General features: G+C 40.7%; 5 protein-coding genes across 10 annotated transcripts in view; 2 read left to right on the forward strand and 3 right to left on the reverse strand.

The window, feature by feature from the left end:
* slc45a1 (solute carrier family 45 member 1) overlaps positions 1 to 2,124 on the forward strand; it is a 23,634-nt gene extending 21,510 nt beyond the window's left edge. For all 3 annotated transcript variants that reach the window (XM_052039301.1, XM_052039302.1, XM_052039305.1), the window contains exon 9: positions 1 to 2,124. This exon is cut by the window's left edge and continues 634 nt beyond it. The gene's annotated coding sequence lies outside the window, so the exon portion shown is untranslated.
* Positions 2,125 to 11,966: 9,842 nt separating this feature from the next.
* Positions 11,967 to 15,994, reverse strand: si:ch211-222l21.1 (prothymosin alpha-A). The gene is made up of 5 exons (XM_052039141.1): positions 15,816 to 15,994; positions 14,023 to 14,097; positions 13,471 to 13,543; positions 13,126 to 13,223; positions 11,967 to 12,778 (listed from the first exon to the last, which is right to left on the reverse strand). The coding sequence occupies exons 1-5, from the start codon at positions 15,858 to 15,860 to the stop codon at positions 12,710 to 12,712; spliced, it is 360 nt and encodes a 119-aa protein (XP_051895101.1). The 5' UTR covers positions 15,861 to 15,994; the 3' UTR covers positions 11,967 to 12,709.
* zgc:154075 (uncharacterized protein LOC556929 homolog) lies at positions 14,962 to 210,861 on the forward strand. 4 transcript variants are annotated; one of them, XM_052039139.1, is made up of 15 exons: positions 14,962 to 15,042; positions 16,239 to 16,309; positions 48,896 to 48,993; positions 73,688 to 73,772; positions 80,332 to 80,405; positions 82,306 to 82,365; positions 88,499 to 88,606; positions 119,819 to 119,875; positions 126,281 to 126,408; positions 129,397 to 129,451; positions 137,793 to 137,885; positions 143,809 to 143,943; positions 145,188 to 145,289; positions 204,562 to 204,726; positions 210,725 to 210,861. In XM_052039139.1, the coding sequence occupies exons 3-15, from the start codon at positions 48,901 to 48,903 to the stop codon at positions 210,845 to 210,847; spliced, it is 1,278 nt and encodes a 425-aa protein (XP_051895099.1). In that variant the 5' UTR covers positions 14,962 to 15,042; positions 16,239 to 16,309; positions 48,896 to 48,900; the 3' UTR covers positions 210,848 to 210,861. The 4 variants fall into 4 exon arrangements, with proteins under 4 accessions (XP_051895099.1, XP_051895098.1, XP_051895097.1 ...); XM_052039138.1 differs by lacking the exons at positions 14,962 to 15,042; positions 16,239 to 16,309 and adding an exon at positions 18,012 to 18,205; XM_052039137.1 differs by lacking the exons at positions 14,962 to 15,042; positions 16,239 to 16,309 and adding an exon at positions 41,430 to 41,698.
* A 3,553-nt stretch (positions 210,862 to 214,414) lies between these two features.
* On the reverse strand, positions 214,415 to 242,633 carry odad1 (outer dynein arm docking complex subunit 1). The gene is made up of 15 exons (XM_052039136.1): positions 242,596 to 242,633; positions 234,406 to 234,489; positions 234,126 to 234,225; positions 233,516 to 233,705; positions 229,783 to 229,905; positions 228,568 to 228,681; positions 227,437 to 227,504; positions 226,318 to 226,505; positions 225,384 to 225,518; positions 224,841 to 224,923; positions 223,159 to 223,327; positions 220,827 to 220,990; positions 219,406 to 219,509; positions 218,768 to 218,858; positions 214,415 to 214,547 (listed from the first exon to the last, which is right to left on the reverse strand). The coding sequence occupies exons 2-15, from the start codon at positions 234,467 to 234,469 to the stop codon at positions 214,479 to 214,481; spliced, it is 1,662 nt and encodes a 553-aa protein (XP_051895096.1). The 5' UTR covers positions 234,470 to 234,489; positions 242,596 to 242,633; the 3' UTR covers positions 214,415 to 214,478.
* A 6,147-nt stretch (positions 242,634 to 248,780) lies between these two features.
* On the reverse strand, positions 248,781 to 261,506 carry LOC127583404 (mucin-17). Its single transcript, XM_052039352.1, has 9 exons — positions 260,990 to 261,506; positions 260,454 to 260,575; positions 257,178 to 257,242; positions 255,626 to 255,828; positions 254,661 to 254,823; positions 251,520 to 251,681; positions 250,252 to 250,322; positions 249,167 to 249,315; positions 248,781 to 249,020 (listed from the first exon to the last, which is right to left on the reverse strand). The coding sequence occupies exons 1-9, from the start codon at positions 261,336 to 261,338 to the stop codon at positions 248,976 to 248,978; spliced, it is 1,329 nt and encodes a 442-aa protein (XP_051895312.1). The 5' UTR covers positions 261,339 to 261,506; the 3' UTR covers positions 248,781 to 248,975.
* Between the last annotated feature and the right edge of the window lie 9,548 nt (positions 261,507 to 271,054).

Genomic DNA, 271,054 nt, shown 5'->3' on the forward strand with positions numbered 1-271,054 from the left:
CCATGTTTATTTTCAGCCATTGAGGACTGTTCAACCATATTGGATATTTCCTAAATCAAAGTCCTGAAAATAGGGCTGGGAATATGATAGAGTTGATAAACTGGGAGTGTGAAATATTTTCTGTTGGAACAATTCATCAACTGCACGTGAGGCACTGCACATTAATACTACCCTCATAACCTCAACTTTAGTAAATGAGATTCCTCATCCTGTGTAAGGTGAAGAACAGGTAGAGAACAACTCTGAGAAATACCCAGTAGGTAAATGAGGGGATGAATTCAGAATGTGGTGAGAGTAGCCAGTGATTCACTGAATGATACATAGCATGACAGTCCCAGGTTCCATCTCTGATCTTGGCTTGTTGGCAACAGTGAGTATAGTTCATCATAATTTGAGTCAGGGAGAAAAAGGCTAAGCCATTGTCCCCATTTAAAGATCACTATCCATTGTGCTGGTGCTGGACATTGGACATGCTTGGAAATCAAGTGAGGACAGGATAAGGGTGCTCTCTGTGGCCAAGCAAGCTGTTCACACCTTGTTTGTGTCACAAGCTGCTTGCTAATCCTGATGCTCACCATTGAATATCATCCACTGACAGTTCACTCATGTGCATGTGATATATAGACATGCATGGATTCATGCATTTGTGTTGCATTTCTCAGGGCAGATATGTCAGAGGCTTCGACAAAACAGAGTTCCCTCAACTCTGTCCCATCACATATTCCCAAGGCAGGTACAGATATAAAATAAAACACTGTCCATCTGAGGTAAGTAATAGGATTAATTGTGCATTCCTCAACTCAACCCTTTTTATGACTTCAGTTTCCCCTCTCAGAAGTTACAGAATGAACCCCTTAATCATAGAGAAGCTTCATCTAATATTTCAGTGTATAGTTGCGTTCAACCGTGACACTGTTTAATTAACTTCTGTTAAATCTCCACAAATTAGTGTTGCATTATGGTTAGTCCTTTGCCATTAACTTGTGCTCACTAACAACTTGGGTAAACCTTGCCGAAACTTTTCTTTGGATCTATGGAGCTGAGACGAAAAGAAGGCATCAACATTCCTTTAAATAGGAATATTAATAAAAACTGAATTAGGGGTAGGTCAGGCAGCCTGCTCTGCCATTCAGAAAGATCATGGCTAATCCAGTCTTGGCCTCAATACCACTTTCCCGTGCTCTCCCCATATCCCTTGACTCCCTTGTAGTTCAAAAATCTATCTCTCTTGTCTCTGGGTAGAATAAATTCCAGAGTCGTGACCCCCAGAGAAAAATATTCTCCTAATCTCCATCTGAAATGAACAGTCTCACGTTTTCCTATATAATATTCCATCTGTCAGCATCTTGCTCACTTCACTTAACCTTTCTATGGCTCTTTATTCCTGACTACAATGAAGCTTGCATCACAAAGAACAAGTCATTGCTTCATTAAATACACAAGTCACTGCTCTTCTGGAATGTCCTGAGGTTGAGTGCTATATAAATGCAAGTCTTTTACACTAACGTGCTTCGCAATTATGCAGGAGCAGGGAATTAAATCTGGGATGCTTGGATTAGATAGAATGCCAATATTTATTGTCTCCCCATAGAACTTTCTTAGGGCGATGAGGAGGAGGAAGACCACACATTCTTTATTACATGATGGGTAAATATGAAAATGTGGTCACTGAAATAAGGGATAATACTCAGCAGGTCATCAGAAAGTTCTGATTGAATGTCATTGACCTGAACATTAACTCTGGTTAACCTGCTAAGTATTTCCAACATTTTTTTTTGTTTTTATTTCAGACTTCCAGAATCCACAGTAATTTGCTTTTGTGTTGCAAAGATAGGGGAACCTGGTCAATTTATTTTGATTGATTGTTATTTGATTGTGTTGATGGAGTGAAGTCACTAAAGGGAACAGGACAATTGGAGCACTAATTAGCTCGGAGCAGAAACATCTTTTACCGGATCAATCCCACAATTTGAGTAGGGAAGGAAAAAATTGTTTATAACTATATTAATCTTTACTCTGACTGCTAGATAAGAATGGATTGCACTTGTAAATGATTATTGACTTGAATATGAATGACACAGTAAGGACCTTGGTTTAAAAAATGAGATTAAATAGGTCCTTATACGTTGCTCTTCTGTGTCATTTATTTAATTACACTGAGTTATGGTGATCAGGAACAATCCACGTTCAGTCACCAAGTGAACTAATGTCAACTAGTTCTCTGGCTGTAAGTTATAATTTGTCTTGGTGCCTTTGGGATAATGGCACAGTCATTGAAGGCTTTTGCTTCAGGTTATCAAGTTGGAGTGAAGAGCTTGGACTGAGAACATGAGCAGGTTTGGATGTGGTGTCCATTGCAGTTAACCTACCCATAGAACTCTGCCCCTGCCTTGACTAATGTAAATCTGGTTCACTGCACTGTCTAAATCACGGTTCCTTCACCCTGGAGCAGGTTAAGGAGCTTTGCTGTCTTTGCACTGAGATTTGTGCTTGCAGATTACTGCAGGGTTTCAGTAGGCAGTTTAAAACATTTCCTCTTCAGTAATGCCAATGTTCAACACCAGAGGGAGCTACAGGTACACCACTCTGGCTACCATGTGTTCGGATCACCTCATCCACCTGCTCTTCAGACTGACCATCCCAAATAACTAACAGAGATTAGGTTGCAGTTTACAAGCTGCACCTGGTGATGGTAAACAGAAGATACCATCATCAATTTAGAACAGAAAAGGAGGTGGGAAAAGGAGAAGGTGGTGGAGTTTGATATGTCATTGGTTCGAACGTCTATCTTTTCAGATCTCAATTTCCTGAACTTGTCTCTAAGCTCCTTTATCAGTGTAGAACTGAAGATAAATGATCATGCTGTCACCCTGCCATAATTGCTTAGTAATTCCTGGGGACCCAGCAATCTTCCTTCAGTATGGGATAACCCTTGGTCCTTGTCCTGTGTTTACTCGCAGCAATGGGTGATTAGAACGGCTTCCCACAAAGTTCACCAATTTCTTCTGTGTTGGACCCAGCTAGCAAAGAACACATAAAAAAAAGAAAGAAAACTATCAGACCATAGATGAGGGACCAGTTACCTGAAATGACGAGAGAAGCTGAGCGAATTTCTTTAGAGTGGGGAAGATTAAGGAGAGATTAATGGAGGTATTCAAAATTATGAAAGGCGGTTGAGGGGCTGGGGGGGTGAAGGGTGGTCCAAGTCCCAGTGAGAGTCGGCACCTTAAGTGGAGGAGGTGACTGAACCCCAGTGAGAATCGGCACCTTCAGGGGAGGAGGTGACTGAACCCCAGTGAGAGTTGGCACCTTCAGGGGAGGGGGCTGATCCCCAGTGAGAGTTGGCACCTGCAGAGCAGGGGACTGATCTCCAGTGAGAGTCGGCACCTTCAGGGGAGGGGGGACTGATCCCCAGTGAGAGTCGGCACCTTCAGGAAAGGAGACAAAATAGAGAACACAGCACATCTGAAGTTCCCTCAGTCAATCCATGGATGGCTTTTGATGAATATTTAGAGTTCTTCCCATTTGTGCAATCCCTGTTAGAACCTTCCACCAGGTCTCAGTGTTTAACATCTGGGAACAGTTTAAAGCTGATCAAACCTGTTGAGATTGAAATACCTTCGCTCATTGAGAATTAGTGTTGGTAATTGGCAATCTTCTGTGTGAGGTACCTCAACCTGGGATAATTAGACACAGTTGTAAATTTAGCACAGAATAGAAAACATGTTCTTATGTTGCCAGACACCTCTGCTTTTGAAAGCAGTCTGCTGATTCAAAAGAGGCAAATATTTAGCAAATCTGCACCCTCTGACTCCAAGTAGGGTTCAGGTACTGACTCTAACTGGGATTCACAACCATGACATCTTCCATCAAGTTGCTAGTGACTGAGAACAGATTAATTTGCTGGTAATTATCAAGTTTGATTTGTCCTGCTTTTAACAGACAGGACAAACCTGTGCAATTTCCACTTTGTCATATAGATGTCAGTGTTGTTTTCTTCTTAGACGGTCCTTTTGTGTTGAGGATAACTTGCTTCCACTCTGTGGGTTCTGAGATGACCAATGAGCGCTATGAGGATCTGCACACACAACCACAGGTGCGGTAAGTGGATGGGTTGTTTAGATTATTTCCACTCGCTGCACTTGGCCATCACATGCTTCTGTTGGAAAGACTTGAATGCTTGGAACAACAATCTGCTGGAGGAAGTCAGTGGGTCGAGCAGCATCTGTGGTTGGAAAGGAATTGTTGACGTTTTGGGTTGAAACCCTGCAACAGGATCTGCCAGTCTCTTGTGTCTCCACTGGAGTGCTTGGGGCCTGTCTGTCATTGGGGCTTCTTCTCTGTCATTTTAAGTGGTCTTGGGCTAGGGATTCCCAGGACCCAGTTGATATGTCACACTTTTACAATGAGATTTTGAGAACATCCTGGAATTTTTTTCTACCTGGGAGTCTCCGAATAGAGTGTTGAGAGTCCGTGGTCAAGCAGGTGAGTGTGCCCAATGAAGCCAGCGGAGCTTAATCAGGAGGTCAGTGCTGGGGATGTTGGCTTGGGAGAGGGCACTGATGTTGGTTCACTTATCCTGTCAGTGTATTTGGAAGATTTTGCAGATACAGCAGGACTGTGGTCACTCCTACTGATGCTGTCATGGACAGATGCATTTTCAGTAAGTAGATTGATGAGGATGGTGACAACCAGGTTTATCCTTCATAGTGGTTCAATCAACAGCTGCCACAGAACCAGGATGGCAGCTATGTCCTGCAAGACATTGGGCTTCGTAAATGGTGATGCTCCAAAGCCACTCTTGGTCATGGGCATTGAAGTGCTAACTGAGAGTGAATTTTTTTCTTACTTCTCTTAATGATACTCACAAACATTGTTTAGCACTTAGGAGTATTGAGTCATTAGCTGAGGGATGTCACTAGGTTTTAATCAGGAGGGGTCTTATATGCATCTGAAACTACATGGGGTGTGATGTCAATGTAGAGGACTCACAGGGCCACACCCTGCTTACCATTGAACATACCTAGGGATTGTAATGGAGGGCTCAATAATACTGGCTGTAATGAATCATTATATAAAAATGTAAGAAATAGGTGTGGGAGCAGGCCATTTGGCCAGTCAGGCCTGCTTCACTATCATCAAGATCATGGGATTTAGCTCACTGCCAATTTCCTGCACTATCTACCTATCCCCTGATTCCCTTAAGAGTACAGAAATCTATTGATCTCTGTTTTGAATGAGTATCCACAACTCTCAGATTTCCAAAGATTCACCACCTTCTGCATGAAGACATTTCTCCTCATCTCAGCCAGGAGAAACATCCCCTCTGCATCCAGTTCGTCAAGCCCTGTAAGAACTTTGTAAATTTCAATAAGGTCTCATTGTTCTAGAGAATGTAAGCCTAGCCTACTCAATCTCTCCCCAAATGGCAAACCCTCTATCCTTGGAACCAGTCTGGTGAATCTTTGCTGCATTCCCTCTGTGGCAAGTATATCCTTTTTTAGGTTAAAAAAAACAAAACTGTACAATACTGTAAGTGTGGTCTCACAGAGGTTCTATATAATTGCAATAAGACTTCTTTATTCCTGCACTGAAATCCTCTCGTAATAAAGCCCAGCATATCATTTGTCTTTCCAATCGCTTTCTGCACTGGATGTTGGCTTTCAGTGACTTGGTACTTGGACACCTTGGTCCTTTGAAAATCAACATTAACCAATCTCTCACCATTTTAAAATACACTACTTTTCTGTTTTGTGGCCCAAAGTGGATAATGTCACATTTTTCCATATTCTTTTCCATCTGCAATGTTCTTGCCAATGCACTCAGCTTCATTTTCCTGTGAAACCTCTATGCAGCCTCCACCCTACTCACAATCCCACCTAGTTTTGTATTATCAGCAAAAATGGAAATACAATATTTGGTCTCCTCAGTCAATTTTTTTCAATATAACATGAATCGTCTTCTAAGGTAGCCCCACAAGATTAAGGATGATATCTACTCTGCTTCTGTGAATCCTGAGATGGCTAATAAGGCCAATGTGAGAACCATAGACTCTTCCATGGATGGGGCAGCTGGTAGCTGATGAAATGGATGGGCAGGTTATTTGTGATGTGGTTTGCTCCTTCAGGTTCTTACATGGGACACGGGACCTTCTGTGCTCCCAATTCATGGCCATAAGGTTCTTGATACCATCCCAAATGTTCGTTCTCCACTTTGAGTGGCCAAGGACCAGAGATTCCTAGGGCTCAGTGGGAAAGTCTTCTGAAAATTGAAATACATCATTTGCTAGTTCCCCTTAACTATTCTATCAGTCACATCCTCAAAGGACTGCATGAGTATGGATATGTCAGGCTGTTGCTTGATTAATCTTTGGGTCAGCTCTTGCAGTTTACAGATGTTCGTGAGATCTGGGTTTGGCATAATAAATTCTTAGTGGTGCATCTAGTTATATTCTCATTGTTACTATACTTCAATATAGTGGTTATGATGCTTGTTGAATGGCTTGTTAGAGAATATCAGGGGGTAGTTAAGAGTTAACCACATTGCTGTGGGTCTGTAGTTACATAGAGGTCAGAGGGGTTAAGGATCATTGTTCTCTGTACCTGAAATGCACCAGACATGTTTTTTCAACAACCTGACAGTTTCATGGTCACCATTACTGACTCTGGCTATTTAAAAGAAAGTCCAGATTAATTAGTTAACGAAATGATAGGATTTGAATGCAAATCTTTGGATTGTTAGTCCGGGCCTCAGGATTATTAGATTCTCATGGAGATCCCCTTTGCTAAAGTTGCTGACTGGGATCAGATTCCCATTTATGTTAAAAGATTGCAGGGAAGTGTTCATATTATATCAGTGGATCTTCCTAAATCCTCAGCACATACAAAGAATGCTTTATTTGCTACTAATTCCCTACTATCATTGTTTCATATAAAATACTGATCTGAGGAAGTATATTTAGTACTGTGGGAATGCCAACTTTGTTAGTATGTGAATAGCCAGGACTTTCCACCAAAATTCTTTCCCCTAGAGTAAAATATACAAAACAATTAAGCTTTGTTTTCTATACATAGACTTATGCGCTATTTATAACCTGTACAGATATTTTAAAATTAATTCTTGGGATCTAAGTGTTGCTGCCATTCTTAATTGCGCTAGGTTGCTTGGAAAGTAAGGGGGCAACGAAGGAGGGTTGGGTGATGATTTCCCATTAGAATTGTGGGGAAGCTGGTCGGATAGAATTTGAAGACAAGGGATAAGCCATCCTTATTCTGAGTGTGGGAGAAAAGAAAAAAGAAGTGTGGCACTGGAAGTACAAGGGGTACAACTGTACTCTGGTTGAGGGACTTCACTGTCCATCACCAAAAGTGGCTTGACAACAGTACCCATGAGCAACCTGGCCAAGCCCTGAAGGTCACAGTTGCAAAACTAGGTGAGAGGTAGGTAAGATGAATTGACAAAACAAGACTTGTTTCTAGGGAACAAACAGTCAGTCTGGAGCCAAGATGAGGGGCTAACCTACTTGACTTTGTTCTCATAAATCTATCTATGGCAGATACATCTGTCCATGATAGCACTGGTAGATGTCACCACTAAACAGTCCTTGTGGAGACCAAGTCCTTTCTTCACGCTGAAGACCCCCTCCATCATATTGAGTGGCATGACAATTGTGCTGAATGGAACAGATTTGGAGCAGACCTGGCAGCTCAAAACTGGGCATTGATGAGGCTTTGCGGGTCATCAGCAGCAGCAGCAGAAATGTACATCAGCACAATCTAACTGTGGCCCAGCATATCCCTCACCCATTCCTGTCAAGCCAGGGCATCAACAAGCCTGGTTCAATGAGGGTATGATGCGAGTAATAGCAGTGTATGTAAAATGAGTTGCCAATATAGTCAGGCTTCAATACTGGACTATATGCATGCTAAACAGCATGTCACAGACAGAATTCAGCAACCTCAATGACCTATGGATCAGATCCAAGCTCAACAATCCTATTACATCTCATCATAAACAGCTAATGGGAGGAGGTGGCTCCAAGAACATCCCCATTCCCCACAATGGCTGGGCCTAGAGTAGGAAAGACAAGGCTGAAATATTCAAAGCCATGAGCAAAGTGATGGAAGATGTTGACAATGCAATCAAGGGGCCTTCACCAATCTGCTCATCAATGCCCAATTTGGTTTTGCCAGGATCTCTTAGCTCGAGACCTCTTCAGAGCCTTAGTCCAAACATGGACCAAAGAGCTGAATTCCAGAACTGAGGTGACAGTTACTGCCCTTGATATCAAGGCAGCATTTGAATTGGAATTGGTTTATTATTGTCACTTGTACCGAGGTACAGTGAAAAACTTGTCTTGCATACCGTTCATACAGATCAATTCATTACACAGTGCATTGAGGTAGTATAAGGTAAAACAATACAGACTGCAGCGCAAAGTGTTACAGTTACAGATAAAGTGCAGTGCAAGCAGGCAATAAGATGCAAGGCCACTGTGAGGTCAAGAGTCCACCTTATCGTACTAGGGAACTGTTCAATAAATAGTAGCGGGATAAAAGCTATCCTTGAGCCTGGTGGTACGTGCTTTCAGGCTTTTGTATCTTCTGCCCAATGGGAGAGGGGAGAAGAGAGAATGTCCAGGATGGGTGGGGTCTTTGACCAACTAAGGCATCAAGACATTTGACAAAGCTTAAGTCAAAGAAAAAACATTCCAGTGGCTGAAGTCATACTCTGCACAAAGGAGTGGTTAATCACAATCCTCATTGCAGGAGTTCCTCAGGATATTGTCCTAGACCCAGTCGTCTTCAGCTGTTTCGTCAATAACTGTCCTACCATCATAAAGCTAGAATTATCTCTGATAATGGCAAATTGTTCATTTCTATTCGTAACTTCTCAGGAAATGAAACCATCTTTACCTGCTTGCAGAAAGACCTAGACAGCAGCATGGACATAAATGGCAAGCAACATTCCTGTCACAAAATTGTTAAGGATTGACCATCTCCAACATGAGAGTCTAATCAACACACAAAGGAGCTGTTAGAACTCAGCGGGCCAGGCAGCATCTATGGAGGGAATGGGACAGTCTAATCATAGGTCTGTCAAGTCAAGTCGAGCTTATTGTCACGTGCACAAGTATGAAGCAGCATCACAGGTACATAGATTCAGACAACACACAGAACATAAATTATACAAGACAGTGAACAAAAAGACTGTTCAAAACAAGACATTAATGAAAAAAACGCAATCAGAGATAGGTCCATGGTGGTGCAAGAGGTGGTCCATAGTGTTCCGCTGCTGAGGTAGCATTAGGGTATGCAGGTCCGTTCAAGAACCTGATGGTTGTAGGAAGTAGCTGTTCTGGAACTTGGTGGTGTGGGATTTCAGGCTGCTGAACCTCCTGTCCAATGGTAGCAGCGAGAAGAGGGCAGGGCCCAGATAGTTGGAATTCTTGATAGATGCTGCCTTCTTGAGGCAGTGCCTCATGTAGATGCTTTCACTGGTGGGGAGGGCTGTACTTGTGATGGACTGGGCTGTGTCCACTACTCTGCAGTCTCTTGCTTTCATGTGCGTTGGAATTGCCGTAGCAGGCCATGATGCAACCAGTCAGGATACTTTCAACAGTGCATCTGTAGAAGTTTGTTAACAGCATTTGGTGACATTAGAAATCTCCTTAAACTTCTAAGAGAGGTGCTGGCATGCCTTCTTTGTGATTGCAAATGTGCGCTGGGGCCAGGTCATCCGAGACGTTAGCAGCCAGGAATTTGAAGCTGCTAACTCTCTTCATCTCTGACCCACCAATGAGAACTGGTGCCTGGTCTCACGACTTCCCCTTTCTGAAGTCAACGATTAGTTCCTTGGTTTTGTTAACGTTGACCATGAGATTGTTATTGCAGCACCACTCAACCAGGTGTTCCATTTCAACCCTGTAAGCTGACTCATCACCACCCATGATTCAGCCAACAGTTATGTTGTCAGCAAATTTGTGGAAGGTATTGGAGCTGTACTTAGTCACACAGTCGTGGATGTAAAGAAAGTAAAGGTACACCTATGCTACTATCTTCGAGTCCACCACCATCAATCTTCTGGGCATGGAGTCAGTAGGGGTCAGTGGCAGGGCAGTCATTCACCAGAAACTCATTTAGATCAGTTACATACAAGCAGTGGCTACAACAGGTCAAAGAATGGGTATCCTGAAGCAAGTGACTCACTTCCTAATACCATCTTGTACCAAAGCCTTTGTACTATCTACAAGTCCCATCCCTCAATTTCCACACCATTTAGGACAAAGCAGCTTGCACTATCCTAAACATTAATTGCCTACACTACTGGTACTTTCCACCTGTAGTATCTTTAACAGCACCTCCCAAATCTGTGACCTCCACCACTTAAAGAGGACTAGGGCATCATCACGTACATGTATGTTCACCAGGACACAAAGGCAATAAATGGTTGCCTTGCCAGCGACATCCAGGTCCCAAAACTGAAAATAAAAATGTAGAATGGACACCATCAAAGGCTGTTAACTGTGTTTAGGGATCCGGTTACAAGATACATTTGATACATTTTAAGTAAATACATCTTTTTACCAGATGCTGCAGTCATATACTTTTACCTTCCTAAACACTCAACTTGGTGGCTTGAGCCAAATGAAGGCTCTATGCATTTGGATAGCAGTCTAATTAACACATTTCCAAAGGAAGAACTTCCAAACATCTTGTGGCCAATTATGTACTTTCAAACAGTTGCCAGGATTACCATACAGGGAAATATGCAACCATTTTGCCCGTCCTACAAGCAGCAATGAAGCAAATTGGTTTAGCTGGGAGTGCATGGGCTAATTGTTGGTCTGAGGGACAAACATTGGTCAGTATATCAGATGGAATCTCTTGCTTTGATTTGACAGCCACCTGACATGGCAGATCAAGCAAAGTTTAATACTTCAGCCAAGTCCATCTTTGACATTGTAATTTGAAGTTATTTCATTCCAGAGCTGAATTTGAACTCAACCTTCTCATGCTGAAACAAGCTTCCAGCATCAAACCTAGATAGATCCCTTGCATTTAGCCTGCAGGCTCCTAGAAGTGAAATTGCAACTTGTACTAATTCAGAATGAAGAGGTAGACTGTTTAAAGAAAGTAAAATGGATAATTGTTAAATGAAGCTGGCAAAATGCTGAAGAATTCTTCAGGATCAGGATTGAGACCCATACTTCTAATCAACTACCAGTATTTAAAGTCATGTAAATTGTTTAACCTTGTGTAACATGGGAAATGCTACAGGTAAATGATTAGAATAGAGATGATATCCAATGCAAATTGAGGGGAAAAATGGGAAGTCATGCACAAGATAATGCAGAACCAAGGACCAATCCCTGGACCCAAAGGAAAATGGTCAATTTACATGGGTAAAGGGATGAGTAGTTCCTAACTTGATTTGCACCCCTTTTTCATAACCAAGTGCAGAAGCTTAACACCAACCCCAAAAAAATGGAAGACTGTTTCCAATCATAACTGGATTAATCCATTTCACTTTTACAGAGCTCATTAATCTGGGGTATATGCTGCTGCTTAGTGGTTAAACTATTACTATTTAAAAGGTCAAATTTAAAGCAACCATTTTTCTCTCATCAGAAGCTGTCCAACCCATGTACTTCCAGAAATTTTATTAATGGTCTATTTGTTCTCCACCTGAATCAGCACAAAAGCTTGTTTGACCCACTATGAGTGTTGGCTCTGGAAGTAGTTTCCACTTCCTTTTTGAAGTGGCTCAATTCTACTCCCTTACCATTTTCAGCCAAACACCCTCTCCCAGATTCTAATACACTTGGCTGCTGATTGGGATTGTGTTTTTCTACCAATTACATTTTAATTTACATTTCCTTATGGGTAGAGGGAAGGGTAGTAGTAGAGAAAGCTAGGATGGATGTTGCCATTGGTATGCAAAATGAATAAATCAGTAAAACCATCTTTTAAAAAACCCAGATTTATTTATAGTACTTAACCAGAATATACAAAGTAGTGGTCAAGCATGAACTAATGAGGTATACAAATTTAAACCTTGTTCAATATGGAAAAAATGACACTAATTTAATCAATTCTTTAAACCATGGGTTTTAAGCATACATCACAATGAGTTCAAAATTTACAAATTGACCCTGTCAATTTTCACTAGAAATTTACTGCACCACAAACAATAACAGCAAAAAACTGTGGAGCTTGAAAGTTTTTTTCTTTTTTTTAATTTTTGTACAGAATAGAAGACCAATTTTATTTCTCCCCCTCCCCCCACCCAAGTTAGCAAGACCTATATCTTTGGCCTTCATTGCATATGAACCTCTACCCTAAGCACAATTTACAAAAAGAAAAAAGGGCAGTAATTATTTTTTCTTGAAATAAGAACATGGTCAGTAAATGGTAAAGTGTGTGCTTCTAAAATGTACAAATTCAAGTTCTAAACCCATTTTGAAACAGACCAAAAATGTATTACAGCATTCAAACCCATTACAAACATGGTTGTACAAAGACCATTTAATAAATAACTTCATAAAAAACAAATATCCCCAGAGCAATGCCTTGGACAGGTGTTTCAAGAACCAGTTGTACAGTACAATATAAAAACCCACTCTGCAAATGTACGTAAAAAAAGCACACTCTTTACATCGTGAACCTGACCACACCATCAAGATATAAAAATTTGAATGAAGGAATGTTTAAGCCTCTGCCTTGGGGTTTGTTGACTCTCCATTTTCTGACTTTTGCCTCTTGCTTTCAACTTCATCCTGGGAGGGAAAACAAGAAATTAAGTGCAAGGAAAACTGCAGTTTATAGGCTTAAAATTCAAAAAGCTCACCTCAAATGAACACACCTCTGTAGAATTCTCATTCATATACCTTTTATATGCTTAAAAGCATTTTAAAGTCCCTATTGTACCAACTCACATCATACTCCTATGGCCAAGAGGCTTCAGACCTCAAGAATCAGCAGTTGGAAGATTTTGCACACTTGGCAATAGAACTTAGTACTTGGCAGAACATATTCCAGCTCCCTAATGATTTGGTGTACAACTCAAATTCTACATTTCTAAATCATGTAAAAAATGTCATTTCACTTAAAAATCTGTACAAACCTGCTCTTCTGCAGGGCGCTTCACTGCATGGCCATCTGTATCATCTCCTTCCTCCTCAGCACCTTCTTCCTCATCACCATCTTCACCTTCACCCTCACCTGGAAAATAAGATTAGTTACCTACCAAAATCTGTATACAAAATTCACAAACTAGAACATGAACTTTCAATACACAACACTGCAAGTGGAGTCACTGATCCAAAATACTTCTATTAATTGCAATTACAGCCATTTTACCAGACTGCATAAAATACCATATATTAATGCTACATTCTTTTGCAATAGAACACAATTAACTACTTTATTAACAATATTATTGATACGAAAGTTTCTCTTGGATACATACCATCTTCATCTTCCTCCTCTTCATCTACTTCCTCTGCATTTTCATCAACATGATCAGCCCCATTCTCCTCCTCCTGTAACAATTAAGGAATACTAATGTAAATCTGTACTCGTTCAGATGCATGCTACTTGAAGGTTAAGGAGCTCTGCAAATCTGTTTAGCTAGAATGCAGAAACAACATATTAAGTTGCCATTACAAAACACCTCAGTTATGCTAGTTGCATAGGTGTGCTACAGTACCATTGTATTTACTTGAGCAGTTACAGTATGGACTGACAACAATACGGGATATTTTCTGAGACCTGGTCGGGGGTGGGGGGGTGGTGGTGCTGGTGGTGCAGGATTAGTTGTCAGAAATCATTGGCGATCCACCGGAAAGCGCCTACACAAGGTCGTTACAGATAGATAAATAAACACAATCCAACCTATCAAAGTAGTCACCAAGTAAACCATCAAAACAATTTTCGCTTTACTTGCAAAATGTGACCAGTGATAAGATTTAAAATTCTCGTCTCGCCCCTTTATCTACCCCCCTTCCATTTTAATACCTACTGTTCCATTCGCTGGGGCATCTCCGCTCCCATTTTCTTTCTTCTCGGTCTCCTCCACAGCTTTTTCTTTCAGGTCCTGTAAATCCAGAAGACAAATCGTTCAGAAGTGAAATCCTGTCCAACTTCAAAAAAAATCCTCCGGCGATACGAGTTCCCAAAACAGTCCGTTTGGCTCCGTGTACCCGTTCATTGCAACACAGATCTTTGTTTCCAGCCCTGTGCACCGTCTTCCGTTTACTGAAACAGCGGTAGAAGAGATCGGAAACTCGGCTCCCACTCCGATTCCTTCCCGGACACACCGAAGCCATCGACAAATTTAGATTAACACCAATGCTAGGCACCCGCACCACATTTAGGGCAAATTGCACCGGGCACAAAAACCGGGAGTCCGAGGGAGAAAGTCAGCGGCGTCCCATGTATCACCATTAATGCTAAGATTGCGATTTCTAAACTTTTCGGACCAAGTTTAAAAACATTGCAATCCTTTACTATTAAAATCATTTACTACAGCGCTTTCGCTGTGGCGAGGGAACGTAAACCATCAGCTAGTGCCTTGGGCTGGATTTTGCGAAGTCGGACGTGCAGAAATTGAAGTGGAACCAACATTTCGCCGCATACGGTACACCAATAAATGGCGGGAGAGCCGCTGCAATGGCGCAGCTGCAGGGCTACATGTGGCCGCACCGACCCTCCTTCCGCCCTCAACACCCACGCCACTCGGGTCCCAGCTGCGCACGCATGCGCGGTCTGGCCCAACCCCACCCCTCCACCCACTGGGGAAGGACAAACCCCGCCTCCTCGGCGCGCGCACGCCGGGACTGGGTGCGCGCGCGCGCCTCCGCAGCCCGTGCACGCGCTTCTCTCCCGCCGTTCCCCCAACATTCGCGCGCCCCCCCCCCCAATGTGGGAAAACAAAACCGGCGGCAGTAAAGAGCGGGAAGCGGCGGCCCGGCGCCACACGCAGGCGTCAAGCTCTTCAGATTTTCTTCCCCTTCGTCAAATGGAAGCGAACCAGCGCCGGGTGAGTGCGTCCGCCCGCCCGCCACCGAGCAGTAACAATCGGAAGCGGGGCTGAAGCGTGGAGCGGGACCACCGGGGTGGAAAAGGGGACCGGATGGAGGAGATTGGGGGGAGGATCCCTAAGGGAACGAGTCCCAGGGATAGAGGGAGGCGGTGATCCTGGATCAGCCGAGGGGGATTCTGAGGGAGAGTTCGCCAGGCGAGGGCGGGAACAATGTGAAACGGCCGCTTCATTCAGGAGCGCCGCGGATCCCCGGCTGTCCGGCCCCTGCGGCCGGACTGAGGACCACCGACCCTCGCCGGCCGAACACCAAGCGGGTCTCCGTGGCCGGTCTCCCCGCGCTGGAACCTACCGACCCTCCGAGTCCCAGCGGCCGGTCGGACTCCAGCCCCCGTGTAAACCCCGCGGGAAAGTCGGCAACTTCACACAGAAACGCCGCCAAACGGAGGGGCTCCGGCGGCGTCAACAGCTCAGGGACATCAGGTGGAGAGATCGCTCGTCGTGTTTACATTCGTTCATAATTAAGTTTTCAACTTTATTAAAATAAAGTAAACCCACACGCAGCAGAACCAAACTCCGCCACCTCAACCCATAAAATACCTTGCCGAAATTATCCTTGGACAGGAGATTTGCACTTTTAGATGGTACTGGTTATACGCACGCTTCACACAAAGAGAAATTTGAGATAACAAAGGGAACACGAGGAAGGTTAAACATCAAGAATAATTTCAGACAATTTTACAATTACGTTTTTGTTAAAAAAATAAACTCACCTTGGGGTTAACCTCTTTGGTGGTGTCCACTACGGTATCAGCCATTCTAAACAAATTTCAGATTTATAAATATATATATTTTTTAAAAAGTCAAGTAGGTAAAGGCTGATTTATCCCGTGGTTATAAATATTTCCCTCAGCAGGTCTCCCTTTGTGTGACACACGCTGTGAGGAGGAATGAGGCGCTGTTCGCCGCGCTCACACTCTTAATACCTTCGCTCGCGGACACGCAGCCCCGCCCTCTCCATCTCCAATTGGTTAATTTTGCTGCCTGTTAATTACTGCGTACCGCCTCCTCTCCTGTTGATTGGAGATATGCAAATCAGTTTTACTATGATTGGTTCTGCGGGTTTTTTTAAAGTACAGCCTTTGTCGCGCTGATTGGTTGTATGTTAATCATTATTTTCCTTTTCTCTCTCGCAGTTTGACCCGCCCCGAGCTGACGCTCCCGGCACAGGTAATTCCGATTGGATCATCTCGCCAATGCACCAAGGGTAGGTTCAATGATTTGTGGGCTCTCCTTAAGCTCTTGATCATTGCTCCTCCAAAGATGTCAATCACAACCGAGGGAACTTCCAATTGGAAAATGTGGCTATTGAGATGTAGCAGCTCCGCCTATGGTTTTTAATAACGCTGAGACCTGGCATTAATCTCCTCTAGAGGTTCTCTTCTACTGGTCCATTGTCTGTCAATTATTTAAATGCTTCATTTTAATTGGTAGCAATGTCAAGTCTTGCCTTCCTTTCATTCGCATTGGTAATCCCTCACAATGGCTCAGTTTTCTGATTAATATAATTGGTTCCTTTTTAAAGGTCATCTACTTATCGCCACTGTCCAGCAGACTGTTATTTCAGTGTTTGTTTTACAGCTAGGTTGGCACTGGAATTTGTTTTTCTCGCTTACCATTAATAAGATCCATTTCGTAATGTTCTTACTATTATGACAGACTCGGCCAACTACTGTTGGAGGTTTTATTTGAATACCTAAACAAGGATGACGACTTAATACAACAGTATCCAGACACTTTTGCGTTTAAAACAATAGTTTAAAATTAAGGCCAAATAACTTTAAACTGATAAATCATTAACAACACTTTGATTCTGAAAGACAAAACATACAAAATGAGTGTTTTTCAAACATCCCATGATGTCGGAAGTTAGAATTTACCTGTTTGGAGATCTAAGTCAGCACTAACAGCCAGTCTGGGCATCCGCAATCTATTTTTTTTTGTTAATTTTTTCCCCCTCAGATCTTAAAACTAATTGTTGTAACACGGTTACTTGTTTCCTGTTTCAAACAAAAATTGGTGTAACAGACACGATTCGCGAAGTTTTGTCACATTTAATCAGGTGCAATTCTCACCTTCACGTTTTCTTCCACACTGGAGTAATCTTTTCGACCGCTGCGGGATAGGTTCGCCTGCACTCGAGCGCCAAATTATAACAAAATGGAAACTTATCCTCAGCGAGTCTTGACTTGAATCACAGTGCGGTGGCAGCTTCAGCACACCCACATGTTCATTTTTTATTTTGATGGAGACGCGTTAATATGAATAGTTAGAAAGGGGATATTTGATCGATTGACTAAACTGTGACCTTTTAACACGACACACCATACTTTTTAATGTTAATTCCACAATTTGTCATACTTCATCTTCGAATTATTTGAAAGGAAGTACTAAGTACACGGTCATATTTTAAAAGTATGGTATATTTTAACATTTCTTTCGGTAACTGGTTAACTGACAAGAAATCCTTGTTACCTGGTGTACCAATAGATTTTACCTGGCAATCGCTGACTCTACAGAGACTTGTATCGCTGTTTTTTCCCGCCTTTGGCAATCTGCCACATATTTACTCGTGTGGAGAAGTTCCTATTGTTTGATTTATGAACAGAGTTTCCAACTGTCACGCAAATCGAAACTGTTGCAACATAGCCGAGATCGGGAGTCTACTTGCCACTTCAATAATGTTAAACTCGCCGTGTAACAAGACTTTACGACAAAGTCATTGCTAATTTAGTTTATTGCACAAGCCGAGCAATAGTGTAGCTGGGCAAGGTTGACACTTAAAGTCACGTGAGGTTTCTATGTTAGAATGTTTTTAAACACAAGTTTTTTTTCATCTTAACTAACGCCTCTTAGTAATTAGATACAGTTTAACCATCTCAGAATTTGATTACAACGATTTTATTCGAAATCAACAAATCAACACTCCATTCCACTCTCCTTTTCACGAACTCCATCAAGACTCAAACTATGGACCTCCTTTGCTCCTTCACTTATTTCTTCATACAGAGTACTATTTAAAAAACGCTAATGTCATCAACAATCTGGTAATTTACATGGTCTCTTCTCGCCTTGGCCTTTCACCTCAGCCTTCCGATTTAAAGTAAGTATATTTTCCAAAATTAGATTCAGATCAAGCCAGATATTGCAGTAGATTTATTAGCCAAAAACACCTATTCGTATAGTCAAAAACACCTAGTTTTGTTTGATTACTCTAGGAAGGGGCTTCCTATCAGCCTTAATGTAAAACCACAGAGACCACGAAGATCTCCCATTCGCTTCAGAATCAAAATACTAGAGAGGAAGAATAACCCGACAATTTTTTTTTAGGTTAGCACGTTAACTAAGATCACCTGGCAACATTCTGGTGGTTCCTTGTTCCTTGTTGATGGAGTAAATAAAATACAAGATGAGAAATTATTAGATTGAAAATTCCTGTATCCTTCAGAATGTGTATCACTTGCTTTATGTTCTTCCACAGAAGGTGAACTACTTCCTCAAAGCATATATCATTCTGAGCCTTTTTAATATACTGTTTAAATAAGTTGTTTGTGCAACACACAACACTCGTTAGAAAGTGTGACTTTCCAATTGACAATATAATACCTGACCCCAAATGTGATAAACTCTTCCTGTTGACAGTTAGGAGAGGTTTTTTTCTGTTGTACATGCCTTCATCCTATTAAAATTACCTTGATATTATGAGGTAGGTTTCCAGACTTTCTCTCCATTTTTAAGCAATACTTTGCCCTAGTTTCATTCATGCCAATGACCGATTTTTGCAACATGGAGACTTAAGTTCAACATGTCTTTCTGCATCACAACTGTGATGGTGTCATTCACTAACTTTGAGTGAAAATAGGCAGGTGACTATCCTATGTGAAAAGTCTGTCTCAACTTAGTTCTCAGTAGCCATCGGCTTATAAAACAAAATTGCTCCTAACTTGGCATTGATTGAGAATCTTACTTCAAAATGTTGTTGTAAGGAATGTTACACTGATGTGCTCTTGGTTGGGTTTAAGACATTGTTAGAAGAGAGTAATACAAGTTTTATTCTGCATCTGGCAGTACAATATTTGACTAAAGCATGCAGGGATAGTAAGGAGAGATTTTCCTTTTGGCCTAGGATTGTCAGGTTATAAAATGCCTGACTGCAAACAGCAACAGAAACATTTTAAAATGAAAATACACTTATTTGAAAAAGCTAAAATTGGAACAGAATAGGAAGCAGAAAGGCGACTAGGACTAAGTAAATATTCTTTCAATGAGCTGGCACAGGCACATTGGATTGGATGTGCTCATCCCATTGCTGTAATATTCTACGACCAGTGAGTGCTTGACTTTGATGCCGCTGTCTGTAATAGGAAGTATTCCATACCCCCCAAAATTATAGACTTCATTTTTATGATCATTAAAATAAAACAGGCTTGGGTTGCCCCAATTTTATTCAATTGACACAGACAATCATCAAACAGACCTGAAAGTATCACTTGATTATTAGTCTGGTGGCTGATCTCAACTTAATAACAGTTGGGATTCTAGATTTAGCTTTAACACCCTAGCTACAGAGGAAGATAGTAATCCTTTTTTCAAACACTATCTAGTGACCCTCGTTCTAAGACAGATTTGTATTTTATTATGATGCCATCAAAAATAGTCTGCCGACCAGAGAGCTATTAATAAATGTAGGATTTTAATTCAGTGGGAGTTCAGGATATTCAGAAGAAAGGAAATGGAAAAAGTTAGTAAAGCAGTTAAAGACGAACAAGCAACATGAAAAAATGGTAGCCGTCATTATTTAAAGGATTACACATTTTGAGGAGGAATTTTGTTTCTTAAAAGGTTGGAAATCTTTGAAATTTTGTAGCCCATAGTGGTGTGGAAGCTGAATTATTAAATATACACAAGGACCAAATGGACAGATATTTATCTGAGGGGGAGTCAACATTATTGGGGAACAGTCAGGAAAGCACAGCAGAGGCCAAGTCATGATCTTTGTAAATGGCAGAGCAGAATCAAGGGAGCCATACGACCTACTTCCTACTTCTCCTGCTCCCGTTTCTTGTGGTCTTATGAGCTGTATGCAAAGTTTAGTAAAATTATCAATTAACAGGTTGAGCTGAGCAACAGCAGAAGCTGCACTGGGTATTCACTTTAGCTTGGTAGGAGCAAGTATGCATTTGATAGATTACTGTATTAAATAGAGGCTGAGCCAAACAGGATTTGAGAAAATTGTTTACTCAGCATGTACCACATGGCTAATTCCATTTGCAGAAAAGGTAGACGTAGGCTGATTTTCAAATTTGATGATATTCTGAGTTAATCTTGAGTCACCTTCCACTGTTTCCCTTTCCCCATGCTCATGGTTATGATATTCCTGTGAACTCAGGAATTTCCTGCCAAAAGTGTTTTCTACTCATTTTTCTCTTTAAAATCTATCTTATTGGCCAAACTGTTCACTGTCTGCCCTGATGTCAAATTTTGTTTGATAATGCTCCTGTAAAGTGTTTTGAGAAATGTTATTACATTAAAGGCCTTATGTAAAACTAGTGACTGTTTCTTGTTCAGATGATAAGGCAATTTAGCACTTGTTTCCCTGTTTTGTTTTACATGCTGACAGCAGTTATTGTGCTAAGGATTGTACAAATATAGTCCAGCCAAGCTTCTCCGGAAGCCAAACTTATGAGAACATGGACATGGCACACAGAGACCAAGTGCAGAAGAATTAAAAAGCAGTTCAACTGTAGGCCAGACACTTGAGTTCTGTGTTTCATGGTTGGATTTGCCTTTATTTCCCCAGTAAGGAGGGTGTAGAATAATTGCTTTTCTAGTTCATTTTGCATCTGGCGGCACGGTATTGTGGCAGTTAGCATAACGCTATTACAGCACCAGCGACCCGGGTTCAATTCCTGCTGCTGTCTGCAAGGAGTTTGTACATTCTCCTCGTGTCTGCGTGGGTTTCCTCTGGGTGCTCCGGTTTCCTCCCACATTCCAAAGACGTACAGGTTAGGAGCTGTGGGCATGCTATGTTGGCGCCAGAAGAGTGGCGACACTTGCAGGCTGCCCCCAGCACATTCTTGGTAACGCAAAATGTGTTTTGATGTACCATGTGACTAATAAATACCTAAAAAAAATTATTACTTCTGTATATGTGTATGCTGCCTGTTCATTCTCAATAATGTAGTGCTGTTTAGATTCTCTAAATATGCTGGAATATTGTGAAATTTTCTTTTACTGGGATAATTAGTCTTTGGTCCTTTATCAAAGTGTCCATTTTACATATATGAACTAAGGTAGTGAGGTTTATTTTGCCCAAGGGGTGAAACCTGGCATCATGTGGCTGCAGTGTTAATATAACTAGCTTGTTTGGAGGTCCCCATATAGTTTGGAGTTTTGGTTCTAATTGCTGTGTGTAACAAGAGCATAAAAACAACATTTGACCAAGCGAGGCATTAAAAAGCCCCAGTACAACTGAGGTCACAACTAGCATGAAAGAAGCTGGTTGTGATTGTTGGAGGCCAATCATATCAGTTCTGGGATTTTGCAACAGAAATTCCTCAGGACAACATTCTAGACCTAACCATTTTTGGCTGCTTGATCAACCCAACTATTTTTGGTGGCTTCAATGAATTATCCTGTGTCATAAGAACAGAAAAGGGGATGTTTGCTGATAACTGCAGAGCACTTAGTTTATTTACAACTGCTAGAATATTCCTTGCTACTTAACAGTTTGGGCTGATATTAGCAAGGAATACTCTAGCAACCACTAGCTCCAACAAAATAACCTAATCAAATCCCTTTGATGTTGAATGACATTGCCATCATCAAATCTCACATCAAAATAAGCTGGGTTGTTTGGGGGTGGGAATCATCAAACACCATTCTGACTTGGAAGTACACTTCTACTATGTCATTTCTGGGTCAAAATCCTGGAATTTCTTGCCTAACATCACTGTGTGAATACCAGTGACACCTTCTTCTCTTGAATGAATATCAGAGATTCATAAAATTATAGATAATATTCAACACCAAAGAAGGCCATTCAGCCCATTGGTTGAAGAAGTGTTACCCAACCTAATTCCACCTTCCAGGACCAAGTCTTAGCTCTGCAGGTCACAACTCTTCATGTACACATCCAAGAACTTTTTAAATGTGATTAGGGTTTCGACCTCTACCACCCTTTCAGGCAGTGAAATTTCCTCAGCTCCCCTCTAATGATTCTACTAGTTAATTTAAATCTTTGCCCTCTGGTTTTTAACTTCTCTGCTGAGGAGTCAAAATCCTTTCTGTTTATTTATTCTGACACACACAGACACACACACAGACCAGTACATGCAGGACATCAGCAGGGATGGGACAAAATAAAAGACAAGATCTCTGATAGAGCGATAGATCTCTGATAATCTCTGTAGGAGAGATTAATTAACAATAGGGATGTTGGTGCCTCAAAAGAACCTTATAATGGCATGAGCAAAGAAACAGAATTGGTCTAAAGGAAGTATAAATGGGAATAGTTAAATCATTAGCAAATGGTTGAACTCAATGCTGAGACCAGAAGGGCTGTAAAATTGGCTGCTGTTCCTGAAAAGTGTGTTAAGATTCATTGGAACAGTTTAGAAAGCAGAAGATGGAGAGATCAGTGCTGAGTGGGAGTGAGAATTAAAGGGACCAGAAGGTTGGGGACATGCATGTGGACTGAACAGAGTTCCTTTTGTTATTTAATCTCCCTTGGTTGTTCCTCCTGCCATGTTTCTTAAAACTTAGTGTCTCTATTTTTTTTCCAGTTCTGACACAAGATCATGGACCTGAAACATTTAGTGTTTTTTTTCTCCAAAGATGCTGCAAGTATTTCCAACAGATTACATTTTATAGAAATATATAAATTAGGAGTGGGAGTAGGCCACTCATCCTCTCAAGATTGTTCTGTTATTCATTAGATTATGGCTGATCTAATTGTAACCTCAGCACATTTTCATGTACATGTAACTTTTCAGTCGCTTGCTTACAAGAATCTATCTACCTCTCCCTTAAAAATATGCAAAGACTTTGCTTCCACTGCCCTTAGAGGGAAAGAGCTCCAAAGACTCAGGACCCACTGAGAGAAAAGATTTGGCCTCACCTTTGTCTTGGGTGACCCTTTTTTAAACAATACTTCTCCCACAAGGGGAATCATCCTCTACGCATCCTCCCTGTTGCGATCCTTAAGGATCTTGTACAATTAAATCAAGCCCTCTCTTATTCTTCTAAACTCCAGTGGATACAAGCCTAGCCTGACAAACCTTTTCTCATAAGACAACCTGCCCATTCCAGGTATTATCATAAACATTCTCTGAATTGCTTTCAATGCAATAACATCTTTCTTTAAGGAGACTAAATACTGTACTTTAGATGCCCTATTACCAATGGCCTATATAACTGAAACCTAACTTTCCTACCTTTGTCTTCTGTTCCCTCGCAATAAACAATAACATTCTGTTAGCTTTCCTAATTAGTTCCTGTATCTGCAAACTGGCCTTTTGCGAATCATGTTCTTGGAAATCTAGATCCTTTTGCTTCATTGAGCTCTGCAATCTCTCACCACTTAGAATGCTTAAATAAAGATAGAAAATGCTGGAAATACTCAGCAGGTCAGACCACAACTGTGGGAAGTGAAACAGAGCTAACGTTTTGTGTCAAATACCCTTCATTAGAACTGGGAAGGAGATTAAAAAAACTATTAAGCTTCTGGGAGGGTGGGGGGGGGGGGCGTGCAAATGATAGGATAAAACCAAGGGTGACCATGGGGATAAGCTGTAAACAAGGTTACCTGGTCAATGAGTGAATGGAAGAAGTTAGAGAGTGAGAACACAGACAACGGAATGTAGGAACTGCAAAATGCAGAGCAGAAAGACATGTCCGGCAGGTCAGGCTTGGCACGTCCCCCACACCTAACTTGATTTGGCGTAACTTGATTACTTGGTCTATATCAGTCACCTATCTTTGATATTGACTCAGATTTTTTTTAGCCCCTTTTTAAGTTCCTGCTGGGAGTAGAGGACTTGCACAGCCTGACCTGCTGGGCATGTTTTCCTGCTCTGCATTTCACAACTCCTATATTCTTTCATCTATGTTCTTACTCTTGAACTGCTTCCATTCACATATTGACCAGAGCACCTTGTTTGCAGCTTATCCCCATTCACATATTGACCAGATCACCTTGTTTGCAGCTTATCCCCGATTTTACGCTATCAGAGAAAACCTCTTGCCCCCACCCTCAGTTTATCAAGCTGCTTTTGTTTCCTTCCCAGTTCTGATGAAGGGTCTTTTTGAAATGTTAGCCCTGTTTCTCTTCCCACAGATGTAGCCTGAGTATTTCCAGCATTTTCTGTTTTTATTTTAGATTTCCAGGACCTTTTTTTTAAATTTTCACTAGATAATATGCTGTTTCATTTGTCCAGCCAAAATAGATAAATTATATTCCATTTGCCAGACTGTTACCCACTCAATTAACCTATCTATATCCCTTTGTAGCCTCCACCATTACATTCAAATTCATACCTGTCTAAATTAGCCAATATTACTGGAACCCAATATTATTCATCACCCATCACAAACTTCATAATATATCACCTATTTCTCCTTCTTGGATACTTGCCCTTGTTTATTCGGGCCCTAACTCCACATATAACAAGCCTACTTTCTTCTGTTTCTGAACTATAACCTGTCTAAACTTCACCTCTATTAGAGCTGAACTCTTGTTGTAACCAGGCTCAACTTTTCCAGCATTTTATTTGCCAGTCATCCAGCTTCACCCTGTATAAAGTCTAAACCTAAAGTCTAATCCATTTCCCATTACACCATATCCTGCTCATGTATTATTCCTGTCAACACCAGTTTCTGTACGCCTCATACTTTCATTTAATTTACCTCCGTGATTTCCTTTAGCAGTATTTCTCTTAGTACCCTCTGTTTTTTTATGACTTTCAGTTACTATGCATGTGCACTACTTCCACTCTCCCATATGTCAAAGTTTTGATTTTTTGTTCCATGCTCAGGCTACTCTTACTCTATCTGAAAGCCAGCTTGAAATCTCTCTTTTTGTTATATTTTCAGTAATATTTATTTTCTGCTAAGATCTGAATCTCCTACCAACTGCAAAGAATGGTTAAAACATCTTGCTCTGTAAAGACATTATATCAATATTTTCAAGAAAATAACATTTATCTCAACATTTCAAAAATATACATTTATTGGGGTAATGAACAATCCAATATTCACTTTAGTTATTTGGATGCTGTTGAAAGAAATATATTGTGGATTATGTCGATAGTACAACATTTGAATGCCAAAGAGAGGTCTGAAGCATTTGCCAGAACTGTCAAGTGGATGAGTCATTTTGGCTTCTAACTCTAATGCTTATAACAATGCAGAAGGAGGCCATTCAGCCCATCATGTGTGCCGACACCCACAGAGCAATTCCATTAGTCCCAGCCCCATTCTTACTATTTTTCTGTACCCTTGCAACATTCTTTCTCATACATGCCCATTGATTCACCTATGATTCTTTTTGCAATTTACCTACACTCAGTAATTTACTGTAGCCAATTAATCTACGAGCATGTGTTTTGGAGGCAACTGGAACACTCAGTGGAAACTCGTGTTGCTACTGGGCTATACCTCATGGAGAGAATGTGCAAACTTTCTGCAAACACAGACTGCACCCGAGGTCAGGATCATACCCAAGTCCCTGGAGCCATGAGGAAGCAGCAATAACTGCCGCACTACTATGCCACAATATTATTACTGTGACTTCCTCATTATCACAGAAGCTAGTCTTTATCTAATTCTGTTCACTCCATATGGCAGACTCACAAGAGACTGCAGATGCTGGAATCTGGAGCAACACACAAGGCACTGGGGGGACTCAGCAGGTCAGGCAGCATCTATGGAGGGAAATGGATAGTTCGGGTCAAGACCCTTTATCTGGACCCTTCATTCCAATGAAGGGTGCCCATTTCCCTCCACAGATGCTGCCTAACCTGCTGAGTTTCTCCAGCATTTTGGGTGTCACTCCATATGATAAAAACAAATAGCTGAGAGTACTGTATACAGCAGGAGCAATGAAATTTGGTAAAACTGACACCAGTGGGGAACAACAAGAAAACTCACCAATGGCTGAAGTCTTATCTCACAAAAAAGGAAGATATCTGTGGTTGTCCAAGGTCAATCATTTTAGCCCCAGGATATCAATGAACTGCTAGGGGAAGCATCCTAGGCCCAGACATCTTTAACTGTTTTATCAATGACCTTATGTCACTAATGACTGCAGTGTTCAATTCTATTTCCATCTCCTCAGAAAATGAAGCAATTCACACCTGCAGCAGTAAGACCTTTCTAACATTCAGGCATGAGCTGATTAGTTGAAGTGACATTTAGGTTATGTAAGTTCTAGACAAGGACTACTTTCAACAAAAGAGAGTCTGGCCACCCACCCATGATAATCAATGAAAATACAATTGCCAAAATCCCTACTGTGAATATCCTGGGGGTCACTTTTGACCTGAAGCTCTACTAGACCAGCCACATATGTATTACAGTTGTGAGAGCAGGTTAGAAGCTGGGTATCCTGTGGTGAGTGACTCACCTGACTTGCCAAAGGAGAAGTCAGGAGGGTGATGGGATACCGTTTACTTCATTGGATAAAAGCTAATCTGACATCAATTGAGAAGTACAATAACACTGAGGACAAAGCATGCAGCTTGGTTGGCAATCCATGCACCATCCTAAATATGCAATTTCTCTGTCACCAATACCAACCATGTAGCAAATGCAAAAGGCATCACAGTTACTTGACAAGGCTACTTTGACAGCACCTCAAACATCAAACAGAACAAGGACAGGAGGCAATAGCAGGTTCCTACCAAGTAAATCGCAATCCTGGCGTAAAAATATATCACTACTGGGTCTAAATCCTGGAAATGACCCCATACCAGTGGTAATAAGTGCATCCATTGGAAAAGTTGCACTGATTCAGGAAGGTGGTTCACCATCACCTGAAGGAAAATTAGGAATGCATAAGAAACCCTTGACCATGCCAGTGATGCTCAGTTCCCAGAAACAAATACAAGACATTATCAATCATCCACAGGTGTGTGGTAAAGGACACAGGGTTTATTAATAGTGAAGCACATGATCTGACTCATGTGGCCACAAATATTTATAGTTATTTTGAGGGGAATGTTAGACTTATTAAAAGTATTTGCAATGCCTCTTCGAAATGTTTTCAAAATGTAAAGGATAACTTCAAAGCTAATGTTAAGAATTTGTTACCATTCCTACTCCTGAATTTAATGCATATAAAATCTTTCACTCAATAACCATTTCGCTTTATGGACAGTAGTACTCCAGTGTTGAAAAATGGAACAATTATAAACTTATAAACAATTATCAGGTACAACACAATGCACTTCCTGCATTAATGTCATGGGCTAAGATGAATGACCTTGAACAACCACAACTACCTTCCCTTTTTGTGAGATACAACTTCAGCCATTGATGGGTTTTCTCGCTGATTCCTACTGGCATCAGTTTTACCAGGTTTCATTGCCCTTGCTGTATTCTTTGCACTATCATTACACATTTCTCCTTTATAACAATTGGCCTTTTCTGATATAAGCTTACTTTTGGCTTATTTTTTAACCATAGGTGTTTTTTTTTATTTTTACATGGAATGACTTGGTATAAAAATAGAGAAAGGCTTTTTTGTTATTGTGTTACACTTTTTACACAGGAAAATGAATGTCCTAAGATTATGTTAGTGGCTTGCTGTAATTACTGATACATACCATTGCTTTTCATTGGTACTATTCCAATTCTTACTAAAACATGTTACGTTACACATTTATTCTGATATACCCAGCTCTGCTCAGATATAAAACTAAATCCTGACCCGTCAGCCAACCCAAACTCGATCAGAGTCTGTGAACTTATACTTAATCTACACTTGAATCAACCCAACCATCTCCATAATTGTATTGATCTGTTCGAGATGAACCATCAGGTATTGTCGAGAACAGAGGACGTGGTAACACTAAGCAAATTATCTTGACCTGGATAAAGTTCTGAGCTGAACCAATGTGACCCAGCCTGACATGATCCAATCCTGAATGTTTTATCAGAATATACACCTGACCCCACAAGATCTTGGCACATATAGTCCAACTCAAGTTGGGTAGCCAAGCTATAGCTCTGCATTACCTTCACTTTAATCATTGAAACTTATAATGTTCTTACAGAGCTGACAGAAGGAGGATTTTTACCCTGGCTGAAGAGGTTAGAACTAGGGGGTCATAGTCTCAGAGTAAGAAATAAACTGTTTAGGGTTGAGATAAGGAGAAATTTCTTCACTGAGAGGGTCATGAAATTCTTTACTTCAGAGGGCTGTTGAAGCTCAGCCTGGTCTGTCTGGCTGTCTGTCTGTCTGTCTGTCTGTCTATCTATCTATCTATCTATCTATCTATCTATCTATCTATCTATCTATCTATCTATCTATCTATCTATCTATCTATCTATCTATCTATCTAATTAATTAATTAATTAATTTACTGCATGGTAACAGGCCCTCCCAGCCCAACGAGTCCGTGCCGCCCATTTTAAACCCAAATTAACCTACCCGTATGTCTTTGCAATGTGGGAGGAAACTGGAGCACCCGGAAGAAACCCATGCAGACACGGGAGAATGTACAAACTCCTTACAGACAGTGACGGGAATCGAACCCCAGTCGCTGGCACTGTAATAGCGTCGCGCTAACGGCTACACTATCGCGTGAGTTCATGCAAAACAAAGATCAATAGATTTCTGGATATTAAAGGATTCAAGGGATATGTGGACAGTGCAGGAAAATGGCACTGGGGTGGATGGTCAGCCATGATCTTGATGAATGGCAGAGCTCTTCCAAAGGTTTAAATGTCCGATTGCTTTTCCTATTTCTTATGTTCCTGTGTCCTGTATTCAACCACTCCACTGTTATTAATTTGAAACAAGGCTCATCTGACATCCCCGAGTGCATAAACAGAAACTTCTTTCAAATAGAAAACTGAGAATACCATGCCAAAGAACATCTTTTGTGTCCCACTGTAAATTCCATCCCTAACCACTGAGTCCATCCTCTTCTTTGGCATTTGTCTGCAAATGAACCAGATTGTTCATAACCTTGGCTTCATATCTGAGTCCAAAATGAACTTCTGATCAAAACCTGCTCCATCACCAAAACATTATTTGATTCTGTTCCTGAATCAACTCATGTGTTGCTGAAACCCTCATTCATTATATAGTAACCTCAGGACTCAAGTACTTCAATAATCCCGTCTCAGCTTTCTATCTTCCATCATCCATAGGTTTGAGCTCATCCAAAACTCTGCTGTTTATATATTAACCTGCACCTCATCCTGTTCACCTCTCACCTATACTCATTGACCTACATTGGCTCCTAGTTTGATGACGTCTAATATTCTGATTCTTGTTTTCAAATCTGTCCATGATATTGCTTATCTGTGTAGCCTTCTCTTGCCCCACAACCCTTGTATCTATGTGTTCCTCCTAATCTGGCCACTAGATCATCCCTAATTTCAGTTGTTTCACTCTTGGCAGCTACTTAGACTGGAAATCTTGAATTTCACACTCTAAAACTCTTTGGCTACTACCTCCCATTTTCCTATATAATGCTCATTTTAACTTACCTTATCTTTTCTAATATTTCCTAACAAGGCAAGATGTTAAATTTTATTTGATACCATTCTTGTGTAGAACCATGGGACATTTTATTTTGTTATATTTGCTTTATGAATGCAAGTCGTAATTGGGATCATCCAGTCTTCATGTATTTCCAGACCAGATCTGGTAAAGTTAGCTATGGACTATTAGATGTACCAATCAATTATTTTGTAGCATTGGCAGTCCATTTATTTAATGATAATAAAGTCCCAACCAATTTTGTTTTCTAAATGAGACCACATTGCCATATCTTGTTACGTTTCTAAGTCACACACATAATCACATGTTTAAATAATTTAATTTCTTCACTGACTTAAAATACTAAACTAGCAGTTGTAAGACACAACAACTAAACCCTGATGGAAATCTTTTTTTTAATATTTGTTACTATTTACTAGTAACTTTATTTTCATTGAACAGTAATTATGCTTTAAAAACATTTAATTGATTGTGCAGCACTTTTAGGATATCCAGAGGTCATGAAGGGCACTGCATAAATATAGGTCTTTCTTGACGTTATCTTATGACTGTAACTGTAATCCTATCTATGTTGATCACCATCTGCTGCCCTCTGCTCATTGACCTACTGTGTTTATACTTATTTTTGATGAAATTACCTTGGTAAGCATTATTAGAGCAACATCCATTTTGTGTCATCTGCAAATGTACAGTACATAGTATTCTATCCACTCATTGTTTTGTGAGGATTGTAACAGCAACTCCCTGATCCCTGTGGGATTTCACTGATGATCAGCTTTCATTTGGTCACTTCATTGCATTTGTAAATTTAGTAGATTGCGAATCAACAGTCTTACCACTTCATGGTGTGATACATTTAATTACTAATCATAGAATTAAATAATAAATTATGGACCACTTTGTACAATCCAGTCATAACAAATATGTAATATTATAAATCGGTAAAACGTGTACATGTAATGCTGATCTTGCAAATTGCCAAAACCTAGTCCATGTGTTTTGCTATCTTATGTTCCTCTCAACGTAACTAACTTAACATCTCATCTATTGCCAACTTTAGATCTTTAATTTGAATTTTTAGAATGTTAACAGGCAGATACTAAACAAAATCAAGAATTGAATGATTTGGTCCACAGTGTCCAAAAAACATAGGCCTATACCTGTAAATTAAGAGTTGAAAATTTGGTGAGGAGAAACTCATACCTAAGCCATTCTTGGATTATGAATTTATGGAATAGCCAACTACTCATAGGAATCCATTTCTAATCCGTGCAAATATTAGGTCTACTTCCCAGTTTCCTTATTTTGGCCTCAGTTATGGATTATTGGAGACATTTAATAAAATAGATTTATCAATCTGAGTTGCAAATCCCTAAATGCCTAATGATAAAATCTCTCCTGGTATCAAACTAACTTATATAGTCTCAACTGTCCTGGATTTATTTCCTGATCTGTGCTGAACAGTTAATGTCAAGCTCTTAATTTGTGTATACCTGCAAATATTGAGCAAGAGCAGATTTAGGTTTAGTCACAGCCAAATAAACCTGTTGGCACTCTCAGTCCGGACTTGCTTATGACCTTGTAGACTGGGTAATGGTGTAACTTGCCCCTTGAAACCATTAAGAAGCATGACTTTGGCCCCTTCAGAAAAGAAGGGTGAAAATTAGGGGTAAAGAAACTTGTGGTGAATGCTTTGCCAACTTTTGACACTTAATTAATTTCCGTTGAAAGGAATTCCATTTCAAATTAATGACCGTCCTGATGAAATACACTAAAAATAATTTCCATTTATTAAAATAGGTTCACCTAATTACCTTGAACGGCATGAGACAGATGTTGGGTATTACTAGAATAATTCTATTTCCTTTTGCATTGGAAACTCAAGACAATTAAATTCTGTAACTAATTTAGGTTTAAATTGAATTGTTCTTTTTGTATCTCTTAATACTCTGGTTGATATGTAAACTCTGTGGCATAGCTTGTTGGCCTACATAGCCTAGATTTTAAAAGTAAGTTTAAACAATATTGATTTTTTAACACCTTATTCTGACTTAAAAACAGCATGTATGGCATTTTAAGCAAACTTTATGAAGAATCAAAGTCAGCTTAGGTGTGGCGTCATTGTTTACATGCAGGGTGGTGATAATTCAAGCAACATTAAAGAATCCTGATGTACCTATAACATCTATGTATGTTGTTGGTATAGATTTTTTGGAGCAAAATTTTGGCTTAGTGGCTGACTTCTCTTATATTTTTATAACCCATAATTTTATTCTATATCTTGCAATTCTGCTTATCAATAAAACATATACTCATTTACTTTTAAAACAGGTAGAGAACAATCTTCTGCCACTGTGACCTTGGTTTCAATTCAAATTAGACAGGAGGAGCTAATCCTTTATCTGACAACTGTTAAGAATTATAATGGATTTGAGTTTGAGCATTAACAGTTCAATTGTAGATTTAAGGCAATGTGGTGGTATGGTATAACAGAACAAGGCAGCACAAGTACTTGGATGTTTCAGTGAACTGCTATTTGCACAGGAGAGCTTATGAATTAAAGGGCAAAAATTTTAAGACAAGACAAGATATTTATTTATTAGTCACATGTACATCGAAACACACAGTGAAATGCGTCTTTTTGTGTTACTGAGAGTGTGCTGGGGTAGCCCTCAAGTGTCGCCGCTCTTCCGGCGCCAACATAGCATGCCCACAGCTCCTAACCTGTACGTCTTTGGAATGTGGGAGGAAACCCATGCAGACACAGGGAGAACGTACAAACTCCTTACAGACAGCGGCGGGAAATGAACCTGGGTCGCTGGTGCTGTAATAGCGTTATGCTAAGTGCTACACTACCATGCCAGCCCACTGTTTGATCAGAAAACTAGAATGTAAAATGCTCATCAGAAACAGTTTACATCTGAGAAATGCACATTATTTTGCATGTCGTCATCTGCTGCATTCTCTGTGATTTTACCAGAAGCAGTCCACTTCCCAGCAAGTAGAAGAAGAAGGGAGGAGCAGCAGGAGAAATTTTGGAGATTTGAGATAAAAGTAGAAAATACAAGAATACTACCAGGACAGGATTTTTTCTGACTGTGTATGCATTATTTGAACAGTATTTGTTAGGGAATGCTGATTTTTGAAATTTCTACCACCAGAATCAAATATATTGGCAGTCAAATGTATGGTATAACTGAGGAATAAGATTTTAAACTTAACTTGAAGGTGAGTGGTTAGAGGTGAATTCTAGTACATCTCTGCAGGCTAATTTATAGTTGCTGCTTTCAGCCCAAATCCATAACATAATATTGGCTTAGCACCGGTGTTGTACTTAAAATCTAAGATTCACAAAAAGTTGGTATAAAACTCAGCATGGGCTAATCCTGATGGAAGTTTAATCATTTGATGTTTTTTTTTATTTATTGAAGTGTTTTTCCTAATTTCATCTACCAGTTTGCAGTCTTACTGTGCTGTACTGGAATTGCTTGTCACATGTTGTGCTGTTAGAAAATTTTGATCCCTGACAAACTTGCTGACTAAAAGCCTCTTTAGTGGTCTTCCTGAGGTCCAGAGGTTCTTCCAATATTGGATGCACCTGCTCACTCCCCAACCCCAATCATGGCCTGATATGATATGGGGTGTGATATGTCACCATTCCTGTCTGCACATCTGGTGTCAGTTTGTTTTGGGACTCACCATCACTATATCTCCAATCTTCATGGTAGCAGGTTTTTGCACATCTATCCTACTGGCTGTCGCCTGTTGCATTTCTATACATCTTAGCACTTCTGTCATCTTCGTTTGATAGTTGATGAAGCACAAAGAGTTGTACACATACTCAGCAATTCCTTTACTTCTTTGACTTTGGCTGGATCTGGCTGCAGATCATATCAGATGATCAGTGCTCCATAAAGGAAACTTATGGAACCCATAAAGGAAGACCATCATGACATCTGCTATTATCTTCATCCTGCTCAGACTTTTAAGGGCAGCGTTTTTCACAATCATTCTTATACTTACAGTGATACAGAAGAAGACCATTGGGCCTATTGGGCCCATGCTTGCTCCCAGGGAGCAATCAAATTAGCCTGATTCCCCCTTTCCTTATTTTCCTGGACTCCTGCAACTTACTCTCTCTCAACCATGCCCAACAACTCCCCTTTTCATTCCAAATGGCACTCTTCTCCAATATTTCTACTGAATGGTGTGTTGAAATGGATCAAATATGAGTTTAGCTCATCAAGCTCGATTTGGCAGAACCCCTTCTCTGCATCCAGTACACTGAATTTTTTTTTCTGCTCAAAACATTTTTGGTCATCTCCATAAGGTTGTGGTTCTTCTCTGCTTGCCCTTTGATTTCTCAGTATATGTCATACTGGATATGCAGGGGGTAGGTGTGTCCAAAGGAGCAACTATCTCTGCCTTAGTCAGACTTTCCAGCTTGGTTTTAAGCTTTCTCCCTGAGAGCCACTGAGGCATGCTTGGTAGGTGTACTACCAGCTGCTTTCTTTCATCTAGGATGAGATAGTATTTACTTTCTAGTTTGTCCAGTCTGTGAAAGGCATTTATAAAATCCAATATCTGATAAGCAAGTTCCTCAAGTCTGCAAAACTGCACATTCTGCTAACAATTCTAGCTCTGCTGAGAAAATGTCAAAGGGATCTTCCTGCGACAGAACCAGTAAAAGTCAGCTGTTTAATTCTGTGGTTAGGCTGGAATATACTTGTATTGCATCAAATGCATTCTCTGAGCTCTGATTTAAGAGATATATATGGTATTGGAGATTTCTCTTCCCTCATGACCGGTGAGGTGCAAAACAGTTTTAATTTTCATCTGCTCCATTTTACCTACTGCAGCCAGCTCGGTATGCAATGTAAAATCTTCCATCCATTTACAGTATTATTTATACTGTAGCTTTCTTCCACAGAAGCAACCAGCTTCTGGCTTCTTCCCCATCTAAACATTTTTGCAACAACTGACTGCACTTATTCATATTATACAATCCTTAAAATGGCATCTTAATGATGTTAACATCCAATTTATACAAATGACATACATGTTACAGGAGGAGCTTGCTTTGTTCCTTTTCCCTCCCTCTGCATGTGATGGTATCATGTTTGCACAGCTTCTGCCACCCCTCAGGGCTTCACCATTGAGGATGGGCCAACTTGTGACTGCTTATTGACAATGAGGATGCAGAAAAGGTAAGTGCAATACTTACTACGTTGATCAGTAGTGAAACAAGAAGCTGACCATTGGTTGCAAGTTTTAGCCCAATAATTCCAGCATGCCACTTGCATCACATACTCTATTTTGGCTGTGTCTAGCTATGTGAACTTTAGTCATTGTGATGATTAAAGGCCTTTCTTTAACTTTAACTTGGACCCAGTTAGATTGACAAAATAATATTTTTACTTGTGACCAACTGCATGCTTAAAATTATGTAAGCATAATTAAATTGTTGTTGCTGATTTTCCCCACTGTTTAAGTGGGGGAATTCTGTTGGAAAGGGCTGTATTCTAGAACCACTTCCATTGAAATTGATATAAATAGATTTCAGATTTTCAACAATGTTAGGCAGTGACTGGGTTATCACCTTTTTTTTATTGGAAGAAAATAATTCTGGCTGGGAGGAGAAAGGGCTTCTGAGTATATTTTAGTTATACCCTCAGATAATTCACATTGGCATTGTAATTGTAAATGCTATTAGTCCTGCACTACTTAGTGTGGAACAGATGCATCTTTTAATAAGTGACTTGGCTGCACCTTAAGTAGAAGGCAATACTTTCTCTGGTTTGAAGTAGAATAAACAGAGGAGGGCAGGAGTGTTCACATTGTATTTCTGGACTGATGGCCTTGCAGTTTGAATATTAGGCTCTAGGTGCAGCATTCGTTCTATAAGAGATAGAAAAATTCTTCTGAATTGCACCAGACAAAAACATCTCAAACAAAATATATCACATTTCATGCATTACGTTTTGTGTACAAATTGTCCATTACAGCCTTGTAAGGGGGCATTTAAAAAACTGTTACCTTACTTTCTCTTTTAAAAGTGTTAATTCATGCTATGTACTACTTCTATTTAGAGTGACGGTTATACTTCACAGACAAGCTTAGACACTGAATGTTAGCGGAAAGTAGCCAAGTATGATCCAGTCCTTACCTGACATATTCATTCCAAAGGCAGATCTCTGACCACCACTCAATGATGATGACATCTAGGCCTCAAAGGTTGGTAGTGACTAATACCAGAATTGCCAGGGGGTGGAAAACTGTTTTGTTCCATGGGAGGAGCATCAGAGGTTCAGTTAGTGGAAAATCCCTAAGGCCTTAGAGAATGCAGAAAAAAATTACAAGAATGATTCCATGGATGAAGGATTTGAATTACACAGATAGACTGGAGAAGCTGGACTTATTTTTATTGGAAGAGGGAAGGTTGAGAGGGGATCTGACAAGTGTATTTAAAATCACAGAGGATCTAGACAGAATAGATTGGTGGAGAGTCAGAAATCAGAAGACATAGGATGAAGGTGATTGGCAAAAGACCAAATGTGAAATGAGTATTATTTTTACACGGCAGGTGGTTAGGTTCTGTAATGAACTGCCAGGTGGCCTTGAGGCAGATTCTTTTGGGATGTTCAAGAGAGAAGTACTTGATAGGAAACAAAAATCTCATATCTTCGTACAAAATAGGAGGTCATTCAGCCCATCATCTATGCCAGCTGTCTGAGCATTCCCATTAGTCCCATTTCTCCACATTTCTCTCTCACGTAACCATCAACTCCCGCCTGATTCTCCTGCTACCCACTTACAGTGTGGGCTATTTACAGTAGCCAATTAACCTAGCAGAAATAGGGGAAAGAGTGGGAATGTGGGACCAGCTGGATTGCTGATCTGTGGACCTTGCATTCTCAATTTGCTGAAAGGACTCTTTCTATGCAGTAACCTTTCTGTGAAGATTTTCAGTCCAAAGACCACTGAAAGTTTGGATGGTGATGACTGGGGCTTTTGAGAGTTGAGCATCACCATCCTGGGATTTGCTGTGGATTGCATGTGGGAGTGGATTTTGGTTCCTGCTATATCCATCATTTGCTCCCGTTCCTCGGAAGGAGAGCTTTTTGGGAGTAATGATGGCTTTACATTAAGCCTATGGCACAGTATACCATAATGTATATCATTCCCATGGAAGAGAAACAGCAGGGAAGAAGCTGTCGGCAGCATTTAAGAAGGCTGCATCCATAATGGGTTACACCTACTGTGGCATATATGGCCACATAGATCCTATGAAGGCCTTAGTGGGGACATGTGGATTAGAAAGTTTTATTAAATTGGCAACGTCAAGTAATGCCAACTATTATATGACTGTCTGTATCCATGATCATCTGAATGTGCAGCTGTCTATGGCTATGAAGGTCAGAGGAGCAATCAACTTCTATGGCACCAGCTCATTCCAAGCAGGCTCTGTAATAACAAACAGACTGTGTTAGGGCGTACAAAAATAACATATCCAATGAATGTACCTTCACAATCTTTGCTTGGAGAACAGTGTGAAGTATTGGAAGCATTAACAGTCTGATTGGCCACAAAGTATCCATGACTTTTATAATCTTTTTGACAATGAATAAAGTCATTGGATGAAAGTTCCTAATAAGCTCCCAAAAACCACATGCCAGTGGATCCCATTTGATGTCAATCCAGAATTCAAAATCAAAGTTCTTATCTCACTTGGTATTGGCTGAAGTGGATAACTCAAAACAAAACACTACCTCTGATCCACAGGCAAACTCTATTCATCTGGAGGAACATGTCAGAATGTACCTCAAAGCACATTTCGCAATCAGGTTTATTATCACTGATATATGTTGCAAAATTTGTTGATTTGCGGCAGCAGTACAGTGCAAGACATAAAAATTACGATGAGTTACAAAAAAATAAATAAATAGTGCAAAAGAGGAATATCAAGGTAGTGTTCATGGGTTCATGGATTGTTCAGAAATCTGATGGCGGAGGGGAAGAAGCTGTTCCTGGGAAGGAGAGCTTTTTGGGAGAAATGATGGCTTTTACCTTAAGCCTATGGCACAATATACCATAATGTATATCATTACCATGGAAGACAAGCAGCAGAGAAGAAGCTGTTGGCAGCATTTAAGAAGGTTGCATCCATAATACGTTACACCTACTGTGGAATATATGGCTGCATAGATCCTATGAGGGCCTTAGTGGGGACATGTGGATTAGAAAGCTTTACTAAATTGGCAACGTCAATTAAGTTGAGTGTGGGTCTCCTCCCTGATGGTAGTAACGTGAAGAGAGCATGTCCCGAATGGTGAGGGTCCTTAATAATGGATGCCGCCTTCTTGAGGCACCCCTCTTGAAGATGTCCTTGATGATGGGGAGGGTTGTGTCCATGATGGAGCTGGCTGAGCCTACAACCCTCTGCAGCGTCTTTTGATCCTGCACATTGGAGCCTCCATACCAGGTGGTGATGCAACCAGTCAGAATGCTCTCCACCGTACATCTGTAGAATCTGCAGATGTAATGTTTGCAAGAAAGATGTTGCCCTCCCCAACTTCCACACTCTTCAACATCTCAGCCTCTTCCCCTCACATGTTCTTACCTATTGACTTCTTCTGTTCTCCACACACTACTACCACAACTCTCCACATTATTCTAATGATCAACCTTGTACTCCATACCCTAGTACCTCTCAGCCTCCTTCCCCACACTTACGTACTTCTCAAACATGGATGTCTGCATTTACCTTGCAATCTCCCCTGCAAGCCCTACCCTTGACCTACTCTGCTGACACTCTCTTCTCAATCTCTCTTTCCATTCTTGTGATTTCCTCTCCATATCCTGCAACCTGAACTTTCTCCCCTCTACTTTCCAACCTTCCATCGCTTCCCCAAGCCTCTTACCTCTTGATTTCCTCTAACCTTTCATATCAATCTCCATGCCTTTCTGTCTCAATCTCTCTCCCTCCTACATCAACACCTTGACTTCCTTCCCAAAACTCTCCTATCAACCTCTCCTCTCCCTGCAGATCATACCAAACCTTCTTATTTTGATCTCCTCTTCCCATCCTTTACCTTAACCTCCTCCCACGTCCTCCTAACTCTCGGCCTTCTCCCCACTTCACCCTCTTTCTAGCACCCAGCCCACTGCTTCTCGTCCATCTCCAGACCTATCTCCAGCTCTTCTCTCTTCACACACTTCTAACTCTTAACCTCCCCTCACTTGGCCTCCTCTTCTCCCACCCTCCTATTTACCTGAATGTCTCCCTCCTCAACTTATTTTTCTACTTACCAGACATTTCCTACCTTGACCTCCTTCCCAATACCCCACTTCCTTGTCCCCTAACAGCCCTCCTAACCTGTCCATCTCAACACCTTCTTGCCTTAACTGTCCTTCCTCAACCTCTACCCCCATCCTCCTGCTTCCCATCCTCCTATCCCTATCTTTTCCCACTTTGATCTCCTTCCCTACATCCCTTTTACAAACTTCTCAATAGCTCTCCTATCTCCCCAACACTCCCCCTCTACAACGTCAAGCACCTCCTCAGTACCGTCCTACCTCCACCTTCACACCTCCTACCTCTTGTCTTCCTCCTCCTATACCCTCCTATCTCTTGACAGGCATCCTCCACATCTATCTCTGGTACTCCTCCCTGCTATAGCGTCTTGCTTCTCAGCCTCCCACCAACACCTGCTCTTGCACGGTGGGAACCCTGTAACTTCCTACTCCAACCTCCTCCCTTCATGCCCTCCTATCTCTGACCTCCCCCCCGACCCCCCCCCCCCACTGCCAACAATTCTCTCCTTTCTACACTTCCCTCCCACCTCTCGGCATCCTCCTTCCACATCCTCTCAAATAATTCTCCACACTTGCCTATGTCTTGCTTTGACTTCCTGTCCTCACACTCTGCTTTGTCAAATCAACCTCTTTCCCACACTCTGTTGCCTCTTATAACCTCTTTTCCCTACACCATTCCCCACACTCTCCTACCTAATCCTCTTACACTACTCTCATCTCCCATCCACCTTACCCACACTCTCCTTTGCAAGTCTTCCACCTCCACTGGTCTCCTGACCTCCCACACAACTAACTCCCACACTGCCCCCTCCTGCAACCTTTGTCACCCATATTCCCCATCCTCAGCCCATTTATTACTCCTCCTCCTTGCCAGTTATTTCCTCCTTGGTTTCCTATTTCAACAGGATTCTTTTGTTTCATATTTTGTTCTTACCCCTCTGTCTGTTATTATGACTCCCATCCCTTACTTTGCCTTCATCTCCCAAATTGCCCCAGCCTGTTATCTTAAGATACCGTCCCCTTCTTCAGTTGACGACAAGGTGAGAAAGGATATACTTTAATACAGTCTTGCAATTGTGGGCTTGTGTAACTTTCCCAAGCCTTACTTTTCCAAAATATGGTCAGTGATATCAAGCCGACAGCTGAATGCACCAGCATTGGGATGGGATCTGAGAGCAGAGTCCATGGCAAGGCATGTGAATAGGGAGTCTGAGGGAACAAGGCTTTATCGTTAAGAGATAATCACAGGAAGACTGAAGCAGGGGAGGCCCAAATATCTTTTGGGGAGGAGTCAGAAGGATTCTTAAAGAAAATGTAAAGTTTACTGACTCAGACCTTTTTCTTGCCCTGTATCCACATTCTGACAGACACAATCAACACCAGGGTTAAAACTGAGTTTTGAACAACATATTCACATTGTCTTATAAATTGGCAGTGAAAAACGCAGAGAAAAGGAACACCATGTGGATCAGCTAAATGCACACGCCATTGGTTCTCATTCAGTGTGGGGTTTTAGCATTATCAAAATTTCTAGCTGTGATACCCAGTCACTTCTTTTACCCTTATTCTTCAGGTTGTTGCTTGGAATGCATTGTGTATTTGAACACTCTTGGAGGTTACCCAGCCTTCCTTTGGTCATTTCCACCACATTGCTGATATTGAATCTCACCTAATACCATTTAGTATTATTCCTTTGGATCATTGGAGATATTTATTTGGTTGCCATTGCAGTATTGTGTACAGATCTGGGCATTTCTCCTCTCCCAATCCACATTATTTCAATAGTGGCCCCTTCTACTGTTTGCAAATTATCTACACTGATGTCCCCGTGGTAAGAACATTTTGCAGCAAGTCTGGGGGAATTACTACTATGGACTAAGTAATTTTGGAGAGATGATCTAAGAAATGTGATAGTGTCAGCTTATTAAAATTGTGAAGATGTTTTAAATATGTGTAAACAAGTAATTAGCGTTAGATATTGGGTTAATGACTACTACCACTCTGCATGCCTGGCCCCACCAGCTTAAACGTAGCACAACGGAATTGAACCTATGATCATTTTGGTCAATACTATATAGGGCTAACAGACACGCTACTTAAGGTTTTATTTTGAACTATTTGTAATTGAATTTTAAATCTGGTAACATGCAAAACTGCCCTGTGCGGCCTCTTGTAGGCTTGAAAGGATAATGTGCGCTGTTGAGATGCTGCCACTAGTTGTCTCAGTTGCACGTATTTGCTGAATATGATAATAACTACCCATGGTTTTAAATGTATTTCCTCCGCTGTTTTTACAATTAGGTGCTTTGTGCAATTTTCCTTCCCCACTTAATCCTTCGCAGCCTATAGTTCTACGGCTGCCAGCTGTATTCCACGCCTGAACTTTCCTTATCTCACGTCACCGGGTCGGAGCTGGACCTTGCCCCATCGCCCTGTCACTATGATCCTGGCCCAGTTTCACGCAAGTGGCCCTTAAGAATCCCCAGCGTTGCTACACCAGAAGTGGGGCGGGGAAGCAAAAGGGTCACAGGAGTTCGTGGCTTTTAGCAGGTAAGTCATCATGGCAGATCGTGTTTGGGTCGGAACTTTTCCCCTGGGGTCATTTCCACTGGTAGTACTCAGGGATATTCCCACCGCAGTCTCGGGATGTTGCTTCTCAATAAGATCGGGAGTCAAGGTGAAAAAAACAACCGCACGGGAAGGATTTCTGCCTAAAAGCCGAGCTGCACTTCTCTATGTAAAACAGGTGGTGAAAAGCTAGCCGGTGGCGTTCTGCGCAATGCGGAGTGGGAAGACTCAGCGCCTAGTTTTCTCCATTGATTTATTTCCTTGTCTCGGCGGATTTGAGAGAGCAAGAGATGGCTATTCATGCCTAATGTTAGCAGGTCATTCATTTAGAGGACCTCCCATCTGAGCGTGATTATAATCTTTATTCAGTGTCAGTCAGTGACTAACGTTCAGCAACAAGAAACTGTCCTGTTTTCTTCCTTAATTTGAAGGTTATAGCACCCATACTACTTTGCCGCTTTAGATGAATTTAGTGCAGAGAAAGGCTGTCTCCATACTAGATAAACTGAGTCACCCCCTGGAGCGCTTCTCTTTTGACTCTGCTTCGCATACCCTTCATTGATTAAAAATAATTATAACTTAAACTGAGTTGTTACGTCAATGAAAAAGAAATTGATCCAGAGTTCCTTCTCTAAACGGTGAAAAATGATGTAGAATCAATTTGGATGAGATAAGATATAGCAAGGGTAAGAATTCACTGGTGGTGACAGTAACAATACTGTAGAACTGAGTATACATGACGAAGTAATGGGGGCTTGTAACAAAGGTACTGCAATAATTACACAGATTGGGCAAATCAAATTGGTGGAGTATATTTGGGTTGAGTTCCCAGAGCCATACACTGAGGAACCAACTAGAGAGCAGGCTATTTAAGATCTGTTATTGTGTAACAACAGAGACACAAGAGATTCTGCAGGTGCTGGAATCTGGAGCAACACACAAAATGTTGGAGAAACTCAGCAGATCAGGCAGCATCTGTTGAGGGAAATAAACAGTTGAGGTTTCTGGTTGAGACCTTTCTGTTTATTTCTTTCCATAGATGCTGCCTGACCTGCTGAGTTCCTCCAGCATTTTGTGTGTGTTATTGTGTAACAATGCAGGATTAATTAATGATAAAAGGACGTCACAGGAAAATGATCACAGCTTACTTAAATTCCAAATTTGGTTGTGGGTGAGAAATTTGAGTTTGAAATTACTATCCTAAATTTAAAATCAAAAAAACAATTACTTGGCATGATGACAAAGTGGATGGGGGAAGTAGATTAAAGGGTAAGGCAGTAGATCAACAGTGACAGACATTTGAGAAGCTATTTCATAAATCTCAACAGAGGTAGACTCTGATGAGAGAGAGCAACTCTATGAATAGGCTGCATCATCTGTAGATAACTAAGCATGATATCAAATTGAAAGAAAAGGTATGCAATGTTGTGAATATTAAAACAACAGAAATAGGAGCAGGAGAAAGCATTTCGCCTCTTGAGCTTGGCTCTGCCATTCATCAGGTCATGGCTGATTGTCTAACTTGACACCATTTCCCATATCCCTTAATTCCCTTAATGCCCAGAAATCTATCAGTTTTGAATGGCTGTAAGGGATGGAGGATTCCAAAGATTTACCACCTTCTGAGTGAAGAAATTTCTCCTCATCTCAGTCCTAAATGGCCTATTGCCAATTCACAAGCTGTGCGTCCTGGTCCTAGACTCCTCAGACAAGGTAAACATCTCCCTGCATCTTGCTTATATAGTCCTTTAAGAATTTTGTAAGTATTGATGAGATTTATTGTTGTTACTTAAACTCTGAAGAATACAGTGCCAATGTATTCGCTTTCTTCTCAGATAGCAAACCTGCCACCAAGTCAAGTAAACCTTTGTCGCACTCCCTTTATGGCAATACATTCTTTCTGGGTAAGGAGACCAAAACTGTACAGGATACTCCAGGTGGAGCTTTACCAAGCGCCAATACAATTGCCATAAGACTTCCATATTCCAACCCTTTCATAATAAAGGCTAATATACTATTTTCCCTCCTACTTGCTTGATGCACTTGCATGTTGGCTTTCAGTGATTTGTGTACAAGCACCTCTCAGTCCCTTTGAACTTCGACACTACCCAATTCCTCGCCATTTCTGTTATGTGCACCAGAGTGGATGACCTCACAATTTTCTATATTGTGTTTCATCTGCCTTGTTCTTGCCACTTATTGAGCTTATCTATATTCCCTTGAAGCCTCTTTACATCCTCCTCTGCACTTGCAGTCCCACCTAGTTTAGTATCGTCAAATGACATTTTAACTGCTCAACCAAATTGCTGATCAAGATCGGGAATAGCTAGGGCTAAAACTTTGATCTCTGTTCTACCCCACTAGTCACAGTCTGCCATTCCAAGGAGGATCCGTTTATTCCCACTCTTTGCTTTCTGTCCAACAACCAATTCTCAGTCCAGTCAGTACATCACCCCCAATGCTCTAACCTTGTTAATCATCCTCCTGTGTGGCACCTTATTTGAAAGCCTTCCAAAAATCCAAATAAACCAGATCCACAAGTTTCTCATCTATCTGTTCTACTAGTCACATCCTCAAAGAACAGTCAAATATGATTTTCCCTTCAAAAATCCATTTGTGGTAGGTCAGAGTATTAAAAATTTTTTAGAAACCTGCAAAGGAAGAAATTGCAGGAGTCCTGGCTTGGGTATTTGCATCATCATTAGCCATGGGTGAGGTGCTGGTAGACTGGACGGTAGTGAATGTTGTGCCTTTATTTAAGAAGGTGGTAAAGAAAAACCTGAGAACTATAGACCATTAAATCTGCAGTTTGTGGGGAGAACACAAAAAGTTTGTAAAGGGATATAGATAGGTAGAGTGGGCAAGAAGATGGCAGATGGAGAGTAATGTAGGAAAATGAAGTTATTCATTTTGGAAGGAAGAATGCAAAAGAACATTATTTAAATGGTGTGAGACAACAAATGCTGTGTACAAAGACACCTGGGGGTCATGGTACAGTACATGAAACACAAAGAGTTAGCATGCAAGTACAGATAATCATTAGAAAGACTAATGCAATGTCAGGCTCTATTGCTAGGGATTTGGGGTACAAAAGTAGTGATATTTTAAAGCAAATTTACAGGTGCGAACAATTTTGGTCTCCATGTTTAAGGCAGGATGTTCTTGTATTGGAGGCAGTGCAGAGAAAGGTTTCTACATTAGTTTCTGAGGTGAAAGGGTGGACCTATGAAGAAAGATTGGGGCTATATTGCTTGGAATTTCGAAGAACAAGAAGTGATCTTATCGAAACATTTAAGTTCTGAGGGAATGACGGGTGGATGCTGAGAGAATGTTTCCCCTAATGAGATAGCTAGAACTGAAGGTCATAGTTTCAGATTAAGGCAGAGATTGATAAGATTTGAAACAAAATAGAGGTGGGGGGGTGGGGGGAAGTGGTGTTCAGGTCATGTTTAGATAAGCCATAATCTTATTGAATGATGTAGTACGTTTGAGGGTCCAATTGGCTACTCCAGTTCCCGCTTCTTATGTTTTTATTTTTTAAAAAAAGTGAGAGCATGTTCAGAAGAGGACAGTAATAGATTTATGTAGTGCCTGCAACATAGCTCTTCACAAGAGCATTATAATACAAATTTCATGGCCAGTGACCAAAAGCTTGTTGGAAGATAAAAGTTTTAAAAGAATATCTCGTAGGAGAAAATTAGACAGGTATTGATGGAGAATTACAAAATTTGAGGTCTTGGTGGAGAGATTAAGATCAAAGATGTTCAAGGCCAGAATTGGAGGAGTTCAAATATCTTGGAAGATGAGGAGAGATTAGAGAGAGGAAAAAGGACAAAACCATGATCCATAATTAGATCAGATTATGAAACCCAGTGTGATTGGATAACCTACTAGTATGAAATATACATGTATGGAAGTGATTAAACTAAGTCAGTTTTCAGAGGGCTATTCTCAGTGATGTTCACACAACTTACTAGGATGTACATTGGTCAAATGAACTGTTGTGTTTTTAGACAATGAGCTTTAAGTATTGTGACCTCACTTGTTCAAATGAGTTTTGATTATTTTGTCATACTCCTGAATTGAATCTTGTGGATGGCCAGGAGCCTTTGGGATCAGGATGGGAATCACTTTGCACATAGTATCTAGTTTCTGTTCTGCTTTTGTAGCTTAAGTGTTAATATGATTCCATTTTGGGGAAGTTGACCCTCAAGATTTTGGAGGTGTTTTTCTTGGTGACAATAACATCCTCTTGTATGTTATATCGCCAATTATCTGGCAGTTGTGTGACCCAGTTGTGATAAACATTCCACTTCCTCTCTGGGCAGAGGCCCAGTAGTTCTTGGACTTGCTAGAGTTTCTTCCCTATTAGGCCACTTCTTTTCTAATCTAATTCACCCAAAGGTTTCATGGATATGGCATTGGTACTCTGATACTTTCCTTATTTGTGACCTTCAACAGAAAGATTTGAACGGCATTACAGCTAAGTCTAATTCTATCTGGGCGGGCTGGCTGATTAGTTATTCCCCTGTAACCTTGGGTCATTTGATGCCTTAGCTGACATCATCTAACTTGAATAATACCAGGAATCAATGTAGAACTCTTTAGGTCTGCACAGGGCAAACTTAGAAGAGTGGTTGGGAGAGAGGGTTCAAATCTCATAAAAATTTCCCTTCACTTAATTATTCTGTCATTGAATTAATTGCTGTAATAATTAGATCAAATTTGATTTAAAAAGGAAAGAATGTCATTTTAAATTGGAAATCCAAATGTGGTTGAAGATTTTATTACCATATTGAAATACATCTGGTAAGGTTAAAGGTTATACGGCACTAGTGACCCAGGTTCAATTCCAGCCGCTGTCTGTAAGGAGTTTGTACGTTCTCCCCATGTCTGCGTGGGTTTCCTCTGGATTCTCCGGTTTCCTCCCACATTCCAAAGATGTACAGGTTAGGAAGTTGTGGGCGTGCTATGTTGGCGCCGGAAGCATGGCAACAGTTGCGGGCTGCCCGCAGAACATTCTACGCAAAAGATGTGTTTCACTGTGTGTTTCGATGTACATGTAACTAATAAAGATAACTTATAAACTAATGACAAACTCATGATTGGAAATTGAGTCATCTTTTAATAATATTACACACAATAACAGATTTAGAAAAAAAAATTATTCATAGTAGTCAAGGTCTGGGACTTGCTGTCCAAATACTTACAAAGCTATAGAACAACAGCCAGGAAATGAGATTTAACTAAAAAGCTCTTTTTTGACAATAGGCCAGATAACTGTGCCGTAGCTAATTATGATTGTTAGTTTATACTATATGGTTACAGTGAGCTGCAGTGCTTGTTTTATTTATTAGATATCAAATACACATGATAATAAGGAATGCTTGTTTGAAAAGTTTATTCCATTCTGCTATCCAAGTAAAAACAAAACACCAAATAATGAGAGTGATAGGCGCTACTGTTGTGGGACCAGGAGGAATTGAGACTCCATAAGGAGATGCATACTATGTTGAAAGGGTCAAACTGAAGATTTTTTTTTATTCATTCAAGGGTTTTGGCTTTTGCAGGCTGAGCCAGCATTTAATTGCCCATCCCTATTTACCCTTGAAGGTGGTGGTGAGCTGCCTTCTTGAACTGCTGCTGTCCTTGAGGTGTGGATACACCCACAATAATGTTAGGGAATGAGTTCCAGGATTTTGACCCAGTGCCATGAAGGAACAGCGATATATTTCCAAGTCAGGATGGTGTGTTTGGCACCAGGTGATGGTGTTCCCACGCTTTGCTGCCCTTTTCCTTCTGGCTGGGTCATGGATTTGGAAGGTATCTTGCTGAGTTGCTGCAGTGCACCCAGTAGATGGTACAAACTACTGCTACTGCGTCGTGGTGGAGTGAGTGAATCGTTGTGGATGGAGTGTCTGTCAAGCTGGCTGCTATGTCCTGTATGGTATCAAGCTTATTGAGTGTTGTTGAAGCTGCACTCATCCAGCAGAGTATTCCACATTCCTGACTTGAGCCTTGTAGATGGTGGACAGGATTTGGGGAGTTTGGAGGAGAGTTACTTGCCACAGGATTCCTAGCGGCTAATGGTAATGCCCAAGATGTTGATAGTGGAGGATTCAGTGATGGTAATGTCAGGAGATGATAGCTGGATTTTCTCTTGTTGGATGTTGTCATTGCCCGGCACTTGTGTGGTGTGAATGTTGCTTGCCACCTATCACCCAAGGCCTGAATATGGTTACTATTTCTTGACAGAGAACTTACATTTATAATCACATGCAGTGATGAACAGTGACATGCAGCCTATGCCTGTTTGCCGCTTCTGTAATTTTCATTCGTATGTCTGGGTCCCTCATTGTCTGCAGGCCACTCATTGAATGCGATCATTCGTGTTGAAGCTCCACTCACTGTAGGAGAGAGGCTGTGGAATTCACTTTAGCTCCATATGCTAGATATTGCTTTTACAAAATGTTGTAGGGTATGATGGGAGAGGTAGTTATTTTTACTCATATGTTTAAAAAGGTAAAGCTAATTTGCAGTTCGGAATGGTTTTGTATTAAATTTTATGTACAGATTTGATTTGGTAAGATATGTTAAAAACAAAGGAGTGGAAGAGTGACAATTTATAACATGCAGTAGATTTTGATCGATATAATATGTTCAACAATAGATAATGTAATTGTTTTTAACATTTAAATTCCACACTTAGTTTGGAGCTTTGATTGTGACATTCAGTAATGGTGCAAAGTGAATGTGATGTAGAAGATGAGAAAAATTAGAGCACATAGCATTCCTGTTAAGTAGCAGTGAAAGCTTGGTAAATTGGTTTATTATTGTCACATATACCAAGGTACAGTAAAAAAAAACTTTATTCTGCATGCATACAGATCATTTCATTATAACAGTGCATTGAGGTGGTACAAGGGAAAACAATAACAGAATGCAGAATAAAGTGTTACAGTCACAGAGAAGGTACAGTGCAGGCAGATAATAAGGTGCAAGGTCGTAATGAGGTAGATTGTGAGGTCAAGAGTCCATTTCGAAGGCAAGCTGTCTGCCTACATTCTTGAATGCATTTACTCAGAGGTCTGATATAAAAGAAGTTAATTGTTTGAAAGATATTCTTCATTAACCTCCTGTTGAGTGCCTAACTTTGGTTGTATTTGGTTTGTTTTACAGTAGCCATGCCTCTCCCTGTGGAAGTGCTTGTAATTGGGGCTGGGAACCGGGGACAGATTTATTCATTCTTTGCCAAGGATTTTCCAGAGCGAATGAAGGTAGGTCTTGGAATCTTTAAAATTTTCTGCTAAGGATTATTCCCAGTGTATCATTGAAGCATTAAATTACAGAAGTATTAGTCAATTGTGAAGGAACAAAATTTTAGCCAATGTATTTCAATGTAGGTAAATGTGAGATCATCCACTTTGAGTTTATAAAGGACAGAACTTTCTCAATTGTTATCAACTACCAGTAGTGGAGGTCAAAAAAATGTGAATCTATGTACATTAAAAAGTAATGGACTGCTAAAGTGAACAATGAAAGGCTAAAGAACATTAGCTGTTACATGTAGAGGACCAGAGTGCAAGGTAGGTAGCAGTTCTGCTACAGTTATTCAGTTCTGGTTCCTCCACAATGGGGATAATGTTTGCAGCTTTAGGCACCACACTTGTGAAATGATAAACTGGATTTGGAAGAAATGCAGCATAGTTTTACTGGGATAATTTTTTAAAATTCAGTTTCGATGTGGGTGTCACTGGTAAGGCCAGCATTTAGTGTGCATCCTTAATTGCTCTTTAGAAGGTGGTGGTGAGCTGCTGCTCTGAACCACTATAGTTCTGCTATGAGGGTGCATGTACTATGCAATTGATTGAGTGTTGCAGGATTTTGACCAGCACCAATGAAGGAATGACAATATGTTTGCACGTAGGACAATGTATATCTGGAAGGTGCAGGTGATGGCATTTGCATCTGCCTGCCCCTCTTGTCCTTGTAGTGGGGGTGGGGTGCAACTTTGGAAGACGTAGCCACAGACTTCCAAGTAATATTTAACATGGAGTTGTAATTCTACTGAGGAAGGTCATAGATGGGAAGCAGTTAGAGTTGCTTTGTTTGTGTTTGACACGTTGTCACATGATTTTGTGTGGTCCTGTGTCATTGTTGTGGACTCAAAAGCCACTTTTCCCTGATGGTAAACCATAAACTTCCTCCTCTGCTGGGTCTTCCCTACTGGCAGGACAGGACATACCCAAGGATCTGAGATGAAGGAATATATGATGGTGAAAGTTATGATTCTGCAGGCATGATTTGACAGGGTTCTGGTCCTGAGAACTGTTTGTAACCCTGAACTGTTTGTAAGTCAGAAATGAACAAAAACTGTGTGTGGGAGAGGATCACAGGAATTGCTGTGGTGGGAGAGAGAGCAGGTACAGGAAGAGCGGCTGCCATTTAGCCTCAGTGAAGGAGTCTGCTCAGCTCAACCAAGCCCCCAGTTGTTGCGGCTTGGGTGGGTGTAGGGTGGGGAGAGAAGGCACATAGAAATGCCCGTTCCCACCTGGCAGAAGATGCTCGCAGTCACTGAGCAGCTGGCAAATCCATCTTTGTCCATCCTGCCGGTCTCCCAAATGCTCATTCGTACGTAGGAGGTGTCCATAAGTCAGGTGTTTGTAATCCAGGGAGGGCCTGTATGTCAGATTGTTGCTTGTTCAATCCGTAGGGCAGCTATCCCAATTTGGATACGAGGCCCTAAATGTTCATGAGGGTCTGAAGCAACGATTGGTTTGGCGGTACATTTGACATGCCCTCATCTGGTGCTTGGGTGGCTACTTTACTCTTGGTATACTTAGACATAGTGTTTTTTTGCAACTGATTGCCTTGCTAGGTCATTTCAGAGGGCAGTTAAGAATCAAGCACATTGTAATTTAACATCTGAGGTTCAGGTATTGAAAAGAGATTAGATGAACTAGAGTTGTATTACCTGGAATTTCGAAGGATTATCAGTGTGGTGTACACCTAATTCTTCCTCCTTTGGTGCTTCTGCTTATTTGGCTGATTTGGATAATTTTACACTTGGTTTCCCCCCAATATTCAGGTTAGGGTGATGTGCCCCCATGTAATGTTGGGCTCACCTGGCAGTTAGATATCAGGACCTCACCTGATTTTTGAGCCTGGTGAAGGTTGGTGAAAGGCTGGAGATTGAGAGGCTGTAGCCTGCTTGCATCTGAAAAGGTACAGATGTGCCTCCAACCATTCAACACACCTGGTATGCTGACTCATTGTCAACACTGCCTGGATCACCAGTAGTAGAGGCCGTCTGCGTAATCAAGTTGGAACGTACCACTGGCAATGAGTTCTATGGGGAGCTCACTGGCACAGTTAAATCCTTGGATGAATGGTAGAGGGTGAGGTGGTAGACTGACAGTCAGCCACATCTGAGCACCAAAGGCCAGCCAGATAACTTCTGGCCATTGTAGAGGTAACTACAAGTGGACCTTCAGAAGATTTGGCACATGGGTACAAAGATATAGCTGGTTAAAGCACTGGCCTTTACAAGCACTATTCATGCCCACAACCAGCCCTAGGTGCAATTTGTACCCAAGTCATGGGATATAATGTTGGCAACCTTAAAACAACCACATGGTTAAGAACAAATGAACATTAACACTTAATAGTTGCAAGATAGACAACATCTCTGGCAGGCTTTATATACAAACAAATGAAATGAGGAATGACAGTGAAATATTCGTTTCATAAATCTTTGCTTATCCCAGCAAATTGGCCTGCTAGAAAAATGATTGTGATTATTAGCATTAAGATTTGTACTGGCCCTATTTTCAGTGTAACCATTAGCATGGATAAGGCATATATCAAATCCAGAACAAATGTAGTGACAACAAAAAGATTTTCTGCTTGTTTTCCTAATTTGAGCAAGCTGCTGGAACATATTGCAAGTTCAAAAGTAGCTGCCTTTTGTCGTCCTTCTAATTTCAGGCTGCCCACTTCACCAGTTGGATGTCGGTCAACTTATTGGAGGAGAGGGGAGGGTGTGAACAATGTTATGGGCAACTTTGTATTTGTCTTTTATTTTGTGAATATAGAACATTTGGCTATTATATTCTTTGAGCCCCTGCTCTGCATTATACAATACCAACCTCACTTTACAGTTTAGAGACCTTAACTAGATAGCAATAATGCCAATTGCATTGTCCCAATCGAGATGAATAATTCAATGCAGCTGAATGGTCCATTTATCCACTAAGCCATTCAATAAGCACCATTAATGGATTATAATTAATGTATTTGCGTGTGTTCTGGTAAATTTAGTCTGCAGGCAATTCCAATGATCTATCTTGTGCTGTTTTTAACAGTAGTTCTTGTGGTGCATATGTCATTTGTAAAATAATTTTATATAAATTTTTAATGGACAGTGTACTATATCAATGTCTCTTGCTCTATTTCCTTTTATTTTTGGTCTGCCTGTAGACTCCCTTACATATTAATTTATATGTCTGTTTGCAGGTTTTATCAAGCAGAAAAGTATAGAATTACCTTTATTGTGAAGAGAGGGCTTAAAGAGGGTGAAATTGGAAAAAGCAATAAAAAGTCATCAGCCCTATTAAACATCCATTCATGGAAAAATCACCTGTAAAATGATCTGTTTTGCTTTTACTGTATTGAAACTACCTGTTTATTTCGCACCTCCCCACAAAGTATCAATTACATCTCAAATTATTTTTAATCACCTCTTCTACTTTAATGGTGCTTTCTTTGTTCAATGTTCTCCCTTTCTCCCTTTTTAAGGTTGCTACTGTCACCTTTTGTTTTTATGCATGGCAACTGGCTGCAATTGACCTTGTAATTTCCTGTGGAAGATCTGGTATGAATTCTGGAAAAGTGAGGAATTAATCAATGTTATCGTGAATCTTCATGGGGAAAACTAGCAATACATAATGCATAACAATATGCTAAGAGTTAATATTGATGTGCAAAATCAGAATATTGCCTGTTTGTACTCTCTTTGGTCCTGGAAAAGGTGGAGCTTGGTTGAATTCTTGTACTATAGCTAATGTAGTCCAAGACCAAAATATCTTTTTTTAAAAAAAGACATAATAATATGTGGACATTAAAGATTGCAGATGCTGGAATCTGGAACAACAAACAATCTGCTGGAGGAACTCAGTGGGTTTAGCTGCACTTATGGGGGGGGTGGGCAAAGAGGAATTGTTGACATTTCAATTCAAAACCCTGCATCAGGACTTTATTTCTTTTTAAAATTTGAGTAAAACTGTACAATAAAAAAATCAGTATTTCCCAATTCATGATCTTATTCCATCTATAATGTAGAAGAAAATGGTGACTTTGAAATTGCATAATGATATGATAGCATATCACTGCTTAATGGTTTTGTGTAAAATGCTTTCCTCCATTATTTTAATAATATGAATTCATTTAAAAGCTCTCACCATAATTTTTACAAAATTTCATCGGTTACCCATACACTGCCACACACAAAATTATATAAGACTTCTTTATTAGTCACATGTACATCGAAACACACAGTGAAATGCATCAGTTTGCGTAGAGTGTTCTGGGGGCAGCCCACAAGTGTCGCCACGCTTCCAGCGCCAACATAGCATACCCACAACTTCCTAACCTGTACGTCTTTGGAACGTGGGAGGAAACCGGAGCACCCGGAGGAAACCCACGCAGACATGGGGAGCACGTACAAACTCCTTACAGACAGCGGCCGGAATTGAACCTGGGTTGCTGGCGCTGTAGTAGTGTTACACTAACCACTACACTTCCAAGCCTGCCCATAATATGCTGACTATGTGTAATAAACCGTATTTCTCTGAACATCATTTTTAAACTTGTTTGGAATATTAATAGTTGTTTTGGCTACTTATTGACTTCAGACATTAGAGCCCTATCTATTCTATTGCCCATCTGAAGGAACACTGAGTTTTCTGAAATTTGAATTCCTCAACAGTTCCTGAGGGTAAATGAAATGTCAGTAATTCAGGGGTTCCTGAGCTTGTGTGTTTCACAGATGTTTCTACTCCAGATCATAGGTTAATTTAAACTCCTTTGTCCACTGAAACCCAGAGAATGGGCAGTTAAATTGTCTGATGTGATTTATCCCCACCAATTGTGCTCTTCTTACTTGGTCCTTTAAAGCACCAATGCAATCTGGCAGGGAATTGCCAGAATTCTTTACCTTTTCTATGGATTTAGTATGCCTGTCTTGAATATAAACTGTAATGTATCTTGAGCAGTTTGAAACTGTAGCGACCAGATTTTTTTGTGTAAATGTTATTATTGATTCTATGATAGAGGAACAAACATCCTAAGCTAAACTCTAGAAGGTATTTGCAACACTATCATTATAATTTTCAGAAGGGTAAGGGAGAAAGTGAAAATGTAAAAGGAGCTATATGTAACAATGTAGCATGCTGTTGTTTAGCTTATCTAATGGTCTGAAAAGATGTTTTTATTATTTTGTATGTTGGAGATTTTGCCTTTCTTTCAAATTAATTGCCGATAGTACACTAACTCAAAATGGCAGTTTCTGTTGTAGCAACATTTAAGAGGCATTTAGACAGGCACATGAGCAGGAAAGTAACTGAGGGATATCGACCATGTGCAGGCAGATGTGCAGCTTAAACTTGCATCATGGTTGACATAGACATCATGGTCTAAAGGGCCTGTTCCTGTGCTGTACTGTTTTATGTTCTGTTTTCTACCAATGGAGCTACTCACTGTGCTTCAGTCAAGTAAGCACTATTGCACTTAAATCTTCAACCAATTGGGACAAAAAATCCTATCATCTGTCTGTTGATATTTGTAAATAATGGGATATCAGTTTTTACAAGCATAAGGAGTATTTCACAAGCAAATTTGTCATCAAATTTTTGTACACTATTTTAAAATCCTTGTCCTTTTGAAAATTGATTCTTTTTCACTGCCTCTAATTATTTGAAAAGTTTCTCAACTTAATTTTGTAAATGTAATGAAGATGCATTTTAATCCCATCTGTACTAAGTATTGTAGCCATACAAACGTATAGTGACACTAAACAGTGATATTGCTGCAAGGTAATGTCACTTTGCATCAACGCCAGTTATAAGGGCAGAGTTCTCGATTATGTGAACCTGTAGGGAAATCATAAGGACACGGTCTGAATTTTCATCCATTTTAAACTGACGAATGACTGTGTTCCTTGTGTTTTTTGCAACCAGTAACAGTAGCCAGTCCTGTGAATACCTAATTGGGAATCCAATTTTAGATTCTCCTATCAACAAAATCTAAATGAAGTCCCAGTGTCATAAAGGAATGAAATGGTACAACTCTTTGGATGGAGTTCTTTATTATTTCATTCACACTGGAGAGAATGACCCTTTAAAAACTGGCTCTAGCATTTGCCAGGCTAGATACTGACAGAGCCAAGAACCTTGCAATTAAGGTGATTCTTTTTTAAATAACTTCCACAGAGTTAACTTGCAATGCTGTTTTAATGCCATTAAAAAGAGGTACAGTAATTTCTAATCCCTTAGTGCTACAGTTGCTATTTCTAGGTAAAATTTGGTTTACCTCTGAATTATGCCATCAGACTTTGACATTTCAATATTAGTAAGACCTCTGTTAATCTGTTGCAGTGGTCTCAAAGTCTCAAGTTAACAGAATTCAGGAAGAAAGTTGCTCTTTTAAACATTAGCAGGTCCTGTTTTTGTTGAGTGGACATGCTGAAGACTTGGGTGGGCTGCCCGGACTCGCATGTTAAGAATGGCAAATTTAGGTACTGAAGATTAACCATAATTGAAAAAAATTAGTAAATGTGAAGAAAAGCCCTGTATAAAGGAGAGATGTCTCAGTGATTTAATCTGAACCAAGTAGTGTTTTCTCCATTGCATTTTACACAAGTTCCAGTGATGATTTCACTGAAACGTATTCTGCTTTTGGAAAATATATCTGAATGTGTTTACTGTACAATATTTCCTGTTGTCTCTCCACTAACGAATCCTGCTACTTCAAAAGTTAAAGAAACCCCCAGCTCGTGAGTGTTTAATGTTTCAAATCCCATTTGTCAAAAAGATTTTCTAAAAGTAGCACTAAACAAAAATTTCACCACTTTACATTAAAATCTTCTGGTTTTTTTAGATTAAAAAGCTTAAAAAATCAAATATCTCGAATTGAATTGTTGGTGATGCTTTTGAAAGCAAGGATATATAAAAGGAAGTTGACAAATTCTACCTATTATATGTTCCTGTTAGGGGAATAATTTATTTAGTATTCTTCCTCTTTAAGTAAATGCATATCCTAGTTTAATCCCCAGATTGTACTTAGATGAGCAGAATTTTAATGTTAGTTTGCCAGTATTAAGGAGGGTAAAACAGGAAGACTTGCTGTTTCTGATTGCTAATAGCTCTTGCTGTACAATATGTACAAGTTTGTAGCTACATTCATGAACTATTTGTTGAATGGCTGGTAGTGCAAGTGTTGAAGAAACTGTATGTAGTATCATTGAACTTCCCCAGAAAATGGATCATACAGCATGACATTTGTGCATAAAGTGATTGAATTTAAATGGAAAATAAGATGTAATTGAATATCAGAGGCTTGCATGTGGATCACAAAGTGCACAGTTTTCCTTCCAATTCCTCAGTGCATCTAATGCACGGAGGAGCCCAGACATGAACATTGCTGTCCAACCTATGTCAGGATGCCAGTTCTGAAATGTGTACACTGTCCATAGGCAACTCGTGTTGAACCAGGCCTTCACAATCCCCTTGAGGCCAATTTCATTGATACTTAAAGGTGACTTGTCTGATCAGGTCCTAGACATGTGCCAAGAACCCACCTCAGGTTGACTGCCTTTACTTGCCAGGCCTTCCTTCAGACTCGCTGTTTGCAACCCCCTGTTAAAGTCTCCCTCCTCCCTCCAAAAATACCTAATGATCTGCATTCTCTTGATCTGACCACCCCTACAAACATTTGCTTCAACCCTTCTATTTAACAATTGGTGCTAAGCCCCTACCCATTTTATCCCTGACCATCCAGATCACTCCATCCATTGCCAGACTTAGGAGTTTTTTCCCCATCTTGAGCCTCGAGCCTCATTTAACTACAGAAATATCCAGCACTGAGCACTTAAACAAAATACTTGCTGGTGTGCCACAAATTGATAGATTAGCCTGCTGTTACAGGCATTGACCAACTTTATCAGAGTTTGCAAGTTTAAATTCCACTACACAAGTTATGAAACTTGTGTTTGGAATTTAATAGATCTGTTAATTTGTGTACTGGCTCTAGAAAACATGACCATGGAAGCTGGTGGATTACTGGAAGGAAATAATTTATGTGTCATTCAGACATGTCTTGCAAGCAAACAACACAACGCACAGGTTTCAACCCTTTACCTTGTTGTAATATTTAAAAATATAGAGGGACTGACTTCTACTGACTGGCTTCATCAAAAGTTTGTCGGCATGAAAGCCCTGGCATCGTTCCAATGGGAGAGAACCCCTTTGATTTATCCATTTCCTCCCCATCTTTTCTTCAACTTAAAACTAACTTTTTTATCTCTTGCCTGGTTCTGATGAAGGGTCTTTGATCTGAAAGGTTAATTCTGTTTCTCTTTCCTTAGCTTTGATTAACATGGACTGAGAGAGATTGGTGAAACAAAACCAGCTCCCTCCTGTAGCATGAATGGGAGAATTTGCTTGAAAAGATCAATGATTTGAAAATTCTTTCCTTTGTTATTTAGTATAATTTTTCAGATTCTTTTCCTGAGCCTTCATGTCATGAGTTATCCTTGGTAATGAGGGGAGATACATGACCTATTGGTTTTCCTTTGTACACAGCATGATGATAAATATCAAAGATTCCCTTTTCTTTGATTCTTTATTTTCCACACTTTTTTTTACTGTGGCATAGGAGAAGGATTTTAGTTAGGAGCTATTCCTGGCAGAGTAACCAGATGGGGAATCATCCTGATATGGGCGGCTTTGTCCAGTGTTTGCAACAACTAGTGCTGGAAAGCTACTTTTTTCTGACTTCCACAGGTAATGTTTAAACCCCACGGATCTGATGAGAAATTTTTCATTGGAAAATTCTGTATGGTGTTTCTGCAGCAGCAGTGTATTGTTTTGCCATGTAATGTATTTACCTGGACTGTGTTGGCTACACACCAAAACATGGACACACTCACTGTCTCTCACCCCCAAACACTCGCTCACATTGCACAGAATGAAGGCTTTATTTGCCCTAAAACTTACTCCTGAAATATTGAATTGTTTATTTTGTGAGGTTGTGCAGCTAGACAGTGGAACTAATCCTTGTGAAATATTGTTATTTCATTATTACTATTAGCAGTTGTAACAGGAGGAAGAAATAAAAGTGAAATACAGCTTCTCATACATTTAAAGGGGCTGTTTTCCAAGTACCTTTTAAAGAGGGAGGGTTTCAAAAGTTAGTGGTATCCAATTCGTCTGAGTGTTGAGAAACAAATTTCTGATCAATTGCTTTCAGCTTCCTGCCAACAGCAACCCTCCTTCCCTCACACCCTCAGCCAGCAAAATAGATGTTTTGTTGCCTATTCAGAGCTATTTCCAGTGCCTTACCTTGGCTGTCAAAAAACAAGCTCTGTGCCCATTACATAAGTGCTAACTGTGAAATATTATTTTCAACCTGGGACAATAACCAGATACTTTCATAATCAAGTATTGAACCATGTAAGCAAGTACACTTCCAGCTGCAAAATTTAGCCTTTAGAATGATTCCTCGGGTAAGTTTAAATGAAATTGAATAAACTTTTCAACAGTATGATTTCTGTAATGTATGTAATCTACAAATAAAGGGAACACATGCACAATAACTTCCTGTTTTGGAGTGATTGTGTTTCTGTTGATATAATGGTCATAGCCAGAACACGAAAATAAAAAAAGTTGTTTTGTTTTGATGTGTATTCCTAAAGGGAAAGAAATTCTACCTGTCCTTTGGTCGTTTATAGTGCTGTATATTTGTTGTATTTCAAATTAATGAACAGAATCTTAGTGCTTTGCTCAGTGCCACTTACTTCAAGTTCATTTTAACTTATTTAGCTTCAGAAGTTTTATTTTTTACTGCTGTAAACTATAATGAACTAATTCAGAATATCTTAAACCCTGTGACTTGTTCTTGTAGCAGAAACAACAGATATTGTCGGTGGCAATCCTGATGTCACTAATTGAAAAATACAAGGAAAGTGAATGACTTACAGAAGTTAACCAACACTTAATGTTAGCGCTGAGAATGTGATCCCAGATAATCTGGCAGTGCTGATGCTGCTGTTTAAATGTTCCATGTAGCAGTAACATCAAGTCTTGCATGATGATTCAAAATGAATTCTTTTTATTCCAAAATAAACTTTATTCATCATAAAAAAACAAACTAGATACAACAATAAAAATAGTGCAAGCCTTTACATTCGTGTACGGATCAATCACTAGTGTTACCTTTTTATATATTAAAAAAAAACACAGCATCGATGACACTTGTGTGGCTCCCTGGGGTGCTACCCCAATCCCATATTTACAATATTTAAGGGGCTTCCTCACCTGACCCCGCCCCTCCTTCTCCAGTGGCAGAAGAACCTTAAACTGTAGTCCTTCCCCACTGAGCCCTAGCGTTTATTCAAAATGAATTAATTTGCCTAATATACTTTTTAAGGAAAAACGAGGATTATATAGTTACACATGAGCAGATTTTAAAATAATGTACCTTAAAGTCAAGTAGAAACTTTTGCATTAAAATGAGGCTTGTGAGTTGCACCCTTCCCCTTTGATGATTGGCTTAAAGAGCTTGGATAGAGTCATTATACTATCTCTTCTGAGTAGATCACAGTTTGCAAAAGCTTGCTCCTGGCATGTGTATTCATACTAGTTTGTGTACTATTGGTTGTAGTGTTGTCTGAAATCATTTGCAGAACATCATTGTGAAACACTGCAAAGAAGAAATGCAAGGCATGTATTTTCCAGATGTGTGCACATGCACATGCTTTAAGAGTGCATTGGTGAAAGGCCCAAGTCAGGTTTGGATTTAATTATTTGGGTCTGGGGTGGCTCTCTATTCTTTACCACGGATCTCTGGCATACTACCAAGTGAGGATTAAATTATACTGTTGATTCAATCACATGATGGCCAAGAGTGATCAGTCTTTGGGAAAGGCACTCAATTCTGCAGCTACATGGAGACAAAAATTGGAGGCTAAGTTGCACCGTAATGGAATAACACTGGTTTAGGGACTAGTCGGTGTGTTGTCTACCAATCTTTGGATGATCTAAAATTGGGGAAATAAACTTACAAAGAGGACAATTATATATACTTATTTTCCCAGTTTCTCCTACAATTATGGGTACATTTATGGCATTTAAAAGACATTTGGACAGGTACATGGATTGGAAAGGGATATGGACCAAACACGGGCAAATGGGACTAGCTTTGTTAGGCAACTTTGGCATGACCGATCTGGGCTGAAGGGCCTGTTCACCATGCTGTATAGCTCTATGACTGCTGATCTCAAAGTCAAGTTTATTGTCATACGCACAAGTACATGTATGCACTGGTGCAATGTAAAACTTATTTACAGCAACAGCATAGGCACATAGCATCATATAAGTCGCATTCACAAGAAAAACATAAATTAAGCATAAATTATACACAATTTTTCAAGAAAGAACACAATTAAGAACAAAATAAAACCAAAGTCCTAAAAGTTCCCCTGCTGGAAGTGAACTGATGTGAGTGTTGGCAAGTTATGTGAAGTGTGAAAGGTGTTATTACTAAGTCTGATCCCATTTACTGCCGCCTACAATTCCGGACTTTTCAGCCTAGACCACGTTCCGTGAGCTGATTTTCCTCTTTTCTAGCTAAGAGCTTGGAGTCTGATTGTATTGTATCTTTAGCTCAATATCATACCAGGTAAAATGCTAACAATTACAGCTTTTAGTTCAATTTGTAAATTTGTTATGAAGGGGCTTGCATTGTAACTATTTAAACACAATGGTGTTGGGAAAAGTCAATGAACCTGGTGCATTCGTTGGCTGAAAGCAGAATGGTCAAAGTATCTTGACGAGGAGTGGGGTGTGTGATTGGTTCAGAAGACATGGTTCATTTAAACTTTAATGTATATCTATATGCCGATGGCCTAAAAGTTTTGTAATTTTCCAGTGAAACAGTGGCATACTAAGTAAAAGCCTTAATTCAGCACCTAAGTGAATAAATGTTGGTGGCGTACAGTTAACTATTATATATTATGTAAAGATCAAATACCTCCTGATCAGGTTCTTTACTTCCAAGAAAAGTACCTGAATAGCATGAGTATGATCCAAGGTTGCTGGTGTGGGTCTGCAAACTAGTGAAGCAAAAATGCTATAGCTTGCTGGTGCCTCTTGCAGCCATATAATCTACTTCTTGAAAGGCCTGACTAAATTGTTGAATTAAAATATTGCATTGACAGAAAATAAAACACATGGATCTGGCCAAGACTGCACTCTGGACTCACATTTGTGCCAGACACACAGCTCACTTGTATAATTAAAACAGTTTCTCTGAAATGGACTCTGCTTTCTTCTCAAAAGTAGTTTTCACATATTGTCTAATATAATGCTTAGCAATTCATGGTCTCACAACACACCACAATTTTTTAAATAACGTTCCCCTAATGTTTTTATGGATAATTGCTTATGAAGTATGCAGAGCAAACCATCCCAGGTTCCCTGTTTTGAGTTAACTCATCTTGCTAAAGGCAGTGTTCAACGACCTTTTAGAAGAAAGAGAAGCCAACTGAAGTTGCATCATTTTCTAGATTAGGTTGACTGCAAAGCCCTCAACCATTTAAAAAAAAATTGTCAGGCATTCTTTATGAAAAGTGTCTTTTTGAATGGGCCAGCAAAGTAGTAACAGTATGTACATTCAAAGTAATCGCTATGGCACAGGAGGCCATTTCTGCCCATTGCCTCCAACTGCAGAGTAATCCACAATGTCCAATTCAACTGCTGCCTTGCAAATCCCCCACCCATCAGCTAACTTCCTACCTGAAAACACTAAATGATACTGTTTCCAAAGCTCTCACAGCAGTAAGCTCTGAGCAACAGCCACTCTCCATCCAAAAAGTCTTTCCTCGTGTTCATCTTTTGTCTCTTGTCCCCCACTTTCATCAATCTTTGACCTATCTGCCAATGGGAACAGCCCCTTCCTATCTGCCTTTCCAACTTGTCTTGATTTTGCACGTTCTTCAAATTTCCTGATAACATTCTCCACCTGAAGGAGAATAACCCAAGCCTCCCTAGTCTATTCCTGTAGCTGAAAGTCCTCAACCTTGGAATAACTCCATTAAATCAATACAGCACCCCCTCCAAGCCTCCAACATCCATCCCCGATGTGTATTGACCAGGATCAGATACACTACGGTGTTCCAGAAACACTCAAAACAACTTTCCAGCTTCCTTACTACATACCTGCATTCACCAGGATCCCACGTACTACACCGAGTACATGTACTCTCCATCTGTCCTGCCACTTTCAAAGAATTACACATGCACATGTTCCTCTGCTAATGCACGCTTCTGGCTCTTCTGCCATTATGTATCACTTCATGTCCCTCTACATCAAATTCCAGCTGTCTGCCTAAACCTCCAAGCCATACATGCCCCACAATCACAGTAGCAACTTCTGTATCATCTGCAAATCTTGCACATCCATGTCCATATTGTCAACACTTTGTTTAAGAAACATGGAATGTTCCTAGCACCAACTCCCAGTCTGAAAAATAATTACACATCAGAATACTTGACTCTGTTCCTGAGCCAGTGCCTCATCTATGCTGTCACTGACTTCCCACCCTCATTTTCTTCAACCAGTCCAACTAGTAGTACTTCAGGGAAGAGCAACAATAAAAATTTTGGGTTGCTAGTTTTTTTTGTCAGAACTAACAACAAATGAGATGCAATTGGTTTTAGCAAGCAAGGAAGCAGGGAAAAGGGTGAAAGGGACTAAAAGATAAGCCTAGGATGGGGTGAAGGGGAGTATTGATTAAATAGTTACAGTGATGACTATGTATGCTAAAAGAGGATACTTATTGGAAAAATAAAAGTTGATTCTCAAGGAGCAATAAATGGCAATAACACTGTTTTATCAGTATTTGAAATCTGGCAAAACAGGAGTGTGGTTATTTAATTTTTTTGAAGTAGCTGTTTAACCTCTGAGGCAATAGATGTTCCCACCCAAAAGATATGGTGCTGCTCTTTGTGCTTCTGTAAGGCTTTATTGAAATAGTGTTGGCAGCTAAGGATAGTTTAAGTGGTTAAATTCAGTGAGATTGCTGGGTGTTTAACCTCAAAAGTCTTTAGAAACATATAGAAAAGTTTTCCAAGACCCAGCACAGGCATGATGGGATGAATTGCCCCTCCAACCACTCCTCCTGTTCTGTAAGATTCTAAGATCAATAGGAGAGATGTGGACTTTGTTAAGTGTGTATGACTGGAAAGGAAACATTAAGATGGGCAGATGTACCATGTTCCTTCAGATATGTACAATGATGTTAAACAAAAGCTATCAATGCCATTTAGGAAAATTTATTTGCCTTTTTGTGCAGGTGATGCTAGCTTTTTGCACTGAAACTGACCTTAACAAGACCAAGCTTACTTGATCCATGTCTATGACATTTGAACTCAAGGCCTCAATCTGACACGTACCTCTTTAAGATGCTTTTTGTGTTCAACACCAACACCCTTCTCCACGGACTTCTCTCAACTGCTTCCCTGCTCCAACAATGACGTGTGACTGACCTGGTGCAGCTATGAGTTGAAAGGCTTTTGGGGGCTTGGGCCAAGTGCTAAATATTGTTGCTGCAGGAGTGGTTGTGGTGGAATGGAGATTGGCCACACACAAAATGTGTGGCTTCTCACACCACTGCCCTGCTTCCCTCAGTGTAATGTAAGCTTGAAACACCTTTTGAGGTGTGGGAAAAAGTATCCTGTTCCTATAGTTTCATCTGATACTAAGAACAAAATCTGATCCTGTTCCTTGAACAGAATTAGTCTTGTTTAGATCAGATATAAATATTGTAAACCAAATCTAACCTAGTTAATTATGGCCTTACCAATATAATTATTGGTATTTCTCTTGTGTATTTCCAGCTGCAGGATATCCCAACGCACTTTATGAGCAATGAACATATGTAGACCAGTCAATGATAAAGTTCAACCTTTAACACCATCTGAAGTAATCATTAAGCAAATGCCATATAAAAGGCAGTTAAGCAATTTTAAAACTTGACATTTGGGTGAAAAGTCATCGAGATGATAGTTAGTGATTTTTGTCCATTGACCCACACTAGAAACATTATGTATGGATGAGGAAAAGCTGAAACTTAATGGTAAGCCTTTGAAAGAATATCCTATCTTTCTAGAAAAAATAGCCAGTTAGAGATGTCGAACTAGAGGCAATACTTTCAAGAGATAAGCAGAGAAAATTGGTGAGAAAGTAATAATACATGTTTTAGATTTTTAAAAAATGTCAATAGTGACATTAAATGCTGTGTGTTTGGAGGCCGTGCTCCTGGTTGCTGAGCCTTAAGGTTGGAATTCCTCCTCTACTTTAAGATACTACTTTGGACCTATATTTGACGAGACTGATGGTCTTTTATATTTTTAAAAACAAATTCTCAAGGGAAAGAAGGTGTTTTGTGTAGGTTAGGGTGCATTGCAGCTTAGAAATGGGTCTAGCAGTGGTCATTTAATTCCTCAATTGCTGTGGTGAGATTCAAACTCCGATATTCACATGAATAGTTCCTGCTTCTGGATTCTGCCAGTAACCTAACCACTGTTATTATTGTACATATGTATGTGTTGCATAACAATTAACATCATCCTGCATACTTTGCAGACTTTGAGCTTGTGTGCTTGATGTACAAATAAAAGTATGATTGAATCTGTTGTTTTGCACACGGCCTGCTGTAAAGTCACAATTATTTTATACAGTTCAATCCTGTGGTGTGTATAATATAAAAAAAATTATGCGATTGAATTTATGGGTTGATTATGGAGGGTATCCTGTAACCTTGCACTTCTACAGTCCAAGAATTAGGAAAGGGAAAATTAGCTATTGTTCTATGTTGGGGATACTGACACTAATTTATGTCACTGCAACTTCTCTGCTAGCAGGAACCATGGTTCATATCATGATTGTATTGGGCTGTGTGGGTTAATTCAACTCATGGGTATGTTTTTTTGAGTTCTATATGGGAAGCTCTTCTGAGTAATCACTTACTAACAACCCTAGTTTATTCAATTAAAAATAACTTGCTGAACTTTTTTTAATGGTATTGGAAATATGCAGGAAGTTCATCAGATTATGAAAAGAGAAATGTCAGGAAATTGTTTTAGTAGGAAAGACTTGATAGTTCAGATAAAAATACTGAATTACCTTTTTATCTGAATGTAATGGTGAATTATGCAGAGCATTTCCAAGATTTTTGTTTTATTCAAGGCGAGATTTGGAGTGGGAGCTTTGAAAAGAGGTGAGCCTCTGTGCGTGTGCTTATGAATTTTACCTTGCAAGAGTCTAAAAGAGGCACATTTGCAAATTATTACCAGTTAATTGGCTAATTAACAGAAGGGAATAAAAGGAAGGTAGGTATAAGTGGAGTGGACCAGTGTTAGAGTAGAGCACTCTAGGCTTTGGCGAGAGGAGGCTAAGGTAAGTCTCTGGTAAGTTTCCTACTGTCTTTCTTTCTCTGATTTTTTTTCCTCTAGTGCCAGGCTAGAGTAGTTAGAATGGCTCTGGGGTCAGTGGTGTGTTCATCTTGTGAGATGTGGGAGTTCTGGGAGACCTCCAGTCTCCCTGATAGCTACATCTGCATGAGGTGCATCCAGCTGCAGCTCCTTACAGACTGTGTTAGGGAACTGGAGCTGCAGCTGGACGACTTTCGGCTCCTACAGGAGAACAACGAGTTCAGTTAAGAGCTGCAGGCAGTTACTCCTAAGCTGCAGGAGGCAGGTAGCTAGGTGATTGTCAGAAGGAAGGAGAATAGGCAGGTAGTGCAGAGTACCCCTGTGGCTGTTCCCCTGAATAACAGGAATACCGCTTGGGGGGAGACAACCTACCAGGGGAAAGCCGCAGTGACCAGGTTGCTGATATTGAGCCTGGTTGTGTGGCGCAGAAGGGAAGGAGGGAGGAGAGGAGAATGGTAGTGATAGGGGCTTCAATAGTAAGGGGAGCAGACAGGAGATTCTGTGGGCATGAAAGAGACTCCCGGATGGTATGTTGCCTCCTGGGTGCCAGGGTCAGGGACATCTCGGACCTGGTCCACAGCATTCTGAAGGGGGAGGGCAAACAGCCAGAGGTCGAGGTGCATATTGGAACCAATGACATAGGTAGGAAAAGAGATGAGGTCCTGAAAAGGGAATATAGGGAGCTAGGTAGGAAGCTGAAAAGCAGGACCTCAAGGATAGTGATCTGTGGATTGCTGCCTGTGCCACGTGCCAGTGAGGGTAAGAATAGGATGATTTGGCAGATGAATGCGTGGCTGAGGAGTTGGTGCAGGGGGCAGGGTTTCAGATTTGTTGATCATTGGGATCTCTTTCGGGGAAGGTACGACCTGTACAAAAGGGACGGGTTACACCTGAACTGGAGGGGGACCAATATTCTTGAGGGCAGGTTTGCTAGAGCTGTTGGGGAGGGTTTAAACTAGTTTGGCGGGGGATGGGAACCAGAGTGATCGGTCAGTGGTTGGTTCATTTAGTGTAAAGTAGATGCGGTGTGTAGAAAGACTGTGAGGAAGGATAGGCAGTTGAAAGGGCAAAATTGCAGTCAGTTGGATAGGCTGAAATGTGTCTACTTTAATGTGAGAAGTATCAGGAACAAAGCTGATGAACACAGAGCATAGTTAAGTACATGGAACTGCGACATTGTGGCTATTACAGAAACTTGGCTGTCGCAAGGGCAGGAATGGCTGCTGAATATTCCGGGGTTTTGAAGTTTCAAAAGGGACAGGGATGGAGGTAAAAGAGGTGGGGTAGTGGCTTTGCTGATCAGGGGCAGTATCAGAGCTGTAGAACGGGAGGATGTCCTGGAGGGATCATCTACTGAGTCAGTGTGGGTGGAAGTCAGAAACAGGAAGGGAGTGATCACTGTATTGGGAGTATTCTGCAGACCCCCCAATAGCAGCAGAGACACTGAGGAGCAGATCAGGAGGCAGGTTTTGGAGAGGTGCGAAAATAACAGGGTTGTTGTCATGGGTGATTTCACCTTCCCTAATATTGATTGGCACCTCCTTAGTGTAAAGGGGATAGATGGGATGGAGGTTGTTAGGTGTGTCCAGGAAGGATTCCTGACACAGTGTGGACAGGCTGACAAGAGGACAAGCCATACTGGACCTGGTACTAGGCAATGAGCCTGATCAGGTTTCAGATCTCTCGGCAGGAGAGCATTTTGGGGACAGTGACCATAACTCCTTGACCTTTTACTAAAGCCTTGGAGAGGTATAGGAGCAGACGATATGGGAAAGTATTTAATTGGGGGAGGGGGAATTATGATGCTATTAGGCAGGAACTTGGCAGTGTAAATTGGGAACAGATGTGCTCAACAGAAATGTGGAGGTTGTTTAGGGAGTACTTGCATGGGGTTCTGCATAGGTTTGTCCCATTGAGGCAGGGTAAGGATGGTAGAGTGCAGGAACAATGGTTGACATCCACGTAGAATATCTGGTCAAGAAGAAGAAAGAAGCTTCCCTAAGGTTTAGAAAGCATGGATCAGACAGAGCTCTGGAGAGTTAGAAGGTGGCCAGGAGGGAGCTTAAGAATGGACTTAGGAGAGCTAGAAGGGGGCATGAGAAGGCCTTGGTGAGTAGGATTATGGAAAACCCCAAGGTGTTGTACACGTATGTGAAGAATAAGAGGATGACTAGAGTGAGGGTAGGACCGATCAGGGATAAAAGAGGAAACGTGCCTGGAGCCAGAAGAGGTAGGGGAGGTCCTTAATGAATACTTTGCTTCAGTATTCACCAGTGAGAGAGACCTTGACATTTGTGAAGATGGCGTACAACAGGCTGATACACTAGGACATATCGACATGAGGAAAGAGGATGTGCTGGAACTTTTGAAAAGCATTAGGATAGATAAGTCACTGGGGCCAGACGGGATATATCCAATGTTATTATGGGAAGTGAGGAAAGAGATTGCTGCACCTTTGGTGATGATCTTTGTGTCCTCACTGGCCACAGGAGTAGTGCCAGATGATTAGAGGGTGGCAAATGTTGTTCCTTTGTTCAAGAAAAGGAGTAGGGATAACCCTGGGAATTACAGACCAGTGAGTCTTACTTCAGTGGTGGGCAAATTACTGGAGAAGATTCTTAGAGACAGGATTTATGGGCATTTAGGGAAGCATAGGCTGATTAGGGACAGTTAACATGGCTTTGTGAGGGGCAGGTCATGCCTCATGAGCCTGATTGAATTCTTTGAGGATGTGACAAAGCACATTGATGAAGGTGTACATGGATTTTAGTAAGGTGTTTGATAAGGTTTCTCCTGGAAGGATCATTCAGAAAGTCAGGAGGCATGGGATCCAGGGAAACTTGGCTGTGTAGATTCAAAATTGGCTCGCTCATAGAAGACCGTTGTAGGCAGAGCGTACTCTGACTAGAGGTTAGTGATAAGTGGTGTTCCACAGGGATCTGTTCTGGGATCCCTGCTGATTCTTATAAATGACTTGGATGAGGATGTGGAAGGGTGGGTTAGTAAGTTTGCAGATAACATGAAGGTTGGTGGTGTTGTGAATAGTGTAGAAGGTTACTGTAGGTTACAACAGGACATTGATAGGATGCAGAGCTGGGTTAAGAAGTGGCAGATGGAGTTCAACCTGGAAAAGTATGAAATGATACACCTTGGAAGATGGAATTTGAAGGCAGAATACGAGGTTAATGGCAGGACTCTCAGCAGTGAGGAGGCAGAGTGATCTTGGGGTCCAGGTCTATAGATCCCTCAAGGTTGCCACGCAGGTTGATAGGATTGTTAAGAAGGCATATGGTGTGTTGGCCTTCATTAGTTGGGGTATTGACTTCAAGAGCCACGAGGTGATGTTGCGGCTCTATAAAACTCTGATTAGACCACACTTTGTGTTCACTTCTGGTCGCCTCATTATAGGAAGAATGTGGAAGCTTTAGAGAGGGTGCAGTGGAGATTTACCAGGATACTGCCTGGATTAGAGAGCATGTCTTATGAGGATAGGTTGAGCAAGCTAGGGCTTTTCCCTTTGGAGAGAAGGAGGATGAGAGGTGACTTGATAGAGGTGTACAGGATGATGAGAGGCATAGATCGAGTGGACAGTCAGAGACTTTTTCCCAGGGGTAAAATGGCTGATACAAAGGGGCATAATTTTAAGGTGATTGGAGGAAGGTGTGGTGGGGATGTCAGAAGTAAATTTTTTGCACAGAGTGGTGGGTGCATGGAATGCACCATTGGCAGAGGTGGTGGAGGCAGATACATTAGGGACATTTAAGAGACTCTTACATAGGCACATGAATGATCGAAAAATGGAGGGCTATGTGGGAGGGAAGGATAATATAGATCTTAGAGCAGGATAAAGTGTCAGCACAACATTGAGGGCCAAAGGGCCTGTACTGTGCTCTAATGTTCTATGTTCTTACAGCACTCGAGTTTTTATTTTTGTTTCAGTTGTTTTCACTCTAATGAAAAGGAATATCAACTGAGAAGATTAACATCTCAATTATTTTGGGAGAAAAGTAATGTGATAGATTTATTACTTGTATACAGCCAACACCAGTTTGTCTTTACTTCTGGACATCAATTTTCTATGTATTTAGGCATGTTATGTGTATTTTTGTTATATCCTGATGTATTCATTTAATTATTAAATGAGAAAATAAAGTTATCAAATTAATTCGTATAGCACTTTTTACAAAATCAGTGCAGTCCAAGCATTTCATTGCCAGTTTAGTTTAACTTGGCAGTTAAAGTTGCACACAGCACAGTCCTACAAACAGCAGTGCAATAATGACTGTATAGGTTGGTGTAAAGAAATACAGATCTGTGTTGTCCAAAGCATGGAAAGTCAGTCAACTATTTTTCTCTCCTGAAAAAAATTTGTAACCTATTTTTTAAATCATAATTCAAAAGTATTTATTTTCCTTATTCTTGTTTCCCAGGATATTTCACTTTAAGAATCCAGTGCCTCAGTCAAACCCAAGTAGAATGTAAATAAAGAATGGAAGATTTTCAGTTACTACTTAGTTAAGCACTTGTTTGCTGTTGTAGATGTTCACGGAAGAGTGCAGTCATGTTTACTTTCATACAATGTTTTCTGTCAGAAGTGTAAATTCAAACATGCCTGTCTTTGCGTTAACTGAGAATATCCCAGTGCAGTTCACTGGCCTGGTTCATATATTAGGGTCAGATGTTAGATGCATCAAGCTTACTTTGCTAGTTTATCTAGTTTTTAATCTCATTTCTGTTTTATCTTAATTTGATTGTTTATGTAAAATAAAGGTGGGTGTTTTGGGTGAAGTACAAGGCAGCTGCCTAGAGTGTAACATAAAATGATTTCACACATCCTATTGCTCCTTTATCTCATTATAAGAACATAAGAAACAGAAGCAGGCATAGGCCATTCAGCTCCTCATGCCTGCTCTGCTGTGCAGTAAGGTCATGGTTGATCATTTATCTCTGTGCCATTTCCAGTACTAATTCCATGATCCCCTTTATATCCAAAAATCTATCAGTCTCTGTCTTGAATATATTGAATGATTGAACCTTCACAGCCACGTTAGATAGAGGGTTCCAAGATTCACTGCCTTCTGGGTGACGAAATTTCGTCTCATCTCAGTTCAGAATGGCTGACGTGTTAATTATATGCTCCCTGATTCTAGACATTCAGCAAAAAAAATCATCTATTCTTTCAAGTCCCATGATAATTTTGTGAGAGATTAGTGATCAAGATTTTACAAATACAGACTTTGGAGTTGATGCTTTGAGTTTATTTGGTAGCAGTGAACTGTTTTCCACATTTGGACTGCAGTTTTTTGACAAACTGACAAGAATATTATTTTTCCTCAAGGTAAACTTATTGATGCGTTTCAATGAAATTAGTACACATGATAAGATTAGCAATTAGCATGTAACATGAGAATGGAATCTAAAATGTTTATGCTGGATTAGTTCGCTTTCTCCTAGATGCAAAAAGTTATGTACAGCAGGGAGTTGGGTAAATTGTCGTTATTCACTTGATGTGCAGGCATGTGCAAACAGGATGGAGGAAAGATTTTTGATACCGAAAATTCTGAAACCATAGTAAAAGCAATCATTAAAGTATTACCACAGGTGAAGGATATTTGGCCATTTGTGCTTATACTGGCTCCAAATCCACAATGAAACTGTGTCTACTAATTCTATCATGAGGGCTTTGTTGGCATCTATATGATAATAAGAGCCTAGAAAGTGGAATGGGAGTAGGCCATTCAACCACGCTAGTCTGCTCTGCCATTCAATCGCAGCATGGCTCATCTGACATTCCTTGTCCATTTTCCTGCACAAATGTTTTTAATATCTTCTACCATAAATACTGATGAAAAATATCTGTTTTAACTCCTCTGCTGTTTATTAACTACTACCAAAGGCTCATTCTTTAGGAGGCCAATGTTCACCCTCCCCCTCTCCTCCTCCCTCTGCCCCCCTCATGTCCCTCCTCCCTCCCCTCTCCTCCCTCTCCGCCCCTTCCTCCCCCCCACTCACCTCCTCTTCCTCCCTCCGCCCCCTCTCCTCCTCCCTCTCTCCTCCTCCTCCATCCTGCCCCTTCTTCCTCCCCTCCCCTACCCCCTTCCCCCCTCCTCCTACCTCCCTTCCCCACTCTCCTCCTCCCTCCTCCACCCCTTCCTCCCCCCCACCCCCCACTCTCCTCCTCCCTCTGCCCCCTCTCCTCCTCCTCCTCCCTGTACCCCCTCTCTCCTTCCCCCCCCCCCCCAAGATATATATAGCTTGGAAGGAAGGTGAAGATCCAAGGTACAGAAGCATTCTTTTACCAGTCAGTGCTCATTGGGACTGATGCTTGGAAATTTACTTTTGCTTAAATGATATACATGTTTTGTATTTAGTGAATGCATTTTAAGCTTTCAGTGTGTTGCATAGAATATACTGCTGCACAGATTCAAACAGAAATAAGCCAATCAACTCCAGTATTTATTCTCTACTTAAATCTCCTCTCAACCATAGCCATTTAACTATCAGTATAACCCTCTAGTCCCTTCTCCCTTGAGTACTTACTTAGATTCTCTTTAAGTGTAGTTCTACTAGTCTGCTTTAATTACTTACAATGATAGTCGGAGCTTAGCAACTCGGTAAAGTTTTTTTTCTGAATTCTTTATAGTTTCTCAAGTATTTTATTGATGGGCTCTGATTTGCTCTCCTAATTCTTTTCTTTCCCCAACCCCCACCCCCCCAAAAAAAATCTGGAAACAGTTTTGCCTGGAATGGTGCTAAAATGGCATTGTCTGGGAGAACAGCACCAATCTGTCACAGTGCTGCTGGTGAATGATTCTTGTCTTGCCGACTCGTGCAAGGATTTGGAGGCACAAATTGTAATATTCTTCCATTATTACACATTAAATAGATGTGAATAATATCCGAAGCTGAAATTAACTTGCATCTTTAAAGGAGAAGTGACCACTGAATCCAACAACAATAAAATATTTTCAGCATGGGCAGTACTAACAAGAACAGTGTTGGTACAGACTTGGAAGTGGGCCTCCCTTTCATTGATGTGGGCCTCGAGGCCCAAGTGGAAGAGACAGGTTCTGCAATGTATGGAGCTAGTAAATCACAAAGTGTCAAAATGACCTGGTAATGGGAGAAGGTGGCAAGGGAGATAAATGCTTGGTAATACCAAGATGACCTTGTTTCAGTATTGGAAAAAGTATAATGATCTCATGTCTGGCCAAAGTTAGTGGAAGCTGAAATAAATCCCAACCACCAACAAATGTAGTGCCGTGCTGCTTTCTTTACTCCACCACTTGAACTTGTGTTTTGCACCTTACATAATTTCTAAATATTAAAATGGTGGTTGAAGCCATGATCACAAGCACCGTCTGCTCCAGGCTTCTCAGACTGCACAAGGTAGTACAGAATGCAAAGTGGTGCTGCATTCTTTGGTTGAGCACATTCTTCTCCTACAAGCCAGAAAGAAGTGAAGATATTGAGTGTGTATCTGTATACGCCTTGGTTTTTTTTCCACACTTTTCCTTACAGTTGGGGTTCAGTTATTTTTTTCTTCTACTGCATTAGGCAATCTTTAGTTGTCTTGAATGACAGGCCATCCCCAGGTAATGAAGTCGATTTTGTCCGTAAGTTGGAAAATAAACAAAAATCACTTGATACGGTAACCACATCTCCACAGTATTGTAATGAGTGGCATCAAAAGCACATTAGAATGATTTTAAAAAAAAAACAAATACTAAAAGTGGAGAGAAAGAGGAAACTAGTTCTGCGATTTGTAGGAATGAATATATGTACATTTGTCAGACTTTTGAATTTAATAATATTACAGGAGCTTGTTTACACCATATGTTGGGTATTCATAATCTGGGGGATGGCCTGTATACAGTCCTGCCATCCAAGAAATCATTCTGGTGAACCTTCGCTGGACTCCCTCTATGGCAACTATACTCTTCCTTAGTCATTTCATATTTTTCTTTGACATGCTGTCAGTTGTAGTTCAGGTATGTTTCGTTCCTTGCCATGACTTTTCTGCTTATCTATTTATTCACCCATGGAGTTTCTTTTCAGTGTTCAGTTAATTTTTGCTTTGTACCAGAATATATTTGTCCTGGGCTGTATTTCTATTGCAGTTATGTTATCTCTAACACTTATTGCACCAGCATTTCCCTGTTTTTATCTGGACTAATTTGTTATTATATTACTTGTGCTTCAGGTTGTGGGAGTCGCAGACTGCCGCCAAGTTGCCAGACGGAATTTGCAGAGGAAGTACTCAGTAGCAGATTGTAATGTCTTTGATGGTGAGTTGCTTTACTGAGCCACTTTCAAGATGATATGGCTGTCGATATTTATTCAGTGTATTAAACTCTAAAAGTATAAAAATAAAATTCGATATAAAAACTAGAAATGTTAAATATAGTCAGAAGGTCAGGCGATATTTATGGAGAAAGAAACAGATTTGCATCACAATTAAGTTAATTCCAAATTAGAAATAATGACTTCCATTGAGTGTTTGACATATAGTTTGTCTGGAGAATAAGATAAACAGTCAGGACCTGTTGGACCAACTGGTTTCTTTATCTGTCAGCCACAGTATTACCAATAATAATAAGAAAAGCACAGGATCATAGTAGTGAGAATGCTGTAACCAGAAGATTGCTATCTGAAAAAGGAGGGTAAAAAGACCTTTTTTTTTCTATCAATTCCCTTCCTCCCAACAATTCTTCTTGCTGTTCTGTCACTGATGATAATGATGACATTGTTGTAAATATCATGTGGTTACACATGAGACTCTGACATACAAAGCCTGATGCACAAAGTCACTTGCATTGCAAGTATAACAGGTTTGTAGTCATGACATTGATTCTCACATCCTTGCGGTATCTTTCATATGGACTCAGTTTCTTGTCTTTTATGTTTTTCGCAATTGCTAGCCACTGAAGTTGGCTGTTTATATTGATTTTGTATGGATGGCCTCTCTTTCTTCTGCCTGCCTCAGCTCTCTAGACAGGATCAGTTTTGAAAGGCAGTGGTCTCATGACATTCCCATGACATATTTGATCCACTTAAGGTGTGGTTTCAGCAATATTTCTTCAATTCTAGTTTGTTTGCATGCTTAATGGCCTCGGTGTTGATCATTCTGACCTGCCAGTAAATGCTCATTAGTGAGTGGAGGAAACAGTGAAACTGTTCAAGCTGTTCAATGAGCAGTCTGTAGAGGGTCCATGTTTCTGAGCCATAAAGGAGAAAGGTTGCATTTCAAATCTTTATTTAGGTGGAGAAACAGATGTTGCATTGGTTAAAGACTTTTGTCTGGAGTTGACTGATGGTCTGGCTGTTTTTTTTCTGATTCTTGAGGCAATCACATTGTCTGGGAAACCATCCTTAGAGATTGTGCTGCCCGGATTCTTGAACTAGGTTGTCATGAATGGTGGTGGCTGGCGCAGAGGCATTTTAGTGAAGTTCAGGTTGGAACAAGACCTCTGCCTTACTGAAATTGAGAGATTTAGACCAAGGGAATGGAGGAATATAGACCAATTACAAGCAACTGGGATTAGTTTATTGACACAGACATTGTGGGCCGAAGGGCCTGTTCCTGCACTGTACTGTTCTATATTCTATGATGATGATTCTTCAGGTCTAGTGCTTTGGGGGATAGAAGCATGTCTGTGGTGCTCCAATCTGGTCTACAACCACAGTGCATTCTGGAAGATTCGTCTTAAGATATGTTTGCAATAAGTCTGTTTGGTGGGTTGGGAATTAGTATTTTCTATGTTCCACAGAAGAGGAAAACAGCTATGTAGTTTCTCCTGTTGCCTTTATTTTTGTACAGCCCCATAATAGTGACATTGTTGAAGTCTTCTGTTACTGCTTCATTTGCCCTAGTACTGTTCAAGATGCTGTGAGACACCAGCTTGAAGTTCTACTGGGACTCTTTCCTGGGTGGGTGTCTTGCCAGAGATCATCCTTCCACAGGACCACTCTCTCCTTGACTCCCTGGTCCACTCATCAATCCCCACCCACACCTCCTTGGCCCCTTGCACATTTCCTTGCAACTGCAGGAGGTGCAACACTTGTTCCTACGCCAACTCCCTCACCACTATCCACGGACCTAAACAGTCCTTCCAACCTTGGTGACTGCATTTGGTGCTCTTGATGTGTCCTGCTCTGCATTAACAAGACCAAGTGTAGACTTGGCGACTGGTTCGCAGAGCACCTGCGCTCTGTCTGCAATGGCCATCGTGAACTCCCAGTTACATGCCATTTAAACTCCTTTTCCTATTCTCACACTGACCTGTTTGTCATTGGCCTTCTCCACTGCCAGGTGAGGTCAGATGTAAACTTGAGGAACAACATTTCATATTCTGCCTGGGTAGGCTACAACCCAGTGGTATGAACATTGAATTTTCCAATTTCAGGTAACCCTTGCCCTCTGTGTTTTCCCCCTTTTCTCACCTGCTGATCCACTTAGATCCTCCCACCTTTTATCCCCCTTACCTCTAGACCCCACACACAGTTTTGTCCCCCTCCCCCAGCTGGTTCCCTCCACCGATCACTCACACACTTTTCCCATAAAGGCTCGCATCCCCTTCCCCCATCTAGTTCCAGCTGCCCATCAACCCTCTCTTATCTGGTTCCACATCCAGCATTTGCACCTCTTGTGCCTCCACATCTCTCTCCAGCTTCTGTCTCTACATTCACTCTCCCCTCCCCCACCTGGCTTCCTCTGCCCTTTTTTTTATTTGTCTGTTTCCACCTATCACCCCAGCCTTTGTCTCCCTTCTCCACTCCTTCCCCTCCCTCACCTGGCTCCACTTATCCATCATCCTTCCTCCAACAGCTTGTTTTTTCACCAGATTACAGTATCTGCAGTCTCCTGTGTCATCATTTTTTTTACCTCTTCCTTGCCCCTGTGCTTCTCCTGACTTCAGCTGTACCAAATTTGAAAGGCTTAGAGATTAACTTAAGAGAGTCAAAGAACTTCTTGATATTGTTCATGTCAACATAATTCAGAATTTCTGCAGCTTTCCTCTCCCACTCTTAGTCATGGGGTCATGAGCCATACTGCATAGAAACGGCCCTTAGACCCCTGTATTCATGCTGGCCTTCAAGTACTTATCTATTCCAATCCCATTTTCAGGTGTTATGAATTAGGTTACTATTGGTGAATGTCCCTTTAAGACATAGCACAGTAGAGTGTGTGTGTGTGTGGCATGATTACGACAACAACAGGAGATAAGGACGTGATGACGTTTTTGGAGCAGTCAGGGAAGAGAGAGAGGGAGAGAGACACCCTGCCTTCTGGTCTCTGTATCGATGGATTAAAAACAATAACTGTGTCTGTCACTACAATCCACGTATGGATTTTTGGAATAATCCAGTGGAGTCCACTGTCGTTAACCTGTAGAAGGAAACAGATATTTGTGTGGACAGCCATGTCTCGGACGCCTTTTTGGGGTGGCAGATACTTCGGAACAAAGGAATGGAGATCATCAGTGATTGAGGTGTCGTATGGGTTCCATCGTGGAACATTTGGAATTTGTAATTACTCTCTATTTTCTCTCTACATCTCCTCTTCTGTCAACGATGGTTTTGCAGAAGCCTTTGCTCACGTTTTACCTTATGGCATGCTAAGCTGAACTTTGAGAACTATTCCTGGACTTGGAGTTTGGGAATTTGCCACACACACACTTCGAGTTTAGTTTTTGGGGTTAATGCTTAAGATCTAACATTTTTATTTCTAACATTCTAACATTTTTACTTTTATTTTTCTTATTATCACAAGTAGTTATTAATAAAATAGTCTCTAACACTTATACATGTCTTGGTGTGTTTCTTTTGTTGCTGGTATGTAACACAGGCACTTGGCCTGTAACCTCCTATGCCATGATATTTCAAGTGCTCATTGAAAAACAACTGAAATGTTGTGAGAGTACCTGCCTCCATCCATCCCTCCGACATTGTGTTCCAGATTTCAACCACTCTGGGTGAAAAAAATTCTCCTTAAATCTCCTCTGAATCGCCTACTTAAATACATGATCTCTAGATAGAGACAGCTCTGCTAATGAGAATTTTTTCCCTCTATCTAACCTACCAATGCCCCTCATGATTTTGTATACCTCAGTCAGGTTCAGCCACCCCCTCACCCCCACCCCCCCGCCCCACCTTCTCGTTCCAAAGAAAATGAACACAGCCTATCCAGTTTCTACTCATTTGAAATATTCTATTCCAGGGAACGTGTTGGTAAATCTTAGCACATTCTCTAGTTCAATCACAGTCATGTGAAGGACATTTTCTTCGGATCAGAGTGGACCTTGCTCTGTGGAGTATTTTGATATGGGGGTGATGCCAGAGGATTGGAGAGTGGGGGATGTTACTCTGTTGTTCAAAAAAGGGAGTAAGGATAAGTCCAGCAAGTGCAGGCCAGTCAGTTTAATGTCAGCAGTGGGAAAGCTTTTTAAAAACATTGATCCAGATGGGATTAATCACCAGCAGGAGGAAAATGGATTAACTAAGGCAAGCCAGCACAGATTTGTCAAGGGCACATTATGGTTAACCAATTTGATATGATTTTCTTAATGAAATATGGGGTAATGCAGTTGATGTGCATATGTGACTTCCAAAAGGCTTTTGATGAGGTGCTGCGTGACATCAGCAAAATCGAAGCACGTGGCATAAGAGGTGCATTAATAGCATGGACTCGAGAAAGGTGAATAATGGTATTGCCTGAGGTTGTGTTGGAGCCATTTTTTATTTTGATCTATATTAACAATGTGGACTTGGAGGTGAAATTTTTAAATTTGCAGATGACGGCAGTCAAGAAGAAAATAGTGATAAATTGCAGCAGGATATATTACAGGTGGATAGACTGTTTGGATAGAGTTTACTGTGGAGAAATATGAAGTGATGCATTTAGGAAGAATGAGTAGGCATATATAGTTCTGGGCTTTATCAATAGAGACACTGAGTATAAAAGCAGGGAAGTAATGGTGAACCTTTGTAAAATGTTGGTCCAGCTTCATTTGGAGTATTGTGATGATTTTTACCTGGAAGGAGATAAAGGCATTAGAGAGGATCCAGAAAAGATTTACAAGAATGGGTCCTGAGATGAGGCACAATAGTGACAAAGATAGTTTGAGAGGCTGGGACTGTATTCTTTAGACAAGAAGAGGCTAAGAGCAGATTTGATTGAAGTGTGTAAAATGATGAGGGTCCTGGACAGAATGTATAGTGAGAGCTGTTGTCTTTGGTGGAACGGTTGAGACTGGAGGTATAAAATAAAGGGGAGCAGAATTAACAATGATGCAAGGACAAACCTACTTACGCAGTGTGGGGACAGAAGAGACTGCAGATGCTGGAATCTGGAGCAACACACAAAATGCAGGAGGAACTTAGCAGGTCAGGCAGCATCTATGGAGGCAACAGTTTGTCACATCCACCTATCACCTCACAGCTTCTGGCGCTATTCCCACTCTCCCCTCCCCCATCTCTCTAGCACCCCTCCTCACCTGAATCCACCTACTCCCTGCTAGCTCTTGCTCCAACCATTCCTTCCACCTTTCTTTATGCTGGCTATCTCCCCTCTATCTTTCAGTACAGGTGAAGGGTCTTGATCAAAATGTCGACTCTCCATTTCCGTGCATAGATGGTGCCTGACTTGCTGAGTTCCTCCAGCTTTTTGTGTGTTACTTGTGCAGTGTGTTTGGAGTTTGGAATTTACTTTCTGCAGATATGGTGGAGGGAGATTCCAATGTGTCTTTCAAGGGGAGTTAGATAACTATGTATTGAGAGGAATAATTTACAAGGATTTGTAGAAGGGACAAGTAAGTGGAACTACTGAACTGCCCTTGTCAAGAGCAGGCGTTTGACACAGTGGGCCAAATGGCCTCCTCCTGTGCTGTAACCATTCCTTGATTCTATGTTATTGTTCTGCCCTTCAAGAAATGATTTCTATTTGTCTCTTGGTTGTTTGGAGATGTTCTCATTACTTTCATCAGAAAATCATGTTAGTAGTGAGCAAACTTTACACGAGAAAGATTCCAATGTTGTTTATCCATCCCACCCTACCTTTGCAGTCATTGCTGCCTCTTTCAGCTCTAACTTTGAAGTTCCACTGGTAGATTGATGTTGATGTGAGAAAGGAGTGTCAGTCATATCTTGCATTTCTGTCTGCTCCAGCATAGGTGTATGGGCACTGGTGACAGAGACATGCCATGATCACCATCCTGTTGGTGATTTTTTTTTAAAAACAAATCAAATATTAGCTCATATAATGCCATTTAAGAAATGATTTCAACATTTTCAGAAGTCTTTCACATCATTTTAAATAACACCCACCTCCAGCAAAAATATATTCCAAGAAGAAGCTCCAGACTTGAGTCAGGTGACTTACCACATTGTTGAATAAGACTATGAGTAACAGACTGACAGAAATAAGGAAAAACCTCATTTAATTTGGGGTTCTGCCTACAACGAGTTAATTGATCTTGAGGGGGAATTAAAGATAATTACGGAACCCCAGGATGCTGTGAAACAGCCAGAATCTGATGCTGAACAGTATCCAATTCCTTCTACTGGAATGTGTATTTGTGGGTGAAGACCGAATTGAGCATGGAATTAATGCCACCACAGTTGTAACCTGTAGCTTTGTATCTAAGGAATGGCTACTTGAGAGTAATAATTGTCTTTCTAAATGTATCCTTCAAAAGATCAAGCAAAAAAAATAGTTTTTGGATAAAATATAAAACCTGTTGTGGATCAAAATGTGAGCAAATTCAGGTAAAGCTATTCTTTAATGACAAAGGTTAATCAGATCTGATTTTCATCAATAATTTTTGTAAAATCTCTTTTTACTGGAAGATTGGAGGGGAGCTGCAGCACGGGAGAAGTTTGCAGATGCAGTGATCATAGCAACACCTGACAAACAGCACAAGGTACACAAGCAGGATCATTTTTATTGTTTATTGTAAACTGTCAAAAGGGGACACAGTGCAAACAGAATGGGCAAAGAATAGCATGAGGTCATAAAGCTATGAGAAACTGTTCTTTTTGGTATTAGGATAAATATTCCTGTATTAAATCACACCCTTTGCATTGGTGAAATGAGTTATACCCAACTATTGTATCAGGGTGTTGTTACTGTGAACTCTATTTTGGAAGTGAATTTAATACTGGACTGTGGTTCTCTGGATAAAGAAATGAATAAATCTCCAAGGAATTCTAAAATTTATAAAATATCTAAATACTGGGAATACATAGCAGGTCAGGCAGCATCTGTGGAGAAGAATGCAGTTTACCTTTCAGACTGATGGCATTTCCTTAGAAAAGAATTCTCCTATTCAGCAATTCAAGTAATATATATCTATATCCGAAGTTAAGACCAAATATATTGTTGACATTTATATTTTAGGTTGGTTAAAATAGCAGACTAAACAATATATTTGTGTAATTGAAAATCTTTTTTAATTTTCTGTTTTGTATAATAATTGTATATTGTCACTGCAGAGCAACAAAACTTTGGAAAAAATGCATTCACTTGAACTGCAAAAAAAATAAAAACAAAACATGAGAAATACACAGAAGGTTACTTGGTAGCTGTGGACAGAGGAACAAAGCTTAATGGCCGTTCATTAGAAGTGGAAGGATTTGGAGATTAAAAATAGCTTTTAAGAGGTGGAGAAAGTGGGGAGGAGAGAAAAGGATGTCTTGTGGGTTGGTTTGCATTAGAGATTAAATGACCAGAGATATGGTGGTTCAAGGCAAAATGGGTGATAATTAGATGAATTTTGAAAAAAAAAATAAATGATTGGTCCAGAAGAGCTGTAAATGGGCATAGCCAAAATCATTACCTGAAATTGTTGGATTCAATTTGAGTCTGAAAGGATGTAGTGTATGTGGTCAAAATCTGAAATTATGTTATTGAATTTGCATTGAGCTGCTTGAAGAATTCAGGAAGCTAAAGAAATAGGTCAGAGCAGGATGGAGAGTAAATGTGACAGTTGACTGAAAGTCACACTTGTGGATTGAATGGACAGTTGGACTCTGCAAAGTGGTCACCTCATCTGAATTTTGGCTTCTCCAATGTAAAGGAGACTGCATTGTGAGCAATGAATATAGCATATTAAATTGAAAGAAGTAGAACAATTTGCTTTTCACCTGGAAAGAAAGTTTGGGACTCTGGACAGTGGACAGGGATAAGAAAAATGGCAGATGTTGCCTCCATCGCCTTTTTGTGGAAAAGTACTGTCAGAAGGGGAGGGTGCCCAATTTCTGACTGAGGAGTGGACCAATCTGTTGTACTGGGAACACAGTGCTGAAAGGGGAGTGAAGGAAGGAAAGATGTATTTGAAGGAGGCATCACGCTGGAGCTGCCAGACACATTGGAGAATGCTCCATAGGATATGGAGGTTGAATATGAAGTGAAGGGAAGATTTCCCTTTTTATTCCTGTTTTCAAGCATCTGCAATATTTTGCTTTTACCATTTGAGGATTTTCTCCTCTTAAATTTTGAATATTGAGGCCAATTGTAGCATTTGATTTGAAACCCTGCCAGAGATTCAGGTAACTGTATTTAGACTGGGTATTATACTTGACCTATATAGCTCTGTTATTCTTAATTTAACCAGCTAAGTCATCAGGAAGGTTAAATGTTTGTACACTAAGGGCAACAGGAGGTTAGAAGTTGACAGACTGAACTTGTTTTTATTTTCTTATGTGGTCCTCCTGGTCTGAAACTTAGTGACAGTGTTTTCAATTAATTTATTTGTAACTTAAAAATTATAGTTTATTAATTGAAGCCCATTTGCTGAAATATTATATCATTTAAATCGACAGGAACCAGCAGTGGCATTTGCAGAAAAAGGCTACCACATCCTGCTGGAGAAACCCATGGCTGTAGGTCTTTACTATTTTATTACTACAGGCTTGTATTTATGATACAGCAAAATGCAGTTGTGTTAGATAAAGAGAGCATATATAGCAGTTTTATATGTCCAAACTCAATTCAAATTTCTATATATGGGAAATTTTAAAGTGAAGTGATTGTGTCAGTCATTGGTTCTGTTCCAAGAAATAATTGAATATAAACAAGTCCTCCTGTAATTTCCATGTAGTGTTTTCTGATCTCAGCCAAGTGTGTGAGAGTGTGAGAGGCAGTGTGTGTTAGCTTTAATCATTGAATATCTACCTCCTAGCAGGAATTGAAGGCAGTTTTGCAGAGTTGGGATGGGTGTCACCTTTGTCCATATACTTGAAATATGAAGCATGTTGTAAAAAGTCGCATAGTAAACAACATGGAGACAGACCATTTAGATTTTAAAATAAGTATTGAGCCAGATTTATTTAATAGCCAGCCATGGATGACTAATACTAAAAAAAAATTATAAAATGAAACTAAGTGCAGATCCCAGTGACTGGAGCAATACAAGGGACAAAAAAGAGCTGATAAAACGTAGAGTAACAAAAAAGGAATGTGAAAAGAAACTTGCAAAGGAGGTCAAAATTAATACAAAGTACAACTTTATTTTGGAAAGAAGATTTTGATCAGGAGTTCCATAAATATGTTTATTGTAAATGAAAATAAGAAAATGGTGGCCATGCTGAGTGATTATTTTGTGCCAGCACTTACATTAGAGGACAAAGATAGCATCTGGCCATCTCCTAAGAAGCTACTGTTGAATCTGTAATAGAGATCCATTAAAATTAATCTAAATAAAATAATGGTTATGGAAAAAGTAATGGCACTAAAGGGTGATAAATCCTCAAAGCCAGATGGTTTCCATCCTGGGATTTTAAAGGATAAACATTGCACATCTTCAACTATAATCTTCTGAAATTCCGTCAATTCAGGAACCTGTCCTTTAACTTGGAAAATTGTACATCTCTGTTCTCCAAAAAAGACATGAAACAAAAACTGAGGAATGAATGATAGGCCATTTAATTTAACACATGCCAAATATTAGAGCCTGTGATTAAAGAGAGAGTTTTGAACTTCTTGGAAAATTTCAGTTCATCGGAAAAATCTAGTAGAACTTTGTAATGAATAGATCAGGCCTGACAAACATGTTTGAATTCTTTGGAGGAAATTTTCTACAACTATCATTTGGAAGACATTTGTTAAAGTCCCACATTGAGATGATACGCTAAAGTTGAGGCTCATAGAACTGAAGACAAGCTCAGGCTTGGAAATTGACTGAAGATAAGATATCTTCATTAGTCACATGTACATAGAAACACACAGTGAAATACATCTTCTGCGTAGAATGTTCTGGGGGCAGCCCGCAAGTGTCGCCACGCTTCTGGCGCCAACATAGCATGCCCACAACTTCCTAACCTGTACATCTTTGGAATGTGGGAGGAAACCGGAGCACCTGGAGGAAACCCACGCAATCACGGAGAGAACGTACAAAGTCCTTACAGACAGCGGCCGGAATTGAACCCGGGTTGCTGCTGCTGTAATAGCGTTACGCTAACCACTACACTACCGTGCCAAGAGCAGCAAATTGAACTAATGATCAGCTTTGCATGATATGTCCAATGATGTTCAGTGAAGATCTGTGTTGTAGCTGTAACTATGCACCCTATTTATAAAAGATTTTAGAGAGACAGAAACCATCTACGACAATGACACAAAGATGGATAGAATGGGAAACCAATCCAGCCAGAAGGCTTTGGACAAGGTGCCACACAAGAGATTATTAAACAAAAAGAGTGGACATGGAATTGTGGGTAATATGCCAACTGGTTAAAGAACAGAATCAGAAGTTATGAGTTGAAACACTGACTGGCGAAGTGGGATTATGGTAGGTACCAGCTCTTCAAAGAATATATCAACAACTTGGATGAAGGGACCAAATGTAATATTCCCAAATCACTTACAAATTTTTTATAAAATTCTTTCATATTATGATCACTTTCCCTATGTTACCTTTTTTCATTGCACCATGTTATATCTAAAGTAGACATAGGGTGAATAGAATGAAATGGTTGCTGCACTTTGGGAGTCCCAGACTAGGAGTCAGACCTTCTAGGAGTGAAGTAAATTACATAGAAAGGGTGTAGAAATTTGGAACACACTGCTGCAATAATAGTTGGTACTAAATCAGTTGATTAATTCTATATTGGAGAGTGATGGATGTACGTTAACCAAAGAGTTAAGGGATACAAGGTAAAGATGGGAATGAGGAATAAAGTTAGAAGTCAGCCATAATCACCTTGAAGTGGTGAAACAGATTTAGAGTCACAGAGCAATACAGCATGGATACAGGCCCTTTGGCCCAACGAGTCCATGCCGACCAATTTGAGGGGCAGAATAGGAATGGGGGTACACTAAGTAGTGATTTAAAAATAAAATTTAGTGAATCAGAATTATTCAAGAGATTTATGCATTTAAAAAACATAAGACAGTAATACAGAAAAATATGGTTTACCAAGAATGATTTAAAATGGAACACTAGATTGTTGGAATTCAAACTTCCATGTTGATTTGAATTCTGATTGCTCAAAGTAATTGTAACAGCCAAATTTTCATAGCTGGGTCTATTATCAACACAAAAAGTAGCGCTGCAAGTCTTCCGGAAATGCCCAAAATAAGCAGTACAATGCATTGTCTTTAAAGTGTCATTCAGCACTTCGTAAATGAATATGGACAGGGATGAGAGACATTGAGCAGCTACTGTAGTGTCAAGTTTCTTTATTATAGCCATTTATTAGGCACTTGTTCTGAAGATAATTGAAGTAGTCTTACAGAAGCCTTGGAACCACAATAACAACAGGTTTCATTTACGTAGTGCTATTAACATAACACATTTCAAGGCACTTCATTAGTGTTATCAAACAGAAAAAATAATGCCAAAGGCTTGATCAAAACAATATCTTGGTGGAGCAAAAACAGTTAGAGAGCCAAAAAGATTTTGTGAAGGGAATACAAATGCCTATGATCTTGGCAGCTCAAGGCATTCAAAAGATTCATTACATCTTCCTTGCAATGTTGAATTGCAGCTTGCTCCTTGTGGATTATTGTCTGGGTTGACAAGATGTCCAAGATCTGTGCATCGACAGAAGAAGTATCTCAAGAGAACTAGAAATATCTGTGAAATTCTTCTGTATTTTTTTTGGTCTTACTAACCACACAGTGCATTGTTTCTCTTGAGTATGGGTTCTCCTGAAGTAAAGAACTGTTCACCAGTCTCAGCTGGCATATCAAGGTGAAGTGATGCTACGGGCATCTTCTGCATTATTATTTATTGAGACACTACACAGGTTATTTCTCAGTTTGGGTTAGATGCCAATTTAACATGGTATTCTTTCTAGTCAGAAAGCATATTCCAGAGCTCTGCTTTGGAGAACATTGGAATTAATGCTCATTGACTATAATCAATTCCACTTTGTCATGGGTTATCTCATTTGCCATCAAATCCTTCCTATTAGCCATCATGCAAACATAGGTGTACCTGAATATATTGCAGATATAATTGACCACTCCTCTTTAATATTGAAACGCCTGAGCGTCTGAAATCCCTTTGAAAGAATAAACCACTGGGAACCTGTTTACTTGTCAAGTCAAAGCATGATGATTGAAACTCCACCCTAGACCACCTACATAACTGAGCACAGCCTGTGTCTAATATCTCCAGTTATATAACTCAGATGCTTGTTCACTGTGGTTCCTTTGAAACACTGAAATGTTTATTCCACAATATATTCTGTTTGGGTCTGATGCAAAATGAATTGTATTATATTTATATTTTCGTTCCAATTAATTCAGCTAATTTATGAATAAGAATTTGCTGCCAGTGAATGAATTGAAAGTTTCTTTAAGCTACCAGGGTCTACAGTTTTTTTTCCTAATCCTAAAGGAATCCCAGCTTGTTAAAATAAGACAGGCCTCTGTTTTTGTTAAATTACTGACTGGATCCTGTCATGCTAAACACCCACATGTTTGACTGGCAGATCTAAAGCTAAACAAACATACTTAAAATCAAAAGGAACAGATGGGTGGGAGTCACCAAGCCCATCCTCATATATTCCCTCGTGGCCACCTCAAGGACAAAGTAGAATAAAACTGGGTGTTTGCAGTTAGTGTACCATCTGGAGAAAGGAGGGGGAGAAGCCTGCATAAGGGATAATAATGTAAATGCTTTAATTCTTCAAAAGCTTTTGGAACTTTACAGTAGACTGGTGGGAATTGTGAAGGCAATTTTATCAGGCTCCATTTCTATCACAGAGAAAAGTAGTTGCCAGGTATTGGTTGGAAAATCCAAGTAGCATCTCTACTATGGCACTGGCCAAGTATGAGGCTCTGCACTGTATTAGTGCCTGACATTTTTCCCCCGGAATAATTTTATCATGTGAATAAAAAAATGACTTGAGGGCCACTTTGGATTAACAGGAATCAGTGCAGCTTGAGTTTGTATAGAAAAATATTTGCTGCCCCAGTTTTAATTTATTACAAATATACTTCAGCATCTGTTGTTTCTTGTATCTCTACATCCTTGATATTTTTGGTAAGGAGGTTGATAACCTGTTTTATAAGAAGAGGAATATAATAACATGCAATACACAATATATTGTTCCATTGCTTTGGTGAAACCACATCTGGAGCTACCGCTTTTCAAACCCCTAATCCCTGTAAACAGGCGTAACCCTGGGATTTGCTGCGTTAACTTGACAGATGCTTTTAAATAATATCTGGCTGTAATCAAAGCTGGTAAAACAGTACAGAAATGACTGGCCTCCTCTTTATCTTGTGTTTTGGTAGTTTGCTGTGTGTCTTATGAAGTATGAACTCGTCTGATGTGTGAGTGGTAAAAATTGGGTCCACAAGGTACACATAAGAGCCTAGGCTAATTTTTAATACTTGGCTCGTACAGGGTTAGAACATGGGATACAATTGAACCAATGGAGTTGGGTAAAATTAAAGGGGAAGGAAATGGTGGAGAGAAGAGGAGCTGAATAGGAGTTGGAAAAATTGCAGAAACTGTCACTGGGAAAGAGCCACAGAAGCATAAGGGGAAGAGGAGAATAAAGACAAAACAAACTGGGGGAAGTAAATTCAGATGTGGAGGTTGGAAAATTGAGGCACTGAATAACCTGGCAATGGGAGAGCAAAAGTATTGTGGAGTCTGTGTATGAATAGAAAATGTAGTCACTGAGAGTTGCTGTAAAATGGAAAAATGAAGAATATGTGGCACCTTGTCAGGTATGTGCAACAAAGGGTTGGGGGAAAGGATTCGCAAACCATGGATGGGTTAGAACAGGAAATGCAGAATGTGGGTGAGGGAGAAACGTCAGAAGGAGAGAGGGATCTTTCCCTGGGAATATGTTCTATGGCTGTAACCCACTGGACAAGCGTTAGTGGGGCCTGACCATGAGGCTGTGCCCTCCAGGATTTATGGTCACCTGACTGAACTATGATTGAGTGGGATGAAAAAGTTGAATTATATGAAACTTAATGTCCAGTCATTGTGGAACAAGCAGGAGCTTAAATGATTATTATGAATTATTATGCAAATAAGGTTCAACATAAATTCTGTCTTAAAAAGTTGGGGTTCTTGTGGATCCAATCAGTGAGGCCAGACTAGTAAATAGCTTCCACTATATTCCTTTTAAAATTTCATTGAGGTCCTTAAGCAAGCCAGGTAGCTTGATGTCAGTTATCTTTTCTGGCAAGTTATTCCAAACATTAGTTGCCATGTAAAAACTTCCCAGTGGCATTCCAATTAAGAACATGAATAAATACAAGAATAGGCCATTTGCTTTCTCGCACCTGCTGCTAGCTTCAGTAAGATCATGGCTGATCTTTTACCTCAGTGCTACTTTCCTGTAATAACCCTTGATTCCCTTAATATCCAAAGATCTGTTTATCAGCTCCTTGAAATTACAGGTGCTACCACCTTAATCTACCTCATGCTATTTGACAGCATTTTTGTCACCCTTCTCCGATATCTAACTTTTCTGAGGATGCTAACTTCTGTTAGAGTGGAATTTCTCAAATAACTCAGTTGATCTCATTTGATCTGTTAACTAGGTGACTGTTGATGATTGTAAGGATATCGTTGCTGCATGCAAGAAGCACAATGTGATTCTTTCGGTTTGCCATGTCCTGAGATACTCGCCAGTGATTATAAAAATAAAGGTAAGTTTACTTGAAAGCTGAGTTCTGAGGCACTTCCTCGTGTGAGAAAAAGAATGGACTTTGTATCAATCTTCAATCAGACAAGTTTTAACATTTCTTTTGTCTTCCGCGTTCTGGTACAAAATCAGCTGTTACTAACTCGATATTATACTAAAGCAGAAGGTCTGAATTTCCTAACAGATGCAGCACAGTAAGCAAGCTTAAATGATGAGTGGAGAGGAGTATTTGTAGCAATTTATCTCACTTGGGATTGAAGTATTTTATGTTTGCTGGCTATAAAGTTTACATTGAAGAAGTTGAGACCCACCTCCTTAACGTAAACAACCTTAGGCACATCAGTATGGTGAAACATGTTCCTATGAGGCTGAAGTAGAAAATTTTGCACAGTTTCTTGTTTATGATGTGCCTGTTACAGTAAAAAATAGATAATGATAGATATGTTTACTTTGTCATGTAGTATCATTTGGCAGACAAACAGATAAGGTTCTGAAAGGGAGAGGGGAAGAAAATGGGTAATGTTTATAATAAAGTGCAAACAAGAGTTGAAAATAAAAAAAATACTGCAGTTGCTGGAAATTTGATACTAAAACAGAAAGTGCTGGGGACATTCAGCATGTCTGTGGAAGGAAGAACAGAGGTAACTATTCAGATTGAAGAATCTTTGTCAGAATTGGAGAACAGAGAAAACAGGTTAGTTTTGAGCTGCAGAGAGGTAGGACAAAGGGAACATCCGTGTCAGGATGAGGCTACGGTTTCTGTGGGGATAAGTTGCAGAAGTGTTCTGGTAAATGGCTAATGGAGATAGTTAGAGAGTGATAATGCAAATAAAGAAGCCTGTCAAGCATGTCCCACTGCCCTGTATTTAACAATATTTTGATCTCTTTTTTTTGCATTAATGTCCTCTAACTGTTCCCATTATCTCATTGAGTGGAGATGATCTCTACAACTTATCACCATGGCGATACTGGCTTCACCCTGTCACAGATGTTCCCTTTGTCCTATCCATCCCCCCAACCTTCTCTGCAACCTGATTTCCTCTTTTCAAGTTGTGACAAAGGGGCTTTGACCTGGAACATGAACCCTGGTTCTCTCTTTCCACGGGTGCTGTCTGACCTGCTGAGTGTTTCTTGCGTTTTCTGTTTATATTGCAGACAAAAGTTCTCAAGGAAATGATTACTTTTAAAAAGCACAGAAAAGATAGAAGAGCTAAAACAAGAAACAGAAGCAGGTGGAAAAAAAAGAAGTGAACTGAACTTGTTAAGTTCGATATTAAGTCCTGAAATCTACAACGTGTACAGATGGAAGATGAGATGCTGTTCCCTGAAGTTAGGTTGGGCATTTTTGGAGAAGTCTAGGTGGTCAGAGCCAGAGAAGTCAGTGTGGGAGTGGAGCAAAGAATTAAAGTTACAGGTGACTGGAAGCTCAGGGTCAAGATGATGATTTTTAATGACAATTGGAAATGCTTTAAGGAAATGCAGAGGTATGAAAAATGGGATGAAGAGGAAAGAACCAAAGGGAAGTAATTTCATCACAAGGACTGCACAAGTTTACCATACCTTCCCAGAGTATTAGGGATGGGCATTAAATGTTGATTTTTGTCAGTGAAGCTGCTATCCCATGATTGATTGAAAAATGAGAAAGGGCTAGAGGAGATGTAAATACAGTTTATGGATTTGTTATTTGAAACTGTTGAATGTGTGTTGGGTGCCAAAGGTTGGAGGCTTACTGTAGAGAAGACCACTATGGGAGCAATGGATACAGTATACTAAATATGAAAGAAGTACATAAGTTTAATTTGGAAAGACTGATTGGGGCCCATGATGGTGGGAGGAGAAACAAAAGGGTAGATGTTGCATCCCTTGTACTTTGATGGAAAGGTGCAGTGGAAAGTGGAGGGGATTTAGGGGTTAATCTAAAAAGTCCCTTTGGAACACTAAAATTGAAGTGAAAATTATTATCGATGATGTTATTGTGCTGAAAGTACTGGAAATGTTAGAGGCTGGTCCATTGAATGTGGCTGGTGGAGTAGTAGATGTAGGAATAAGAGCAGGAATGGAAGAATATAGACTGCTGTGGGCCTTCTCAATGGCAGTGAACAACTCTGGGCCCAGAGGCTTGGCTGATGATCCCTTGGTCTTTTTGGGATCATGGATGCTATTGCCCTAAAAGAAGACAGCTGATTTTGCCACTCCTGGGATAGAACTTCAGCAATCCCAGATATCTTTATTAGTCACATGTACGTTGAAACACACAGTGAAATACATCTTTTGCATAGAATGTTCTGGGGGCAGCCCACAAGTGTCGCCACTCTTCCGGCGCCAACATAGCATGCCCACAACTTCCTAACCTGTACATCTTTGGAATGTGGGGGGAAACCAGAGCACCCGGAGGAAACCCACGCAGATATGGGGAGAACGTACAAACTCCATACAGATAGTGGCCTTCAATGTCCCTCTCAGTACTGGTGTTCAAAGTCAAGATGCCGAAGTCTGAGGATGCAAGCATCGTTCTGAGATTTCATGTCAGTGGTTAGATCATTCCATTCTAATTGTGCTTTTAAGTGTTAGTGTAAAGCTGTTCCATGCTGTAAAGAATGAACTTAAAGCTCTACACAAAAGTTTGCACAGGTTGGGAACTATAGTTTAATTGGTGTTAAGTAAATGTGGAAAGCATGGAAACATGGAACATTAATTGCTATTCAAACTGGGGAACAGAGTCCTGTCTTTGTTTCTGAAAGGATCAGTTTAGGAGCTGCAGACATTGGCCCTTGAATTTTGATTTCTTAAAGGATATTGCAAGTGTTTGCCAAGAGGTGTATCTGTAACTTACTTTGCATATTGACATGTTGCATCATGGTCAGATGACAGCATTGGTAGTTCAGGGGTAGAACTTTCACCTAATACGCGGGAGACCCCCCATTTCAATCCTGAGTTGTCAGGTTTGACTTTTGGGGTGGTGCAGCTAGTAGAGCTGCTGCTTCACAGCATCAGAGATCTGGGTTCAATCCTGACCTTGGGCACTGTGTGGAGTTTGCACATTCTCCCTGTGTGATTGCACAGGTGTTTCCATAGACATGGGTTGGTGGGTTAATTGGCCACTGTAAATTGCCTTTAGTCTGGAGGTGAGTGGTTGAATCTGGGAGAGAGTTGAAGAGAATATGGGGAGAATAAAAAATGGAGTTAGTGTAGGTTTATGTAAAATGGGTGGTTGATGGTTGGTGTGCACTTGATGAGCAGAGGGGCCTGTTTTTGTGCTGTATCTCCCTCTGCATCTATGACTGAAAGTGTACACAAATATTTTTATATTATCTATAATTGGAATTATTTGAGGGCATGTGTTGTTAGGTTATCTCAGTGGGACTAAAAGCTGGGAGGTTCTATATTGGCCTGAATACCCTGGGCTAGGCAGGAAACAAAATGGACTTGATTTTTCCCACTGTGTCCAATTTTCCAATAGCTTCAATAGAAAGTGTGTGATATGTAGTTTGCTGAAGATCACTGGGGTTCAGTTATAATACCTTCTGATTGAATAGCCTGCCAGAACTGTCGGTGCTGGCTCTTGGGGAATGACTCGTTCTGTGAAATTCCCTTGGAATTGTATATCAGTGAACAGGTAATTGCAAAATGTTTAAAAAATGTGCATTAGTAAGTTTTCTGTATATTAGATACATTTCAGGGTTGGGAGAATGCAAATAAATTGTTCAGGTTTCGTAACTCATCAAAGTTTAACTATTGTACCTCACTACAGACAATATTGCTTCTTTAAACATATACCATATTTTTATAGTAATAATTTACTTGAGAGCTAAAGGTGCATGATGTTTTTCAGAACTAATTAGCAGTTCAGCCATTTTATTATTGTCAAAATTTATAATCTAATTAAAGTTACTAATTAATTGTTCCCATAATTAATTTATAAGTTTGTGTTAGTTTATGGAGGAGTTGCAGAGGCTCTGATAGAAGTGTTTTGTGAAGTTTATATCTTCCCTTGATATCCTGAGTTGAGGGTGGGATGTGTGTGTGCTCCCTCACTGACATTTATGGTAAAATTACTGCAATTACACAGTTGTTTGTCCTACAGATTTTTTTTAGGACTGATTTGTGTTTGACCTGATTTTTTTTTTCCCTTTTTAACCCTTAATTTCAAAGAATAAGCTGAAGCTCTTTAATAGTTATAGGTATTCAGCCCTCTGTGTTCCACTTCTAGATAAAGTTTGAGTGCAGCATTTGGCGAAGGACTAGAATAGGCCTCTGGTTTTCTACGCATTGATTCAACCACAGAAATATTTATTTGCTATTGGCCCTCTATCTGCCAATAACAGGTTGGAATTTTGTTGGACCTGCAGAAATTCCAGGGGTACCTGCATTTGTAGAAAACTGTCATTGGTGATATTTCCGGCTCAATGAAGCAGAAATTCAAAGGATTAGTTGTTATTTGATTTCAGGGCTTGCAGATGTGGGAGCAGCATTCCAAAGGTCCCAGCCTCCAATGTCTTTTGGGTCAGTTATTTATTCATCTTTAATTATTTTTGAAGGAATTTAAAATATTAAACAAAAAATAATTTAAAAACAATTCTTTATCCTTTTCTTGGATTATATTAGTGGACCACACTCGGGAAATAGCTGGTGGAGCTCTGCAGGTCAGTTTGTAACTTCCTTGTTTGGAAAGATACTGACTTCTATTTTGCTGAGATATACCAGCATTTTTGTTGAAAATCCAGAAAAATATGGCCAAAATAACTTCTTTGAATACAGTAATGTGAACAGCAGTTCAGTAGATACATCTTCTCCCTTGTCTCCCATTTATTATGTTCTTGGCATGTCTTTTGCCTCCATGTGACCTTATTCCACAGGGTCATAGTGGCTAATAGTATTGTTGCTTCCATTCACATTCAGAGGCACTGACGATAGCCAAATGATCAATCATCTGGAGCTGTACTTGTAACTGAATGAGGCAGGATAATGTATGACTTAATTTGGATTTGGAAGACTCCTTTCTTTTACTCTACAGGTGAAGGAATTGTTTACATTTAGAAAGCTATTATCGACCACTGAAAATCGGATGTTTGATTTTGTAAAATTAATTTCCTCTGCATAATTGAACATTTATTTTTCCCTCCCCTTTCTGCAAGGCATCATAACTGAATGTTTGGTCATTTCCTGCCAGACATTTTCTGTATCATTCAATCATAAAAAACTTGCAACACAGAGGGTGGTATTTCAACCCATCATGTTTGTGCCAGTTTAAAGAAGTATTCAGTTTAATCACAGGAGTTAGTCCATAGTTCTTCCGGTCACAATTCTTCAAATGTACATTCAATTACTTACTAAACATAATCTGGGTTTTCTGCTACTAACACCCTTTTGAGTAGAGAGTTACAGTCACTCATCACCCTCTGGGTTAAAAATTGTTTCTGTATCTCCCCTCCAATCCTTTTATCAATTACTTTAAAACCTCTGCCCTGTGTTTTTGAGCCCTCTACTGAGATCTTTCCTGTTTAAATTTTATATACCTCGATTAAATCTCCCCATTGCTACCTCAGTTTTAAAGAAAACAACCCAAGCTTATCCAATCTCATTTTTTTTTAGCTATAATTTAACATTCCTAGCCACATCCCATCAGATATCCTTGGTACCTTCTTGAGTGTGATCATGTTTTTTGCATTTTGGTGACAAGAACTAGTTGCAGTATTGGTTATAAGAATGGTTCCACAATGGCTGTATAACCACCCTGCCATTTTTGAAAGACATTAAAAGATGCTTCCTGACTTGCTGGGTATTTCCAGCATTCTGTTTTCTTTATCCTTGTACCCAGTGCCTTATCCCATATGCCTTTTTAGCCACCTAACTACCTGTTCTGCTATTGTTAAGGATCTATGAATATATCCCCAAGATCGCTTTGTTCTTGCACACAGTAGTGCTAATGTAAGACATGGCATCAAACAGGGAATTAGAGATGCATGTAATCATGGGTATATTATCGTTTGGTCAAATCAAATTAGCAATAGCACTGCTAGAGTGCATACAGCATGATTGTTTATAGTCCAGCATGTTAATGACCCTAGGATAGGGGCAGCCTATCCTAGATTGGGTACCCTGCAATGAGAAGGGATTAATTAGTTAATGATTTTTTTTTAAGTGGGGTCCTTGATCAAAAAGTGACATGTGATAAAACTTTTCATTAAGTTGGCAAGTGAAGTAGTTCAATCTGAAACAAGATCCTAAATATAAATAAAGGAAACTATGAAGGGATACAGAGCGAGTTGGCTGTGATAAATTGGGATGCTTTATTCTAAGGCAGGACAGTGGATAGGCAGTTTATAACATTTATGGAATGAATGCAGGAAGTGCATTCCTTTTTGTTGTGAAAACACAAAAGGAAAAGCAACTCAACCATGGTCAACAAAAGAAGTTAAGCATAGTCTTAGATCCAAAGGGGAGTCATATAAAATTGCCAGAAAAATATAACAAGCCTGAAGATTAGGAGCAGCTTAGAATTCGGCAAAAATGGACAAACATTGATGAGGTTTAGAGGGATATGGGCCAAATGTGGACAAATGGGATGAGCTTGGTTGGCATGGAGGAGTTGGACTATGAGAGCAAAAATAGAGTATGAAAGTAAACTTGAAAGCAAAACAGAAGTAGTTTGTGAAAAGAGAACAGTTCATTACAGAAATAACAGAATTTATAATTGGAAACAAATTGCAGAGCAATTAAACAGATACTTTGGTTCTGTCTTCATGGCAGAGGACACATGTATCTTCCAAGAAATGCTAGAGAGCAAGAGTCAAAGGAAATTGGTATTTATAAACAAATGTTGTTGGATAATTTAATGGAATTGAAAGCTGATGAATCCCCAAGCTCTGTATCCCAAAGTACTGAAAGTGGTATCCATGGAAAGAATGTATGCATTGGTCATCATCTTCCAAAATTCTTTCGATTAAAGAATGGTTTCTGCAGATTGGAAAGTGACAAATGTGACTCTACAATTTAAAAAGAGAGCAAGTAAACAAGGAACTATGAACTGAAGAGCTTAACATCAGATGTAGGGAAAATGTGAGTATTATTAAGGATATGATAATAGGACACCTTGAAAACATAAAAAAGATTAGCAAACATGATTTATGAAAGGGAAATAGTGTGTGACAAACTTACTGGAGTTTCTTTTGAGGAGGTAACTTAAAATAAATAAGGGAGAATGAGAGGATATGGTGTAGTTGATTTTTCAGAAGGCCTTTGATGAAGTCCACATAAGGAGCTTTTGTGCATAATTAAAGCATGAGTTTGGGTTTATACACTGGAATGAATTAAAATTTGGTTGATAGATAATAAGTGGAGAGTAGGAATAAATGGGTGCTTTTGTTTTGGACAACTGGTGGGGTATTGCAGGCATCGATGCTTGTGCCCCAGCTATTCACAATATCTATCAATTGTTTGAATGAGTGAAGCAAATATGGTATTTCCAAGTTTGCTGATAACAAGAAACTGGCTGGAATTGTCAATTGTATATGATGCCAAGGGGTTTCGAGACAATTTAGACAAGTTGAGTGCATGATAGATGGCAGATGCAATTATGATGTGGATAAATGTGATCTATTTTTTGGGGGGACAAAAACAGAAAAACAAAGTACTATTTAGATGATAGACTGAAAAATGTTGATGCACAAATAGATCTTGGTGACCTTCACTGAAAACAAACGTGTGCGTGTAATAAATAGTTAAGAAGGCAAATGGTATGTTTTGAGTACAGAGTAAAGATGTCTTGCTATAATCATAAGGAGCTTTAATGAGACCATACCTTTTGAAATGTGTGAAATTTTGGTATCCTTGTCTCAGAAAGCATATACTTACAATAAAGGGAGTGCAACAAAAGTTCACAAGACTGAGCAGCATCTGTGGAGGCAAAGGGATGGTCGATGTTTCAGGACCTTTGCCTTCACAGATGCTGCGTGACCCCTGAAATCCTCCAGCAGTTTGTTTTTTGCTCTAGATTCCAGTATCTGCTGTCCCTCTTGTGTACTTGCAAGACTGATTCCTGGGATGGCAGGACTGTGAAATCTATTGCACCATCTTGAAGAAGAATGGGACAGTGATTGCCAATATGCTCCATCAGCATTACTAAAGTATTTCATCTGTTTAGAACTGAAGTGCAATTTGTGCAAATTGATGCATTTCCACATTACAACCGCGACTATACTTTATTGCCTGTAAAACTTTGGGACATCTCATGGTCGCAATAGGCATTATATAAATTGTATGTACTTGTATCTTTATGGTCAGTTACTTGCTAACAACAGCTTCACATACGACATTTGAGCACTTGAGGAAGGTACAAGCAACCTGCATCTAACGGTCCATGATCTCTTGTAAGAAGTGCTAGTTGAAGAATTAGGACTGTGATGTCGTATATCAACAATGCTTGCTGTTGGAAACAGCAGATTGATAAATTTCACTTTGTATACCACCATGATTATCTGCTTCAAGAAGGTGAAAAGATTTATTTCAATTACTTCACTGATTTTCATACATATGCAGATCTACATGGCCTCAATTTATACTTAACATGTCACAGAGCTGCTCTGACATTACCAGTACTTGGTGTGTATTTTACTTCCCACAGCACAGACATTTTGAGCATTTGTACAGCGTACAGTAATGTAGAACAGCTGCATATTGAGGACAGAGCCAAATTGACATATGACATACATTAAACTTTTGCTGCTGGATTAGGAAGCTTGATATGTCACATACGTTTGAACTACAAAGTACTGTGATGTTGTGCTGCATAGTTCATGTAGCTTTCCCTTGGAATTACAAACAGGTAGTTTGGGATTTGCTCAATGAGGAACCACTTTTCTGAATAACAAAAGAAATACTGTTTCTTTGGTCCAAATCTTTTAGCTTTAAAATTGTAGGGGATGTAATTGCTTCCAGCTGTTTTATTACTTTCCCAGAGCACTGAATATAGCACCAAATGCAGGAAGTGTTTGTTTGACTGAACTGATGGATAGTTTGAAGATTGAAAAACCAAATTAGGCAGCGTAAACTAGGGAGGAGTGGACAATATATGATAACTGCAGAAATGAAAGGACTCTCCATTTATTACTATGGGGAAAACAGGTTTGATTATTCTACTTTGGACACCATAACTGTTTTCCTCTTCTTAGTTCACATGCTGAACTGATAACCAGCTATTCTGTGGGAAATGAAAAAGGTCTAGTTTGTAGAAACCTGTTTTAGTGAATGCTGAGAGAAAAATTGCATTTACGTGGTGCCTCTTCATGACTTGGATCTTCCCAAAGTCTCTGAAGTAGTTATGTAGTGGAGTTATAGATACAATGTAACACAGCAATCATTTTCCTCGGAGAACAATGACAAAATTGCCAGGCCCTGGGGCTGAATTGGAGCGCATAGGCTTGTGTTTGATTGGTGCTACTACCCTTCAACCCCCCGCCCCGTACCACCACCCCTTCCCTTGGCAAATGTGCTTTTTAAAGGGAGCCTCAGTAACTTAGGATATTGAAGAGTAATGCATTGAGTCAATCATTTTGCATAGGTAAAAATTAATATCTGCACACACAATCTCAAGTGATGTCTTTTAAATGCAAAAACAGGTTTGAGTAGCCATTCTGCTGGCCACTAGGATGGAAGAACTGAGGGCCCAAAAATAGATTATGTTCCCAAAAGAGGCAGAGAAAGAGGACAAAAGGAGTTCTGGTCTCTGGCCAATTGCTGCCAGATTGTTTAAGGAACAAATGACAAAATTGCAATTCTGATGAGCAATAGGTTTGGAGATGGATTCTCCGAGGAGGTGATGACAGAGATCTACCATGCGGCTTTGTTTTTCTGTCTTTGCTTCCTTCTAGGTGGGAGTTGGCAACATGAACAGTTTCTCCCAGAATGGTGCCCAGTGCTGTAGTGGGGAGGTTACAGAGGCCATTTAATTAAAGGGAGTGAAACTTATCTCTTTTTCCTCTGGTAGAAAGTTGCAGGCAGTGGATAACTGGAGCTTCACTGGTACTGTAGGCAAACCAGTGGTGCAGGGGTTTATAATGCCAAAGGATTTTTGTGGAACATCAAGGCATTTTACTTCATAATTGTGCCAGTTGTGTGCCACTATAACCAGATGATTGTTATGAGTGCAAAGTACCTGGGGAGCCCACCTGACCATTACTTTTCAGCCATCGCTCCAGACCAATAGATGTCTGATGGAGAGCAAGAGCTGTTACCTTTTATACCTGGCTCCTTACTCAGTGCAGCACAAACAAGTACTGAATACTCTTTCAATGAGAGTCATGTTCTGCAAAATGTGAAAATCATCAGATTTGTGAAGAAACCCTTCTGGCATATTGCTCTACTGTTTGGGTCTGCTTCTGTACTTCTTTACCATACTAGAGCAAATGCTATCAATGCCTCGGTTGCCAAGCAGTCCAATTGCAGTATAGCGCAGAGAGGGTCTTTTGGTTTGTGATAGCTTGTTGCATCCTCCACAGCATAGCCAGAATTTAGTCAGAATTTTTGCTTGCACAAAGGAAGGGAAGGAGCACCGGAGGAGATGGCAGTGAGTGTTCATGCTTTGAGCAAGAGACTAATTGATTTTCTTTTCAAGTAAGGATCGGATAATGAGGATGTCAGTGCCAGCAAACAGGAAGAACTAGATTATGTTCCTGCTTCAGCTGAAATATTGCAAGTAACTTTTGTGCCACAAAAGCTATGAGGTAGTGTCAGTCATCAACAGGGAAATGTCTAACTGCTTTTCATGACGTTAAATAATATTGCTAAATTGCCTTGTCACCTACATCCTGTGGGCCACCATTGACTAGAAAGTTAGCTGACCAGACACAGTTTGGTTACAAGAGCAAATTAGAGGCTGAGCATTCTGTAGCAAAAAACTCAACAGAGTCCGAGTGTAAGAAATATTCTCCAGTAGCTTGGCTAAATGAAGCTTTAGCAGCATTCATAAAGCTTAACATCATCCAGGACAAAGCCCCCTGCTTTGAGGACATCTCATCCACTCTATTGAAGATTTCCTCCTCTACCACCAGTGTTTAGCACATCTTCAAACTACAATTCACCAGTATTCAACAGCATCTGGCAAATCTGTGGACTTCACCATTTGGGACAAGAGCAGCAAGTTATCCTGGAAGTCTTGCATACCAAAATAACTAGGAACTATATCTGTGCTTATTGCTCATCACTGCAAAAATCTTGGATCTGCTGCTTCATAGCATTATGGGATTACCTTTATATCAGCATCAAATTGATAAGAAATGCTGAACACAAGACCTTCAAAATAAGCAATCCACTTCAATTTTTACAGCCAGTCAACACCAAAACCACACATTTGCTTGTTGTAAATTTTCATTATTGGTGCTTTGCAAACAGGCTAATTTAGCGAACAAAAATTATTCAATTTGATCATCATATTTTACACAACAGTTCAACATTTAAGTGCTGGCTAAATGCTGAGCTTTGCAGGTTGTGCTGGAATTAATTAGCAGGTTAAGCAGCATCTGTGGAGATAGAAACTGAATTAACATTTTGGGTCACCAATGATGCTGCTTGATCTGCTGAATAATTCTTGCTCTTTCTCTTTCTTTTCAGATTTCTAGCACCTCTGGTGTTTTGCTTTTGAACATTTTTGTATGCCTTTTGAAGCATTTAAATCTAATTGAAGTGCTTATATTAAAATGTTTATAATTACAAACACAATGGTGTATCTTATAAATGAAGCTTAAATTTGGACACTGAATCCAACAAAACTGGAATGAAGCGAAGTAATGCTCTTTGAAGTAATATCGTATTCATGACAGAATTTGTAAGTATTCCTGGAAATTATATTTTTTCCCAGGATGACGTGCTTCAAATATTTAACTAATTTTCCATTTAAAATGCAGTGGTTTCTCCATTCCAAATATCTACAATACTTAAGAGATTCTTCTAGTTACTTTGCTCATACTGAGTACCTCAACTCTGTATCTCCATTACTGTGGTCACTCATCCTGTGCAAAGACCTAATAAATCTTTCGTAATTTACACTTGATGATTTCTGGTTGATAGATTTCAGGAAATCAGTATTTGAATTACATGGGCTCACTTCAGTGAGATTGGACTTTTCTTGCATCATATTAAGTTACTTGATGTTGGAGGCGGAATTGCAGAACTGCAAGTTTACTCCCTTTGGTACTGCTCATCAGAAGAAGGCCAATAGCTGTAAGAAGAACTCGGTCCCAGTTACTTCAGTTGAATCCTTGCCCCAAATCCTGGCCTGAATCTAATTGCACTGTGGCCACCAGAGACCAGTTCACCAAGTTCTGAAACAAACAACTTCTCTACATCAAATTGTCAGCATTTTGAATGCCAAGTGAGAAGTATATTTTCCCATTGAGAAGTCAATGAATACTAATCAATAGAGAAATTGCAACTTTGTAGCACCTTTACATAAGTTGGAGGTCATTTGATCCCTTGAGCCTGCTCTGCCATTCAATAGGATGATGGGTGATCCAGTATTGGCATTAGCAGTGCTTGCTCAGTCTCTCCCCAATCCATTTGATTCTCTTGTAGTTTAAATGTCTGTCACTCTCCTTGAATTTATTCAATGTCGCCTTCACAGCTGCCTGGAGTAAAGTATTCCAAATATTGATGAGCCCCTGAGAGGAAAAAATGCTTCCATCTCTCTTGGAAATGGGTGACCCTTTTATTCTGAAACTATGTCTCCTTATTCTAGATATCTCCACTGTGGGAAACTTTCTCTCAACATCTCAGGTTTTCTTCATGCGTCAACCTCTTCATCCTAGGAGTCAAATCTAGTGAACCCTTTCTGCTGTATCTCCAAAGCAAGTGCATATTTCCTTAAATATGAAGATCAGAAGAGAATGCAATAGTCTAGGTGCTGTTTCAGTGCCTGGTAATTTTGCTTTAAACCTCCCTACTTTTATACATAATACCCTTTACAATGAAGGCCGATGTTCCACCAGCCTTCCTAATTTCTGGAGGTATCTGCTTGCTAACTTTTTGTGATTCATGTACCAGCACCCCAATACCTCTGCAGTTTATAGATGCACACCAGTTAAATAATGATTTTCTTCATTCTTCCTTCCAAGGTGGATAACCTCACATTTTACCACCTTGTACTCCATATGCCAACTTCTTGCCTACTTGTTTAACCTACCTGTGACCCTTTGCACGCTTGTTACCTCTTCACAATTTGCTAACCCACCTATTTTTGAAACATCAGCAACTGTGGCTAAGTTATTCTGTCCCTTCATCCAGGTCATCAAAATAGATTAGAGATAGATGAGGCCCCAGTGCCAATCCCTGTGGCACCCCAGTAGTTACTAATTGCAAATCTGAAAATGACCCATTTATCCTGCCTCTCTGTTTCTCTATTAGTTAGCCACTCCCTTGTCCATGCTAATATATTACCTCCAACCCTGTGTGGTCTTGTATTGTGCAGTAACCTATTATGTGGGATCTTATCATGTGTCTTCTGGAAATCCAAATACACTGCGTCTACTGGTTCCCCTTTATCCATCTTTCATGACTTCAGAGCCTCCCAATGAAATATGTATGAAGTACAGTCACTTGCTATCCAAAAAAAAGTAGTACTAAGCTTATGCAAAGCAAGTTTCCACAAATCACAAGATCACAAGACAAGGGAGCAGAAGCAGGCCATTTGGCCCATCGAGTCTGCTCCAAGGAAAAGGGAAAAAGAAATGGGGTGGGAAAAAAAGAAAAGAGAAAAAAAAAACTATTCTAATCCCATTTTCTAGCCTTATCCCCATATCCCTTGATACCCTGACTGTTTAGATATCTGTCTATCTCCTCCTTGAACACCCCCACTGATCTGGCCTCCACTGCTGTGCGTGGCAAGGAGTTCCACAATTTCACCACCCTCTGGGTAAAGAAATTTCTCCTCATCTCTGTCTTGAAACTGTACCCTCTAATTCTAAGATTGTGCCCTTTGGTCCTGGACTCGCCCACCAAGGGAAACAGCCTAGCCACATCTACTCTATCCTTACCTGTCAACATTTTAAATGTCGCTACGAGGTCCCCTCTCATCCTTCTGTACTCCAGTGAGTACAGTCCAAGAGCTGACAAACGCTCATCATACTTAAGCCCTTTCATTCCCGGAATCATTCTCGTAAATCTCCTCTGAACCCTCTCCAACGTCAGCACATCCTTCCTAAGATGTGGGGCCCAAAACTGCGCACAATATTCCAGTTGAGGCCTCACTAGTGCCCTGAAGAGCCTCATCAACACTTCCTTACTTTTATACACTATACCTCTCGAGATGAATGCCAACATAGCATTCGCTTTCTTAACCACTGATCCAACCTGGTGGTTAACTTTTAAGGTATCTTGTACGAGTACCCCCAAGTCCCTTTGTACTACCGTACTATCAATCTTCTCTCCTTCTAGATAATAATCTACCCGCTTATTTCTGCTTCCAAAGTGTACAACTGCACATTTCTCAACATTGAATCTCATCTGCCATTTCCTTGCCCAATCTCCCAAACTGTCTAGGTCCCTCTGCATCCTTTCTATTTCCTCTATGCTCCCTACTCCTCCACTTATCTTGGTGTCATCCGCAAACTTAGCCACACAACCACTTATTCCATCATCGAAATCATTGATGTACAAGGTAAAAAGGAGCGGCCCCAACACCGACCCCAAATCGGCATGTGATACATGAGTTCAATAATGTTTGTTGAGTGAAGAACTCACCTGCTTGTCTTCAAGTACAAGACATTTATTAAAATAGAGATGAGTTCCAGTAGCCATTCTTCTACTAAATTGGCAAATCTGGAATTCCTTCAGAATATTTGTAACTTCCACTACATTTAGACTTGGGACTGCCTTCATATGCTTGACATCCTCATGAGCAAATTGTGTTCTCGAGTGTCAAAACTTTTATTTCAGCAGCTGGCCCACCAGCTATTATGTTTGGTCTTCAGTCTGCAGTTTTATTCGCCATTTTTCTCTGGAGATGTTTAGTCAGGATGCAGGTGAATCACTTCTCCTACTGCTGTCTTAAACAGAATGTAGTGGGTAATTTTTTTGATATTGAACTGTTGATGAAGGGTATCACTAACTGGCTCTTGTTAGGAACTTGTGGATGCACACTTATGGACTGCAGCCTTGCCATTTCTTGCTCTGTAAATCTGAGTGAAGGTTCTGAACCCCTGAGGAAAATGGAGTTTTCAAATTTGTGTTTGTTTGTGTATGTCTTGTGCTCGCCTGCTCTCTCTCTTGCGCCTTCTCTCCCCTCTCTTCTCCCTCTCCAAGGCCAACAACTCCAGCACAGAGGGTTCATGTTACATTCATTTGGCTACATTGGGAAGGCCACATCATTCAAGTGCTTGGTACAGACTTCTGAAATGTACTTATATTTTATCATGCAAAGGGATTACTGGGGGACAGAGGAAAAGATCCAAGGATGTGTTCAAAGCCTCCATGAAAGAAAAATGCAACATCACAACTGAATCTTGGGAGTGCCTGGCATATGACCATACAAAAGTTGAGAAGGAACATTTGGGATTGTCTTGAGAAGCTCCAGTCCATGCATAGGGCAGAAGGAGCACATTACTTCAAACCTCACACCCATCTGCCCTGTAAGGCACTTCCTGCCCCATCTATGGAAGAGTGTCTGATTTCCTCCATTTGACCTCATCAGTCATTCCAGTGCCAACAAAATCAGAAGGGAAGCAAGTCCACCTTGATCCTGAGGACTCTCTCAGAAGGAGAAACTTGGTAATTATTATTAACAAGTCAATCAATTGATGAACATACCACTATTTCACTGTGTGTGTCTACATATCTGTGTGTCTACATATCTGTCTGTCTCTTTCTTTCTCCAGGGAAAGTTCACTTGAAAATTTGAAATTTCTTCAACATTTCCCAATTGTCATCTATAAATTTAACAGAGAGCTAAGAGAAATTATGTGTATGACAGTTTACTCTGTTTGTGTAAGTTTTCCATATAGATTTCACCGAAGTTAGAGATTATCACAATAACCCCCTATAGAAACCATACCTCTAAATGCTTTAGAAGTAGTTTATCCACAAGAATCATTTTTGTGATCTGTTGGTAAAGGTGGGATTGGCAATTATGAATCAGAGTTATTCTATAAACCAATAAACTGTCCAAACAGAACAATTTTTAACATCCAATTGTATGTTTGTCACGTATGTATATTTCCATAATTTCATTTTGCCCAGCGTTCCTTGGCTTTTGTTAACTGTACATCCTTACCAGCAGAGAGTGAGTGCTAACAAGATGCAGATCCTGAATGGCTTGGGCTCTGCTCTTGCTTCTGTCTAGTTGGCGATATTACTGCTGTAACCCAATTCAATCAGGCACTATCAGGTGAACAGCAACAAGAGTAATGGCCTATTGAACAAACAGGAGGTGAAACCAGAGTTGATTAACATGCATTAAATAGACTCTATTATCCTCTCTTTAACCCCCCTCCCCCTTTTTGCTGAATAAACAAGCCAAAGCAGTTTGAACACTAAATGTGCACATTAACTGCAGCACTCTTGCTGCTGTCCCAGTTGAGATCAGCTAACTGAATGTAGATCAGGGACTGAGGACAGGACATAGGGATGTAAGTGGCTTCCTAGTATGATGAGCCATTTCCTTACTCACTAAGTCAATAGGAATCCCAATAAAAGGAGACAGTCTTCAACATGTGCAGAATTGTGCCACCAGTTTAAGAATTGAAGTTGGAGTACATCTGGACTGCCTAAAATGGAGATTTTAAATATTAATGGAGATTAAAATTCAGATGGAGGGAGTTCACCCTGAGGACAAGTTGATACTGCAGATTCTCTGCTGGAACAAGTCTCCTCATTTATTTATCCAACTGCTTCCTATAATTCAGAAATAAACTGGTCAGCATCCAATGTGCTCAGATTATTAGTCCAGTGTTTCTCTTTATCATTTTTATTCATTTAATTCTGTCTCTTTGCATTAAATATTTGTTATTTTTGTCAAAATTTGTTGTAAATGAATCCATAATAATAACACAACATAAAATGGTATCTTTATTAGGGTATCTTTAACCCTGCCACAGTATAAGCTGCTGTTTTTCTGACCACTGAGAAAGTCAAGAAACAAAAGAAAACCAACAGTGTGTGTTGAGGCTTGTTGCTGCTCAGACTCCTTCATCTGGTAAATGCAATTCTTGGCAGAAATATGTATGAGATTATCCAGTGGCTTTAAGTATGATACCATTACTGAAAAAGGTTATTAGAGTTTATTGCTGACTTAGAGGGTACTTTATGGAACAGTCTCCTTGTACTCAACCACAAATAAACACACCTTTTGTAGCTATTTTGTTTGCTGTCTGTTCAATAAAATATTTACTTCTGCCAATCATTACCAAAAGTTTGTAACTGCTTGTTGAGATTTAGTTTAAAAGTATTGGGACTTTTTCAGTTCTTTGCCAGGATACTTTAAGCATGTATCAAGGCAAAACTACTTTACATCACCAGATGATTGTAAATACTTTGAGTGGTTTCCTCAACATTCTCTGTATTAGCTACTTTTATTCTTTCTCCTTCATATATTTATTGAGCTTCCCCTTAGGTAGAGTTATGCTATCTTCAGATACTACATGTGGCAGCATATTACCATAATCTGACTACTCACGGGTATGGGAATTTCTTTTGTTGCTTTCTGTTATTTCCTGGATTAAGCTATCAAAGCGTCCACTGCTCTGGAGTGACGGAGGCTGAGGGGAGATCTGATAGAGGTTTATAAGATTATGAGAGATATGGATAGAGTAGACAGCCAGTATCTTTTCCCCAGGGTTGAAATGTCTAATAATAACAGAGTGCATGCATTTAAGGATATGGGGGCAAGTGCAAAGGAGATGTGCGGGGCAATTTTTTCACACAGAGCGTGGTTGGTGCCTGGTATGCACTGCCTGAGGTGGAGGCAAATACAATAGGAGGGTTCAAGAAGCTCTTAGATAGGCACATGAATTTGAGGGAAATGGTAGGATATGGACTCTGTGTAGGCAGAAGGGATTAGTTTAGTTGGGCATTTTATTACTAATGTAATTGGTTTGGCACAACTTTGTGGGCCGAAGAGCCTGTTTCTGTGCTGTACTGTTCTATGTTCTGTTTCTACCATTGCTGACACTTCTATGTTAATATATTTATAAATAGTGATCATTTCCCAGAAGTGTCACTGTTCGCTGATGGGTTTGATGAAACCTGTAGACATGGAAGCAATTAATTTTTATTTGGTTTTCTCATGTAGATACTCACCATCAGTAATATTCAGCAATGGAAGAGATGTAAAATGTACAGAAATGTTTTACTCTGCGCCCATTTAAACAAGAATATTAAGGTGCAAGGGAAGATGCTGATTGCAAGTAAGGCTGCAAATGGAACCCAATCTGAAAGAACATTGGGAAGGTGGCAGATGGATTTAATTGATGACAATCTAAGCTGATTGGAGTGCCACCCCTTAATCAATGCTGGCATTCCAGTTACAACATTCAGAAAATGCAGCACTTTTAAGTTTAATAACAAAGCACAAGAAAAAGTATGAAGAGCTTTGGGTATTTATACATGATAAAATTATTTCCAAAGAAAATTGCATGTTTTAAATCCCCAAGGTATTTATTTGTTCTCGCACTCCAAAATGCAAAACAAAACTGCAGATGTTGGAAATCTGAAATAAAAACAATGCTGGAAATGTTCAGCAGATCAAGCAGTTTCTGAGGAGGAAAAACAGTTTCAGTTTGTCGACCTGTCATCAGAAATAAGATGGGAATGTATTTTAAATTGAAGAGAAGTGGGAAGGCTGGAGAGAACAAGGGGAATGTTTGTGATTAGTGGGCTAAATGTCACACATAGAAGATGATGCTGGCTGAGGGAAGGTGATGAAGGTTTTTCAGTTGAGGATGGTCTCTCTGGAGGAGATGTAAATAACAGAAGGTGAATGCAAACAGAAGGAGAGAGAAAAAAACAAAATGCTTTAACAGTGAAATACAAAACATGGGAGAACATAGAAGTTCTCTCACACCTCCTGGTGGTGGACTCATGAGTAGCATGTGTGAAAGTAGCCCTCTGCTATTTATTTGGTGTAAAGTGGAACATGATATGGTGCTTTGGAGATGATGTCTCTAGGAGAGGGAGTGAAGAATAAATCCATTGCCCCACTGCTTTGCTAGCTACTGTATGGTTCATAAATGTGTGTGAGGAATCCCACAGTATTCTATACTGGGGAGCCTGACTACACACAGCAAGTACAATGATGGTATTTGGTATGCCGTCATGCCTGATTTATCTTCTAAGGCATATATATTTTTGTATTAGAAAATATGTTACCTTGTATATTACTTTATAATTGTTAATAGTATGCCATTTTCCATTTGCTTCCATCTCTTGAAGATACTGCAGCACAGAGCATGCTTCCGCTGTCCTTAGAAACTACCTAGTAGAAGTTACAAGGACTGGGATGAAGGTGAACAGCAATTTGTGTGATAGAAGGTGAATTATGGAGTTTTGGAAGAATTAGAGATTGCATGGAGTAGAGCTTGGGGAGACTAACCTGTAGTCTGTGCAATTGGTGCATTAGTTAACTTCTCAGCACTGAGTTAGAAGGTCATGGGTTCAAGCTCATTTGAGCACCTAATCTGAATGGCCTTTTGGTGCAGTACTAATAGAGTAAACACTAAATCAAGGTCCTGACTGCCTATTCTGGGGAACTGATAAAAATGTCATAGGAAGAGAGGCATTTTCTTGATTTTTTTTGTCCAATATTTATTGTTAATTACTGAAAGTGAAACAAATTAGGTGATCATTCATCTTATTGCATTTGTGGGGCTGTGTGAAGATTAACTGCCGTATTTGCCTACAACATTGTACTACCCTTGTGCTACAAAATTCCAGAACTATGAATGAAGTGTTCTTGATTTGTTGCATTACTAGCCGAGGCCTTTGGAGTTCTTTTTTTTTGTACTGTATAGTTTTGTTCTGAATTAAGTGAAGTTGTGCTAATTTCACTCTAATATGCAGTACTTCCTGCCATTTGCAGTAAATTTGGTTTTGTTGCTGTAATTAGATAAGAATAATTTATTTCCAAATGATGAAAAAAATGTAGCAGTTACCAGGAACTGAAACAGTAAAAGCATAAAATATAGCACATATTGAATGGAGATAAAGAAGTATATGTTCTCAAATTGAACTTTAAGTAAGGTGTCTTGTGACCACAGCAAATGTTTTGCTCAATGCATTTGTATGTTAAATTATCAAACAGCCCCTTTTTCAAAAAATGCTATTTGCTTCATACTGCAGATAAATAGTTAAAGAATGAACTTTTATGTGATCCCAATCACATCCTCAGGATGTCCTAAGGCACTTTTCAGAAAATGAATCACTTGTAAAGTAAACTCATTGTTACAGTACAATTATGTAGAATGATTATGGCAACTTGTAACCAGCAAGATCCCAACGCGGTAAATGAGATTAATAGATAACCTTTTCTTTTGAAATATTGTTTGTTTAGATTAGGACACAGAGAAATTCTTACTGTTATTTGAATAGTGTGTTGAGATTTTTTAAGGTATGTTAATGGGAATATAGCAGTTAAATTATTCATCATGCAATCCAGGGATCTGGACAACCAGCTCAGGCGTGCAAAATCCAAGAAGACAGCTGTGGAATTCAAAATAAAACAAACTGATCATCAGTAATGACGACCATAACACTCTAGGTTGTTGTAAAAACCCATCTGGTTCACTCATGTCCTGGTCGCATCTGGTCTTTGGTGATTTGGAGTCACATGATGTGGTTGACTCTTGTATACCCTCCACAATGGTCTAACAGCCCACTCAATAGTACCAAAAGCAAAGAAAAAAAACAGATCTGGGCATCAAATTTAGCACAGCAAAATTGCTCAGCTCAATTGACACAAAGTCCTCCTCATAAACATCTGGGGACTTGTTTGCAAATTGAGAGAGCTGTTCCATAGATTAATCAAGCAATGGCCATAAACGTGGAACAATACTGCACAGAAAGAGGCCCTATGGCCCATGACATCTGTGCCAACTACGAGCCCAGTTTAAGCTCCACAACTGTCTACGCATGGTCTGTAATCCCTTGGTTCTCTGCCTGTTAATGTGCCTGTCTAAATATCTTTTAAACATTGCTATCATATCTGCTTCCATCACTTCCCTTGGCAGTGTGTTCCAGGCACCTACCAGTCTCTGTGTGTAAAAAAAATACTTGCCACGTAAATCTCCTTTAAACTTTCCCCCTCTCACCTTAAAGCTATACCCTTTAGAATTTGACATTTCCATCCTGGGGAAAAAGACTGTGACTAGCTACCCTGTCTGTGCCTCTCATAATTTTATGCACTTTTATCATGTCGTCTCTCAGCCTCCAGAGCTCCAGAGAAAACAATCCAAGTTTGTGCTACCTATCCTTATAGTTAATGCTCTCTAATCCAGGTAAACCCTCTCCAAAGCCTCCACATCCTTCTTGTAAAGCAGTGACCAGAACTGTACACAGTACTCCAAACGTGGACTGACCAAAGTTTTATACAGCTGCCACATGATTTCCCGACTTTTATACTCAACACCCCAACCAATGAAGGCAACTATGCCATACACCTTCTTTACCACCCAATGTAGTTGTGTTGCCACTTTCAGGAAGTTATGATCTTGCACCCCAAGATTCCTCTGTACATCAAATGTGCCCAATGTGGTTGTCATCACAACATTATACCTGGCGTTATGCCAGACATCTCCACAATTTCTAGGTATATCCTGTACCACTGTTAGACAGCCACCAGACTGGGTGGCACAGCGGATGGGAGGGAGTATCTCTATCCAGAGTACAAAGTCAGATGGGGGTACACTAAAGTCCCCCCATCTGGAGTGTACAGGTGGGGGTGAGGACGACTTCATCCTCTAGACCAGTCACATAACACTGTGGGTACATAAGCAGGTTGGAAGCTGGGTATTCAGTAGCACTGAACTCCCAAGGCTTTACCCATGTACATTTCAGGAGTACGATGGAATGTTCTCCGCTTACCTGGATAGTGTGGTTCCAATAGTACTCAAGATGCCGGACTGCACTCAGGATAAAATGGCCCGTTTGATTGGTACCTCATCAACCAGTCTAAATGTCCATTCCATCCACCAATGATGGTAGCACGTCCAGTCTACAAAATATCTTGCAGTCACTTGCCTGGGCTACTCCATTAGCACTTCCTAAACCTGCAGCATCTAATGCCAAGAAGGCCAAGGGCTTCAGTTACATGGGAACTCGCTGTCTGCATGTTCCCCTCCTAGACACACATCATTCTGACTTGGAAATATATCACTGTTCTTTCATCATCACTGGGGCTAAGTGCTGGACTCCCCACCCAGCAGTATTGTATGAATTCCTTAGTGAGGACTGCAGCATTTTTCAGAAGGTAGCTCACCACCACTTCTCTTGGGCAATTATGAGTGGCAAATGATGTTGGCCTTGTGAGTGACACACAGATCCACAAGAATGAATAATTTTAAAAAAAGCACCTGGATTGAGATGGAGTTTGGTTTAATAACTCATCCCTAAGGTAGAATCTTCAACTATGTAGAACTCCCTTGTTGCACAGTGGAAAGAAATAAGCAATGCTTGATTTATGTACTTTTGAAGATATCGAATCCTTGCCTGGACAGAAATGTTTGCAAAGTGCATTGGGATGTTTTTCTGTGTTAAAAGGGCTATGTAAGTGAAAATTGCTGCTGAAGAACTAACCCTGCAACCTTCCAGGTCTGGATGGTTAGTAGACACCAGGCAGTAGATTTATACTCTAAACTATCAAAGAGGTTTTGCTCAATTTAACTAAAAGCAGGAGAAGCTTTATTAAACCCAAAAATAGTTGTGTTGCACACATTTTGCTCAAACCTATATGTAGGTTGCATCATTAATTTTTAAATAGCTACTGGAATGTTTTTATTTGTCATATATTAGTAACAGATTCTTGCTGGGGATAAACATGAGAAAGGACAGGGACTGAGCAATAAAATTGCAAGAACAGTTAATCTTAGTAAGGCTTGATTGTGGTTTGAGACAACCAGTCAGTCCATTCAGTCTGTCATCAAAACTAGGTTGGCCATGGATTTCACAGAACACTGATGGCCATTACACTCTCACCTTAGCCAGTTTCACAGCTGACTACACTTTATCATTATTATATGCAGCTCATCATCTGCATTTTGGCCTTCCATGTTGTCTTCAGATTGTGGTTAGATTCAAGACTAAACTAGCTCTATGTTGTGTGGGTTCTTACTTTGTTCAGTTTCATATTGTTCTTGTCTAAAACTATATTAGTATTAAATCAAAAAGAGGTAATATGCAATCAGTCATAGAGTTGTATAGCACAGAAATAAGTCCTTTAGTCTTTAGCCCACCATGTCCATGCTGACCTTTTTGCTTATCTACACTTACCACATTTGCCCACATTAGGACTGTATACTTCCATGCCGTGCCTATTTAAGTATCTGTCCAATTGCCTCTTAAGCATAGTAATTGTATCTGACTCCATCACCTCCTCTGGCAGTGACTTCTTGATGTTAAACACTCCATGTGAAAAAAAAACTTAGATCCCCTTTAAAACTCCTTCCTCTCACCTTAAAATTATGCCCTCTTCTTTTTGGTACCCTTACCATTGGAGAAGGATTTTGACTATCTTCTCTTTCTATGTGTCTGATATACTTATTACTTCTATCAGGTCACCTGGCAACCTCCTTTGTGCCAAGGAAAACAAACCCAGTCTTTCCACTGTCTCCTCAGAACTAAAGTCCTCCAATCCAGACAACGTCCTGGTGATTCTCCTCTGCACTCTCTCCAGCCGAGTAGCATCTTTCCTATAGTATGGTGACCAGAACACCATGCAATACTCTAAGTGTGACCTAACCAGTGTATTGTTAAGTTGCAGCATAACATCCCAACTCTTATATGCCCCAACATATGAAGGCAAGTATGCCATATGCCTGCTTCACCACTCCATAGACCTGTGTTGCCACTTTCAGGGTACTGTGGGCTGGGACCCTTTGGTCTCTCTGTTCATCAACATTCCTTTGTGCCCAACCAATTACTGTATGTCCTACCCCTACTTGACTTCCCAAAAATTGAATGGTCTCAACCCAAAACGTTGACTATTTATTTCCCTCCATAGATGCTGCCTAACCTGCTGAGTTCCTCCAGCATTTTGTGTGTGTTGCTGCAGATTCCAGCATCTGCAGAATCTCTTGTGTCTTTGTGTGTGCCACCTCACACCTGTCAGGATTAAATTCCATCTGCCAATGCTCTGCCCAACTTTCCATCTGATCTATATCCTGCTGTAGCTTTGGACAACCTTCCTCTGTATCCACAGCATCTCCAAATTATTAGGAACTCTTCATAAGTTTTGAGTTGGCTCAAAATGTAAGAAATACTCCATTTGAAAGTGATACGGAAATGTGATCTGATGACTTATAATTGTAAAAAATTACAGAATCTTTCTCTGTACTTGTTTTAGTCATTTCCCTAAGTTCTAACTGTGATCACAATTCAACACTGTACTTGTGAAGCTTTTAACCTTGAAACTGAACAGGATTGTTATCAAACACAGTTGGACACTAAGCCACGTAGGTGTAAATTTGGCAGATGATCAAAGCTTGGTCAAAGATACAGTGTGTAAGGGGTTCCTTAAAGGAGGGAAGAGAAGCAGAGAGACAGATATTTAGCGAAAGAAATCTAGAACTTGTAGAGTCATACAGCATGGAAACAGGTCCTTCAGCCCAACTGGTCCATGCCGACCAAGCTGCCCATCTAAGCTAGTCCCACTTGCTCGCGATTGACTATATCCCTCTAAACCTTTCCTATCTATGTACCTGTCCTAATGTCTTTTAAATGTTGTTATTGTACCTGCCTCAACTACTACTTCTGGCAGCTTGTTCCATATAAGTACCATCCTCTATTGCCCCTCAGGTTCCTATTAAATCTTTCACCTCTCACCTTAAACCTATGCCCTCTAGTTCTTGATTCCCCAACCCCAGGAAAAAGACTGTGCATTCACCTTATCCAAGCCCCTCATGATTTTTTTACATTTCCAGAGATCACCCCTCAAGTTTCCTGCGCTCCAAGGAATAAAATCCTAGCCTGCCTAACTCTCCCTATAACCCAGTCCCTCAAGTCCTGGCAACATCCTTGTAAATCTTTTCTGCACTCTTTCCAGCTTAATGGCATCTTTCCTATAGCAGAATGACCAAAACTGAACACAATCCTCCAAGTGCAGCCTTACCAGCATCCTGCACCATGACCTCCCAACTTGCGTACTCAATGCTCTGACTGATGGAGGCCAGCGTGCCAAAAGCCACGTTTGCCGCCCTGTCTCCCTGTGATGCCACTTTCTGGGAATATGGGCTTAGACCCTTGACAGCACACTATACCAAAGGATGAGTAATTAAATTTGACAATTCTTCACAAGCCAGAATTAATGAAGTACGAGTAAATGGAGAATAGTAGAAGTGGGGGAGATTGCAGAGATGTGAAGGGGAAAAACCAATGAGGACGTTGAAAATGTGAATGAGAATTTTAAATTTGAAGTGTTCAGTATACTTCAGCAACATATATTTGACATGAATGGGATCTTATGTGAGATAGGACATGGCAGCAGAATTTTATATAACGAATTTAAGTAAAGTAAAAAAAAAGAGGACAACCAGGAGTGTTAGATTGATAAAGACTAGAAGTAACAAAACATTAAATGAAGGTTTCAGCAATTGGTTAGCTGAGGTACAGGCTGATTTTATGGAAGTGAGCAGAGGTGGCCTTATCAATAAAAATACTTAACTGGTTAGGTAGCATCTGTGGGAAGAGAAACAGAGTTATTGTCTCATGTCATTGACCTTTCATCAGACTGGATATTTAATGGACAGTTGGACAGTTTTACAGTTTTGAAGCATGGAAAGATCAAATGGTATGGTGATGGAAACCAATGCTGTTAGTTTGGATGCTGTTGCTAAGAAGCAGCATGAGAAATATGAGGGGGCTAAGGATGGGTCATTGGGGGAGATCAGAAGTATGGTGCAGGAGAGGGAATTGAAGACACAGCAGGTGATACTCGGGCTGAAACTGGATAATTAAGAAAGGAAGCATGGTTTGAAGGCAGTAGAGAGATTTTGGAGGAGAAAAGTGAAATCAGGTGTGTCAAAGGCCTCTGGTCTGGAGATTTTATTGATAACAATCACATTGTATGACAGTTCTGACTTTGAATAGAGTGATTCAGAACTGTGGCGGGAGGAGAAATGTCATTGGAGAAATTCAAATAAATTTCCAGGTGAAATGGGCACAGATTTGGGAAGCTAATTTACTTTCAAGGATTTGCAGAGAAGGGGAGTATGGAGATGGGTCAGTGGTTTGCAAGGGCAGAGGGGCCAAGGAATTTTTTGAAAAGAGGGATAATGAACTCAGATGTGAAGGACAGGTGGAATGCATTTTAATAAGGAGTGTACAACCAGGAAAGGAAAGGCCAGAAGTTTGGGAGCCGGACTTGGGGGGGTTTCATGGATAAGATGCTTTTTTTAAGTTCAAGATATATTTCAATATTAAAAAATCAAATTTAAGTAATACTAAATATTCAGGTCAACATTTTCATATCAAGACATATTATTCCCATTAGCACAACATAAGTTATTATTTATACGCAACCCTTGAGCAAATATTTCATGGAGTTTTAACACTGATTTCAATTAGTGTGCATGGAGGGCCTTAAGCATTTGTAGTGGCTGCACCCAGCTTCAGCCTATCCCTTAGCATGTAGTCCTGGACATTAGAGTATGCAAGTTTGCAGCACTCGGTTGTGAGCGATACCTTCCTATGCAATAACAGTGAGTTTCGGGTATACAAAAGGATGTCTTTCACCATGTTGATGGTTTCAACATGCATCCCCAGGAAAAGCATGACATTATGTGCTAAGCAGCTATGCTGGACAAATTGCAACAAGTACCTTTGTGATTCTTCTTAGACCTTCCTAGCAAAAGCAACAATCCCATATCCCTTGGGGCCCTTAATGAAGGGCAGCACACAGTGTGGTAAATATTCTGACCATATATGAAAGCTCTGAAGGGGAGGATCTTTCTCATCACAACTATGCAAGGTCTTGATGCTTGATTGAAGGCTTTGCTCTGGAGCATTTTGCCAAATGCCTTCAACAGTCTGCTCAGGGAACCATTGCACTGGGCCTTTTCCTGCAAGGCTCTGATGATAGTTCATTCAGACTAGTGTCTAATTGATCTGTGATCATGTTCTTCTGGATAAAGTGTATTGTGGAATAGTCAACAAAAATGAATGTTCCAAGAAAACATGGCCAGACTCGTCATTCACAACACTGGATACAATCTCAGCATGTAGTAAACATTTAGTGTTTCCATACACAGAGTCTGCTCACAGCTTCGTGCAGCGACACACAATGGTAGCCATCACATTGAGGGCCATGTAGAATATCGCCTCCCATTTTCTGGAGGTATATATTTATATATATATATATTAAGGTTCTGCAAACTCAATCCATTTTTGAGCTTCAGGTGAACTGGAAAAGATCTTCGGTGATTCTACAGCATTGTTGTGCTGTATGGGCCACATCTGCGGCAAGGGCAGCAACAGCGAGAGCATCTCGCAACTACTGACCAGACTTTCCTGTGCTTGTGAATATTGCCATTACACCAGTTTTTGTTTCTTATCTGTGGAAGAATCTGCAGTTCCCACATTGGCCTTATTGGCCATCATTAAAATGGAGTGAAAGTAAGTCATTGTTGTCAAGAGCAAGAGAAGAAGAATTAGAGTTTTTCCTTTACCTTAACTATATGCTCCATTCACTTCTTGGTGTATAATCTGGCTCCACTGAGCCACATTGCCAGCACCTTCAGATAATTGGACCTGATGGTGAAGGGAGCAAAGGATCTGTTGGTCCAGCTGCCAAAGAATAATGTCTTTCTTTAGCTGCAATTGACTTTGGTGCCTAGGCCAGTTCAGACTGGTTGCAGATGCACTTTAAACTTTACACTAAGGCAATGAGTTCCAGCAGAAGACAAGCGATGTCATCCATATACAGGGACCTTTCGCCTGAATGCCTCTGTTGCCTAGGATTGACACCCCTCTTATACTCGTGTCTTGCCTGATGCACTCAGCAAAAGGCTCAATGAAATATACAGATTTGGTTGGGAAGCTTTCTGTTTCCCACTCATTGATTAAGACTGCAGGTGAATCACCAGGCCCGGAACAAACTTAACTCAATTGCAGGTGATCTTGGACAGAATAATAAAAAAAAAGTGACATTTCTGATACCATCCTTTTTGTCTTCTACTTGTAGATGAGGGTGATGATGCCCTTTCTCATGGATTCTGACACGCTGCCAGCTAGAAGTATAGTCCTGTTCATTTCCATTTCCAGCAGGTTTGGACCAGTTCAGTCCCATAGAGTCAACTACAAGTCGACTGGCAAGCCATCGCTTGGAGTCTAACATGCCTTGAAGGAAAGGATCAACCTTGTCAGATAGTTCAGGTTCAATGGTTGGTCCAGATTCTCTAACTTGCTGTCATTGTAAACCTCCAAAATAGAAGTCAGGAAGCTCTGAGAGGCTGTGCTGCTGGGGGGTTGAGCCTTTACATCAAATCGAGGATAATCCTAGAGGATTCTAAGGCAAGAATTATTGTGTGCTGGTCATCCTCCTCAATGTCCACCCCTGTTAATCACAGAAGGAGTCTTGATGCAGGGTTTTGACCTGGAAATGTCAACAATTCCTTCCCCCTACGGACACTGCTCAACCCTTTAAGTTCTCCAACAGATTATTTGTTGCTCCAGATTCCAGCACCTGCAGAAGGAATAGGTTCTGCACTCTTTCCTAGGGTTAGCATGTCTCCCTGTGACTCCCTCTTTCTTTCTGAACACCCTGGATGATGAAGAATCTCTTGATCTTTGCCTTGATTCGTGTCCACGAGCGTATCAGAGAATTGAAGAGGAGCTTTACAATTCTCCAACCTGTGTAATTTTTTCAGAGCCCCTCGATGCTTTCTGGGGTCAATAGTTTCATGATTAGCTTCCATATCCCTTTGTAAACCTTCTGGACTTCCTGTAGGTGACAGTCAACGAGCAGGAGGTTGTGGTCAGAGGACATCAGTGTGATTCTGGTGCATTTAATAGTGAGTTTTTTGGACACAAAAACAAAATCTATTTTGGACTAGACTGACCAGGCATATTGCCATAGTGCTTCATCAGCAGGGTTGCTAAGGACATCTTAGAGCTTTGCATCTTTTACCATTTAAATCAGGAATTCAGAAGCAGCATGCAGATTGCTAATGTTTCTGCTGGATCATCCAGCTGCATTAAAGTCATCACCCAGAGTATTGGCCGGGGCATCACCATCAGGAGTGGGAGCTACTGTAAAATAGATGGCCTTTTATTCCGAACAGTCTGGGTGTATGTATTGTTAGTCTTAGGCAGAGTGTCTTCATCTGCTATGAGGAGACAGCCCCCACCATCTTCCTGACTTTAGTGATGGTGAAGTTATTTCCTTGCAGCAGAGTACTCAGACCAGAGGAATAGTTTCCATTGCTTCCCGACCAGATCGATGGCCCGTAAAGCCACCATCGTAACTACTACCAATGGTGCTGCGGCTCAGTTTGCTGCACTCCAGAAAATGAAGCAGGTAACCTTGACTTTATTGAGGTAACTTTACATCACGGCAAATCACATGGTGCTTTTTACACAGCTCATGTTATAGATGTAATCCTTACACTCATGATAAAATACACAATCTGAAGTCACATCAAAATTATTTTCTTTATTTTCACATTTCCATGATAGACACGAGCTACAGTATTTGCCCAGGACTGAAGTACCAGCCTTGATCTGCTCTGGCACCTCATTTCCGCTGTGGGGAAGCAGGCGGTGTTCTTGGAGGAGGGCCAGATTGATAAACATTTGAAGTTTCCTGTTGACCTTTGTTTACAAGGTTGCTACTCCCAGATTCCTGTTCTTTACACTGCTCCTGGATTCCTGGAACTGGGATACCTCACCCTTTGTGGTGCTGCTCCCGGGATTTCTGGAGCTGGGGTGCCTGTCCTGGACAAGGTGAACTCAGAGAGGAGAAATAGGAATAGGAGAGAAATCAGGGCTAGATGTAAGATGATGGTCAAAACAGGTAGACACTTTAGAACAAATGTCATGCACATGAGGAAGGGAATCAAGAGTGGTAGATGACTGGATGGTCTAAATCAGAGGAAAAGAAGTCCATGTAGTTTTTGGAGGCAAGGGATTTAAAAAAAACTCCTTGCAGTATAGAGTAATTTGGATTAATGAACAGTTTTGTCAAATGAAAGCAGGGCAATATTTTTCATTGTGCTCCTGATATATCTGGCATTTAATAGCTGGTACAGGTCTGCCAGTATGAGGAATGAAAAGCTGGTAAAATTTTTATGTGTAGCTTTGTATCAAAACAACAAAATACAGACTGGTTGGTCTTCCTCTAACATATGTTATATGTGTTTTTTGAGAACATTCATTTCACTTTTTGTGGAAAGTCCCTTTGGTTACAAAAGTATTTTTTTATAATCTGTCGGTGTGGTAAATGAAGTATGATGATGTATTTTGGCAGTGTGGGTAATTTCAGTTAATTTGACTGTTTATATTTGTCCTAATATTTGTGACTATGATTGCCTTTAAGAACAAATAAAGCGCAAGAGGTTTGAGTAATCGCGAGTAATTTCATTTTGAGTAGATCTGCAAAATAAAATGTAATGGCGGACAGAAAGCCCCGAAGATTGCTTTTTGTGTTTCAGTTCTCTGTGTGCTAAACCAGGCTATTTCCTGTGAAAGCCCAGTGCACATTTGAGTGACAAGATTATTTCTGGATAGTCTGTTCGGTGTCTGAATTCTTAACTCTGCCCACAGAACCGCCCTCTTGCTTTTTAAAGTGGAATTTTCCATCATGTTCACAGCACAGAGAATAAACAGAGAAAGAAGGTCGAGGTCTAACTTCGATGTCAACATTGATGTGAAGGGGATTCATGAGCTGTGGTGTAGGGGCTCGCATAAGTTTTGGAGACTAATTTGCATGCTGGGTTTTGATAGGATATTGTTGCAAGTGATATCAGTGGAAAAACGGGTGCTGATTGCAAGATGCAAATCTACTGAATGATGTCATGATCTATTTATGCAGGAGCTGCTAAGCCAGGGAGTGATAGGAGAAGTGGTCCACATCCAACATCTGGAACCTGTGAGTATTACTTAGTTCTTCATGAAAGGCTTTTATTTCCGCCTGGTGAGTTTTTTTTCTCAATTAAAGGGACAGCCAGTCTTACCGAATTTAGCAGCTTGCTGAATTTATCGACAGAAAACTAAAAGCTTAAGAGGCTCCAAACTAACGGATTTTAAGGAAGAGCTAATACTGAGAGTGTTATTTTATTAATAAACACTTACTGCAATATACTAGATTTTGTGTTGGTCTGAAAAACAACTTTAAAAAATCTCTTGCTTTTATCTTCTGCAGTGATTATTTTTCTTTTCTCCCAGCTCCAACCTGCTTCCACAGTACTTTTCACCATATGATCAGTTTTTTTTGACATTATTCTGTCTGCAGAACTGCATATGGAGATGATGGCAAGAGCTGGACAGCATAAGTGAAGCAGTTGTGAGATGAAATTGAATGTTGGCTGCACCTGAACATTGGCTGCTGGTCATCTTACCATGAGGTGTTGAAAAGTGAAAAAACCTGGTTGCAAACATCGGTAAGGCTGATATCTTTGTTAGAATAATCATATGTACAGTGGTGATGAAAATATTTTCAATTTTGCATGCTCCTTTGGGGGGCAATAGTATCATATTACCATTTTACATGCATGTTAGCAGTCTTTTTGAAAATTGGAACTTGTATTTGGAAACTAATTAGTCTTTGCAATCCATCTGCCATATATTAGTTCCAAAAATTATTCTTAAAATAGCAGGTAAATTCTGAATTTTCTGTTCTTGCCCCCCCCCCCCAAAATGTAAAGGATATTTAGATGTTTTTGGAATGTATTAATCTGACCTAAAAGAATCTATATCGTGACGTGACTAACAACAAGAGACAGTTTATTCTGAAGAATTGCATAAAGAATCTAACTTGTGTTTATCACCTGAGAGCATATTTCAAATCTGAACAATTTTTAACCAAAGATATATCTGAATTGTTCAGTTAAAACAATTCCTGGCATGTTATTATGTATTCTTTTTGGATATTGTCCAAATGGTTCTTAAATGATTTGTTTCAATGTGGATCAATACTGATTTGACTTTTTTTCTGATCCAGAATACTGTACATGTGTTATTCTAAAATTGTATTTATTACTGCAGTTTGCAACAGGTTCTTTTTACTGGGTAATAATCAGATTTCTATTTCGTTCCACCAAATTATTTTTAAAAATTTGAAAAGTACAATTAAATAAAGCTCATCTGATCTGGGTTGCCATTGGGATGCACCTACATAGATTTCCTGCTCCTAATTGATTTCCAGCATTCCATTCGTGGGTGTGTGTTTTGTGATAGATCCAGGTTTGGCTGTGTTATACCGCTGTGTCCTGACACTCAAGGCTTGGGCTGATAAGATGCTAGTATGTTTGAGTGGCATCTGAATTAGTTCCACTGCATTTCAACATTTACAGTGGTGGGGGGGGGGGGGGGTGGGAGAAAAACACCTAAATGTTTATGAAGTTAAAATTGTTCTGTTTCCCTTGAAAGTGAAAATCCTCATCTGGATGTCAACACCAAAATAATACTTTCATGAGGAGATTTGAATTTCCATTTTAATTTCAAAGTACAGAATATTATTGATCTTCCTGAAATCAAATCACTGAATGATTCTTTCACATACAGATTTATGCAAAGTGTTTTAGCAAATTGTTTCACAGGTTTGTGTATGAACAAATAAATACAAATTTAAAAAAAACTTGTTTAATGTGTGGTCTTCTTGATTTTGAACATCTTGCAAAACCCGACTCAGATATGTACACTCAATAATTAGAAATCTGAGCTAAGAATATGATATGGTATGTTCAGAGTACTATTGAAGTTATTGTATCCTGATGAGACTCCATCTGGAATATTGTGTACAGGTCTGGCCTTGCTCCATAAGGAAGGATATACTTGTGATAATGGGAGTGTAACAGAGATTCACTAGATTGATCCCTGAGCTGGGGCCTATATTCTCTGGCATTTAGGAAAACGAGAAGTAATCTCCTTGAAGCATACAAAATTAACAGAATAAATATATATATGGATGATGTTTCCATTGGCTGGGGTGTTGCAAATTTGGATCACAGCCTACCATTTAGGACTGAAATGATAAGAAATTGCTTCTCCTAGATATTAAGGAAAATCAAAGAATACAGAGTTAGTGCAAGAAAGTGGCACTGAGCTGGAAGATTGGGCCATGAACTTGCTCAATGACCTAACCCTGTTTTTATTTCTTGGGTTCAATTATGTAGTTTAACTTGTGTCACCAGCAACAAGTGGAGGTATTTCAACTCATTATATCACTGAAACAAACTCCAAAACAATCACTTTTATAAAGATGTGCATCAAGATTTTTCTTTTTGGTCATTCACTGTATCTCGATACAAATAACAATAATAAACCAATTACTTTTTATTTTATTGTGGATCTTTGTACCCATTATTGTGTATGTGCAGTTATATATCCTATTTAGGATTATTTATATTTTAAAATAACAAAGTGGTATTTTTTAAATTAATTTATCAGTTGTACAACTAATGTTGTACCCAGTTAGTTTTAGGTACAGTATAAATATCTCTTCTGATTTTCAATATCTTCCTATTTGTTCGAGAAGATAATCACATCATGTTGAAATTCATCCAAAAATCAGTTTATATCAGCTTATAGCTCTTGATATCTTTAAACATCAAAACACTTCAGAGAATATTTTTAATTCAAAATTCTTCCTTTCCTCTCCCACCATGCCAACCAAAATGGATTAATGCAATATAGGTATAGAGAATGTCAAGCCTTTATTTAGGAAGTGTCTTTTTGGACATTTTATATGCAGTAAGACGCCAATAATACACTGGCTGACCATTTGGAAATCCTGACTGTTTGGCACCTGGCTCATAAGATGATGTTTGCTGTGCTCCCTTTCCATTCACCAGAGCCCCAGTTCCTGCACTTCCTTTTCACTCACCTGGGCTCTAGTTCCTTGTTACTCACCAATTCTCTGTTCTGGTTCTCGTGCTCTCTTTAGCGAGTTTACTGGAAAATTTATTATAATACGAAGTAACATCTTAGAAAAAAATGCATCAAAAGTGTGTTGGGGTAATAAACGATAGCATCCAACAGTTTGGAAATCTGCCAGTATGGCACCATCAAAGTTCCAAATGTGCTGGATCACCAGAGTTTTATTCAACTGCTTGAAGATGTATACTGATTATAAATAGTATATTGATATTTTTTGTGAAATTTGTTGATGGAGAAAAGATTTGTTGGACATTGGGAGAACTCCCTGTTGATCTTCAAATAGTGCCATGGAATCTTTATCCTTACTGCTCTACTGAAGATCAGGCCTCAGTTTCTTTTTCATAGAATGGCAACTTTGAGATGCAGCACTCTGCAGTTCACTGTCAATGTCATTTATATAACAGTCCCATGCATGGGATACTGACCCATCCATTTGAGCCCAAGTGTAGGGTCACATATGCAGCTGCATGGTTTATTTTTATTAGAACTGTCACTGCAGTCAAGAAGTAACAGTGTTTGTTGGCTCTCCCAGGAGATCACTGGTCTGAAGATTGGGTTAGGAGGTTGCTGAATTAATTTACAATGCTGGAATAGGACAGATTGGAACGACCAGCATCTCTTGACCCTTTTTAAATGTCCCTGTGAAAGTCTTTAGTTATAAAACAAAATGTTAGTCATTGATCCTTCTTTCACAAAATTAATTCCTGAGGAGCTAGATTTGCTGATGAGAAAAAGGTAAGTGGGAATGCAAATTGTGAGGAGTACACAAAGAGCCACAGAGATATAGATAAGTGAGTGGGCAAAAATTTAGCAGATGGAGCATAATGTGGGGAAATGTGAAGTTATCCACTAGTATGAAGAATAGAAAAACATAATATTGTTTAAATGGAGAGAAACTACAGAATGCTCTGCACAGAGGGACTTGGGTATCCTCGTGCATGAAAACCAGAAAGTTAATGTGCTAGTGTAGCATGTAATTAGGAAGACAAATGGATAATTAGCCTTTATTGCAAAAGAGATGGAGTGTAAAAGTAATAAAGGCTTGCTGTACAGGATTTTTCTGAGACCACTACTGAAGTTTTCTGCTCAGTTTTGGTGTTTTTGTTAAAGCATGGATTGGAATCGGTTTAGAGGAGATTTACTAGGTTGATTGTTAGGGTGAAAAGGTGAGAAGCACAGAAAACGTGCAAGGAAAGGTTGAGCAGATTAAAATTATAGGAGTTTGCTTTACTAAGACAAAATGTTTCAAAAGTGAGTTCGACAGGGTGGATGCAGAGAGGATATTTCTTATGGGGGAATCTGGAACTAGGGAGCATAATTTCAGAACAAGGGGTTGCTCACTTAAGACAGATGAAGAAGGATATTTTAATCTTTGTGAATCTTTGGAATGCTGTATCCCAGAGAACTGTGGAGGCTGTGATAGACCAGTTTTTGGACTGCAGAGATCTCAGGGGTAAGAGGGAGGAAGCAAGAAAGTGAAGTTGAGCCAAGATCAAACCAGCCGTGACTTTAATGAATGGCAGAGCAGTCTAAAGGTGAAACATGGGCCCCGAGCATTCTTATTCCCTCTGTTCTTGTGCTCTCATGAGTTGGTATGTTTTCCAATGCAGGGTGGCATTTTGTATTTGAGTGCAGCGCAAGGTTTTGGCTCTGGCGAAGGCACAATAAAACCGTTCACTTTTTTTTTAAAAAGTTCAGCTTTTCTAAAAAGCCATGAGGATTTATCCCCACAATTTTTCTCTTTCTCCTGGAGATACTGGGTTCCACAGCTATTGGCAGATCTGGTACTCTACCTAAATCACCACTTTGCATCTGGAAACTTCAATGTTAATTGTTGATAGGCAATTTAATACTCGCAGACATCCAGCTCCCATGGGGAAAGGAGGAGCCAGTTGCATGAAAATTGATCACAAAAAAAATTGCATCACACACTCATATTCTATGCATAACCCTCTAAATAAATTGTCAAACTACTTTTTAAATAACAATGCTTTACACTGCAATTCTATATTCTAAGGCTAACCAGTATTAAGGTAAAATATAGAAAAATAAATCAAATGAATGACAACTTATCATCACATGAAGTGCCAAATCTTCACAAAGGATGTTGCTGCTAATCAGCCTACAACCACACTGCCCTTGTATATAAACATAAATGAACTAAAAATGTCTATTCACATTTATCCTTATCCAACTTAGTTGATAGATGGAAGAAATACAATACGATTTATGAAGCGCATTTAGAACCAACCACCACTTGTAAACACGTGTGAGTGACTAAGGGCGGGCTGCTGTGGTGTAGGCTGATGGGAGACAGTTCCATTGGAACCCTGCACGGCAAATTCAAATTCACATTTTTGAAAAAATGTATGAAATTGCTTAATATTCTTAGAAATATTTAGCCAGTTGCATGAAAATTTCAGATACATAAATACCAGATAAATGAGAGTTTACTGTATTTGACAAGCCACAGGGTAGTGGGCTACTTTGCTCATGTGAACTTCACATAAAATTATAGCAACACCATTAACACACTGGCTGAAGTCTGCCAATTTGATATAGGTTGTAATTCAAATTTGGAATTTAATGGTCAATCTTGTTCAGTGCCTTTGCCTTCTCGGTCACGAGAAGAATGCTTGTGAATGGTTTTCCTTTATTTCCCTTTCACTTATTTCCCTCTTCCACACCACACTTCCTTTCCTTTTCTTCCTGCATTCAGTTACTCATATTTTCCTACTTACGTCTTTATCCCTGTCTTTAACCTTTGTTAGTTTTCTGTCCTTTTCCTTTTATGGGCAGTGCATTTGTTGGTTAGCACAGAGAGCAATTCACAATACACTAATATACTAGTGGAATTCCCAATGCACAGATTCTCACTTGTATACCCAACAGGAAAGACATAAATGTTAATTGTGAATGGAGATCATATCCATGACTCCATGCACCTTTTCTCGTCTGATTTCCATAAATTAATACTTTAAAACATTCCTGGAGCTTTGTTCATGGACCACCTTTAGTAAAATTTGTGGAATAGAATTGTACTTTCCTGCAGGAGGTCATTTGTCCCATGGCAGCTGTTTGGGAAATCTAATCAATTAATCCCTTTGAGGATGCCTGACTCCAGTTGCTTTTAAAGTGCTTTTCAAAATCCAGGACTTGTTTAGTTTTTAGTCGCAACTTTTAAATTGTGCATTATTTTACCTTTCTATTGACAATGGCTATCTTCTGTCTTGTTCTTAAGTGTGATCATCAGATCTGATTTGGGTTCCTATCAATCATATGATATTGCATGTAGTTAGCATAGATCCATTAGAAAGCTAAGAACTTAACATTCATTTCGTACTATGGCAGTGTTTTACTAAAATGAGAGTGAATGTTTTTATTTTCTTTGTTCCAGGTTGGTTTTTATCACTTTGCTCACTCATTTGTCCGAGGGAATTGGAGAAATGAGCAGGAGAGCACCTTCTCACTAATGGCTAAATCGTGCCATGACATTGACATCATCAACAGCTTGGTTGGAAAAAGGTGAAATAATTGCAAAACGGTGCACTTAAGGAATATTATATTGCTCCTCGCAGTATTTGAAATAGGAAAAATTAAGCTGGCAGTTCCTAGTTTCACTTGCTGTGCTGTGTTAGCTCATTTTAGTCTCACCCTTACCTTTTCTCCCATCTCACCCTTGGGGAGTGTTTCTCCTGGTGATCACTATTAAAACATAACACTGCTGGGGAAAAAAACACATGACTGAACTTTGGTTGAGAACAAGATCAAGCACAACAGTGATGTTTTTAATGAAACAGCTTGCCAGTAGTGAGTAAACAGAATCAGATGTGATGAATGATCAGTTCCTGGGAACATTTATTTCTGGTGGGAAAACTGAAGTTGCCCAAACACAGTATCTGAGGAATAAAGTAATCAAGTGTAGAAATAAATTATTTTTTTCTCATAAGAGCAGCAAGAAATTATTACTTGCTTCCATTTTATTCCAAGAAAAGCTGTTTGATTTCTGGTTACAATATTTGTAGTACCCAAGTCACAGATACGTTATTTGATGTGAAAATGGCTGGACGTTTCTACTTTGCTGTGACTGCTCGTTATATTTACTTGATATCAATAATTAAATTTACTTTTAATAACCAAATAAGAAAACTTATGACAGAAAGTAGATAACAGGTTTTGTAATCTGTACTTTCTTTTGAAAGTATAACTTCTTTTGTTATTTGTTCACTTTTCAGGATGAGGGACTCACTGCCAAGGCTGGCATTTATTGTCTATTCCTAATTACACTTGATCCACCTTCTTGAACCACTGCATTCCTTCTGGTGAAGGCAGTCCCACAGTGCTGTTGGCAGGGAAGTTAATATATTTAGACCCAGCGATGATGAGGGAGCAGCAATATATTATCACATCAGGATAATCTATGTCTCGAAGGGTAACCTAGAGATAGTGGTATTTCCAAATGCCTGCAACCCTTAATCTTTGTGGTGATAGAAGATGTGAGTTTGGGAGTTGCTGTCAGACTTGCCTAGACGAGGAATGTAGTTCATTTTGAGGGAGGTGTAGGTTGCAGCCACAGTAACCACTGTTGGAGGGAATGAATATAAAGGGCCATGGATGGGGTGCCAGTGAGGAGAGATGCTTTGACCCGGATGGTGCTTATTTTCTCGAGCGTTGTTAAAGCTGCAGTCATCCTGCTTTGTGGATTGTGTGGGGTGTCAAGAGGTGAGCCACTGGATACCCATCCTCTGACCTACTGTGACCACAATTCTTATGTTGAATTTCAGGTCAATGGTGACCCCGAGGATATTGACAATGAGCAACTTGGCAATGTTAATGCCATTGAATATCAAGGGTTGGTGGTTAGACTTTTTCTTGTTGGAAATGGTCATGGTTTGGCAGTTTTGTAACACAAATTTTACTCGACACCTACCAGCTTGTGTCTGGATCCTGCTGCATGCAGACACTGACTGGTTCATTTTGTGATGAGTTGTGAATGGAACTAAACATTATCCAATCACCAGAGAGCAATCCCACAGATAGAAGTAAGGCTGTTGATGAAGCAGCTAAAGATAGCTGGGTTTAAGACACTGCCCTGAAGAACTCGTAGTGTTATCATGGGGCTGCGATGATTGACCTTCAACAACCACATTTGTTTTTTTTCTTGACAGATGCAAGTGCAATTATGTCCATTAAATGCAATTTAACCAGAGCTTCTTGACGTCGTGCTCAGCCAAAGGAGCACTTTGTTGCCTTGATGTCAAGAACAGTCACTGTCACCTCCCTCTGGGACCAACTTTGGCTCAGTTCCCATCACATTGTTGGTGATTGAGAGTAGAATGGTTGGATGGTAATTAGCCAGATTGGATTTGTCCTTTTTGTGGACAGGTCTTGTGGACAGGTCTTTCTTGGGCAGTTTTTCACACTGTTGGATAGAGGTCAGTGCTGTACTGGAACAGCTTGAGCAGAGACCTAACTAGTTCTGGAGTGTTAAGACCTCAATGTCATAGTTATGATGGTTGGTTCAATTGTCTTTCATTTTATTCAGAGCATTCAGCCATTTCTTGATATCAAGTGGAGTGAATTGAGTTGCTGCAGACTAGTTTCTGTAAAGTTGGAGATCTTAGGAGGAAGCCAAGATATATCACTCAACACTTCTGGCTGAACATAGTTACACATGTTTCAGCCCCATCTTTGGCACTCATGTGCTGACCCCACTATCACTGAGGATATTCTTGGAGCCCTGCTCTCTCACTGGATGTTTAGTTGTCCAATACCATTCATTACTAGATGTGACAGGACTGTATTGCTTTTATCTGATCTGCTGGTTGTGGGATTGCTTAGTTCTGTCTGTTGCATACTGTTTTTGCTGTTTGACATGCATGTAGGCTCTCACACATGCCCATCAACTTGTTCTCTCTCACACATGCCCGTCAACTCCTCTTTGATTCTTTTTGCCTAGTCTGAAGCATATTTTACAGTAGCCAGTCAACCATGTCTGTAGAATGTGGAAGGAAACCAGAGCACCTGGAGGAAACCCACACAGTCACAGAGAAAACATGCAAACATTCCCCCTGAGCACCTGTGATCAGGATTGAACCAAGCTTCTTGGAGCTGTGAGGCAGCAACAGTAACTGCATTTTTACAGGCCAGACTGTTAATGTTTGGCATATTTCCACTGAGGATATTGGACCTATTGTGCTTTTAATGATAGCTTTGTATCAATTTTGTGCTGCTAGCAGTTCTTCATTATTATCAGATTTTTAAAATTTTAATTTATATTCAATGAGGCAATAAATGTTGGCCATGTCAGTGATGCCCACATCTCACGAATGAATAATGATAAACAATTTAAACTGCCACAGTGGAATTTAAACTCATGTTTATCTGGATTATTGATTTTGGCTACTGGATTAGCAGACCACTGAAAACGATACCTATGTGGGTGTGTGGAGTGAAAATACAATGTTACATTTCTTTAATCCATTTAATCAGACATCTTATTTTCCTCTTAAGGTGCATCAAGGTTTCATCATTTGGATCTCTCTCACATTTTACCAAAGAAAATAAGGTTAGTGATAATTTTAAAACATTGTAGTCAAGTAGCACACCGGCTTCTCTCACACCTAAGATTTATATCCTGATAAAACATGATGAAAGTTTACAGGCATGGAAGGAAGCCATTTGGCATGTGTCTGTAGCTGCTCTTCTAGAGTAATCCCATAGCTTCATATCTTCCTCTGCTTGAAATGTTCCTGCTTTTCATTATACATTATGTGTTGGATAAATGCATCCATTATAATACAATGTTACAGAGACAGGAAGCTACCAGTTGGCTGATTTCATGAGAATCAATAATTAGGGCAGTTCACAAAAAACAATAATCAAACTTGGGTATTCCTAGTCATGTAGCTTAGTTAATCAGTAGATAAAATGAGTAATTTGTAGCGGTTGCTACCGTGAAATAAAACAAGATGCTAGTCGAAGGATTGTCAAACAAGAACTGGTTTATTTTCCCGCCTTGCGCGGGCCTTTTAAGGGAGACTGTTCCCGCCCAATGCAACCGGCAATGACATAAGTACTACGTCATCAAGTCTTTCCCACGCGTGGGTTCTCCCCGTCACTTGGGAAAGACGAGGCCCACCGCCATCTTGGGCCTCGTCACTCTGACACCGCGCGACCCACCTGCCGAGCCGGTTCGCCTGACTGGACAGTGAGTCGCTACACAACCCCACCCCCAGAACCGGCGATACAGTCCCCAAGGTCCGCGGGCTGTGCCAGCCGCCGCTTAGGGGGCCGGCCTCTGCGTCGCGGCGTTGAAACCTCGACCGGTTGTTGCAGATCTAAATGGGCCGGTTTGAGGCGGTCCGTCATGAAAACCTGTTCCCTGCCTCCAGCGTCCAAAATAAAGGTGGATCCATTATTCCTTATGACTCGGAACGGTCCCTCATATGGTCGTTACAATGGCGCCCGAGGTGTGCCCCTGCGAACGAAAACAAACTTACAGTCTTGTAGTTCTTTGGGCTGGCAGGATGGGGCTTGACCGTGCTGTGAGGTGGGAATTGGGGCCAAGTTGCCAAGCTTCTCGCGCAGTCTTTGTAGGACTGCTGGGGGTTGTTCCCCTTGGTCTCGAAGGGCAGGTATGAAATCCCCTGGGACAACTAGGGGCACCCCGTACACAAGCTCAGCTGACAAAGCGCGGAGGTCTTCTTTGGGGGCAGTGCGTATGCCGAGCAGGACCCAAGGCAGCTCGTCAACCCAGTTAGGACCCTTGAGGCGGGCCATCAAGGCTGATTTCAGATGGCGGTGAAAACGTTCCACCAACCCATTTGAGGATGGTAGGCCGTGGTGGTGTGCAGCTGCGTCCCTAGCAGGTTCGCAAATGCAGCCCAGAGACTGGAAGTGAATTGGGTGCCTCTGTCTGAAGTGATGTGGGCCGAAACACCAAAATGTGAGACCCAAGTTGTGAGCAGCGCCCGGGCGCAGGAATCAGTCGTGATGTCAGTCAGGGGGGTTGCCTCTGGCCACCTCGTGAACCGGTCCACGATGGTAAGGAGGTACCAGGCTCCTCTTAAAACCGGCAGAGGGCCCACGAGGTCGATGTGTATGTGGTCGAACCTCCTACGGGTAGGCTCGAACTGCTCTGGTGGGATTTTGGTGTGTCGTTGGATTTTCGATGTCTGGCAGTGTGGACAAGTCCTGGCCCACTCACTGACCTGTTTGCGCATGCCAGACAAACTTGCTGGCGACCAGTCGGACAGTTGATCTGATGGACGGGTGCGCCAACCCATGTACCGAGTCGAAAACGCGTCTCCGCCGGGCTGCAGGGACTATAGGGCGGGGCTGACCTGTCGCGACGTCGCAAAGTAGGGTCCGCTGACCTGGACCAACCAAGAAATCTCGGACCTGCAGGCCTGAGACTGCGGTTCTGTAGCTGGGCAGCTCGTCATCGGCTTGCTGTGCGTCAGCTAGGGCCGCGTAGTCGACACCCAAGGATAGGTTGTGGATGGTCGGTCTGGAAAGTGCATCAGCAACGACATTATCCTTTCTGGAGACATGTTGGATGTCTGTTGTGAATTCGGAAATGTAGGATAAATGCCTCTGCTGACAAGCTGACCAGGGATCGGAGACTTTGGAGAAGGCAAAGGACAAAGGCTTATGATCGGTGAAAGCGGTGAAAGGTCTGCCTTCTAGAAAGTATCAGAAATGCCGGTCCGCCAGATACAGCGCTAGAAGTTCCCGATCAAAAGCGCTGTATTTCAGTTCGGGTGGTCTAAGGTGCTTGCTGAAAAACGCCAAGGGTTGCCAGCGGCCTTCGATTAGCTGTTCCAGTACCCCACCCACCGTGGTGTTGGACGCGTCCACCGTGAGGGCGGTTGGGACGTCTGTCCTAGGGTGTACAAGCATCGTGGCGTCTGCCAGGGCGTCTTTGGCCTTAACGAAGGCAGCTGCAGCCTCGTCAGTCCAGGTGATGTCCTTGCCCTTACCAGCCATCAGCGAGAACAGAGGGCGCATGATACGGGCTGCTGCAGGGATGAACCGATGGTAAAAGTTGACCATCCCAAGGAATTCCTGTCGGCCTTTGACCGTGTCGGGGCGGGCAAAATGGCGGATAGCGTCTACCTTGGCGGGTAGGGGTGTTGCCCCGTCGCTGGTGATTTTGTGGCCAAGGAAATTCGATAGAGTCAAGTTCCGAATTGGCACTTGGACGGGTTAATCGTGAGGCCGAAATCGCGGAGATGGGAATACAGCTGGCGGAGGTGGGAAAGGTGTTTTTGGCGGTTACGGCTGGCGATCAGTATGTCATCTAGGTAAATGAACCAAAGTCCAGGTCTCGGCCTACCGCGTCCATCAGCCACTGGAAGGTCTGCGCGGCGTTCTTAAGGCCAAACGGCATTCGAAGGAATTCGAACAGGCCGAATGGGGTGATTATCGCAGTTTTGGGGACGTCATCCGGATGGACCGGGATTTGGTGGTATCCCCGGACAAGGTCCACTTTGGAAAAGATGCGGGCCCCATGTAAGTTCGCTGCGAAGTCCTGGATGTGAGGGATGGGATAGCGGTCCGGGGTGGTGGCGTCATTCAGCCTGCGGTAGTCGCCGCAGGGCCTCCACCCTCCGGTGGCTTTGGGGACCATGTGCAGGGGGGAGGCCCAGGGGCTGTCTGACCTGCGAACAATCCCCAGCTTCTCCGTGTGACGGAAATCTTCCTTTGCCAGGCGGAGCTTGTCTGGAGGTAATCGTCGTGCTCGGGCATGAAGGGGTGGCCCTGTAGTAACGATGTGGTGTCGTACTCCGTGTTTGGGCCTAAAATCTGTAAACGAAGGTGCCAAAATTGATGGGAATTCGGCTAGGAGCTTGGTGAACTCGTCGCCAGAAAGGGAAATGGAGTCCAGGCGCAGGGCTGGTAGGCTGATTTCTCCCAGGGGATAGGTCTAGAAAGTGCTAGAGTGGACTAACCGCTTCCCTCGCAGGTCGACTAACAGGTTGTGGGCCAGAAGGAAATCGACTCCTAGGAGTGGTCGGGCGACGGTGGCAAGGGTAAAGGTCCAGGTAAAACGGCTGCTGCCGAATTGTAATTGAAGTGTACGGGTGCCGAAAGACCGTATCGTTGTACCAATGGCGGCATTGAGTGCCGGACCTGGTGGCCTGTCACGAGTGTCGCGGCCGGTCGGGGGCAAAATACTGACCTCTGCTCCAGTATCAACGAGGAAACGCTGTCCAGATTTCTTGTCCTGAACGAATAGGAGGCTCTGTCGACGGCCAGCCGCCGTAGCCATCAGCGGCGGCTGGCCCTGGCGTTTCCCTGAAACCTGCAGGGTGGGCGGCATCGACGGGCCTCCACACCCCACCTCTGATGGTAGAAACACAGCTGGTCACCCGTGTCATCATCTGTGTTCCTGGGGTGTGGCTGCTCGGTTGCTGGGACTGGGCGAGGCGGGCGTTGGGCTCGCGGTCTGGTGATTTGGCCGATGGACGAACCGCTCTCGTGTTTGGCCTTCCACAGGACATCTGCCCGGGCGGCTACCTCATGGGGGTTGCTGAGGTCGGCGTCAGCTAACAACAGATGGATGTCATCGGGGAGTTGTTCGAGGAAGGCCTGTTCGAACATCAGGCATGGCTTGTGTCCCTCGGCCAATGCCAGCATCTCATTCATGAGGGCGGATGGGGATCTGTCCCCCAGGCCGTCCAGATGAAGCAGGCGGGTGGCGCGCTCACGACAGGAGAGGCCGAAGGTCCGAATCAAAAGGTCTTTGAAAGCTGGGTACTTATCTTCCTCCGGAGGCGACTGGGTGAAGTCCCCGACCTGGGCGGCTGTCTCTTGGTCCAGAGAGCTAACCACATGGTAGTACTTCGTGGAGTCGGAGGTGATCTGCCGAAGGTGGAATTGCGTTTCGGCCTGGTCAAACCAGACGCTGGGCCGAAGTGTCCAAAAGGCGGGCAGCTTGAGGGCCACTGCGTTGGCTTCTGCGTTGTCGTCCATTGCACGGGTCCAAAATCTGTTTGGACCGTTGGGGTCACCAATGTAGCGGTTGCTACCGCGAAATAAAACCAGACGCTAGTCGAGGGATTGTCAAATATATTTTCCCGCCTTGCACGGGCCTTTTAAGGGAGACTGTTCCCGCCCAATGCAACCGGCAATGACGTAAGTACTACGTCATCAAGTCTTTCCCGTGCGCGGGTTCTCCCCGTCGCTCAGGAAAGACGAGGCCTGCCGCCATCTTGGGCCTCGTTGCTCTGACGCCGCACGACCCGACTGCCGAGCCGGTTCGCCTGACCCGACGGTGAGTCGCTACACATTGTTGTATTTCTGGATGGACGGAATAGGGCAGCTTGACTGAATTAACCATATTTGTCTGAATTTATATTTCTTGTGAACCAGAGTACATAAATGTCAATCGGAGATTATCTGAGCAGGAACTGTATAGCATTTGTGCCTCAACCAAGATCATTTGACTTATTGCAAAGGATGGAAGTGTGAATATGAGGTTGGTGCACACATTCTTTGGTGTGCTCCTTGTAAATAAGCTTAATGATTCAGTCCCTCTGCAACTGATGACCGTTGAAATGTTCCTAGGCTACAGGTGAATATAGACAAAATGCAGCTGAGTCAAAATAATGAACCTAACCTAACCTAATAATGTGGAGGAACATCCACATCCATAGATCCCTCAAGGTTGCCGTGCAGGTCAATAGGGTTGTTAAGAAGGCATATGGCGTGTTGGCCTTCATTAGTCGGGGTATTGTGTTGAAGAGCCGAGAGATAATGTTGCAGCTCTATAGAACTCTGGTTAGATTACACTTGGAGTATTGTGTTCAGCTCCAGTCATCCCAATATAGGAAGGATGTGGAAGCTTTAGACAGGGTGCAGAGATTTACCAGGAAGCTACCTGGATTGGAGAGCATGTCTTATGAGGATAGGTTGAGCGAGCCAGGGCTTTTCTCTTTGGAGAGAAGGAGGATGAGAGGTGACGTGATGGAGCTGTACAAGACGATAAGAGCCATAAATCAAGTGGACAGTCAGAGACTTTTTCCCAGGACAAAAGTGGCTAACACAAGGGGGCATAATTATAAGGTGATTGGAGGAAAATATAAGGGGGATGTCAGAGGTAAGTTTTTTTACACAGAGTGGTGGGTGTGTGGAACGCACTGCCGGCAGAGGTTGTGGGGGCAGATACATTAGGGACATTTAAGAGACTCTTAGATAGCCACATGAATGATAGAAAAATGGAGGGCTATGTGGGAGGGAGGGGTTAGATAGATATTAGAGCAGGATAAAATGTCTGCACAACATGTGGGCTGAAGGGCCTGTACTGTGCTGTAGTGTTCAATGTTCCAACCAAGGTTAGAGGAAGCATTTCTAATGACATTGGACTTTACATTTTCTTTGATTTCCTGATCTAAATTCTGAGCTTGGAGCAGCTTTGGTTCTGGGTTAAAGACAACCTAGGTTGAATGCTTTCCCTTTCAACTTTTAAATTAGCTCATTGAAATGAAGTGCAATATTGAAAGCTGTTAGTAAAACAACCATTTTTGAAGGGGAGAGAATATGCATTACATAAACTACACATATTGGGGCTATTTCTTTCATAGAAACATTACATTACCTTTCCTTGATGATGCACAAGTACATATACGCATAGCTGCAATGAAAAACTTGCTTGCAGCAGCATCACAGACACATAGTATCATATAAGCAGCATTCACAAGAAAAACATAAATTAAACATAAAACACAATTTTTACAAGAAAGAACACAATTAGAACAAAAAAAGTCCATTTTAGTGCAAAGTGATCATAGTGTTGCTGACCTGTAGTGATTAGGGTTTTGCTGGTTGGTTCAAGAACCAAATGGTTGAAGGGAAGTAGCTGTTCTTGAACCTGGTGGTGTGGGACTTCAGGCTTCTGTACCTCCGGCCCAATGGTAGCTACTAAAAAATGGCATGGCTTCCATTCCATTTGTGGGGTGTGGAAAATGCTTTTGTGTGAATTCTTTTAATGTGGCATATCAGCAACCACACAAATTTGTCACAGGGAGGTCGTGGGGTCCAATGGCAAGGGGGTCCAAGACAATTGGAGATTGCATAGATTTAGCAAAAGTGTACACACACACACACACACACACACACACACACACACACACACACACACACACACACACACACACACACACACACACACCCCTGTACATCTTGTCCTAACACTTTGTCAACCCCCTCTCCCATATCCCCCTTCTTTGATTCCACTATCTTTCAGTCTCGCCTTCCTCAGTCTCCCTGTTTTTGTTCCCCCTCCCCTAATGGCTTCTCTCAGTATCTTACCTCTCTCAGTTTAGCATAATAAAAGCTACTGATGGCTTGATGCAGGCATAAAGTACTAAACATATGCCATTTTGCTAGTATTTTTTATATATCTCATCTTTATGTCAGTTTATTCTCTTGTGAAAGCCTTGTCTATGAAATTGGACAGTAAATCCCAAGTCTCTTTATACACTGTTTATCAAAATTAAGTATTTGTTCATCACATACATGCCACGAGAGGGTGCATTGGTTTGTTTTTTTTTCCTTGTAGGAGGTATCACAGCTGATCCCAATGTTGTTCTCAACGTTTGTCTGCATATGCACTTACTTATGTACTTATAACAACACAGGAGAAAATCATTCGGGCCACCAAGTCCATGACAGCTTCCGGCAGAGTAGCTGCATCAGTCTCATTCCCTCTTTTCTTTGTTCCCTGTAGTCCTGCAATTTGCTCAGTCTCACATGCCGATCGACTCCCCTTTGAATCTTTTTGCCAATTACTTGACTTTTCAATGTCTCTGAATAGTGATAAAAGAGAAGCAAGTTTATTTCTTTGTTTACTTATCCAGCAGCACTGATGCAAATTATAGTGTGTCTAGAGCTGAGATCAGCAGAGACCTTACATTGAAGTTTGGGTCTTCTGCTTAGTACATCTATGTATTGTTATCAGGTAGGCTATTGAAGATTAAGGGCAACTTACTAACTAGAAATTCTAATGTTCCTAAGGAAGCCCAAGGTGTTGTGGTAATAGAACTGACCTTGCACATTTTGTATGTTCAAAGTAATTTCCTCTGGAGGATTATGGTGTGGTCGAGGATAAGGGGACAGAGATCTGGTGGCAGAAAACAAATCTGTGGGATGGGGAAATGAGGTATCTTGGTAGGATCAGAATAGGGGGTTGGTAGAATTGTGTTCTGGGGAGATGGTCAGAGGTAAGATTGGGGGTCTGGGAGTGGAGGTGGTCAGATATAGGATATTTTTCCCATAGGAATAAGATAGAGGTTAGTTAGATGTGTGGTCAGGTTTGTTTGTGGGTCAGGTGAGGGATTTATTCATAAACACAATTCGAGACTCAGGCACAATTGGTCAGACACATGAGCCGGAGCAGCGAGGGGTGGCTGGTGGGAGTGAACATAAAGAATTTAAATAATAAAACCTACCAAGAAGAAAATGCATGCTTTAGATTTCATAGCAAAGGATCAGTTAAGGTCCCATTGTAACTAATACCAAAGCAGACTTCAACTCTCCTGTTAATGCTTGCTTCTGTGTGAGTTGCCATTTGCAAGCTTATTTGCTTATGAATTTTGCATACTGTATGACATCATTGCACATGCCTTTTGGCCTTGTGAGTGCACACATCATTTGCACAGAGAGCCTGGATTGAAGTTAATCAACTACCCCTGCACAAGCTACAGTATTTTATATAAAATTCACTCATTGGGCATGAAAACATTGCTCTATGTAAGAAAGTTTCCAGGCCACTATATTTCAGCATGTTCTAGTATTGCAGTCATTACTAAATTATGCCGAATTGTATATTGTTAACTTTTTGTACTTTTAGGTAAGTGAAGGCAAAATCATTTATAAGCTAACAATTTTCCCTTTCTATCTAGCCTCAGGGTGCTGCTTCCCGGTGCTTGAATTGTGCTGTGGAGCAGAGCTGTCCATACTCTGCCAAGAAACTTTATCTGGAAGGTGTCAAGAATGTGAGTAGATTTAAAATCAAAATGAGCAGATAAAAAGTGCTAAACTAGAACTCTTCCTCTATTCAAGACAGTGAATGCCTGCAGGATTTGTTGGTGTGGCAGGGAGAGGTGTCTAGGGCAGGACTAAAATCAGATTTTTGTCCAGATAAGAACTTCTCTACATGGCTGTATTTGAGAATGACAGGGAGTTTAGATACACTGAAAAGAACACAACTTCAAGAAGCCACTCCTAGCCTGCTGACTTTTGTATTTAGCTCAAGCACGTGACGCTGAATCTGAGCAATTGCCTCAGCAGGGGCAGGTTTCTAATTCCTACATATTAAACATTGCACAAGAGCTTCCTGGATTTTGCCATAAATGTAAGATGAGAGCATAGTGGCATTGGAGAAGGTTGAAAATTTGACAGGCAAATCTGACATTGAATCCTGCACTCTCACAGCAATTTGCTTGTGTGGTTCCATGAAAGATTCTGTTCACAGATACTGTGAGAGTGTTTGGGGGGTTGTTTAGAAAACATCAGAGAAAATTTTGTAAAAATTAGACTCAATTTTAGATGTGACCAATTGTGAACTGCTCTCTGCAGCTCTCAATCATCTCATCAATTGAGGGAAACAGTGTGGTGAATGTCACAGCCTCAAGAACAGCAGCAAGCTGCTCCTCATTTACCTCCAACTGGAAAGGGGAGGAGAAATGCACCTCTAACTTAGGGTATAAAGACAGAGAATAAATGCCCTTGTCCTTTCTGAACACCAGTGTCTCAGAAAGCTGTGGGTTTGATATCAAATGGTGGCAAATATTTGCAGCCTACTGGAGCAAGATCTGCTGGACTTGTCACCATGTCAGCTTCTGTGGCCCCTGCTCATTTCAATCCACTGTTTAGAGACATTTGAAGGAGATTGAAAAGTTGATGGCACAGGAATACATAAGGCAGGTGATTGATAATTGATTGCCAGAGCTTTATCAACGCTTAATTGTGATGAAGATTGTCATAATGAGTGAATGCTTGATTTCCCAGCTCTAACAAGTCCTCCCATAAGTACATGTGGCAATCATGACACCCTCAGATCACCCAGACATGTTCATCATTTGAAGGACTTTCTGTAGATGCTGTGGGAACAAATAAGTTAGTTCTACACATTTGTGCAAGATTCCTGGGCAGCTTCCATGATGCAATTGTCCTGGGACAGTGTACCTTCTCTGATTCTTTAACATTTTCAAGAAGACTTGCTGGCTAGCTGCTTGAAAGCATGGAATACATAACACAACAATGGACTTAGACCAACAGGAGACACAGACTGAGGGCACAGAATCTCTTTGGAAGATCAGCAGGAGGAATGGAGACATTGCACATGAATTGCTGAAGTTCACAGGCTGCATCAGGAAATCAACTTGAAATTTAGATGCCAAACCCACTTCTTTCCCCCAGTACAGATTCTTGCAATCATTCACTTAAGCTTGCACAGTCCCTGGTTGTTCAGTGTCAATCCATGTCTCTGAATTCTGCACAAGTTAAAAGGTCACTTGCCAAACACTAACCAAAAATGTACAAGACCTGAAAGTGGAGTCAGAGAATAATATTTATTTGAGTAAAAATAACAGAAACTTAACAATCTTACATTGTACAAGAAGTAATGTGCATTTTCCAAGAAGTCCTGCATGACTAATCCATGTGGCTTCAGTGGAGGTAGTAGCAGTCTGTTCAGGTTCCTGCTCTGTGGACTGAGATGCTCTTCGCTATTGCACTCTGTATTTTGGCCACCAGGGCATAAGGTGGGAGCATCTTCATCAGAATCCTCACTTCCATATCCCTCTATTTAATGTGATGTTTTGTGTAAGTGGCCATTCCTTTTATAGATGAAGATATCATACCAAAGGCTTCCAACAACATACCATTTATACTTGAATTCTGTCATTCTCTCTGGAAGTGTACTTGAAGTGACTAGGATGCTTGCCAATGGATTCAACCTTCCTTGCTGTTGATCCTGTTCATCAGCAGCCCGAGGGGTGAGCTTCTGTGCTGAGCTAAGAACAGGTTTCTCTTGGCCACTTGTGTGAGTAAACATATTAAACCCCAAGTATGATTCTTGCCTGAGGCATCAAAGTGCAAGTATCTGAGCCAGTGAGTTCTGCATATGAGTTCTTAGACAGTGCCTTCAGAGTAAGTGACCTTTGAGAAAGAGGAGTGTTTGTTTTTGTCTTGCTGCAGGACTTGGTCAATGAATTAAAACTGTGAATGTCATTTGTTGAACAGATGGATGGAAAGCATGAAAGTGCATAACGATGAGGATACTTGTCAGTAGTGACTGAATAGGTGAGGATGTACATAGACAGATGGATAAATGTACCTACGAGGGGAGGTGGTCTGAAGAGTGATGTGCAGCAGTAGTCTGAAGAGGTCAGACCGAAGGGGTCAGAATGTGTCAGGATGTAGCTGAATGTGTCATTACACACACCTTTGCTGGTGTGATGAAGTCACTGAATTGTTTTTGCATTGAATCAAAGATCTGAGGAGACCAGACTCCTCCACCTCACTTCAGACATATCTTCTAGCCATGCCTTTTTTGTATTGCTGGTATTGCTCCTTCCGCACAGCTGAATTTTTGTGCAATAGTTCTGTTTAAGTGTTAGGCAATTGAAAGTTGATCTTTCTTTCTCTAGTGCAAAACACAATGGCATCCACTTCTGGATTATTTGGTGTCACTCTGGCAATTTAAGCAGGTACTTCTGGATGAGAGTCACTTTTGTGCCACAAATGTAACTTGCATGCCAGAAACACATGGGCTTATGTCACTGCAATGCAATTTCATCTTCAGTTACACCTGGCGCAACCTGGTCTGCCCAGAAGTGCCAGACTAGGGCTTCTATCAGATATGTTAGTCGCTGACTTTGCATCATTCAGGTACCATCCTCCCTCTCACCAACCTCCTATGTTCCTGCAAACCCACAATCTACTGAAGCACCTGTTGGAGGCTTTAATGTCCACCCGCCTCCCCCAACTCACATCCTCAATGCAGTCCCTCTATTCTTCCCCCATTGGCCATCAAATTAAAGGTGCCTGCTATTTCTCACCACTCTCACATCAAAGCAACCCTGATATCTCCTCCCACCCATCAAGCATCATAGCGTTGAGCTCTTATTACCTCACTCCCATACTCAGCCATGGTATGATTTGGAAACAAACAGTGATGCCCTCCTGCAGTGCCCATCTTGTGCCCTTCTGAGTCCTCTAAAACTCTAGGTTATTATGTTTCTGTGATTTTCTTACGGCCCCCAGTCTTGGCTTCTCTGCACATCACTTTCTAATATCAGAGAAGCCAAATATGATGTTAGCAGATCCCTTTAAATTCTGGAACAGAAATTGAATTGTGTGTGCTGTCCATACACCCACTCGGCCTAAGTGGCCAGGGACTGGAAATGAAATGTTCATACAGTGGCTGGATCAAAGAGCCACAGACAGTTGCATGATGTAAACTTAAAGGTTTGGCTGTGTATGGAAGGAACACTGTAGAAAGTAAGTTCTTGTTTCCCAATCTGAGATCAATTAACTCAGCCCAAATGAAGGATTAAATCTGTGATTTAGTGATCTATATGACCAGATACCCTACTAGATAGTGCTTCTTCGCACTCTGAAATTTGAGCAGCACAAGCACGTGATAGTTTGGGCAGGCCTGTGTAATTTTAATTAACATAAGAATGCAACATTGTCATAAGTAACAAAATGGCAAGTGAGTTATAGTCAGACTCATGAGGGTCAAAAAATATTTTCTTTTAGTCTTCATTTTATCTCCCTCCCTGACCTGATGCAGCTAAAGGGTGAGAACAGATTGTTTGGCACTGGCTGACCTCTGGTACTTGACCCAAGTGGCCATTTTTTGCATGTGATTATTGATGCTAAGTGTCAGCAAACTAATCTATCCTGTTGAGGCCTCACAACTGAGCCTAACCCTGCCCCCATCTGACTTTCAACTTTCAAGCAGGATTTGTTGGTAATGATTAGGAGTAGGGTCCCTGCCTGATTTTCATCTCTCTAGACCATTTAATGTGCTCTAGTATATTGCTTACTTAGATCAGCTAGATCAATGCAGATCAGGAACTAAACTGAAACCTTCCTGGGCTGTATGGTTCAGTTACATCTTGCATTCAGGAAGTTAATATTTACTGAATGTACATATCTAGTTGTCATGAATAGGAATGGCTATACTGACAAAGGTACAGGTGTCCAAACCATCCTTCAACCTTGATAAAAATATCTTTATCGAAATACATTTTCTTAACTAGTGCAGCTCGCTATCAGAATTACAGCTACATGAGTAACTAACAGCAGTGTAACAAAAGCACAGGAATAAATCTGTAACCAGGGAGAAACGCTTTGCCTTTGTCAGACTAATAATATAAAGGTCATACAATTAAGGACTTCTTTGTTCAAAGTTTTTACAGGCTACACAAATGTGGCCATCTGCTCATTAAAGTTGTGCAGGCTTCTTAATACTGCATGAATGACAAATGGACATTAAAAAGAAAACTAAATGGGAGAGCAAAAGGCCGGAGCTTGAACAGAGTAGCACAAAAGCCCGTGCCTTCTGCCAGGAGAGCAAAGGGATGCTCATCATGCAGCTGCTGAGCATGACCGATCTGTCTGTGCCAGTATAAGAGGACATCTGGTGAAGCTCAGGCGGTCGACAGTGAAGCCTGCCTCTTTAGTACTACATTGTGGCAGCCTGGCACTCTCTCTACCAGGTGGACTGCAGCTTAAAGAGCAAACCTGATAGGATAGGAAAGCCAAAAAGGAAACTATATGATCCAATTAGCAGGGCTCCAAACTTTGTTTAAACACAGTTTTGCCTTCTTGTGTCAGATAACATACTGTATTAAATCACTTTCAATGCAGGACCAGCAGGTCAGTCAGCTCTCTTTATCCAGTCTTTTCAAATTTACAACAAATGAAACAATACCTTGTTTGGTTAGCAGCAGTAAGGGGTCTGCATCTGTCTAAAATTCAACCCCTAATAGTCGGTGTAAATGTATCAAATTCTACACTCTAAGTGAGGCTGTGTTCCTGTGGTGTGTCCACATGAGGAGCCTTTTATTGGAATATTTAAATCTCCATTTAAGTGGCCTGGATCAGGGCCTGGGTCTGGATTCTTTTTTGCTTCAATGAGCCTTTATCCAAGGCACAAGCCCTATTCATAAAGACTGCAAGTTGGAGATGCTTCTGGAATTTATGCAGATTTCTTATAGATGGATGATAGGTTTTGTTTTAAACTTGTTTTTTGTTTCTTTTTAACCTTTGATTATTTTGCCTCCCAAAATTGGTGGGTTTACTCGAAAGGCTGCTGCTCTATTCCTTTTTTTGTGACGGTTTTTTTTCATTTTTGGTTACGGTTTGTTTTGAGGTAACACCTTTATAAATAGGCGATGATGACTATTCCTTTAGGAGTTTCAAAGACTGCATAATTGAATGCAGTTACTCTGTGGCCAGTTACTAATTACTTGCATACGTCATTGGAATTCTGCATTCACATCTGGTTTGTGGTTGCATTGCAATCAGGATCATACATTCTCCATCCATGCAATCCCAGTAGTGTTAGGGATTGATATTGAGACTAGTACCAGGAACACCAATTAAGCAAATTGTTCTGTCATGGATGCATCAAGCTTCTTGACTATTGTTGCAACTGCAGCCGTCTAAACAAATGTTAGTGGTCCATCAGACTCCTGACTTACGCCTCATAGATAGTGGAGGGGCAGTGAGGCATCAAGAGGTGAGCCACTTGTTACAGAGTACCCAGCCATTGATTTGATCTTGTAGCCTTAAGTATTTAAGAGTCTGGTTACTTCTGATCCCCAATATGTTGATGGTGGGAATCTTGGCAGTTGTGGTGTGAAGGAAATGGTTATTAAGGACTCTGTTTTTATTGAGCAGGGTCATAAAGGATGGCCTAACTCGACTATCTGTGAAGGCACTGATGTTGATATTGAGTCGGTTACTAAGGCACTTTGTGAAGGACCATATGGGAGATGTGTGTACGAATGTGACAATGATGTTGTCACCCATCAAGTAAGTGCACTACTCATTAAGTTACTTGAATTTTACCATAGAACAGTACACCAACATAACTTTAGTACAAGATATTTGCATATTTTATATCTACACCCTCTATCGTGCATAAAAAAATTAGAGTTATGGAAACTTCTGCAAAGGAGATAATTCATTCTATGTCATTAGTACCAGTTCTAATGCCATGCTGCTATGCTGGAATTACCTACACCAATCCTATTTACCTCCTTAACCTTTAATATTTTGCTCATTCAAATGTTTTATGTAATTCTATTATAAAGAATTGTAATCCATTCAGCACCCATTAAAGGCAAAGGATTTTACTCGCAAGGTTTTCTTACAGTTCTTAGCATAACAGCTATGTTATTCCATGTCAATAAGCTATCATTTTAAATGAGGTACAGCATGTTCTTCATAATATAAGTGAGACAATGAGAAAATATTGTGAACATAGAACATTACAGCACAGTACAGACCCTTCAGCCCACGATGTTGTACTGACCTTTTAGCCTACTCTAAGATAAATCTAACCATTCCCTCCAACATACCACTCTATTTTTCTATCATCTATGTGCCTAAGAGTCTCTTAAATGTCCCTAATGTATCTGCCTCTAGCAGCATGTTCCATGCACCCGCCACTCTGTGTAAAAAAAAACTTACCTCTGATATCCCCCCTGTACTTTCCTCCAGTCACCTTAAAATTATGCCCCCTCGTGTTAGCCATTTCTGCCCTGGGAAAAAGTCTCTGGCTGTCCACTTGATCTATGCCTCTTACCTTCGCTCCAAAGAGGAAAGCCCCAGCTCATAAGACATGCTCTTCAATCCAGGTAGCATCCTGGTAAATCTCTGCACCCTTTCTAAAGCTTCCACATCCTTCCAATGGTGAGGCAACCAGACTGAACACAATATTCTAACTGTGGACTAAGCAGGGTTTTATAGAGCTGCATAAAGGATAGACTAACTTGCGGCTCTTGAACTCAATCCCCCGACTAATGAAAGCCAAAACGCCATACGCCGCCTTAGCAACGTTGTCAATTTGCACAGCAACTTTGAGGGATCTATGGACTTGGACCCCAAGAACCCTCTGTTCGTCCACTCTGCTAAGAATCCTGCCATTAACCCTGTATTCTGCCTTCAAATTCGACCTTCCAAAGCACAACTGGAAAGAACTAAAACCAAGCCAGATTGGTCACTTTTGTAATTTGAAGATTACTGAGTTCTCACTAAGTGTACCTTTCTACCAGGTTGTGAATATGGAGTTTGAGGGGGGAGTGACAGCAGCTTTCACTATGGTGGCCTTCACTGAAAAACTGTGTACCAGGAGCTTAACAGTTTATGGAACTAAGGTAGGAGACAGGATCTTCTATTATGTTAATAAACATGAATCTACCTTTCCTTGCCAGAGACAATTAGAATTCCTTTTCAAAACAAAAATAAACTTGTATTATGCCAGGTTCAAAGAAGACAGGATGGGCTTTGCCCAGAATTTTCTTTTCATTTTATGCTGTAGTGTACTGGGTGAGAGGTTAGAAGTAATACTAGATGAATTTTTATTCAAGTGTGGGAGACCAATGAAGCATGCTAGCTGGCCACATAAAATGGAGGCAGAGAATTGATCATGTCATGGCTCATTTCAATGTGACATTGAACTGCGGACATCAAACATGGCCCTTGATATGGTTAACACCCCTTCAATCTTTTGGATTCTGCCTGGCAATGACACCAGTGGAGGCCTACCGATTTTTTTAACTAGGGAGTAGGTTTCAGGTGACTTCAAGGTATAACAAAGTCCAGCTAGCATTTTGATTTGAAGAGCCAGAAAGAATATTTCTATGCATGATGGCTCCAAAACAAAAATAATTTTGCCATTTCCTGATTGGAAGACAGGATCATTATTGGAGTATCAGTATTGCAAGCTCTGGCCTTGCAAGTAAATGTTCCTCTTTTGTCACCAGAGCCCTAATCTGCAAAGGAATGTTTCCCTGGTCAGTGGTGCTAAATGTGCTCTGTAGTATTAATATATGCACCATTGAATTCACTGGAATTAATTTTGGAGTGCAATGAGCTGACCCTGTTATATGTTCAGCATCCAGAGGTGAGTTGTTAGGCAATGAACTACTTGATTTAAACTGTCCGTAGAGCAGTCAATGGCAGGCTTCTGTGAAAGTGTTGAGCAGGCCTGCTTTTAGGCTGCCAATGGCATGTTTCTGAAGAAGTACTAGTAAGCGCATTTTCAAGGTTAGCAGGGCACCAATGCTAAACATTTGACCTGTTAACGTTGACTACTATGTAATTCCAAGAAAAGGGTGAAAAGAAAGATTTTATTTTGGGATCATGCTCCAAGTGTATCAGGTATTTCATATTTGAAAGGAAATTTGTTAATGGTTTGCTTTTAAGCAGCAGTGTTTCTAATCTGGTATAACTTCCCATTTTAATGTCTGAAATATTTATTGTGATCAGTCCTAACATTTAGATGTGTGCTATCAGTAAATAAAACTGTCCACATAGACAGTGAAGATCCTTTAAGACATTGTGCCTTTTGAGTTCATGATATTGTTATATGGGATCAGGGCAGAAATAAAACTTGGGCCAAATTGTAGAGTAATGGTAGATTCAGTTACTTAACTTCCAACCCATTTCCCTCAGTGTTTTCTAATCAATTTTTTATCCTCAAAATGTATCCTGTGTAATTAAGAAATTATGTTACTGTTATGGATGAATGCTTAACATGCTTGTAAGACTTACTGTGGCAACCCTATTAAAAACATTAGCAGGGGAATGTAACATGAGTGTATTAAATAATCAATTATTATTATCAGCAATGAAATCTGTTAATTATTCTTTTTTTCGTTGTAAGATTATTGTTACTTACATTGGAGTGTTCATTTTGATGTAAGCATTTGAGGATTTATCTGAGATCAACAGTGGGAACTTCTCTCCATATGGAGTTAGTGCAATCACATTTGTCATCTAAAATAATCCAGATTTCTGTGTTTGTTCAAGCATGAGCCAAACCCAATCTTTAGGGACTTTTACATTTCTTGAGCACAAATGGCAACACTGTTTTCCCAGTGTTATATTTACTCTTGTGTAAACAATCCAACTTGCAGATCACAGATCCTTGAAACCACGTGTTGATAAAATTATGTGTAACCAAGTCCTCGCCCTGTGTAAACTAAACCTGAACTGAACCTGCTTATTTTCATATCTCTGAAACAGTGGGTTAGACATTGCACCTTGCAAGAACAAAATACAGATTTTGGGACCAACATCCCATCATTTGATCACACTGTAGATTATACATATAAAAACCTAACACCAGAATGTGGCCCCCTCTGAGAATTTGCAAATGAATACATAAAATGGGCCAGTGCCATGAGTAGTAAATGCCTACAGAAACTGAGATTATAAAACCTGAGTGCTAGGAGGAGCCATGTCATTCTCTGAAGTACACTGTGTAGTTGTTTCTTTCTCCTCTTCCAACTTTGTCTTTCTGCTACACCAGGTGCGCCTTTGGCCCACTGCCAATGAAGCAAATGGGCAAAGATTTATCATTGTTAAATGGATGAGTATCCACTAGAGGGGTTATAGGCATGCATAATATTAAAATTGATACCTGAGGCCCAATTTCAGACCTTCTAGTTGGGGAATCTGCTGCCTGGACTGTAGCTAATTCTGATCATGAAACGTGTGGAGACCAGAACCAGTTAAACAATCTGAATGAAAGAGTGTTGCACAGAGCCTGATATTAGAGATCAGATCAAAAGATGCAGGAACATCAGAAATAAACCACACCAACTTTAAGTTTGGAAGGGCTGGAATCACATCACAGTTGGGATAATGTCACAGCCAAACCCAATCCTGGTTCCACAAATAACACATGGGCTCCCTTATTTATTTGGAGCCATGAATGAGATGGGATTGGATTCTGAAGGGATACCTGGAAATGGACTTTTTTAAATTGTTGGTTGATATCTAAATGCAGAATCCTTTTTAAGTTTTTTCTCAAAAGACTCGCTGTTTGTGACTCAACCCCCAGCCATAAAATTTGAAAAGAAAGAAGAGATTGTGGAAGTCAGGGTGGTGGGAGGGGTGATCATAGAGATCAGGAGGAAGGCAGATTGTCGACGATGATGGGGTGGGGAGTAGCTTATGAAGGACTTTGGAGGAAGCTGATGGTGGTTGAAGCAAACTTCAAAGTCAGGCGCAGATCCTTGAAGTCAAAGAGAAATCGTGGTGGTCATGGAGAAATCATAGGCATTGGGTGAAGCTCATGATGATTTTGGCAAAACCTTCAGTAATGTCAAGTGCAAGATCTTGGAGACCAGAGTGAGATTGTGCTGACTGAGCAGAAATGGGTGGGAGGTTGGGAGCATTGACCAACTGCACAGTTTGCTTGTGAACCTGAAGGGAAACTCTTATGTTCCTCATGTAGTGCTGTACAGCCAATTACCTATAGCATCCAGTACTTCTTGTCTTCTTTGCTGTGGTTGGAGTTCTGAGTCCTGGCCAACATAGCTAAAAATAAAAATCATTGGAAAATAAAGGCACTTAATTTCCTTACATATTTCAGTGACCAGCGAGTCTCCAGAGAGCAAATTGGTTATCTACCTCTTGATTGACATCTTAAAATTGCAAGTGGAAGATATGCTAGAATCATGCAACCTCAAGGGTTAAAACTCTTGGAGTATCTGCATAGTTGAGCTATGTATTTTTCATAACAAAAAAAATTTCAGATAAGAATTTTGGCAATGATATTAATTCAGAAGAGTAGAAATTCCCATTTTCTGTATAGATACACCAATATCACATGCATTTTTCTGTAAGCATGATGCCCCATTAAAGGGAAAACATTAAAACTTGTGTAAAAATAGTTCACAGGGATGTAATATAAATCTTGCACATTTACCAGTCAAGTCTGCTCTTTAAACTTTAAGAACATGAATTGGATTTCCATGTTTGTAAGGCAAAAACTAACACGTTGAATAAATGCAGGACCATAAAGAGACAAAGCTGATATATATCAACATTACATGGTCGTTTGCAAAGTTTTCTTCGTGATTTTGAAGTTAACTGCAGGTCATTTCTTTGTCTTACGTGTGTGGTGTCATGTTGCTCTGGATGCTTTTTCGTTGGCTCTGTGAATGAAGTGTTGATGGGTGAGGCTACTGCAGATTGGTTAAATGTCAGGTGATTTTTTAGAATTGCGATTTTTTTAAACCAGTAAATCTTTTCTACGTGTTTTGTCAGTAATGATTTGTTAAGAGAATGATTTACCTGAAATTTCATTCAATATATGTTTTGGCATAAAATTTGAAGATTTGCATTATGTTTTGCTCAGGTTGAAGCTGCTTTGAAAAACCCATTTAAAGCTTTAGATTGATTCCAGTGTGGAGATGTCTTTGTTTTATAATGTACCTCTGGTCCTTTTTCCCATTTTCTCCCTCTTCTCTCCCTTTAATTTATAGATTCTGAATCTGAAGAAATATGATTTAGTTGGTCTCTCAATCTCTTTCTTGCTTATCTCCATCTTTCACATGATAGCTGGGAGAGCAGGTATCACATGTCTGCAGCATTATGGGGGCATCATAGCCAAACCCAATGTTATTCTCAGTATCCACATAACTTCCAGCAAGAATCACTGGATAATTACCAGCAGTGGCTGCACCGTGCTCAGCTCTATCTGCAGTTCTGCAACTAATAAAATTGTTCATATATGAATCCAAAAAGAACTGAATAACTGAATCCAGGCTGGAGCTGATGAGTGATAAATAATATATGTGACCCTTATGTGTCAGCCAAAGACCACCCCTAACCAAAGAGGGTTTAACCATCCCTCGTTGTTATTCCCTCCTCAGAGTGCGCAACATCAACTTCCCTGGGGTCACCATTGACCGGGATCTGAACTGAACCAACTGCTTAAGTACATGGTCATAAGAGTACGTGAGAGTTTGGTCTTTTGCAGAGAGGGTTATGCCTTTTGATAAGTCAGGCATGCAATGGAATAATCTTCACCTCCTTCAATAGGGGTAGTTCAACAATACCCAAAAAGCTTGACACCATTCCAGCTGATTAGTAATCCATACACACCTTAAAAATCTGTGGATTAGTAATCTACACACACCTTAAAAATCTGCTTCTTCTACCACTGGTACGTGGTGGCTATAGCTTGTACCACCTATAGGATTCCCTGCAACAACTTGCAAAGACTTCAGCAACAACTCTCAAACCCTTGACCTCCATCACATGGAAGGATAAGGGAAGCAGATACATGCAAATACCATCAACTCAGTTCCCCTGCAAGTTGCACACCATTTTGACATGGACATATATCACTGTTTGTCCTTTGTTATAGATCATAATTCTGAAACTTCCTATCTAGCAGTACTGTGGCAATACCTTTACCACAAGTAATACAGTCAATCAAGAATAAAACCCATAACTCAAGAACAACATGGAATGGGCAATAAGTGTCTGCCTTGTCAGTGATACCAGAATCCAGGGAAAGAACTTTTTAATAAGAAAGAGCACTCACTGATTATCCCTTCCTTAACCTAGATGTGCCAGAGTCGGATTTAGCACTTCGATGACCGTCAGTTTAGTCAGCGTAGAACTTGGATCTATGTGAGATATATCATTAGTCGTTAACCTAGTTTAATAATGATTTATTTTCAATGGTAAATCGTACAACCCTGAAGCTTTAATCATTATTAGATATATTAGATTATTTATCTAGATAGCATTCGAAGCATCCTGACAGATAAGCAAAGAAGGCCAATTTCCACCTGATGTGTATTTCACCATGATCAGCTATATATACAATAACTGTTAATGTAATGCTGGGAAGTTGAGACTCCACAGAAAGTCTTCTTTGATTGCATTTTTTCTGGGTAAAACTGCAGGACTTGAGCAGCTCTGCACTGACACTTCATTGTGGTGGCAAAACTGCTGCTTTTTCAGAGGCGTCATTTTTTTGGATGACCTATTAAACTATGGTCTTTCCCTACTTGTTCACTGAGATGCAAGTGATCTGTGGAACAGTTACAAGGATAACAATGAAAATCTCATGTTATGCTGGCTAATATTTATTTCCCACTCAATTTCACCAAAACTGATTAGCACATATCTCATCCAGTTGTCATTTATTGGACCTTGCTGTGTCTAATATGGAGGCTTTATTTTCAAAAACAATGAAAGTTATACAGAAGGGAAGAAAAACTTGCATTTACAAAGCATCTTCAGTAAATCTGGTCTAACTAAGGCCCTTTACAGCCAATGAAGTTTTAAAGTCTAGTCACTGATGTAATGTAGGATATGTGGCACACAGTATGTGCATCATGAAGCCCCAAAAGCAGCAGTGTGACAATGACCAGGTAATCTTTTCTAGTGCCGTTCATTGTGTGGTAAATGTAGAACCAGACCCAAAGGAGAACTCCTCTGTTCCCTTTTGAAATAATTCCATAGGATATTTTATATTCACCAAATCGCAACAAGAATGCCTTGAGCACCACATACAGTACAGATATTTTCACTGCATTTGTTAACATTTAAATCCTGTTTAATTTGAATCCCCTGTAATAGGTTGTTCATGTTGAGCCACATAGTTGCAATTAAAAGTTGGAAACCACATTAAAGAAACAAACAGCCTATCATTACAACTTCCTGGTTTCTGTTTCAGCTGGCTGGAATTAAAAACAATGTTTGAAGGCACGCACATAAGAAAGTAGAAAGACTTGCATTTGCACTACAGCTTCTTACATCTTGCAGAAATATTTCAGTTTAAGCCACACCTGAGGAACTTAAATACAGTATTTGGGATGACACTTCAGTGCAGCATTGAACAACGTATTCTGTAGTCTGATATATTATCCTTTAGATGCAGTGTTTAGCCAAGAAATGACATGGATCCCATGGGAGTATTTGGAGGTGACCAGAGTTCTCTGCTGATATGTTGTCCTACAAAGATATAACTGCATATTTGAACCAGAGTCTTCGATAACTTACAGAAAATATTCGGGCTGTGGTCCTGGTCTTTATATTACCTTCGCACACATCTCTAGGTGGCAGGAAGGCTACAAGGCCATGAGTGGTGGCTGGTACCCTGCCTGAAAGGAATGTGGGAATCAGGAAGAGATCTCGCCTAGTTCCCAAGTATATGCAAATTGAATTGCTCTCCTAATTATAGTGTGTATTCCTTCTATCTGCTTGGACATGACCTTCAACATTTGTTTAACTACAAACAAAATGCAGAGAGCAGCATCAACTGCTTTGGTCTCCTAAAGGCCTTTGACTTCATCAGTTGCCAGCCCTGTGAAGGATCCTTCACAGACTTGGCTCACCACAGAAGTTCATCTTATCCATCTTATGTCTGCTCCTTGAAGGCATGCAAGCTGCGATCATAATTAACAGATCCGATGGGCCACCATGCACAAGTCCCTGGACAATGGGGGAAAAGGCGTCCCCAATGTCGCCCACCTTCGTCTGTGGCTGCATCAGGCTGTGCATGGAACCCAAGTATGTGGGCACCAAGTGTCACTACGCACCGAGGTTCTACCTGTCCCTGCTGTTGCAAAGGATAGGCCTGGCCCCATGGCCACACGGCGTCCCAGTCAGCTGGATGCTGCTGCGCTACCTGTCCTTTGTGGAAAAGTTCTTCCAGACCAATACCTTTGACCACAAGTCCATCAGGCAGTGGTCAGCACGGAACATCCTGCAGGCACTGCAGGAGAAGGACTCAATGAAAACTGTGTGGTGGTTCCCTGAGCAGACTGTCCAGACCATCTGGCAGAATGTATCATCGCCAGAACTCACCAACAAGCACCAAGACCTCGCTTGGCTGGCAGTGAGATGGGCCCTCCCAGTCAGATCCTTCCTGTATGGTTGGAACCTCACTCCTAGCATGCGCTGCCCCTGGGAGGACTGTGCTGGGGACAAGACGGTCGCCCACCTCTTTGCGGGCTGTAGGTTTGCGAGGAGGGTGTGACGAAAGGTGCAAGGGTCCTTGTCACAGTTCATCCCCAGCAGCAGCGTAACAGAGGATTCTCTGATCTACGGGCTGTTTCCAGGGACACACACAGAAACAGACATCAACTGCTGCTGGAAGGTCATCAACTCGGTGAAAGACACTCTTTGGTCTGCCCGAAACTTGTTGGACTTCCAGCACTGCGAGATGTCCGTAGGGGAATGCAGCCGGCTGGCACATTCCAGGCTACAGGAGTACATGCTGAGGGACGCACTGAAGCTGGGCGCAGCCAACGCAAAGGCTTGGTGGGGAAAGACTACAGTTTAGGGTTCTTCTGCCACTGGAGAGGGAGGGGCGGGGACAAGTGAGAAAGCTCCTAAATATTGTAAATACGGGACCGGGTAGCTTCCAGGGAGCCACACGTGTGGCATTGGTGCTGTATTTTATATCTATATATATCTATATCTATATATATCTATATATATATTGTGTGTGTGTGTGTGTGTGTGTGTATACACACACATAAAAAGGGAACACTAACGAATGATCTGTACAAGAATGTAAAGGTTTGCACTGTTTTGTAATTGTATATAGTTTGTCTTTTATTATGAATAAAGTTTATTTTGAATTAAAAAAATCAACAGATCTACCTAATTGCAAACTAATGTCAAGTTAGTCTTTTTGTAAGCTTTCTCATCGCAGTGCAGCATCCCACCTGCAACAAACTTGCTGTGGGAGTGGGGGTAATATACAGAATAAATGGGAAACTATTCAACTTGCGTCACCTCTGCCCCAGAACCAAGGTCACCCAATCTTCAATCAGTGAGCTTCAGTGTTCAGTTGCCACTTGTGTATGTGCATGTTTGGAGACTGAACTTGCAGATCATTGTTGACTTGTTCACTAAAGCATACAAGAGAATGAGCCTTAAATATAGCATCTGCACAAAGAGGTCCTTAACCAACCTGTCTCTGCTGCATAACACCACCCTCCTTCAACAATGGTCCACAAGCAGACCCCAGAAAACATGGACTATTTCCCACATTTCAAGAGCCAGTTCTCAACAAAGGCTGATGAACACCTTGTCTTCAGTGTGCCTGCACAGCCTACAGATATCTGCGAAAAATAATGTTTGAATATGAATATCAAAGCTCATGATCCACCAGTAGCAGTGATTCCTGCCTTCCTATATGCTTCTGAACAGCAGGGACCTCAGAGCACTGGAGAATTACTACCAATGCTGCATGACAAAATCCTCCAAATCCATTTGCAGGATAAGTGAACCAATATTAGCATCTTCCCCCAGGCCATGAAGCATTGAGGCTCTAATTACACTTGGTTGGTGGTGATGGACAGGCCACATTCTTCACATGCCAGCAACAAGCTTGCAATGCAGATGTTCAAATCTGAGTTCTGTAATGACAAGAGATAATCAAGTGGACAGTGGAAAAAAATTCAGAAGTGTTTTTACACCTTCCTTGAAAATGTGTAGCAACCCCACCAACCTTTGGGAATCCCTGGCCAATGACCACTTAAAAGGCAGAAGAAGCATTTGGAATGCATTGAGAACCTTGAGTCCTTTATTTGAGAGCATAGAGAAGCTCTGGGTAAATGGTGGAGAGGGAACTACCTCCTAATCAACCCATCCTACTGCCCCGTAAAGTACCTCGTAGCTCACTTGTGGCAGAGTCAGCAGGTTCAACTTGGCCTCATCAGCCATCTCAGAAACCACAGAACCCGAGTGGAAGCAAGTTGTCCTTGACTCAGAGGGACTGGCTAACAAGGAGAAGATCAGCTAATAAATAGTTCAGAATCAGGTTTATTATCACTGACATATGTTGTGAAATTTGTTGTTTTGCGGCAGCAGTACAGTCCAAGACATAAAAATTTCTATAAGTTACAAAAATAAATAAATAGTGCAAAAAAGGAATAACGAGGTAGTGTTCATGGACCATTCAGAAATCTGATGGCAGAGGGGAAGAAGCTGTTCCTGAAATGTTGAGTGTGGGTCTTCAGGCTCCCGTGCCTCCTCCCTGATGGTAGTAAGGTAAAGAGGGCATGTCCTGGATGGTGAGGGTCCTTAATGATGAATGCCACCTTCTTGAGGCACCACCTATTGAAGATGTCCTCAATGATGGAGAGGGTTGTGCCCGTGATGGAGCTGGCTGAGTTTTCAACCATCTACAGCCTCTTTTGATCCTGCGCTTTGGAGCCTCCATACCAGGTGGAGATGCAAACAGTCAGAATGCTCTCCGCTGTACATCTGTAGAAATTTGCAAGAGTCTTTGGTGACATATCAAATCTCCTCAAACTCCTAATGAAGTAGAGCTGCAGGTGTGCCGCCTTCGTGATTGCATCAATGTGTTGGGCCCAAGATGGATCCTCTTGAGATGTTGACACCCAGGAACTTGAAGTTGCTTGCCCTTTCCACCGCTGACCCCTCAATGAAGACTGGTGTGTGTTCTCCCGACCTCCCCTTCCTGAAATCCACAATCAATTCCTTGGTCTTGCTGATGTTGAATGGGAGGTCATAGTATGTGCAATGTCTGCCATTTTCAATTGTATGTAACTAAAATTACAGCTAAAATATAACAATCATATTGTTTTATACCTAAGATGATGATTAGTTGAAGAACATTCAAAAATACATAAAATGAAAATGCATTCACTTGTGGAATAGAACATGCAGTGACAAGTACAACCAGTGGCCAGTATCTTGCATGTTTAGCACTGGTGATCAAACCTTTGGTGATGAGAGGTTCTGCCAAATGACTTTCATGGACTGCCAGGAAAACATCATGTGGGATGTTGTCTTTTCTCACAGGGTTTCAAGTATCTTCCTTGCACACCATTGGCTGATTGATTTGTGGTCAAAGGTGTTTTTTCTGCAGAAACCTTTCTGTGAGGCTTGGGTGGTAAGGTACTATCAACTATTAGCAACATCTTTTTCAAAAAATATTATAAAATTTGGAAGTATATGCACTTGTATGTTGCCATTCTCAGTACAAGATGTATTGCTCCATTTGCTTACAAGATTTACTTTATATGAGCATAACATAAAGCAATATGTCCAATAGGTTTTTACACAGATTTCTGTCCTTCATGGTGCAGTAGCAGGAGGGCCCTAAGCCTCCATAAAGCCTTTGCAGCAGCTACACCAAGCTTTGCTGTGTCCTGCAGCATACAGTCCTGCACCTTGGAATCTGCCAGTCTTTGTTTTTAATCTAAAATTTGCTGGTCTTCTACTGAAATAAAGGAAAGATGTGTGCATCCTCTGCAGCTCTCAATTCTGCTGTATGTGATCTGAGTCAGTTTGACGCTTGACTTGGGCTTATTTTGCTTTACCACAATAAAGTTCGCCAATATTCTAAATCATTTTGAAAATCCAGATGGATAAATTCTTAAAGAATATTTCCAATTTCAAATAGATAGAATGGTTACAAAAATATATGACTGAATAATTTTACAAAAAATGCAAATCCCTTTACGTTACTTGTAGATTTTTTTCTAATTCTGCCTTTGAAAGACTGCGAAATTTCTTTCTTTAAACCAGTAACATACAATTTATGTTTGTCTCCAACTACCTGTAAAGAAATTTTAATTCTTTTAAATCTGCCAAAAACTCTATACTTTCATTGAGATATCTGGGCACTATTTAAACTTAACTAAAAAATATATTTTACTGAATTAACTTTATTAACCAATCAATAGCAACTGCACAGGGGACTGGGAGTGATTATTGCTTTTAAAAAGAAACTGCATTGTGATTGGTGCAATAAACCAAATTGTGAATTACTCTTGGTTGCTTAGCAACTGATATGAAGGCAATAAAGAGAGTTTGGAGAGCAAAGTGCAAGTTGAGTACAGAGGGGGATTTGCTTTTAAAACCATACCATCAGCTGCTCTAGCCCTTGAATTCTTAAGAATGTGGCATTAAACTGCCAGAGGCTAACTCCTGGAATTTTTTTTAGCTCTCAGAATTCACTTATCTTAAAAGTTCCATGTTAAATTAAAAAAACAGCATTTAATTAAGGCTTTTTGTGTTATCAGGACATCCCAAGAGATTACTGATTTACAATTAATGATTTACATTTGAAATATAGTTACCATTGTAATTTAAGCAAAGCAGCAACTAGCGTATGTTCCTTGAGATCCTATAAACTATGAGATAAGCAATGTTGGTTGAAGGATTAGCATTGGCCAGGAAACCAGGAGGGTTTCCTACTTTGTGTATTCCACAAGATGTTTTATATCCATCTCTGAAGACAGCCCCAAGGCACTTTACAAAGGCAGAATCAAAAACAAAGTGTTTTATTCATGCAGAAAACAAAGTTTGAAAAGTTTTGTGGATTATTTTGTCTGAACACTGAGCAAACATACCAGATTCCTCCCTATAATTTTGGAAGCTGCTTGTTCAAATCCATCTTTTGGGGGAGTTATAATTTCTTCCAGCTAAATATTGAGAAAATTGAAACATCATTTTCAGTGCACAGACATATCTATGTCTTTGCCTCTGACTCAATTCATTTCCCCATGAGAGTCTGCACTAAACTACTTGTAGACTTGACATCTGAACTGACCCTGAGTCAAGCTTCTGACTGTATACTGTTAATTCCCCCACAATGACATTACCCATCTTTCCTTTAATCTATCTGTTTTTGAAACGCTTGCTGAATGGAAACAACTAACACTTATATAGCACATTTAACTGAGCTAACAATCCGTATATTTATCACATTTAAACTCTTGTTTTTCAAATGCTTTCATGGTTAACCTTTCAACCTTGACCTTTTGCAAGTCCATAGCTCCCTGAAAGGGCAACACAAGTGTGGATAAGTGGTAAAGAAGGCGTCCGGCATGCTTGCCTTCAATGGTTGGGCATTGAGTGTAAAAGTTGGAAAGTCATGCTGCAGCTGTATAAAACATTGGTAGGCCATATTTGGAGTATTGAGTCTAATTTTGTTTGCCACATGATAGAAAGGATGTTGAGGCTTTAGAGAGGGTGCAGAAGAGGTTCACCAGGATGTTGCCTGGATTAGAGTGTATTAGCTATAAGGAAAGGTTGGACAAACTTGGATTGTTAATTGCCTTATAGTGTTTGACATTTCCACCCTGGGAGAAAGACTCTGACCATCTACCCTATCTATGCCTTTAATAATTTTATAAACTCCTGTCAGGTCTCCTCTCAGCTTCTGATGCTCCAGAGACTGCTGGCCAGAGTGATTAATATGATGTTTCTTAACTTGTCCCACAATATAATAAGTTGAAGACTGAAAATCAGGCCAGATATATGGTCTCACTTCAATAATAAGAAGTTGTTTTGGAGTCTGGACAATTTGATTCTGAGTTCTGCAAAATGGGACCAAATTGAAGTATTCTATAAATTAAGGTCAAGTCATTTCAGATAAGGAAAATGTTGCATAGTTTAACAGTCCCATCTTCCACTAAACATGGTAATGCATAGATTGAGCGTACCATACTCTGGCATAATTACAGTTTTAAGGTGGCTTTCTCAACCTTAAAGTAATCCAGATTTATGAAGACTATAGTCGGGCAAAAGGTAAAACTTGATATAGTTGTAAAATGGAGCAAGACAAACTCCTCATCAACTGAGTTGTTAAGTGATATAGATTCTGTAGAATTGAACTATACAGACCAAGAAAACATTAGGAAGAGTTCCTGGGTTGAGCAGAATTATTGGATTCTCAGGTACTGCAATTGAAGTTAGACAGGGGAAACAAAAAAAAAGGCTATGGTTGTTCTTCCTAATCAATGACTTGTTAAAAATGTTTGTGTTATGTATAGGATTGGGTTTACCTTTCAGACCCTGTCATCAAAAACCTCATAATCACTTTATCACAGTAAAACTGAAGATTGACTAGTTAGGAAAGCCTGTGTCATTCATGAAGCAGTGCTACCTTTGTGATAAATCCTTTATTTACCATTCTGCTGAAGTTTGAAATTCCCTTCATATACTTCTTGACCTCTGTTTCAAATCTGTTATAATCAGATCTCTGTTAAAAATCTCCTCTATATTCATTTCTTTGAAAGTCCCTCCCCAGATTTTCAATATCAAAACATAAAATGCTGGAAGTTCACAGCAGTGTTTAGAAGAGAAGACAGGTTAATATTTCAAAAGTGACCCTTCTTCAATCGTGTTCATATGAAGAACCACTCTAAACATCAATCTGTCTTCCTTTCAAAGGAAGATGGAACTGCTGTGCATTTTCAGCATTTTTGTATGATTTTGCAGATTTCCAGGATTTTTGGGAAAGCAATTAACAAGATATGATGTACAGTTGGCGTAGTTTCTCCAACTTTACTGCACTGCCTGAAGTGGTTAAAAATGCTTTATTCTGATTAAAAGCTCAGTTGATCTTGTGCCAAGGAAACAACTTTGTTTAATGCAATTACCAGTTCCATAAGCTTCGCTGATATGTTAGGTGGGTGAATTTTTTACATTGAACCGAACCAAATGTCAGGAGCATTTGAAATTGAAGGTGTACTGCTTTATATCTAGTAGTCTTATTGTATTTAATTAATTCATCCTGCAAAATGAAGAATCAAAAATTGCAAATGCTGGAGATCTAAAACAAAAACTGAAAACACTCAGCAGGTCAGGCAATGTCTGTGGAAAAAGAAACAGAATTAATGTTTCAGGATGAAGACCCTTCATCAGAACTGGAGAAGAGTTAAAAGAAATTAGTTTTAAGTTGCAGAGAGGATGATAAAGGGATGGATAGGACAAGGGGAATATCTCTGAGGGAGGGAGAATAAAATGGGTAGGGTAGCATTAGTTTAAATGTGGATGCTTGATGGTCAGTGTGGACTCAGTGTGCCAAAGGCCTTGTTTTTTGTGAGATATCTGTCTATGACTCGGATAGAGTGAGGCCAGGGTTACTGTGGTGAAATGTTATGAAGTTATTGGTTGATGTTATTGAAAGCATTTAGAAAGAAAGAACACAGACAAAGTAAAATGTAAAAGCAGTGAAATGAAGAGTTGTAGAGAATGCCCAGCAAAAAATGGAGAGAGAAAACTGAGCCGACATAAGAAATGAATGACCGACAGTAGAACCAGCCTGTTCTGATGCACAGAAAGTGAGATATCTGAAGATTTTGAGTTCAGTACTGTATCTGGATGAGTGCAGCATGACCAGCTGAAAGGTGAGGCGCTGTTCCTGAAGCTTACATTGGTTTTTGTTATAACAGGGAGGTGAATCTCTGCTTCACCTGGAAGGACTGTTTGAGTTCCCAGATGGTGGAAAAGAAGAGGTAAAAGGACAGGTGTTGCATCTCCTGCAGTTGTATGGGCAAGTGCCATGAGAAGAGAAGTGGTCGGTGGATGTGGATGAATGGACCAGGGAGTCACAAAGGGAACAGTCCCTTTAGAACACTGAAAGGGTAGGTGAAGGTGCGTCTGGTGATGGAATCTCAATGGAAGCGAATGAATGATCCGTTGATTGCGGAGGCTGGAAATATGGGAAGTGAGGACCATGGGAGCTCTCTCCTTAATAAAACAAACTGGAAAACTCAGCAAGTTGGGCAGCAGTAGGAAGAGAAACTTTTCACAGAGTGAGAAAGCATGTTGGTCCAAGTGGCAGAGAAAGTGGGGTGGGGGGCAATGGGTGGAACAAAGGGAATATCTGTAATAGGGTGAAAAGGTGTAGCCATTGATTTGAGGAGCTCTATCCTTGCTCTGTTCGGGTAGAGAGAGATGAGAGCAGAGGTACGGTAAACAGATGAGCTGCTGGCAATTGCTGTGTCAACTATGGTAGAGCAGAAGCCACAGTTGAGGAAGAAGGAAGACGACATCTCAGAGACACTCGTGTGGACAGTGTCATTATCAAAGCAGACATGATGGAGACAGAGAAACTGGGAGAATAAGATGAGGTCCTTGCAGGAGGCAGGGTGTAAGAAATTATAGTCAAGAAAGCCGTGGGTGTCTGTGGGCTTGTATTGGATATAAGGGAAGTGTCAGAGATGGACGATTTGAAAGTGAGAACCGAGTAGAAAATGGCAGCAAAAGTTTTGAATTTTTGAGTTCTGTGCATCTCCCTGGTCCATTCTTTCAATTATGGTGGAGCAGGCTTAAAGGGCTGAATGGCTTCCTCCTGCTCCTATTTCATACAAATGCTTGTCGGTACGAGGCTGCACTAAACAGGCACCTTCAGGGCTGATCTGATTGTAATCTTTAACTCCAGTCACTTTTTACCCCTCTGCTTATCAAGAATCCACTTATCTCTGCCTTAAAATATTCAGAAACACTGCTTCCACAGCCCTTTTGTAAAGAAAACAGTTGCAAAGACTCTTAAACCCTCTGAGAATACTAGCCTTACTTTTAAATAGTGGTTCTAGATTTTCCCACAGTAGGAAACATCTCCATATCCGTTCTGTCAAGATTCTTCAGCATCTTACATGTTTCAACCAAGTTGCTTCTGACTCTTTAAACAAGTGAAGCCTGTCTAACCTTACAATTCAACTTCCCCATTCCAGGTATCAATCTAATAAACCTCTAAGCGGCTTTCAATTCGCATGCATCCTTCCTTACGTAAGGAGACATATTCTAGAGGTGGTCTCTCCAAATCCCGATATAACTGAAGTATAAACTGCCTACTTTTGTATGAGTTCTCCTCACAATAAACTATAATATTCTTTTAGTTTTCCTATTTATTTGCTGTACCTGAATACTACCCTTTTGTGAATCATGTACTGGTACACCCAGATCCCTCTACATCCTCATGGCTTCAGTTGTCAGAAATATTTAAGGAAATCAGCAGTAGCAGTAGTGCCAAGTTCATGTTGAATGTGATACTGACTTCAGCTTTGCATTCATGCAGAATGCTTTTTGGCATATCTAAAACCTTTCAACTGTTGAGACATCATCAGAATTTTGGTAACATTGGGGCTTTCCAGAATTGACAGAACATGATTCAAATCAGTTATGATGTAATTGGAAACCATGTAGTTTAACCATGCAGGATCTTTAACTATACTTTCCTAATTTAACTTCCTCACCTTATGGAGGTGTGGACTGGTGATAGGATTTAATGGCACTCCCTTTGTGGCATTTTCCAATACATTTCCTGTTGAGTAACAGTGGCTCCTCAAGTAATTGAGAAAAATTAGTCCTGTAAAAGTTGATGCGCTTTAAATCACTGTAGTTGTCCTGGCTCTAAAGTGAATGCACATTTAAAGTCTGTGATCCCCAGGGTCAATAGGGAGTGATCTTTAAATCAGGTGTTAGAAAACTAACTTTCCCTGAACACTCAAGGATGAAACTGTCGTAAACATCCATCATAAACAGCTTCTGTCTTGAAAACCAGCAGTGAAAATTATCCTAACCTCGACTAGGGAGCTTGTTTTAAAAATGTATCAATTGACGACAGTTTGTTAATCAGTGAATTGGTGTATCGAATCAATCTCATTCACTAACAGCAATACAGTCTTTAGACCTCATTGATATTAGAATGATGCAATCTTCTCCACTTTGGCTAAGAATAGTGTTCTTAGTGCAACATAAAATGAAGCACATGATGAAAGTTCAACATTTGGGGACCATACTCCACTCTCCTCTACCCTCACCCCCACTCCCACCACCAGCTTGTAAACTACATGTACTAATTACCGTGGCCTATCTGTCCCTAATGAAAAAGGGTGTGTGATCCTATTTGATAAATAATAACTCCATCAGTATGGATATCTTGGTAATTGGTGGGGACTGAAGCAGGAATAAGAATTTCTTTTCATGTTAGATGCCCGGTTAATCAAAAACCTGTGAAATGAGTCCAGACAGTAGCCCACTGGGAGGGCTCTGGGTGGGGCATGATTACCAAATCCACTCCTAATCTTGTTCAATGTCTATGCTTCCAAGCTGTTAAACAGAGATTACCCTTGTCTAATCAGGAGTGGGATTCCTGGATGTTCCAGGGTCTGTTAGAATTCTTTGAGGAGGTAACAAGCAGGTTGTCTAACTGTTCAGAAGGCCTTTGACAAAGTGTGGCACATGAGGCTGCTAAACAAGATAAGAGCCCATAGAGTTAGAGGCAAGGTAACTTTAGATAGAAGATTGGTTGACTGGCCGAAAGCAGAGAATGGGAATAAAGGGGTCCTTTTCAGGATAGCTGCAGGTGACGAGTGAAGTTCCACAGGGATCAAGTGTTGGGACCACAGCTTTTCATCTTATACGTTAATGATCTGGTTGAAGGAACTGCTGGCATTGTGGCCAAGTTTATAAACAATACAAAGATAGGTGGAGGGACAGTTAGTGTTGCAGAGGCAGGGAGTCTGCAGAAGGATTGGTCAGTTGGGAGAGTGGGCAAAGAAGTAGCAGATGGAATACAGCGCAGGGAAGTGTAAGGTTATGCACTTTAGTAGGAAGAATAAAGGTGTAGACTATTTTATAAATGGGGAGAGAATTCAGAAATCAGAGGCGCAAAGGGACTTGGGAGCCCTAGTTCAGGATTCCCTTAAATTTGCAGGTTGAGTTGGTCATAAGGAAGGCATATGCAATGTTAGCATTCATTTCAAGAGGATTAGAATATAAAAGCAATTATAAAGCCTCAGCAGTACATAAGGCATTGCTTAGAACACACTTAGAATATTGTGAGTAATTTTGGGCCCTGTGTCTAACAAAAGATGTGTTGGCCCTGGAGAGGGTCCAGAGGAATTTCATGAGAATGATCCCGGGAATGAAAGGCTTAACGTATGAGGAGTGTTTGATGTCTCTGGGCCTGTACTCAATTGAGTTCAGAAGGATGGGGGGCATCTCAATGAATCCTACTGAATACTGACTGAATAGAATGGATGTTTCCATTAGTAGGAGGGTCTAGGATCTGAGGGCACAGCCTCAGAATAAAGGGATGATCCTTTAGAACTGAGATAAGGAGGAATTTCTTCAGCCAGAGGCTGGTGAATCTGTGGAATTCATTGCTTTGGAGGGCTCTGGAGGCCATCATTGGGTGTATTTAAAGCAGAGATTGACAGGTTCTTGATTTGTAAGGGGATTAAGGATTACTGGGAGAATAGGGTGAGAAAAGAAAGAAAAATCAGCCGTGGTTAAATGGCGGAGCAGACTTGATGTGCCAAGGCCTATTTATGCTCCTATATCTTATGTTAGCCTTGTAAGTTTCCTGATAATTCTCAAGACCCTGTTTCCACTTTGGAACAAGCTCTGGCTTTGTTATAGCATTCCTACCTCAGGGTCAGAAGTTTGTAGGTTCAACCTCCACTCCACACCCAGATAGACAAAACAAGAATTCTTTTAACTTAGTTAACAGGTTCCTATTAAATCTCACCTTAAACCTATGTCCTCTATTTCTTGATTATGCGCATTCACCCTATCTATTGTCCCTCATTATTTTATATACACCTCTGTAATATCACCCATCATTCTTGTGCACTCCAATGAATAAAGTCCCAACCTTCTCAATGTTTCTCCATAACTCAGTCCCTCGAGGCCCGGCAACATCCTCGTAAACCTCCTCTGCTCTCTTTCCAGATTAATAGCATTAAGTAGGGTGACCAAAACTGAATACGATATTTCAAATGCGGCCTCACCAATATGACCTCAAGGCTAATGTGGCGAGCCATGAGCTAGAATAACCGAATGAGATGTGTTGTGACGCAATTATCTTATGCCATAGATTACACAGGAAGAACTACTGCTTGGGAAATTTATTACAGAATACCACTGTCTGTAGAATCATTAGTGGAAGACAGGAGGGGAGAGAATTGGGAAGGAAAGAAAAGTAAGAAAAGTGACTTGAGCTTGAATCCAGAGCTATTAATTGGACAAGTGGCAGCATGCTAAGAGAATCCCAGGTAACAACATCTTTGCTCCACCAACTGCTCAGTTGCTTAACTCTAAATAGTTGAACCACGCAGAGCAGCATGGTCCCAGATTTCAACCCTGACTTAACAAGTCTCAGGTAATATAGTATATGGGCAAAACTGAGCTCACAGGGACAGCACTTGGACTGGATGATTGATCTCGACTCTCATATGTGAGGGAAGGGAAAGAGACAGTACGGATCTCTGATCACTGTATATATGTTGGAAACTGCTGGTGTATAGGTGCTGGGGGCTTTGCTGCATGCCCATGGCCTAATTTTCCACTAACACTGTCTGAACAATTGGAGCGTTGTTATCTGTGATGACTGGTTCCTTGAGAGCTGAATGAGCAAGCATAAGAAACCCACAAAGCCATAACTCAAGGTACCTCCAGGAGAAGAAGGTGGTGGGGAGAAAGTTGCAGGAAAAGGAGGAAATAAGACTTCAGCCATGTGAGTTTTTACTTGTTTACAAAGTTTGCCCATTAGTACAATGCTCCCCTATGCCTCAGTTGCAGTGGTATGATCTATTAACATGGTTACTACCTCAGGGAATTCAGTGCAATGGTTTTTTTTATGTGTACTCTTCCACACTGCTTAATTATGTGGTTAGCATCGTGCTATGAAGCAAAGAACTTGCCTAAGAACAATTATATTTATGTGAAAAACCCAGAGCATAGCACCACCAAATGGCAAATAGTAGAATTGTTGCTGGCCTCTGCTCTCAGAGAGCTGTCTGTTCGTACTTTACCAGTGCTGTCAATTAGATAAGAATGAGTTTTTGCACCATCTATTCTTTAGGCCACAAGTTGTCTGCTGCACCTTTGACTTCAGATGTCTGTAAAGCTGTTCTTTTTCCCATGTGGAATGCTTCCATACCAGGAATGCACTATGTTTGGGGTTAAGCAGCTCTTTGTCCTCCTGGTCATTCTCATCAAACCAGTCCTGGTTTTTCTTGGTAGAGAAGTCAAGATTCTCTTGGTATCAATTAATGGAGGACTTCAGGGTGGACCCTCACTCAGATAATATCTAATTATTATCTAATATTATCTAATAACAGTGCTGGGGTATCGCCATGAAGTCTTTTGTTTGTCCCTCTGATGAAACAGTGTATTTGATTATGACAAGATTGTGCTCCAAGCATATGTGAGGAGAAGAACCCTGTTAAAGTTAGCCTTTCCTACTCCTTCCTTGCTGAATATGTGAGAGATGGACCTTACACATAACATTTGCAAGACAAGGATCCTGTACCAATTTGTCCCATATAGCTGCCTTTTTATCTTCCATCTTAGAAATGTGACAGAATATCATGAAAAAATAATTCCATATCTATACAGCACCAAAGACCTTGGGATTGAGCTTTGTTATAGGGTTTAATTTTCTGGCACAACTTGCTTTTAATGTCCTTACCTTCCTATCTCTCTTGAAGGCACTGACCTTTGCACAGTTGCCAGTTCTTAGTGTGACCATTTTCAGGTGCAAGTGTAGTTAATTATTGAGGTTGTATTGCTCATGAGGCTCTGGGGGTGGGTGGGAGGGGGGTGGATGGGCTCACACATCCCACTTCTATCAGGAGGTGAACATCATAATGAATAGCGATGTTTCCATAATCTACAAGCAGTTATACCAATTGTAGTGCCTCTCTGTCATTAACCAAGATCAACTAACTCAGCATAGTCAAATGGTGGAGACTTGCTTGAACCTTGTTGGTTTCATGGCTTAGCTATTCAATGGAAAAACTGGCTGGGTTATTGTGACATCTCATAAAAGTAGTCTTTATTATGAATTGGCTCATGCCTTTCGCAATAATATTATGGATACAGTCAACATCTATGAAGCGTTTTTCATACTTGTGTCATACAGATAATAAAGGCGGCTGTTTGGACAGCTCATTCTGATTAACATAGGCTCAGATTAGCAAAATTGCATCGATGAAAATTAGATTTAACAGGACTAAGTCTGGGTTGCCTTGGCAGCAAGGGATAAAGGAGTTTAATTAGAGTTCATGTTAGTCTCTAATGCTGTCTGTCCAAAAGTACCTTCACACCTGTTATCCAGCAAGGATATTGGAGCTGGAAGTTTTGCTTTGACATGAACTGAAATGCCATTGTATGGCTAAGGCTTTGGAATTGGGATTTGGCCTCTAAGAACTGTTTTGTGTGAAAGCATACTATGTTCCCTGGCTGGGCCACCTTTTGAAGATTATTTAAAGAGATTTCTTCATGAAGGCACCTCAGTTTTATCATCTCAGAAGGATCCTTGTATGTCATTTTAATGAAGCAAGCTGCCCACTTAGAGAAATCAATTTTAGAATAAATTCAACTTTCCAAGTGTCCGTCAAATTAACAGCAAGTAGTGTAGATTTTGTGGATTCCTGTTGAATCCTGCAGCATTCCTTTGTTGAGCCACTCCAGAGCCTTGTCTTTGTATTATCAATTTGGTTCAGTTGGTAGCACTGTTACTGCAATTATTGATGGGTGCTAGGGTACCCTATTGGACCAAGCTGATGTCACATTACACTTGTAAGAGAATATCTAAAATGCTATTCTTTAGATGTAACACAAATCCATTTATTCATTAGCCGGTTAATTAATCCAGTTTACTACTTAAAGAATGGAAGTTTTCAGGTCACAAACATGAATACATGGTCTTAATATTTTGTGAAGTTGGTTGGGGGAAGAATGTTAAACTGGAATATCCAGCTCTTCAAATAGTGCATTGGAGTTATTAACTTTCACCTGAACCAGTGGAGCAGGCAACTGGAACCATAGTTTAATGTCTCAGCCAAAGGATAGCATCTTGAACAATACAGGTCTGCTTCGATGCTGCACAAGAATATTAGCCTTAATTGTGTGCAATAGCAGACAACCTTTAGACTCAAGGGAGAGAAATTCATCTGTGGTTTCCAGTGTAAATCTTCTGTGAGTATCAGCCGCTGATTGTGTATACCTCTGCATATTTGGTTTCAATGATTTTGGAGGTGGTGGACGATGCTTCAGGGTGCGTTTAGTGCTGGCAGCCAAAGAGAAATTTCCCTCTATGAATTTTACCTGACCCTATGAATAAACAACACAGATGGAGAAGAGCTAATTTTGTTCATTGAGGAGAAGTATTCTATAAATCAGAGCCAGACCTTTCAAGGGACACTTCTACAAATAAAGATTGATAGAAATTTCAAACTTCCTTCTGCAAATGACATTGGATGCAATCTCAATTATGAATATTAAAACAGAGATTGATAGTTTTTGTTAACTAAAGTCATTACAGTGTTATGTCAGTTTGGCTGTGAGCTCATTGATTGGCAGACAAGTTTGAGGGCTAAATTACTTACTGCACTTCCTGTCTCTGTGTTCCATTGGATAAGTATATTGGCTCCATTCTGCATTGCCTGGACTTTCTGTTTGTCACATAGCAAGCAATCTGTTATTGAATGAGTAGTTTTAATTGATCCAATTCCTTATTATCCTCTCTGTCCATTAACTTGCGATGTGATCCCTACTTTGCTTTCACTTGTCATTGATCCTGTTATGAACAACTGCTCTGAAACTTTTGTTTAATTTAGCAGATATCAGAGCAGGCTCCAGACCTGTAGGTTATTTATGGATTAACTGTGAACAATGTTTAACAGCAGAAGAAGCGTTGTCAGATAAGCTCTGTTCGCACATGAAGTTCAGGCTTGAGGACTGTTCTGCACCCTATGTGATAACCACAGTACTTCTCTTTCACTCATCCCTCTTTCTATCTGTCTGTAATTCTGCTGCTCCCTCCTTTTCTTTCTGTATGTTTGTCCCTTCCCCTCATTCCCTTCTGCCTCTACCTTTTCCTGATTTCTTTCCTGATTCCCTCACTTCAAATTTAGGGATTATAAACTCTGATTTTGGGAGAAGTTGAGCATAAGCTTTTGGAATTTTAATATTGAAGGCGCAATCCATTTCCAGTTTGAATTGGCTACCTTTATGTTTAGAATTGCATCGAACTTACATCACTGAAATGGACCATTGCTGGAGTTGTATCTCTCTTGAGTCTAACTCAAGCTCTTTATTTAATCTTACTAAAAAATAACCTTCTTTCTCACTCATGTGCATTTTATATGCTCTTAAATATATAATGCGATTGCCTTAGCCACTCTACAGTAGAAAGAACCTATGTTGGCTTTGCTTCCATGAGAGTAGGAGGTGAGGCGATTCCAGAGAACATGTTCTGTTTGTTTAAAATAACATTTGTCAAGACATCTATCCATTGCACATGTATTGGTATATTTTTCTGACCAGTGTTTCCTCGCATGAGTTTAATTTCATGATCACAGGGCAGCAAGGCTTCACAACTGGGTAGCAACACTAAGGACAGATTGGCATCTACCAAGATCCAAAGAGCCAAATGCTGCAGTGACATCAGCATAAAACATTACAAAACACTGTGATGGAGCAGACTGTGGGAAGAGTCCCTGGGGTTCATACAGCAGTTATTGTGAATTTGCTTCATATCGGTTACACACACTGATGGAAAAGACTAAATGCTTATTTCAGAAATTCTTAGACCTTGAAGCTACTAAGTATGTATCTTTCTATAAATAAAACACATTGCTTCCCTGAACATACGGTGAAAACATGTTGATGTTGCTTGGAAAGTTCATTGGATACTGGTTTGATTGCACAAGATCATGCTGAAAGTTTGCATTTTCTCCAACTCTAGCAACTGAATCTTGCATCTAGATCTAATACTGTGCCAGCAGGATAAGAGAATGGAATTTGGTAATGTAAGTGCTGGATGGTTTCTTCACAATCTGACCTAAACAAATACCAGGATAAAAGCAGCTTTAAAAAAGAGCAATTCTTGTAAAATCGAATAGTTTGGCAATTTTTCAATACCCAAATCAATGAATTAAAGAGATAATTTTTGTTACTGTCAGAGTTGTGTTGATTCTCCACCAAGGATCAGTGCAGCTGCCTCAGTATGAAAAAAAATGGCAACCTAAGTCTGGGGTGAAATAGTTTCACCAAGACATCTGTTTTTTGGGGTCAGAACTGAAAGTTGCAGGTAATTGGAGGTTGGAGAACTAACTGCAGAAACTCTCAAATGTAATTAGTTTTTTTCCCTCTGTGACCAGCTCTTTTCACTAGGAAATTGAAACACCACGGTTTTATAGTTTCAATTAATTGAAGCCAACACTTGTTTTTGGTACATGTACTTATTGCTGTTAAAAGTGTGAGCCTTACTTTTCATTTCTTTATTTACTTTTTTATGGCAAAATTGTTGAATTTTGGGACTTTTCCCCTTTGGTGCTCTTGACCATTGTACAAGTAGCTATTATCCACATATTACTTCATAGTTAGTATATCAGAATGTAGCATAATATGTTCTCATGTAGCATCAATATCTGTGACTGGAGCAGGAACACTACCTGATCTTCCCCATCAGTAATTTGGTATTGTCGAGTCTTTGTAACCTCCAGCTATCCATGCTCGGACAATGGAATCAAAGTGGGACATCACAATCTGTGTTGTTCACAATCACAGCAAACAGTGCATTTATTCACATCTCTATATACAAAAGTCTTCATTTCTAAAATATTTTCTTCATAGAAATCAGCCGATATATCTGCCTCCTGTAAGCCCCCCTCATCGCCATCTGAGTTTCTACCAACAACAATGGTGTCACCGGCGAATTTATAGATGGTGTTTGAGCCGTGCCTAGCCACACAGTCATGAGTGTAGAGAGAGTAGCGCAGTGGGCTAAGCACGCATCCTTGAGGTGTGTGTGTGTTGATAGTCAGCGAGGAGGAGATGTTGTTGCTGATCCACACTGATCGTGGTCTCCCTATAAGGAAGTCGAGGATCCAGTTGCAGAGGGAGGTACAGAGGCCCAGGGTTTGAAGCTTGGTTATTAGTACTGAGGGAACGATGTTGTTGAACGCCAAGCTGTAATCGGTAAACAGCAGCCTGACGTATGCTTTGAGGTTGTCAAGGTGCTCCAAACCAGAGTGCAGAGACAGTGAAATTGCATCTGCTGTAGACCTGTTGTGGCGGAAGGTGAATTGCTAAGCGTGTGTCCTTGAGGTGCGCCAGTGTCGATAGTCAGCGAGGAGGAGATGTTGTTGTGGATTGGCAACAACATCTCCTCCTCGCTGACTATCAACACAGGCACACCTCAAGGATGCATGCTTAGCCCGGGTATTGGTATATTATTGTCACTTGTACCGAGGAACAGTGAAAAACTTGTCTTGCAAACCAATCATACAGGTCAATTCATTACACAGTGCAGTTATGTTGAGTTAGTACAGGGTGCATAGATGTAGTACAGGTTAAAAAAATTACAATACAGAGTAAAATGTCACGGCTACAGAGAAAGTGCAGTGCAATAAGGTGCAAGATCACAACAAGGCAGCTTGTGAGGTCATAATCCATTCATTGTATAAGGGAACCGTTCAATAGTCTTATCACAGTGGGGTAGAAGCTGTCCTTAAGTCTGGTGGTACGTGCTGTCAGGCTCCTGTATCTTCTACCCAATGGAAGAGGAGAGAAGAGAGAATGTCCCAGGTGGGAGGGGTCTTTGATTATGCTGGCTGCTTCACCAAGACAACGAGAGGTAAAGACAGAGTCCAAGGAGGGGAGGCTGGTGTCCGTGATGCACTGGGCTGTGCCCACAACTCTCTGCAGTTTTTTGCAGTCCTGGGCAGAGCAGTTGCCGTACCAAGCTGAGATGTATCCAGATAGGATGCTTTCTATGGTGCATTGGTAAAAGTTGGTGAGAGTCAAAGGGGACAAACCAAATTTCTTTAGCCTCCTGAGGAAGTAGAGGCGCTGGTGAGCTTTCTTGGCCGTGGCATCTATGTGACTTGACCAGGTCCTTGCTCAGGCAGGAGTTAATTCTAGCCATAACCAACCTCTCAAAGCACTTCATCACAGTAGATGTGAGTACTACCGGCAGTAGTCGTTGAGGCAGTTCACCCTGCTCTTCTTGAGCACTGGAATGATTGCTGCCCTTTTGAAACAGGTGGGAACCTTATACTGCAGCGGTGAGAGGTTGAAGATGTCCTTGAACACTCCAGCCAGTTGGTCAGCACAGGTTTTCAGTACCTGCCCAGTACACCATCAGGGCCTGATGCCTTGCAAAGGTTCACCCTCTTGAAGAATGTTCTGACATTGACCTCTGAGACAGAGGTCACAGGATCGTCGGATGCTGTGGGGATTCGCACAAGTGTAATGTTATTCTCCCTTTTGAAGTGTGTATAAAAGGCATTGAGCTCATCGGGGAGTGAAGCATCACCGCCATTTATGCTGTTAGGTTTCGCCTTATAGGAAGTAATGGCATGCAAACCCTTTTCATGTTTACTCTATTTACATTCTACCCACAGGGTATGGGTGATGTCTACAGAGTAAGTTTTTACGTGGAAACCTGGACAACATGGGAGGTTTCATATAAAGAGATCCAGTGATAGTAGACTGAAAAATTCTCAGATCTTTAGCAATATCCCTGAGAGTTTAACATTGTTTTTCGAACTCAGTTGGGTTCCACAACAGTTCCAAGGCCATGTATTGCTGTGCAAAATTGACTTGACTGTATCCATGTATAACATGGTGGGGCTCAAATTCATCGTTATGGCTCTATAGATGTTTTATCTTGCATGTTTTTTAAGGCTGAGCTTTCAGTTCAGAAATGAGATTAAAACTAAAAGAGTTAGTGTTTACATAGCTTCCTGATGTTGAAGTTCCTCTCATTCAGGAGTCGAAACTTGTGCACTTATTTCTGTCACCATTTTTAAGTGAAGGATGCTGGCTGTTAGCGACTCCCACACAGAAGGGCGAACACTGCTGTTAGTTTTGCTGGACTCTGGGTGATGTTTTGTTTTGCAAACAGAACAAGAATTCCAAACTACTTAATTCCTAGTATGTTATGCAGCCACTCAGCACTGCAGAATGAAATAGACAGCATAGGAAAGACTTCATGGCGAGAGTATGTCAGACAGATCTTAGATTTTTCAACAAGGATGCTTGCCATTCAGAAAAGACTTGACCTGTACGATCGGTATGCAAGACAAGTTTTTCACTGTACCTCAGTACAACTGACAATAATAAACCAATACTTCAGTCCTGATGAAGGGTCTCGGCCCGAAACATCAACTGTTCATTTCCCTCCATAGATGCTGCCTGATCTGCTGAATTCTTCCAGCAGTTTGTGTGTGTTGCTCCAGATTTCCAGCATTTGCAGTCTTTCTCATGCCTCCATTCAGAAAAGACTGTTGTCAGCTCCTGTTCTGAAAAACAAAGGCAATGTTGTAGCACATTTCATGTCATTAGAATCCCTGAAGTACAATGTAGGCAATTAAATTATTTTGAACTGTAGTCATTGTTTAATGTATGAAAGTCAGCATCTGGTTGGCACTTAGTGAAGTTCCAATAAACAGTAATAAACTAATGACCAGGAACTAAACATTGGCCAGGAAAATGGGCAGCACTTCCCATCTTTAAAGTACTGCTATAGAATCTTTTACGTCTATTTGAAACAATAAGTGTAGCCTCATTTTAATGTATCAATCTAAACATAGCTACAATAGTACAATTGCTCAGTACTGCACAGGGAGTTTTAGATGATTTCTATTTTCAAGTCTATGAGTGGGGCTCAGAGGTAAGAATGTCACTGAGCCATGGATGACCTAGTTATAGCATTGTTCCACAGTGGTGCTAGTTCTGGAATTAGACATAAGGAATTGAGCCAGTGTAACCACTACTCATTATTGTCCAGTTTTTTGTGATAGAACATTTTGGTCTATGGATATCAAATAAGGACAGTGGAGCATCAGAGTTGAACCTAATCAAGGAGAATAGCCTAATAGTACTTCTCGTCAAGGCCCAACCATGACCTCCATGACTGCATCCCACAGCTATTGATTCGGTCACTACTGATCAACAAGTTATATCCCAATATAAAAATAACAAGGTCTCAGGAGCAGGCAGTATCCCTGCTGAAGTGGTAAAACTCAGCAGTGAAGATATTCAGTTATGAACCCACAATCTCATCTTCTGCATCTACGAAGAGAAGCTTCTACCAGGGCACCTCAGAGATGCCATAATAATGCCACCTTCAAGAAAGGGGACAAGATCAAATGTGGTAACTGCAGAAGGGTCTCCCTGTTTTTACCACAGTGAAAATCATCATGAGGGTCACCCTCAACCACCTCTTCTCAGTGGCTGAGGAGCTGCTTCCCAAATTGCAATGGGGCTCCTGTCCATTGTAGAGGCATAATAAACATGAACAACTTTAGAGACATGCAAGAAGCAGCACATGGCCTTTTTTGACTTCTGAAAGGCTTTGACTCCTTCAATCAGGAGGAACCGTGCAACACTCTCTTCAGATTTGGTGGCCTACAGAAAATTGTCTCCATCTTTATGAATAGATTCAAGGATGTGGTCAAAATCTCCTTGAAAAACTGCCATATCTCCACTGATATTTAGCCCATGACTCCACAAAGTGGTAAAGGAGCATTTAAAATGGATTGAAAACATCCATCAGGAGTACCCAGAAGGAGTGCACCACCTCACAAACTACCCAGCTGCTCACCACATCAGGTACCTCCAGCGTCATCTGTGAAAGAATCTACAGTTCCCACATTGCCCTCATCAGTCACCTCAGAACCCACAAGTGAAGTGGAATGGAAATAAGTCATCCTTGGTCCTAAGGGATGGTCTAAAAAGATCACATATAATTATCTGGATATATAACTGGACTGTACTCCATAAAGAATCAGTTTCTTCAGAAGAGAAAAGAATACAACACTAACTTAAATATTGTTTTTCTTTCAAGTAAGCAAATACCTTAAACCTCTTTAAAAGAGGAGTGGTGGACTCTAATGTTAGAGAAGTTAGTGGTGCTACCTGAAAGCATGGTAAGAAATGCATGCTTTCAGAAAGCTGTTGGAAAAAAAAGGAAGCATTGCAATGAAAAGTGGGTGTAAGCTTCATAAGCTTCAGAGATGAGGAATAAAGGTATAAGTTTAGAAAGTAGGACAGCATTAGGGTGGTGAGAGATTTGAAGGCAAAAACCAAGATTGTGAGGTTAATTCCCCTGGAGGTAAGGGTAAGAGGTGGACAGTATAAATAGATACATAAAGGCTTTTTTTTTAGAATAGGATAGAATAAAATAGTAAAATAAGTTAGCCAATCGATTTGAGCCGTGCATTATGCTAATTAAATGATACCATCAACCTGTTGATTTGATTGATTATTGGTGTTTAGCTGCTTAATCCAGCACAGTTTGTGGTGCAGCATTGTGATTACTTTGGTCGATAAACAGAACAGCAAAAGCTTTTAAAAAGCTGTCAGTATTTGTGTCAGTATATGTGGTGCAACTGCACCTGCTTGGGGTCCTTAGCAGAATTGGATCATTGACAGTTAAACCAGAAGACACAGTAAACGGAAACCTCCAGTTCCTGTTTAGAAACAGAAATGGGTTTTTTAAAAAAATGCTTGTTTCTTCTAAAAAGACAGACTGTTAGTTGGCAGCTGCTTTAAAATCATTTGGCAATTCATGTCAAGTGTCAGATCACCATTTCTGCCTTTTGGATTGTGTTTACCTTTGAACTAATCTTTACCTTGAGATGTCCAATCATGAGCTATTTAACTAAAGCATTGACTCATACATCAGAACAAAGAATATAGTTGAAGCTTTATCCACCTCAGTTTCAGGAAATGGTCATTGGCATTAATATGTAACTTTCAAGGCCTATGCAAACTTCCTTTCTGAATTATCTTTACTTAATCCTCTTCTATGAGTGACTTTTTGTACTTGGTGATTTCAGCCCACACTGAAAGCTCTCCAGGCTCTCTACTGTCTCCTTTGCCTATCCATTCTTTTTCAATCTCATGAATTCTACCTCAAAATCTAATTCTCCACCCACCACTATACCTCAGCTTCATTGACCAGTTTAACTGTTTCTTCACTGCTGTTTTTGAAGTCCTCATTTCTACGTTCACTCAGCTTTTTCCTCTGGATCATTCTTTCCTTCTGTATGACTAATCATCTCCTTGAGTTTCTTTGCTCCATCTCCTTTATAATTATCTTCAATACTATCCATCTTTTTCTTTATTTCTATGACTGAGAATATCCATGTAGCTGATCCATTTATTGGAGTCTGTTACTTTCTCCACGATCCTTCTGTCAACCTTCTCCAGGACCCCACAAGTAATATTTGGACAGGTAAGAGTGGGAAGGGTAGTCTCTGGAGCTGAACAATAAAGAGGAGAGTAAGAATGACTATTTCAAATCCTGCAAAGAATTTAAGAGAAATATTGAGAGAAATACTAAGAGAATACAGAGAAATATTGGGCTTTTGTCATCATTATTTCTTATGGTTTTTCCTCTTGTTTAATTGCAACCTTTCTTCAATAATCTCTGACTTCCCCCAATGCTTTTCCATTTAATCCTCAATTCATTCCATGTCCTCCCATTATACCAAAGTCTTAGAGACACAACTTCCTCTTTCGGCTCTCAGGGTAGTTGCTGTTGTTTAATATCACCAAACTTTCCCTTTCAAAACCATGATAATTATTTCTGTTCTTCACAAGCCACTCTGTGTATGATCCCCAGCTACAACCCTATCTATATCCTTTTTTTTGAGATCCTGAAATGCATTGTCTCTAGATAATTTCATGTACTGTACATCCTGCAAACAGTTTGACTTCTAGCATTTGCATAGTAAAGGTACAGCTTTGGCTATTCATTGGTATTGGTTTATTATTGTCACTTGTACTGAGGGTACAGTGAAAAGATTGTCTTGCATGCTGTTCATACAGATCAATTCATTACACAGTGCATTGAGGTAGTACAGGGTAAAAACAATACAGAATGCAGAGTAAAGTGTCACAGCTACAGGGAAGTGCATTGCAGGTAGACAATAAGATGCAAGGTCATAACAAGGTAGATTGTAAGGTCAAGAATCCATCTCATCGTATAAGGGAACTGTTCAATAGTCTTATAACAGCGGGATAGAAGCTGTCCTTGAGCCTGGTGGTATGTGCCCTCAGGATCCTGTATCTTCTGCCTGATGGGAGAGGAGAGAAGAGAGAATGACCCGGGTGGGTGGGGTCTCTGATTATGCTGGCTGCTTCACCAAGGCAGCAAGAAGTATAGACAGTATGGTTTCCATGATGTGCTGGGCTGTGTCCACAACACTCTGCAGTTTCTTGCAGTCCCGGGCAGAGCAGTTGCCATACCAAGCCATGATCCATCCAGATAGGATGCTTTTTTTTATGGTGCATCGATAAAAGTTGGTGAGTGTCAAAGGGGATGTGCCAAATTTCTTTAGACTCTTGAGGAAGTAGAGGTGCTGGTGAGCTTTCTTGGCTGTGGCATCCACTTGGTTGGACCAGGACGGGCTATTGGTGATGTTCACTCCTTGGAACTTGAAGCTCTCAACGCCCTCGACCTCAGCACTGTTGATGTACACCGCCCCTTTTCCTGAAGTCAACGACCAACTCTTTTGTTTTGCTGACATTGAGGGAAAAGTTGTTGTCATGACACTATGTCACTAAGCTCTCTATCTCCTTCCTGTACTCCGACTCATCATTATTTGAGATATGGAATTTCATCCTTTGTGATGGTAACCCCATGAAGCATTATCACACTTTACTCACCTTGATCTTTCTGCAGCATTTGATAGGGTTCATATTGCCCTCTTCCATGATCTCTTCCATTAACCAGTTCTCTGGAACTGCCCTTGGGTAGTTCACTTCCCACCTATCTGAAAATAATCAGCGCATCTTCAGGCTCTTGCACCATCTCCTCCAAAGTTCCCCAAAGATTTATCTTCGGCTTCTCTTATCACCCACATAATATCCTTGTTAATGGAGTTCATAGGCAAGGAATCATTTTCTATATAAATGCCAATGACACGTTATCTGTTCTGTTAGCCCTTTAACCATCTCTATTATTTCTAACACTCCTTGTTTTGCATCATGTTTGGAAGAGTGATGACTATTTATCAGTAAACATTCAGAAGACTGAAACCATCACTATTGGCAGTCACCCTTACATATTCCATTCTAAGTCCTTCCTGGTAGCTGGCAACATTTTCTGCTCCTCCTCATTCGATTGTTTCTTTTGAATCACTATTCCGTGATTTTTTTCACTCCTGTCTCAATTATTCCAACCCACCTGAGAACTAATACTAAGAAGGACAGTACTTGAGGCACATAAGAACATCAGCACACTGTGTGTTCCTCTCCAAGTCACACGCCATCCTGACCTGAAAACATGTTGCCATTCTTCAGCGTGGCTGGTTCTAAATCCTAGCCACTTCTTTAGGGAAGTCCCCTTGCAACATAGCAAATTTCACATTTGTTAGAAGGTCTGATTTGGTATGTGGCCCCAGTCATTAGTGGACCATGTGAGAGTGCATGAAATTAAGAAAAGATTTGTCCAGGTATGTGTTGTATGCTGCTGTGCATATCTGGCCATCTCTTTGCATCAATGTGTCAAGTGCACAGAAGATCCAGAAGGGTCTTGTATGCAGTTCTGGTCTCCTAGTTATGGGAAGGATGCCATTAAGCTGGAGAGGGTGCAGAAAAGATTCTTGAGAATGTTACTGGGACTGGAGGGTTTGAGCTATAAGGAGAGGCTGAATAGACTGGGATTTTTTTCTCTGGAGCATAAGAGGCTGAGAGGTGACCTTATAGAGGTATATAAAATCATGAGGGGCATAGATAAAGTGGATGGTCATAGTCTTTTTCCCAGGGTAGGGGAGTCTAAAACTAGAGGACATAGATTTAAGGTGATAGGGGAAAGATTTAAAAGGGACATGAGGGGCAACTTTTTCACCCAGAGGGTGGTGGGTGTATGGAACAAGCTGCCAGAGGAAGTTGTAGAAGTGGGTACAATTGCAGTGTTTAAAAGACATTTGGACAGGTACATGGGTAAAAAAGGTTTACTCATGTACCAAACACAGACAAATGGGACTAACTCAGATAGACATCATAGTCAACATGGATGAGTTGGGCCGAAGGGCTTGTTTCCATGCTGTATAATTCTATTACTTTATAAAACTTGTGGACCATGCAGTAAATGCTGCATCATGCTTCAAGATGATTCCTGACAAAATGTGTTGACAGAAATGTGTTGCGTGGTAGAATTTGTAGGCCATTTTCTTGTATTAGCCAAATCCATTTTGGGAAATACATTTTATTGACAGGATACTAATGAAATAACATATGGTATTGTGTTGCAAAGAGAAGGGCGGTTGGATAATCTAATCCCCTGAGGAAGACTGGAGAGTGCTTCCTGCAGTACTGATAACTGTCTTTCTTGCATTGCAGATAACTCTTTGTTTTGCTGGGAAATGTCTTAGTCATTGCTAGAATGATAAAGTCCTTTGTTTTTCTCTCTCGAACCAGAAAGTCATTTAAAGAGGCAGTACTACCAACATGTCCACACAGATAATCTGCATTCAAAACCTGAAGCACTGATCCATGTTTTGAATGGAACATATTATCTCTGTCGTTCAAAATGGTAAGGGACACAGTGTAATTTGATTTGTTTCAAAAATGGTCAATAAAATAAATTATAGTTTTTCTCTTTTATCCCTTGCTGGTTGTTACTTAGACATTAGCAGACTTGCATTATCTCATGCAAATTACTACTTCTAAAAATTGAACTTGAACGGATTATTTGTCTGCCTTGAGCATCATAGAAGATCAAGTGCAATCTTGTCCATGTGTAATATCTGCACACAGGACTTTCTTACAGTGTTCACTGAATGCCATTGAGAAGCAGGATCTTACCAGTTACATTCTTATAGCTAGCTCGATTAAGGTTAGTCAACCATTTATTTATTTCTTGGGATCCGAGCGTTGGTGGCAAAGCCAGCACTAACTGCCTGTCTGTAATTGCCCTGAATTGAGTTCGCTGATGACAGTCCTCCACCTGTACTGCTGGGTAAATAATTCTAGGATTTTGATTCAACATCCCTCCTTTGGGTGTGCTGTCCTTGTCCTTCTTGATTATACGGGTTGTGTGATGGGGTTGCTGTCAGAGTTGCTGGGTGAATAACTGCAGTAAGTTCTATAGATCATAAACACTATATCCAAGGTGTACAAGTACTGACAGGAGTGAGTGTTCAGGTAGTGGATGAGATGCCATTCAGCAGGCTGCTTTACTGTTTTGTCCTGGTTGCTGTTGAGCTCCTTGAGCATAATTGGAGCTCCATTCATCTGAGCAAGTGTATTCTATTAGACTGCTGCCTTGTACCTTGTTGTTGGTTTTGATTATCAGGAGGTGAGTCACTTGCTGCAGGATACTCAGCCTCTAATCTGTTCTTCAGCAGCAAGAGTTTGCGTTTCTGGTCAGTGGTGACCACCATCCTCTCCCACCACCTGTCTCCTCAGGATATTGATGGTGGAGGAACAGCAATATTATTAAATGTTAGGCTCTTGCCTGATCACTTTGTAGTGTGATTGTGTTTACCATTAATCAGCCCATGCCTGAATGTTGTTGACGTCTTGCTCAATGCAAGCATGGACTGCTTCATTATCTGAGGAGTTGCAAATGGAATGGAATGTTGTGGATTTACTGGAGTGTTCCACTGTTGTTTATGTTACTGAATGCTGCATAGAATAGTCTCTATTTGCAAAAAAATGATTTCTGGAATAGTTAAGTGGGATATGAATTAGTAAGTGAATCATTCTGTAATTTTTTTAATTAATATATCGTCATATCATATGGAACATTTAAAAAGCTGCCTCACATATAAATTGTAAAGAAGCAAAAATGCAAATATGGAGCTGTACATTGATTTGTGTTTTGGTAAGGTTTGCCCAGTGTGGAATGCAGCATGTAGAACATGAAGTTCACAGACTGAATGATTGCTTCATAGTATTAGTTGATCTAAGCTGAGGCAGTAGTTGGATGTTGCAATTAACTTCAGTATCCCAGAGCTATGGGATGCCCATGACTGTTATCCAATAACTCCTGCTGGAAACCTCACTTATGGAGTCAACTGAGGTGCCCTTCATCATAGAATACCTTGCTGGCACTGTCTGAATTATATATACAGAAAGGCAATTTGACACCAGCAATTCTGATAAAAATTGTAAGAAAATGGATATAAATTTACCTTGATCTATTTTAAGTTAAATGTAGTCAAAGATCATCTTAGAAGATTATGGTTGCCATGCAAAATAGACTGCTCAATAAATAAGTCATATACTATAACTTAGAAAAATGCAGACACACACAAACAAACTCTCACAGCCAAACACACACAAAGTTAACATTCATTAAACACGGTGTTGTTGCCACCTTTAACACTTACTGTTTATAAACAGGCATTTCAAGGTAAAAATTCATGGAAAAGCTGGTATCCCTGCCTTCTAAGCTTGTTCAAAGTTGGCTGTAATTTCATTAATTTGAAGCACTCATAAATAGTCATATTTGAATTCCCATTCAGTTAGTGGCCTGAGGAAACCCACAGCACATGCAGCAAGCTGATAATATGTTGCTGTTTTGCACATTAACAGAATTAAGGGAAGTGGAGAAAAGGATGGGGCAGAAGTGAGTATTAGTGCAGAGATATCATCACATTCATTTTAGATCTATTTGACCAGAACTAAGTGGGATGATGCAATTCAAGCATGGTTAACAGTTAGACATAGGGAGAATGTTGTATTTTAGTGGAGTAGATTGGAAACATTACTCCAGTGTAACCTAGTAACATAAATTCAGTATTAGATTAGTAGTAGTACTAGTCAGTATTAGAAAATATCTGCATTCCCTTGAGATACCACATTATACTTGTGTCTCTCAGTTTAGTATAGTACTTGCATTTAATAATGTCTTGAAATGATTAAACAGAAGCAACTAGAACCATGCATGTTCACTGAGCTCATGAAGTTCTGCTGCATTAACAAAAAATGAAAGAAGTTGAATTTATTCTGGTCATACCAGTGATAGCACACACTGATACCTAACATTGAATGCTTAAGAAATAGTAGGAACTTACCTTTGGTCATTGGCACTAAATTGATGCTAGAATATCAATCACCTATTGTATTTCCCTCCCAACACTCAATTCCATAAAGTCTATGGATAATGAGCACTGATAATTTAGCACTCATTTAGTATGTCCCAAATTCATACTCAACCTAATTCAGAACAGCAGTCCCTTGAATGCACTGAGTTTTATTGTGATGGGTGTCTGCATTCCACCTCTAACTGCCCCATTTGGTGTGTAAGATAGTGACTATTGGTTGTGCATTTATACATGGAGGATCTCAACAAAAGCAAATTCTGCCATTATGTGGTTTATGTCACCGGATTATAACCAGAACGAATTATTAGCATTTATGATAGCTCTTCATCGCATATCCCATGAATATTCCAAAGTCATTCCCTTACAATGAACTGGTTATTCTGAAGGTCTTGTGGACAGTAAATTGGATAAATGACCAGTTATCTTCCTTTTGGTATTGGTTGAGGGAAGAATGCAAGCTACAACAATTCCCTAACTCCCTACCTAAGTGCTATAAGATCTTCAGTTTTATTGCCCAAGATTAATGCTATGCTTCTTTTTTAATATTGCATATGGCTGAGTCCAAACGATGAGTAAGAGTGATCTACAAATTAAAATATACTTACTTCTGCTTGCAGTATGTTGTTGGTTTGTTGGGAACCAACAGAGAAGGAGAGTATTTTTTGCCGAGTTCCCTGTGGTAACTCAAGTTCTGAATATTCTTAGGGGTCAGAGTAATTTCCTTCCCTTCAGATGACATGGACAGCAGATGAACTACATTGTGCTGCTGGGAATAAATTATCAAGGTTAACCTGACACGAAATTCAAATTCTAAAGTTAGCATTGTAGAGAGATACAGCATGGAAAAAGGCTGTTTGGCCCACTGAGTCCATGCCTACCATCGACCACCCATTTTTTACACCAATCCTACCCTAACCCATTTTATTGTACAAAATTAAAGTAGCCAATTAACTTATCAACCCACACATCTTTGAGATGTGGGAGGAAACCGGAGCACCTGGAGGAAACTCATATGGAGACGAGGAGAATGTGCAAACTCCACACAGCACCGGAGGTCAGGATTGAACCTGGGTCATTAGAGATGTGAGGCAGTAATTCTACTAGCTGTGCCACTGTGCTGCTATAACCTTCAATAGTCAGAAAGCAGCCACTGAATTATACCTTTCTGGAAGATTTCCTTCTAATTTTTCACTTTCCTGAAGGCATTAATAAGCCACAAGATTGGGAAATTTTACATAGTGTATGGAATGCATGAGCTCTATTGTCATATAATAATTTTCTCATGTTATTTAAGTGGGATTGTGTTACGAAACTAATTAATGGAGGTGGTGCTCCAATGTACCACAAGGAGATTTGTAGGAGCTTGTGATTATCTACATTTCATTTTGTATACTATATAAATTGGATCTCATGCTTCATATTTTTCTGCGATATCTGAGGGTTTTTAACAATGGGTGTTATATTTTTTCATAAAGACATGCAGAATTATAAGAAGGAGGCATTTGTGTACAATGTACTCACAAAGCAGTATTTGAGCAAGCATTTATTCTAAATAGGAGCACAGTGCCAACTAAAAATGGCAAAGGGAACAAAATAAAAAAAATTTGATTATCCCAAAACCATTATAATTCTTGGTGATCTTCTGTGCTCCCGATTTGCATTTTTATATGCTCTGTGTCAAAAGAGAATCTGAAATGAGCAGATTTCACAACCACTGTTCCATTTCCTAAATAAATTCTTGTACTGTCATGTTGGAGCAACAGCTTGACCCTGTTAGTTAGCTGAGCTGCCTGCCAGGGGTGTGGCAACACAAGGATGATTAATGACAATTGGCTGAAAGAAGTTCTTTAGTAACCCAATGGGGCTGCACTTCTGCTATTACCATGGCAACTGAAGGAGGGGAAATGAGGAATGAGATTACATTTAGATTAAACCTCAGTCTGCTGCCATGGCAACATTCAGAAAAGAAAAAGGACTCCAACAGGCCTCTGGGCCTCACTGCACTGATCAATCTGAAGAAGGGTGTCAAATTTCAACATGCAAGAGATGCTAGGCTAGCTTTTAGAAATGTTTTTATCAAATACAGCTGGTGTATTTCATGACTGCTGCCCCTGTTGCATGTGACTGCAAAAATAGATTTAGAAAATGGATGTGGTGCTTTTCTGAAGGCTCTATTGTTCAGGGCAGTTTGTGGCTGAGCAGTACAACCCGGAAAGCCACAAGTTAAATATCTTCACTAGGTTACTCTAGTCGGGGGTGTGCTGAGAGTTATGGACATACTGTTCTCCCACCAAGTAAGGAACTTGCAGATATGAGGGAGGTGGAGTTCCATTGGTGTAGCAGACTCAGACTTCTGCATTTTTTTTTTAAAAAGCAGAAAATGCTGGAAACACCCAGTAGGTCATAGACAGGCAGAATTAAAGTTTCAGTTGGTGATCTCAACAGAACCTGATCTTTGTGTGTTTTACAGTCTCTTGTAAGCACCTTCTGAGAGATTTAAAAAAACAGCAGAAGTTGGCCATACAGTCCCTTGAGCCTGTCCTGCCATACAGTAAGATCATGGCTGATCCTCTGCCTCAATTCCACTTTTCTGGCTGATCTCCGTATCTTCTAATTGCTTTGGTGTCCAGAAATGTATTGAATTTGCTCAATCTTTGAGCATGCACAGATTTCTGGATTGAGAATTCCAAATTCCACTTAGCTGGGTGAAGAAATTTCTCCTCAGCCCTAAATGGTTCACCACTTATTCTTAAACCGTCCCTAGTTCCAAATGCTCCAACGAGAGTAAATAACTTTTCAGAATCTACCCTGTCAACCCCCTTCAGAATTTTTTGTATCTCAATGAGGTTACTCTCATTCTTCTAAACTTCAGTGATCCTCCCTTTGGGCACCTTTCCTAAAAGTTTTATTATTGTGGTTATCATAATGGCACTAATGAGCCAAACATATAGAAACAACAAAGTTCTGATTCTTCATGAAGTGGTCCAACATGTGCAATTTATGCGATGATCTGTCTTTTTCATTATGTGGAGGGTTTTTCAGTAACCCTCCACAGACTAGATGGTGCTATTTAAAATACAAAGACATACTTAGTGACAACAGCTTCTGTAGAGGTTGCCACATCCCTTTCCTCCCCTTAATTAGTTAAATGCATTCATCAATCAAAAAAAGTTAGAAACAAAACCATTAGACCAACAAATGTAGATCTAGCAGTAGACTATCCTGGAGACACAAGAGACTGCAGATGCTGGAATCTGGAGCAACACACAAAGTGCAGGAGGAACTCAGCAGGTCAGGCAGCATCTATGGAGGGAAATGGACAGTCGGCATTTTGGGTTGAGACCTTTCACCTGAAACATAGACTGTCTATTTCCTTCCATAGCTGCTATCTGACCTGCTGAGTTCCTCCAGTGCTTCGTGTGTTGCAGTAGACTATCCTGGCCCATTACTCATTGTCACCAACAAGGATTATTTTGCCCTTCATAATGTTCGCAAACTTAGTTTACATGGCAACTGTTTCAGTGTTGACAACGATGCAGCTCAGGTTGTGGTGGAATGTCACTAATAACTGAGAACGTTGTATGTCATGGTGTTTCCTCCTTTGTTTGGTTCAAAAAAAAGGTGAGGAAACCGCTGGTTCCAGTCTGGTTGACCTGATGACTGCAATCTATAATCTAATTAATACTTCAACACAGCACTATCATCTGGACAAATTACAGATGTGACTGATCCAGTGCAACTAATGATGCATCCTAATTACCAGATTCATTGTGTGATACAAATACAGGGTCATTGCTTTGAAGTGGTGATCATGAGTTTTGGCATTATGTTGTTACTCCTGCTATGCTTGTTTAAACACAGAGTAACGGTAAGCACTGCTGCCCTCCATGTCTTTTCCAGCCATTTGACAAAACTGCTAGAAAATAAAAATAAGCAAAACATGCAAATGCTCTAATTCTGAAATAAAAACAGAGAATACTGGAAACGTTCAGCAGGTCAGGAACATCTGTTGAAAGAGAAACACAGTTAATGTCTCAGATCTTTGACTATACTTCCTCCCACTCGGCCTCCTTTAAGGACTCCATTGCATTCTCCCCATTTCCCACCCTCCATTGCATTTGCTCTGATGATGAAACTTTCCACACAGGTACCTCTGAAATGTCTTTCTTCATCCTGAACTGTGGCTTTCCTTCTATCATAGTGGATAAAGCCCTCGGACATGTCTATATTTCACACATCTGCTCTCAACTCCTCTCCTGGACAGAACAAGAACAGAGTTCCCCATCCACAACCACCCCCCCCATCCCCTCACCACCACCAGTTTCCACATTTAACAGAGTACCTTGTCATAATTTCTGCCACTCGAACAAAATCCCATCACCAAATACCTACGTCCCTGGCCTCCCATTTCAGCATTTCTTAGGGAATGCTCCCTTCATGACCCCTGGTCTGCTCTTCCATCCCTACCAACCACTTTCCCGTCTTAAGGCACTTTTCTGTGCAACTGCAGGAGATGATACACTTCGTCCCTTCCCAACACCCAGGGCCCAACCAATCTTTATAGGTGAAGCAGCGATTCATTTACACTTCCTATAATCAAGTGTACTTCATTTGGTGTTCACAATGTAGTCTCCTTTACCTTGGGGAAACCAAATGCAAATTGGGTGATCACTTTGTAGAGCACCTGTGTCCAGGCTACAGACATGACGATGTGCTTTCCGTTGCCTGTCACTTTAATTCTCCATTCCACTCCCACTCTGACTTATTTGTCTGTATCCTCCTACACCTTAACAACAAAGCCCAACAAAAACTTGGGGAACAACACCTCATCTTCCATCTGGTCACATTGCAGCCTTCCAGACTCAATATTGAATTCTACAGCTTTAGATAACTCACTCTTTCTGTCTGTATTGGAACTGGTCATTTCTGCCTGTCATTCGTCTGCGATTTTGGCTCAGTTTTCTTGCTCTGCTCATGCTGTTCTGCAGGGCATGTCATGTGGGTTATGAGCAACACTTAACACTACAGTCTGTCTGAGGTATCCCATTGGAATAACTAAAAATGCTGTGAGGAGCCTTGTGGTTCATGAAAATTGTAGAGTTTCAGCCATAGCGATACATGGAACTTCCTCATTCTCAGCAGTTGCAAAGACTCATTTGTCTAGTTGTGAGTAATGTTGCCTTGCTTAGGAAGAAGACTTTGATGAAAAAAGACAATCAGTTGCTCTTTTCCACTCTCTATGTGGTGCAACAAATTATACCAGGGTTATTAGGCGATAGATGCATCATAGGACAGCAGCAACAGCAATTGGATCATAATGAACAAGAAAGTGTGAACTCAGCAGCAATTGCTTCAACTCTGGGAACAAAGCTTCTTGTTTCTTTGTCAACTTCCACTTTGTATTATGATTCAGCGACTCATGTTAAGGTCCAATGCAGTGCTTAAAGATGGTAAGAAGCATCCATGGTAGGTGAGGAGTCCTAAGGAGGTCTTCAAGTCTGTCAAGTTGGTTGGACTAGGTCTGTGTCACACTGCTTGGACCTTACCCTTAACTGGATGGAGCATTTTACCATTTGTTTTATAGCTAAGATAGACTGCTGCTGAGGTAACAAAGATTCTCTTGTCCTCCCTCTACCATGTTCTTGCATCTTAAAATCTTTGAAGTGCATCTTCTAAATTCTTCTGGTGTGCCTTTCCAGTTACCAAGATGTCACCTAGGTAGCCTTTGATGCCTGGAAGATATTACATTAAATTGTCCATTAGTGTCTGCAGCTGATATTATCCCAGCTGGAAATTTGTAACATTAGAGCAGTCCAAGGTGGGTTTTTATCATTGAATGGTCCTCTGAACCTTTGTCCAACTTGAACTGTATGCAAAAATGGGACATGTCAAGTGTTGTGAATATCTACCCTCCTCCTGGCTCAGCACACAAATTATCAATCTGAGGTAGGGGGTATCTGTCTACCTTTGCTTTTCTGTTTATTATTCAGATCCTAATGGTACCATCTGCCTTCACTGCAAGAACAATTAGAGCCCCCAGTCAGAAAACTCAACTGACTGAGTGAAACCTGCTTCCTGTAATCTCTTCAGATCTTCCCTGACATTTTCCTTTGTGCTGTAAGATGTAGGTCGTGCTCTGAAGAACTGAGGTAAAGTATGTTTCAGGTGAATCTTGCCTCCCATATCGTGAATGATTCCAATTTCATCAAGTCAAGTATTGGTGTTACAGACAGCCCTTAGGCTCTTGATTTCACCTTAATCTACCCATGTCTTTGAAAGTCATTTCTTTGCAAATTGTATCCTTGCCCTGGAACAATGAAAGGAGGGTGTTTTGCTTCAATCCTACTGCTTCTCACTCTAACCTCATATATCTCAGTCCTTTTAATTCTTTTCCCAATGTGGGTATGAAAAATGTCAGCTTAATCCCTGAATTTCGCTGTGCAACCTGGCCAATGTTGTTTGAATTCCTGATTCTGCATCATGCTCTCTTTCCTTCAATTTACTTATGTATCTAAAAATTCAATGGACTTCTGACAACATAAAAAGTGCACATGATCCATCTAGGCCACCACCTTGTCTACCTAGTATATGCATTTAATACCTAGTACTCTTTTTACCAATAGGTCTCAGACTGCTTAAATTTGCCATGGTCTTGATTTGCTTTCAACCATGCAGTTGACAGATATACCTTGATTCCACAATTATCTTTGTGTCTGCGGTCATTAGCCAAACATCTCTCCTTTAGGTATTAATCTGTTTAAAGAAAATGCGATGGAGAATGGCGACAACTTGTTAACACTCTGGGCTGTCGCTGGGAAATGTTGCAAATCCTGTGCTTGCCTGACTGTTATCTCCATCATCAAGGTAATATCAAATGCCTGCTTGAAATTCATCTTCTTATCACTGAGCAGCCTCCTTTGAGTATATATACAACTTATCCGGAAACCAGCCTCCCCTCCATGGACTCTTTCTGTACTTCTCGCTGCCTCAGTAAAGCAGCCAGCATAATCAAAGACCCCACCCACCTGGGACATTCTCTCATCTCCGCTCTCCCATCAGGCAGAAGATACAAAAGCCTGAATGCACATACCACCAGGCTCAATGACAGCTTCTATCCCACTGTTATAAGACTATTGAACGGTTCCCTAGTATGTTAAGATGGACTCTTGACCTCACAATCTACCTTGTTATGAAATTGCACCTTATTGTCTACCTGCACTGCACTTTCTCTGTGGCTATGACACTTTATTCTGCATTCTGTTATTGTTTTACCTTGTACTACCTCAGTCTTCTCCGTGGATTGTCACCTTGTTGTGGTGGAGAAGCTTGTGTGGTCCTGATATCCTGAGAGCGATGCCATCTGGAGCTATGCTCCTGGTAGGGTCACCCATGGAGGTAAGGTCGATGGTGAGGTCCCTGACAAAGAACAATCTAACCAAGACCTCAACGGTGGAACCGGCAGATGAACTTACTTCAAACTCAACAGCTGTGAAGGCGGATGAAGGCTGCAACAAATCCATCAGCTCCAATCATCTTGGTTTCCATGCCATTAGAATCAGTTGGTTGATTTGTGAAGTATTGTGTGCTCTTTGTAGTGCAACATCAAGTACATGTTAAACAAATACACGCACAGGCATCTTCACTCTGTGGGCTACTTCTCAAGTCTTTCAGCGATCGGGGGAGGGCAATGGGAGCAGGCAATGTGATGGCTGGAAGCTCCTAGTCAAGAACCAGCACAAAAGTGGTGAATACTTGAATGCAGAAGAACTTTCAGAGCCAAGATTGGATTCATAAGCCACTTGGAATGAAGACCATCATCCTCGACCTCGAGAGATAGCCACGACAACTACTTCAATGCACTGTGTAATGAATCGATCTGTATGAATGGTATGCAAGACAAGTTTTTCCACTCTATCTTGGTCCAAGTGACAATAATAAACCAATTCCAATTCCATACTATGGAATCCTGCAATACTTCCTCCAAACTTGTCCCATTCTTGCAATGTTCAGCAATACATCTCAAACCTGTGACAAACTCAGCAAGAGTTTCCCTTAGATCCTGAACTCTGCTGGTAAACATGTACTATCAAACTGTGGGACTGGAATTGGGACGCACTTGGAACCACTTTAACCAACTCTATAAAGTCTTGTCTCCTGGTTTGACTAAGGCTAACAATATTTTCTTCAGCATGTTGGTATTACCAGTTTACAAATGAGAGCAAAACGACTTCCATTTTGCAATGTTCTTTGCATTGAAAAAGTGTTGACAAGTCTTTCTACACATTCAGCCCCTTTTGCAATTGCACTGATGAAGGAATCTAAAATGCCAGTTCTGCTATTCTTGACTTATTTACATATGAAACTGAAACTTACTTTAGTCATTAGGTGTTGTTTCAGGTTGAATATTTACTTGTATGCTGTAATACCTTGACTTGGGTTCAGTTTTATCAGCAACCATGACTAGGTCATAAATTCTTCTAAAATCTCACAGAAGGTTAAGAAGATATACACCTGAAGAAACATCCTGCTTAATTTTTGTCACCAGTTATTAAACAGCACCATTCAGTTGACCCAAATATGCTCAAAAAATACCAAAGTCCTGATTCACCATGACTGGTCCAACAAGTGCAGACTATTTGAGTACCCATGATTGAGTAGACCTTTACACGCAAGACAGTGCACTTCAAAATACAAAAGATATTCAGTCTCACAAATTACAAAAGGGTCCAAGTGCCCTGAGGTTTTCAAGTGGTGCATATTTCTCTTCTACAGAGCACAATAGTTTTGGTTCTATTGCTTCCTTGTGGACTAATTTAATGTGAAACATTTGCATTTCAGTTAGCATCTTTTACAACACAAAGACCAGGAAGGGAAGTTAGGTTGTCAGCAGTTTGGGATTAGGTTTGCTGGAGGAGGAGATGGGTCTTGTGAACAAAGTGAACACAGAGTGCTATGAGGGGAAATAACAGAAACTAGGGAAAAAATTTAAAGGGTAGAGAATGAAAAAAATTCATAAAATTATTGATTTTCTAGTCATTTAACTGCAGCAGACAAATAGATAGACTGTGAGCTGGAAGGCAATTTACATCATTGAAGTCTGTTTACATGAATAGGCAGATTATTCCTTCCATGTATAATCATTCCAAAGAAATTGGAAGTCACATTTTAGGTTTATTAAATTGCTGTAACTTATCAAACACATTGCTAAAACAATTGTGTTTCCAGCCTATGGGACCCCTGTTAGAGAGACATGGCTTCTTTTCATTTATTTTTACAGTTTACTTTGGCTTAATTTCTCCTCCACCTTTTCCCCTGGTGAAGCAGAATTTTTTTGTGCAGCCATTAACTGAGTGACCACTCTTTCTCCATCTGCCAGCCTGGAGGTGCAGGGTTCAAGAGTACTATCCATGCACCATCTCAGGGTGGCAATGTTGGCCATTGTAGCAGCACAAAAATAAACAAAAGGGAATTGTAATCCTTTAAAGGAAAAGCTAGTTGGGCAAGTTATGAAACTGCTGATTCATTACCACCTGTGGTACGCTAATGCCTTTTCACCTGGACTTACTCTGGAATTCTTCTTTACTCTGGAATTTTCCTGGTTAGTGTCATTCAGTACCTCAAAAAGGTTGTTGATTTAAGAACAGATAGCTGGAGGAGCTGCAGTTCTGCACTCTTTATGCAAATTCAGTCCAATAGTATGTGTGTCAATACTCATTATGTAGTCATATAGGTAATTAATGGTCACTAGGATGTGATTCAAGAAAGCAACTGGTACTCGTGGTTCTTTGCGTTAATTATGGTAACAGATAAAAATATTTGAAACTGCAGCTACTTTTCACCTGATGACTTTCCTCCACTGTTACCTTTATTTTCCTTTATATCCTGAAGCCATTAAATGCACAAAAGGAGTTCTTCTCAATGACAACAAAATGGCAATAAGTTTAAACTTGTGACGCATGAGGCACATATGAAGCTGGTCTCTCCCACGCTTCAGAATTCCGAAGCATGCAGCTTCCTGTAATTTGGATGCTTAATTGAATTGTAGAGGTGGACCTGTGGACAAAACAAGTGTCTTAATCATGTTTGTCTTTAATTAGCCAAGAAGACTGGTGTAAAAGGGAGATTTTAAAATCACAGTGCACTATTTCAATTCGGCAGAACAGAATCCACTTCCAGTAAGTAAACAAGTCAAGGAAAGAGGAGGACAGCATTTTGAAAATATAACAATTACTACATTTTATTTAAGAACTTGGGGGGAAAAGAGGGAACTGTCAACATTCACTAAAATAAACAATTTCAATAAATTGAAAAGAGGAACTAGCCATATAATTTGTAAAAAGGATCCTTGGATGGTAAGGTTTATGTGATACATGCTTTTGACATTCCAGTGTGCATCAAAACCAATTAAGTACTTTTGAAATGAGAGAAAACTTAGGCAATTTGTTGACAGCAGGGTACCATAAACAACATGAGATAAATGACCAAAAAAATCTATTTTGTGTAGTGGTGGTGTGTTCCCATTCTGCACTTCTTCAAATATCACCCTGAGATTTTTACTCCACAGTGAAGACTTGTCTTGCTAGGATTTGTAGGGCACAAATTTAGGAAGCAATGGGGAAGGTTTGATATTTCTTTAAAATTGTTTAATTATTTCTATATTGTGTGTAATGTGTTTTTAGTTAATATTTTAAATTATTTTTATGTTGGTTAATTATTATTTCATTTTAAAACTTAAAATTAATGATAGCTTTGGCAGAAGGTGAAGTTCCACCTCAGGTTTTGCCTTCATCATTGTCCATCAGAGATGTTTCAGGAATATGGTTTCCACGCTACACTGCTTGTGGCACATCCATTCTCCAGACCCACACCGTTGTCTTCATTGAGATAGTGCCTCTATATCAAGCCAGATAAGTTGAGACATACAGGTACTGTTAGCAATCATTCTGGGTGGGGGTTCTGGGCCAGCAGAATGTAGCCTAAAATCTCATCCAAAACCAGTACCATGACAGTTCAGAATTTCCCCAGTATTGGATGGGCATGTCAGACTAAAATCTTATGCACAAGTCTCTCAGTGGGACTGAAACCACACCCTCTGACCCAGAGGTGAAAATGCTATCCATTGAGCCACATAGATAAAATATATTTCTGCTTATTGGCGAATCACTGCTTGAACTATAAATTCAAAAGCAAAAGATCATGAGAGGTTAGGATACACAAGAGATTGTCAGGACTTTAAATGACCTACCAGCAAAAGTGGTGATAGCAGAATCCATAAAAGCTTTTAAAATCAAAGTGAGAAATTTGTTTGTCTGGTCCTGGCCCATCTCCTTTCATGAACTCGACGTCCATGTGTTTCCCATCTTTTGCATACTTGACCCATTTCCCAGTAACCCAATATCCACTTTACTTTCTCTTCCTAGAACTCCTATCAAATGACCTTCAACTAATTTCCCCCTTCACCCCTCCCAAGATACTGTCTAATTTTAAAAGTTGCTGTCAACCCCACTCTCAGAAAAATATAAGATCTCATTGCCCTTGTAAATTTTTGACCTATCTTGAGGCTCTTATTCCTTTTCCAAGATTATGAATGTTTTTCAAATCAAGGATCACCTTGTATGCAACTTCTGATTTGAATTTGTGGGCAAAATGGTTGTTAGGTTTCTGCCCCTGCCACAGTAGCGGAACAACCCTTATTAAGGTTACATATGCCATCCTCTCTGATTGTGACAACAATTTCTACTCAGTCTTACTGTCCACCATTCCTCCCACCCCTTGAGGCAATAGAGTACATATTTTTATAGTTTGATTCAATGAGATTGCTTTTGCTCTGATCTATGTTTACCCATCCAGCTGTGTCTGTGTATCTCCAACTCTTCTTCCTACCCTAACACTACCACTGGAGGCCCCCAAAGCTATATCATTGCCCATTACTTTTTCATCTACATCCTCTCCTTTTAGATATCACAAGGTCACTTTCCACATATATGCCAAGAACAACCACCTCTACCCCAGCACCACCTCTGTCACCCCTTCTACAATTTAGGCAGAGCCAGACTTGTCTGACATCTGCTTTTGAGTGATCTGCAAGTTCTTTCTGCTAAATATTGGCACTGCTGTAAGCCATTTTCTGCAGCTCTTTTGCAAATTCAATAATGCTGTCACCAATTTGGTCTGTTTTCCTTTCAAAAACAACAGATTGTACCAGAGTGTCTGTCATCAGTTTAACCTTGAACGGAGCTTCTGATTCTTTATGCTTTCCACTACAAAGATTATGCTCTTCATCCTAATTAGGCACTGAAATCACAACTGCATCCAATATTTTGGATGTGGCCTTATCAAGCCTTGTACAATTCCAACAAGACTTCCTCACTCCTCTAGAAAGAAGACCAATATATCATTCAACTTCCTCGATGCTTTCTATACCTGCAAGTTCACTTTTTCATTTTATATGAACAAGCAAACTAAAATCCCTCTATAAACATATATTTCACTGTTTCTTAGCCAAAAAATATTGATTTTATCAAAGTGAGTAAGACCCTAAGACATAGGAGCAGAATTAGGCTGTTCGGCCCATCGAGTCTGCTCCACCATTTGATCACGGCTGATTTATTTTTCTCTCTCAACCCCATTCTCCTGCCTTCTCCCTGTAACCTTTGACATCCTTACAAATTATCAACCTATCAACCTCCACTTTAAATATACCCAATGGCTTGGCCTCCACAGCCATCTGTGGCAATGAATTCCACAGATTCACCACCTGCTTGCTAAAGAAATTCCTCCTCATCTCTGTTCTAAAGGGACGTCCTTATATTCTGAGGCTGTGCCCTCTGGTCCTAGACTCTCCCACGACTGGAAACATCCTCTCCACATCCACTCTATCCAAGCCTTTTATCATTCGGTAGGTTTCATTGAGATCCCCCCTCATCTTCCAAACTCCAGCGAGTACAGGCCCAGAGCCATCAAATGCTCCTCATATGTTAACCCTTTCATTCCTGGTACCATTCCTGTAAACCTCCTCTGGACCCTCTCCAATGCCAGCACATCCTTCCTTAGATATGGGGCCCAAAACTGCTCACAAGAGTAACCTCACATTTTTCCTACATTATTTCCATCTGCCATTTTCTTGCCAATTCATTTCACCCTTCTATATCCCTTTGCAAACTCTTTGAACCCTCCTCAGAGTTCACTTTCCCATCTTGTTTTATATCATCAGCAATCCTTAATGCTTTATATTCTGTCCTTAAAATGCTTTATATTCTGTCCTTTCACCTGTCATTAATGCAGATTGTAAATAGTTGAGGGCCCACAACTGAGCCTGGTGGCACTGCACTCATTACATATAAATGAAAGGTGTTTAAGCAAATGGGATTATTTGTCTTCTTGGATGGTATTTCTATTGTGCCGATTTAAGGATAGTGTGCTGAATTCCTTCTGCATTGTTTGTTTCTAAAGATTCTTTAAAGAGAAGCCTTTGATTTGCAGTGCTGAAGGTCCATTTAGCAGTTAGCTCAGAGGATCTCTAAATCAAAGCCCTTGCTTGCATAAGACACCTGTGTTTAATTGTTGGTGACAAGTGCATCAGGTACTTGGTACTGGACTTGAAAATCTGGAAGATGAAGATCTAGAAGATGTAAATGGCAGTTATGACATAACTCCTTTGAGTATAATGGAAAAAAACTATAAAGTTAGGTCAAGAACTGCTGGAAAGTTTTACCTAAAGATTCAGTCTGAAAATATATGAATATGGAATCAGGATTCCAACCTTGATTGGTGATTGTTCCAGAAGAATCAGGAAAATCAAGCATATCAGATTGTCTTTAGTAAATGAAAACAGCTTGTGAGTCCCAATCCTGCCACTTGGTGGCAGAGCACATTAGCACATTTTTAGGCTGGCTTTGACAGAAAGTTTCAGAGCAGCAAACTTCATATTAAAAAAACTTCCATTGAAAGATTATCCAAGATTTACATTTCTGTAAGAGCAGCAGAGGAGAAAATGAATCTCAATATAACAACCTCTTGAAAACCAGTTAAAGACCTTCAGAATTGTTTGTATCGTATTTCCTCTGATCAGTACTTAGTGTTGATGTAATTGAGAGAATGAAGTTGTCTGGGTAAAATTCAACTTCCCCAGTATGGAGGAGAAAAGGAAAAAATCAGGAGATTTTCTACAGCATTTTAGCATTTGTATTACCTTATGTTCATGTGAGTGATTTAAAATACAGTGCGCGTCACTGCTCTTAGCTGTTGGGCATTTCATAGTCGGCCAATATAAAACAGCTTAAGCACAGAGCAGAGGAGGTCGCCGGCCATATCAAGCAGAGAATGGTTCTTTGAACTGGTTACCTCTGACCCCCAGCGGGCAAGTATTTATTGAGAAGCATCCATCCAAATGTTCCAGATCAGACCTGATGATCAAAACTGACCTTTGAGTACTCTATTTACATATCATTATATTATAAAATTAATAGTGTAGGAGCAATTATTTAATGTGCCATTTCTCTTGCTGCAGAATTGATCTTGTTTACATAGGAGGCACAGGGAACCTAAATCGTCAGAAAATGACCATTGTGGGACAACATATCTTTAATTGTGATGTGTAATAAAGATCAGTTGCTAGTGACTGTGTGAGTTTATCAGTTGACTCGATGAAGCATAAGCATCTAGAAGACCTAGTTTCTAGGTCTGCTCCTTGTTAGGATGACTAATGTCAGCATAAGTGACAGTTCAGGTTGGCTGACCTCAGTGCCCTGGTCTAAGGAGTCAGGCAGGTGTTTCCTCCTAATTGTGCACAGTATTGCCAGATGGCAGTGTGTGTGTAGAGATTTCAATCGTTTTCAGCTACACAGTGAAAAGCCTAATAGCACCTTGCTATTAAGGCTTTTGTCAGAACTGAGGCTTTTTGGGCAGTATACTGAAGGACATCCTTTGGAACAGTTATGAAATAATGGATAAAAATTGGGGATTAACATCCATTTCTGCATTCCTGCACTAAAGTTCCCTGCCCAGGACTGCAGTCCCTTTCAAACCACCACATATAACTGCCAGCTGGGGGTTAGCAGTACATTTTCCTACTCCCGCTCTTACTGTTGCTCACTGGATATGCCAGCTGGTAGGCCAAGGATGTGGTGTTACTGGCTTCTATCAGCAGGTACAGGTGAGGGTGTAGTAGCTGTCTCCCCATGCGGGTGTAGTAGCTGTCTCCCCATGCGGGTGTAGTAGCTGTCTCCACATGCTTCTCTATGCCCTTTCCAGTCTTATCCTAAGCACCTACCTTTGTGATGCTCAGTATGTGCTTGCCTGTCACTGTCAGGACTCTTATGCCCTTATAGAGTTCTTTGCTTCTGTCATAGGTGCAGCAGTAGCAGCTGTGTGACAGTACCTGTGTGACTGTGTGTCCTTGATTATCACTGCTAATGTTTATTGCCTGATGATGGTAATTCTACTGAGAGCAAAAATGAATAATAATCCCAACCCAGGAAAATGTACCTGGCATGGTGCTGAACCAAGTGAAGTTCTTCCTTGAGGGACTGGTGTTATAGAGAATGAGTGCTTTGAGAATCACGTTATGTGAGAGTTAGAGGGATGGGAAGGTGGGAGGGGGAAAGACCTGCTCGAATGCACTATCACCAAATGAAGGAATTGAAGTCCAGGAGTAAAGTGCAACTAATAAATTGTCAAGAAAAATAAATTAAAATATTAAGAGAATGATCTGAAAACTGGTTGACAGCTCGTGAAGACCCAACTGCTTCCCTCCTGCCAGAAACACAATTGTTTGTGATGGATGTTTCAGCTATTAAAGTAACAAAGGAAGAGCATTTATGGCTCAGCCGACAGATCATGCTGAACGCTCTATCGGGTGTGTTTTCCTAACAGCACAATTGTTTGTCAAAGTTCATTTCTAAATACAAAGTACTATAAATAGATCAGACAGCTGAGTTGTCCTCACTATAATGGTTGTCTATCTCTGTCTCTAAAATAATTCAGATATTATGATGCTGGAGGAACTCAGCAGGCCAGCAGCATCCGTGGAGAAAAGCACGTGGTCAACGTTTTGGGTCAGGACCCTTCTTCAGGGCTGAAGATAGGAAAAAGGGAAGCCCAATATACAGAGGGGAAAAGCAGAGCAGTGATAGGTGAACAAAAGAGGGGAAGCAGGGTGGGCACAAGGTGGTGATAGATAGATGCAAGTAAGAGATAATGATGGGCAGGTGCAGGGGAGGAGGGGAGAGCAGACCACCAGACGATGGGTCAAAGGTAAGGTAACAAGGATCCTAACCCGAAATGTTGACCACCTGCTTTTCTCCACAGACGCTGCCTGACCCTGCTGAGTTCCTCCAGCATCATAGTGTTTTTCATCTAGGTTCCAGCGTCTGCTGTCCTTTGTTTCTGTAATTCAGATATTGTACTCCTGGGACAATTGATAGCTCTATGTGCACATAGATTTACTGCTTTTGCCTAACATAGAATTTAGCTATGTATTCCCCTTTTTCTCTGATAGAAATGCTGGTTCATTTGGGATTTGATCCACAAATATCGACCAGCCTTCATTGTCTCTAGGTTGTTATTTTTCAAATATGGATGTAGACAGTGAATGGCGATCTGAAAATTGTGAAGGGTGCTAGAAAATTCATGGCTTTCTTCCTTCTTTCAATCAAACCGAATCCAAACATCATCTGAGATCCATGTGTATATATTTCTGAGCAGGAGTCACAGGATAAAATAAGTTCCTGGAACTCTTGGCTATTTATTCCACTGCTGGTCAGAGATGTTACAGGAACGTTAGGAGCAGGAGTAGGCCTTCGGCTTCCTCTAGCCTGCTCCACCATTTAATAAGGTCATGGCTGATCTAATGGTTTGGTTGTTGAATTGATCTGACTGAGATCGTTCCAGTTGGGGTAGTCTAAAAATTGAACTGAACACTTTCCAGTCATTTTGGTGCAATCAGCTCTATACTGCTATATCCTCTGGTGATGCAACGTCATTAAGATGTTGTTTTCTAGTTCCTAGTCGAGAATCATCACTGGCAGCATTGATTTGAGAATACAGACCCAGCAGACAACTCAGAATTTCATGGTCATGTATAATTGCCTTTGTGCATGGTTATGGCATGGTCATGAACGTATATTCTTACCTTCTTGTTTGGGTGTGTGTGTGCAAGAGAGAGAGCATGCATTTTCAACACAGGTCAGGGGTATATACTGAGTGGGATTTACTGTAATGGCATTGGACAACATGATCGGTTTATATGGCAAATATATAATTCTGTCAAGTAAGAGCCTGCGTGTGTGCTTTCTGTCTTAGCCCACTGGATGTCTGAGTCATTTTCACAAAGCAATGTGACTCTAGCATGGATTTATTTTGTACCTTGATGCATAGTTCAGAATTGGATTATCATAAGTGTTATCAATTGCAAAATTCATTTAATAGGCAAAAGATTGTTACTCATTTCTCTTTCCCCTTCTCTGGAACTATTAATCTTGGTGTCTGCCAGGGTGCCACACTTACTGTGTCATTCTCCATCATAGGTCCTGCCTGAATCATGATGTAAATTACGTCATTGGAGAAGCTTCTGGGATCCCATCACAATGTGCCTAAAGCAGCTGATAGCTTGAAGGGAATTAAGTGCCTCAATACCATTTTCCTAATTTAAAATCAATGGGGATGGGTCCCATGAGGGAAAGATGAGGCAGTTGCTATTGTGATGCGGAGACAAGCTTGGAACAGATGGTGCTGTGGGGAGTTCATCTGTGTTTAAACTGTGCTGGAAACTGACTAAATGCAAATTATCTATTTGCATAAGAAATAACTAAGAGAATAGAGAAATCTGGAACCTGCAGAAAGTGCAAGGTAGAACAAGAGCTGTTGTAGGGTCAAAAAAATAAAAAGCACAATCAATTCCTAAATTATTGTCAATTTCAAGTTTAACAGCTTAATCCAGACGAATGTATTAAATGTCGATCTTGCCCTTTGAGGCTCACATATCTTCCATTTCAGGCGACCACGATATACTGGGGTAGATACAGCATGGTATAGCTAAGCTCCCTGCAGTAGGCATTCAGGTCCCCTTGAAAAGTGTCAATGATTTCACAAGATTTCTTTTAAAAAAGCAAATGTTGATCCCTATAGGGTTCCTTTCCTGACTTCACAATGTTTTCTCACAATGGAATTTAAGTTGCTCACTTCACACATTTTTCTGTATGTTTACATAAAAGATTAAAAATTCATGCTACTGCCCAAAATTCTGACACCTTGTGTCCTCACTGTATCGTAGATGATACCCACTTGTCCTTATTTTTTTCTACTTTTGAGAGGCTGTTTGATTGCACCAGCCCTGCAGTTTTATCTGTGGCACCCCAACACATCCCATTCCTGATCACTCTTCATGCTGAAAAGTAGGGGCCACAGCAAGCTTGTCCATGTAGCTCCATTCGATGAATTCGACAATTGACAAGTATTTTTATTGTAATTTTAAAGATTTGCAATTAATCTCTCATGATAGCTCAGAAGGTTAATCCAGTTCAGGGATACACATCGGAATGGTTGAGCCTGAATCCCTGGTAGGATATAACTGATCTCCGTCAGCATAGTCAGCCACTAGGCCCCTCTGCTGCAAAGACAAAAATCAAACATGTTTCTAATTTCTAATCTTTCTGATTTTCCAAACCAAAGACGTCTGTGACCAAGAAGGACAAGAGCAGCATGTTTCCCGAAATGTTGCACATCATCCTGATTTGGGAATATGTTGTTGTGCCTTCATTGACACTGAGTCTAAATCCTAGAATTCCATATCCAACAGCCTTCACCAGAGGGCTGCAATAGCACACCACCACCTTATTAAGGGAATTTAGGAAAGAGTTATAAATGGTGGCCTTGCCAGCATTGCCCACGTCCCAAGAAATGCATAAGTAAAATTATGATTTATGATACAAAAGCAAATAAACTACAGATGTTAGTCATCTGAAATAAAACCGGAAAATAATGGAAATACTCAGCAAGTCAGGTTGCATCTGCAGGGAGAGAAAAACAAAAAGTGATTTTTTCAAGCTGACTGCCTTTCATCTGAACAGTTGTGTTGACCTAAACAGAATTTTAGGTCATTGACCTAAGATGCTTCTCTGTTGTTCTCCTCATGTAGTCTGCCTGATGTATGTTCTGAATTTATTTCCAATTTCTGATCAAGCCAAGATCTGCTGCTAGGTAGAGTATATGAGCTTCTGTCTGCCCTGGGTCCATGTAGGATTGGGTTCAGTTGTAATGCCTCCAACAGTTGAATATTCAGTTAGCACCCTCTGTCTGGCCTTGTTTTTGAGGACTGGCCACTTGGCCAGGCTCCTGGAGGTCCTGGCTCAAATGGAACTGTAGACTAAGAAATATTAATAGTGTCAAGTTATGGGAAGGTGAGTAATATGGCAAGGGAAACAAATCACAATATTGTTAGCAAATACGCAAGAACTTATGCTTTGTTTGCTTAACACATACCAAGGATAATAGATCATTTCTGTCTTCACCATAGAGCTCTAACTGCTGCACATGTTGAATGCCAGTGAATTTTATTTGCCTCTTTTGCATATTGGTGCATATTTGCAGCCTCAGTGCAATTGTCCATCTTATTAATGCTGTCTTCACTCAGTGCATTCTACCATTAACCTAAAATACAGCTGATCAATGTCTTTTCTCTGAGTATCTATTGCCAAACATGACCAAAGGGTCGTAGTTGAAACAGGAAAGTTGGTGGTGGTGTGAATAGTGAGGAAGGTTGTCTAAGACTACAGCAGGATATACACGAGATGGAAAGTTGAGCGGAGCATTGGCAGATGGAATTTAATCTCAACAAGTGCGAGGTGGTTCATTTTGGGAAGTCACATTGGTGTAGGACATAAATGTTAATGGACCTTGATGGTTAAGTCCATAGTTCCCTGAACGTAACAACACAGGTAGATAGGGTCATAAAGATGCAACACGTCATGCCTGCCTTCATAGGTCAGGGCACAGAATATAAAAATTTGGACATTAAGGTGCAGCTTTACAAAACGCTGCTTAGACTGCACTTGGAGTACTGTGTGCAGTTCTGTTCACCATACTATAGGAAGGACGTGGTTGCGCTGGAGAGAGTGCAAAGCAGATTCAATGGGATGTTCCCTGGATTGGGGGACTTTAGTTATGGGAGATATTGACTGGGTTTGTTTCCATGGAGCAAAGGAGGCTGAGGGGGTGACCTGATAGAGGTTTATAAAATTAGAAGAGGCATAGATAGGGTAAGTAGAATCTTTTTCCCATAATAGGGGTATCAAAAACAAGAGGCACAGTTTGTGAGAGGAAAGAGTTTTAAAGGGGATCAGAATCAGATTTATTATCACTGACTTAAATGACATAAAATTTGTTACTATAAATTACAAAAATAAATAAAGTGCAAAAAGAAGGAATAATGAGGTAGTGTTCATGGGTTCATGGACCATTCAGAAATCTGATGGCAGAGGGAAGAAGCTGCTTCTGAATCGTTGAGTGTGGGTCTTGTACCTCCTCCCCGATCGTAATAACAAGAAGAGGGCATGTCCCCTCGATTTGAGGCTTTTACACAGAGAGTAGTTGATATCTGGAGCTCGCTGCCAGAAGATGTGGTGGAGCCAGATACAATCACTATGTTTAAGAGACATTCAGGCAAGCACCTAAATAGGGAAGGCATAAGAGGATAGAAATCTAATGCAGGAAAACTGGATTAGTGTGGATGAGCATAAAGAATCATAGAGCTGTACAGCATAGAAACAGGCCCTTGGCCCACTGTGTCTATGCTGATCATCATACCCATCTAAACTAATCTCAACTGCCTGCATTAAATCCATATCCCTCCATGCCTTGCTCATTCAAGTAGGTGTCCAGTTGCCTCTTAAATGTTGTTACTGTTTCTGTTTCACCACCTCCTCTGGCAGCTCATTCCAGATCACCTATTCTTTGTGTGAAAAATTTACCCCTCAGATCCGCTTTAAACTGTCTCCCTCTTTCACCTTAAACCTATACCCACTAGTTTTCAGACACCGCTACGATGAGAAAGAGACTCATCTACCCTATCTATGCCTCTCATAATTTTATAAACCTCTATCATGTTACCTTTCAGTCTCCATTGCTCCAGGGAAAACAGACCCAGCCTTTCCAATATCACCTTAAAACTCAAACCCTCCAATCCAGGCAACATCCTTGTGAATCTTTTCTGCACACTCCCTAACTTACTCATATTCTTCCTGTAGTGTGGCGACCAGACCTGCATAGAATACTCCAGGTGCTGCCCAACCAACATTTTGTACAATTGTAACTTGACATCCCAACTCTTATACTCAATGTCTTGGTCAATGAAGGAAGGCGTGCCATACGACTTCTTCACCACCCTGTCCATCTGAGTTGCCACTTTCAGGGAACAATGTACTTGAACCCCAAGGTCTCTCTGTTGAACAACACTCCCCAGAGCCCTGTCATTCATTGTGTATGTCCTGCTTCGATTAACCTTATTAAAGGCCTTGCCAAAGTCCATGTAGACTACATCTACTACCCTGCCCTGTTTGTCACCTCTTCAAAAACTCAGTCAAATTCGTGAGGCATGATTTCCCATGCACAAAGCCATGCTGACTATCCCTAATCAGTCTTTTCTTTTCCAAATGCAAATAAATTGTCTCTTAGAATCCTTTCCAATAACTTTCCCACCACTGACAGGTTGTGGTGGATTATAGGGCCCATTTCTGTATGACTCTGACTATATGAGGTCCTGTGCCTCACAGCAATAGTCTGGGCTCTGAGATGTTTTTCTTTCCTGTTGCTATTGAAATTTTAAGTGTTATTCATATTGATGTTCTGTTCAACTACTCACCACCTCAACCAGATGAATAAGGCAAACACTTGGAATTTCTCAGATGTAATGGACCGGAAATATATTGGTCTTTTTAAAATAATACAATGTTTTTTTTTCTATTTGTTGTTTGACTAATGTTCTGGACATATTAAACATTAAAGTTATTATGAAGAAACATTACTAGTAAATTTGAGCTCAAACTTAAGTTGTGCATATGCCTCAGCGCTAATCATTATCACACTTGCTCTGCACTTAGTAAAAGCCACCAGTGCTTCAGAGGCAGGAGGTAGAAATTTAGCCTTCACAGTCCATTATGGGTCAATTACTGTGTTTGTTGAATAATCTGCACCCTACATTGGAACAGGAGTATGCCATAACAGTCCCTCAAGCTGGGATCAGTATCTGCTTTTGCTCTATACTTTTTCTTTGGTTAACAAATATCTACCAATCACAGTTTCAAAAATAAAATTGACCTTAGCATCAATTTTTTTATGCAAGAAGGTTCGATCATTCTTTGTGTATAGAAGTGTGTTCTCAGTTCACCACTGAAAGATTTGGCTTGAGCTTTTGACCCTGTCCATAAATCCAAGACCCCAACCAACAGAAGTTGTTCCTTCCTGTGGATTCTATTATTTTTCCTATCTTAAAAACTAAAATCAATTGACCCTTTAGTATTCTAAATTCAGAGAATACAACCCTTGTAATTTAACCTAGAGTCCAAGTATCACTCTGATAAATCTGCACTCCAAACCTTTATAGCCAAAATATCCTTCCTTCATTGTGTCAAAGACCAGTGCTTTATATGGCTACAGCATAACTCCTACCCCTTGTATTTAAATCAGCAATCCATTAATCTCTTTGATTATTTTCTGTACCCGCCCTTGTCATTTTACTGAGCTTTCTGAGTATAAACTATTATTCACTTTATTCTTTGTCACCATGTTACTTCACATTTTCCACTTTGTTGTTTTGTAGGGTGAGCTCTCAAGTGAGGGCCAGGATCCAGTGAAAGTTTTTGATTTCCTTACACAAACAAAGAAAGAATACGCCTTGGATTATTCTATACTGCAACAAACCCAGTTGAGGGGGCATGGTGGAGCTGACTACTACCTGATGGACAGCTTTATACAGGCTGTAGCTGTAAGTGACTGTATAATTATTAAAGATCCTTTGCTCTTTTTTCCTTTTTTGAATTCTACATCACCCTGAAGGTTTGTATTTTTTATCGTGATAGTAAGTATTGAGTGTCAGCTTCACTCATTGAACTGAAGTTGTTTGTTGAATAAAAATCTTAAGTGGCAATTGAGGTTGACAATCCAACATGGTACAGAGGCAGTGCGACATTGGTGGAGATGCTGTCCTTTAGCTGATATTTAAACTGAGCCTTATTCTGGTGGATGTGAAGAACAGCATGGAGTTTTCCTGGTCGACATTCTTTAACTTACACCAGCAAAAACAAGGCATTCAAATTGTTCAAGATCTTGTTCTGCAGAAAACTTAACCTGCCTTTGCTTGTGTAACAACTGTGATTCTAAAGTAGCTCATTATAGCAGTGCTTTAGGATTATGTTGCCCTTCCTTTCCTTTTCAATTTTTCGTGGAGTTAACAAGGAGTGTCCATGAGGGCAGTGTCTCTGATGTATTTTGCAAGCATTTTAGCAAGACTTTTGACAGAAATTTACAAGCTTGTGTGTGACAGAGTTTCACACTACAGCTTGTAAAAAAAAATGTCTATGGGATTAGTATTGGTTTATTATTGTCACTTGTACCAAGGTGCAGTGAAAAACTTGTCTTGCGTACCAATCGTACAGGTCAATTCATTACACAGTGCAATTACATCGGGTTAGTACAGAGGCAATTTATGTAGTATGGGTAAGAACAATAACAGTACAGAGTAAAGTGTCACAGCTACAGAGAAAGTGCAGTGCAATAAGGTGCAAGGTCACAACAAGGTAGAGCGTGAGGTCATAGTCCATTTCATTGTATAAGGGAACCATTCAATAGCCTTATCACAGTGGGGTAGAAGCTGTCCTTAAGTCTGGTGGTACGTGCCCTCAGGCTCTTGTATCTTCTACCCGATGGAAGAGGAGAGAAGAGACAATGACCCGGGTGGGTGGGGTCTTCGATTATGCTGGCTGCTTCACCAAGACATCGAGAGGTAAAGGCAGAGTCCAAGGAGAGGAGGCTGGTGTCTGTGATGCGCTGGGCTGTATCCACAACTCTCTGCAGTTTCTTGCAGTCCTGGGCAGAGCAGTTGCTGTACCAAGCTGAGATGCATCCAGATAGGATGCTTTCTATGGTGCATCAATAAAAGTTGGTGAGAGTCAAAGGGGACAAACTGGATTTCTTTAGCCTCCTGAGGAAGTAGATCCAACAGAAAGTGGCAAATTGGATCCAAGACTGGTTCAATGGCAGCAACTAACAGGCATCAGTTGATGGGTGTTCTTGTGACTGGAAGGCTGCCACAGGACTCAGTATTTGGTCCTTACTTTTTGTAAAATATATCAATGATTTAGACTTAAATGCCAGGGGCATAATAAAATTGTTTGCAGATGATATAAAAATTGGCCATGTGGTTGACAGAGAGGAAGAAAGTTTTGGATTGCAAGAAGGTATCAATGACCTGGTTAGCCAGCCAGAAAAATGGCAAATGAAGTGTTGGGTAATGTGTTTCAGTAAGTGAAATAAGGCATGAGAATTTAAATAAAAGGCAGGATGTTGAGTGGTGTGGAATAATAAAGGAAGCTTTGTTCAACAGATCGCTAAAGGTAGCAGGAAGGTTAATTAGGTGGTTAGGAAGGTATATGTGTTATTTTCTATTATTAGCCAAGGCATATAGAATAGGGGCATGAAGATTATGCTAGAACTTGATGCAGTATGTTCCGTCATAGCTTGAGGACTGGGCTGTGTACTGCTCTGGTCACCACATACAGGGAGGGAGGAGATTTTCAAGGCTGTTGCCAGGACTGGAAAGTTGTAGCAATGAGGAAAGATTGGATCAGCTGGGATTGTTTTTCGTGAACTGGAGGATGATCTTGGTGTAAAAAATGACGAGGGGCCAAGACAGAGTAAATAAAAAGGACCTATTTCACTTAACAGAGAGGTTAAATAACCAGGGGCATAAATTTAAAGTAATTGGTATAAAGATTAGAAGAGATCTGAGGAAATTCTGTTTTATCCCTTGGGTCATAGGGATCTGGAATTCTGAAAAGATGATAAAGGCAGAAGTCCTCACCACTTTTAAAAAGTACACATGCCTACTTGACATAAGAGATTCTGCAGATGCTGGAGTCTGGAACAACACACACCAAAAAGTGCTAGAGGAACTCAGCAGGTCAGGCAGCATCTATGGAGAGAAATAAACAGTCAACATTTCAGGTTGACACCCTTTATGAGGACTATCCTGATGAGGAGTCTTCACCTGAAACATCGACTGTTTATTTCTCTCCATAGATGCTACTTGACCTGCTGAGTTCCTCCAGCACCTTTTGGTGTGACATGCCTACTTGAAGAGCTGTGACATTCAGGAATATAGACTTGGAAGTGGAAGTTGGCATTAAGTTGGGTTGCTCTTTTTTTGACTGACACAGGACACACTGGAACAAAAGGACGTCTTCCTCATCCTTCCTAAATTTTCTATGATTTCAAACAGAGTGTACTCAGCTGAATGCCCAGTAGCTGCTACACTGAGTCCGATTTGTTCCATTTAGTCAACTGCAACATATTGTACTTTTTGGTTCACTTAAACTGATGAGTGCTCAGTAGCTGCTACACAGCGTACTGCTCGTTCCATTTAAACTGGTTAGGAGTCCAAATATTGCAACATACACCCAGAATATGAATTGTATAGTACCATATTTTTGTATTCTACACTATTTAATTTCAATTTCAGTGAAAAATCAAATTTAAAGAAAAATCAGGGTTGCATGAATTTTGCAGTTTTCCTTCTGGGTCCTCCAAGCCTGCATTTGACGTACAGTACTAACCTATGGAGGAGCCCAGACATGTGCAGTGATGTCGATGGTGTCTGGAATTTTCATCAACATATGCATGAAGACCATTCATGCTAAAACAGGTTTTTGCAACTTGTGAGGCTGCTGCAGTGTTACTTCCCAGCCTGTGGAATCAGACACTGGGAACCTTTTCATGTAATTTAATCTCCTCTTTAGGTAATGCTCTCTCTCCAGCCCCTTACCATTCACCCATCACAACTCCCACCTCAGTTCCCAGCTTGAGAACCTTGCAGACCCCTCTGATGACTGATGTACCAATCATTACCATCCCTCTGTTTAATATCCCTAACTAGGTGCCTTTCAGTTTCTGTGTAATCTTGCTTCATTGAAATTGCTGAGTGATCAAATGCTGGCATGTATAGTATCATTTTACAAAAAAAATAGATTTTAAGGAAGGAAACTAAAAGTACCTCTTGCTCTGCTGTGATGCTGCACTGCCACCTGATGGTTTCTAGACATCAGTACAGGTGTCGATTCCCCCATGCATCATGGGAAAATATGATTTCAGTCCCATTTAACTTTCAGTTTGACTTTGGAAGTCCAGAATTTTTTATATCTGGACTGAACAGCTGGCTTGTACACTTCCCCTAATCTTGACACTTTCCATGTGCCCTGCCCAGTGAAGGCAGACAATTTATTTGTATCCCATTAATACTGCCCAGGACAATGAATGGATCGTGTGCCAGCACATTAGTAGTTATCAAATCTTCTTTAAGTGGAAGCAACAATGCCATGAGTCATAGGCCAGTCAGCTAAACATAGGCGATAGGAAAATTATTAGAGAAAACTCTACGACAAGACTCAGATCAATCAACAACCTTTAATGTAGATTGGTTAGAATCAGTAATGGTGACCATAAAACTGTGGGATTGCTGCAAAACAGAAGTATCTGGTTCATTATTGTCCCTAAAGGAAGGGAATGTGTTGTTTCTACGCGAGCCTAGTCTGTAAGTGACTCACAACTATAGGGTTAACTTTTACCTGCCCTCTGTACTGGCCTATGAAGTAACTCCATTTAAGGACAATTAGAGATGAGCAATAATAGCTGGCCTTGCCATTGATAGCTGTGGAGGAATAAGATAGGGATGTATTAAGCAAAATCCATGTTTTATTAATTTGATTTTTTAAAGTAAGTAATAAAAGATTTGTGAGGGGAGCGTATGTGATGTAGGTTAGATTTTGGCATGATCCCACCCAGTAAACTGATCAGAAAGATAAAAGTCCATGGGGTGCAGTCAGGACAAGTTGCTTCCAACAATTGCCTATGACAGGAAGTAAAGGCTCATGGTTGATGGGTATTTTACTGAAGGAAAGGCTTTTGTACTGTGATTCCACAAGGCTTGGTGTGAGGTTCCTTGCTTTTTGTTGTATTTGTCAGTAAGTTAGACTGAAATGTAGGGAATATGATTTAGGATTTTGAAGATGCTGCAAATATTGGGTATGTGATTAATAGTGAAGCAGAAGAAGAAAACTGTAGCTTACAATCAGAAACAGTATAATGTAGGATATTTGGGGAGGAAAAACAAGACAAAGAAATACCAAATAAATGACAGTGCATGAGGTTCAGGGGAACAGGTGGACAGAGTTGTACTGCCAAAGAGAAAGGGGAGGAGGGGATAAGTGGGGGCAGCGGAGTGAAAAAGAGGGGAAGCTGGGTAGATAAGGAGAATAAGGTGGCATAGCGGATATCTCTTTGGCTCAGAATAGAATATAAGAGCAGAAAAATCATCCTTGAACTGTGATAAGCACTGGTTAAGCCTCAGCTTGAATATTGACTATTTCCTTTCTCTTTTGCCACTCCCTTTCTCTCCCCCTACTCTCTCTCTTCCATTTCCTTTCATCCTCCCACACTTTCTCTAACCCTAACACCCCTGCTAAAACCAAATCCTCTCCCATTCCCTTCTCTCCCCAAGTCTTTCTGTAAGCTCTACTACCTTTCACTCCGTACCCCTCCCTTCTTTTATTCTCGCCCTATCCATCCTCACTTACTTTCTCTCTCCACCTCTCACCCATTCTCTCTTCCCACCCACTCTGTCTCCCCACACTCTCTCCCTTCTCCCCACACTCCCTCCCTGACCTCTCCCATGCCCACTCTGACCCTAAAACTCCCATACTGACTGCCCCCACTTCCACAACCCCCAAACTCCCACTCTACACCCCCTTCATTCCCACTCTTCTCCGTCCATCGCCATTCTCACTCTATGGACCCACCCTCCACTCTCTTCCCCACCACTTCACTTTACCCCTCCCACACCCTTTGCCTCTCATTCCCTCCCTCACAGCCAATAGCTAAACTTTTCCTTTTGCACTTTTTGGAAATGTTGGCATTCCATTACTGCTGATCAGTGCTGTAGAAAACAGAATTAAGTTCTGGTTAATTATAATTATTTTTAAGAGCCCTCAATTTGAAGTTGTAATGTTAATCATAGTGATAATGTTGTTGCATCACGCTGTAATGTTATTGTTAAATATGTTAATAATGATCAGTGAAAATAATGAAACTTGCTTTTATAGGTTTCAGTTAATAAGTTGGTCAAAATCCTTTATTCTTTCATATTTTTGACATGACGTGTTATTATATTTCAATATTTACTTTTTGACACACAACATACTAAGTTTGGAAAAATTCCTTACGGCTTTGAAAGCTCTTGTTTACAAGTTGGGCCTGAAATGATAGCAGCGCAAGTTATGTAATCAACTTAACATGATTTTGTTAGCTTTGACAGGGCACCATGGAGTGCATTACTACAAAGCTTGATCATGTACCGACTGAGGTCACTCAGTGGACTGTCTGCTGATTTTCCCCTTCCTTAGTGCAAAGCACTTGGTTCAGTGCCTCAACAGAGATTAACTAACTCAGTGGAACTGTAGAGTTCAAGTTGCATGCTTCTGGGCCTGTACACCTTCACCTCACCACAGGCTGCCACCAAGTCATGTAAAGTCATCACTCCCCTTTTATACAGCAGCAGCCTTTACACATTCTCAGTCTGAGTTGATAAAGCAGGAAACTCCATGTGTCTGCATATTCATGAATCAATGGTAGAAGAGCTTCTTGCACAGTGTCTTGCGGCCGGTTTCCCTGGAACCTTCCACTGTGTGACTTCTCATTTTTGCTTTGTTCCACAGGAGAATAATCCATCACTGATCAGGACAGGTCCTGAAGTAACCCTGGCCAGCCACCTGTTGGTGTTTGATGCAGAGTGTGCTCGAAGAGAAAGTCGCATTGTCTACTGTAATCAGGCAGAATAATCAACAGCTGCAGTCACTGAACAAGTGGAAGAAATTTGTGAGGAGTTTTCAGGGATTAGAACTTCCAGTGCAGAAGTTTGCAGGTGTAGCTTGCCATTCAATTGCAGTGGGTAATAAACCAGGTTCAGTATGAACTCTATTCTTCAACTTCAAATTTAAAACCTACTATTAATTAGGCAATGGAATTGGATCTGTTATTGAAATGCTCATGTATATTGAAGCTTATATAAGAGAGAGTTTATGGATATTGGTCTACAATAGTCCAAGGTGTTAGTTCTAGTAGGTAGCATCATTGATCAGGGCCTGAATTCTGTTAACTGATTTACCTTCAGAAATCAACATAAAAAGATAGGTCAATATAAGACAATGCAATAGGTGGAGGTGACTGTAAATGAGGCAGGGAGTAAATTAGTCAGATGGGAAAGGTAGTAAATAAGTCAAGAAACTAGATCAATTCTATTTACCACTGAATGACCTGAGTTAAAATTACACTCATTTGAAATCTACAGCAAGAGAGAGGGTGGGTCTCTGTCGATTGACTTTATATTGGTTTAAGCAGTACAATAAGTTCTGTTAACTGGTTTCTGTCCTGAAGCAGGTTACTAAACAACAATTCTAGAAAAGAACAGGAAAAATTGTTACCAGTCGAAGTTCATTGCAAATAATTTTACATTTTCTTGTGCTTCTACTTAGTGGTGCAGTCATATTAATTAATAATTAATTATAATGAATAATTAATGCGCTCATTATTATTACTTAATGTGAAATATGAAGGATTAGAACCGTCCACTGTTACTTTAAATTGGAAATTTAAAGGAAATCTGCTAGAACTAGAAGTGACCATTTATTTCCCAATTCACCCAGGACTGCTGTGACTAAATGGGATTGGTGGGAAAAGTCAACTAGAAAGAGATTCCCTGGAATCTTAGTGGGAAAACATTGCCTGGAGCGTAGACGGTCAATCTACATCATCAGCAAAATGATGGAAGGTGTCAGGGACAGCTTTCTCAAGCTGCACTTCCTCACCAATAACCTGCTGATGCCCAGTCTGTGTTTCACCAGGACCACCAGCTTATAGCTGAGCTCCAGAGGTGAGACAAAGTGACTGCCCTTGACATCAAAGCAGCATTTGACTATGGCATTGGGAGGCCTGGTAAAAACTGAAGTCACTGGGCATCTAGGGGAAAATTTCCGATGGTTGGAATCATACCTCGCACAAAAGATGGTTGTGATGTCGAGGTCAATCATCACAGCCCCTGGGACATACTGCAGGAGTTCCTCAGGGCATTGTCCTAGACTTCCCTCAGAAGGTAGGAAGTGGGGATGTTTGCTGATCATTGTTCAATTCCATTTGCCGTTCCTCAGGAATTGAAACAATCCATGCCTGGACATAGAAAGACTTTGACAGCATTCAGCCATCAACTGACAAAAGGCAAGTTACATTTGTGCCATACATGCGCCAGACAATGATCATGTCCAACAATTGAAAGCCTAATTATCTACCCTTGGCAGTCAATGGCAATACCATTGACAAAACCCCAACACTAACATCCTGGGGGACACCAAAGGCCAGAAACTCCATTGGACCAGTCACATAAATTCTGTGGTGACAAGTGCAGGTCAGAGGCTAGATATCCTATACCAAATGGCTAGCCTCCTGACACCCAAAGCCTTTCCATCATTTACAAGGTACAGAGTGTGATGGAATATTTTCCACTTGCCCAGATGAGTGCAATTCCAGCAATGTTCAGGAAGTTTGACAGCATCCAGGACAGCAGCTTGCTTGATTTGGTACCCTAATTACCATGCCAAATATGTATTTCCTTTACCATTGGCCCATAGTGGGTGCAGTGAGTACCATCTATGACATTATCACCAAGAAGGAGAACAACTCCAGGCTCATAGGAATATCACCACCTGAGTATTCCCTACAAATTGCACACCATACTGACTGGGAAATATATTAGCGTTACTGGATCTAGGTCTTGGAACAGCCTCTCCTTAAGCACTGTGGGAATACCTTCACCAGAAGACAACGGTCTCAAGGCAAATTACGGATATCAATAAATGCTAACTTTGCCAGCAAAGCACAGATCTTGAAGTGTGAATAAATTTTTAAAATATCTAGTTCTGGGCTGCAGTGAATTCCTGGTCTTAGCTCAGGTAAGAATTGAGACACTCTGTGTAATGGAAGTCAGCTCAGGTTTCTATTTATGACAACAATCTTGCTGGAGCATCATGGTGCTATTGGCCATGCTCCCCACCCCAAATCTCCTCAACATAAATGTATTTCTATATGTAGGTTTGCGCTTGAACACTGGTTCGTAGTTAAAGAAGGGAGCTGTGATTTGTGGATTTTTTCTTAGTATTTTCTTTCCAGAGATGGGGACATCACTGCCAATGCAACTTCATTACCCATTCCTAATTGCCCTTCAACCACTGCGGGCTGTGGGTGATGGCATTCCCACTGTGCTATTAGGTTGGAAGCTGTAGAATTTTGACCTAGAAATGATGAAGAAATATGTCCAATAAGAAGTGTGAGACTGAGGGAAGTTTGGAAAAGGCAATATTTCCCTTCTAGTCAAGAAGCCACATGTTTTGGGAGATAATATTGAAGAAGCTTGGTAAGTTATTACACAGTAGTACTGAATACTGATTTCTTGAGCCGTAAATCATCTACAGGGTTATATCAAATGTTTCCATGTCTATTTCATCTTTGTAGATACCAAACTGGACAAACACTTTCTGAAGCGGAAACATATTATGCAAAACCATCTATTTGTTTGAAGATTGTTTAATGATGAATCATGCAGGGTGATTTTTCTGTAGAGGTGTTTATACCATATTATAAGTGATTTACAAATGTAAGTTGGTGTTACAGAGTCATAAACCAAATGCTTTTAACTTCAGACTAGCCTGAAAACAAAATTTATATAATTCCCATAATGTAGAAAAATATCCCTATCATCTTTTACAGAGGCATAATTTGTCAAAAATAGTGGCATGTAATTTTAAAACCACTTAATAGCAGACTGATTTGCTCACATAGACACCTTACTGCTTTCTCTAGGAATTGGTATCTTATGCCTGAAGCCACAAAATTCCAGATAGCTTTTGCCATTATGATCAGGAACAACTATTACTGGACTGAGGCAAACTATTGAATTGAATGAACAATACACCTCTCAAAGCTGTTCTTATGGAATGAAAGTATAAATATTGAATTGACACGGTTACATTAATGATCTCTGGTGTTGGTTTGTTATTGTGAGAATTAAAGTTAATTGGCACCTTGAGTTTCTGATTGTGAGCTTTTACAATCTGCATGCATAAGGAAATTCAAGACCATCGTGACTCCAAGTGAATTGATATGTTTCTTCATGATGAATACTGTGAGGGGCAATGATTCAACCAATTACTGATATTGGAATTACAACAATTCTAATTAAAAGAAATGCAGTGTAAGTAAAAAAATCACATTTAGCAATAGTACCGATGCATTACAGAAGGAAGAAAACTGGAGAGAAAAATAAATGGTTTAGGTAAGGGAACTTGTGTAAACAATGTAGTAAACCATGCAAGTACAATCATCTTGAGCATTTCATAATTGATGACTGGTCCTTTGAAGGTTTCAGGATTTTTGAAGAGAGCGGTCAAATTGAATGCTTTTCTTCAATGCCTTTGCTTCTTTCTTCATCACCTAAAAATAGTGAGAAAGGAAATTACTGAACTTATGGCATAACAATAGAGATTGGGGTGACCATTAAACACAGATACATGGGATTATGGAAAAAAATTAAAAAGGCGTGTTATCTAAATGCAAAGCTGTGGGATGCAAAGGGATCTCTGATGCACGAATCTCAAAAGGCTGATATGCAGGTACAGCAAGTATTGGTATTGTTTTATTATTGTCACTTGTACCGAGGTACAGTGAAAAACTTGTCTTGCATACCAACTGTACAGATCAATTCATTACACAGTGCAGTTACATTGGGTTAGTGCAGAGTGCATTGATGTAGCAGGTAAAAACAACAACAGTACAGAGTAAAGTGTCACAGCTACAGAGAAAGTGCAGTGCAATAAGGTGCAAGGCCACAACAAGATAGAGCGTGAGGTCATAGTCCATCTCATCGTATAAGGGAACCTTTCAATAGTCTTATCACAGTGGGGTAGAAGCTGTCCTTAAGTTTGGTGGTACGTGCCCTCAGGCTCCTGTATCTTCTACCTGATGGAAGAGGAGAGAAGAGAGTATGACCCGGGTGGGTGGGGTCTTTGATTATGCTGGCTGCTTCACCAAGACATCGAGAGGTAAAGGCAGAGTACAAGGAGGGGAAGCTGGTGACTGTGATGCACTGGGCTGTGTCCACAGCTCTATGCAATTTCTTGCAATTGTAATTAGGAATGTTAACAACAAGTTATTACTTATTGCAAGAGGAATTGAATAAAAAAACTAGGGACTTATATAGTCAATGGGGAGACCACATCTGAACAACTTTGTACAGTATTGATCTTCTTATTGGAAGGATGTAAGTGCATTGGAAGCAGTTCACAGGCTTATTAGACTGATACCTGAAATGGGTGGATTGTTTCAAGAGGAAAGATTAGAGTCATAGAGTTGGATAGTTATACAACACGGAAACAGGCCCTTTGGCACAGTTGGTCCATGCTGACCCAGGTGCCTTCCTGAGCTAATCCAATTTGCCTGCATTTGGCCCATACCCTTCTAAACCTTTCCTATCCATGAACTTCTCAAAATGCCTGTTAACCGTTGTAATTGTACCTGCCTCTGGCAGCTCATTCCATATACCTACTACCATCTGTGTGGAAAAAACCCGCCCCTCAGATCCGCTTTAACTCTTTCCCCTCTCAACTTGCACCTATGCCCTCTTGTTTTAGAATCCCCTACCATAGGAAGAAGACTGTGACGATCCATCTTATCTATGCCCCTCATGATCTTATAAATGTTTATAAGGTCACCCCTCAGCCTCCTTCACTCCAGGGAAAGCAATCCCAGCCTATTTCCATGCTGTATGTCATCTATATTAATGAGTTGGATGAGAATGTAGGTGGCATAATTAGTACGTTTGTGAATGACACCAAAATTGGTAGTATAGTGGACAGTGAAGAAGGTTCTCTAAGATTACAACGGGATCTAAATCTACTGGGAAAGTGGGCATATGAATGGCAGATGGGATGTAATTCGGATAAGTGCAAAGTGATGCACTTTGGTAAGTTAAACCAGAGCAAGACAAAACACAGTGAATGACAGGACCCTGTAGAGTGTTGTAAAACAGAGGGGCCAAGGAATATAAGTACGTTGTTTCTTGAAAGTGGCAACACAAATAAATAAGGTGGTGAAGAAGGCATATGGCACAGATGGGGCCATTGAGTATGAAAGTTGGGACGTCATGTTACAACTGTATAAGACATTGGCGAGACGGCACCTGGAATATTGTGTCCATTTCTGGTCACAATACTGTAGGAAGGATGTGATTAAGATAGAGAGGGTGCAGAAAAGACTCACAAGGATGCTGCCAGGACTAGAGGGCCTGAGATACAAGGAGAGACTGGACAGGCTGGGACTACTTTCCCTGGAGCAAAGGAGGCTGAGGGATGACCTTATAAATTTTTTAAATAGGTTTATAAAATCATGAGGGGCATAGATAAGATGGATTGTCACAGGGGAATCTAAAACTAGAGGGCATAGATTTAAGGTGAAAGCAGAGACTGAACAGGCTGGGCTTGTATCCACTGGAATTTAGAAGAATAAGAGGTGACTTGATTGGAACATACAAGATCCTGAGGAGACTTGACAGAATGGATGTGGAAAGAATGTTTCCTCTTGTAGGAGAATTCAGAACTGGAGGTTATTGTTTAAAAATTGTTTAAAAAGGCAGAGATGAGGCATTTTCTTCTTTTCTGGTCAAAGTAAATGCATTACAACAGTGATACTATTTAGGTAACTATTTAATTACCTGGAATGAGGAATAAATATGGACCTGAACATTGAGTTCTTTATAGGATTTTTTCCATCCACTGAGAAGGCTGTTGGTTCTGCGCTCAGAGCTGCACTGGAGGATCAATCTGGACCACAAGCTCAAATCTCTGGACTGAGACTTGAACCTCCACCAATATCTAGTGTTTATAAAGTGCCTTTAATGAAGTGGAATGTCCAGGGTGCTTCTCACAAGAGTATTATCAAACTGCACTTGAAACTGATAAGGGAAATCATTTGAGGATATTGAGCTTGCTGTAGAGAGGGGTAAGGTGCAATGATTTATCTGAGTTAAGTTCGGTGAATAGTGAAAAGTCTAGAGTTTCACCCATTAGTGCTCATTTTCCGTGCTTAAATCATAGAAATGACTTGGATTAGATTGTGCTTGCAATCATATCTGGGTGAAATCAGACCCATCTTGAAACCAGCTTGGACACTTCCATGTGCAATTCACCTGAATGTTTCTGATGTTTGTCCAGTGTCCATCATGTAACCAATGATGTCACAACTCATGCACTGCACTTTTCCTTCCTAACTGAAATAAATTGAAGCTTTTGGATGCAGTCTAGAAACACACAAAAAAAAAAACAGGAGCACAGTGCGCTGAACTCCTCAATGCAACATCATTTAAAGGGTCTCATTCTGAGATTGATGTTTTGCACACAGTATCTACCATCTCAGTTTTCAGTGCACAGTATACATGAAAGCTCATCATTATTGGTTTCATCACTGATTGCAGCCTTTTGACGGCATGTACTTTAGATCTGCATGGTTCAATCTCTGCCTCTTTTGATCATCCCACGCCTCATGTTGTGGGGCTACTCATGACGTAGGACTTGATCCGGGCAGCTGATCTACTCTAGAGGATATTGCTTTTCACCTCCCATCTTTTCTCCTGCCTCTATGGCACCTTCTAATGCTGCTCCTCCTTGGTTGCCAGGGGGAGAAAACATTGCAGTAGGGAGCTTTTCGTGCAGTTTCTTTTGGGAACTGCTCAGATGCTGTTTTAGTGCATGATTCAGGATGTAAAGCACCATGGCACTGTTGATGTATATTTAGTTAATTCCACTATTTTTGCAGGGGATTCAGTTGGGTGTATGTACCATATACAGCATGTTTTTAGTCAGTATCCTATCCATGGCCAACACCAGATTCCTAAAACAGACATTTTATTAAAAACTCTGTCCACTTGGTAATCGCAGGTAGAGATTATCAAGTGAGCAGAAGAAATGATTCACAATACTCAAAGCCTCCTTGAAGAAATGCAATATCCCAACGGACTCCTGGGAATCTCTTACCCATGACTGCTGAAAGTGGAGAAGGAGCACTCTGGTTAAGATTGAGAAACTTAAGTCCATGCGTTAGGAGCACACAGAATCCATGCATAAATGGTGGAAGGAACACATCATGTTATGAACTAGCCACCCACCTACCCCATTGGACATACTCTGCTCCATCTGTGGAAGTCTCCGTGGTTCCCACATTGACTTCTTCAGCCAGATCAGACCAATGAGATGAGGAGAAACAAGTCATCCTCAATCCCGAGGAACAATCTAAGAAGGATACGACATGTACCATGAACCAAAAAGGTGAAATCCAGTTTATAGCCACGTAGATCTTAAAGTGGTGATCAGGCAACTTCTTATAGTGAATTTGTGCTGATAGAAATAAAGGGTCATTTGGACAAGATACATGAGGACCCTGTTACGATGAATAAAGTTTATCTTGGAATAATATAAAAAATTCCCTGTGTAGTTGGACCCAGCAAGGAGTCAATACCTATAGGAATTAGAAATTGGGTCTAGACTGGACATTAACATAGAAGGGAGACAGCAATTAAATTCAGTGATACTCAGCACTAATCATTCACAGCAGGGGAAGAAAGGTGTAAACTCATTAATTGGTCACACAGAATTGGCACTTACTCCTTTCATTATTCTTTGCCGTAGCTCATTCTGAGTCAAGGGCCTCTCCTCATCAGTGACTGGAGAGTCCACGTCACTGTCATAATCATTTCTAGGAATAAGGAGTTATTATCATAATTAGTTTCTTTCACATTTTGATCCAGATATCACCATCATTCAATGAAAATTCCAAACGCTATCAGGGAAGAAAACCAATTGCAAGTTTTTTGGACCACACATTTTCTGAAAGCATTAACTTGTTGGAGAGTAGGTTCCATGGCCATTCTCCCAAATTTAACATACCTAGGCATGGTATTTACATTCTCACACCCTGAACACACACACATACCCACACTGCATTTACATATCGTCTGATAGCCTGCTGATTTACTGTCTCCCATTTTGCACCACCCCCAAGCACCAGTTTCATTCCTGGTTACTTTTTGCAGACTCCTCATGACACATCCTCCAAAGGAGGGGCAGTTTAAGACCACATAGTGCCTACACAGCCTCCTGTTACTGGAATATTTGAGAAGTGCTTTATAGAGTTAGATGCAAACTAAGAATCAAATCAGAATAGTTTGCAATCTCCATATGATACTTTGAGCTAGAGGTTGAGTTGATCTTTGCTCCTCCTCAAGCGTCTGGGCGGTACAAACCCTGTTGTAGGAGGTTCAATGTAGACTGGCTGGATGGGGTTGTCCAAACTCTGGCCCATCAGCAGCATAGCAGTTTTCTGCAGGTCATATGGCTTGTCATAATCCTAGAGTAAATAAAGTATAGAACAGTAAATCATTTTGCTCAAACTCTCAGACTCGCCAAGCTAAGACAAGATCTGCAAAATCTGAGTTGAATTTAATTGATCTATAAACCTTTACATGAGCCAATCCTGATGAAAACTATACAGCACTAAAAGAGCCGTTCCATATGGCAGGATCTAGAGATTTTCAGTTTGCCTCATTGTGTAAAGAAAACTACCATGACATTCATTTGCAATTATAATACACGATATTACCTCATAATTTAAGTACCAGTTACATGGTGTCACCTGTGTCAAATATTTCCAAAACTCCTCTTTTATATTCATGGAAGTCACCAGCTATTACTGGAGAATAGGGATGCAAACAACACCCCAGTGCCCATCCTTAATGTGAGAACCCAGACAGTGAGCACTGGTAGGCTATTGACCTTGAAAGATATCATTGCTGAACTTGACTCTCAGTTGTGGTCCACGCACGTCCATCTTCCAAAAAAATTGTACAGTGATTTGGGGCAGAAATTCCCTTAACAGCATCAATTCCACTATTACAGCTGCAACTTAGCCTACACTGGCTGAATCATCAGACATTGGAGGCAAAACTAGAGCTCCCAGCCAGCCTAATGGTGCTGCACCACATCTACTGATACACAGAACCATGGTGGTCCTAAAGTTCAACTCTGCCTTGCCAGAGGGGGTGTGAAGCTTCCTGCTGGGCGACAAGGACAGTTTAAAGTACTCTTGAAGTGTTTACTATTGGAATGTGGGCAACATGGCAGCAAATTTGCACCCAGCAAGCTCTCACAAACAGCAGTGAGATACATGATTTTATTGATATTGACTGAGACTTACAAATTTCCCAAAACACCTGAGGACTCACCTGATTTTCTTCCAGTTAATAGATCTTTTACATCCACCTCAGAGGGATCAAGTGGCAGCTGCTGTACAACATCTCACCTGAAAGGTAGCATCTGCAACAGTAGAGCACTCCCTTGGTACTCCACTGGAGTGTCAACCTGGATTATAAGATGAGGTCTCTGAATTGGGTCTCAAACCCACAACCTTATGAGTTGGAGGTGAGGATAGCACAACTGAGTGACAGCTGATATCATAAAATGGAATGGACTCAATCTCGTTACAAATAGGAATGTCCCCTTAATCTCTCATGGAGTTCAGAAAAACGATTTGGACTCAGTGGATGGCACAATCCAGCCATACATTCATTATGACACAGAAGATATCCTGTGGGATCAGTATTACTTTGTAACTCATAATAAACTGTAAAAGCAGAGACCATGAGTGAAGGAAGTAATGCGTAGATACCTTGGATGAAAGGTAGGATTTGATTGATAACAACTCATTGGTACGCTGTTCAATAAGACCCAGATACTGCATCACATTGTTATCTCGGATTCCAGATGAAGATCCCAACATTTCATCCAAAATTGATCGATCACAGTTTATTTTATTAAACAATGATTCAATTCCTGTAAGTGAAATACATTTCAAATTAAAAGAGGTTTGTATGGGATTTAATATAACTTACTTTCTTTGCTTCTCATTGATGCTCATTTTGCCTGAGTTGGTCCTAGCAAAGCCCAAGGGACCACTATCCATGTGTGGGTATAGAAAACAAGTCTTTGACCATGAGAAGAAGAAAAGCACAACTCAAATCCACCCATGTTCCACAATCACACCCATGGAATTTCTATCAGGAGTGATGCCATGTGTCAGAGGATAATACTCAGGGGAAGGAACTTTGACCAATTCTGTCATCCCTAGTTTAGGAACAAAGGTCAATTGTCCATTCTTTTAAATATTGCAATGTAGGCCTCACTAACAAGGCTGGCTGAAACACCACACGATACAGTGGTTGCAACACCATGGAGCCAATTAGAACTTCTAGTGCAGAATCTTAACTTGATCCAGAACCTGAATAATACACGAAACAGAATACTCAGTGCCAATTAAAAATAGGCTGTCCGCCCAACAATGGATGTGTTTATTGATTTCAAGTTGCCTTCTGTGTTGGAGGTTCTGGTATTGACACCACAAAAGTTCCACTTTACCACCTTGTCTCTTAAGTTGCCATATAGTCATCAAGTGCGATAGAGACACAGGACCAATTGAATGAGAAAAGATGAAGGTCCATCTAATTCACCTTCTACCTTTTGGTAGTCATGTCATATAACAATGATGGTATTGTTGATGATTCATTGCAGTCTGTGTTAATGAGTCTACAATATATCCCAGCATGAAGTGAAGAAACCCCCAAACATTAGAGAGCTTGGCAAATCAGTTCATGCCTTTGCTTTTTGTAGAGTTGCTGTTAAGATTTTCAAATTAAAGCGCTTAATTTAATAGAAACTGTTTACATTGAAAAAAAATGTAGGCACAGTTCATACAAATAAAGACAAGATTTTAAATAGTTACAATCAATACAGTTACAGTCAAATGGCCTCCTTTGTTGTCATAAGGAGATATGAAATTTGTACATTACTGTCATGCATTGAGCAAATTCATTCTTTCAGTCCCACAGAGACATTGTCCTTTCAGGCAGTGTGTTACAGGAAGTTTGGTGCAGGTGCTAGTTGCATTTCTCCAAAAGTTCTTTGCATAGGTTGCACCCTGCTTGGATGTTTTCTGCAGCCTGTGCTCTTGGGCCTTGGATTGTGCTAATTGGCAACTTGGTCATAAATAGCTCCCCCTACTGAAAGACTAGTAGGTTTCAGGCTGGTGGTCTTCAGCAGTAACACATATTTATATCACTGTGCTCCCGTGCTGTTGAAATATTGGGGGAACCAATGTCCAATATATCACTGCTGACACCTTCCATGCAAAGAGAAATTCCAGCATTAGGTCAATGGCAGCCTTTCCCACCCCCAAGAGCTTCAAGAGCATTTCACTGTGGTGCTGAAGTACCAAGTGTGTTGGAAGAACTGGACAGGAAGAGCCTCTCTCACCACTTTCCAGGCTATATCCTGGTGCCTGCTGAACAGTTTCAGTGAGAAGACAATTTGCCAAATGATATTACCCTTCTGGTCAAGAGAACTCTCTCTCCATAGGACTCTAACATTCCAAACCAATCATTGCCTGATTGGTTTGTGCTCAAATGGGTTTAGAGATTCCTCTCAAGGAACTTCACCTAGAATAGGTGAGTTTTTCGGGGCGGGGTGGGGGGAAGAGAGGATTGATGTTGGGTGGTTAGAAGAAGAGCTCTTAAAGTTGAGACAAATAGAACCTCAGTAAGTGGTAATACTGTGTTACTGTGATTGCATCGCAGGACTTTACTCACTCCCTAAGGCAGGCAGGTGCAAAGTTGGCCATCAGGAATAGTGCAGCATTACAAATGTTCTTCCCCCACACCCTGCCAAACTTGAAGCCTTCGTTCCCTCACCATAACTGGCAGAATCTTCGCAATAAAGTGACAGATCCTTGCAGTGTTACTCAATAGGCCTCAGGACTGGCATATTCTCTGAATCATTGCCATCACAATCACCCAGGCTACCTTCCATTTGGTCTGGAAGTCCACCTGTAGAATAGTTCCATAAAGTCTACTATCTCTGAGCTCATCAATTGTTGCTATTGTAATTAGTAAGTTTGCAATAACTAAAATAAATAGTGAAAGCATATTTATTAAGGAAACAACAAATACCAGTTTTGAGTTGATCCAGTATTTTCTTGCCTACTGTGAGCCTGCTCTCATATAACTCGCACTGTTTGCTCATTTCCTCCTGTTGAGTTTCAATCTTCTTCAGAGCACATTTACGATCTTGTTCCAGTTGCATCTCCTGTGATTTGAAGGCTTCAATCTGTGCCTGGATCTGGGGCATATTTTTAACAGGTTTATGGGAGGGCAAAGGACTGATCAGGATTTCAGAGAGGTGACCATAAAAACTACTGCACACCAGCTTGAACTGACTCATTCAAGACCAATCATTACAGGAATCAGTGAAGAACTTGTACAATGTCTTTCACAAACTCAAGGTACCCCAAAGTACTTAAAAGTCAATTAAATACTTTTGAAGTGAGAAATAACAACAGAAAAGCAGGTCAGGCAGCATCTTTGGAGAGAGAAACAGGATCAATGTTTCAGACTGATGACCTTTCAGATGCTGCCTGACCTGCTGAGTGTTTCCAACATTTTCTGTTCTTATTTCAGATTTCTGGCATCTATAGCTTTTTGCTTTTCAAAGACTTTATAAATGCATGTACTGCTGTTTTGTAGGGCTGCTTGCTTGTGCCCAACAAGATTCCTCAAAAGGCAATGAGAAAGTGACCAAATCTGATTTTAGTGACGTTGGTTGAAGGATTATTTAGCAAGTTTAAGTTTGTAATTGCAGAGAAGATGATCAATTGCTGGAACAGGTTCATTTTAGGACCAACTTTCGTGTTGTTCTTGGGAGACAATAAAATTGTTTTTCTCGGAACAAGAAATCAAATGAGCTAAACAATCTTCATCAAACTAGTATGATTGGATGGTACGATGGTGCAGCAGTTAGTGCTGCCACAATACACCTAGGGACAGGATTCATCTGCATTTGGAGAGGGAAGATTCTGTCTGACTAATTTGATTGGATTTTTCAAGGAGGTGGCAAAGTGTGTTTCTGAGGATAGTGTGTTTAAAGTTGTCTGCATGAACTTCAGCAAGGACTTTCACAAGGCCCTACACGAAGTTCAAACTAATTTGGCAAAGTGGGCCTGAAAATAGTGATAGGAACCAGAGAGAGTTCTTATTGTGATTGGAAGCCTGTGATGTATTGCAGGGATTGGTGTTAGGTCCCTGCTTTTTATTTTATACATTAATGATCTGGATGTGAATGTGGAAGATATGATTAGTAGGTTTGCAGATGACACAAAAATTGGTGCTGTTGTTGATGGTGAGGAGGGGAATCAGTGGCAGCAGAATAATTTTGACAGGAGGGAAGGGTGGGCAGAGAAATGGAAGATGGAAGTTAAACCTAAAAAATCATTGAGATGATTCATTTTCAGAGGACCAATAAGGCTAGGATAACACAATGAACAATAGAACCCAAGGAACTACTGAAGATCAGAGGGATCTTGATGTACTTGCCCAAGGATCCCTGAAGACAGGAGTGCAGGTGGTCAGGAAAGTATACGGGATACTTCATTAGCCAGAGCATGGAATATAAGAGCAAGATTATGATACAGCTATATAAACATTAGGAGGTCCTAACATCACCAGATCCTAATTCACTTCATCTTCTATTCTTTATAAGCAAAATGGTGCCCAGCATTATTGATCTCTCCCCTTTAACCTGGGTTTCTGAAGAACATTTGATTGTTATTTAAAGAAATGCTTTAGTGTGGACTTACATCAGCAATTTCCTCCAGTAGTTTCTCAATCTCACTGTTCTGCTCATTGATGTAATTAAACAGTGCAAAGTTATGATCTTCCACTATTAGGGAAAAAAAACATTGTGATCCGGAAGTTAGAATAAGCAAAGGTATGTTATCTGATTTTTTTCATTTAATGAATTTACGAAACCTTGAGCCCTCATGGTGCCATTTACATATCATTGAACAAGCCAGTGCTGTCAAAACCAGAATCACAGACTCTCAATTTCTGATGGTAGGTCTTTGATCTGAAATGCCAAATAATTCTCTTTCTATAGAAGTTGCTTGACCCAATTATCAGCATATTGGGTCTAAACTCTGCATCACTCCTGATGCAGAGTTTCAACCTGAAACATTGACAATTCCTTTCCTCCCACAGATGCTGCTCGGCCCACTGAGTTTCTTCACCTTTCCCCAATCCTTTGTGCTTTCTCCCCACCCCACCACGATCCTTTGTTCTGACCCTGCTACTCAGCTGAAACCTTTCTCATCACAAGTGGAAGGCTGAAAGTATTTCCTTACCTTCAACAAACATTGCAACCAGTGCATCCAAGTTGTCCTCCCCAGTGAGTGCTCGGATCTGCTGGAAGACAGCCTCATACATCTCCATAGTCTCCTCCTTTGGGTCCTTCCTCTTCCTCGCTGCATCGTCCTGTTCTGTAATGGTTATAAGAGAGCATGTGTTATGTGTTACAGTTCGGTGGTATTGTTGTCCTTTATTTCAAAGTACTATATTTACAAGAATCACTAAAACTCTCATAAGGGAACAAGGTTAGAGTTCAAAAACAGGCCAGTAAAAATTATGCCATGCTATTCCAGTTACCTAGATTTCCCTACTTTTCACACAGGCTGCATTGTTCAAATGATCAATTAACTATAGTCTGTCTCTGAGCTTCAAGATGTTCACTTAAGATTGCCATCTGAGAACAATTTTCCTGGTTAAATAACTTCATGTACTTTGTGCTATATTCCGGCTGGAATAGGAGAGCAGGGTGCTGCAGTGCCAGATATGCCACGGTAACTGTCTACCACACAGGATCTAGCATACATTACTGGGCTTGGAATCCAGAAACAGGAGTTCTGATCTCAGCAGGCCTATATGAGAAATTGGATTCAGTTCTTAAAACTGTGGTAAGCAAACGTGACTGCAAAGCTATTGGCTTATTTAAAAACCCAACTCATTCACAAATGGAATGGAAGGGATGGAAACATGATGTCTTCACCTATTTGTCCTTTATTTGATGCAGTGCCTCATCAACACCTTTAACTCCTAACTGAAATGTGCTTCTGAGACCTTCAGTTGTACTGTAATCACAACAGGGCATTCAGGGGTGTGCTTTCCCATTGACACCAACATCCTGAGTTTGAGTAATAAAAATGTTTGTCTCTCATGCAGGCATCATTCATTACTAATTTGTTGCTTTAGTTAGCAAGGCTTTTTTAAAATTATTTTTACCTTGCTTGTAGGTGCCATGTGAAGCTTCATCTTCACTAGAGCGCTCCTGAGCTTTAATTCCCATGAACTCCTTCAGCTTTTTATCATGGTCAATGACTCGCTGGAGTTCTTTCATCTCAGCTGCATGCAGTGCCAGGTCCTTCTCTGCCTTCTCCTTTAATTGAAGCATCTTTGTCTGTGCCTCATCCCTGCAAATGGATAAGCTACTGATAACTTGGCACCACCTTGACAAGAGGGAAATATTCTTTCCGGTCCATGCTGGAATTAGATTCCGTGAGTATCCTTGACCACATCAATCTCGGGATTCTGTTGCTACTGACAAGACCAGTACTTATAGATATATTTCTTTGAGAAGGTGTAGGAGAATCCTATTCTTAAACTGCTTCAATCCAATGCTTTGTGGTGGTTGTTGATACTATTAAATGGAGAGTCAGCCACGTGCTTTTGTCTGGACAATGAGAGTTACTAGGCTATTACACCAAAGGGATTGTCACAACCAGGTCAGATACTATTCATTTCCACTGGCAATTAAGAATTCAATGGCAATCAGGAATCATTAGATAGCTTTCAGCACTAAAGTTCCGTCTTGTTTTTTCCTGATTCAGCCGTAGGATGCTGAGGCCAATTATAACATTTCGGTCATCTGAGAGCATTTAACTCAGCACAGACTATGACCCATGACCTCACTGGTCCATGTGCCACAGCCTCTCGCTGCTTTAATTGGCTGAGCCTGCAGAAGATCAAATGGGGGCAGTTTTGTCCTTTGTAGTTTAGATTCCTTGACATTAAGTTAGAACACTGAAGCATAAATAACTTCTGGTGCCACAGAATACTGAGAAACTCCACTGGATACATAAAAAAGCAAGAGTAAGGTGAGGGAGGAGTTAATGGGCTGTTTGGGATGGAAAACCTTAAAAGTCATTTTTATTGGCTGCACTAACTCTGGTCTTCACTATGCATACTTATTCAGTTCTGACAGAGGGAACAGCAGAAATAGTGAATAGGTTTCCAGCATGCCTCCTGGTGTGGTGAAACATGTCAGAAGACTCTTTCAATTTGTTAATTTTGACAAGGTGAGATGAGCTGAGAAGAGGAGTCCCTGGTATGCAGTGTCATCACCTGGCATCGTAGGCAGCAGTTGAAATGTCAATCACAGAACCAATTTCCTTCCGAGTCTCAAGAAGCTCCTAATCAAAGTGAGAGAGGCACATTAAATGTCTGGGGTTAGATGACGTTCTGGGGATAAGAAATATCAGATTTTCTCTATGTAATTATAACAGCTTTACTTCTTCAGTTAGTGAGCAACCAACAATCAAAGGAACATCTTAAATTTTTTAGATGTTATATTTAACTTTTATTTACAGCGTGGTAACAGGCCCTTCCAGCCCAACCTACCCATATGTCTTTGCAATGTGGGAGGAAACCAGAGCACCCAGAGGAAACCCACGCAGACACGGGAGAACGTACAAACTCCTTACAGACAGCGACGGGAATCGAACCCCGATCGCTGGCGCTGTAATAGCGTCGCGCTAACCGCTATGCTACCGTGCCGCCGTTGGAACAAGAAGAGGCCGTTGAATTTGAGAATCTGCCACCATTCTCAGATTGCCTTTTTTCTGAATTTGCAATTCAATATAGGACAGTTTATTTAATTCCTTTACACTGACTCCAGTTCCTGGTTGCATACCTGGTCCTACCCACTGATTCATGCCTAGGTGTTCTGTACAAAGTATGCTGGAGTGGTCCTGATGACACATTGTCTCTGCACAGGAAAATATCAGCTGCTTGCACTCCAAAAGAGCAGGGCCAAGTTTGAGATCTCTCTCTGTGAAACTAGCGTAGAAACCAGAGCTAGATTGTTTAAACCATGCTCTGGCAAATTGTAAAACTGAATTTAATAAGTTTGACATCTTGTGGACTCACTCAGGGAAACAATTTCTCTTCTACCACTATGTTAAGACATGATGCATTTAGACAAGTTGGGATGGGCAGTAAATGCCAATCTCTTGAGTGCCACTGAAGGCAAATTGGAAAACAAAGTATCACCAATGCATCTTGCTATAGGGGGATTTGTTTTGATTAGAGACTCAGCATGCAGATTGGTGAGACAGGACCTTCCCTAAGGAGTTGACATCTATGAAGCCACTGACCCTGGACTGCAGTCACTTTAGACCACGAGCAAGATGAGGCACATTCACGCAAAGGAGAAAATATATACAAAAGTGAGAAACAAGTGATTTTAATCCTTACTTTTTCTAGCTTTCTGTGGAGCTGCTCAAATCTTGAGCGCTCAACACGCAGTGTGTCAATCTGTTCCCTCAGCCGCCCGTTTCTCATGAGCTGGGTATTGAATTTACTTAGTGCCTGTAAATGGGGGAGAGTAATCACTGTAAATTATTTCACATGATAGGACAGCAAAGTTGCCAGCTTTACTTGAAGCTCTCACCAGATCTCTCACTTCCACCTTAGCCCACATCCACTCAATGGCCACCTTGTACCCTGTCCCACTTTTCTGACATTAATTAACTGACAAGCCAATTTTGCCATGCTCTAGTTTCCTATTTTAAGCACAAAATTAACAGATACTTTGAGCTAAAAATCCCCAGAAATGGTTGGGTCCAGCTGATGTGTAAAAATATCAATAATCTCAGACCTACCTTTCTCCATGTTTAATGGAGATTGATCAGGATGCAGGTAGAAAACCTTCTCCCAGAAGGAATATTCTTAATTTGAATATTATTACAAGGCAGAAAGCCCTGTATTTAATCTTTCCTTCAGGTTTAATCCTGATAACTTGAGTTTCCAGACCCCAAGAAACCCAGAAGCGCATGGTGGGATAAGGACTGAATGAGAACAAGAAATATGCTTTTAGTTAAAAAAAAAATCACAACATGGTTAAAGAGGGCCTTAGTTCCACAGTGCCTCTCAATGCTGACCTGCACATTAAAAAAAGAAATCCTGGATCTGTTGTCAGTAAGGTTTAAAACTAATAAGATGAGGTGATTTGGCTTCACAGTTTAATATTCATCTTTATAATTCTCTAGCAATTTTCTCCTGGAAATGAATTTTCAGTTCCTCTCCAGTCATCCCTAGTATACAGCTGTCACACCTTCTGTGCAGTTCTCTAAACACTCATGCCTAGGTCAGGCATGAAAGAGTCCAATCCCAGTGAAATTGAAGCTCAATTAGAGGCAAACAGGGGTAAAAAGAGATTCAACTTGGGAATTTAAAAGCAATCTCTCTCTAACCATATTGGAGCTTATAGACTTCTGCTGTTTGTGGTCTCAACAGCTCCTGTCATTTTTTTAAGTTCACATCAACAGTATTTGCCTCATGGTAACTAGAATCATGGAATTGTTACAGCGTAGGAGGCCATTTAACCCACAGAATCTGTGCCAGCTCCTTGAAGAGCATTCAGATTACTGGACTTTACCTACTTCTTTGTCACACTCTGAGAATTCTCACCCTGTCCAGGCGGTCCTCCATGATCCCAATGTTCTTCTCCAGGTGTTCATTCATTGCTTTAACATTAACACCTTTACTCAACCCCTTCTTCTGCTCAAAGATTTTTTGCTCCAAGACCTTTATCTGTATTAAAAGGATTTAAACAAAGGGAAACATTTATTGATAAGATAAGATATAACCATGTCAACATCGACCTACACATACAGACACACACACTGACACACATGCAGAGATACTCTCATTTGCGCCTATGCAGACATAATGTATGTGAGCACATGGAGGTATCCACAAACACACACACACATGCTCAAACACACACACAAGTGCATGTCCACAAAGCTATAGAGATTCACTCCCACACACACACATAAACACACAAATCTCAAAAAGCCACAGAATATTTGGATATGTTTCTTTACCCACAGTTACTGCCAAGATAGGATATTTCATGGTGGGAAGGGACCCCTGTTGTTTGACCAAACACAGAGACACAGAAGAATCATCCAAAAAAACTGGCATGTTCCTGAGCACCAGGTCTAAATCAGCACTGCCTTTGGGCAGGTCACCAACAGATTCATTGGGAGACAATGTAAGACATGTTTAGAAGAATGAAGTGAAGTGTGATGAATCCAGTCATTTTCGTGATCGATGTAGTTACTGTGTAACTGTACTGTGTAACTGAGCCACTGGGCAAAGCCTCAGAGATTATGCCCTAGGTGGGCCACAGCAACTAAACTTAACAAGCACTTGATATCCTCATTGTTAGATCTGGTCCTGTGCAATGAGAGAGGTAAAATCAACGATCTTGTAGTTAGGGATCCTCTTGGAAAGAGTGATCGTAGTATGACTGAATTTCTCATACAAATGGAGGATGCAATAGTTAAGATCTAAAACCAGTGTATTATGCCTGAACAAATGAGACTACAATGGGATGAGGGAGAAGTTGACTGGCATAGACTGGAAACACAGGCTATATGGTGGGACCGGGAGGAACAGTGGAAGACTTTCAAACAGATTTTTCATGGTGATCAACAGAGGTATATTCCAGTTAAAAGTGAGGACAGTAAAGGTGGGGAGAGCTAGCCTTGGATAACTCAGGAAATAAAAGAAGGCATCAAGTTAAAAGCTCATACATACAACGTCACCAAGAATAGTGGGAAACAGGAAGATTGGGAAAACTTTAGAAAGCAACAAAGAACCACCAAGCAAGCAATAAGGAAAGGGAAGATGAATTATGAAAGTAAACTAGCACAAAATATAAAAGCAGATAGTAAAAGTTTTTATAACTATATAAAATGGAAAAGGGTGGCTAAAGTGAACGTAGGTCCCTTGGAAGATGAGAAGAGGAAATTAATATTGGGTAATGTGAAAATGTCTGAGGCCTTGAATGACTATTTTGTGTCAGTCTTCATGGTGGAGGACACATCTAACATGCCAAAGAGAGATGTTATGAATGCAATGGGAAGTGAGGACCTTGACACAATCGCTATCACTAAAGAGGTAGTGATGAGCAAGCTAGTGGGCCTAAAGCTAGACAAGTCCCTTGGTCCTGATGGGATGCATCCCAGGGTACTGAAAGAAATGGCGGAAGTTATAGTAGAGGCTTTTGTGATAATTTACCAAAATTCTGTGGACTCTGGGCAGGTGCCGGCAGATTGGAAGGCAGCGAATGTCACACCACTGTTTAAAAAAGGATGTAGGCAAAAGACAGGTAACTATAGGCCAGTTAGTTTAACATCTGTAGTTGGGAAAATGCTTAAAGCTATCATTAAGGAAGAAATAGTGACACATCTGGTTCCATCAGGCAGACACAGCATAAAATAAGGGCGCATGGAGTTGGGGGTAATGTATTAGCATGGATAGAGGATTGGTTAACCAATAGAAGGCAGGGAGTTGGGATAAATGGGTGTTTCTCTGGTTGGCAATCAGTGGTGAGCAGGGTGCCACAGGGGTCGGTGCTGGGCCCGCAACTGTTTATGATATACATTAACGATTTGGAAGAAGGGACCGAGTGTAGCGTATCTAAGTTTGCCGATGACATTAAATTGAGTGGAAAGGCAAATTGTGCAGAGGATGCAGAGAGTCTGCAGAGAGGTATCGGTAGGTTAAGTGAGTGGGCAAGGGTCTGGCAGATGGAGCAAAGTGTTGGTAAAATTGAGGTCATCCACTTTGGAAGGAAAAATAGAAGATCAGATTATTATTTAAATGGTGAAAGATTGAAGTATGCTGTTGTGCAGAGAGACTTTGGAGTGCTTGTGCATGAATTGCAAAAGGTTGGTTTGTAGATGCAACAGGTTATCAAGAAGGCAAATGGAATGTTGGCCTTCATTGCTAGAGGGATTGAATTTAAGAGCAGGGAGGTTATGCTGCAACTGTACAGGGTACTGGTGAGGCCATATCTGGAGTACTGCGTGCAGTTCTGGTCTCCTTACTTGAGGAAAGATTTACTGGCTTTGGAGGCGGTGCAGTGGAGGTTCACCAGGTTGATTCTGGAGACGAGGGGGTTAGCCTATGAGGAGAAATTGAGTCGGCTGGGACTATAGTCACTGGAATTCAGAAGAATGAGAGGGGATCTTATAGAAATATGTAAAATTATGAAAGGGATAGATAAGATAGAGGCAGGAAGGTTGTTTCCACTGGTAGGTGAGACTAGAACTAGGGGACATAGCCTCAAGATTCGGGGGAATAGATTTAGGACAAAGATGAGGAGGAACTGCTTTTCCCAGAGAGTAGTGAATCTGTGGAATTCTCTGCCCAGAGAAGCAGTAGAGGCTACTTCATTAAATATGTTTAAGACACAGTTAGATAGATTATTGCATAGCAAGGGAATTAAGGGTTATGAGGAAAAGGCAGGCCAGATCAGCCATGATCTTATTGAATGGTGGAGTAGGCTCGATGGGCCAGATGGCTTACTCCTGCTCCTGTTTCTTATGTTCCCACATTACAGAGGAAAAAAAAGCCAAAATTTACGTTAATGATCCTGTCTGAAGATTGCATGAGCACGGAGCAGGGCAAGGACAGGATTTCTTTAGTACAAGTAAAATATTCTGTCATCGCACATGGTATCTAGTTGCACATGAAAAACCATCACTGTTGAGATTTAGAGCTCTCCTGTAGATGACACATTGAAGGATCTTTAACATCCAGCAGAAACAGTTAAATAGGAATAGGTAAATCAGTTGTGTTCCCATACATCCCAAGTTTAGAAGGCCTGACTGTCCTAGCATCCAAGGCTTCTATTATCTGAGCCAAGCAGCAACTGATATCCACATATGTTAATAGGGCCTAATCCCTTCTGAATCTGGACAGCAGAGTTCCCTGCAGAGGCAGCACTAGAGGCAGCATTGATATAACCAGGTCCTGATAATTGAAGTATTAAATCCTACTTTGTGGAGCCAAGAGTATCTGGAGTGTGTACCTCACCAACACATGTATCTCCTCCAGATTCCTGCTTGGATCCAGTTCAAACTTTCCACCCATCCTGCATCCCCTACCTAGTCCCACCTCCAACACTGCATCTCTTTGGACCTGGAGTAGTGTCTGGGCTGCGCAAGCTTCCGCCATTTTCTGATGTTGCTTTCCTGCTTTGGGTAGTAAATCAGGCAGTGGTATATTGGACCTGGTCATTAGAATCAAATGAATCTCCCACCCATGGGCACTCTGGCTGAAATTACATTTGCACCAGAAGTTGAGTTGCCTCCTTTCAATGCCAAGTAGTAAACCACATCTTCACCTCCGCTTCCAGATCTTTGATTGTTTGCTTCTCATTGGTGATTTGTTCCTCCAGCTTCTCCTGGTAGCTCAGGCTGTTCTGAATACTTTCCATGTCCTCTCGGTCCTGCTGTTGGTTCTGTTTGCTCTCTAAAAGCCGCAGGTTTAACATTAACTCCTCGCGATCCTTTTTCATTTTCTCAATTTCTGCCCTAGCAAAATCAGAAGGGTTAGAAGTCACCAGACTTGCAAATAGGGACTCAAAGAAACTACTTTAAGCCTTTCAGGACTTATATAAGCATGTACCTTACAGCCCTTCTCAGTATAAGTACAGCACAAGTCTGAATCAGAGTAAAGCTCCCTTTATGCTGTTTTATGAAACACTCCTGCATAGGACAGCTTGTATTAATCCTCCATTTTGTCCCAGCTTTAAAAGTTCATCCACCAACCTCCTCCTACATTGACTCAGAGCACTGCAATTTCTATCAAAACTATATTTCTACTTTGACAACCTACTCTCACATCAGTCTGCTCTATATGGGATTCACGGTCATAGAGTGGAAGGTTAATTCAACCACCTCTGGTTATCAGCTGATACTTAGTCCATAGAGCTGTATCCTGGTGACACTTACAACTGCTTCCTAAGCAGCTCCTGTGATTCAAGGGTATAGGCCTGGCGATCTCCTTCCATGATTCGAAACTGATGCTGCAGCTTTGCCAACTCACTTTCAGCTATAAGGAAACAAATGGGATCTTAGGGAGCAGGTAGAGATATTTTCTAAGGAAAAACTTGCATGCAGCTGATATTATTCCCCTGTCCCAAAATTGTTATGCAATTAACATCAGTCTGTGTTCCATCATTTACATCAAGCACACAAATCAAATCTGAAATTGAGCAAATAAGTTTCCTACCAAGACCTTCCATGTCTCCGTCACTCCCATTGGAGCGGTTACTTGATGCACTCCCACGAGGCATAGTGCACTTCCAGGTTCGCTCTGAAACACAAAAATATTTTGAAATAATGTTTTGTACAATAATGGCTATCTTACTTCCTTTGGCTATGTTAGTTGATGCAGAGAGCTCTGAGGGACAGTCTATGTGCAGAAGTTTTGTGATATTTCTGATTAATCTGCATTCCATGGTAACATAAAAGAGTTGCACAAATTACTGATCTTTTATTCAGGATCTGTGATTAAGACAGAAATTCGCAATATCCTGTATCAAGTCAGTTTTCACATGGACTCTGCTTAAAGCCTGTCCGGCCTGTGGAGGTTTCATGGACTATCCGTCACTGAAACTGCAATTTCATATAAAAATTCAACATCGATTAACTACCAGTTTCTAGTTAAGGTTAGGAAGATCATTTTTGGTTGCTATTCAATCTGTTCCCAAGCCTGGAGCAGGTTTTCTTTTGATTTTGTAAGCACCTCATCAAAAGAGGGTCTTACTCTTCTAAAATCTAAAATAATTAGCAAAGCTTAAAGTGGCAATTTGGAGAAGGCTGTTTGAGAAACTCCAATTTGCCTCAATGCATAAACCATTCTTCCGAAAGCTGAACATTGAAATAAAGCAGAGATAAAACATAAAGTGTTGGAAATACTTAGCAGGTCAAGCAGTAGCTAGGGAGTAAAAGAAACGATGTTTTGGTCAGAACTGGAAAAAATTGGAGATAAAAGTTTTATGATGTAGTGGAAAGGAGGAGAGAAGGTGAACACAGCAGGAAGATCAGTGATAAGTTGGATATATTAAATTACAAAAATTACACATCTGAAAGATGGTGGTAAAAGATTAGTAATTAACAAAGGTAGGTGTGGAGGAGGTATCAACAGGAGTAGCAGAATAATTATCTGAAATTACCAGGAGGAAAAAGCAGAATACTGGACATGTGAAATACAAATGCTGCAGTTTTGAATTATCCAGAATTGTTGAGGTCAATATTCAGTCCAGAAGGCTGTGGTGTGCCTTGCAGAAAGATGAGGTGTCGCTCTTGAGCTTATGATGCCCTTCGCTGCAATGGTGCCAGGGATTGAAAACAAAGTGGTCGGAGGGAAAGTGGAAGAAAAAGAAATGAATACTTTAAGTTTGAGATTCAAGCCTGTTGTGGCTGATTATGTGAAATTCTTGAATTCAAATTTGAGCCAAGTAATAAGATGAAGCATTCTTCCTTGAGCTTCATTGAACAGTGTAGGAAGCTAAAGACAGAGAAGTCAGATAGGACTGTGATGGAGAATTAAACTAACAGGCAATTGGGAGCTTGGGCTCTCTCTTGTGGACTGAATGCAGTGTTCTGCAAAATGATTGCCAAATTTGCATTTGATTTCTCCAATGTAGAGGAGGGCTTATTGTGAGCACCAAGTAGAAACACAGAAAATAGGAGCAGAAGTAGGTCCTTTGGCCCTTTGGACTTGCTCCTCTGTTCACAATCATGGTTGATCATCCACTTCAGTATCCTGTTCCCCATATTTCCTGATCCCTTTGGCAATAAAAAATATATCTACCTCTTCCTTGAATATATATTTAATGACTTGGCTTCCACTGCCTTCTGTAGTGGAGAATTCCACAGGTTCACCACCCTCTAAGTGAAGAAATTTCTCCTGACTCTCAAATCTAAATGCCATACCCCATATCCCGAAATTTCTATCTCTGGTTCAGGAACCTCTGGCCATTGGGAACATCCTCCCTATATCTAGTGCATCCAGTCCTGTTGTAACATTGTAGGTTTCTATAAGTTCCCCTCTCATGCCAAAGCAATATACTAAATTGGAAGAATACAAGTTAATTGCTTCTTCACCTGAAAAGAACACAAGAACCTAAGAAGTAGGGACAGGAGTAGGCCATTTAACCCTCAGGCTTGCTCCACTGATCAATAAATTACGGCTAATCTGATTCTGGCCTGGACATCAGTTTTAGGCCCAGTCCCCATAAACAATGATTTGCTTAATATCTAAAAATCTATGTGCCTCAGTATGTGGCATTTAGTATCAGTTGTTAAAGGGTGACCATGGCTTTAAAGCTAGTACATTATTAAGTACACGTGATTGGCTGCTCTCAGGGTTGTAGCAAATGTCTGAGGGATAAACAGTAACGCTGTTGATGGATTTCTTGTCTGTTCAGTTCCCCACCTACAAGATTACTCAAATTATCTCGGCACCACGCACAGCCTAGAATATACTTAATGTTTCTTGCTCCACTTCTGTCCTTTGAGATGTAATTTCTCCCTATCCTAGTCTTAAATGGTTGCCATCTTATCCTGAGACTTTGCCCACTGGTTCTTTTAGCATCTACCCTGCCAGTAATCACCTTCTGAACTCCACAGATGTAGGTCCAATCTGCTTATTTCTTCATCATAAGATAATCCCTTCAAATCTGGAGTAAATCAAGCAAAACTCCTCTGAACTGCCCATGAGGCAAGTATATCTTTGCTTCATTAAGTGAACATAATTGCATGTAGCACATCAATTGTAAAGTAAGACTCTGCAGATGCTGGAAATTTGAAATAAAAATAAAGAATGCTGGAAATTTTAAGCAGGTCAGGTAGCAACTGTGGAGGGGGAAGACCTTTTATCAGAATGTGGCAAGGTCAGAAAACAAGCATGTTGCAGAGAAGGATTGGGGATGGAGAGAACACAGGGAGCATTTGTTTCTAGGGTAGAGACCAGGAAAGGCAGTGGTACAGATAGTGGTGGTGCTGGCTGAGAGTGAGTGTGAGAGCCCGTTAATTAGAAATGATGGGTTTGGAGGAGATGTAAATAGAAGGAGATAAATGAAGACAGAGCAGAGGGAGAAAAAGCAATGCTGTGGTACTTCTGTTGTGGTCTTACCAATGTCCAGTACAGTTGAAGCAAAACCTTTCTAGTTCATCCCCCTTATAAAAAGGCCTTCCCAATTAAGAGTTTGGGACCCAGTACAGTGACAAAAGAAGAGGGAAATGGCAGATGGACATTGATATTTCCTGCATTTGCACAGGAAGATCCCATGAGAAGAGGAATGGAGATAGAAGAGTGAATCAGAGGTTCCTGGAGGTAACAGCTCCTTTGCATTACTGAAAGGGGAAGGGACAGGAAGATGTGCCTGGTGATAGCAACACATTGTAGGTAAAGGTTACATAGGACAGTCCACTGATTGTGGAGACTGGTGGGTGGAAGATGAGAACAAGGGGATCCTCATCCTGGTTCAAGGCAGAATAAGAAAGGCCAAGAGCAGCAGTGTAGGAAATGGAGTGCATGTGGTTGAGGGTCTTGTTGAGAGTTTTGCATTTCATGAAAGGCTTGTATGCAAGTACATCAAGAAATTGGGAACTCTAAAAGAATGTCATAATTTATTGCAAGGGGGATTGAAAACAAAAGGAGGGAGATAATCCTTCAGATATATAAGGCATTGGTGAGACCGCATCTGAAGTACTGTATACAGAACTGGTCTCCTTATTTAGGGAAGGTTGTAGGTGTATGGGAAGCAGTTTAAAGGTTTACTGTCCTGATGCCTGGCATGGCTTGGTTGTCTTATGAATAGTTGCTCAGTCTAGTCTTTTAATGGGGTTTTGTAGAGCAAAAGGGAATGAATGAAACATTCAATATCCCAAGTAATCTTGACAGGGAGGATGTTGAGATGATGCTCCCTCTGGAAGGAGAATCTGGAACTAGGGGTCACGGGTCCACAGCATTCTGAAGGGGGAGGGTGAACAGCCAGAGGTCATGGTACGTACTGGTACCAATGACATAGGTAGGAAAAGAGATGAGGTCCTGAAGAGGGAATATAGGGAGTTAGGTAGGAAACTGAAAAGCAGGACCTCAAGGGTAGTAATCTCTGGATTGCTGCCTGTGCCACGTGCCAGTGAGGGTAAGAATAGGATGATTTGGCAGATGAATGCGTGGCTGAGAAATTGGTGCAGGGGACAGGGTTTCAGATTTGTTGATAATTGGGATCTCTTCTGGGGAAGGTACAACATGTACAAAAGGGATGGGTTACACCTGAACTGGAGGGGGACCAATATTCTTGCGGGCAGGTTTGCTAGAACTGTTGGAGAGGGTTTAAGCTAGTTTGGCAGGGGGATGGAAACCAGAGTGATAGGTCAGAGCTTGGTTCATTTAGTGTACAAGTAGATGCAGAGTGTAGAAAGACTGTGAGGAAGGATAGGCAGTTGAAAGGGCAAAATTTCAGTCAGTTGGATGGGCTGAAGTGTGTCTACTTTAATGTGAGAAGTATCAGGAACAAGGGTGATGAACTTGAGAGTGTGGGTAAGTACGTGGAACTATGACGTGGTGGCCATTACAGAGACTTGGCTGTCGCATTGGCAGGAATGGCTGCTGAATATTCCGGGGTTTCGAAGTTTTAAAAAGGACAGGGATGGAGGTAAAAGAGGTGGGGCAGTGGCTTTGATGATAAGGGACAGTGTCACAGTTGTGGAAAGGGAGGATGTCCTGGAGGAATTGTCCACTGAGTCAGTGTGGGTGGAAATCAGAATCAGGAAGAGAGTGATCATTCTATTGGGAGTATTCTACAGACCCCCCAATAGCAGCAGAGACACTGAGGAGGAGATCGGGAGGCAGATTTTGGAGAGGTGCAAAAATAACAGGGTTGTTGTCATGGGTGATTTCAACTTCCCTAATATTGATTGGCATCTTCTTAGTGTAAAGGGGATAAATGGGACGGAGTTTGTTCGGTGTGTACAGGAAGGATTCCTGACACAGTATGTGGACAGGCCGACTAGAGGAGAGGCCATACTGGACCTGGTGCTAGGCAATGAGCCTGATCAGGTTTCAGATCTCTCGGTGGGAGAGCATTTTGGAGATGGTGACCGTAACTCCTTGACCTTTACCACAGCCTTGGAGAGGGATAGGAGCAGACGATATGGGAAAGTATTTAACTGGGGGAGGGGGAATTATGATGCTATTAGGCAGGAACTTGGGAGCATAAATTGGGAACAGATATTCTTGGGGAAGTGCACAGAGGAAATGTGGAGGTTGTTTAAGTACTTGCATGGGGCTCTGGATAGGTTTGTCCCATTAAGGCAGGGTAAGGATGGTAGAGTGAAGGAACAGTGGTTGACTCGAGATGTAGAATATTTTGTCAAGACGAAGAAAGAAGCTTACCTGAGGTTTAGGAAGCATGGATCAGACAGAGCTCTGAAGAGTTACAAGATAGCCAGGAGGGAGCTTAAGAATGGACTTAGGAGAGCTAGAAGGGGGCATGAGAAGTCCTTGGCGAGTAGGATCAAGGAAAACCCCAAGGCATTCTATGCGTATATGAAGAATAAGAGGATGACTAGAGTGAGGGTAGGACCGATCAGGGATAAAAGAGGAAACATGTGCCTGGAGTCAGAAGAGGTAGGGGAGGTCCTTAATGAATACCTTGCTTCGGTATTCACCAGAGAGAGAGACCTTGACGTTTGTGAGGATGGCGTACAACAGACTGATATGCTAGGGCATGTCAATGTGAGGAAAGAGGATGTGCTGGAACTATTGAAAAACATTAGGATAGATAAGTCACCGGGGCTGGACAGGATATATCCAAGGTTATTACAGGAAGCTAGGGAAGAGATTGCTGTGCCTTTGGCGACGACCTTTGCATCCTCACTGGCCATTGGAGTAGTGCCAGATGATTGGAGGTCGGCAAATGTTGTTCCTTTGTTTAAGAAAGGGAGTAGGGGTAGCCCTGGGAATTACAGACCAGTGAGTCTTACCTCAGTGGTGGGCAAATTACTGGAGAAGATTCTTAGAGACAGGATTTATGGACATTTAGAGAAGCATAGGCTGATTAGGGACAGTCAGCATGGCTTTGTGAGGGGCAGGTTGTGCCTCACAAGCCTGATTGAATTCTTTGAGGATGTGACAAAGCACATTGCTGAAGGTAGAGCAGTGGATGTGGTGTACATGGATTTTAGTAAGGTGTTTGACAAGGTTCCTCATCGAAGGCTTATTCAGAAAGTCAGGAGGCATGGGATCCAGGGAAACTTGGCTGTATGGATTCAGAATTGGCTTGCCCCTAGAAGACAGAGGGTGGTGGTAGATGGAGCGTATTCTGACTGGAGGTCAGTGACGAGTGGTGTTCTGCAGGGATCTGTTCTGGGACCCCTGCTCTTTGTAATTTTTATAAATGACTTGGATGAGGATGTGGAAGGGTGGTTTGGTAAGTTTGCTGATGATATAAAGGCTGGTGGTGTTGTGGATAGTGTAGAAGGTTGCTGTAGGTTACAACAGGATATTGATAGAATGCAGAGCTGGACTGAGAAGTGGCAGATGGAGTTCAACCTGGATAAGTGTGAAGTGATACACTTCAGGAGATCGAATTCGAAGGAAGAATACAGGGTTAATGGCAGGACTCTTAGCAGTGTGGAGGAACAGAGGGACCTTGGGGTCCACGTCCATAGATCTCTCAAGGTTGCCACGCAGGTCGATAGGGTTGTTAAGAAGGTGTATGGAGTGTTGGCCTACCTTAGTTGGGGTATTGACTTCAAGAGCCGCAAGGTGATGTTGCAGCTCTATAGAACTCTGGTCAGACCACACTTGGAGTATTGTGTTCATTTCTGGTCGCCTCATTATAGAAAGGATGTGGAAGCTTTAAAGAGGGTGCAGAGGAGATTTATCAGGATGTTGCCTGGATGGGAGAGCATGTCTTATGAGGATAGGTTGAGCAAGCTAGGGCTTTTCTCTTTGGAGAGAAGGAGGATGAGAGGTGACTTAGTAGAGGTGTACAAGATGATAAGAGGCATAGATCAAATGGACAGTCAGAGACTTTTTCCCAGGGCGACAATGGCTAACAGGAGGGGACATAATTTTAAGGTGATTGGAGGAAGGTATAAAGGGATGTCAGGGGTAAGTTTTTTTTACACAGAGTGGTGGGTGCGTGGAATGCACTGCCAGCAGAGGTTGTGGGGGCAGACACATTAGGGACATTTAAGAGACTCTTAGATTGACACATGACTGATAGAAAAATAGGAGGCTATGTGGAAGGGAAGGGTTAGATAGATCTTAGAGCAGGATAAAATGTCGGCACAACATCGTGGGCCGAAGGGCCTGTACTGTGCTGTAGTGTTCTATGTTCGAAAAGTTAAGGAGTTGCAACTTAGGACGGAGATAAGGCATCTTTTTCTCTTGGACTGCTGTGATTCTTCCTCATAAAGAGGCAGAAGCAGAATCTTTAAAGACAGAGGTAGAAAGATTCTGGATAAGCAAGGGAATGAAGAGTTGGTGTTGATAGTTTCAAAGCGTTGAAGTTACAATCAGATAAGCCACGATCTCATTGAATGGAGGAGGTTTGAGCGGCCGAGTGACCTACTCTTGCTCCGTTCACGAGTAACGTTGGCATTATGGGATCACATCTGAAGTAAGGTGTACAGGAAGGATGTAAATGCAATAGAAGACATATAGGAAGCACTGGTGTAGGAGATAGTGCAACAGAAAGAGAGAAATTGGGAGATTGGAAAGGTGTCCTTTTAGCAGCAAGGTGGAAGGTATTGCTGTCAGGGTATCTGTGGGAGGCAATCGGCTTTGTAAGGTTAATGGCGAAGTTCTGGTTATTAAAGGCCAGTACTGTTTTTCAACTGTGGAGGGATTTACCGTGACTTCGGCTGTCAATTCATACCCACAGCAACCGCTGGATAGTGATCAGGAACCCTGAGTGATTTCCCCTTCCTAATGCAGCTCCGCCAAGACCATGTCCGGCGCCCTACCCATTGTCCCGCTGATACTGGTTAATTCGGCGCATTTCCGCGACGGCATTTGGAACCATCCTGGTCCTTTGATTCAGAATCACTGAGCATTGGAGATACTTCCGATAGAGAAAAATAAAACCAAAGCAACTAAAATTAGTAAAAATTGGCATTGATTCTCGTTGAAGCTTCATTGGAATTTTCTAAATACTCGAAATAAAAGCTTTTCAGATTAGCAAATCTCAGTAAACAGGAACTGGGAAAAATGGGAATTTCTGTTCTATTTGCAATCACGCTTGAATTATATTGAATTATAATGCATGAGTCAAAGCAAATAAATGGGTTACTGGAGACTCTGTTGGAAATGTTTATTAGATTAGGTTTAAATTATTGTCGGAAGTTTGCAAATCAGAAACGATCTGGGTGTAACCTGTAAGAAATTATCACTTCCTACCTGGCGCACAGGATCGACGAGGGCTGGAACCTACTCGTGTCCTGGTATATGCAGTTAATTTCGGCAGGAAACGTTGTTAGCAACAGTTTCTAGGGCCGGAGGCACCAGCCAATCCACAGAGGCTACACTTGCTGGTGTAGTTTTCGATACAATGTGTTGCGATGGTTACCGTACCAGCAGTTCAGCCGAGTTTTACTTTTCACTAAAGTTGCTGGCAGCTTGTTGTATCTATTGCCACTGGCTTTGTTCAGGCCGGGCAGAGTTGGAACTTCGAGAAGGGTGCATTGTTAAACCTTTCAAATTGTACATATCATACAGTTATGAAGATAGAGACGTACTTATTTTTCCATTTATGTCAGTGTTTCTTAATATGGGGTTATTAAGAACATGAAAAATACAAACAGTGAAATCCATATTTGAGCACTCAGGTTTGCTCCAACTTTCAATAATGTGACTGATCCTTTGCCACGTGACCACTTTTCTGCACCAACCCTGTAGGTATTGTGAATATACTCAGCAAATGAGTCTCCATGGTTCTCTTGGGAAGACAATTTCAAAAATTCACTACTCTCCAGAATTTGTTTCTCACTTCTTTCTTTTTCAATCTTTTTATTAGTTTTCAAATTAATACAGATTAATATATCAATGTTTATACATGTAATACAAAGAGATCAGGAGAGCAATCATGACATGGATAATCATAAAGAACAATAGAGTATAAAAAATCTGTAGATCCAATGATCTGTTAGTGAATGAATATAATATAAAAGAAAAATATTTATTATAAAATATAAAAAAAGAAAAAAAAAAACCAAAACAACAAGAAAAATTATAAACTATATCAAACCAAACTAAGCTAAAGAAAAAAAATTTAAAAAAAACAAAAAAAACTGGACTAAAATTTCTCAATAGAAACAGAGCAATATTATGTCGTCAATTGAAAGGTTATTATAAGGGGATCTATATCATGTGAAAATATTGAATAAATGGACTCCAAACTTCCTCAAATTTAAGTGAAGGATCAACAGTACCACTCCTAATTTTTTCCAAGTTTAAACATGATATAGTTTGAGATAACCATTGAAAAGTAGTAGGGGGTATTGGATCCTTCCATTTAAGCAAAATGGATCGTTTGGCCATTAATGTAACAAAGGCAATCATACGGTTAGCGGAGGCAGATAGATGGCCAGATTCTATCCTTGGTAAACCAAAAATTGCAGTGATAGGATGAGGTTGTAAATCAATCTTCAATACATTTGAAATAATGTTAAAAATATCTTTCTAATATTTTTCCAAAAGAGGACAGGACCAAAACATATGTGTCAAAGAAGCCACATTCAATTTACATCTGTCACATATAGGATTTATATGTTGATAAAAACGAGCTGGCTTATCTTTTGACATATGGGTCCTGTGAACTACCTTAAACTGTATCAAAGAATGTCTGGCACACATTGAAGATGTATTAACTAAATGAAGAATTTTCTTCCAAGTCTCTGTAGGTATAGATGTCTGGAGTTCACTTTCCCATTCATTCTTGATTTTGTCCAGTGGTTCTGAACGAATTTTTGTAATTAAATCATAAATTATTGCTATCAAGCCCTTCTGACAAGATTAAAACCAAAAATTTTTTCTGTAATTTCAGTTTTATAAGGTGTGGGAAAAGAGGGTATAGTAGCTTTTAAAAAATTCTAATTTGCAAGTATCAAAAAAAAGTGTGATCTAGGCAAATTGTATTTGTTAGACAATTGTTCAAAAGATGAAAAACAGTTATCAATGAATAAATCATGAAAACATACTATTCCCTTCCTTTTCCATATGGAAAAAGCTGAGTCAACTCTGGATGGATAAAAGAAAAAATTAGATTGAATGGGACTTGATAGATTAAATTTATTCAATCCAAAAAATTTATGAAATTGGAACCCATATTTGTATGTTTAACAATTGGGTTAATCATATGTTTACTTAATTTGGTAAGTGCAAAAGGGAGTGGAGCTCCTAAAATAGAAACTAATGAAAATTCAAGTACTGATTGGGATTCAAGGTGTACCCATTTGGGGCATTGAATTACATCTGAATCTTGTGTCCAAAAAATTAAATATCTAATATTGATTGCCCAATAATACAATCTAAAGTTAGGCAAGGCCATACCACCATCCTTTTTTAGTCTTTGTAAATATTTCTTACTTAGCCTTGGGTTTTTATTCTGCCAAATATATGAAAGAATTTTAGAATCAATAGTGTCAAAAAAAGATTTCGGATTGTTTCTCAGTTCTGAATGACCACCCCTTATTTAGAGACTACCATCCCTGGTGCTAGTCTCCCAAGGGAAACATCATCTCCATATCTACCCTGTCGAGCCTAATAAAAAAAAGTGTACATTTCAATGAAAATACCTCCTTTGTTGTAAACTTCTCTATAGGTCCAGTCTGCTTAATCTCTCCTCATATGACAACTTTCCCCATCCCCACCCCTCCCCACTACCATCTTGCCTCCTAAAAATCATTTGGTGAACTTTGCCTATAATCCCTCTATCACAAGCATGCCTTTCCTCAGGTAGGGAAACCAGATCTGTACACAATATTCCAGATGCATTCTCATCAGGGCCCAGTATAATTTGAGCAAGGTTACGCCAGTGCTCAAGTTAGCTTGCAGTAAAGGTTAGAACACCATTTGCCTTCCTAATTACTTTCTGTACCGACCCATGTGTTAACTTTCAGTGATTTGTGAACAAGGACACCAATACCTTTTCATCTTTAACCATTTGAAAAATACTCTGTTTTCTACTTTTTTACCAAAGGGACTGACCTCACATTTTTCCACACAGTACTTTATCTGCCATATCCTTGCTCATAAACTTAACTTGGCAATATATCCCTGAAGCCTCTCAGCATCCTCCTTGCAACCCATGCTGGCATCATTATTGTATCATGAGCAAACTTAACTAAATTACACTTACCAAGTTATTGACTTAGGTGGTGATCCTGGAGTATCCCACTAGTCACAGCCTCCCAATTCATAAATAACCCATTTATTTCCACTCCCTGTTTTGGTATTTAGTAATTATGTATATCTCCTATGAATTTTCATCAATTATCAAAGTAAATCTCAATCTCCCCGATCTCCCACTATGAATTTAACCTCAATCATCTGTGCCATCATCTTTGGGAATTCAGTTGTCCTCAGTGCCTTGAGTTGCAATCCCAAGATATGTGCACCTAATCTCAGCTAACATTGGAATGTCAGTGTCCAACTGAGGGAGTCTTTCAGATAAGATGTTGCACCAGCCCTCTCAGATGGATGGAAAGATTCGGTGAGTTACTTGAAGACCAGGGGTAGTCACCTGAATGTCCTAGTCAATATTTATTCCTCAACAACATAACTATTATCTGATTTTTTTTTGTTGTTGTGTCTGGGACAGTTAGAATCATGGATAGAGTTCTGTTTTTGCATAATCTCCAACATTGGCTGTGAGATGCTCTGGGGATGGCCAGAGATAATGACTGGTGCTATATAAATGCAGGAGATTAGAAATTCTTCTGCCTTCATGTGCAGAAATGGCATTGCTGGAAGGAGCTATGCTTGTTTTGAGCTGTGGTTTTCTATTGGGCTCCCCATGCAAATCACATCTGCATTTTGAAAATGTCGCATCTTGATTTCTCTATTAATGTACTGTACATGAAGTGCTTATTGTCTTATGCATATTTCTCAACTCAATCTTGCATTAATTTATGCCAAGGCTGCTGCTCCTGGGGAACTGACAACTTTTTGTATCACTTGCAAGTCATCCTGGAGTTCCTTCAACTGCAATGAATTTTTAACTGGGGGTGGTGAGTGAGCCCCCAAGTTCAGTCACAGGGACTTGAATATTCTAATGGATGAGGAGAAGGAAAGTGCTTCATACTCAGGTATCTGGAAACCTTTTCTTGTCACCCATGCAGTAATGAAGTGGCATTGGAGGGTGAGAACAGAAGTAGCCACCAGAGGCGAATCTCTGGTTTTAGGAAAATCTCCCAAGGCTTGTTTGGTTAAGACTAGTGTTGAAATTCTTAAAACCCTTCTGTCTATAGCAGTACTGTAATACACAATCACTTCCACTGCAGCACTGACACATCACTGTCTCGTTCTTTCACATGCGCACACACACACACACATGCACACTTCTTGGATTTCTCTTTGTCCCATTGCACTGTGTGTTCTACCACACACACATTGTGTGAGTGTTTCTCTTACCAGTGCTCTCCCCTCACCATGACCATGTTTATCAGCTTATCATTGTAGATAAGATAAGATATCTTTATTAGTCACATGTATATCGAAACACACAGTGAAATGCATCTTTGTGTAGAGTGTTCTGGGGGCAGCCCGCAAATGTTGCCACATTTCCGGCGCCAACATAGCATGCCCACAACTTCCTAACCCGTACGTCTTTGGAATGTGGGAGGAAACCGGAGCACCTGGAGGAAACCCATGCAGACATGAGGAGAACATACAAACTCCTTACAGACAGGGACCAGAATTGAACCCGGGTCGCTGGCGCTGTAATAGCGTTGTGCTAGCCACTACACTACCACGGGGGATCCCAAATGGCTAGTATCTAAACCCTCCACATTACCCATTGTGAAGAGTCTGACAAGGAAAAGAAGGACCCCATCCCCAACAGTGCAGAGGATCCACAATTCTACCTCCAGCAAAGAACAAATATCCAAGGGTGAAGCCAGTGGTGATAGAAATCTATCATTGTCGACATCAGACACTGGCCACACACTAGTGCTGGACTACTCTGCCTATAGAGGTGAAAGTTACTATCACCTTGAACATTCACATCATTCCATGCAGCATCTGCAGATCTATACTATATATTGCACTTGTGCTTTTTATGACAGATTCAGAGTTCTTTGTGCTTGGAACTTTTAGTGTCCTTTGGTGATGCAAAAAATTGGAAATAAAACTTTAATGAGCTTGGCTCTACGTGTGATTCCAGTCCCACTAAAACAAGGTTGATTCTGAAATGGCCCAGCCTCATTTTAGCAAACCACAAGCAGGTCAAGATAACTCTCAGAACTGATGACAAATGCAGATCTTTCCACTGCTGTCTAAATACCAAGGGATTTTTAAATATTAAGGTGAATATTTGATTGTACCTAAATCCTCTCTTCTTCCTCCTCTTCTCTCTCGTAGGCAGTGAGTTACTGAATATCCTCTGGTATCTTTATTGAGACAGTGAGCCTGGATTACACTGCACTGACAAGTCAGCAAATGTGGTCTTCAGGCCATATGCAGGAAGGGTAGAAATCTATTGAAGCCAGCTTTGCCATTTAGTTTGCCATGACTTTTTATATTCCAAGTCTCCATCTTCGCCATATTATTTAAACCATTACTTCCAAGAGAAACATCACTCTCTGAACTTCATAATGATTTCACTGTGTTAGTCTCCTAGGCATACTCTTGAAAACTCTTTGTGTAAGAGCTTCTTCTCTGGATCCTGAGGAGGAGTGGGATATTTTGCAGATCCAAAACACCGAAGCCAAATTATTATCTTTCCCCTTTCAGCCTTTACATTTCAAAAGCCATGTGTATCAAGGTAATGTACTTCTATTTTATAAATCCTCCCTCAGTATAAACTATCACTAAAAGTGAGAAAACTGAGGCAATATACTTGAAGAGAAAGAAGCAGATACAATTCATATATAACAATTCTTTATTTATCTGTAAACAATACTATTCAATTTAAAACAAATAAATGAATTAGTAAAATGGTTCAGTATTAAATATGAAGCACTATTATAGTAAAGTTAAAATTTATCAGTCTACAATAGTCAAGAGATGTACTTTCCCTCAAGCATTCTGAAAAAATTATTTTAAAAGTTTATTATGAGAATTAAATAGACTTTAAAGGTATGAATGTAAATTCAAGTTTTTCAATCATATTTCCTGTATTATGTAATTATAGTATACTCTCTCCTCTGTTGAAAATATTGCTTGTGATTTGGCTTCATTTCCATATATACAGTCTGATACCCCACCTAGGTAACTATGCTTTTTTTTGGGGAACTGAAGCCAAATTATTTCCTTCCCTGTTCTGTCCTATATTCCCAAAATAAACTAGATGGAGTACTGTATTCAAATCAAATAATCACAGAGGTTTCTTTAACTACAATACCTTGAAATGTGTATTTCTTTAAAAAAAATTAAATTTTAGAAGGTTCCCAAGGAGAAGAATCTTTCCTATTTGTCACAAATGTCCTTGGAACAAAGTAAAAGTATTTCTGAAAAATTAAGTTTTTAACTATGTTTCTAGAATACCTTTAATTGATATATGTTGAACAAAGTTTTCTAAACTATTGTGGGCTGTGACGTCCGAACATTGGCGTCAATTGTCACTGTTCATCTGGCATAACCACTTTTGGGCGCTTGGCTCGTATCTGGCAGGGAGAAAACAATTCACCATATTATTAATGCCAATAATAATCCATTTTCTACTCACTTATGAGCAAAATTTATCCTTCAAATATTATCACTGAAACAGATTATCAGATCTTGATGAGTTTGCATGCAACTTTCAATTTACCTCAGCCTCTGTGTCCACTTTGTCTAAGTTTGGTCTCCAGACACCAGACCCAAAATCATTGAATGGAGGATTCTTGTCCAGGCTGTATCTTCCTCTTCTCCTCCCTAGTACTTTGCCAGTATTTGGTGCCGAGGTCCCTGTAATAATATCTGGAGGATGGGGGTGGGAGAGGAAAAGCAGATGACACAATAACAACTTTAGCACAGAATCCATACAGTGTGAGCCGAGTTCAGTGAGTGGAGTTTTGCTTCCAAATGTAGCAAGATTTTATCAGTGAGAGAAATAGGTGATGATATACTATAACTAGGGAAGATTGAAATCCTCCCAAATACCATTTATTCTAACAGAATTAATAACTCTGTCCACTTGTTTGCAAGCAGCACTGGTGATCTAAAGCAGAGGTGTTTTCGCTTTTTAAATGAAAGCCCCACTTTTCCATACTCAGTAAAATGGCAACTGGCTCCCACTTCCATCTTTCCCCATAAACGATTACTGCCATTACAGACACCTCATTTTAAGGTGTTGAGAATATACTGGGGATTGTCAGGGATTCCTGGCAACCATATGGTGAGGGCAGCTGTCATGCAAAGTATATTTTAATTTATTTTGGCATTCTAACTAAATTACCTCAATATAATTAAATCTACACAGATACCTTTGTAATCTTTGCCTACTCCCTCACCTGAGGGAGACACACACCTCAGGTTGGGAATAATTGATATAAAGGATTAAGGAGGATCCTCCATGTAACCAGTTGGGCCTCCATCTATTGGATAGAGGCCCCAATTCCTGACCAACCTTGGAGACAATCCAAAGTTGCTTTACCTGAGAAATCACCTGTAACTATTGGCTTAATGTGGCATGTATCCAAATATTTGAATCGGCCTGAGCTCCTCATTAAAAGCTGCAGCTAAACAATATTAAGAAAATGACACATTCTAACAAGAGGTGAGGCACTTAGGCAAAAAGACAAAATTGACAGACGATAAAATATTTTCATATAAAGTCACATGCTATGAGAACATCTGTATGAAAGGAAAAACATTAAATTATTTTCTGCATGTTAAAGTCAAGTGGTCACACACCTGTTTGTGGAAACCTGAAATACTCTTCATCGATTGAGTACCACTTGCGTGGAGTGCCAGGGTCTAAATGCCTGAGGAGAAGGAGAAGACCAGATTTTTAAATTAATTTATTTAGTTCATTTCCAGGATATTGGTGCTGCTGTTAAGGCCAGCATTTTACTGTCTATCCTTCATTGCCCTTGAAAATGTGTGAGCCAATTTTTCATTGGACTGCTATAGCCCATGATGTAAAGATACCTGTAGTGTACTTTGGGAGGGGAGTTCAAAGATTTTGGCCTAGTGATGATAAAAAATGTAAATATGTTTTAAAACCTTTATGGTATCTGATTTGAAGAGGACCTGGTAATAATGTTCCCTTGTGCCTGCTGCCTATGTTCTACTTGGTGATGAAGGTGATGAGGCAGAAGCCTTAGTGAGTTGCTGCCTTATACTCTGAAGGCAGTACTCACTGCCTAGGTGCATCAGTGATGGCGGTAGTGGATTTTTAAGTTATGGATGGAATGCAGATCAAATAGATGTTTTCAACCATCTTGAGTGCTGGAGCTGCATCATTTAAGTAAAGGGCATTCCAAAACATGCTTATGCATGTGGGAGAGAATTTGGGAAGTCAGGAGGCAAGTCGCTCCCTACAGAATATTTGGCCACTAACTTGACCTAGGAGCAATGGAATTAATGTGGCCGATCAGTTATGTTTCTGGTCAATGGTAACCAGAAGTCTGGTGCTGTGGTTTGATGACAAAGGTACTGTTGAAAGCCAAAAGAAGGTTGTTGCATGTGAAGACTGGCTGGCACATGTAAATATTACTTGCCCAAGCCTGTCCAGGTCTTCCTGTAAGCATGCACAAACTGCTGAGGTATACAAGGAACCTATGAATGTAGCTAAAAAATAATGAAATAACCAAAGAGCACAACATCTGACTTTATGACAGAAGGTCATCAGTGAAGCAACTGAAAGTAATTGAGCATAGGACACAGCCTGTTGAACTCCTGCAGTAGTATCCATGGTCTCCACTTCTTGCAATGACAGGAGGCTGTGGCAGATATCTTGAGCCTTGTGAATGGTAATAGATCTGAGCCTCAACTTCAGTGGGCCAAGCTAAGAGGGATACTTGGTGTAAAGGGAGTTTACTCTCTTATTTAACCAGTGCTGTATCTAAATTGGGAGGACTTAATGGATAACTGAAACAGAATTTTTTCCAAACCCCTGGCATTGAAAGTTCTCATATCATTTAGAGTTCAGCACAAGAAAGCTCACGCTTAATAAATACCTGTTTCTATTTCTCCGACAGTATACAATGACAGTGATGATGACTATTAGGAGAAGCAGAGCACCTGCTAACACACCAAACAGCACACCATAGAATCCTGAGCTCCTTATGGACATTTCACAGTTTTTCCCCATATATTGGTAAAATGTGTTGTGAAAACATCTGCCAAAAGAATAAAAACTGATGAGGTGACCAATTGTAGATGAGATGTCCAATGAACAAAACACCATCTTAGTAACTCACCAGGGACATCTAAAACCAGCAACAGAGTAAGTAAATAAAGAGTCATCGGGGTCAATATATCAGGGCCTCATCTGGTGTCTTACATAAACAAGAAATGCTGCTCATTTTAAAATATTCTGTTAGTTAGCAAAACTCAGAGAGTGCAATGGTTAGGGTATCACAACCAGCTGCGTTATACAAGCTAGATGTACAGTATGTCTAAGTGGTAGCATTTCTGCATTTGAAAGTTATGTTTTAATGGTCACACTCCAAAACTTAAACACATAATCCAAACTGACATTTCAGTGCAGTTCTGAGTAGTGTTGCATTTTCAGTGGATCAGCACCATCAGTGCGACATGGTCAGGTGGGCAGTACTGAGGGAATGCTGCTCAGGGGGGCATACAAACATAAAGAATGTATCCATCTCTGCCTTAAAAATATTCAAAGACTCTGCTTCCACCAGCCTTTGAGGAAGAGAACTTCAAAGACCCAAAATCCTCTTGAGAAAAATTATTTCTCCTCAGCCATTTCTTAAATGGACAAAACCCTAATTTTAAAGTGTGATCCCTAGTTCTAGATTCTCCCATAGAGGAAACATCTCCGCAACCTCTCTGTCAAAACCCCTCATGATCTGATGTTTCAATTGTCCCCTCTCACTTTTCTAAACTGCAGTAGATGCAAACCTAGTTTGTCCAACCTTTCCTCATCCGACTACCCGCCCATTCGAGGCATCAGTCTAATAAGCTCTCTTTGTATTGCTTCCAGTGCATTAACATCCATCCCTATGAGTAGGGAGATGGATATTGTGTATGTTACTCTCACCAGTGCCCTATATAATTGAAGTGCAACCTTCCTATTGTATTTACTTCCCCTGACAGTAAATGATAATATTATCACCTTTCCTAATCACTTACTGTGCTTGCATATTAGCTGTCTGCAAGTTGTACTGCCTGCAAATCTGCCTGCAAGAGGCTACCCCCTGCACCTCAGAGCTCTGCTATCTCTCACAACTTAAATAACACACTTCTTGTTTATATTTTATTTTTTATTCTTCCTTACAAAATGGACAGTTTCACATATTCCCATATTATACACCATTTACCAAATCTTTGCCCACTCACTTAACTTGTGTATATCCCTTTGTAGCCTCCTTCCACCCTCCTCTTCACAACTTTGTTTTCTTGTGTGTCTTTGTGTCATCAGCAAATTTAGCAAACATGTCTTCTCTGCCTTCATCCAAACTATTTATATAAATTAGAAAAAAAGTTGAGGTCCCAGGACAGATCTCTGTGGTACACCACTCACTGCATCTTGAAACCAGAAAAAGACACATTATGTCTCCTGTTAGCCCGCCAATTTTCTGTCCAGGCTAATGTTACCTCCTAGGGCATGAGCTTTCATTTTCTACAATAACCTTTGATGTGGCATCTGATCAAATGTCTTCTGGAAGTCAAAGTATAATGTTTATTTTAAGCATTTTAGTATTTAAATAAAGGTTCACCTTCACTTACAGTATGTATTACGCCTTCGGAGAACCTCAATAAATTTGTTGACCATGATTTCCTTTTCACAAAGCTATGTTGACTTTGCCTGATGGCCCTGTTAATAATGATTTCTAACATTTTCCAATGATAGATGTTAACTAATTGAATAGTTTCTCTGCTTTCTGTCTCACTTTTTCAAATAAAGGAGCTATATTTGTTTTTTTTCCCCAATCTAGTGGAACCATTTCTGAAATTTTGGAAAATTAAAACACTTTCAGAGGGGCAGTGCTGCAGGAATACTGCTTTGTCATCTGGGTAGTAGTGTGTGGAAACATTGTGCTGTTAGAGGATTGATCTAACAGCATCCGCAGTTTTTTTTTATTTTCAGGGAGGTACAGTAGTCATTTATGAAGGCATTAGTATCTCAAACTTGACTGTAAGAGGATTTGAGTACAAGAGTAAGTATGTCTTACAAGATTTATATGGGGAATTTGTGAGCGCACACCTGGAATATTATGTGCAAGTTTAATCTCTTTGCCTACAAAAGAATATACTTGCTGTGGAGGAAGCACAGTGAAGATTCAGCAGACTGGTTCCTGGGATGACAAATCTATCATGTGAGTATGCTACAATTTTGTTCTTTAGAGTTCAGAAGAATGATAGGGGACTTCATTAAAAGATACAAAATTCTTAGATGGCACAATAAGGTAGATATGGGGAGAATGATTCCCTTAGCTGAGGAATCGAGAAATATGGGTCGTAGTCTCAAAAAAGAAGGTAAGCCATTTAGGATTGAGGTGAGGAGAAATATCTCTTCATCTCAGTTCTGAGTGATGAATCTTTGGAATTCTCTACCTGTAGGGCTGTGGAGGCTCAGTCATTGATTGTATTCAAAATAAAAATTGACAGGTTTCTGGACATTAAAGGAATTAGGGGATATATTCAAGGGGAAGGAAAATGGTATTGAGTAGAAGATCAGCAATGATCTTATTGAATGGTGGAGCAGATTCAAGGAATCAAATAGTCTAGAGTCAGAGAGCTATACAGCACGGAAAAAGGCCTTTCGGCCCAACTCATCTACTCATACTTCTATTTCTTATGCTCTTATTATTTTCTTCTAAGGGTGCCATGTATTTAGATTACTGGCAAAATTTCTTACCTGCCAGGAATCTAAATACTGCTCGTTTGTTAATGACCTCAGCTGGAGTATGAGTGCATGTTGAAACAGCATCTGTGGTTTCCCGATAGGTTATGTCTGAAGCCGTCATTGGCTTTGTAAGTTCATGAAACTACCTATGCACTATCTAGTTTGTATGGGAAAAATAGGGTTCTTCATCAGATGCTGAAGGGTACACAGGACCATTTGAATTGTACCCTAGAAAGAGTCAGCCCATCAGGAGAGTGGAACAAAGCAATATACAAATGTTACTTACTCACACGTGGGGCCATTAACCTGATTAAAACACTTTCCTCTCCTGTGACAGAAGTCAAGGTATCTTTTGCAGGGTCCTTCACAAACACAATAATTCCCATTGCTGCAGCTGGCTGTGTAATCGTGAAAATGGATCTCACATGTAAAATTCAAGTCTCTGATACCTAAGAAAATTGATAGGTATGTAAAATAAAAGTGTCAAGAGTTTGGACATTTTGAACATTTGACACATGTAGTTTCTCCATTGGATGAATAGTCACAATCCAACTCATTACTGAGAGATCCAAATGGGGTCAGAGGCCATGGAGCAGAGCACCACCTTGGCTGGAAGGAGTAGAAAGAAAGACTAGGTAGATTAATGGCCGATGGTTGATTGAGACCAGGATAGTTCTTGTCCTTAATGGTATATTCCTTTAGCTCAGAGCTGGTTCCAAGGACAACGCCTGACCTGAGTGGTCATTCTTCATGTGTAAGCAAATGCAGTGACCATTAGATGGTCAACTTGTGGCGTGTTCTGGGAACCTATTGACTTGTACTGTTACCTGGGCCATGAACTTAAGGAGCAGAATGGAGAAGGAAAGGATAAAAGGTAAATTGGTAAATTGGTTTATTATTGTCACATGTACTGAGGTAGTGTGAAAAACTTTGTTTTGCATGCCATCCATACAGATCATTTCATTGCAACAATGCATTGAGGTAGTACAAGGGAAAATAATAACAGAATGCAGAATAAAGTGTTATAGTTACAGAGAAAGTGCAGTGCAGGCAGACAATAAGGTGCAACGCTATTTGATTGTGAGGTCAAGAGTCCATCTATTGTAGTAGGAGACCGTTCAATAGTCTTATAACAGTGGGATAGAGGCTGTGCTTGAGCCTGGTGGTATGTGCTTTCAGGCTTTTGTATCTTCTGCCTGAATTCAATGAGTGAGTTATTGTGCAGAACATTTCAGTCAATGTAGTACTTACTTTTAACTAATGGAACTGGAGTATCAACATGAGTGATTGCCATGTTGCCAACACCCAACTGATCACTGAGGTTTTTCAGAGTAGCTGTATTATTAAAAATAACAAGTAGTGATTTTGCTAAATGTTTGTTTAAATAGTTTATTTCAGTCTGATTGTTGGTGTAGTTATAGAGTCCATTGCTCTTTGCGATAATGCTTCCTTTCCTGTGGAGAAAAATAATGCAGGGTTAATTTTTGATATCTATACACCTCCATGATATGTACAAGACACAGGCAAACTGCCTTAGAGAACAACATAACATCCCAAGACACAGTAATGAAAGGACAACTCAAGCACATATGTATCAAGTGAAAGCAAAAGGGCTACCCTGAGTCACTATTCCAACATAACACACACATGTTGGACAAGGGCACACAACAGCCAGTGGCGAAGGAGAAGCACAGAAAATGCCAGAGGTACTCAACAGTTCAGGCAACATCTGGTGAGGGAGAAAAATAGTTAGTATTTCAGATTGATGGCCTTTGGAAACATAGTCAGAGTTCTGATATAGAAGACTGGGTAGTCATTAAAGAAGCTATTAGATTGTGTGGGGAGAGATCATTGCTGTGAATGGAAGGGTGAGCCAGGTAGGTTGAATGGCCAAATCACATCAGTACTGATCTTTGTGTAGTATGCTCAGTGATAACAGGCTCAGGTTTTAGGTTCAAATCATGTTCCTTAGAGAAACACTTATTTCAGGCTGTCACTTTGCACAGTACAGAAGGATTGCAGCACTTTTAGAGACACCTTCTTACAGTTGAAATAAACTGAGACCTCATCTGCCCTCTCACATGGACATAAAAGATCCCATGCTACTGTTCTAAGGAAGAACAGTGAACTTCACAGTCTGCTGACCAATATTTATCCCTTAAACAACATCACTAAAACAATTTGTCAATACTAAAGTTTGTGGGACCTTGCCAAATTCAAATTGACTACCATGTCTTTTATGTCATGACAATGATTATATTTTAATTGTTCCTCATTTGCTATAAAGAGATTTGGAACAAATTGAATCATGGAAGGTCCTATATAAATTCTTTCATCTCCTTCCCATTTTATTTCCACCGACCCTAGACTCCTTCTATACCAACATGTGCTGCTTATGTGATCACTGAGCACAATATAGATTTATCTAATGTATATACAAGGGACTAGCAGGAGTTATCAGGTTCTGATCAGGAAGCCTGGCTGATTCCTTCCTAAACAGTTCAAAGCACAAAGGCTGATTGTCCCAAATTATTGCAGCAGGACCAATATTAACAAAATTGCACATATGATCAAATCTACACCTTCTGGTGTGTAAAGTGTGTGACCAACTTTCTTCGCCAACTGAGACAGGAACCTGGATAAACATCTCAAAGTCAAGTCTCTGACTATATTAAACAACTGTGCTGTTAAACTTCCAAGTATTCATGATTTAGTTAACCCCTGGGAATTCCTGAATCTAAGAACTGATTGGCGGAAAAGTTGAATGGAATTTCTGTTTCATAGGTGCTTTATTAAAACATACCGGAGTTCAGTAATTGTCACTTTGTAAAAGTTCTCTGGTGAGGCCTTTTTGTATAGTGGGGTCAGCTGGAAGAAACAAAGAAGGAAATTAATTCAAATAAAGCTATGACTGGTTCATAAAATTGCAGATATAGCTAGGAATATGATCTATGACTGAATTTCAAAACAAATATAGATCGAATGTGGAGACCTGGTAGGTGTTTACTGTGCAGCAGTTGAGGAATTCAGGAGATTTATATGTGGAATAATGGATGCCTGGAAGTGAGTTATGGATGGAATTTAACTGAGTGTTTCAGGTGATTTTTGGACACAAAATTGGCTTGGTGGTTGGAGTCAGAGGGTGGTAGTGGAGGGTTGTTTTTCTGATTGGAAGCCTGTGACCAGAGGTGTGCCACCAGGATCAGTGCTGGGACTGCTGTTACTTGTCATTGATACGAACAATTTGGATGAGAATGCAGTTGGCATGGTAAGTTTGTGGAAGACACCAAAATTGGTGGTATAGTGGGCAGTGAAGATCTAGATCAACTGGGGAAGTGGGTGAAAGAACAGCAGATGGAATTTAACTCAGACAAGTGAGAAGTGTTGCACTTTGGTAACTTAAACTTGGGCAGGACTTACACTGTAAATGGCAGGGCTCTGTAGAGTGTTGTAGAACAGAGAGATCGAAGGGTACATGTATGCAGTTCCCCGAAAGTGGTGACACAGGTAAACAAGGTGGTTAAGAAAGAACACTTGCCTTTATAGGTCAGGGCACTGAGTGCAGGAGTTGGAACATTATGTTGAAACTATACAAAATGTTGGTGAGACCACACTTGGAAAATTGTGTGCAGTTCTGGTCACACAGCTTTAGGGAGGATGTCATTAAGCTGGAAAGGTTTCAGAAAATATTGACAAGGATGTTACTGGGACTGGAGGGCTTGAGTTATAAGGAGAGACTGATAGGTAGGGACTTTTTTCCCTGGAGTATAGGAGGCTGAGGGGTGACCTTATAAAGATTTATTAAATCATTTAGGTGCATAGATAAGGTGAATGGACACAGTCCTTTTTCCAGGTTAGGGGAGTCTAAAACTAGAGGGCATAGGTTTAAAGTGAGAGGGGAAAGAGTTAAAAGGGACCCGAGGGGCAGGTTTTCACACAGAGGATGGTGGGTATATGAATGAACTGCCAGAGGAAGTGGTAGAGTGGGTGTAATTATAATGTTTAAAAGACATTTAAACAGCTGCATGGATAGGAAGGGTTTAGAGAGATATGGACCAAATGCAGGCAAATGGGACTAGCTTGGGTAGACAGCTTGGTCAGCGCTGATAAATTGGGCTAAAGGGCCTGTTTCCATGCTGTATAATTCTGTGATTCTATGACTCTAATGTATAGTACAACAGATACCCAAGAATGAGTCACAACACCACCAATTAATGAATATTCAGGTTTCTGAGATGACAAATGAAGACAGAAAATGCTGGAAATTCCCAGCACATCAGGCAGCATCTGTGGGAGAGATAAACTTTTAGGTTGGTGACCTTTTATCAGAATTGGGAAGAGTTAGGAAAGAAACTAATTTTAAATTGCGGGGGGGGGGGGGGGTGGGGGGGGGAGGGTTAGAGAGATCAAAATTGAAGGGAACAGAAAGCTGGAGAGATGAAGTGACTTAAATAGTGTTAGTACCAGCTGAAAGAGGGTGGGATAGGCCAGTGAATAACAAAATCTGTGCATCGAAGTATGAAATCTGAAGTATCAATAAGGAGAGAAAAAAATCCTTGAATACTGAAATTGTGAGATACACAACTGAAAAGGCAGATTACCTGAAATTGATGAATTCACTGTTAAGCACAAAGAGTTGCAATGTAGTAAACTGGAATATGAGGTGCTGTATCTTAAGCTTTTATTGACATTTATTGGAATAGTGAAATATGCTGAAGTCATAGAGATCAGAGTGGGAATGTGATGGAGAATTAATGTGACAGGCAACTGGAAAATCAGGGTCACACTTGTGGACTGAATTGAGGTGGTCTGCAAAGTAGTCAGTTAATCTGCACTTGATTTTGCCAATGTAGAGGATACAACATTGTGAGCATCAAATGTAACGTACAAAATTGGAAGAAATACAGGTAAATTGCTGCTTCAATGGAGAGAGTGCTTACATCCCTGAGGACAGGAAGAGGGAAGATGAATGGGTAGATGCAACACCTGCCTTTTGTGTCCCCACCTGCCATCATTCATGGACACAAACATTCCTCCCAGGTAAGCTGTGATTGAGTTGCACTTCCTCCATTTTAGTACACAGCGGTTGGTACTGACAATGTGGTTTCCTTTACATCAGAGAAACTAAATGCAGATAGAATGAACATTTTGCAGAACACCTGTGTTCATTCTACAAGGACATTACCCGGGGTCCCAGTTACCTAACACTTTAATTCTCCATCCCACTCACATTCTGACCTCCCTACCTTTGGCCTCTTGCACTTTTCCAAAGAAGCTCAACATAGACCCAAAAGATGGCATCTCATCTTCCAACTTGATTTAAAATGGAATTCAACGATTTCAGTTAGTCAGCCACTCCAGTATTGGATTTGACATTAAATCAACTTTCAATTTTTTTTAATCCTCTTGTGGTATTGATTTCATTCATCTCCTTCGATTTCCAGATCCTCCAAACATGTTTTTACATAATTTTACTACCCGCTTTCAGCTGAGACCATGACATGATTTCATTCAACCTCTCTGGTTCCCACTCTATCACAGATTTTCCGTTTGTTCTTTCTACTCTCCCCTTTTACTCTGCAGCTTAAAACTCATTACATTTTTACTTTTTTCCAGTTCTGATGATTATTGACCTGAAACATTAACTCTTTCTCTCTCCAGTTGCTGTCTGAACTGCTGAGCATTCCCAGCATTTTCTGATTTCGTTTTAGTTTTTCAGCATCTGCAGTATTTTGTTTTGGATGACTGACTACTTTCTAAACACAGAAATGACAGGTTTACTGACAGGCAAAAATTACAGGAGCTTGGGGAAGTTGACTTTCAGCTATTTATATTATGATGTAAAATTTAGTGATGATGGTTATTATTTCCGTTATTTATTCTAACTCAGAATGGAATCTTCAATGTGTTAATGTTCTGCCTTAGATCTGCCAGGTGTTTTTCTAAACAATGCAATACAATAAAGCCACTCGAGTTGAAACATTCACTTGATTATAAATTAATTTTTAGATATGCATTATATGTATATATTTGAAATATTGATGAATCTGAGGGCAGAATCTTTGACACCTAAACTGACCTCTTTAATTAATTTCTGAAGGAAAATGCCATATTCCACGCCTGAAGGGTCTTCCAACGTTTTGTTCCAGGTGCCATTTAACCAGAGTGTGAGAGTGACTATCCTTTTTGGTGTCCTTGGATCTGCAGCAGGAGAGGACCAGAAAAGGCACAGATCAACATAGAAATTGGAACATTGCCATGTGACTTCAATGCTTTTCTTAATTTTCTCCCCTTTCTCATGTTCCTGGTCATGTGATCAGTCATGTAAAATAAAATAGTGAGAAATCACCACAGGCAGATTCAGAAATCTAATTCTTCCAGTCCTGATATCCACAGATAACAATCAGAACAAGAGCATTAGCTCATTGTTTTCCCAAACTAATCCTAGGCATTAAGATCTAATTTGTAATCTTTCAATGTCCTGCTGTCTGAGATAGCAACCATCCCAGTCATCAGATTAACTACATTTTAATGTTGCAGTCAATCTTCAGGTATATTCTCAAAATATCAACATTTTAAAAATATTCAAATCCCATAATAGTATTGTGAACTTACTAGGTATAGCAATGGTGTGGTTATATCCATATTGACAGAGAGATCCGTAAGTAACACTTGGACATTGGCACACACAGTGATCTTTCGTTGTAGCACTAGAATTACAACTTCCTCCATTTAAACAGTGGCATTTGCTGCAATAGTCATCCACGGGACCCAAGGTAGATATTGTGGGTTTTGGATGTGAGGAAACTGGCAAAGAAGAATAGGCAGAACTGCTGGGAAGAATTTTAGTTGCAGTGGTTACAGTTCTCAATGGTACGTTTCTTGACGATGCTACTTCAGTTGTTGAATGGGGTTCTGATGACGCTGCAGTTGTCCTTGATGCTTTGGTAGATAGTGAATACATTTCTGATGAAGATTCGGAAACCAATGAAAATGATGAGGATGTAAGGTGGGATACAGCAGGAGACACAGTTACTGAGGAAACTCGTGTCGATCGTTGAGGGACATTGGTTGCAAATTCAGTGCTTGATGATCCAAGTGATATTGGATGTGTTTGCGTTGTTGTTGGAAAGGTTTCTGCTGATGACTGAGATACCAAAGATAATATTGTTGTTGTTAACTCTGATTCTGATGGGGTCACAGTCACTGCCGAAACTGTTGTTGTTCTTGGAAAAGTTGTAGTTGTAAGCTTATTTGAAGAGGACTCCTGTAAAATTGTTTGATGTGTTTCTGATGAGGAGGTAGTGATCGAAGATACTTCTGTTGTCAGATGGCTTTCTGATGATGATTCAGTTGTCGATGAAACTATCGATGATGTGGAGTATGTTTCTGTTGAGGACTCGATTAGCAGTGTTGAAGTGGCTGTTGTTGTCACTGAGGTTTGTGCTGTTAAATGTGTTTCTGATGGCAATGTAGTTTCTGTGGAGGCTTGTGTGGACTTTGGATGTGCTGAGGTGAAAGGTTCCCGGGTAGTTGTTTCAGTTGAGGAATCGGTGGTTGATGATTCTTCTGTTGTTGGACGTGATTCAGACGAAGATTCGGTGGTAGATGTGACTTGCGTTGATTCAGAGAAGATTGCCGCTGAGCTCTCAGTTACCAAAGGGGATGTTGTTGCTGTTACATGGGTTTCTGAAGGGGACACAGTTTCTGAGGAAATTTGTGTTGTGCTTGGATGGGTTTGTGTTGACTGCATTGTTCTTGATGATTCATGTGTTGTCGGATGTGTTTCTGAAGAGGACGTTGTGGTCGTAGATACCTCCGATATTGGATGGGTTTGTGATGAAGATTCAGTTGTCACTGATGTTTCTGTTGTTGGATGTGCTTGTGATGAGGACGCGGTAATCATAGATACTTCTGTTGTCGGATGGCTTTCTGACGATGACTGAATTTTCGATGAAACTACCGTCGATGTGGAGGACTCAGTTACCAGGGATAAAGTTGCCGTTGTTAAATGCGTTTCTGACGGCGACATAGTTTCAGACGAGGCTTCTGTTGTATTCTGGTGGGTTTGTGTTGGCAATTCTGTACTTGGTGATTCCTGCGATGTTGGCTGTGTTTCTGCTGAGGCCAGTGTTGTTGATGTTGCTTGTCTGCTTTCGGGTGTTTTTGATGAATATTCTGTTGAGGATGTCTCTTCAGTTTTGCTTGGATATGTTCCTGATGGTGTCTCAGTCACTGCTGAGGTTGGTGTTGCTAAATGTGTTTCTGATGGCAATATAGTTTCAGTCGAGGCCAATGCTGTCTTCAGATGTGCTGAGGTAGAAGGTTCCTGGGTGCGATGTGTTTCAGTTGAGGAGACAGTGATCGATGATTCTTCTGTTGTGGGATGTGATTCAGATGAAGATTCGGTGGTAGATGTGACTTGCGTTGATTCAGAGTAGACTGCCGCTGAGCTCTCAGTTACGGAAGGCAAGGTTGTTGCTGTTACATGGGTTTCTGATGGGGACACACTTTCTGAGGTCATTGTTGTTGTGCTTGGATGGGTTTGTGTTGACTGCTCTGTTCTTGCTGATTCATGTGTTGTTGGCCGTGTTTCTGAAGAGGACGTTGTGGTTGTGGATATCTCCGATATTGGATGGGTTTGTGATGAGGGTTCAGTTGTGACTAATGCTTCTGTTGATGGTGAAGTTGTTTCTGATGTTAGCTGAGTAACCGCTGAAAGTGATGAGGAAGTGAGGTGTGATTCAGCTGGAGACACAGTTGCTGATGAAGCTTGAGTTGAACTTGGATGGACTTGTTTTGTTTGTTCTGTCCTAGAGGATTCCAGTGTTGTTGGATGTGTTTCTGATGAAGGCTTGCTTGCTGATGATATGAGCGTTGTTGGTTGATAGGTCTCTGCTGTGGACTGAGTTGCCATTGATAATGGTGTCGTTGTGGAATGTATTTCTGATGGGGAAACAGTCACTGATGAAACTTCTGTTGTGCTTGGATAGGTTTGTGTTGAAAGTTCTATTCTTGGTGATTCGTGGGTTTTTGTCAGTGTTTCTGGAGAGGACCTGGTGATTGCAGATGCTTCTGTTGATGGATGTGTTTCTGACGAGGACGTGGTAATCGAAGATACTTCTGTTGTCAGATGGCTTTCTGATGATGATTCAGTTGTCGATGAAACTATCGATGATGTGGAGTAGGTTTCTGTTGAGGACTCGATTAGCAGTGTTGAAGTGGCTGTTGTTGACACTGAGGTTTGTGCTGTTAAATGTGTTTCTGATGGCAATGTAGTTTCTGTGGAGGCTTGTGTGGACTTTGGATGTGCTGAGGTGAAAGGTTCCTGGGTAGTTGTTTCAGTTGAGGAATCGGTGGTTGATGATTCTTCTGTTGTTGGACGTGATTCAGATGAAGATTCGGTGGTAGATGTGATTTGCGTTGATTCAGAGAAGATTGCCGCTGAGCTCTCAGTTACCAAAGGAGATGTTGTTGCTGTTACATGGGTTTCTGAAGGGGACACAGATTCTGAGGATATTTGTGTTGTGCTTGGATGGGTTTGTGTTGACTGCATTGTTCTTGATGATTCATGTGTTGTCGGATGTGTTTCTGAAGAGGACGTTGTGGTCGTAGATACCTCCGATATTGGATGGGTTTGTGATGAAGATTCAGTTGTCACTGATGTTTCTGTTGTTGGATGTGCTTGTGATGAGGACGCGGTAATCATAGATACTTCTGTTGTCGGATGGTTTTCTGACGATGACTGAATTTTCGATGAAACTACCGTTAATGTGGAGGACTCAGTTACCAGGGATAAAGTTGCCGTTGTTAAATGTGTTTCTGACGGCGACATAGTTTCGGACGAGGCTTCTGTTGTATTCTGGTGGGTTTGTGTTGGCAATTCTGTACTTGGTGATTCCTGCGATGTTGGCTGTGTTTCTGCTGAGGCCAGTGTTGTTGATGTTGCCTGTCTTCTTTCGGGTGTTTTTGATGAATATTCTGTTGAGGATGTCTCTTCAGTTTTGCTTGGATATGTTCCTGATGGTGTCTCAGTCACTGCTGAGGTTGGTGTTGCTAAATGTGTTTCTGATGGCAATATAGTTTCAGTCGAGGCCATTGCTGTCTTCGGATGTGCTGAGGTAGAAGGTTCCTGGGTGCGATGTGTTTCAGTTGAGGAGACAGTGATCGATGATTCTTCTGTTGTGGGATGTGATTCAGATGAAGATTCGGTGGTAGATGTGACTTGCGTTGATTCAGAGTAGACTGCCGCTGAGCTCTCAGTTACGGAAAGCAAAGTTGTTGCTGTTACATGGGTTTCTGATGGGGACATACTTTCTGAGGTAATTTTTGTTGTGCTTGGATGGGTTTGTGTTGACTGCTCTGTTCTTGCTGATTCATGTGTTGTTGGATGTGTTTCTGAAGAGGACGTTGTGGTTGTGGATATCTCCGATATTGGATGGGTTTGTGATGAGGGTTCAGTTGTCACTAATGCTTCTGTTGATGGTGAATTTGTTTCTGATGTTAGCTGAGTAACCACTGAAAATGATGAGGAAGTGAGGTGTGATTCAGCTGGAGACACAGTTGCTGATGAAGCTTGAGTTGAACTTTGATGGACTTGTTTTGTTTGTTCTGTCCTAGAGGATTCCATTGTTGTTGGATGTGTTTCTGATGAAGGCTTGCTTGCTGATGATATGAGCGTTGTTGATTGATAGGTCTCTGCTGTGGACTGAGTTGCCATTGATAATGGTGTCGTTGTGGAATGTATTTCTGATGGGGAAACAGTCACTGATGAAACTTCTGTTGTGCTTGGATAGGTTTGTGTTGAAAGTTCTATTCTTGGTGATTCGTGGGTTTTTGTGAGTGTTTCTGGAGAGGACCTGGTGATTGCAGATGCTTCTGTTGATGGATGTGTTTCTGACGAGGATGTGGTAATCGAAGATACTTCTGTTGTCAGATGGCTTTCTGACGATGATTCTGTTGTCGATGAAACTATCGATGATGTGGAGTAGGTTTCTGTTGAGGACTCGATTAGCAGTGTTGAAGTGGCTGTTGTTGTCACTGAGGTTTGTGCTGTTAAATGTGTTTCTGATGGCAATGTAGTTTCTGTGGAGGCTTGTGTGGACTTTGGGTGTGCTGAGGTGAAAGGTTCCCGGGCAGTTGTTTCAGTTGAGGAATCGGTGGTTGATGATTCTTCTGTTGTTGGACGTGATTCAGACGAAGATTCGGTGGTATATGTGATTTGCGTTGATTCAGAGAAGATTGCCGCTGAGCTCTCAGTTACCAAAGGAGATGTTGTTGCTGTGACATGTGTTTCTGAAGGGGACACAGTTTCTGAGGATATTTGTGTTGTGCTTGGATGGGTTTGTGTTGACTGCATTGTTCTTGATGATACATGTGTTGTCGGATGTGTTTCTGAAGAGGACGTTGTGGTCGTAGATACCTCCGATATTGGATGGGTTTGTGATGAAGATTCAGTTGTCACTGATGTTTCTGTTGTTGGATGTGCTTGTGATGAGGACGCGGTAATCATAGATACTTCTGTTGTCGGATGGTTTTCTGACGATGACTGAATTTTCGATGAAACTACCGTCGATGTGGAGGACTCAGTTTCCAGGGATAAAGTTGCCGTTGTTAAATGTGTTTCTGACGGCGACATAGTTTCGGACGAGGCTTCTGTTGTATTCTGGTGGGTTTGTGTTGGCAATTCTGTACTTGGTGATTCCTGCGATGTTGGCTGTGTTTCTGCTGAGGCCAGTGTTGTTGATGTTGCTTGTCTTCTTTCGGGTGTTTTTGATGAATATTCTGTTGAGGATGTCTCTTCAGTTTTGCTTGGATATGTTCCTGATGGTGTCTCAGTCACTGCTGAGGTTGGTGTTGCTAAATGTGTTTCTGATGGCAATATAGTTTCAGTCGAGGCCATTGCTGTCTTCGGATGTGCTGAGGTAGAAGGTTCCTGGGTGCGATGTGTTTCAGTTGAGGAGACAGTGATCGATGATTCTTCTGTTGTGGGATGTGATTCAGATGAAGATTCGGTGGTAGATGTGACTTGCGTTGATTCAGAGTAGACTGCCGCTGAGCTCTCAGTTACGGAAGGCAAAGTTGTTGCTGTTACATGGGTTTCTGATGGGGACACACTTTCTGAGGTAATTGTTGTTGTGCTTGGATGGGTTTGTGTTGACTGCTCTGTTCTTGCTGATTCATGTGTTGTTGGATGTGTTTCTGAAGAGGACGTTGTGGTTGTGGATATCTCCGATATTGGATGGGTTTGTGATGAGGGTTCAGTTGTCACTAATGCTTCTGTTGATGGTGAAGTTGTTTCTGATGTTAGCTGAGTAACCGCTGAAAGTGATGAGGAAGTGAGGTGTGATTCAGCTGGAGACACAGTTGCTGATGAAGCTTGAGTTGAACTTGGATGGACTTGTTTTGTTTGTTCTGTCCTAGAGGATTCCAGTGTTGTTGGATGTGTTTCTGATGAAGGCTTGCTTGCTGATGATATGAGCGTTGTTGGTTGATAGGTCTCTGCTGTGGACTGAGTTGCCATTGATAATGGTGTCGTTGTGGAATGTGTTTCTGATGGGGAAACAGTCACTGATGAAACTTCTGTTGTGCTTGGATAGGTTTGTGTTGAAAGTTCTATTCTTGGTGATTCGTGGGTTTTTGTGAGTGTTTCTGGAGAGGACCTGGTGATTGCAGATGCTTCTGTTGATGGATGTGTTTCTGACGAGGACGTGGTAATCGAAGATACTTCTGTTGTCAGATGGCTTTCTGATGATGATTCTGTTGTCGATGAAACTATCGATGATGTGGAGTATGTTTCTGTTGAGGACTCGATTCGCAGTGTTGAAGTGGCTGTTGTTGTCACTGAGGTTTGTGCTGTTAAATGTGTTTCTGATGGCAATGTAGTTTCTGTGGAGGCTTGTGTGGACTTTGGGTGTGCTGAGGTGAAAGGTTCCCGGGTAGTTGTTTCAGTTGAGGAATCGGTGGTTGATGATTCTTCTGTTGTTGGACGTGATTCAGACGAAGATTCGGTGGTAGATGTGATTTGCGTTGATTCAGAGAAGATTGCCGCTGAGCTCTCAGTTACCAAAGGGGATGTTGTTGCTGTGACATGTGTTTCTGAAGGGGACACAGTTTCTGAGGAAATTTGTGTTGTGCTTGGATGGGTTTGTGTTGACTGCATTGTTCTTGATGATTCATGTGCTGTCGGATGTGTTTCTGAAGAGGACGTTGTGGTCGTAGATACCTCCGATATTGGATGGGTTTGTGATGCAGATTCAGTTGTCACTGATGTTTCTGTTGTTGGATGTGCTTGTGATGAGGACGCGGTAATCATAGATACTTCTGTTGTCGGATGGCTTTCTGACGATGACTGAATTTTCGATGAAACTACCGTCGATGTGGAGGACTCAGTTACCAGGGATAAAGTTGCCGTTGTGAAATGCGTTTCTGACGGCGACATAGTTTCGGACGAGGCTTCTGTTGTATTCTGGTGGGTTTGTGTTGGCAATTCTGTACTTGGTGATTCCTGCGATGTTGGCTGTGTTTCTGCTGAGGCCAGTGTTGTTGATGTTGCTTGTCTTCTTTCGGGTGTTTTTGATGAATATTCTGTTGAGGATGTCTCTTCTGCTTTGCTTGGATATGTTGCTGATGGTGTCTCAGTTACTGCTGAGGTTGGCGTTGCTGAATGTGTTTCTGATGGCAATATAGTTTCAGTCGAGGCCTTTGCTGTCTTCGGATGTGCTGAGGTAGAAGGTTCCTGGGTGCGATGTGTTTCAATTGAGGAGACAGTGATCGATGATTCTTCTGTTGTGGGATGCGATTCAGATGAAGATTCGGTGGTGGATGTGACTTGCGTTGATTCAGAGTAGATTGCCGCTGAGCTCTCAGTTACGGAAGGCAAGGTTGTTGCTGTTACATGTGTTTTTGATGGGGACACACTTTCTGAGGTAATTTTTGTTGTGCTTGGATGGGTTTGTGTTGACTGCTCTGTTCTTGCTGATTCATGTGTTGTTGGCCGTGTTTCTGAAGAGGACGTTGTGGTTGTGGATATCTCCGATGTTGGATGGGTTTGTGATGATGCTTCAGTTGTCACTAATGCTTCTGTTGATGGTGAAGTTGTTTCTGATGTTAGCTGAGTAACCGCTGAAAATGATGAGGAAGTGAGGTGTGATTCAGCTGGAGACACAGTTGCTGATGAAGCTTGAGTTGAACTTTGATGGACTTGTTTTGTTTGTTCTGTCCTAGAGGATTCCAGTGTTGTTGGATGTGTTTCTGATGAAGGCTTGCTTGCTGATGATATGAGCGTTGTTGGTTGATAGGTCTCTGCTGTGGACTGAGTTGCCATTGATAATGGTGTCGTTGTGGAATGTATTTCTGATGGGGAAACAGTCACTGATGAAACTTCTGTTGTGCTTGGATAGGTTTGTGTTGAAAGTTCTATTCTTGGTGATTCGTGGGTTTTTGTCAGTGTTTCTGGAGAGGACCTGGTAATTGCAGATGCTTCTGTTGATGGATGTGTTTCTGACGAGGACGTGGTAATCGAAGATACTTCTGTTGTCAGATGGCTTTCTGATGATGATTCTGTTGTCGATGACACTATCGATGATGTGGAGTATGTTTCTGTTGAGGACTCGATTCGCAGTGTTGAAGTGGCTGTTGTTGTCACTGAGGTTTGTGCTGTTAAATGTGTTTCTGATGGCAATGTAGTTTCTGTGGAGACTTGTGTGGACTTTGGATGTGCTGAGGTGAAAGGTTCCCGGGTAGTTGTTTCAGTTGAGGAATCGGTGGTTGATGATTCTTCTGTTGTTGGACGTGATTCAGACGAAGATTCTGTGGTAGATGTGACTTGCGTTGATTCAGAGAAGATTGCCGCTGAGCTCTCAGTTACCAAAGGGGATGTTGTTGCTGTGACATGTGTTTCTGAAGGGGACACAGTTTCTGAGGAAATTTGTGTTGTGCTTGGATGGGTTTGTGTTGACTGCATTGTTCTTGATGATTCATGTGCTGTCGGATGTGTTTCTGAAGAGGACGTTGTGGTCGTAGATACCTCCGATATTGGATGGGTTTGTGATGCAGATTCAGTTGTCACTGATGTTTCTGTTGTTGGATGTGCTTGTGATGAGGACGCGGTAATCATAGATACTTCTGTTGTCGGATGGCTTTCTGACGATGACTGAATTTTCGATGAAACTACCGTCGATGTGGAGGACTCAGTTACCAGGGATAAAGTTGCCGTTGTGAAATGCGTTTCTGACGGCGACATAGTTTCGGACGAGGCTTCTGTTGTATTCTGGTGGGTTTGTGTTGGCAATTCTGTACTTGGTGATTCCTGCGATGTTGGCTGTCTTTCTGCTGAGGCCAGTGTTGTTGATGTTGCTTGTCTTCTTTCGGGTGTTTTTGATGAATATTCTGTTGAGGATGTCTCGTCTGTTTTGCTTGGATATGTTGCTGATGGTGTCTCAGTTACTGCTGAGGTTGGTGTTGCTGAATGTGTTTCTGATGGCAATATAGTTTCAGTCGAGGCCTTTGCTGTCTTCGGATGTGCTGAGGTAGAAGGTTCCTGGGTGCGATTTGTTTCAGTTGAGGAGACAGTGATCGATGATTCTTCTGTTGTGGGATGGGATTCAGATGAAGATTCGGTGGTAGATGTGACTTGCGTTGATTCAGAGTAGATTGCCGCTGAGCTCTCAGTTACGGAAGGCAAGGTTGTTGCTGTTACATGGGTTTCTGATGGGGACACACTTTCAGAGGTAATTTTTGTTGTGCTTGGATGGGTTTGTGTTGATTGCTCTGTTCTTGCTGATTCATGTGTTGTTGGACGTGTTTCTGAAGAGGACGTTGTGGTTGTGGATATCTCCGATATTGGATGGGTTTGTGATGAGGGTTCAGTTGTCACTAATGCTTCTGTTGATGGTGAAGTTGTTTCTGATGTTAGCTGAGTAACCGCTGAAAGTGATGAGGAAGTGAGGTGTGATTCAGCTGGAGACACAGTTGCTGATGAAGCTTGAGTTGAACTTGGATGGACTTGTTTTGTTTGTTCTGTCCTAGAGGATTCCAGTGTTGATGGATGTGTTTTTGATGAAGGCTTGCTTGCTGATGATATGAGCGTTGTTGGTTGATAGGTCTCTGCTGTGGACTGAGTTGCCATTGATAATGGTGTCGTTGTGGAATGTATTTCTGATGGGGAAACAGTCACTGATGAAACTTCTGTTGTGCTTGGATAGGTTTGTGTTGAAAGTTCTATTCTTGGTGATTCGTGGGTTTTTGTGAGTGTTTCTGGAGAGGACCTGGTAATTGCAGATGCTTCTGTTGATGGATGTGTTTCTGACGAGGACGTGGTAATCGAAGATACTTCTGTTGTCAGATGGCTTTCTGATGATGATTCTGTTGTCGATGACACTATCGATGATGTGGAGTATGTTTCTGTTGAGGACTCGATTCGCAGTGTTGAAGTGGCTGTTGTTGTCACTGAGGTTTGTGCTGTTAAATGTGTTTCTGATGGCAATGTAGTTTCTGTGGAGGCTTGTGTGGACTTTGGATGTGCTGAGGTGAAAGGTTCCCGGGTAGTTGTTTCAGTTGAGGAATCGGTGGTTGATGATTCTTCTGTTGTTGGACGTGATTCAGACGAAGATTCGGTGGTAGATGTGATTTGCGTTGATTCAGAGAAGATTGCCGCTGAGCTCTCAGTTACCAAAGGAG

Source organism: Pristis pectinata, chromosome 26, assembly GCF_009764475.1.
Source record: "Pristis pectinata isolate sPriPec2 chromosome 26, sPriPec2.1.pri, whole genome shotgun sequence".
Lineage (NCBI taxonomy): Eukaryota > Metazoa > Chordata > Chondrichthyes > Rhinopristiformes > Pristidae > Pristis > Pristis pectinata.

What these genes read in the sequence shown, in the direction of transcription:
- zgc:154075 (XM_052039139.1), top strand. Translation starts at nt 48,901, where the DNA reads ATGCCTCTCCCTGTGGAAGTGCTTGTAATTGGGGCTGGGAACCGGGGA. An exon ending in CACCTGACAAACAGCACAAG is followed by an intron (nt 80,406 to 82,305) that starts GTACACAAGCAG and finishes TTAAATCGACAG; the next exon opens with GAACCAGCAGTGGCATTTGC. An exon ending in AACAGCTTGGTTGGAAAAAG is followed by an intron (nt 126,409 to 129,396) that starts GTGAAATAATTG and finishes TTTCCTCTTAAG; the next exon opens with GTGCATCAAGGTTTCATCAT.
- LOC127583404 (XM_052039352.1), bottom strand. Translation starts at nt 261,338, where the DNA reads ATGTATTCACTATCTACCAAAGCATCAAGGACAACTGCAGCGTCATCA. An exon ending in GTGACAATTACTGAACTCCG is followed by an intron (nt 255,829 to 257,177) that starts GTATGTTTTAAT and finishes TTTTCTCCACAG; the next exon opens with GAAAGGAAGCATTATCGCAA. An exon ending in AAGTGGACACAGAGGCTGAG is followed by an intron (nt 249,021 to 249,166) that starts GTAAATTGAAAG and finishes TCTCCCTGCCAG; the next exon opens with ATACGAGCCAAGCGCCCAAA.
- si:ch211-222l21.1 (XM_052039141.1), bottom strand. Translation starts at nt 15,860, where the DNA reads ATGGCTGATACCGTAGTGGACACCACCAAAGAGGTTAACCCCAAG. An exon ending in CCAAAGAGGTTAACCCCAAG is followed by an intron (nt 14,098 to 15,815) that starts GTGAGTTTATTT and finishes CTGGATTTACAG; the next exon opens with GACCTGAAAGAAAAAGCTGT. An exon ending in AGCGCCCTGCAGAAGAGCAG is followed by an intron (nt 12,779 to 13,125) that starts GTTTGTACAGAT and finishes TTTCCCTCCCAG; the next exon opens with GATGAAGTTGAAAGCAAGAG.
- odad1 (XM_052039136.1), bottom strand. Translation starts at nt 234,469, where the DNA reads ATGCCTCGTGGGAGTGCATCAAGTAACCGCTCCAATGGGAGTGACGGA. An exon ending in ACTGCTGCCTACGATGCCAG is followed by an intron (nt 226,506 to 227,436) that starts GTGATGACACTG and finishes ATCCATTTGCAG; the next exon opens with GGATGAGGCACAGACAAAGA. An exon ending in GGTTGCAATGTTTGTTGAAG is followed by an intron (nt 224,924 to 225,383) that starts GTAAGGAAATAC and finishes TTTCCCTAATAG; the next exon opens with TGGAAGATCATAACTTTGCA.